Source organism: Ammospiza caudacuta, chromosome 21, assembly GCF_027887145.1.
Source record: "Ammospiza caudacuta isolate bAmmCau1 chromosome 21, bAmmCau1.pri, whole genome shotgun sequence".
NCBI lineage: Eukaryota > Metazoa > Chordata > Aves > Passeriformes > Passerellidae > Ammospiza > Ammospiza caudacuta.
The window spans coordinates 11,557,482-11,842,118 of NC_080613.1; the positions used below are offsets into that span (position 1 = coordinate 11,557,482).

General features: G+C 48.8%; 3 protein-coding genes and 1 pseudogene across 4 annotated transcripts; 2 read left to right on the top strand and 2 right to left on the bottom strand.

Annotated features, from left to right (window-relative positions):
* Positions 1–521: 521 nt before the first annotated feature.
* LOC131567038 (zinc finger protein 883-like) lies at positions 522–133,966 on the bottom strand (annotated as a pseudogene).
* LOC131566920 (uncharacterized) lies at positions 13,179–20,660 on the bottom strand. 2 transcript variants are annotated; one of them, XM_058818380.1, is made up of 2 exons: positions 20,431–20,660; positions 13,179–15,371 (listed from the first exon to the last, which is right to left on the bottom strand). In XM_058818380.1, the coding sequence occupies exons 1-2, from the start codon at positions 20,446–20,448 to the stop codon at positions 14,439–14,441; spliced, it is 951 nt and encodes a 316-aa protein (XP_058674363.1). In that variant the 5' UTR covers positions 20,449–20,660; the 3' UTR covers positions 13,179–14,438. The 2 variants fall into 2 exon arrangements, with proteins under 2 accessions (XP_058674363.1, XP_058674361.1); XM_058818378.1 differs by having other exon boundaries at positions 20,428–20,654.
* Positions 26,286–32,771, top strand: LOC131566921 (serine/threonine-protein kinase PAK 3-like). Its single transcript, XM_058818381.1, has 8 exons — positions 26,286–26,460; positions 26,806–26,974; positions 28,582–28,645; positions 28,936–28,984; positions 29,753–29,865; positions 30,546–30,659; positions 31,509–31,608; positions 32,054–32,771. The coding sequence occupies exons 1-7, from the start codon at positions 26,371–26,373 to the stop codon at positions 31,561–31,563; spliced, it is 654 nt and encodes a 217-aa protein (XP_058674364.1). The 5' UTR covers positions 26,286–26,370; the 3' UTR covers positions 31,564–31,608; positions 32,054–32,771.
* On the top strand, positions 104,638–129,057 carry LOC131566919 (synaptonemal complex protein 1-like). Its single transcript, XM_058818377.1, is given in 30 exon segments — positions 104,638–104,737; positions 106,804–106,887; positions 107,050–107,096; positions 109,986–110,150; positions 110,543–110,610; positions 110,777–110,850; positions 112,213–112,271; positions 112,661–112,730; positions 113,298–113,371; positions 113,805–113,913; positions 114,434–114,528; positions 114,665–114,849; positions 115,288–115,355; positions 118,187–118,267; positions 118,852–118,919; positions 119,276–119,406; positions 119,896–120,013; positions 120,269–120,339; positions 120,978–121,059; positions 121,529–121,589; positions 121,906–121,970; positions 122,631–122,693; positions 123,558–123,674; positions 124,257–124,367; positions 125,045–125,137; positions 126,052–126,126; positions 126,566–126,625; positions 127,841–127,987; positions 128,300–128,386; positions 128,472–129,057. Coding segments are annotated over 30 exon segments (2,772 nt in total). The 3' UTR covers positions 128,616–129,057.
* Positions 133,967–284,637: the final 150,671 nt, after the last annotated feature.

The following is a 284,637-nucleotide window of genomic DNA, read 5'->3' on the forward strand; positions in this document are numbered from 1 at the left end:
TTTTCGTTTCAAGGCAAAAAAACCCCAAAGGATTTATATATCCCTGCTGGCAGAGCATCCATGTGCTTGGTGGGTGGGAAGAACCATTTTTGGAGGGGTTTCCACCCAACTGTGTCCAAAATTGAGGGTTTTGTCCCAATCCCTCCCCATTTGGCTGTGGAAGATATCTGTGGGCAGAGAGAATTAAAATGATGGATTTATGTTGGAGAAGACCTCCAAGACTATCCAGTGTTGTTAAGGCCACCAGAAGAGGCAAAAAATGATTTTTTTCTGGGGTCAGGAGTGGACAAATCAGCTCTACAAAATGGATTTTGGATGTTGGTCTGTGGACGTGTGCAGGTACCCACAGGGAGCCAGGAGGATGTGGAGCCCCCCAGCCAGGTGTCTTCCCAACAGGGATCATCGGCACCACGGATCAATGGGGATCACGGGGGATCATCCAGGGTGGATCTCCCAGAGGGGATGGAGCTGGAGCAGGACAGGAAGCTCTTCCTGCACTCAGGGCGCTCACAGGGCTGCCCTTAGTGGTGGCTCTGTTGATGGTGGGTCGCGGCTGAGCTATGCCAGAATCTCTTCCCACACTCAGGACACTCATAGGGCATCTTCCCGGTGTGGATGCGCCGGTGGCTGGTGAGGTGGGTGTTGCGCTGGAAGCCCTTCCCGCAGTCGGGGCAGCAGAAGGGCCTCTCGTCTGTGTGAGTGCGCAGGTGCAGCAGGAGATGGGAGCTGGTCTTAAATGCCTTCGAGCATTGATCACACTCGCAGGGCCTCTCTTGGGCCTCTCTCTGGTGTGGATGCACCGGTGCCTGATGAGGGTGGAATTGTCATTGAAGTCCTTCCTGCAGTCAGGGCAGCAGAAGAGCCTCTCATCTGAGTGAATCGGCTGGTGCTGGAGGAGATGAGAACTGCTCTGAAACCTCTTCCTGCATTTATCACACTCGTAGGGTCTCTCTCCAGTGTGGATCCGCTGGCGGTAGTTCAGGTTGCGGCGCTTGCTGAAGTTCTTCCCACGCTCTCCACACTTGAAGGGCTTCTCCCCGGTGTGGCTCCTCTGGTGGACAGTCAGGTGGGAGCTCGTCCTGAAGTTCTTCCCACACTTGGGACACTTGTATGGCCGCACCTCTGTGTGGATTCTCCAATGGTGGACCAGGTAGGATCTCTTGCTGAAGCTCTTCCCATATTCCGAGCACTGGTGGGGCTTCTCCCCATCCTGGAGCTGCTCATGGACCCCCAGCTTGTTGCGTTGTGATGCAAGGCAAGGTGACCTGGTTCTGAGGAAACGGCACGGCGACCCAAACTCTCCAGGGTCACTCGGGCCAAAGACACATGCAGACACCAATATGGTGGACGGTCTAAAGGCCTTTATTGTCCCGTCTCGTCGGGTTTTATACTCGGGAAGGTTTTTCTCTACGTCAGGGGGTCTTACCTTACTGTAGTTGGTTAGTAAGGAGTTGAAAGTTACTAATGTTAGGGGGGTCTACATTCTTGGGTGATCCCTTATCACTAGGCGTTAGGGGGAGATGAATCCTGCTGCTTTCCGTGACATCGCGAGATTTTCCGAGCGCCTGCCCCTATCTACCACACCAGCTCTGAGCTCTGGCCACCTCCCCGGCCCAGGGTGGGTCTTTCCTTCTCGGATCCCCGTGATCTGCGTTTGCAGCATCTCCTTGTGAGGGATCTCTGGGGCTTTTCCTCCCCGTTGGATTCCTGTGCTGTGGAGCTGCTCAAAACAGCCTCTTCCATGAGGTTCTGCTGTGGGGATTTGTCCTCCCTGGTCTCCATCCTCAGCTCCAGATCTGGGGGAGGAAGGACAAGGAGAGAATGGGATTTGCCTCCGTGCCACAGGGAAGGGCAAGGAGATCCCCCCAGTGCGTCCCCAGCAGGACAGCTTTGGCAGCAGGGTTGTCCTGCAGCCAGGGGCCGTGCTGGGCTGGGAGATGGAGCACGAGAGAGGGGGAAAGGGGCACTGATTTCCTCCTCACCTGCCTGGGGCTCCCGGGCCATCTTTCTCTTCCTCGTGGCCTCCTCCTCCTCCTACATCGGGCCAAGTTTTGGGAATGGGAAATCCTGCTTTGGGGGTGAAAACAAGGTGTCAGAGCTGGGGATTCCTCCTGCCCAAGCCCATCTCTAGAAGTCACAGGAGCAGGGATTGAGCTGGGAGAGGCCGGGATGGGCAGTGTGGGGCTCTCAGCTGCTCCCATCTGATGGGGGCAGGGGGAATCCAACTTGGGGAAAAGGAGAGGCAAACTGGGAAAATTGGGGGCTGCAAATCCACATATAGGCTTGGTGGGGACCCTGGGTAGGAAATTCCATCCCTTTGGGCTGATGCCCAAAATATAAGCTGGAAATAAATCCCCACAGAGCGGTGTTTTTAGATGTCACGAGCTGTGGTATATTCATACAGTAGGTGTTGCTCAGTGTCACTGTGTCACTACAACATCATCACCTACCTGACAGAATTCATTTACATGGTATGATCTCATGGTTATTAGATAGTTCTTCTGCACTGCACTTGCACTTTTGTAATTTGGGGTCTGTCAGGAGTCTGTGATTGTCCTGGTTTTGCAGGGGGGGCATTTTAGGAAAGGCTTCCAAGGCCTTCTTCGCATCTGAAATTTTCAACTTTGTCTTTGGAGCATGTGCAGTTTTGGTGTTCCTCGGTGTGTCTGGTCCTAACCAGCCTAAATTCTTTGCTTTGTGGCTCATTGGCTTTGCACAATTTCTCATTAGTACTATCCCTATCTATCTCTGAAGCTCTCCACCTGGTGAGTTTTTTTTCTTCCTTTTTGTGTCTATTCAGCATTAAGCAAGTAGTTAATCATAAAAAAGCCAGTGCACTGTACAAAGTTATTTATATCAGGTTATATAGGCACAAAAAAGTATGATTCAGATTATCTAGGTATATTTATATAGATATATAAAAAGTCATGATTTAAGTTCTATTGATATCAGGTTATACAGATCTATCAGGTTATACTGATATCTTATAACTCAAGCTATATCATCACTTTGTAACTTTGATCTAAGTTCTGTCAGCATCAGGGCCCTTCCCAAAGGCCTGGAGGTGTTGGAGCAGGGACTGCAGAGACGGGTGAGGGATCCCAGGAGTGAGATTTTGGGGATGGGATCCGTGGGGATGGGAATGTCCCGGGGCAGGGTCACACGTGAGCCAGGTGTGCAGGGCAGGACCTTGCCCTGACCCCAAGCACTGTCCCAGCGGCAGGATCTGCTTCCCATCGGCCTCTTCCTCCTGCGGCTCCAGGCTCAGCTTGGCACTGAACAAAGGGGCTGGGCCGGGGTCATCCCTGTGCTCCCTCCCCAGATTCCCTCCTGGGGGAGCAGGAGCTGGGGCAGGAGCCCTGTGGGGAGGGACAAGGGGGTGACACCAGGATGGGAGGGTCACACATGGCCCAGGGGGATCCCCCCTCACTCCCAGGGTGCCAGGAAGACAAACCCCTACATGGCTGTCCCCCAGCAGCACCTTGTGGGCAGGGTCTGGTGGCAGCTCTGGGGGGGTCTGGGGGGTCATGACTGCCTAAAACCCCCTCCAACCACCCCACAGATCTCTGCTCACTCCCCAAACTACTCCATGCAACAGAAATGGCCTCAAGATCCATCAAAACTCTTTTCCACCCTTCCAAAGACCCACCCAAATTCTCTCCAAGCTGCACAGCCCTTCCAGAACTCCCAAAACTCCCCCACAGGCCCCTCAAAAGCCCCCTACACCCTCCCAGCACCAGAAATGCCCCCAAGAGCCACCAAAAGCCCCTTCCAGGATCCCCTAAACCCCTTCCCTGCCCCCCATGGCACTGACCAGGGGAGGTCTATGGACAGCAACAGCCACAGCTGGGAGCAGCTCAGGCACTTCATCACCACTTTAGGCACTTCCATCCCTTTGGGCTCTTCCCAGAGGCCTGCAGATGTTGGAGAGGGGACTGCAAGGAGGGATGAGGGATGCCAAGAGTGGGGTCTTGGGCACAGGAGGAGGGGCTGTGTGAGCCACTTGCTGGGGTGTCCATCTGGAGGCCCCCCTGGTGGTCCCGGACCCCAGGCTGCAGAGCTGTCACCACCTCCTACTTGGGGTGGTGGCTCTGGTGGGACCTCTGTTCCTTGGGGCTCTTCCTGCAGCCAGAGAACTTGGAGGGACCCTCCTCTGGCTGGGTCTCCAGGCGTTCCATGAGCTTTGCTCCATGAGCTCCTACTGGAAGTGACTGGGCTCTCCTGGGATCATATGGAGATCATACTGGGAGTGACTGGGAATGACTCCAAGCATGCTGAGGGCAACTGGGATATACTGGGAGTGTCTGTAACCCTATTGGGAGTGGCAAAGACCACACTGGGAACAACAGGGACCATGCTGGGGACAACTGGGAGCAAGTGGGAGTGACTGAGTCTACACTGAGGGCAATTGGGCATGACTGGAACCCTGGTGGAAGAGACTGGGATCATACAGGGAGTGACTGGGACTATACTGGAGGCCACTGGTATCACACTGGGAGCAACAGGGAGCAACTGGAGCCATGCTGAGGGCAACAGGGATCATACTGGGAGTGACTGGGCTCTGGGAAGCACAGGATGGTGAGGAGCAGGAGGACAGCTCCCATCCCAGCCCCACAAATAACCCCTATTGCTGCGGATCCCCCCCAGCCCCTTGCTCCCCCAGCTCAGCCCTGCTCTGGCTGTTCTGGACTTGCAGCAGCTCCGGGTCAGTGGGGGATGTGCTGGGTGCACTCACCAGGCTGGCTCTGGGACTCACAATATTCTGGCTCAAATCTGCCCCTGCTCAAAGGGGGTCCCAAGCAGGTGCATGCAAAGGTGGGTGAGGAGGCTGGAGCACTGCCTGAAGCTCTTCCCACATTCCAAGCACTTGTAGGGCTTCTCCCTGCCATGAAGGTGCTCAGGAACCACTGGCTCCAAGCTGCATCTGGATCTCCGGCTGCTTTCCCAGCACAGGGTGGGTCTTTCCTCCTCACGGCTTCCTGGGCTGGGTTTGCAGCCCCTCTTCATGTGGGATCTCTGGGGCTTTTTGTCCCCATTGAATTCCTGCACTGTCAAGCCTCTCAGAACAGTCTCTTCCACAATGTTCTGCAGTGGGGATTTGTCCTCCCTGGTCTCCATCCTCAGCTCCGGGAGGGAGGGAGGGAGGGAGGGAGGGAGGCATCCTCAGCTCCGGGAGGGAGGGAGGGAGGGAGGGAGGAAGGAAGGAAGGAAGGAAGGAAGGAAGGAAGGAAGGAAGGAAGGAAGGAAGGAAGGAAGGAAGGAAGGAAGGAAGGAAGGAAGGAAGGAAGGAAGGAAGGAAGGAAGGAAGGAAGGAAGGAAGGAAGGAAGGAAGGAAGGAAGGAAGGAAGGAAGGAAGGAAGGAAGGAAGGAAGGAAGGAAGGAAGGAAGGAAGGAAGGAAGGAAGGAAGGAAGGAAGGAAGGAAGGAAGGAAGGAAGGAAGGAAGGAAGGAAGGAAGGAAGGAAGGAAGGAAGGAAGGAAGTTAACAGAAGAGGCTGATACCTTAAACTCATGAGGTGCAATCCTTGCACAAGAAGGCATTACCTACTCGCAAAGAGGGAGATTTACACAAGAGGCAAGAGGAGAATGTGGGGCAACAGAAAAAATGTCATTTCACTCTGAAACTGGGGGTGTGCTTCTGTGGCATCAAAGGATCCCAGGGAGCAAGCAAAACACGTCTGCTTTGTTGTCAGAACCTATTAGCAGTGTCCTGCTGCCATTGCACAATAATTTGCCTTTCTTTAACTGGCAGGGAAGCCAGGACAAAACACCTCATGCACCCTCTTGTACTCCTCTTGAATATTCTATACTATGTGTATGCACAGGGGCAGCTAGTTGATCTGGTGTTCTTGGCAGCTATTCATGGGAATTTCATCATCCAAGGAAGGGGATTTTGGTTGATTTTGCCACTAGGAAACCAGAGTTTTCTTCAAGAAGAAATGTGGAGCTCACTGAGCCACAGATAACAGCATTCTAGAAATCTGCAGAACAGGTTAAAAAAGACTGAATATGTTGGCTAAAGACCCCTGACATATTTCTAGGATAGTCTGAAGTTAATGAGAAATAGACATTTGGGATCCTGCAGTGATGAACATTAGCCAACACTTTGGCTTTGTGTTGTGCACCTAAGGCCAAACAAAACTGTTGGACTGGCTGATCTGAGCTCTTTTGATCTCAGTAAAGAATCCTTCAAGCCACAGGAAAAAGATGGCAATGCTCCTTTTTGCTGGCCAACCTCAGATTACCCAGTACAGCCATTTGCCCAAGCCACCCAGAGCACTGGTCACAGTGCCAAGGCTGACAGAGCTCAAGAAGAGTTTGGACAATGCTCTCAAGCACATGGAGTGACTCTTGGGGTCACTGCACATGGCAGGGAGATGGACTCGATGACCCTGATGGGTCCCTTCCAACTCAACATATTCCATGATTCTATGACCCTTATTCACACTGTGAGGTAACTTCATATTCCCTTTAGTTTCCATTCTTGTGTGGTTTCATCTTTATAGCCAGACACAAAATGGTTTTCCTGTTTTGGAAGGTGAAATGAAGATCATTGCCTTTTGTCCTTGTGACAGTCCTGAGCAAGCTTCCCTGCCACATGTGGCAGCCTCTCAGCCCTGGGGGTGCCTGCGAGCTGGGTGACTCCAATTCTCTCCATCAGGGACAGGAGGAGTTGGGCCGCACGCTCGCGCACCGGGGCGGGGCGGCTGCTGGGGAGGAGAGAGCAAACCCTGGGCACAGGGACAAGGAGCAGCGGCAGCGCCGGCCTTGGCCAGAGCTGCTCCCTGCCCTTGCTGGGGGAAGGAGCCTGGGCTCTCCCTGCACCTTCAGACACCTGCACAAGGCTCTGTCCTCAGCTAAACACAAAGGTAGCATTGCACACTAGGCCTGCCTGCACGGAAGAGGGAGGAATTCAGTCTCCCTGCACTGTCTGATACTCAGTTTCTTTCACAGTATTTACTCGGAGGAAGATTAAAGAAATATATTACATATGAATTAATTACATAGAGATTAAGGACAATTCATTCTGACCCATCAGAGAGCACTCAGTACACAGAGCTGCAGCAGGATTGAGGCTCTTTCCACCCATTTATGACCAAATCTGCAGACCTTTGGAAAACAACAAATGCAGGGAAAACACATTGTGGGCCGTGAAGTTGCAGAATATCCAGCAATGCAGCCTGTTTCTTCTGTGGGGCTTGGCAATGGACGCATCTGAATGTTTTACCCTATTCCAAAGCTGAGGAAAGGCTGCCAGGCAGTTTAGCTAGGTTGTCCTGTTCTAGAGAGTGTCTCTTGGGAACTATCAGGCCCAGCACCAACATTTAAGGCAGCATTTGCTTCAACTGTCCCATGGCAGTCAGCCTGTGAAGGTGCCTGTAAAGTGATTCATCATCTCAAGGCTAACATGATACATCAGTTTGAATAGAAAGTAGAGCTCTAAGGCTAGGACAGTCATACAAGACTCCTTTGGCAGGAGCTGCACCTGCTGTGCAGGCTGTGCCACACCCAGCAGATTGTCCCCCATGTGCTCCACGCCCCAGCAAGGACCCTCCTCATTTCTCAAGTTAATGGCATCATGAGGAGACATGGTTTTCCCAGGGCCTCTGTGGTTAGAGCTGTGAAATACCAAACACTGCTCACAGCTGCAATTGCAATTGTCCCTCTGCCCACAAAAGCACCTTGGCCTTTGCAGGCACTTTCCCTTCCCCATCAGTCACCACATCTAGGAAAATCTGAAAGACTGGGAGAACTCCAGGAAGCAGCAGGAAGCTGAGTCAGAGGAGCTTTAGTTTGGATATCAGGAAAAAGGGTTTTTCACCCAGAGGGTGGCTGGGCACTGGAACAGGCTCCCCAGGGCAGTGGTCACAGCACCAAGCCTGACAGGGTTGAAGGAGCATTTGGACAACAATCTCAGGCACTTGGTGTGACCCTTGGGCTGTTCTGGGCAAGGCCAGGAGCTGAACACGATGGTCCTGATGGGCCCTTTCCAACTCCCCATATTCTACACTTCTGTGATTCTGAGAACTAATGGGCTGCAGGAGGGCAGAAATAGGTGACAAGAGGAACGAAGTGAGGTTGGTTGGAGAATCAAGTCACTGAGTTCACAGAGGATACAGGATACAGGACCCTTCCCTCCAACCATTCCCATTCTCTGTCTCATCCCTTCTCCCTCCCACACACACGAAGGTGAAGAATATCACTAAAAAAAGAAGAACCTACTTGACTCCCGTGTCCATGAGAGCAGTCATTGCTCGTGCAGGAGTCACATTCTCCACCATGATCCCCAGGGCCTGACTGGCTGCTTTCTGAACCAGTTCTGGGGAGCTGGACACCATCTGGAGAAGGATCCGAGCAACCTCATCCACCTCAGAGTCCATGTCCTTCTTCAAGGTCACAAAGAGCTCTCCCAGAGTGACAATGGCAGAGTAGGACACCTTGGAACGGAGGTTGGTCACCTGGGGAAGTCATGAGGGGAAACATAGGAATCACCTTGAAAAGAAAACCAGTTGCCTTCAACAGAAGTCCCAGGAAATGACAACACAACCCACTGTGTCCAGAGGAACATAAAAGTACAAGAAGAACAGGAGAGTACAAGCACAGAAAGGCACTTACTCTGGCACCAATTTCTGGCCTCAGACCTGCTCACTGCAGGCCTAAAATAAAAATTTCATTAAGTGTTCTACTTAACACTTCTAAAATGTCCACACCTTTGATTTTAGGCCCTTTTACTAGAAAATTGAATTAAGAGCTGCTTTCAAATCATAAATGCACAAGTCATAAAGATAAAAGAGTCAGGCGCTCCTGTTCAAAAAAGCAACACCAGCAGTTGAAGCACTCAGCAGGAAACAGAAAACACAGGCTCAGTCTACAGAATAATTTGCAGTGTTGAATTACAGCTTGGGCAGAGACTGAGACTCTGGCAAACAACATAATTAGTGTCTCAGTTTCTGCATTTGCACATTGCATTATAAAGGCATCACACTCGAAGATGAGTGTCAGATACCCGACCTGCCAGTAAATACATCTGCATGTACCCACAGATCCTACAGATAGCTGACAGACACTAGAAATCTCAGGTCTAAAACCAGAAATGAAGGCAGACCCTGAGCACACATGGAGATGAACAAGCACATACCAACTCTACACACCGTGTATGAAGTATATGGGACAAATTCAGAACAATGTTCTCACCTCGCTGGTAACTGCCAAGCAATCCTCACGAAGTCGACAAAGCAGGACCTCTGAATGGGACCCAGCCAGGTGTCTGATGGTGAAGAGTCCCTTCTCCTTCAGCTCCCTGAAAGGCAGAAGATTGATTTTTCTCTCCACCAAGGCAGCACCCTCTGAAATGACCAGGCTGGCAGCTCAGTTGAACAATGGGAGGTGCTTTTCAAGGAGTGCTTAATGAAATCAGGGAACGCATTGCCCCAGGATGCTGTGGCTGTTAAAAGCATTCACAAACCCAACAGGCAAAGAGAGGGGTTTCAGAGTGGCCATTTAAGAAGACAGCCTTTCTGAAATCTCTGGCACATGAGGCCCCTCTGTCACTGCTTCCTAGAAGCTGTGAGACCAGGCCATGCTACTGTTTGTTGTCACCTCCCTGTACCTGTCCCTGAGACACAGTGCCACCGGGCTGTTATTGGGGCATTTTCCTTCTTTGCCAGCCCCAGCAGGCATTCAGCAGGGAGAGTCTGCACTGCCTCTCTGGAGCTGAGTTTCCACTCTATGATCTCGGCCTCTCTGTCACCCCCTCCACTCCCCCTCACACATTCCCCAAAAAAGCAGCAGGATGTCTGCTGGGACCACCTCAGCCAGCAGGAAGGCCAAGTGGGTCCTGGCGTCTCCTGACCCACAGCACAGCTTGCTTTCATCCCAGCATGGAAATATAAAAACTGTATTATCACATCACACAGAGGGCCAGGAGCTTTTTATTTTGGCTGCAAGTGTCCACAGGGCATTGGGGAAGAGGAGAAAAAGAGTGTTTTGCAGCAAGCAACCCGGCTACTCAGGCAGGATGGTAGGAAAAGTGTCTGGAAGCTGCTTTTTAGGACTTTGGTTGTTCTGCTGAAGCTTCTGACAGAGCTGATGGGCACATCCCAGAGCTGTGGAGAGTTCTTGGGAAATTTGTCCTTGGATCTGTCTACAAATGCTCTCCCAGCCATGAACTGCCATCTGTGTCCTGTCCATATGTTACTGCCTTGACTGGTGAGTGTCTGAGGTGCCTCTTGAGGCTGCCATGGACCTCCTTCACCAAGGAATGGATTGTGATACATCCCTTTCTGCTTCTATTTGGGCACTGACAGAGCCCAGACCACTCTGGCTGGAGCTTGGGCTCTGGCCAAGCAAGATTGCTGATGAAAGCAGCTCATGATCCTCAGCTCTTCCCTCCTGCTGGGACAGACAGACATGGCCATGGGGACAGAATGGAGCTGCCCCATCTGCCAGGGCACTAAGAAGGATGTGAATTTTTCTCTGCCCTGTCACCACCAGTTCTGCCTGGGCTGCATCCTGCAGTGGGCAAAGAGAAATCCAGCGTGCCCACTCTGCAGAAGAATGATAGAAGCTGTCAGGTTTTCTGAGTCTGATGAACAGGACTACATACAATTTGCCATCAGCTCCCCCAAACAATTGCTAGAGTCCAGCAGGGAGACAGCCTGGCCACCTTGCTGAAAGCAGCCCCCCAGACCCTGTGATGGCTGTTCCATCTTCCCCACAGGGAACACTGTCCCCAGCTGAGCAGGGGCTGCAGGACCAGAGCCTGTGGATGGCCTCCTGCCCAAGGTGTGGGCCGAATTTTTCAAATAACAATGTCATCTACTGGACCAAAGGTGGCCCTGGCTGCACCAGAAGCTGGAGGGAATATGCCAGCACCAGAGATGGCTGGTTAAGGAATTGATAGAGCAGCATCCTGCACACCCTCTGTGCCTATGGTCAAGTTGCCAAAATCTTGGTGCCAGTACTGCAGCTTCTCCTCTGTAGCAGTCTGAATTGCTGCTAGCATAGTCCAGGGCAAAGAAGCAAAAAGGACCTTTGCAAAATCTCCACAGATGTTTTATTCAGCCGTGCAGGGAGATGTTCAGGTCCCAACACCCACACACAGAGGGTCTCACTTTGTCTTCACAGGGGCCTGGGGGCTGACCCTGATCTCGGGGCAGTACAAAGATAAGGGGGCCAATCAGGGAATAGGGAAGGTGTGGCTCAGGAACACAGGAACAGACACAGGAACAGGGGAAGGAGCCAATGGGGTCTAACAGCTTTTTGAGGGGAGCTTCTTGTGTCTCCCTAGACCAGGGAATGCCCTCCTCAGGGTCTTCACAATTCCCCGTGTTTTATATTATTAGGAAAGCTTCTCTGAAGGATCAACTGAATCAACACAAAATGAAAAAAAACAATCAAAAGCACTCATAAGACAATTGTTCAAAATGCAAACAATTCTGAGTTCCCAATGTGCCAACAGATTTCTTGGAGTGTCTTAGATCTGGCAGGAGGGATGCAGGGTTTTCTTAGCACAGTTTATCAGGAAACTGAGCCATACATACTGAACCTCTGGTCCATGGCTCCTCAGTGCCATGGTGCAGCAAGGAGGCCCAGAGGCTGCTGTGCTCTGGTCCTGTCAGGGATGAAAACAGCGGCTCTGTGGCCAGTGCCAGCTCCAGCAGCTCACAAGAGGAGACTCCTTCCAGAAGCTCTGCTGGCTCCAGTGTGAAAGACCAAGAGAGCCCACTGGAAGCCCCCCTCCATTGCAGCCACCCCCAGCTGCGCCCATCATCACTGCAGAGCAGGAGCTGCCCCAGAGGAGCCGCGGCAGGAGCTCATGGCAGTGGCAGGTCCCTGTGTCCAGGGCAGAGCCACAGAACCTCTGCTCCTGGCTGGGACAGGAGCTGCTCACCCTGGTGTCCCACCAACAGGAGGGATCCTGGGCCCCAAACTCTGCCCATGAGGAGTGGGGCGTGCAGAGCTGTGCCAGACACAGCCCAGCAGCTGTGCCACCAGAGGGTTTTGGTTCCTGCCCAGTGCAGCTGGTCCATCTCTTCCGTGAGTACCTCCCCTCCCCAGGTGCCCATGGACAGCAGGTGCAGGGTTCTGCAAGGGGCATGGAACAGGGTGGGGATGTCTGCTGGCAACAGAGTGCAGCGGAGAGCAAACAGTCCAAGATGTTCCTGGAGTGTGTGACAGAGAACTCCTGACACAGCTGGGGACTGAGCCAGTGAGGGAAGGCACTGCTGGGCCTGCTGTTTGTGAGGAGAGAAGGGCTGCTAGGTGACAGCAGGGTTGGAGGCGGCCTTGGGCTCAGTGATCACAAAATGCTTGTGTTTGATTCCCAGAGAAGGAACGAGAGACGCTGGGGAAGTGTTGCCGTGCAACAAATTGTGAATTTGTTAAGCATTAACAGGCAGTGCTTAGTCGTACCTTCTCTCACACCAATGGTTAATGTGTGCCAGTGGATGTCTAAGTCTTGAGAATAAAGACAGTGGGCCTACTGAGGAGGTAGCTGCAATGCATTCAAGGAGAAGAAGGCTCTTAACCATGGAAGGAGAATTTGAGGAACGGGATGTTCACCACATGACCACCAGAGACCCTCAAGAGACCCCTACTCTAAATGTCAGTAATTTTGGGGAAGTGATTCAAACATGTCAAATACTTTGTGAGAATGTTTAGCCTGTGAGTTTGAGCAAAGTAATGAATAAAAAGTAATGAAAGTAATGTCTTAGTTCCATGGATGCTAACACGTGGGTGTGCATGTTTTAGGGAAGTGATTCCTCACACATCCAGTACTGAAATAAAGTAATGCCTCTTTTCTCACACTGAGCTGGCAGTGTGGATTGGGCCCTGCTCGGTAACTTTCATTTTGGTCATTTCTATTGAAGCATAAAGAATGGTTGAAATGAAATCTTTTCCAGCTGTTTCCCTTTGGTTTACCGGTTTGAGGATTAAAATTCTGTGCTGCAGGTGTCCCGGATGTGTGCAGAGCAGTGCAGTCTCAGAAACCCCTTGGTTTTTCTGACAACTTGTCATGCCTTGTTCCCAGGTGTGCCCAGCTGTGGCAGGAGAAGGAGCCCGCAGCACAGCTGTTGCCTTCAAGGCGTGGCGACCTTGTTCTTAGTCCGGCACAGTGGCCCAAACCACAGGGTCACTCGGTCCATATGCTCCTGACACCAAACGTGGTGGACAGCAAATGGTGTTTATTGAGGGGTCACACGGGTTTTTATAGCTTGGGCAGTCAGTGTCATTTCCTTCTGCTCACGTCCAGCTGGGTGTGGCCAGGTACGGGGCAAAGGTCTGACTGCGGGGGGGGGGGGATGTCCTGACTGACCGTACAGCCTGATTTCTTCCGCACACAGATCCCTGACTGTCCACATTTCCCCCCTCCCTCATGATTAGTAAAAATCGTATAAAATTATAAAATGTAGAGGTTACAAAATTTCATGGGTTAGTAAAATTAGTATAAAACTGTAAGTGTGTTAGTAACTGGCATGCCTTAAAGTAATTGTCGGCGCTCAACAAACATAATGTTACCGTTTCTAAACACTTTTTGTTAAATAGCACCAGTTTGTTTAATATGCAAAGCCCGAAGTTTAGGGTTAGTAAGATTATAGTGAGTGGGCCTATTAGGGTAGAAATCAGGGTGGTGAGCCATGGGGACCGGTTGAACCACGACTCGAACCAGCCCTGTTAAGCTTCTCTGTCCATTTTTCTTAGGTTTAGTCGGTTTCTCAGTTCGGCCATGGAGTCTGATGACTCCGGTGTGGTCCGCATAAAAGCAGCATTCCTCTTTCAAGGCGGCACAAAGGCCTCCTTGCTGCATGAACAAAAGGTCCAGTCCTCTCCTGTTTTGGAGGACAACCTCTGAGAGCGAGGAAAGGGATTTTTCTAGGGAAGAAATGGATTTCTTGATCCTCTGCAAGTCCTCGTCGACAGTCATCTGCAGTTGTGCCAGTCCTTGATGTTGTGTTGCAAGGGCCGAGATGCCTGTGGCAGTGCCGGTAGTTCCTAAACCAAGGAGCATTGCGATGGTGATGCCTGTTATCACTTCTCGTTTGTGGAGCCGGTCGGGTTCCTCAAACAAGCGGTACACCTCTTCTTCCTGGCGATACAGGACTCTGGGGACAATTAAAACTTGGACACAAAAGTCAGTAGAATGATCAAATTTGTCAAGGAGTACACATGGGCTTACCCCGGTTCATTGACTGACCCACATTCCCAATGCAGCTGGGATCACCCACTGGAACTTCCCTTAAGTTTGACGAATTCCTGGCAGACGTCGCCCATCTGCTTTGCCAAGGTTGCATTGCCAAAGCATTTGCCTTGGCCCGTAACCTGACTTAGGGTAATGCCTCTCCGGGGGGTGTCCCATCTGCATTGGCGTGGATTGTCTGACTTTGAGAAGATGAATAGGAGATTTAGGGCAACACCTTTGTAAAAAGGGGGTTGTGCATCATAGCATAACCAGCATGACTCTGTGAGGTTCGGGTTGGACTAGTTTAACGATAAGAAGGTAAGCATTTAACACGCTTAAGAATGGATTGGAGAGGGTTGGTTTGGCTAAGAGATCGGATGGGGAGGTAAGTTTTAGCATCTGTGTTTTGTGGCTAGAACTACCATTAGCTGCGATCCCCTTCGTGGGTCTACTCATTGCTAGAATCGGATTAGGTCCGACTGATTGGGATATTGGAGGTGGGAATCTGATAATTTGTATGTTCGCCCAGATGCGGTGAGAGAGATAAACAAACGCTGTCCACACTTTGCCCGTGGCCCAGCCATCATGGGTTGGCTGCAGGATTGTCATTACATAGCCTGTGCAGGTGTGCTGTTTCCTGCCTTGGGGCATAATCGCATACCCATCCATACCAAATTTCGGTTCGAGACAGCCGTGGGGAGTATACTTGATTTGCAGGAACTTATCAGGCTGTTGTGGTTTCCATCCATTGCCTGTCACAATAGTTTCACACCCCCAATATCCACAATATCCATACCCCGGGTAATTACAGTAACTTTTTCCTGAGTTGGAAGCAGGGCACCAGTAGGTCTGAAATAATGTCGTCTCCTCAAATTTGGGGTGCCCTGTATGCGAGGGAAAAATGTCTTTTAGCCTGAGCTTGAAAGATGGGGTGTCGGCTGTAACAATTTCTTTGATGACCCCCTCACCTGAGAGATGGCATAGAACCCACCTGAATGGCTGGTGAGGGTAATGTTTTGTGTCTGCCGGTCCTCCACCTGCTAACCCTAGAAACAAGATCACACAGAGATACCGTTGCTGCTTTGGTTTTGATGGTGAGGGCTTCTCAGGTGATGTCAGGTTGCTCGGTGGTCTCTCTCTCTTTCCTGGTAGTGGGGCGCATGGGTTGCGGGGGCGTCCGATGATCCAGTCCTGCAAACAAAGTCTAACAATGAGTTTCACTCTGAAGGTCTGGTTTAATAGATTTGAGTGGACACCATTTAATGTCCCCATCCTTTTTAACAGCCGTATACCCCCGCCCCGTGAGCACTAGTCTCTAACCTTGTTCCCACTCCCCTAGTTCATTTTTGATCACAACCCATGGGCCTTTCTCTAATGCTCAAGTGGCCCAGTGTCTCTGGGCAGGACTGTTTGTTTCATTCCCCCTAGGGAATTGATTTAACACTAGCAGCACGGTTGCCAGTATGCGCGCCTGGTCACTCAGGGGAATGGCATTGGTGAAGCCTTCCGTCTTTGCTAGTACTTCCAGTTTAGTTTTCAGAATCTGGTTTGCTCTTTCGACGATGGCTTGTCCGGTGCTGTTGTATGGGATGCCATGTACCAAGGCGATGTTCCATTTTGAGACGAATGCTTGGACCATCTTTGAGGTGAAATTTGACCCATTGTCTGTTTTGATTTGTTTTGGAACTCCAAGCCATGCCATGGCTGTTAGCCAATATTGGATGGTCGCTTTGGAATCGGTCTTGAGATGCTGTGGGCCACGATCATACCGCTGTACGTATCTACGGTAACTGCAAGCCACACTCGGGGTCTCAACAGCTGGCATTGTGTAAAGTCTGTTTGCCATATTTCTGAGGCTTTGAGGCCTCTGGGGTTGATGCCACTTGACCACAGCGGTGACTTCTGGCAGTGGGGGCACGTGGCGATGACGTGCTTTGTGTCCGCGGTAGAAATCCCCCACTTTTTCGCAAGCGCTTTAGCTCCAATGTGAAAGGAATTTGTGCAACTGACGAGCTTCTTTCAGTGTCCATACGCCTTTTGTGGCAGTGTCAGCCTTGTCGTTGCCAATTTGGTAGAATCCTTTGATCAGGTCATGGCTGTTGATGTGGATGACTGATATGGTGCCTTTCCGTGAATAGAGTGCTTCGTCCAGCATTGTTGCCACTGTGGACACTGACACACCTGATCCAGACATGGCTAGGCAGAGCTTGGCCACAAATATGGAGTCAGTCACAATGTTAAGGTGTTCTTCTGGGAACAGTCTGCACGCTAGCACTACGGCTGCTGCTTCAAGCTGTTGGACCAAAAGCATGGAGTTGGTTGTCTTGACACACTGCCACTGTTCTCTTGACTGCCATACTGCCGCTGCGGTGGAGGTCTGCGATGATGCATCCGTGAAGACGGTTGGTCCTGCCTGCGGCTGGTCGATTACCTTTGGTGGGAGGTCAATGTCGATGACCGTGAGCAGCCGAGTCTAAGGGAGTTTTGCCGCGTAGCGAATCTCTCCTCCAAAGCCTGCAAGGACCATGGCTAGATATTCAGATATTTTTGTTGACTGTGCGGAGAGCTGTTTGCGGAACAACAAGTATATCTTGGAAGGTTTGATGCCCAGATGTCTTAGGTTGAGTTTCCTGCCTTTCATCATGAGGCTGCTGAGGCACTCGGCTCTCGGGGAAAAGGCACGTGACGGTTTCCCCAAGACCACCCATAGTATCAGTTGGGCTTTGTCAGGGGGTCCTTGGGCTAAGGCTCCCACTCCCCCCTTTTTTGTGAAGTGGACATACAGATCCACTGGTGCATTTGAATCCCATCTAGTGAGCATGCTCACTGACATCTGGCGTTCAATGAAGTTGAGCGAGCTTATCGCTTCCAGTGTCAGGGTTTTCTGCTCCCATGGGTTCTTTCCTTTCAAGAGGTCATTTAGAGGGTCCATGACCTCGGGAGGAATCAGGATGATGTTGTGGAGCCACAGTAAGGACCCTACCAGCTGCTGCACGTTGTGGAGCGTCTTGATGTCTCGGTGGATTTTCATCTGGGGAGGAGTTATGTAGGAGCTTGTGATTCCCACTCCTAGGAAGGTCACACACGGTCCCTTTTTTATTTTCGCACTCGCTATCTCGAAGCCATTTGTCTTTAAGGTCTTGGAGATGGTTGATACCAGCTGGTCTACTTGTCTCGTGGATGGTGCGGTGATCAGGATGATGGCAGAGCAATCTGGTGCTAGCGCTCAGTCCAATGTGATCTGGCAGATGGTGGGGGAGTTGACCAATTCTTGGGGTAACATTCTCCACTGGAAGCATAGGTTGGGCCGCAGGCTGTTCGGAAAGACGATGGAAAAAGCGAACTGCTCCTTGTTGTCTTCATGCAGGGGAATAGAAAAGAAGCAGTCTTTGATGTCGAGCACTGCACAGGGTAGTCCTTTCGGTATCATCGAGTTCATGGGCAGTAAAGTTTGTATGGGGCCCATAGGCTGGATTCTCTTGTTCACTTCCCGCAGGTCGTGCAGGAGACGAAAGCCTTCCCCAGACCATTTTGGTATTACGAAGATCAGGGTGTTCCATGGGCTCGTGGAGGGTTCTATATGATTCTTGTGTAACTCACGGCCAACTAGCTCAAGGAGACCAGTCATTTGAGGCTTGGACAAGGGCCACTGCTCGATCCACACCGGATCGACTGATTTCCAAGTCAGCTTGATGGGCAATGGCGGGCATGCGACAGTGGCCCTTAGAAAAAATTTGTCACCCTAACGTCCAGTAGGGCTAGGGCATCCCTCCCCAATAAGAGTGGGCAATCCAACATAACATATGTAGTGAGGGTGAGAGTTCTTCCTGGTCCTCTCTCGGTGCAGAGGGTAATTGCTACTGGTTGGGTGCTTTTGTGGGCTCAGGACAGCCCTCCGACTCCGCCCACCATGGGGGCTTCTTCTAGCTTCCATGGTAGAGGCCAGTGTATGTGTGGGATGACGGTGACATCTGATCCTGTGTCCATCCAAAAGGGAAGGCAGATGGCCGAGTTGTCGGAACTGTTGTGGAGATGACACACTGCCCACAAGATCAGTGGGTGCCTGCCCACCTTCGCAGCGAAGGCCACCCATGGGTCTTGTTCCCATGCTTTCATGGCCAAAGCCACCCAGGGGCCTCGCCCCCAGGGAGCTGTTCTTGGTATTCCTGAGGTGCAGATGGGTTTGATTGAGCCATTGGTTGGACGACGAAGTTGGTCATTTCTTGAGGGGGTCGTGGGCATGGAAGCCCTGTGCCCCATTGAGGGTTGCTGTAGCTGGGCCGCTTCATGTTCCAGGTGGGAGGAGGCTGGGTATGGCCCGGCTGCCCCCTCCCCTTCCCGTTTCCCTGAGGCTTGGATCCACATTCCTTAGCTAAATGCCCCTTCCTTCCACATGCCCAGCATGGTCCCCTAAGTTTCCCCTGGTGTGGTGGAGCAGCTGCTGGTGGGTGTCCTGACTGGGGGCAGTTTACTGCCATGTGGCCTGCCTGGCCACACTTAAAGCATGCCATCACACTGGTTATTGCAGTGTGAACTGCTGCTTGGATGGGAGCTAGGTGTTCTTCCTTTGCAACATGTCTGATCATGGCAGCAACACTGGACCCAGGTGGCAGTGATCTTAAAATATCCTTGGTGGCTGAGTTGCATTGCTGGCGTAGGAATTCTGCCAGCACGGGACCCTTCGCCTCTGAGGGTGATGCGGAGGAATCTAATGCTGTCTGAAGGCGGTCCACAAACTGAGTGAAGCTCTCACTCTCACTCTGCTTTATAGTTGACCATGGCAATGGTCTGGCTATTACTTTGGAAGCAACACAGATGGCTTCTCGGGCAGCACAGGTTGTTGTCATAACCTCATGGGCCCGCAGGCCCTCAGCCTGTGCCTGCGGGGTGATCATAGTGGGGTCTGTGCCCATTAGCCTCTGTATGCTGGAGCCGTGCAGTGGATGGTCAGCTCCTGTTACTAAGGCTAGCTGCTTTACACAATTGTCCTCCCATTCCTGTTTAAAAATGATCATCCCCGCCCCATCGAAAATCAGCCCGCAAGTCTGTTTGATATCAAAGGGAAGCGTATCATCGCCTCCAAAAACACTGTCAATGAGTGAGGAAACCATGGCAGAATTAATCCCCCTGTCTGCAATCGCTTTAATAATTGCTTGCATGTCTTTCGGGTTTACCGGGGAGTAGGTTCTTTGGTTTCCGCCTGCCCCCCCCACACGGACTGGGAAAACCAGTGTGGCAGATGGAGCCCACTCCGCACAAGCCATTTTTATTTTCCCCCAGTCTGTAAGCGGGGTTCGATCTTTCTCTGATATCCCCTTAACCCACGCAGGAGCGCTGCAGCTAGTGATCTTGTATGCCGCTGCTCCCTTTTTGTTAAAGTCCGAGTCAGTGTCAGAATCCTCCGAGCACCTTCCGAGCCCGTCCCAGCTCGAGTCAGAGTCGGAGCCGGAAGTCGACTGGCCGGACATTTCCAGGCTGCTCAGCCGTTTTCTTGGGCTCCAATCCCGCCCCTTCTTACGGGGGTGGGGCCGTTCCCTCCCCCTGGGCTCCTCCCGCCTCCTGCTGGGGGAGGTCCTTGCCCTCTAAGGACCTAATTTAAATTGAGCGCTCTGATTGGTCTTAAGCTCCTTCTCGGGGGCTGCCCCTCCTCCCTGCTCACCCAGGCTTGCGCTGTTCAGCGAGCCTTCTGCATTTTCACTCCTCGTGTCACCCTTCCAGCCCTGGTCACGTGCCCCGGCGCCATTTTCAAGCGCATATGGCGGGGGTGCATTTTTATCAACCGCTTTGGGGTCCGATATTATGCCAGCATTCCGCGCCTCCTCTGCTAGCTCCTGCCAAAACATCTGCACGCTTTATCCCCCTCCGATGGTGAGTCGGTTTGCTGAGGGGGTTGCGGCGTTTGCGCCTCCGCATGCCTGACCAGGTCAAAGTCCTCCGCGGTTTGCATCGCTGCCCCTACCCCCAACTGCAGCGTGGCTAATAAACAAGTTCGTGTGGCTTTCCAGGTTTCTTGCTCTTGCTGAGCTTTTTGCAGAGCCTGGATAACTCTGCCCCACAATTTGAGGGCTTTCCCTGAGCCTGAGGACATGGTTTCCTCAGCCAGAGCCTTTGTGCAATTATCCCAAATCTCTGGATGGAGAAATTCTACTGGGCTTTCTATAGCCCCAAGCTTAATCAGTCTCGGTATTGCAAGACATAAATCTTTAAGCTTACACTCAGTACCCCACTGCGCGTGAATCTGACTTACAACCTTCGCGATAGCGTCCATGCTCCTCGTTGGTCCGGGGGCGTCCTCCCTGCTGCACTAGGCCAGCTGTGCAGCCGCCGGTCCCTCGTCCAGGCGATCCCCGAACCCCGGACGGTGATCGTGTCCCGGGTTTTTGGCACCAGATGCCTTCAAAGGTGTGGCGACCTGGTTCTTAGTCCGGCACGGTGGCCCAAACAACAGGGTCACTCAGTCCATATGCTCCTGACACCAACGTGGTGGACAGCAAATGGTGTTTATTGAGGGGTCACACGGGTTTTTATAGCTTGGGCAGTCAGTGTAATTTCTTTCTGCTCACGTCCGGCTGGGTGCGGCAGGTGTGGGGCAAAGGTCTGACTGCGGGGGGGGGGGGGGGGGGGATGTCCTGACTGACCGTACAGCCCGATTTCTTCCGCACGCAGATCCCTGACTCTGCACACACAGTGGGCACCGTGCCCTGCCCAGACGGGGCTCTCTGGCAGGGAGCAGCAGCAGCGCCAGCACCGTTCAGCCCGCTGCTGCCTTGGCTTCCCCTGGCACACAGAAGCCTCTGGAAATCAGCACCGCCAGTGGCGTTCCCAGCTTGGAGCAGCTGCTGCTGGCGGGCAGATGCTGCCAGTTCAACTGCTGCCAAAGGGGAAGAGAGGCAGAGATGTACACCCACCGGAGCCCTGGCCATGTCCAATAAAGGTGCAAATATGTGGGGAGATTTGTTAGGAAGGACTTCAGCTGTGATGCCAACAGTGGCTTCTCCCCTGGTTCTGTGTGTTCTAGACTAGTAATGCAATGGTTGGGTCTGACAATTAAGAAGTAGATGTTATACGGATGTTCAAATGTAGTGATGGTATTGTAATATATCCTCCCATAGTCTTTCCCGTCCCCCTTGTAACAGCCTGGGTAGTCAGGGCATTTGGGGAGGGCTGGCTTGTGACCAGCAGGCAGGGTGTAACAACACCCGACCTCCAGTCAAGATGCAAGAAAGTAATCTCCACCAATGGACAGCAGAGAAAGAGTTGACTGACAAAACTTTGGGAGGGGCTAAGGGTATAAAAGGCAGAGCATCCTTTGTAGATGAGCACATGGTTGCTAGTCACAGAGACTCCCAATGCTGCAATTTTTCCTTATTCTGTCCTTTGTTAAGGTTTACTAAACCTTTAAAATTTTAAAAGTGAGAGTGATTTCTCACATCTGCAATGCTGTGGGCCATTTTCTTGTCTGGTTTCCTTTTCTTGTGTCCCATCTGAGTGCTCAGTTGGGGTACAGGCTGTAGGTGCTTGGGGCACTCTTGGTGTTCCTCTTGGATCCCCTGAACAACAGGGTTTGGCCCATGAAAGGAATTTGTGCTGCTTTGTGACAGAGAAGAACTTCCCAGGCTCTTTTGTCTTTGCTGTAGGGAAGGTTGGTTATTGCTTTGCATAAATTCACAGACTAACATGCTTTGTGATGCTTTGCTTTGTCATACTTTGCTTTGTGATGTCAGGGCATGGTTGCCACCTTGTCATAGTGACATCAGAAGGTTGCCTTGGTGCACGGAAGGCCTGAGTGTCAGAGCAGCCCTAGTGCTTGCTGAGATCAGGAGAACTTTCCTGGTTGGCGCCTTTGTGAGTGGATAGCTGCCCACTGACACGAGCCTTGTGTTTTCTCGTGTTGTGACGAACACCAACAACACTGCTACCACACTTCACCATCTGGCCACGGCAGCTTTTGCTGCTTATGGTGTAACCTGGCTTTTATATGTCTTCCTGCGCTTTCTTGGTGGCTGAATTTCTGATTTTGCAAGAGAGCATTAGGATGCCTCTGCTTTGGTAAAGCTCCTGTCAAGAGGTCCAGCTAAAAAGGGGGTGTCTGTAGCCACAGGGGCAGCATTTGCAGGGGAACCTGCAGGGCCTCCGTTCCCTCCACAGGAGAGTCTGTGGCAGCAGTCTGTCATTTCCTCAGTTTGCTGGGACAAGCAAGACACCTTTGAAAATGTAGACTGGCAGAGCTTCTTGGAAGGCCTTCTAAAAACTCTGCAGTTGTTCCCAGAATTCAGAGAAAGCTTATTTCTTTCTGCAGTTTCTCCTGAAAGGATTTGACTGTCTAACTTGAGCTTTTGACAAGTGCTAAAGTAGTGATTCCCTTTGCAAGGAAATGCAAACTCTAAAGCAGTGAGTGTCTGCCACAACTCAGGGGGATTTTAGGGAAGCTTTTCTGAGCAACTGTTTCAAGCAAGTTAATGAGAATTGGTGTGTGCAACTGATTAAAAAAAAAAAAAAAAGACCCAAAGGAGAGAATTTTAAAAGCTGTTTTATGTCTTTGGTAGAACAGGAGCATTGAGTGTTAAAGAAGAATTTGCATTTTCTTGGTCATGTTTGTATTCATTTACTGGCTAAACAGGCCAAAGTGTAGGCACAAGCAAGAATATTGTCCTGATCCCTTGCTGGCTGTGTGAATGAAATGTGTGTCCTGGAGGGATGTTGTGAAACGGGAAATCATCTCTGTTTGGGTTGACTTGTTCTGTGGGATTCAGAGGCCCAGGACATGTTTTCTGACAGCATCTGATTCATTTTCCCTTCCCACTACAGGTCACCTGAAGTGTGTATTCAGCAGTGCTGGAGATCCTGAGGTGAGTGAGAAAGGACCTTCAGGCAGACTTCCATAGATCCCTGCCTTGGATCCATAGAGCCAATGCTCAGCACGAGGGCTGTTTCCCTGCCAAACATCCCTTCACTGCATCCAAGTGCTTTAGACACTGGAGTAGGTAACACTTTCATATTTTGTTTGTTTATTTGTTTGGTTGTTTGCTAGAAGGAGAAGCCTTGTGTAATTTCTCCTTCTCCAGGGAGCAAGGGAGCTTTTTCTCAATCTTTCCTGCCCTTTTCCAGCACTGGCAGAAACACATCACTTTCAGGGTAACAGCTCACGTGTCTTTTGGCTGCCCAGGGAAGCAGTGTGTGTTGTGTCTGGGAATTGAGCAGGAAATCAATGCCCTTGCATTCCAGCTGGTGCTCAGAGATTAGAGGAGCTGGGTGGGGCTGGGCTGCATTTCTGATTCCAGCCACTTTAGCACCATCAGTGTGGTCGAGTCCAAGAGAAGAACTTGCCCGAGCACAGATGCACAAAGAGAGCCGTTCCCAGTGCAATGCTCTGGGTCTGACAGCATTCCATAAGGACCCACACATGCTCCAGATTCCCCAAGAGTGTGGGTTACTGAAGCAACAGGAGAGCAAGTTCAGGATGGCTGCTGATCAGGGCACTGCTACCGAGTGCTGATGTGTGTAGCGACAGAAAGGATAGTATTGATTCAGGGTGACCCCCATGTGGCAAATAATGTGCTTTGACTCTATGATTTAGAAGGTTAAACAAATGCTTTCTTAGGCTATGTTCTATTACACTAGTACTATATTCAAACTATACTAAAGAGATATGATACTAAAAAGCTACTAAAGAAAAACTCGTGACTGTCTCCAGACAGTCACAACACAGCTTTTATCTAATTAGCTAATCAAGCCAAACAACTATCACTAAAATCCAATTAACAAATCACTTTCAGTAAACAATCACTATAACGCATTCTACATGTACTCTACATGTACTAAACAACAAGGACAGCCAGTAGAGATAATCATTGTTTTCTCTTATTTAAGTTTCTGACTACCTTCCCTTTAAAAAAACCTAGGAGAGACAATTATATATCTCTCTGTTCAAAGAATGTAAATACCACAGTACAGTAAAGAGAGATTGTAAAAGTGAGATCTCTCTATCTATCTATCCATTTGAATCTTCCTGGCTCTGCTCCAAAGCAGTGGAAGATGCAAAGCTCACCTAAAGGCATCCCTTCAGGAGAGGACTAGAGACAAGTTCCATTGACTGATCCTGAGCAGACAGAGATGTTTCCCCTCCAGAGATGGTTGTTTTTTCCCCTCATGTTTTCCTCCTCCAGCCTCTTGTGCCCTGAAGCCTTCTTTTTATCCTTTAAATTTTTGCATGTTCTAAGGGAGTGGAACTATCCCATGCTGTAGCTGGGGTCTGGTGACTTTGCTCATACATGAATTACATGACACATGGTTTCCTTCACTGGCAACCCCAGGGCTGTGTAAGTGCATTCGTTAATGGGGCCTTATGAGAAACTCTGTTACTGCTGGTCAGAATTCTCAGTTGACAAAAGAGGGAGAAGAAACACCTTGGTCCTCCTCCATATGCTGAGATGGCCATAGAGGTTCTCTGACTTCCATCAGAGATCTTTGCATGCATCCTTATCTCCTGAATGACCCGGTTTTCTAACAAGAGTGTAGATGTCAGGGAGGAGGAATGCTGGTGCAGGCCTGAAGAGAACGTGAACTCCAGAAGTGTCTCTCACAAGGAGTGAGCTCACCCAGGAAGCCACCTGCAGTGCCAGGATGGAGCTGTGGGACAGGGCGGGGTGTCAGCCACTACTGAAAGACAAACAGGACATGGCAGAAGCAGAGGGAGGCCCTCACCAGACCCTTGAGAAATGCCACACCTTCCCTGTCAGCTGCCTGAGAGGCTGCTGGAGCTTCAGTCCCAGATGGCCCCAGATTGTAGGGCCAGGGTCACTTTGGAATCTGTGTCTCCCCTCGGGCAGAGAACGACCCAGGAGAGCAGCAGCACAGTGCTTTGGGAACGTGTGAGCCCAGCAGTCTGTGAGTCTTGGCCCACAAAGGGCGTATGGGAAGTTGAAACCCATCTTCCCTTGCTTTCTGTGCAGGTGCTTCTAGAGAAAGAGCAGGAGCACACTGCCTCATCTGAGCTGCCATGCCAGACTCAGGGAGAGCTGTTCCCTGCCCGAGAGCAGGAAGAGCAGCTCAGGCAGCAGGTGGAAGAGCCACAGGAGAATGGCCAGGTAAGCCTGACTGGCCAGGGCACAGAGGGAAGGGCAGGAAGAGGGGCATAAACCAGAGCTCTTGGGTCTGAGGAGGCCAGGAGTCCAGAAGGCACTGAAAGCACAGAGCCTTGGAATCTGCAGAGATCAGCACCAGGACAGGATGGTTACAGTGCAAACAGAGCTGGGTAGGGGAGAAGAAAGAAGGGGCTGAATACATGGGATTTTGAGGCTAAAAGAGGGAAAAGCTGGGCTTGATGGCAGCTCTCAGTCCCTTGCTCTGCTTTTGTGTGCACAGAACATCAAGGCAGAGCCACAAGCAGAGCTGCCTGAAGCTCAGAGTGCCATCATGGCAGCGAAGAGGAGGAATGAAGACATCCAAGAGAAAAAGAATCTCCCTATGCAGAGGGCCAATCAACAAAAACAGGTGAATGAAGGAATGGCAGCCACTCCACTCATGAAAGAGAGTCCTTTTCATTGTTGTTTACAGAAAATTGACAAACAGATACAGGCACAGCTGCAGGAAACTGAGGCTAGGATCAAGGCAAGGAAGAAGAGGCTAGACAAAAAAATTAAAATCATCGAGAAAATTAATCGCCTCCTTCAGGAGCAAAAGGCTCTGGAAAAGCAAGTGAGCAAAATAGCAATATTTCACTGCAGTCACCCAAGGGGTGGTTTCTGCCCTCCTTGCCTTTCCAGTGCAGAGCAGCAGTGGGGTGGGTGATGCCTCTGAGTGCCATCCTGATGAGGCTTCTGTCAGAGCTGCTCTCAAGGACACTTCCTGCTCTGCTGCATCTCAGCTGATGCTCTAGACAGTGGCATTACTCCTTTGGCCATTTAGCCAGCAGTCATCCAAATGAACTCCTGCTGACTTCTTCCAGGTGACCTTGTTTCTTGAGGTGTTTTTGCAGGTGAACATGGTCACTCACATAGACTTGGAATACGAGCTACAAGCTGTCTGTATCTCTTGTGAATAATCTGCTCCTGTCCTTTTCTTTACTTTCTTTCCAGTTGATGACTCCTGGCTGATGGGGACAAGCTGTAGTCTCTGACTGCTTTGTTCTGTTTGACTGGAGGTGGAAGTGTCGCCATCCTACCTGGCAGCCTGCAGAGAGTTCCAGCAAATGACGGGCAACCAAGAGCCCCGAGGCTGGCATGAGGTCCAGGAACTGAACCATCCAGAGATGCTGCAGGATAAGCACGTCCCGAGAAAGGTGCAGAAAAACAGAATTTCATGGCAGGAGGTAGAACATTAGAATGAGGAGCTGCAAATGTATCTGCAGACCTGGGAGGGGGAAAGGAGTCTTTGGGAGGAAGTGGAGCGGTTGTTGCTGCAGACATCCTTTAGAACAAGAAACTGGCTATGAACTCAAGTAAAACCAGCCTTTGGTTTTGACCATTTGGTTTCACAAGTGGACATCCAAAGCAATCCAGTTGAAGAGCTCTGCATGTGGCTGACAGCAGCTTCCTGAGGGCTTGCATTTCAAATGGCAATCTCTCTTGCATTTCAGGGCAATCTCTGCCACACCTTCCTGACATCAACTCATTTCTTGTCTCAGATCTACACTGACTCTGACACTGAAGCTGCTGCAGCAGCAGCAGTGCCGTCCCAAGGAGCCTTTGCTCCCCAGCTGAAGAAGTGGAGCCTGAGCCCTTGGTTCACCTCCCGTGCTGACCCAGCTGCTGCTCAGCAACAGGAGACGGTGGGTGACTCCCTGGAGCAACAGAGTACGTCTGGTATCTTTCTTATATGAGGGACAGTGTGTTGTGTACACGTGTCAGCGTAGATGTACCAAAGGGTTCTGCTCAGTTTAGTGTCACAGAAGTGCTGGCAGTGCTCTGAGTCAGCAAGAGAGAGCTCTGGCTGTTCCTGCTGTCTCTGAGGGCAGCTTAGACTGGCTGGAGTTTGCCTGGGCTTCCCTCTCTGCCGAAGGCAGAAGCAGGGATTGTTCTTGGATCATCAGAAGGTTGTGACTGCTTGAGTCCTGGCCACTGGCAGAAGCCCTGATGAGATCAGTCTCTAGGAGAACACATCCAGCCCTTTGTGATTCTGCAGCACAACCCAATGAATCTGCTTCTTGCCCTTAACAGCTGCCAGTGCTGTGCCCTCAGATAAGATCTGGTAGGGTTGAGAAGAGAGCCCAGTGGATTCTGTGTCTACCATCACCAATTGGGACAAAAAGGGCACTGATCTGTGCCTCTTGGTGGCTGATCTCATCAGCCCATCCTATTGTGTCCTGAATAGGGGCAACAGCTTGTCCGGGGCTCAGGCTCACTCTGGCTTCTTCCCATCAGTGCCTGTCAGTGCTCATGCTTGGGCTTTGCCAGCCTTGTTGTGGTCGCTGCCCTGCCCGAGGGCTGTGGGAATGCAGAGGCTGGAGCCTTCCTTAGCTGGGAGGGTCCCGCTGCTGCCCGGCTGCTGCAGCGCGGAGCTGCCTGAGGCAGCAGCCCCTTCTCTGGGCCAGCTTCTGTGTCGCATGGCATGGACTCACAAGAGGGTCAGCATCTCCTCTGGGCAGTTCTCTGTGTCACAGGGATGCCTGAGGAGCACTGCTGTCCTCTGTGCCTGTGCCCACTGTGCCAAGTTGGGAAGATGGGGACATGTGTGGTGCCGAGAGGGCGAGTGCAATGGGAGCGACTGAGCCGCGCTGTCAGGGTGAAGAGAAACGGCGTGGTTCTTCACGCGGGGCACGGGCAAGGGCGTCTTTGAGCTCAGCCTGCTCCTAAAGGGTGAGGGTCCTGATGCTGAAAGCCCCATGGGGATTGGTTCTAGCATGAGCTGCTCTGGTTTACAAACACAGAGGCATTCTTCTGGTAAGCTGCTGCAAGGTGGAAAAGATGGGAACACTTGGCAATATTCCTCCTGTTCTGAATTTGACATCTGTTCAGAAGAATTGATTCTAGATATCCAGGTGCATTTAATCTTAGCAAGTAGGAAACCTTTTCTAAATCTCACTGTGATTATTCCCAAGAAAACAAAGGCACTGTTAGTTCCAGCTCTCCTTAATGTTTCTAGATGACAAACTTACTTGCCTTGGTAGGTATTCTCTTCTGGTCTCAGTCTCCTCTGAATGTATCTCCCTGTGCTTCCCTGCGTGTCTGCTGTCAAGAGGTCTCTCCCTTCAAAAGATGCTACAAATCAGTCTCTGTGCCAGCCACTTGTGCTGTGGACCTGTTGTTCTTTTCTTTTTGTTCCAGTTGCTGTTCCTGTTGTTATTAGCCAGCTGTCCACCAAGGGAGGGCTCAGAGCCCCAGACAGTGGGGCTGCCTTTTGTATCTCCTAGAAGGTAGGATCTCTGCTTTTAAGTGAACATCTTGCATTTTGTTTCCCTCAGGGAGAATAGTGAAGATGGAAAATCCTATTCTAAAATACATTGAACTGGAAAATATTGGCAGTGGGTGAGTCCAAGTAATGTTAATTGTACAAAACTACGCATCAGGTGTTTTGCTGGTGGAATAGGTATCAAGTGTAGAGTCAGACAAGCTGCAAATGTGTTCAGGCACTGGGCTTAGATTGTCAGTGCTGATCAGAATTTCTAAGTGTGCTCAGAAGGCATTGTCAAAGACATCTCCATGCTTCCAGTGTCCTGCAGGTCTTAGGCATTTACAGCACAGATCACCTGTGTGGGCTGGCTTTCACTGCAAGATGTAAATGGCTTCTCCTTTCTCTGTTTTTCCTTTGTTTCTAGGACTTTTGGAGATGTTTATAGAGCACTCGACACTGCCACAGGAGGAGAGGTAAATGTCAACAGCCCCTGCAGACTCTGCTGCTCTCAAGGGCTTTCCCCTCTGGTGTGAGCGGTGGCTGGAGCTTTGGGCAGAGCTGTGCTGAAAAGGCACAAGAAGCACAGACTGGTGCCAGCCCACAGAACACATTTGGGACTTTGTCCTCCTCAGCTGCCGGAAGGAAGGCACGGAGGGCAGCGGTTCCTTTCAGAGAAGGACGCGCTCATGCGCTCTCCATTGCTAAAACAAAGGTGGTGCCTTTGAGCACCTCACTGCTCTTTGGGGCTACAGCTTCAGAGTCCTGAATTCTCATTTCTGGCTGCCAGCAAATCCATCTGAAAGTTACTGGTAGTTCCTTAGCCACCTGCAGTGCTGCACTTGGGAACTGCACATAGGGAGAGATCTGCAAGGCGTCCCTGAAAGCCCTAAGCCCTGCCCATATCACAACATGTATGCACAGAGTATTAAGGCATGGATTCCTTCTTCTGAGTCCCAAACAAAGCAGCAGAGAGTGTGGTCAGAGGTTTGTGGGTGATAACTGAGACACTGCTATTACCCAGTGTTCAAGGCAAAATGTCAGTGGCCCCATGTGTCCTGTAACTGGCTCCCAAGGGAGCAGAGAAATGGGCTGTTGGAATGTCAGTTCCTAATTACTGCAGTGCCTAATCACAAGGTAGTTTGGCACAGCTCAGCTGTGTCATTGCAAAATCACTCACTCCACATGCCTTGTGGTCTTGTGCCACCGACCTCTCAAGTTACTAATTTTCAATGTCATTTTAGGTGGCCATAAAGAAAATACACCTTCAAGGACTGAGGAAGAAGGAACTAAAAGTCAACGAACTCATGGTCATGAAGGTGAATAGAAATCCCAACCTGGTCAACTGTCTAGACAGGTGAATTGTGCTTTTGTCCCATGAATGTTTGTTCATATAGTGCAAACATGCAAGGTAAAATCCCACTTTGGTCACTGGCAGAAAATAGAGCTGTAATTATTGGCTAATTAATATTGCACTTTTCATCTCCAGTGGATGGGAAGAGATTGCATTTTGTCTGCATGAGTCTTCACTGGCACATGGTATTTGAAAATTGTTCAAAAACCCGGATTAGTTGTGTCTTACTAAATTAATGATCTCTATATTCACAGCCACCACTTTGTTTTGGAGCTTGATTTTTTTAAAGTGTCTTCTTACAGCCAGGTAAACTAACAAGGATTTCCCTTGGATTGTTGCCACTGTTTTCCATTGCTATGCATGCCAGAAAGACTAGGTGCTTTTTTCCAGAAACACTGTGCGTGACAGGTTTTTATCTGGGCTGTTACTAAACTGCACATTTTTCTTGCTGCCTGTGGTGGTTTGACCAGGTGGTTTGACCATCTAAGACATCTCATTTTCGCAGCTGTGCCCTTCTCCTTGAGACTGCACAGATGGCAAACAATGCACAGCCAAGAGGGAATGTTTATTCCTTTATTTTGTCTTCGTCTCAAAGGGATCTGAAAAGAAGAATCAACCCGTCTTTTCCAAACAGCAATCTAGCCATTTACATTCATCTCCCTGCCCTTGTTTCCTTCTTTCAGCTACCTTGTGGGTGAGGAACTCTCCCTGGTTATGGAGTACATGGATGGAAGCACTTTAAGCGATGCCATCAGCAAGACCTGTCGGAAGAAGAGATGGCAGCCATCAGTCAGGAGGTCAGCAATCCCATCTGTGTTTCCAAGGGCTTGGGCAGGATTGTCTGGGAAACAGGAGCTCAGAGCTGGAGTGATTTCCTGGGCAAAGCTTTGTTTCTGTGTTGCTGGTATGCTATGGGCAAGTAAAAGCATCTCAAGTGAAAGGCCTGCCAGTGCCCCTGCACTCCCTGTACTCAGTGCCAGTACTCTTATCTCCTGCTGTTGTATTCTCACTCTGTCTCTTGTATTTGTATTTGCTGTTCTCCACCTTGCCTCTCTAAATGTTTGCCTGGAGTCTGTCTTCACTGCATTCCTTGTCTGTAAAAGCAAAGGTGCTGGTGGCAGGATTTGAAATGATCAGCAAAGAAAAAAGACTGACTTCCCACAGTCCTCAGCTAAAAAGGATAGTAGTGCAGCCAAAATGCTCTTTGCTTCCAGAAAGTAACTGGTGTGATACTTCCAAGTCTGTGCTGAGGGCAGCAAGAAAATCTTTCTCAGGCAGCCTCCCACCCAAAAGTGATCCGCTTCACACCAAAGGGAGGGACTTTTCCTTTCTTGACAAAACCCCACCTTTGTCCTCTGCATGGAAAAAGCACGTCCACTGCAGTAGGAGTCATCCTGGCTGGTTTGCAGGGGACAGCCTACAACAGCAGGTGCTGTTGCTCTTTCAAAAGCTGATGCGCCTTTACTTAGAAAGGTCCTGCTCTGCAAGTGTTGGAGCAGCAAGCTCTTCCTCTCAGTGGCCATTACTGTCCCGCCATTACTCCCCATTCCCCTGGAGAGGGAATGTTTTAGATTCTTTGTTTCCTTTCTTGTGTGATGAAATCACATCACTCATTTTTGCCCTCCTCTCTCTGTTTTCTCTCTCAGTGCCTGCAAGGACTGGATTTTCTTCATTCAAACCATGTTATCCACCAAGATGTAAAGAGCACCAACATCCTTCTCAAAACCAACGTCTCTGTCAAGCTGGGTCAGTATATCCTTGGTCAGGTGCAGCGTTCCAGGGATGTGGGTGTGGGGCTGCTTGGAGTGACAGCCAGCTCCCCAAAAATGGTGCTGGTGGCAGTGCAGGGACCCGTGCTGCGAGCTGAGGGCACAGTTGCAACGTGCACAGAGATATAAGGAACCACAAGTAGTCAAGAGTGGCCTTGCCCTGTGTGTGTCCCTTCCAGACAGAAGGAGCTACAATCTAAAGCTTCAGGGGAATGGAGTCCACTGCTGTGAGCAGCGTTAAGAAACCTGGGATTTTTTGGAAGTGGTGAATTCCATACTCCCTTGGCTAAAGCCCCAAGGAAATCGAGCATGGACAGTTCTCCAGGAAATTCAACAGCACATCCTTAGCCTGAGAGTGGGGAATTATTTTGCTTGGTTTCCTAATTGGAGCTGGCTTTCACAGTTTGTTGTTTTCTCCACAGCTGACTTTGGCCTCTTTGCTCAGCTCAGCCCTGAGCGGGGCAGACGGAGCTCCGTGGCCGGTGCTGCTGGGTGGCTGGCGCCTGAAGTGGTGACAGGTCAACCATATGGCCCCAAAGTGGACATATGGTCTTTGGGAATCGTGGGCATCGAAATGGTGGAATGAGAAGTTCCTTGCTGGAATGCAACTCCTGTCTTGGTGAGGTGCAAATACTCACTGATCCCACTGTCTTTCACACCTGTCCCATGTTCTGTGTGCCATTGGACAAAATCCCATTGCCATCTGCTGGCACCACTTCCACCAAGGTCTCCTTCTAAAAATGCCCCTGCAACACATCAGCATCTGCTGTAGCTTTGGTTGTATCAGAAAGGGAAGTGGCAGTTCAGAAACCTAACCAGTTCAGAAACCTGCCATTTTGGCCTCCAGCCATGCCTGACATTTCTCACTTGTTTTTTGACCAATGTTGGAACTCTGTTTCTGAAGGACAAGAATTTTTCAGTGAAGAGGGTAGACGTGTGATAAACATCCTGAGAAATTGATGTTAAACCTTCCCAGTTTCAATTTTATAGAAAACATAAGAAAAAAAGGAAAAAGAAAAGTAAACAAAAAAGAAAAAGATAAAAAACCCTACTACCAAAGCAATGTCCAAGCAGTTCTGCTTGCTTTGTCATTTTTTAAACACAGCTCTTCTCTTCCATTCTGTAGCATCTTTTCCAAATCCTGTGGGTCTTCGAAACTTTCAGGCTTTCAATCATCTGTACATTGTTCAGTCATGTGTGTGTGTGGCCTGTATAAGTGTAGGATGTGTTTTTCTCCGACTGCAGTTAGAATTGTTTGCCAAACTCTTGGCTGTTTTTGGTACTTTAACAAGTTGATGAGCTTGCAGGCAGGTGCCTGGGCTGGGATCCAGCATGGGCAGTTGACACTGGTGCTGTGTTTCTTTACCAAAGGAGCAGGGCCATCCCTGGCCTGCACAGTTCTAATGACAGGGAGGGCTCCAGCTCCCCACCATGGCCAGTGGCTGAGCTCAGCTGAGAGTCAGGATAAAACCCTCTTTGTCACCTCTGGTGATGTGGGAAAAGGACAGAAAGCCACATAAATTACTTGTACACAAGGGGAGTGCGTTGCCATTTCTGGATTTGGAATTCTCCTTTGGGTTAAAGAGGATAATAGCAAAGTCTCTTTGGTCACCATCTATTTCAGTGACACAAGCACAGAGTTATCATGACAGTGGTGGGCATTTTTATGGACACTTCAAGGCCTCTTGCCATTGTTATTTTTGTCTATTTGAGATGGATTCTTCAAGTTGAGGTTTGAATAGTTCCAAGTCGGTGTCTTATGTTTCTAAATACCATCTTGCGAAAGCAGAATGAGTTCTCTCCATCTGACTTGTCAGCATGTTAGAGCTTGGTTCCACATGAACCACACTGGATCAGCCAATGTCTTGCCAATCTACACTGTAATTCCTTGGCCTGAGGAGTATCAGAAAGACCTGCTGAGCTCCATGGACACTGTCAGCTGCATGGAAGGGAGCATCCTTTGCCTTGCTGAAGAGACTGAAGCTCAGCTTAGGTTAGATGCTCTTGAGCAGGAGAAAGGCTGGAATCGTCAGGTGTTTCCAGAGGCCTGCGTGCCCAGAGGGACTGAGTTCTGGGGAGCAGCTGGATGTTTCTGCACATCATGGAAGGGGATTGCCAGACAGCTCAAGCCTCACCACAGGCAAACACTCCCCAGCTCTTCTCAGGCAACATTTGCTTTGGGTTTCAAGTTGTTCCCGCTTGTCTGTCTGTGAAGATGCCCCTAAAACCACAAGGCAAGCCTCTCAGAACTGGTGTTACATTTCCAGAAATGAAAAAAGAAGCCCAAACACAAGAAAGTTTCTAAGGCACTGGTTTTTAGAGAGGAACTTAACCCCCTGTGCAGTTTCTTCTCACTGGGAAACATGCCTGAAACCTGGGCATGAGGGTGTAAAGGCCACAGAGTCTCTTCCGCTTCTTGTGCAGTGCTGCTGAAGCACTCAGTGACCGTGTTTCTCTCCTAGCCCAAGCCACATTCTGCATGTCACCAAGCCAGAGCCATGTGATGTGGAGAGCCTGCCAAAACCTCCCATTTGTTTCCTGACACTTTCTGGGATGGGCTACCATTCATGCATTGACTTGAGTAGCCAAATGAGTAGAGGGTGACCATAGGGATGGCACCTCTCCTTCTGATTTGACCATGAAAAGTTTTTCTTTTCCATGTAAGGAAAGCAGAAATTTTCAGACTGCTGAGAGACAGCGCTGCAGGTGGCTCCTGTGTGTCCAAGCAGGTGTTTTCATCCCAGTACATTTGTACATGCATCTTAATGTGTCTGTGTTGAAGATGAGATTCCAAATGTTTGTTTCCTTACCCGAGGAATACCCGGTGGATTTCCTTTCCTTCCTTCCAATTCCCATTGTTTTCAAGAACAAAGCAAAAAGTTTGATGAGTTTTGTTTTATGGCAGCTGTGCTTAAGGGACCAAGAAGCACTGCAGAGATACTTTTCATGTACTAACCCTTGGATACAGTAGAGTTAGTATAGCAAAGTCCTTCCAAAAAGCCTCTCAAGCTGGTATGAATCCTCAGGGAAGGAAATGTTCTTGTGCTGATGTAGTTCCCACTAACTAGGTCAGTCAATGAAATCAGCTGCCAAGGCAAGATCTGTGGGATGTTGGAAAGGCCGTGGCTGCATCAGGGTTTGGGTTTTTCTTGGTAACGGAAAGTCATCTCTGGGTCTCTGCCAGGGCAGAAACTGCCACTGCAGAGTGGAGCTAAACCAATGGGATCTGGGAGAACAGTGACAGATGGGAAAGAAGCAGGTGGAGCCTGGTGTCTCCTTTTTCCCCAGCCTCAACTCCTGATAGCCACAGGAGGAAGACAAAAGCTGCAGCAGCCCAACCTGTTTTCATCTTGCCTGCGTGACTTCCTGAGCTGCTGACTGCAGACAGACGAGGAGCAGCGCTGGTCTGCCAAGGAGCTCCTGCAGATAAAATGTGAAGGGGCTGCAGGTGAAACAGGCTCTGAGGGATGGGCTCCTCCTCCACTCAAGTCCAAGGCATCAAATGAGCTCCTTTCCTCCTCACCTCCACTCTTGGTGCTCTTCAAATGAAAATGGTGAGGAATCCTAGACTGGGCTGGGCTGGCAGGGCCCTGTAAATGTCCTGTGGTGCAAGTGTCCTGCAACGAGCAGGGATATCTTCAAAGAGATCAGGTTGCTCAGAGCCCTTTGCCACTGGAGCCGGAATGGTTGCAGGGATGGGGCACCTACAAGCTCTTAGGGCAACCTGTGACACGGTGGCACCATGCTCTGAGTAAACAAGCTCTTCCTTAGACCTACTCTGATTAGATGCCCTTTGTGTTTAAAAATATTTGTCCGTATCCTATTGTAACTGGCCCTGTTAAAAAAGATGTCCCCCACTTTCTTCAAAGCCACTCTGAAGTCTTGGAAAGTGGCAATGAAGTCTCCCAGGGACCTGTTCTTCACAAAACTGAATAACTCCAGCTCCCTCTGCATTTCCTGAGAGGAGAGGTGCTCTGTCGTCTGACTGCTTCTGTAGCCCTCTTTTGTAATTTCGTGAAGTGTTCAGTTTTATCTAATGGCAAAAGAATTGAAGTAGAGCAATGCGGGTTACAGAGACATGAAATGGTGGTGGAGGAACCCAAGGAAGCCAGTCCCAGCTGAGCAGTCAGAGATTTGGCTGTGGGCAGGAGGGGCTGTGGGGGGCTCACTGTGAGCCTCTGAGGGGCCCTGGTTGGTGCCCCCCAGCCCACCCTCAGAGGTTTCTGCCACGCAAACAGGGACAGCTGGGAGGGACTTGTCCCAGCCCCATCTGCTGCCTGGCACGCTCAAGCAGACGGGAACTGTGCCAGGGTTACTGCCAGGTTGTGTGGCAGAGAGGGAACTGCAGGGCCCAGTGCCACTGGGCTGGCCCTGCTGGGAAGGAAGGTGCCATCCAGCACACGAGGGGCAGGGCATGGAAAGGCAGACACTGCTTTCTGTCCCTGTGGGAATCAGCACAGTGCCTGTCTTTCAAAGGCAGGGACCTATGTGAGCCCTTGGAGTTTCCTGAAAGGAAGAAAACCCAGGGACAGAAAGCACCATTTCTAGAGCGCTGGCAGGGCAAAAATCCCAAAAAGATAAAGAAACCTGAATAAGTGGATGAGTGGGATTCTGGGCCAGGTTTGCCTGTGATGACAGGGTCCTGCACATGACTGCTGTGTAGCAGATGGTCCCACTGCTCCTCTTTCTGGGTCTTTCTAGGACCCAGAGCAATCCTGATTGAGCCTGTGAAGTACTGACGTTGGAAAGTAATGGTTCACTGTTCTTTGTCTTTTTGTTTTTTGGTTTTTTTTTTTTTTTTGGTTCATTTGTTTTGTTTTGGTTTTTGGGTTTTGTTTTTTTGTTTTGTTTTTGTATTTGTTTTTTGTATTTGTTTTGTTTTTGTTTTTTTTTTTTTTTTTGTGAACCGCATCCATTTGTAACATCAGCTGAGGCTGCATACACCCTGGCACCTCTCATCATCTCAGTGAAGAGGAGGATGGAGAAGCAAACAGTGCTATAATCATATCAGGACGATTTTCTCCATAGCCATCTTAGAGTAGAATTGTAGAATAGGACTTTAGAGTAGGATTTAGAGTAGGATTATGTGGAGAAAAGACAAACGACTCTGCACAATTCCATGTGAATCAAGGAGAAGCCATTTATTGTGCTTCTAAACATGGTTTATAATTGCTTCCTATCCTATAGGTCTTTATAGTCATGCATTGTTTGGTTGGTTGCTGCACTTTGTCCACACATCTCTTGACAGATAGCTCTATTTTGTCCTGAGGCAAGCACGCATCTTTTTCTTAATCTAATTGGTAGATGCTGTAAGGGTCATTTTATTTGGGTTGCTACCCCTTTCTCTGTCAAAAACTCTTCTGCTTCTTCTTTCTGCTCACAACATCACCTTTTTATCCACAAAGTTGAATGCAGCTTTATTAAAAACCTGACATAGTTCTAGAAGGTTAGTTAGTTTAGTTAGCTCCAGAAAGTTAGGCTGGTTCATTTAGTGCCTGTCCATTTTTCTGTAAATACCACCCTACAGGATTATAGAGTAGGACTGTAAATAAATAAAGTTTCTGAAACTTTAACTTATCTGGAAGAATCCTTTCTTTCTTACCCTGTGAACAAGCTGAGCATTTCCTTCTGAGTTGTCAGCTGTCTCTTAAAGGTGCAAATGGCCTCTTTGATGTTGTGAAAAGTACATATTACAGGACAGACTCTTCACAGATATTAAAAGAATATATATATATATACATATATAAAAAAATATATACATATATACACAAATATATATATATATAATTAATATACTATATATGTTATGTTGTCTTATTTAGCAGTACTGTATTTTTTTAAGTAGTGTGGTACTTTGTGGTGCGATGCCATGGTTTGCCTCAGATACCCCAGGTTCCTCCCTGATAATTCCCTGCCAGGTGTGTCAGTCATCCCTCCTTTCCACACCCTGACCCCTGCTGAGCGCTGTCTGTCAATCCTGGCATTCCAGAAGGGCGGCGAGTGATTGGCAGAATTCAAAAGATGCCCTCCCCTCCTGGAAGGACATTGGGCCAACCAGGTGTCCTCTGTCCCTTGAGACTTCCCCCCCTGTACCTGGTTGGTGGTCCCCCGTGTTCCTTCCCTGTCCCTCTCCCCTGGGTAAAAGGGTGAGCAAACCATGCGTTTGGGAGTTCTCCTGGAGCCCTTGCTGGATTCAGAGGCCTGTGGGCCAGGAATAAAACTCTGTATCGAAACCCTCCATCAGAACCGACTCCTTTCCTTCACCTCGCCTTAAAGCTTCTCCACCAAAGGTAAACCTGAGCTCCTGCATGCCCAGTCTTGCCTCCAAGCGCCCAGCTGCAGCATCCAGCTAGCCAAAAGTGTTTCTGGGGTAAAATTCCACAGTTGCCGCTATTTGGTCAGGCAGCAAAGGCCAGACAAGCTCATGTACGTCCCGTCTGGCTATATTGGTAATTATTTCAGTGGTAAATATAGTTTTGGGTTATACATTATGTAAAATAGAAACTATGCGATGTAAGATACTTTTTTTAATTTGCTCAAGAAAGGGATGGGATAATGAAGAAATTCTTTGCCCAGAGATAACATCAACAGGACACCTAAAGCCCCAAGAGAAGAATTCTTGCATCCTTATTGGAAAATACCAACTTTCTTCCACCTCCTTCCTGACTTTGAGGAGCCAACAAGATTAAGGGGGAGAACTTGACAATAAGCAGAGAACACCCTTTGTTTGAAAGGAATTTATGCATCATGTATAAGATATATGAATATGCAACAGGCTATTGCTTTTAAGGGCTAATCCTTTGTTTGCCTATGTGCTTTTGGGGCATAATTGCCCAGGACGCACCAGGACTGTCTGTATGTCTTTGTTTTTATTATCCTTTTCTGTTCTAACTCTGATTGTCCAAATTCTTATTACTTTAACTTTTATTAATATCTTAATAACGATTTTATTGCTACTTAACTGTTAAAATTTAAAATAAGTCATTGGTGTTTTTTGCAGTGTTCTTTGGAAGTTGGGAAGACTCATCATTCATCATCTCCAGAGCACACTGCCTTTGGCCAGCACACTGGCCCATTTTGGTACATCTGTGACACTTCCAGTTGAGGCAGAAAGGGCAATGGCATTTGAAGGCAAAATCAAAGGAAGAATGAGGCAGCCCAAACATCTTGTGCAGATGCAGGCCTTCAGCTGTGACTGGAGAGCATTGGGGTTCCTGCCACTTGGATTTGTATCCCTAGGTGCAATGTCTTTGGCTGTAAGAGAGCCTTGCTCAAGTGAGAAAGCAGAAAGATCAGAGAGAGTGCTTGGGAAGGTCTCCTGTGGCGCAGAGCTGTCAGCGCCTGTGAGGTGAGAGCGGGCACGGCCTTGCCCGGGCTGGAGCCCCAGCAGAGCTCTGGCAGAGGCCGGAGCAGCCTGAGCCCCGGCAGAGGCAGGCTGGAAGGAGGCCCTTGGAGCTGCAAGAGGCAGCAGCCGGGCCCTGGGTGCCTCTTGCTGGGAGCGGGCGAATCCTCCGCTCTCAGAACCCAGGTGGCAGCTGGCTGCTGCCGAGGGGAAGCGCAGCCGTGCTGGGCACAGCCCGGCCTGGAGGCATTGGCCATCTGGAGTGTGCCCAGGAGCCAGGAAAGGCCAAGGGCAGCCGCGGGCCGCTGGGCTGGCTGAGGATTCCTGCTCTTCTGCCGGCTGCCCTGCAACTCCTGGCAAAGGCCAGCAGTGTGTGCAGCACTCTGGGCACCGGGGCAGGGAGCCGGGCTGCTCGGCAGGCTGGAGCACAGGGCAGCCTCCTTCAGGCCCAGCACTTGTGCCAGGGAAGCGAGGCCAGCATGAGGCAGGGACAGCTTGGCAGGGCCCATCTGCAGGAGCCAGCGCCTCACGCAGCTCTGGGAGGAAGCACCTGCAACCCTGCAGTTCTGCACTGAGCCAGAGCAAAGGTGTGAGATGCAGAGTGTTTGGCAGAAATATTCAGGCCCACCAGGCCAGCCTGCTTTGTGCTCTCTGGCACAAAGCAAGGGCTGTGCAATGCAGCTCTGAGCTGCTGGGAGAGAGGCAGTTGGGGATGTGCCTGAGGTGAGTCAAGGGGTTAGCTGAAAATGTAATTAGGATAATTGAAAAGTGCAGATGGGTTGAGGGGCCAGCTGGGAATAGAATTGGGATAGTAGAAGATTGCATGTTTTAGTTAAGATTTTCAAATGAGGTAAGAAACTAAGTTATACTAACTTAAATAATACAGCTAGCAGAAATCACATCCCTTAGTTAAAGAGTACCAAATATATTAGGAACATAAAGCTAGGAGTGACGGGAATAGAGGAAGCAATTATGAAGAAGCAGAGACCATAGAAATACTTTGCCTTAAGAATAATTGAACAGTTAGAAGAGGCTTGGACCATGAGCAGCAGGTCCAAAGGTCTTGCCAACTGGAACTGCAGCGGTGTGGCGATGTAGGTGTCACTCGCCCAGGCTAGCCGGCCAGCAACTGCTAGCAGCACAGGGGGCACTTGTCCTGATAGCGGGGCTTTGGGATAGTGCCTCAAGCAGACACCCAGCGCTATGGCTGCAGGTGCTGCCAGCTGCGGACGAGACCGAGAATCGCTGCAGTGAACAGGAAGAAAGAGCGCTCTCCATTTGGGGAAAAGTCCATTTTAACAGGATCCAGGGGAGCCAACTAACGAAGACGATTTGAGGGTTGATACATGTGGTTATAAAGGGAGTGGGAGGTAGGGGGTAGAACCAATACCAGAACCAATGGGAATCCAGGGGGAGGGGGGTACATGAGATTGACATACATAGAAGACCAATGGGTACAGGTTTAAGGCGGGGCCCCAGTCCCTGAGCCAATCACTCCATGCCCTGGAGAGAAGCTTCTGGAGAAAAGAGAATGAGCAGGGAGTGACTGGCAGGGCCCTGGGGAGGAGTAGAGGAAAGGATACATTGAGTTGTCAGGGTAACCAGGGAGGAGTAGACATGGATACATTGGGTGCTATGGGGACCAGAGAGATTGACATTTAACTGGGAGAGGAGGGAGAACCTGGGCCGAACCATTACAACATAGGGCGAAACAGAACATTCCAACTTCAAGTAAAGGGAGAACAAATCAAGTAAAAGGGAGAGTAAAACAAACACAACACAACAAACTGGCCATGGGAGAAGAGTTCACCATGAGGAAGACGGCTTTCTTCCTCCCATACAACCACTTCCTCATTTCAAAATCCCACCGACCCAATTAAGGGAATACAATTGCAGAGCTGTAATAGATATTCAGCTGATAAAAATGTGAAGCAGGCAGGTAATAATTATGTGTTATGGGTCTTTAGGAACCTAATGTAAAACCTTTTCTGTAGAAATAGAGAGCAGGAGTCTGCAACTCCTTGCACGTGTCTTTGGAAATTAGTTAACGTGTGTCCAGCGCTGCAATAAATACCCTTCTTTTCTACTATAATTAGTTGAAGAGTCATCTGTCTGTTCTTCAAGGGTTATACTGGAGTAGTGAACTGATTTGGAAGAGAGCAGAAGAGTTTCAGCAGGCAATTTTTGGAAGAGATGGAAGGCTCTTGTGACTGAAGGGAAAGCTATTTGGAATGGAGTAATGATCCCAAAGTCCATACAATTGTATCTTTGTGTCTGAATTTAAATCAGAACAATTATAGATAGCTTCATGCAATTTGTCTAAAAATATATTAAAGTCTTCACTCTTTCTTTGATGAATCTGTGTAAAAGACATGGTGTGTAACTAATCTGGAAGTGCAAGGATAGCATTATATGCTAGTTGCTGGCTCATCTGTAACACTTCATCAATGCTCCCAGCCTGGGCAGTGGCAGTAGCCCAGGGCCCCTTGCCAAGTAACTGTTGTGCTGTTAAACCATACAGAGGATCACCCTGCACTCTAGGTCTTGCTGTTTCTTGAGCACACTTTTCCTCCCAGCTTTTATGACACATCACCTGCTAATGGGGTGGCATTCTAAGTCTTATTAGGGTATGCACATCAGCTGGACTTAATGTGTTAGATGGAAAAATATACTGCAGAAGTGACTGTGCAAGTTGGGATTTTCAACCAAATTGTGAAATTGCCGCTCTCAACTTTTCTAAAATCTTCCAATTGAAAGGTTTTCAAACTCTACTTGCAGCCTTAGTTGCTACAGGAAAAGCTTCTACATAATTTGAGAGAAAAGTCCATTCTACAATAGCTTCTGTAATAACTTTTTTCTACTTTTGTTTCTCTTAAAGCTTGGCCTGCAATTCCTCAGAAAGGATTAGGAGGACCATGCTAATTTGGGAAATTGACACTGTTTGCCCCTAGCATTCAACAGATGCTTGACATCAGACACAAATTCCAACATCCAAAATGTAGTGTGCATCTATTAGGCTCAGACTGCAAGGATAATATAGAATTGTGGATTTTGCCTTCGGTTAAATTGACATCACTTTTTACACCAGGATTAGCTTCATCAAAGGCCCTTACATAATTCAAATGATTGGCCTGTTGGGCAGGAAAACAAATTAACATTACATCTGCAATCCAGAATGAGCTTACCACTGATGTAGGTAGCATACACCACACTGTGTTACAGGATAGGGCTGCTATAGATTTTTTGTTGCTAGCACAAGGAGATGGGTGTGAAGATTTTGAAGGGATGTGTTGCATGAATCTCTCTGACCGCTGAATCTATTCACAAGAAACTGTCATTGCTTAAGGAGAATATGAAAAAGCTGACAGTTGTTTAGAATTCTTTTGATGAGTGGCTAAAATCCTGGGGAATAATGAGCTGGCTCAAGGACTTAGTACGCTTTGGTATTAGGTATTCTTGGCTACATAATTAATAAATAATTATACCTATTATTGGCTTTGTATTCTTTTTTGAATTCTTCTTATAGTGCCTTGCTTACTAGACTGTGTGCAAAAAGTAATTGACCCTGCTTTTAAATCAGTTTGGCTTGTGGAAAGACAAAACTGGGGAACTGTTGAGAGTTTTTTGCAGATCAAGGAGTTTTTTTAGACAATGGCCACATTCAGCCGATGCACAATCCAGCCTGCTTGTAATAATGGACAGTGGTCACATACACAAGCAATGAATAATGGACATATTCAGAAATGGGCTCAGTATATCCTTGAAAGTGATGCAAGAAGAAGAATCATCAAGACTCAGCAAGTTTGTCAGCAAATTTGGCAAAGTCATGGGTGGGTCAGATGACCACAGCAAAATGAGTGAAAAATTAGGTGATCCAATCAGCATTCTAATTTAGACGCGAGAACAGCTAGGATTAACCAATCATGTGTTAGCTAGAGACGCGTGGACAGTAAAGATTTATTATTAGTCTTTAAGGGGACAATAGATTTGGCTTCATTGGATCATGTTGTCATGGTGTGTTGTCCCTGAACCTCTGCGCCTTGCTAAAGCTTTGCTCTTCAGAGCCAGTTTTGAAGGTACAGAACTTAATATCCAGCATAAACCAAACAACAACTGAGGACACAAGCATCATAATGTCACCCTAAGACACACATAAACTTCTGGGTCTCTTGACACTTTTCCTGAGCACAATGGGCCTGGGCTTGGCCAGAGCCCAATCCTCAGCTTGGAGGGTTTCCCCTGAAATATTCTACAAGCCTCTATTCATGTCAGTTGGGAAAATTTCTTTAAATGATACATTTCTTGCAGGTAACTACAAAAGATTATGCAAAAGTCTCCAAAGCAGCTGGTTTGGTGTTAAACAGCTGGCAGAAGCATCTGGGTCATCTATCTTTAGCTAACTAAAACTGATGGTGTCAGTCACATAATGCCCAGGGTTTGTCCTGTAAGCCAGTTCTGGCTGAGGGCTGCCACTCAGGCCTGAGCACATCAGCAGTTGAAGTGACCATGGCTAGGAGTGGCAAAAACACCCACTGGGACTGGCTCAGAGGCCCTGGGACTCCCTGGCATGGATCAGCTCAGGAGACAGGATTTCAGGGAGCCCAAAGGACTTTTGGGAGAGCTGCTGTGGAGACAGAGGGAATGGCAGAGCTGAATCCCTTGCCTGGGCTCCCAGAGGACCCTTCTGCTGTGGGGCTGCTGAGGGGGGAGGAGCAGCAGGTACCCATGGCCACCCCAAACCTGGGCCCTGTTGGCAACATGGCCCCGACCGGGGCTGCGGGACCCCATCTCTGGGATCAGTCAGGAGCTACAGAGATGGGAGTGCTCAACCAGAGCCGCTGAGCCTTCAGCAGCCCCACACGGCCATAGCGTGAGCCCAGTGGGGAGTGGGCACTGACAGGGACTGTGGGGCCTGAACCAAGGCCCAGGCCCACTGAGAGCGGCTGTGCCGGACATGCTGCAGCTCCAGGACAGCTGGAGTCCCAGGCAGCCAAGGGGTGCCACCATCGACGTTCCTTTCTTCCCCCTCAGAAAGGACGCTGGGAAGCTGGGGAAATGTCAATGAAAGGAGCAGGGATGGTGGGAACTGTGGAAGAGCACTGACATGAGAAACCCAAACTCTCCCGAGAAAGGAGGGCAGAAATCCCTGCTGTCCAGCATCCTGCCAGAGAAACCCATTCCCAGAATTACCAACATAAAACCATCCTCCAGTTCTCTGGATTGTGCTGCTCCTGACTCACTGACACCTCCCCACCAGAGTGAAGCCCTGAAGTGGGATTGATGGAGGAAAGCTGAGCCCTGAGCTGTGCCAGGGTCAGTGCCAGGAGCATCCCCATGCGCTGTTTGACAGCGGCTCTGCAGGAACTGGGGATGCAAACAGGACAAACCTGAGCCTCTCTCACCATCAGATACCTCAGAGTTTACACAGCAACACGGCCGTGGCTCTCCCAAACTGGATTTAGGAATGGCACACCTACTGCAGCCATTGGATCCAGATGTGCCCAGATCCCTTTGGGACTCCTGCTTTTGGAGTCTCTGCCTCCTCTCCCTGCCACAAGGAGGATCCTGTCTCCCCTCTCCCTGCCCTGACAAGAAAGTCACACAAATAAAGATGTGGGATTGCCGGGTGCTGCGGGGTTGTAGAAGGAGCCTTCTCCAGGTCTGGCCTGTTTCCAAAACCCACACAGTCTCCTGCAGCAAGGAACCTCCTTGTTCACCCTCTCCAAGGGTGTCAAGCTCAGGAAGGGATTCCTGACACCTTGTCCAGCTGGGAGAGCTCCTTTGTCTCCATATCAGGGGACAAAACCAAACACAAGAACCCTGGGGGGACTGAGATTGTGGCATGGGGACATCTGCATTTATTTTCCAGTGACAAACAAAACTGTGGAATGGTGCCAGAGCTTGTTTTGATCTACATCAACCTTTGATAAACGTCCCTCGTCCTGACAGCGACTCTTCTGCAGCTGCTCTGGGAGATCTCCTGGGCCGAGTGCAGTAAGAGGAGATTGCAGTAGTGCTGAGGTGCTTGAGGGGGCCCATTTCAATGCTCTGCTGGAGTCCAAGGACATTGCGTTTCCCCAAGGAGCAACATTCCTTTCTGGCACTCACTGCCCATGAGGGACATAGTTCAGTTGCTGCCCTTGGGTGAGTTCCAGCCACAGGGAGAGGGAGGAGGAGATGATCACACCCATGGCTGCTGCTGGGTCCAGATATTCGGTGAGATAAAGCTGAGCCAGAGCTTCAGCATCTCTCCCAAAATCACAGAATCACAGTACGGCTTGGCTTGAAAGAGACAGGGCTGGGCTGGGGATCAGCAAAAGCTTCTTCCCCCAGAGGGGACTCGGGCACTGCCCAGGCTCCCCAGGGAATGGGCACAGCCCCGAGGCTGCCAGAGCTCCAGAGGCCTTTGGACAGTGCTCCCAGGGCTGCCCAGGCTGCAATTGTTGGGGGGTCTGTGCAGGGCCAGGGGCTGGACGGGCTGATCCCAATGGGCCCCTGCCAGCTCAGCCCCTTGTGCAATTCTCACCCTTTGGCTCAGCCTTTGTGTCCCCTCGAGGTGCTGGCAGAGCTATTGGGCATGGGGCAGGAGCAGGGCAGCCCCGGCATTCCCCTGTCTATGTGTGACACCCCATTGGTGACAGCCCCAGCGTTGCCCTGTGTGTGACACCCCAGCAGTGACAGCCCCAGTGTTCCTCTGTGTGTGACAACCCAGTGGTGACAGCCTTTGTGTCCCCTGTGTGTGACACGCCATTGGTGACAGCCCCAGCATTCCCCTGTCTATGTATGACACCCCATTGGTGACAGCCCCAGAGTTGCTTTGTGTGTGACACCCCAGCGGTGACAGCCCCAGCATTGCCCTGTGTGTGACACCCCAGCAGTGACAGCCCCAGCGTTCCCTCCCTGCAGTCTCTCCAAGGGAAGCGTCCAGAGCCGCGTCCAGTCCATGGAACTGAGCGGCCACTGCCCACCCCGGCCTGGGCTGATGTGGATTCCTCTGCACACAGCTCGGGGAAGGTCCCCCTAGCCACCTGCACAGTGCCCCAGAAAAGTGTCAGACACAGTCACAGAGATCTGCCCAGAGCTGACAGGGGGAGTTTATTAAAAGAACAAAAAAGAAAAAACAAAGCCTAAAAAAATCCCCAACAAAATAATCTGAAACAAAAAAACCTCACCTCCACCAAAAAGAAAAAAAAAAACCAAACAAAAACACAACCACAAAACAATAAAAAACAGTAAAAAAACCAGATGAACCAAACAACACAAAAATAACCCAAAAAACCCACAAAAAAACCACAAAAAACCCCGAACCAAAACAAACAAAAGAAAAACCAAAATAAGAAAATGAGAACTCCCACCAGCAGAGCTGTTCCATCCTTCAGTTGTCACACCTGTACCCACACAAGGCCACAGGCTGCAAAAAACCAGGATTCATTTGGCACATTTGCAGGAAAAGCAGGTTTAGGACAGGCTTCCAGCAGAACTGTTCTCAGCTTAGCCAAAAAGGCCCCTTTGGCAGCTGCAGGGCCATCATCCACCTGCGCATTCACACTGAGGAGAGCACCTATGAGTGCACCCAGTGTGGGAAGAGGTTTCGGACCAGCTCCCATCTCCTCCAGCACCAGCGGATTCACACCGAGGAGAGGCCCTTTCTCTGCCCTGACTGTGGGAAATGAGACAGAGTAGAGATCCATTCTGAATTAGGTGAAGTGTCTAGGAGAGGTGAAATGTCTGTGAGGCCAAAGCTGAAGGAAAAGTCGCATGCTGGACACAGCAAGGGACAGAGAAAGAAAAACAGAAATGACCACAAGGTCCATTTGCCCCCGACCTAGGAATTCCTTTGATAAAGAAGAACTGGTGCTAAATGTCACGCAGAATGAATATGTATGAACCCTATGTGAAACTGTATGCACATGCATTTGGAAGGGGGATAAAAGGAGACCTGAAGTCTTCAGGGGTACGCATGCCTTTTGGGGCATTACGCGCATTGTAATAAAAGCATACCCGGCTTTACAACTTTTATAATGTTGTGAGGTTTCTTCTTTTCTCCGCAAAACATTCTGGCGAGCCAGCCAGGAGAGATACCTTCCGTCTCCGTCTCTGTCCCCGCAGGGGCAGGGGGAACCGACGGACTCCTAGGCGTGCCCAGGATTTTCCTAAAGGAGGCTCCGCTCATCTCGACTTGCCTCCTGCGAGGACAGACAAGGACCTGCTGGCCTGCAGAGGAAGATATGGTATGTACTGAGGGGCCCCCGGGGAGGAAAGGAGAGCAAGGGAGTAAACCACCCAGAGACGTCTGGGTTCAGCTGATGGAGCAGCTGTATTAGAGATGGGGTTCGTCATTCTGATAGGGCGGAACCGCTAGTGGCTTTGGGGGTGAGCCGGGTGAACCCGTGTATGCATGTATTGGGGTTTGTTGTTCTGATAGGGCAGAGCTGAACCCGCATGTGTTTTCTTTGTTTGTGTGTGTGAGTGGTGTCCAGACACTGTGTTGCTGTATGGTTAATGCATTATGTGGTCAGTGCGCTGTGTTTGTAATTGGGCAAGTGTATAAAGTGTATGGTGTATAAAAGAGAGTAGATCCAAAGTGCTCTATTGTGCGGGGGGGGAGTTCCTACCCTTGACTGGAGAGGCTGAGTAAATGCCAGCCAGGGCAGGCTGTGGGGGCGGGGAGCGCCCGATAGAGAAAATAGAGTAAACAGTGGAAAAGCATGGGCGAGGAAGTTTATTGAGTAAAGGTGGTTAATTGTGGTGTAGGTTGTGCACGCTTTCACTGTGGCCAGATGAACCCGAGGGGTTCCTCTGCCTCAGTGGTTTGGACTCGACCCTTGGGAGTTTGTGAATCCTGTGAATTATTGGATAGATAGAGGAGACGAACGAGTTCATTTAGAGGGGCTCTACCGGACTTCAGCTGGCACTCTAGTAAGTCTGGACTGGGAACAGTTTGCCGTAGAGGATTTAGAGCTCCCTGGAATAAACGGAATAGCTTGCCTTTGAAGGAAATTTTGGGTAGCCTTTGGTGCATCAAGGGCTGTCAATAAAATAAAAGAAGATTTGTATCCGGTGGCAGCCAATCCATACACTTTATTAACTTGCCTAACACCTGAGCTAACCTAGTTTACTGCTTTAGATCTAAAGGATGCCTTCTTTTGCCTCCCCATCCATGAAGCCAGCCAGAAAATCTTTGCATTCGAATGGGAAAGCCCTAAAAGTGGGTGCAAAACCCAGCTCACATGGACCAGACTACCCCAAGGCTGGAAAAATTCCCCTACTTTGTTCGGGGAGCAACTTGCAAAAGATCTGGAGTCCTGGCAAGCTCCACAGGAAGAAGGGAGGCTTTTGCAGTATGTGGATGATCTTCTAGTGGCCACTTAGATGAGGGAAGCATGTGTGGCCTGGACGGTAAGCCTTCTGAATTTCCTAGGACTCCAAGGATACAGAGTATCAAAGAAAAAGGCACAGGTAGTGAAACAGAAAGTTATCTACCTGGCGTATGAGGTGAGTGCTGGGCAATGGACTTCAGGCAGGCTCGCAAGGAGGCCATATGCCAAACCCCGAAACCCCAGACAATAAAAGAACTCTGAACCTTCTTAGGCATGGCAGGATGGTGCCGGCTGTGGGTTTATAATTATGGACTGCTTGTCAGACCCCTTTATGCTCTTATTGCTGATGGAAGCAGAGATCTCCAGTGGACAAAAGAAGCCTCACAGGCCTTTCACCAGCTAAAGAATGCTCTCATGTCAGCTCCAGCTTTGGGACTTCCAGATGTGAGTAAACCATTCTTCCTATTTTCCCATGAGAAACAGGGAATTGCCCTGGGAATACTGGCTCAGGACTTGGGTCCATACCGGAGGGCAGTTGCTTACCTCTCTAAGCAGCTGGATGCAACAGCCAAAGACTGGCCAGGTTGTCTCAGAGCTGTAGCAGCAGTTGTGCTGAATATTCAAGAGGCCCGCAAGTTTACCCTGGGACAAAAAATGACTGTGCTAGTGTCCCACACAGTGTCTGCGGTACTGGAAGTAAAGGGTGGCCACTGTCTTTCACCACAGAGGTTTCTGAAATACCAGGCCATCATGGTAGAGCAAGATGATGTAGAGATTGTGGTGACTAATATTGTCAACCCAGCTTCCTTTCTCAGTGGAAATCAAGGAGAAGCAGTACACCACGATTGCCTGGAGACCATTGAAGCTACCTATTCCAGCCGCCCAGACTTAAAGGACACATCTCTGGACGATGCAGAGACCTGGTTCACTGACGGGAGCAGCTACGTTGCCAATGGGAAGCGACATGCTGGGTATGCAGTGACCACCTACAGAGAGGTAATCAAGTCTGTACCCTTACCAACAGGTACCTCCGCGCAGAAGGCTGAGATAATTGCCCTGACCCATGCCCTGGAAAGGGAAAAAGGGAGGAGAATAAACATCTACACAGACTCGAGGTATGCATTTGGAGTCGTACATGCACATAGGGCCATCTGGAAAGAGAGGGGACTGCTGACCTCACAGGGAAAGAACATCAAACATGCACAAGAGATAATCCAGCTGCTGGAAGCAGTTCAGCTGCCTGAAAAGGTAGCAATTATGAACATTAAGGCACACCAAAAAGTGAGCTCAGAATTGGAAGAAGGAAATGAGCTGGTGGATAGAGAGGCAAAAGAAGCAGCAAAAGGTGAGGTAGCTACTGAAGGAGTCCTTATTCCAGATGGACAAATCTCCCTTGAAGGTAAGTCAGAATATAATAAGAGAGATAGGAAATTATTTGAAGATCAAAAAGGGACGTATAACCAAGAAGGGTGGGCTACCATTGAAAAGAAACTGGTAATCCCTTCCCATTTATTGTGGTCACTAGTAAGGGAAGAAGACCAGAAAATGCACTGGGGAATAAATGCCCTATACACATACCTGATTGAAAGAATTGTTGCTAGGAATTTATATGCCACTATTACTCATGTGACCCGACAGTGTGATCTTTGCCTCCAGACTAACCCCAAAAATACCCCCAGACCGAAACTCGGTCAGACTGGGAGAGGACAACAGTGGCAAATTGAATTTTCAAAACTCCCAAGGAAAGGGGGGTATCGATATTTGCTGGTATTGACAGATACATTTTCAGGGTGTCCAGAAGCATTCCCCACCAGAACTGTCAAAGCTAGAGAAGTGACCAGAGTAATATTACAAGAAACAGTACCATGCTTTGGAGTTCCAGCCACAATATCCTCGGATAGAGGATCACATTTCATTTCCAAAATAGTGCAACAGATTAGTAGCCACCTGGGCATAGACTGGGAACTTCACACCCCATACCTCCCCCAATCAAGTGGTCAGGTGGAGAAAATGAATCATTTGATTAAACAGCAAATCATAAGACTGGGGCAGGAAGCTAATCTACCCTGGCCCCAAGCTCTTCCACAGGCACTATTGTGAATTCGAACTAAACCTCGAGCTAAAGAAAAGTTGAGCCCTTTTGAAATACTCTATGGAAGACCATATGGAATACAAAAGGGAATGTCCACCCACATTGGAGAGGTAACACTAGCCACCTACATGGTGGCCTTAAACAAACAGCTCAGAGAAATTGAGAAACATGTGGCTGGAACTCAGAGCCAGGAGTTAGATGGGCCAGTACATAACATACAACCTGGAGATAATGTATATGTTAAGTCTCTTACAGAAAAGACCTTGGAACCACAGTGGGAGGGACCGTTCCTAGTGCTTCTCACCACCTTCACTGCAATCAAAATCAAGGAGCAGAACGCCTGGATTCATCACTCTTGGGTGAAGAAGGCCCAGAAACCCCTTGAGGAGTGACGCCAGGAGAAAATGAACTGAGACTAAAACTTCCTCGGGCAAAATGAGTATATTGTGGTTGGGAGTAGCTCATACTTTAGTTTGTAGAATTGTTTTGTGTGTAATCATAACTGAATTTTAGAACTTGAGAGTACCTTTATCCAAAGCAATGCTGAATGGCCTTGGTCCCAGGCGTTTAATCAGTATACGGGATCCATAGGAAAACCTTCTGAGATAAAGGATTTAAACCTATCCGCTGTAGTAATTCACGGAGATCAGGTATATGAGGAACAGGAATGGCAGGAACAGAAACTGTGGACGCTTCAAGGGATCAGAGAAGAAGAAATCAAGGTAGGGTGCCGGATGATTGTTATGGTTTGACACTGGCACAATGCCAGTGCCCCCATGAAAATTCCCTCTCCCTGGCATCTGCTGTGAGGTGGTACCCGGAAATAACAAAACAGGCTCCTGCTTAAGGAAAAAGGAAAAAAAAACTTTATTAACTAAACTACAAAAACTAAACTACAAAGGAAAAGGAAAAAAAACCAAGGAAAATGAAATCTCCACAGAACCACTTCCCCCTCCTCCTCCTACCAGATCCCCAGTACATTTACATTTCCCAAAATTATCCACATTCGGTCTGGCACCACCCTTTAGAAAATCAAATCTTCAGCTCATGAAGAGTAGACGGAGTCCTTCCTTGTACCACGGACTTCTTGTCACAATTAGCACCGCCCGGAGTCCTGCTATCTTGTGACATCTCCTTTTCCATGCTCTCACCACCAGGCATGGGATGGGACAGAGGCCTGCTTTCAGGGTGGACCTTTTTAAGGGTGCCTCGTCTCGTTCCAAGCAGAGCACAGTCTCATCTCTGGGACCTTTGTCCCCCCCATCTCTTCTATACCCCCTGGGGCCGAGGGGTCTCAACACCAAACTCTCTTGGCTCCAAGCCTCCGCTTCCCCCTGCAATGCAGCCTCTGTATCACCAGGAAACAGTCCATGGATCTACAACAAAAGAGTCCAGCAAAATTGCCACTCCATCTTCCCCCATTCCTTCAACATCTCTCTTTCTCTTTGCCAGACCTCCTTACTGACCTATTTCTTCCTTCATCTTCCACTCTTATCCCTTTCCTAGGAAAGGTAATGTTCCGTGAAGTTCTCATTATCCACAAGGGTTAAAAGCTCTCCCAAGCGGCTGGGCTGCTTGCTGCCTCCCCCCCTTCTCCTCCCAGCTGTGCTGCCAGCACATGATATCAAGTTTCAAGGTAACAGTTCAAGCACAGGCTGCATTCTCTCTCCGTCTCCAAAAGGGTGGGGGGGGTGGTAGACAGGTCGCTCGGTGTCCCTCCACCCTTCCACCGGGTTCGGCCTACCATAGATGGGCCACGTGGCTTTCTCCTCCCCCAACCCAGCCAGCAACTGGGCCGGGGGAGAGACCCAACTCCTTCCCGCCAGAAATCAAAAGAGAGCTCTGAAAGAAAAGAGCCCTGCTTTTAACTCCTTGGGTTTGTGGTCTCAAGAGGCGGATCCAATGCCCCACTGGTCAAACCAGGTGCTCATCTTAAAATCTGAACACCCATTGGTGACCACAGCAAAAACAACATATCCCAGATGTCCCATTTCCGGTCAAACCACGACAATGATAAATGGGACAGCTTATGAGACACCAAATGAAATTAGTGTTGTAACCTCTCCTGGTGTATATGAACACCAGGAAGTTTGTGATACCCTAAGTGAATCAGACTGTTGGTGTAATTTCACCTTAATACAACCTGTAGAAATAACTTGCCTTTGGGCACAGGATGATATCAGGCTTTCATTTAAATTCAAAGTAGACACTACACTTTATACCACAGCAGGACCTTATACAACCCATACCAAGACTCAAATAGTTCAGACTCAACCCAAACTTGAACCTGAGGTATATGAAATAGGCCCCTACGTAGTAAGGAATGTGGGTAAACAACAACTATTATTCAATCCTGAATGGTCTCTCAAAAGTGTGGAGTTGATGATGCAAATTAACATCTCAAAAATCCAACCAGCCTTCTCCCCCTTCCTAAAAACTTCCTTTGAGGGCTAGACAACATGGTTACAAAAACAGGCATATCTCAGGAGCAGAACAAGAAAGGATCTAACTGGCATATTAGGGACAGGATTAGGAGTTTTAAATGGAATAGATTCAGACATACTGATGAATAAACTGGCCACTGCAGCAGGTAGCCTAACAAAATTGAAGCAACCTTTACAGTCATCTCTATTGGCATTAGGAACTAGCCAGTGGCAGATTTCAAAAGTACTGTCAAAGTGGGAAACGACCAAGGACCAAGACCACAAGTTAATAGTAGAAGCACTTAGTACAGTTCAAGATAATGTGTCTTTAGCTTTCAGTTGTATACAAGCACAGTTATGGGTGCAGGCAACAGCAGCTCTGATCATACGGGAAGGGGGTGAAGGTAATTTTCCAGCTGAAATTCAGAAGATTGTGTGGGATAATGCAATTGATTTTGAAAGGAAGTTTCAATCTTGGTGGACTAGGGTGAATTTCACCTATGATCCTGTTTCTAATGTGGCAACTGCCTTTGTGCTTACCATACGTAATGCCACTGTTTATGTTATCCATCCCATCATTGCCCTAGGATTAAACCATGAAAAAACAATACTCTATCCTTCAAAACATAGAGTGTGGGCATGAAAGATGAATGAAAAGTGGCAGACAGTAAACTTAGAATCCTGCATTACTAGAGAACAGATGGGATTCATTTGTGAAAGCAATACTATTAATGCTCAGGATGTGTGTTTGGACACTGAACAGAGTATTTGACACTTTGAAATTCATCCAGGCACTGACCAGAAAACTGTGCTCGTATATACTGGAAAAGGGTGTGTGTGTCTGAGAACTGCCTGTGCTGCTGTACAAATTGATAGCAATGATGTTATTCTGTCTAGTAGAAATCATTCTAATTTCTGTATTTGTAATTTTGTTAAGATTATCGGGTGTGATTTTTCGTACTTGGCCCCAGTGACATCCCACCAGCTGATTAAAGCCAATTACACGATGTATCACAGACTACCACCTACCCCTATTGGGATAAACCTTACATTAGTGAAACAATTAATTAAGCACCAAGACCTATTGGAGATCTTGAAGGAAATCCAAGAAAGTGGAAAGAAAACCTTAATTACTGTCCAACATGATACAAAGGAGATAACCAGAGTTCTACAAAGAATAAAACAAAATATAGATCATCACTGGTGGGATGTGATCTTTGGGTGGTCACCAACTGCAAATGGAATCTTTAATAAGTTGTGCCACCCCATTGTAGTTTTACTAATATTAGTTGGGATAAGTTTAGGATTATCTATTACAATGTAAATTTGGAACTGTAGAATGCTACAACGGACACCAGGAGAAAGGAATTTCCCTGCCAGGGCAGGGCTGTGGTGCAGCAGGCCCCCCAGAAGGAGTCTGGAGCAGCCCAAGGCTTTGTGTGGGCAGGCAGAGGCAGGCAGGAGGCAGAGCTGTCAGCAAAGGAAGGGGCAGCCAGGGGATGCTGACAGCCTGCAGGGACAGAGGCGCAGGTGTGCTCAGCATCAGAGACACCTTTCCCTTGTTTGTCCCCACCTGTCATCACTGCTTCCAGTGTTCTACTCTACCTGGAACCTGGGGAACTTTTTCAGTCTTGTGCCTCACAGGGATCTACTGAAAGTACAAGAAAATTCAGTGTTTCCATCTTACATTCAGTTCTTGAGGAATTTTTTTGAGCATACTCTGAGGGACTGTGTCTTATGCAAAGAGCTTTAAAGCCCCAGAGGTTCATTAAAGTCCTTGTGCTGTGTCTGTGCTGTTTAGCTGGGCCAGGCTCCTGGCCCAGAAGCAGCTCCTGGAAAGGGCAGCACTGCAGAGAGACAGCTCTGGCCAGGAGCAGTTCCTGTGCACAGCCCAGCAGGGCTGGGACACTGCCAGGGCCCCTCAGGGACACCAGCAGGGCACAGAGAGAGTTCACAGGGGCTCAGCACTGGCAGAGGCTGTGGGATGTCCCCAAGGGGGCTGTGTCACAGCAGCACCTCTGTGGCTGTGTCATAGAGGCACAGAGCAGCTGTGATGTCAGCAAGGGGCTGTGTGACAGCATAGAGTGGGCTGTGTGAGGTCACAGATTGGGCTATGACATCACAGAGTTCATTGTGTGAGGTCACTGAGCAGCTACAACATCATAGAGGGAACTGTGTGACATCACAGGGTCAGTGTGACATCACAGGGGCAGTGTGACATCACAGGGGTGGTGTGACATTTCAGGGGCTGTGTGAGGTCCCTGGGGAGGTCACTCTGCCCCGGCCCCCCTCACAGCTCCACCCAGAGCAGTCCAACCCTGCTCGTGCACAGTGGGGTCCCCTGTCTCCCTGGGTCCCCCCACCCCCGGCCCCGCAGCCTCCCCCAGAGGATGTTCCACGAGATCGACCCCAGAGCCTGACACGGGGACGGGGGCCGGGGCCCTGGGGGTGGCACAGGGGGACAGGGACCCCCCTACAGCGTCCCCGTGTCCCCCAGGGCCAGAGCCTGGGCCAGGGCTCCTTCACCCTGCTGCCAACGAGGCCTTGTGAGCGCTGAAAAAATCCCCAGCAAGGGAGCAGCAAAAACCAGATTGAGTATTAAGGGACAGCAGCACAAAGTTCCTTGGCAAGAGTCACTCTGCTCCTCACTGAACACTTCAGGCACACCAGGGAAACAAAGCAACAACAAAACCAAACAGAATCCAGGCAATCAAACCAGAAATTAACATGAATATGGTAATTAAAATGAATATGGTAATTGTACTGGTTATGACAGGCAATAGATAACAGTTAAGGTATAGATGTGTTCTACTGTTTTGAGATGCTCAGCAAAGAAAAGTATATAATATAATAAAAGTGTATACATATAATAAAATATATAATAAAAATATAAAACATAAAATAAAAATATACAATTATGAAGTTAAAAATAAATAAATAATAATAAAGGAATATTAATAAATGTATAATAATATATAAAAATAATAAATAAATAAATTTATAAAATGAAATATATAAATATAAATCTAAAATAAAGGAAAGATATATTCAAAATAAAATAAAATAAAATAAAATAAAATAAAATAAAATAAAATAAATATATATAATAAAATATATCATAAAAATATATAATAAAATATATTAGAATAAAATAAATAAAATAAATAATATAATATTAAAATAAAAAATGAATATATTAATGAAATATAAAAATATAAAAAATATATAAAATAAAAAATAATGACTAATTTAAAAATGGATAATAAAAGATATAATTATAAAAATAAATAAAACAATAATAATATATCAAAATAAAAATAGAAAAATATACAGATTTTAAAGTAAAATTTTAAAATACATATTAAAAATATATTAAAATAAAATAAATATAATTTTAAATCTATAATAAAAACATAAAAGTATATAATATAAACAAAACCAAGGGGTCTCCAGGCCTGCCTTCAGCTGGAGCTGACAGCTGTGTGCACAGCTCTGTCACCCACAGCCCTGGACTGCTGTGACACCTTGGGTACAATGAACTGCATTTTAGAAACAATAAACTGCATTTTGTGTACAAGAAACTGCATTTTGTGATCAATAAACTGCATTTTGGAGACAATAAACTGGATTTTGGGTACAATAAACTGCATTTTGAAGAGCTGCATGGAGTCCCACATCCCTCATTCAGGCTCTCAGAAGATGTAAATGTGGGCAGATCATGCTCCCCTCTTCCCCCTGTGGTCACAGCCTGGGGACAATGGCCAGGCCAGGAATCGATTTGGAACCTGAGTAGGGAAAAAATCCCTCGGGATGGATGAGAGGAAAATCAGGAATTTTCCAGGTTGCTGCCAGGGAGAGGCAGGGACAGAGCCCAGGGCGGATCAGCTGCACCTCAGCCTCGCCCTGGTCACTTCTCCAGCCCATCCCTGCCCCAGACACCAAAGTGGGAACATTTCCATCTTCCAATGATCCCAAACCAGGAGCAGGTGAGTGGAGAGCCCATGGAGCCAAGGCTGGGATAATCTGGAACGGCCCCTGGGGTGTGCAGGGCAGGGAATGTCCCTAAGCCAACACCATTCCTGAATTGTGCACCAAGGAGGCACAAAGCACCAAAATACAACAGGAAAACCTTCCAGATCACTGCTGGATCCTCAATTCCACACAAAGGAGGAACAAAGCACCCACAGATAACAGGAAAACCTTCTGGAACCTTCCAGGTCACTGCTGGCTGCTCAATTCCCCAACAAAGGAGGCACAAAGCACCCACAGATAAAATTAAACCCTTCCAGGTCACTGCTGGTGCTCCCCAATCCAAGGCAAGCAGTCAGGGCAGGCCCTGCAGGGTTTCCCCCCTGTCCCACCCCAGGTCCCTGCAGTGTTGACAGTGTCCCTGAGCAGGGAACATCTCCTGGAAATGTCCCTGGGTGTCCGTGGGCAATGGAGGCTCTGGCAGCTCTGGGAGCCCTGCCAGAGCGGGTGGATACAATAAACTGCATTTTGAGTACAATAAACTGCATTTTGGGTACAATAAACTGCATTTTGCCAGGGACTCTCCTTGCTCTGAGCCCTCAGGGCCACCTGGGGAAAAGCCCTGCAAAGAACTTGAGTTGGAAATTGTAAAAGTTTAATGGTAATAAAATGGTTATAAAAATAGCAATGCAGTTAGAGTAGTAATAATTTTGATAATTTGGATTAGGACAATATGAGAAAATAAAAACAAAGAGTTATGGACAGTCGGGGTACCTTTTTCTGGGCAAAATTAGCACAAGGAAGGACCCACATTAACAGAGGATTAACCCTTAAAAGCAATAACCTGCTGCATATTCATACCCCTCATACATGATGCGTAAATTCCATTCAAACACACGATTCTGTCTGGTCAGTGTCAGCTTCTTCCTCTGAATTTTAACAGCACATTCAAGGTGGGAAAAAGTTCATTTCTTATGATAAGAAACCAATAAATTCTCTGAAAGATTTAGATGTCCTGTAGCTGCTATCTCAGTGCAAGTCCTTTCTTTAAAAAAAAGTATCTCACATAGCAGAGTTTCTATTTTAACATTATGTTTTACCCTAAAATTAGATTTACCAAACTACTAAAAAGTTAACCCAGCACAACTTTCTGACACAGCACATACAATTTCCATGTGAATATTTGCCCAAAGCCAATGATAAAATCCCATTTTCCCCCCTGCCAGGGCTCAGGACTGGGCTGGAGCCTCGGGCAGGAAGGGGAGCCCTGCTCAGGGCCAGCCCGGGGGCTCTGGGAGCTGTTGGGATGTTGGGGGACACCAGGCAGGGGATGGACTCTGGGCCTGGGGAACAGCAGAGATTTGATACCAGGATGGCAAAAGCAAAGGGAGCTGTGAAAATTAGACCTGGATTGCAAGGAGATTAAATGAGACAGGTTCAGCAGAAAAAGAAAATCTCATTAAACTCTGCTAAATGTATTTATTTGCATATTTAATATTTATTTGCATATATTAATTATATTTTATTTATTTATCTATTTATTTAGCATATTTATTATTTATTTGCATAAATTTGTGTGTGTGATTGTTACCCAATCATTGCAGCACACATTGCTGGTCTCCCTGAAATGGGATATTATTATATATTTATTATATTAGTAGTGTTATTAGTATTTATTATATTTATTAAAATAATATATAGTTATAAATCTATATATTATATAGATGATTCTATGTAAATTTTAATATATATTTTATAGATAAATATATATTAATTATAATAATATCTAATGATTATGTTTATTATATATAATAAATATTATATATTTATTATTTATATTATAGTACATTTTAATAGTAATGATATTGATAATTTAATTATATATTATATTAATAATAGTTAAACGATTATAATAATTTAATAAATAAGAGATATCATTTATAATTATATAATTTAGTAGTATATAATTTTATATTATTAAAATATGTGTACTATATAATTTAATATACATTATAATAATTATTATATTATTTAAAATTTTAAAAAATAATAATACTTTAATATTAATAATATTGATAATTTAAAAATATATAATGATATGTCCCCAATATATTATTATGTATTTATTGTATCCCACAATAAAATTAGATTCTGATCCCCAAATCTCTCTCCATGGCACACAGGAGCAGGATTGGATTGAGGGATCCAGCAGGATTGGATTGGGGGATCCAGCAGAATTGGAGGATTCAGCCAGATTGGGGGGATCCAGCAGAATTGGATTGGGGGATCCAGCAGGGTTGCATTGGAGGATTTAGCAGGATTGGATTGGATCCAGTGGGATTCGGGAGATCCAGCAGGATTGGTTTGGGGGATCCAGTGGGATTGGATTGGGGGGATCCAGCAGGATCCAGTTGGGCTGGGTCGGACAGTGGGGCAGGCAGGGGATCTCCCCTGGGCTTCAGGCCCCAGCATGTCCATGTGTCTGTCTTGGATGGCTCCAGAGGAGCTCAGAGCCCTGGGCACAGGGCCCAGGACAGCTGGGACTGGGATTGTGACCCTTGGATCAAATCCCCACCTTGATGGGAAGAATTACAAGGCAAGAGAGTTTGAGTGGAATGCGAGTGAATTTGTCACAGGGTGAAAATGGAGAATTTTGGGGTTTTTAGAGTGGGGGTTCAGGGGGCAAGATGGTGGGATCTGGGTGTGTCCAGCCTTTGTCCTTCTTCTTCTTCTTGGCCTCCATCGTCTGGGTGATGGCGGCACTTTTGGGTTAGTTTAGGGTAGAAGCTCACTGTCTAATGTAGGTGATGGGTATTGGGAAGGAATTGTAAATATTTTACACGTAGTTTTCAAAAAAATAGAAATCTAAAATACATAAACAAATAGATAAATAAATATATAAATAAAATATAAATATATATAAATGTGTATAAATATATACAAAATAGAATACATAAATAGATAAAAACATTATATCTATAAATATAAATAAATATATATAAATAAAATACAAATATAAGATATATATGTAAAAATATGTAAAAATTGTAACATATAAAATATGTGTAAATAGTAATATATAAATATCTATAAAATATATAAATATATAAAGTATAAATAAAAATATATAAAAATATAACTTCACCCCAAAGGAGGTAGAGTGCCTGGACTGTCTTGCTGAGTGGACCTGGGCAGGCAGAGAAAGAATTTTATAGATAAAAAACAATAAACAACCTCGGGAACGAGAAATGAAGAGCTCTGACTTCTCTGACTGCCAGGATGGGAAAAAAAACTTTGTGCCACATCTGGGGTCACCCTGAGCAGCAAAACCCTGAGACTGGGGAGCTGTTGGAGGATGGATTGCGTTGGACTGCGGGTTGTCCCCACAGGGTGCCCAGGTGCCTTTGGCTCCCTGCCTGCCCCCCTTGGCCCTGGGCCCTTCCAGGGGCAGCTGCCCCGTGCAGGAAACTGGAGGGATGTGGGCGAGGGGGGTGGATCCGTGCCACAGGTGGGGTGGGATGGGCTCTGTGCCAGGGCTGGGCTTGTGGCCAGGGCTGGGGGCTGTGCCAAGCCGGGCTTTCGCCTGGGGCTGGCAGGGAGGGTGCAGGGAGGAGTCCCGGCAGGGATAAAGGTGCTCCTCACCTGCTGCAGCCTCAGGCAGCGCTGCCCAGAGCCAGAGGAAGATGAAGGTGGCTGTGCTCAGCGTGGCCCTGCTCTTCTCCATCCTGCTGTGCCTGCCAGCTCAGAGCCAGGTGAGGGGCGCTGCAGGGGGCCGGGCTGGGCTCAGGGCTGGGGTCTCCCCAAAAATCCCATCCCATCCATCCCATGGATCCCATCCCATGGATCCCATCCCATTCTTCTTTGGGATTCCCGATCTCATCCTTAATCCCACCCCATCTCATTCTATTGATCCCATTGATCCCATTCCATCCCTGCCCATTGATCCCATTGATCCCATCTTATCCTTTTGGGGCTCCCCATTGATCCCATCCCCTGACCAAACTTTGCTGTCCCTGCCCAGGCCAACATGGAGGGCAGCAGAGTGATCTGTGCTGGTGTGAGACTGGGGGCACTGGGGGTACTGGGATGGACTTCGATGGACTGGGATGGACTGAGATGAACTGGGATGGACTGGGGAGCACTGGGATGGACTGGGGGGCACTGGAATGGACTGGGATGGACTAGGGGCATAGGAATGGACTGGGATGGACTGGGAAAACTGGGATGGACTAGGGGAACTGGAATGGACTGGGGGCACTGGGATGGACTGGGATGTTCTGGGGGCACTGGGATTGACTGGGAGATACTGGGATGGACTAGGGGGGCACTGGGGGCACTGGGGGGCACTGGGGAGCAATGGGGGGCACTGGGGGCAATGGGGGACAATGGGGGGCAATGGGGGACACCCCAGTGACGCTGGGGACATCTCCTGCTCTCCCCATAGCAAATTGGTGGCATTGGTGATGGCCAGGTGGGTATCAGTATAGCCCAGTATAGCCCAGGACATCCCAGTACAGCCCCCAAATCCCCAAACCCCCCAAATCCCCAAATCCCCAATCCCCCAGTCCCAAATCCCCAAACTCCCAAATTCCCAAATCCGCAATCTCCAAATCCCAAATCCCCAAATCCCAAATCCCTAATCCCCCAAATCCCCAATTTCCCAAATCCCTCAATCCCCAAATCCCCAATCCCTTATCCACCAAATCCCCAAATCCCTAAATTCCCAAATCCCCAAATCCCAAACCCCCAAACCCCCAAACCCGAAATCCCAATTCCCCAATCCCCAAATCCAAAACCCCAAATCTCCCAATCCCATAATCCCCCAAACCCCAAATCTCCCAAATCCCCAACCCCCAAATCCCAAATCCAAACCCCCAATACCCAAGTCCCCCAATCCCCAAATCCCCCAATCCCCAAAAGCCCCCAATCCCAAAATCCCAAATCCCCAAATCCCAAATCCCTAAACCCCCAAATCCCAAATGCCCAAACCCCCAAATCCCAAATCCCAAATCCCAAATCCCAAATCCCCTTTGCTCTGCCCCTGCATTCCGGGATTGTGGGAGGCATTGGGGGCTGCATCAAGGTGAGATTGGGGGAACTGGGATGGACTGGGATGGACTGGGGGAACTGGAATGGACTGGGATGGGCTGGGGAGGAACTGGGATGGACTGGGGGATACTGGGGGAACTGGGGAATACTGGGATGAACTGGGCAGAACTGGGGGGAGCTGGGAGATACTGGGATGGACTGGGATGGACTGGGGGGAACTGGGGATACTGGGGGGAACTTGGATGGACTGGGGGGAATTGGGGGGAACTGGGATGGACTGGGGGGAACTGGGGGAACTGGGGGAACTGGGGGATACTGAGGGGGAACTGGAGGGCACTGGGGGAACTGGGGTGCACTGGGGGATATTGGGGGTTATTTGGGCCCCCCCGCCCGGCTGGGCTGGTGACCCCTCAGTGACCTCGGTGGCCCCATGGTGACTCCGGTGCTCTCTGCCCCCTTTCTGCAGAAACCCAAAGGCTTCGGAGTGCAGAGGGCTGAGGTGGGTACCCGGAGCTGTGCTAGGGATGGCACTGGGGGCATCCCAGTATGGACCAGTATAGACCAGTGTGCACCCCAGTGCATCCCAGTATAGACCAGTGCTGGGCTCAGAGTGTCCTCTGTGCTGGGGATGGCACTGAGGACATCCCAGTACTCCCCAGTGCCCCCCAGTGCCCCCCAGTTTGGGATGGTCCTGGGGGGCTCTGGGGGGGTTTGAGTGTCTCTGGGGGGCTCTGGAGACACACTGGGGTCACACTCAGCTCCTGTTCCTGTCAGGCCGTCAGGATTTGGTCATCCCTGGAGAGGCGCCCTGGGAGCCTGGGAATGGCCCTGGAACAATCGATAATCGATAATTGATAATCAATGATTGATAATCAATTATCAATTATCAATTATCAATTATCAATTATCAATTATCAATTATCAATTATCAATTATCAATTATCAATTATCAATTATCAATAAACTCTTCAGCAAAGCAACTCTGTGTGTTCATGGGTGTGAAGGTCTGCCCGAAATGAACGGGTGACGAATGATTTTTCGGTGCAAAAATAACCAACACAAGGCACAGGGGTTTTGCAGTAACAAATCAACAAAGTGTAATTTATTGATTATAACCACAGCTAAATATGTGTTTGGTTAAGGGATCCGGGGAAGAGAAGGGTAAGACAAGGAAAAAAAAAAGGGAGGAAAGAAGGTCAGGGAATGGGGTATAGCTACCAAAACGTGATGTCTTCGGGGTCCCGCCGCCGAAACTCGCTGGTACACGTCTTGGGGAGTACTCCAAGGACAGTCGAACCGAACCCCAATATATATACTGTTCTTGGTTGGGGGAAGGGTGGCTGAAATTAGGTTTCCATGGAGGGGAGAAGTCCATTGTTTTCATGGCCAAATGCTCACAGGTACGTTAGGTTTTTCCCCCTCCCTGAGTTGGGAGGGAGTACAGTCCCAGTCTCTGGAAGGAGGTTGCCAGGGGGGTGCCATGGGGGTGCCATGGGGGTACCAATAGGGTGCCAGAGGGGTTCTTGGTTCCTTGATGAGGTGATTTGCATCTCTGTTGGTCCGTCACGGTGGTTGAAAACAGGCAAGAGGGGTCTTCTCATGGAGCGGTGGGGGGAGCCACCCCAGAGCTCAGTCCAGCCAGGTCAGGAGTTTGGAAGAAAGTCCAGTTCAATTGTCCAGAAAAGAGCAGCATGCCCCCTTCGAGTACAGCATGGCGTATTCTATAAACATCACTTGTGAACACACTAGATATGCAGGAGACTTTCTTTCCCAACCGGCTCAGCAGTTTTAACCCTTCGGTAGTCTTTTCTCATGACAATTGTGAGACAAAAAATATGAAGGATTTTCAGATGGACTTCTACAATGGGTGCTTTTCTCATATGGATGAGTGTGTTCTCATGGCCCTGTCCCTCTGTCTGTCCCTCCTTCTGTCCCTGTCTCTGTTTCCTGTCCCTCCGTCTGTCCCTGTGTCTGTGTCTGTCCCCTGTCTGTGTGTGTCCCTCTGTCGATCCCTGTGTCTGTCCGCTGTCCGTCTGTCTGTCCCTGTGTCTGTCTCCTGTCTGTCCCTGTGTCTGTCCCCTCTCCATCTATCTGTCCCTGTCTCTGTCCCTGTGTCGGTCCCATGTCCATGTGTCTGTCCCCTGTCCCTCTGTCCGTCCCTTTGATCTATCCCTCTGTCTGTCCCTGTCCCTGTGTCTTCTCCCTGTCCCTATGTCTGTCCATCTGTCTGTCCCTGTGTCTGTCCCCTGTCCGTCTCTGTCCCTGTGTCTGTCCCTGTGTCTGTCCCCTGTCCGTCTGTCTGTCCCATGTCCCTGTCCCCCCTCACCCAGCACTGGGGGTCTCTGGTTTCTCCCCCACCCTGAGCGAAGCCACTCTGGGCTCCCAGGGCTCCCTCTGCCTTCCTGGGCAGGGCAGGCTGGGACACTGCTCACAGTGGCTTCATCATCATCATCATCATCATCATCATCATCATCATCATCATCATCATCATCATCACATATCCCAGCACCCACACTATGGTGACATCTATCACCAACATCCTCCTCATCCAACAACACTGACACCGTCACCATGACACTGCTCACACCATTATCATCATTATCAGCTGCATCTTCATCACCCACACCTGTGAGAGCCTGAATGAGGGATGTGGGACTCCAGGCTGCTCTCCAAAATGCAGTTTATTGTAGACAAAATGCAGTTTATTATATACAAAATGCAGTTTATTGTACACAAAATGCAATTTATGGTATCCAAAATGCAGTTTGTTGTACACAAAATGTGGTTTATCGTACCCAAAATGCAGTTTATTGTATACAAAATGCAGTTTATTAAATACAAAATGCAGTTTATTGTACACAAAATGCAGTTTATTCCATCCAAGGTGTCACAGCAGTCCAGGGCGTGGGTGACAGAGCTGTGCCTGCAGCTGTCAGCTCCAGCTGCAGACAGGCCTGGAGACCCTTTGGTTTTGCATATAATATATACTTTTATTATATATTTTTAATTTATTTTTTATTTTATTTCAATATATTTTTTTATTTTTTATTTTTAAAATTTTATTTACTTATTTATTATTTTAATTTATTATTATTTATTTTAATATATTTAAAAAATATTTTTAGTTATATATTTCAGATAAGAGTTTTATTATATATTTTCTTATATATTTATTATATATATATACTTTTATTATATTATATATTCTTCTTTGCTGAGCATCTTAATACAGTAGAACCAATCTATACCTTAACTGTTATCTGTAGCCTGTCACAACCACTACAATTACCATATTCATTTTACTGTTCTCCAATCACTAAAAGTTAGTACATCACATTTTAGACTAGAAGTTGTTTTACAGTTTTCTTGCAGTGGAAAATTCTGAGACCTTTTTTCTACTTGCAGCTTTGCTGCCTTGTTTGCCTGTGCTATCTTCCTGCTTGGTAAAAACATCTTGTTTGAGGTGGGTTTATCCTTTGCTCTAAGTCATAAAAACCCCTTCTAACAAATACGCTCTTTGCCTTCTTGGTTATCCAGTAAGACTGGCTCGGTAATTCTTTTCTTCTATATCAAAACTTGCTTTCATTTCTATTCCTTCATCAGATTCTACATTTAAAAACCATTCTGCCATGCATACATATCTGTGAGAGTTCCTTGTAAAACTTTCATCCTGCCCAACATTTATTCACAGTGGGACCAGTGCCCACCGCAAGAGTGTGTCCCCTACAGCAGAACCAGCATTGACCCTCTCATTGTGATCAATACCCACAGCATTGACCCTGTCAGCATGATCAATACCCACAGCATTGACCCTCTCATTGTGATCAATACCCACAGTGGGACCCTGTCAGTGTGATCAATACCCACAGTGGGACCCTGTCAGTGTGATCAATACCCACAGCATTCACCCTCTCATTGTGATCAATACCCACAGTGGGACCCTGCCAGTGTGATCAATACCCACAGCATTCACCCTCTCATTGTGATCAATACCCACAGCATTCACCCTGTCAATGTGATCAATACTGTCTTGGTTTGCAAAGACAGGAGTCTGCTAAGGAAGGCAGGAGCCACCCCTGAAATGGAGAATGTAAATCCTCCCCACCCCTCTCAATTGCTATAAATTTTAAATTAAGGGGCTCTCAGGCAAAAATATGGGAGCAGGAAATAACAGTTCTTTAACAGGGAAAAAAAAAAAAAAAAAAGGATAAAATAAACAGTGCAGTACACTGGAACAACACTGACAGAGTCAGAACCCAACCTGACACCCTGTGGGTCAGGGTGTTGGTGGCAGTCCAATTGGAAATGTGGCTGCAGCCCTCCTGAAGTGTCAGGTGTGGTTCTGTTGGAGCAAGGGGGATCTGTAGAGAAGGATGTATTCTTCCTCCGAAGACCCAATGGGAGAAGAGACAGCTGCTGTCCCTCTGGGGAATCCCATGGAGAAAGCTGTGCTGGTGTCTCAAAAACCTCTGGATTATATCTGGGTAGCAATGCTTGGCTCCTCCCTCTGGGCTCACATCTCACAATGGGATGTTATAGTTCTTATCAGTCATGCAGAGACATTCAATAGTCTGTTATCAGCAGATGTCCTCTCCCGAGGGAAGAGTGATTGTGGTCACTCAAAGAGAGAGATAAGGCAAACTGCCCACTTGACAAAAGATAATCTGCCATACAGATGGTAATAGAAAACGTCTTGCATTGCAATCTTGAACAGACCCACATTGTCACAACTGACCCATGGTTCCATGAGGTTCCCCAGTGTCACCAATGTGTCCTTGGACCCACCTGGTCACAACTGACCGACCCATGGTTGCATGAGGTTTCCCAGTGTCACCATGGTCACTGGGTCAGAGGCTGGATGAGATCAATGTCCTGAGACACCGTGGGATGAGCTGTCAATCAGTCACACAGTGGGGACAGTGCTAACCCAGCCCCGATTGCCTGAGCAATCAGAAATCCCACCTGGGGGGAGGCTCACAAAGGCCTGGGGGCTTAAAAACACCAAGCAAAAGGTCAGCCCCTGGTATGGACTCTGCCTTCTCCTGGGGTTTGTGTCTCACCCACATTGGAACCCTAGGAACTGATAGTCATATGCGTGTCTTTCTATAGAGCTTCTGTCTTTCTGTCTCTCTCTTTTCTCCTTCTAATGCTCTCTATATATAACATTTTTGGGTACCTCAACAGCTTACGTGTTTAAAGGTTTCTAGGTGAAATGAGCAAGGTTAATGAAGTTACTGCTATGATAAATGTTTTCTATGTAATTGGATGTTGCATTGAAACCTCTTCCAAAGTTTCTTGATTTTTAGTACTTTGCCAGTAAAATTTTGTGTCATTTTGACCTCTTGTGCATATCTGGCTGGTGTTTCACCAGTGCACCAAACACGAGTAAAGGAGCCTTTGGTTGCCTCCAGCATTTCAGTGTTCTGGGTTGTTACAACCCACAGGCTCACAGCGGCCTCTGGTTTCCACACTGGCCCCTTGGTTCCATGGGCCCCAACAGTGCCACAATGATCCCCTTGGTTCCACAACTTCCCACAGTGTTGTAGAGAATACATTGTTCAAGGAGTTAATATAAAGTTCCAATGACAGTTCCAGATTGTTTGTTTAATGTTTTATAGTTATGTAAAGTTCCAATGTTACTTTAAATTGCTTGTTAAAGGTTTTATAATTATATAAATCTCCTTACCGTTGGGTATTACCCCCGCTGCTCCCATTCTTATCTAAAATGGTGAAGGATCCGAGACCATAAAGAAGATGATTATGTCACCTAATAAGCAAATATGAAACTCCCATAGGACTTAGCAGAAAAGGATTACATAACAAAAATCCCTAAAACAATGACCAACCATGCAAAGAATCAAAATAACACCTCTAAACAGCGAGAACCTAAGACAGTATCAAAGACCCTTGTCAAAACTTTTCACCTTCGTCAGCCTAACCAGAGCAGGCCAAGAGCAGTATAAAGACCATGAACCTGATGCCAAGAGGCACCTACTCAGAGACTCTTGTGAGGAAAGAAGATCCAGCTCTGCTGGACAATGGAGCTGACCTCCTCCTCCTCCTCCTCGCCATCTCGGGAGGAGCGGTGGTGTGCGCACACCCCATGGGTCCCATACCTAGACTGTTTCCAGTAAAGCTGAAATCACAAAAGAGCTGATCACGTGCCATTCATACCAGTCTTGGGGACTGGTCCGGGACAGGCCACACCCGAAGAGGACTGAGGGCCTCCGGGATATCTGGCCCTATTTGGAGCAGTCGGCAGCAGCCTAGGACCAAACAGTGTGGAGGAGCATCAGTCAGTAAAGCCGGAGGCAGGAGTAGGAGGGAAGCAAAAGAAGTGTGTGTGTGACGGGGCCCGACAGCTCAGAGCCCCGAAGCAGCTGTGGCCCTCCGAGCACTGCGGTTCTGGACTCCTGCGAGGGGACCGGTGTGGTAGATAGGGACAGGCGATCGGAAGATCATGCGATGTGACGGAAAGCAGCAGGACTCCTTTTCCCCTAATCCCTTAAGATAAGACATCACCCTAGGAGTGTAACTAGGAATGTAGCCCCCCTAACGATATTAATGCTAGTAACTTTCCACTCCTGGTAACTTTCCACTCCTTACTAACCATAGATGGTACTGCAGACCCCCTCTGATGTAGAGAGACCTCTTAGACTATAAAACCCCACGAGAAGAGATAATAAAGGCCTTTGACCGTCCACCACATTGATGTCTGCGTACTCTTTGGCCCGAGCGACCCTGAAGAGTTTGGGTCACCGTGCTGTTCCTCGAAATCAGGTCGTTTTGCCTTGTATCAGAAGGCAACAACTGGTGCCAAAACCTGGGAAGAAGCTTGGGGAACGGGAATTCGCCTGGACAGAGGACGGCGGCTGCAGCGGTGGGACCGTCTGCAGTGGGGGGGACGCCCCAGGGACCAGCGTGGACCATGGAGGCAATAGCGAAGGTCGTAACTCAGATGCATCCGCAATGGGGTATTGAGTGTAAGCTTAAAGATTTAAGTCTTGCATTGCCGAGACTGATTAAGCTTGGGGCTATAGAAAGCCCTGTGGATATCTTTCATTCGGGGGTGTGGAATAATTGTACAAAAGCTCTGGCCGAGGAAGCCATGTCCTCAGGCTCAGGGAAAGCCCTCAAATCGTGGGGCAGAGTTATCCAGGCTCTGCAAAAAGCTCGACAAGAGCAAGAAACCTGGAAAGCTGTGCAACCTTGTTTATTTGCCACGCCGCAGTTGGGGGTGGGAGTGGTGACGCAAACCGCGAAGGATCTTGACCCAGGTGAGCGCGCGGAGGCGCAAACGCCGGAACCCCCTCAGCGAGCGGACCTACAATCGGAGGGGGGGAACACGTGTGGGCGTTTTGGCAGGGGCTCACGGAGGAGGCACGGAACGCGGCCTGATTGTCGGGCCCCATAGGGATCGATAAAAACGCCCCCCCCCACCCTATGCATTTGAAAATGGCGCCGAACCGCGTGTTCAGGGTGGAAAGGAAGACGCAGATGGCGGAAATGCAGTCAGCCTGCTTAACAACGCATGCGCGGGCGAGTGGGAAGAAGGGGCGGCCCCCACGGAGGAGCGTAAGACCAATCAGAGCGCTCAATTTAAATTAGGTCCTTATAGGGCAAGGACCTCCCCCAGCAGGAGGCGAGGGGACCCCAGAGAGAGGGAACGGCCCAACCCCCGCAGGAAGGGGCGGGGTCAGAGCCTGAGAAAAAGGCAGAGCAGCCCAGATATGTCCGGCCAGTCGACTTCCAGCTTGGACTCTGACTCGAGCTCTGAGCTCGAGAGGGAATCGGAGGATTCCGACTTGGATTCTAGTTTTAACAGAAAGAGAGCATCAGCTTATAAGGTCACTAGTCACAGCGCTCCCGCGTGGGTGAAGGGGTTATCAGAGAAAGACTGAACCCTACTTAGAGACTGGTAGAAAATAAAAACAGTGTGCGCGGAGTGGGCTCCATCTGCAACTCTGGTGTTCCCGGTATGTGTGGGGGGAGCAGGCGGAAATCAAAGAACCTATTCCCCAGTAAATCCGAAAGACGTACAGGCAATCATTAAAGCGATTGCAGACAAGGGAATTAATTTTGCCATGGTTTCCACACTCATTGACGGCATTTTTGGAGGGGATGATATGCTACCCTTTGATATTAAGCAGATGTGCAGAATGATTTTTGATGGGGCAGGGATGATCGTTTTTAAACAAGAGGGGGAGGACAACTGCATAAAGTAGCTAGCATTGGTAACCGGAGCTGACCATCCACTGCACGGCTCCAGCATACAGAGGCTAATGGGAACAGACCCCACTATGATCACCCCGCAGGTGCAGGCTGAGGGCTTGCGGGCCCATGAGGTTATGACAACAACCCGTGCTGCCCGAGAAGCCATCCGTGTTGCCTCCAAAGTAATAGCCAAACCCTCCCCATGGTCCTCTATAAAACAGAGTGAGAGTGAGAGCTTCACTCAGTTCGTGGACCGTCTTCAGGCAGCATTAGATTCCTCTGCATTACCCTCAGAGGCGAAGGGTCCTGTGCTGGCAGAATGCCTACGCCAGCAATGCAACTCAGCCACCAAGGATATTTTAAGATCACTGCCGCAGGGGTCTAATATATCTGCCATGATCAGACACATTGCAAAGGAGGAACATCTAGCTCCCATCCAAGCAGCAGTCCACACTGCAATAACCAGTGTAATGGCATGCCTTAAGGTGGCCAGGCAGGCCACTTGGCAGTAAACTGCCCCCAGCCAAGACACCTATCAGCAGCTGCTCTACCACGCCAAGGGGGACTTAGGGGACCATGCTGGGCATGTGGAAGGAAGGGGCATTTAGCTAAGGAATGCAGATCCAGGCCTCAGGGAAACGGGAGAGGGAGGGGGCAGCCGGGCTGTATCCAGCCTCCTCCCACCTGGAACATGCAGCGGCCCATCTACAGCAACCCCCAGTGGGGCAGGGGACCCTCAAACCCCATGCCCCCACAGGGAGCAGTCAGTTTCGCATCCCCGCCAACAGCGCAATGGCCGAGTTGTGCAGCACCGCCAGTAATACTTTCGCAACCCCCCACCACCACAAGCTGTGCCAGTGGCACAGGACCAGCAGGGGACACCCCAGAGCAGGACACCTGGGAGGCCCTGGCCATGAAATCAGGGAAGGAACCCCTGATGGTTTGGGGGACATGCCGCCTTTATGGCAGTCAAGATCCGCACGTCATAGGGTTTCAGTTTTGGGCGGACACGGGATCAGACTGCACAATTTTTCCCCAAGCATATTGGCCCGGACATTGGCAATTCAAAGAAGTCCCTCCAGTGAACAGAGTGGGAGGGCAGTCCCGGGCGTGGAAAAGCACCCAGCTGGTGGCTATAACACTTCACACGAAAAAGGGTCCAGAACAGACAGTAGCAATCTACCCCTACATTTGGCAAAATTCTCCACCCCTGATAGGAAGGGACGTCCTTGCTATGTTAGGAGTCAGGATTACAAATTTATCCTGAGGGCCACTGCTGTACACCCTCCGCTGCCAATCAAATTGACTTGGAAATCATCAGACCCCATATGGGTCGAGCAGTGGCCCCTGACAGAGCCTCGAGCGGCAGCCTTGCTGGAACTGGTCAACCGCGAACGGCAAAAGGTTCACATAGAACCCTCCATCAGCCTATGGAACACCCCTGTATTCGTGATCCCCAAAAGGTCTGGAGAAGGTTATCGCCTCATCCACAACCTGAGAGAAGTGAACAACACGATCCGACCCATGGGTCCAGTTCAGACACTGTCACCCACGAACTCAGCCATCCCCACAGGGCAGCCATGCGCAGTACTGGACATCAAAGACTGTTTCTTTTCGATATGCCTGCACCCTGAGGACAGAGAACAATTCACCTTTTTCGTTGTGTTTTGAAACGGTGAGCGGCCCAACCCTTGCTTCCAATGGCGAGTATTGCCACAAGGCCTAGTAGACAGCCCTGTCATATGCCAAATCACCGTGGACAAAATCATACATGAACGACATCCTAGTTGCTGCACCATCGGCAAGCCAAGTAGATCACCTGGTGTCCACAATCACGGAAACCCTTCAGGCCAATGGCTTCGAGATTGCGAGCGCAAAGATCAAGAGAGGACCCTGCGTGACCTTCCTGGGAGTGGGGATCACAAGCTCCTACGTGACCCCCACCAAGGTGAAGGTCCGTCGAGACATCAAGATGCTCCACGACGTGCAACGCCTGGTGGGATTGCTGCAGTGGCTTCACAACATCGTCCTAATTCTTCCTGAGGTCAGGGACCCTTTATATGACCTCCTGAAAGGAAAGCACCCCTGGGAACCCAAGGAGCTGACACCGCGAGCAACGAGCTCCCTCGACTTCATTGAAAGCCAGATGTCCACTGGCACACTTGCCAGGTGGAACCCAGCCATGCCGCTGGACCTATACGTCCACTTTACACCGAAGGGGGGAGTGGGAGCACTGGCCCAAGGACCTTCTGAAAAGTCCCAACCAATCCAATGGGTGGTCCTCGGAAGACCTGCTCATGCATTTTCCCCGGGAATCAAATGCATTGCTAACCTCATCATGAAAGGCAGAAAACTCACCTTGAAACACCTAGGAACAGAGCCGACAAGCACCCACCTTCCTTTCTGTAAGCAACCGACCACGGAGTCAGCCACAATATCGGAGTACCTAGCCCTTGCTCTCACCGGCTTCAGAGGAGAAATCTCCTATTCTGCCAGACCACCCTGGACTCAGCTGCTGACAATTGTTGACATGGACATGCCGCCAAAGGTCAAGGACCGACCGCAGCCAGGACCAACGGTCTTCACAGACGCTTCCTCCATGACTTCAACTGCAACAGCAGTGTGGCAGGCAGGAGAACAATGGCATTGCGTCAAAGCATGTGACCCCACACTGTCAGTGCAACAACTGGAGGCAGCAGCAGTGGTATTGGCGTGCGGACTCTTCCAAGAACAACACCTCAACTTTGTAGCGGACTCTATACTCGTGGCAAGGCTCTGCCTAGCCATGGCAGGACCAGGAGTGTCAAGATCTGCAGCAGCCCTAATGCTGGAAGAAGCACTCTCCTCGCGACAGGGCACTGTGTCAGTCATTCACATCAACAGTCACAACCTAGCCAAAGGTTATTTCCAGATTGGCAACGACAAAGCGGACACCGCAACAAAAGGCAAGGACGTGGCAGGAAGCTTGTCAACTGCACGAGTCGCTCCACATCGGAGCCAAAGCACTGGCGAAGAAATGCGAAATCTCGACAGCAGACGCGAAACATGTGGTAGCCACCTGCTCTCATTGCCAGAAGTCACCCCTATGGACCTGTGGGGTCAACCCGAGAGGTCTCAAGCCTTCAGAGATCTGGCAGTCAGACTTCACCTTGTGTCAACTGCTGAAGCCCCGAGCATGGCTTGCAGTGACAGTGGACACTTATAGCGGAACGATCATAGCCACACAGCACCCCAAAACTAACACCAAGGCCACAGTTCAACACTGGCTGACAGTCATGGCTTGGCTTGGTATCCCCAAGCAGATCAAAACTGACAACGGTTCAAATTTTACCTCCAAACCAGTGCAAGAATTCACCTCAAAATGGGGCATCACATTAGTGCAAGGTATCCTGTATAACAGTACCGGGCAGGCCATAGTTGAGTGAGCAAATCAGACCCTGAAAACCAAGCTAGAAGTGTTGGTGAAAGCAGAGGGCTTTGCCAATTCCATTCCCTCAGGAGATCAGGCGTGTATACTGGCAACCGCTTTGCTAGCACTGAATCAATTCCCTAGGGGAGATGAAACAAACAGTCCCGTCCAAAAGCACTGGGCCACCCAAGCGCTAGAGGAGGGCCCGCGGGTAGTAATTAGAAATGAGCTAGGCGAATGGGAATGGGACTGGAGGCTGATGCTCACAGGGCGAGGGTACGCAGCTGTCAAAAAGGACGGCAAAATCAGGTGGTGTCCACTTAAGTCAATCAAGCCCAACCTTCACAACGAGCAGAATGAGACTGACGAGAGTTGCGCATTTCTGTTTATAGGACATGCTCGTGGGACGTCCTTGTGACACGTACATCCCCGTTCCAGAGGAAAGTGACATACCACCAAGCCACCAGGCAGTGCCCGAGAGACCCGCGCGGGTGAGAGCCAAGCATCAACGGTGTTTCTGTGTGATTTTGCTGCTGGGGCATGTCGCCAGAGGGCAAGCCAGCCCAGACCACTACCCCCATCAGCCATTCAGGTGGGTCATGCGACACCTTAGTAGTGACAAGGTGCTCAAAGAAATCACCACACCGAACACCCCATCCTTCATGCTCCTCATTACCGACCTGTTTCCAGGACAACCAAAGGTAGACCCCTAATCCCCACATGCCACACACATGTACCTATCCTACTGGTGCCCAGCTTCAAACCCAGGAAAAAGCTACTGCAATCACCCAGGGTGGGGATATTGTGGGCACTGGGGCTGCGAAACCATTGTTACAGATGCCAGGCCGTCAGGGCCTGGGTGGGATCCACAAGAGCCCAACAAATTCTTACAGTTCAACTGGGTACCCAGCGGCTGCAAAACACCCGCCTTCCTCCAGGGAAGTTTCTATCGAACCGCCATAAAATCCCTAAAATTCGGAAATGCACTGACTATAACATGATGGTTTTGCAGCCAGATCACCCTAGTTGGGCCATAGGCAGAATGTGGACAGTAGTCCTTAAAGAGTCGAAAGAGACGGTGAATGTGCAAATTATCAGGCTCCAGCTGTCGGCACCCCGAGCGGTCGAACCCAACAAAGTGATTAAAAGCGCGCAGAAAGGGAGAAACACGACCTACCCCAAAGCCTTGCCCACAAAGGTTACCAATATCCCGACCGGCCATGCGGAAGCCTTTCAGATAGGCCGCTCAGCCGGGTCGAACTCAGACCCAATCCTTCATATGCTAGAAGCTACCTTTCTATCCCTGAACGAATCCAACCCTAACCTAAACAAATCCTGCTGGCTTTGTTACGATGTCAAACCCCCCTTTTACGAAGCAGTCGCTTTAAACACTCCCTTCAGTTACTCCACAGACGATGCCCCTCACCAGTGCAGATGGGATACCCCCTGCAAAGGAATCACCCTGAGTCAAGTCACAGGCCAGGGCAGATGCTTTGGCAATGCAACCCTAGCTAGGTGGAAAGGCAACGTCTGCACCAAAGTTGTCAAGCCCGACAGGAAAAACAATACGTGGGTAGTCCCATCCGCATCTGGGATGTGGGTTTGCCAGCGATCTGGAGTGAGTCCTTGTGTGTTCCTTGCCAAATTCAATGACTCTAACGACTTCTGTGTCCAAGTTCTGATTGTTCCTAGGGTCCTGTACCATTCAGACGAAGAAGTGTACCACCTTTTGAGGAACCTAGCTGGCTCCACAAAAGAGACGTAATAACAGGTGTAACTATCGCAATGCTGCTTGGCCTAGGAGCATCCGGAACGGCAACGGGCGTCTCAGCCCTAGCAACCCAACACCAAGGACTGTCCCAGCTGCAAATGACCATCGATGAGGACCTGCAAAGGATCGAGAAATCCATTTCCTTTCTAGAGAAGTCAGTCTCCTCACTCTCAGAAGTGGTCTTGGAGAACAGGCAAGGACTGGACTTCCTGTTCATGCAGCAAGGAGGCCTGTGTGCCGCCTTGAAAGAGGAGTGCTGCTTCTACGCAGACCACACAAGAGTCGTAAGAGACTCCATGGTGGAACTCCGAAACAGACTGGCTCAGAGACAGAAAGACAGAGAAGCCCAACAGGGTTGGTTCGAGTCCTGGTTCAATCGATCACCATGGCTAACCACCCTGATTTCTACCCTAATAGGTCCATTGGCAATGCTACTTTTAGCTGTTACCTTCGGACCATGCCTGCTGAACAAGCTAGTCTCGTTCGTTCAGACCCGCCTAGAACGGGCCAACATCCTGTTCATAGGCCAGCAACAATTGCTGTGAATTCAACCAGGGAACACTGCCAGTCACAAGATTTTCTAAACTTGCCTGGCAAAAACTTACTCAGGTTTACCAAACCCCTTTCCCTTGTCGAATTACAACCTTATACCTCATTTCAGTGCCTATGTGTATGACTACCTCATTCATTTGTGAAAAAGGTGGGGGGAGATGTGGTAGATAGGGACAGGCGATCGGAAGATCACACGATGTGACAGAAAGCAGCAGGACTCCTTTTCCCCTAATCCCTTAAGATAAGAGATCACCCTAGGAATGTAACTAGGAATGTAGCCCCCCTAACGATAGTAATGTTAGTAACTTTCTCCTCCTGGTAACCTTCAGCTCCTTACTAACCATAGATGGTACTGCAGACCCCCTCTGATGTAGAGAGACCCGTTAGACTATAAAACCCCATGAGAAGAGATAATAAAGGCCTTTGACCGTCCACCACATTGGTGTCCGCGTACTCTTTGGCCCGAGCGACCCTGGAGAGTTTGGGTCGCAGTGCTGTTCCTCGAAATCAGGTCGCCTTGCCTTATATCAGAAGGCAACAGACCGGCCACAAACGGAGGGAAGCAAGAGAAGCGTGAGTGAGTGAGTGAGTGAGTGGCCGCCCAGGGGGATAAGGTGGGGCCCCCTCCAGGCGTGCGGAGGAACAGAAATGTGAGTGGCACACAAGGGGTTGGCCTTCCCCCTTAAGGCTTGGTAGGCGCCCTCAGGGCATGCTGAGTGTGGCAGACCCATTGGTGAGTTGGCACACATACCCTGAATGGAGCTCCGGGTGCGTGGAGGATCGGGGCAGTGTGAGTTGCGCACAATCCCTGGAGTGGGGACACACGGGTCCCTACCAGGGTTTGGGGTGCCCCAAGTACAGCAGCAGCACTGAGTAGAGCCAAGAGGGCCCCAGTGCCCAGGGTGGGATGGCAGTGCTGGGGGATCAGTGTGCCGTGGGGCAGGTAGAAACCGTAAACCCACTCGAGGCCCCTGGGGGGATTGGGGTCACAGGGCAGGGCAGGGCTGGGCTCACAGGGCAGGGCAAGGCTGGACCTGCCCCTTCCTCCCCCACACACAAAATATTTAGAGCCAACAATCTCCTCCAGTCTGTCATAACAGGCAATGTTGGAGGTGAAATCCCAATTGTGGCCATGGGCACCTGGCTGAGAAGGACAGTTCTTTTCCATAGGAAGGAAAGCACAGACCCTCAGTGTTTGGAAGACAGGTGAGAGCCTCAGTAGGCCAAGGCCAGCCAGACTTGTCAGTAATAGCAGATTTTGGATATAGGGAATTCTGGAGGTGGAAACCCAATCTTGGCCATGGGCACCTTGACAAGCAGGACAGTTCTTTCCCATGGGAAGGAGAGCATGGAGCCTGCCCCAGTGTTTTGGGGACAGAGGAGAGGTGACCATTGTGAAAGTACTGCCAGCTAGATTTGTCTGGTGATATTCCTATGGGAAGAATCCCTGGATGTAAAGGAAATTTGGAGGTCAAATTCCAATTCTGGCCATGGGTGCCTGGAGCAGAAGGACAGTTCTTTTCCATTGGGAAGGAAATAAGAGAGCCCCAGTCTTTCAGCAGCAGATGAGAAGTGACCCTCAACATTCAAAGGTCACTTGGACCAATCAGCCAGTCCATGGGAGGTAAAACCAGCCGGACCTGTTCTATGTTCCCTTGGTTTTATGAGGCTCCATAGTGTCACAATGGTACCTTGGATCCATGGGGCTCCGCAGTGTCGTAATGAGGACTTGATTCCATGGGTTCCAGCAGTGTCACAATGGCCTCTTGATTACAAGAAGACCTGCAGTGTCACACTGGCCCCTAGGTTCCATGAGGTCCCACAATGTCACAGTGGCCCCTGGGTGTCATAAGGCCCCGCAGTGTCACAATGGTCCCAAGGATTCCATGACCCCTTGCAGTGTCACAATGGTCTCCGTGGTTCCCCAGGCCCCACAATGTCACGGGACTCCTCTGTTCCATGAGGTCTGCAATTGTAACCATGGACCTTTGGACCGTTTGGGTTTGCAGTGTCACAATGGTCTCCTTTGGTTCCACAGTGTCACAATGGACCATTGATGACAGTAGGCAACTCTGTGACACCGTGGAGCTTTGGTTCCATACAGCCCTGCAGTGTCACAAAGACCTCTTTGTTTCACGAGGCCCCACAATATCACAATGATCCTCCCAGGGTTACAGTAGTCTCACTGGTTCCATGAGGCCTCGCAGCGTCACAATGCTTTGCTTATTCCATGGGGCCCCTCAGTGTTACAATGGTCTCCATGTTTCCATGAGTCCCCTGAGTGTCACAATGGTCTCTGTGATTCCATGGTGCACCTCAGTGTCACAATGGCCCCTTGGTTCCATGACACCCCAAAGTGTCATAATGGTCTCCATGGTTCCATTCAGCCCCAAAGTGTCACAATGGTCCCTTGGTCTCACAGGGCCCCACAGTGTCACAATGGTCCCTTGGTTCCATGGCCCTGTGCTGCTGCATTCCCCCCTCCCCTTCTCAGGCCGCCCTGCCAGCTGAGAAATGCTGGTAGGGCCTGGGCCTTGGCCAACAACCCCTGGGCTCAGCTCCTCTGCAGCTCATCACGTACACTGTCTGCTCCACAGGTACTGCTGCTCCCAAACCAGTTCCTGCTTCCTTTGGGAGTAGCCCTGGGAACTGTTTTTGTTCCCTCAGTGGCACAAGATCCCTGTTCTCACCCTGCCAAAGAAAGCTGTTGATGCCAAGTGCAGCCAGGATGAAACATTGCTGGGACTGAAGCCCCTCTCTTGGGGCCCTGCAAAAGGAGCCCTCGGAGCTCTCCCGGGCCAGCGACTCCCTCTGAGTGGGGCCTCTCCCAGCCGGGAACTCTACCGTTTGCTGCACTCAGGGATCCCAAACAATGACAGAGCCTGGGCCGATCCCGCCACTCCTCCAGGCTCAACTCTTTGCCCTTTGCTGGGGAGATGCCAAAGCATCAGCAGTGAGCATTGCCTGCCCTCAGGGGAACTGCTCACGGTGCCTTGCACTGACTCTTTGTGTCTGTGTGCACACAGGAGTGCCTGTGCTGGGGAAATGTGGCAAAATGCTGCTCTCTGAGGGGTTGGAGTGCCTTGGATAGCTGAGTCAGTCAGGCCTGTAGGGGAGGTGAAATCACAAGGTCTAAGTGAAGTTAAAGGCTTCTAAGAGTTGGTCTTTTGCTAATTTGTTACCTTTAATATAAGTTATAAGCTAAGTTCAATATTGTTAAGTGTTATTCCTCTGTTAAACTGCAAAGGCATAGGTTTGAGTTAGGTTTAACTGTCACACTCTGCTCTTTTGCTAAATTGTGAAGTTGAAAGTATCAGTTAAGGTTAAGGTATAAGTGTAGGTCTTGTTACGTTTGAGCTCTGTTAAGATTTTAGGCCGTATTCCTTTGACCCTTGCCTCCAATGTCCTTGTGTCTCACACACCCACACACAGAGGGAGAGTTTTCGGTTAATTTCTGCTTTGATTGCCTGGATTCTGTTTGGTTTTGTTGTTGCTTTGTTTCCCTGGTGTGCCTGAAGTGTTCGGTGAGGAGCAGAGTGACTCTTGCCAAGGAACTTTGTGCCGCTGTCCCTTAATATTCAATCTGGTTTTTGCTGATCCCTTGCTGGGGATTTTTCCAGAGCTCTCAAAGCCTCGTTGGCAGCAGGGTGAAGGAGCCCTGGCCCAGGCTCTGGCCCTGGGGGACACAGGGACGCTGCCGGGGGGTCCCTGTCCCCCTGTGCCACCCCCAGGGCCCCAGCCCCCCGTCCCTGTGTCAGGCTCTGGGGTCAATCTCGTGGAACATCCTCTGGGGGAGGCTGCAGGGCCGGGGGGACCTGGGGGGACAGGGGACCCCGCTGTGCATGAGCAGGGTTGGACTGCTCTGGGTGGAGCTGTGAGGGGGGCCGGGGCAGAGTGACCTCCCCAGGGACCTCACACAGCCCCTGTGATGTCACACAGCACCTGTGATGTCACACTGCCCCCGTGATGTCACACAGCCAACTCTATGTCATCTTGTGATGTCATAAGCAGTTCTGTGACGTCACGGGAGACTGATGGCACAGTCACCCTGTGATGGCACAATCTGTTCTGTGATGTCACAGCCTGCTCTATGATGTTACACAGCCACCAGGTGATGTCACAACCCACTCTCTGATGCCACAGAGCCACCCTCTATGATGGCAGACTCTGCTCTATGGCCTCACACCCTACTCTGGGATATCACAGCCAGCTCTGTGATGTCACAGCCTGCTCTGTAATGTCACAAACCCCTCAAGAACTCAGTTCTACTGAAACACTGAAGTTTCTTGTACTTTGAAGAGATCCCTGTCAGGGACACAACTGAGAAAGTGTCCCCATGTTCCAGGTAGAGCAGAACACTGGAGGCAGTGATGCCAGGTGGGCACAAACAACGCAAAGGTGTCTCTGTGCTGAGCACACCTGGATGTGTTTCAGGAATGCCAAGGGCCAAGGCCTGAGCCCCAGCCCCTGGCCAGGCAGATCCTGTCCCTCCCTCTCTGCTCAGGGGTCTTCCCGGGATGGGCATTGGCATGTGGGGATGTGCAATGCCAGGGGCAGGACCATGGGGCGGCCCCTGCCAGGCTGCTGAGCAGGGACAAGGAGGCAATGAGGCCCCATCCCTGCAAGGGTCACTTGTCCCCTCCTGGCCTCAGGCCCAGCAGCCATGGCCAAAGTGCTGCCCAAGTTGGCTCTGTCAGGGCTGTCTTGCAGCTGCTGCCCATCCCTGTGCCCTGTGCAGCCCAGGCTGTCCCACGGTGTCCCGGCCCTGCGCCTCTGTCCCTGCAGGTTGTTGGCATCCCCTGGCTGCCCCACCTGGCTGGGCCCTTCCTTAGTTGACAGGTCTGCCTCCTGCCTGCCTCTGCCTGCCCACACAAAGCCTTGGGCTTATTATCAAAAGGGTTAATTTATTTTTACTGTGCCTGTGAGCTTCTGGCACAGGAACAAGGCATGCAGGGGCTGCTTTCCCAGCAAGGATTGTTGGAAGAGAAGAAGAAGACATCTGGCTCAAGAATGCAGTGATAGAAAAAGCAAGGACTGAATCTGAGAACCTGAGGTGGGTTTTATGGAAATGGGTAAATTTTAATATAGACATAGTGACTGTATATACGTGATAACACTTGTAGAATCACATGTCCATGTGAGGAGCTATCACCTGCTGGACCTCAGGCCTGAATAAATGATACTCTTTTAAACACCAAATTAGTGTTAAGGAGACTTACTCTGGTATTTTGGACATTTGGTGACAGCAGAGGCTCACAGATCCAAGGATCCAGCTGTGACACTTAGAACCTCATGGAACAAAGGGTCCATTGTGATGCAATGGAACCTCATGGAACTACAAGTCCGTTGTATTAGAACAAGGCCTCGTGGAACCCAGGAGACCATTGCTGACAGTGTGGAAGCTCATGGAGCTATGGGGTCATTGTGAGAGTTTGGGGGTGCATGGAACCAACGGTCCATTGTGACACAGCAGAACCTTCTGAAATCAAGGTGGTCATGTTATGCTATAGAACCTCATGGAACAAAGGATCCAAGGTGTCGCTGTGGAACTCCGTCCATTGTTGACAGTGCAGGAGCTCATGGAACCAAGGGTCCATTGTGGCTCTGTGGGGTTTCACAGAACCAAGGAGACCATTCTGACACTGTGGGGCCTCATGGAACCCCCTGCCACTGTGACACAGCAGGGCCAAATGGAGCCAAGGGGCCATTAAGACACTGAGGAACCTCATGGAACCAAGGTCTATTGTGATGCAGTTGAACCTCATGGAACCAAAGGTCCATTGTTACACTGTGGGGCCCTGTGGAACCAATGGGACCATGGTGACACTGTGGTGTTCCATGGAACAAAGGGACCATGGTGACATCGTGGTGCTCCATGGAACCAAGGCGCTCCATGGAACCAAGGGGCCATTCTGATTCTGCTTTGCCTCATGGAACCAAGGGGCCACTACCATACTGCAGGGCCTTGTGGAACTAAGACAGCCTTGTGACACAGCGGGGCCTTTGGAACCAAGGGTCCATTGGGATAGTGCAGGGCCTCATGGAACCACAGAGACCCTTCTGAGCCTTCGGAACCCATTGGAACCTAGGGTCCATTGGGATATTGCAGGGCCTCATGGAACCAAGGGGACCTTATGAGCCTTCGGAACCCATTGTAACCAAGGGGCCATTGTGACACAGCAAGGCCTCATGGAACCATGGAGACCATAGTGACACATGGGGCCTTGTGCAACCAAAGGACCATTGCGGAACTGCAGGGCCTCATGGAACCAAGGGCACAATAGTGACATTGTGGGGCTCCAAGGGATCAAAGGAGCATTCTTAAAGTGCAGAACCAAGGAGGCCGTTGTGACACTCTGGGGTGTTGAGAATTTAGCTGACTAGAGACTAGAAAAGTACAAGGCTGTGACTAATTCCAAGTCCTGCACGTGCAAGATAGCGTGTCCTTGGGCCTAGCTGGGTATGATAACAAGTGGACAGAGAGATGTGGGAAATAGAGAATGTAAGCCCAAAGGAATGAGGAAGAGTTGATGGTATAGTTTAACCAATAGATCACTTAGCTTACAGAATATTCATAAGCTTATTATTTGCTGTATAAGTGTCTGATGCTCTCTTCAATAAACGGAACTTGCTTATCACTCATATTGAGTGTCTGAGTTTCCCCTCATTGACAAATGGCTCATCCCCGACAAAGGCCTCATTCTGCAACAAATGGCTGCCCGAACAGGGACCTAAAGGAAGTTTGAACTTGAGAGCCATTCTGCAACAAATGACGCCTGAACAGCGACCCTATGGACTCTACAGACCCTACAGACTCTACAGACCCTACGGACTTTACAGAAGATTTGGGCCTGCGAGCCACGGTCGGTGCAGTATTTGGTGTCAGTCCCAACGCAGCCCGGGAGGCACAAAAAGCGGGCCCTGCCTTAGGCGACCCTACAGAGGAGTCCTGGAAAAAGGCGAAAGGGCGGGCTTCGGTGCCCTGGCGACCTCACAGGAGAGTCCAGCTGACTGAATGCCTGGCGACCTCACAGGAGAGTCCAGCTGATTGAATGCTGTCGACGTTTTGCAAAGGGCTGCAGCAGCGCTGACTATCAGGTTAGAAGGTAATGGAAAGGCAAGTGGCTAATCACCTTTTTAGATGCTTTTTAGAGAAACGAGGATTACAGGGTATAGATCTGCTTATTAGAAAAGCGGGGACTATAGACTGTCGACTTGGGAAGAGAATTCCCGAGATTGCTGCATATAGACTTGTAAAGACGTGCGTTGTGGTGCTGGCGCTGCAAGTATATGCACAGTGGGTCAGCGACCCTTCTGTGATGGCAGCAGCAGCCGCGGCTCGGGGCGCCTGTGGGGCTGTGCCACTCTGAACTCGGCATGGGCGCTGCGCCATGGGGAGGAGCCACGGCGGGTGGTCGCCTGAGATGCCGCACTGCAGTGGCGGTAGCGGCGGCAGCCGCGGGGGGAGTGGAGCTGCCGCGGGGGGAGCGACCTGCGCCGCCATGGGTGCAGCGCTGGGTGTGGCGCACGCAGTGATTCAGGCTGCCGGCGAGTCTTGCGAAACCAGAATCCCAGCGCGGGGGAGTCGCCCGCTCTGACACAAGCAGCACAGGACCAGAGCGCTTTTCCAGCGCGAGCACTTCTCTCTCCGCCCCGTGGCCGGCAGGAGTCAGTTTCGACTTAGCAACCTAAACAGACAGTACTTTGACAGACTCCAAGTATAGCTCCGCGGCTCAGCTGGCACCTCCACAGACAGTGTCCCTGGCGCACAAAACTCGGTGCGGCCGGCCGGCACTGGGCGAGGAACAATATGAACAGCCACGGAGAGCGAGCCAGGCGGGCAGTGCTGTGCCCAAGGTGCGGTATGGTGCGCACCAGCGAGGCTGGGTGAACGGAACTCAGCGGCAGGCGGGCAGCCTGTGGCGGGGCCCGCCGTGCCCTGCTGGCAGCCTGAAGCGGTGGCGGCAACGGCGCAAAGAGGGCACAGCATGGTGGGGGGGGCCCCCCTGCCTCAGGGGCCATGACTCGCGCCGCCGAAATGCTGCGCTGCGTCCAGCAGCAGCTCCATTAATCCACCACACCACAGCGACACGAACAGCAGCGGCCCGATCCCAGGGCCTTCCAAGTGTGACTACTTTCTCACCTCCGCCCCGCGGCCAGCAAAAGCTTCAGTTTTAGACCTAATAGCCATAATAAATGTGACTCTTGTCAACAAAAGAAAAGATCCCTACTGCAATTAAGAGACTAGTGATAATAAATAAGCGACACTGAACAGCATTGCTATCAAGACGCTCCTCACCTAAGTTAAAGACTTTTTTTTCTTCCTGGCAGAGACTGTGAAAGAGAATGAGTAGTGAATGCGTGGGCCAAATTTCAGCCGATTTAGCTGAGCATCCATTATACTGTCTTCAAATCACCTGTATTAACATAGACTTTAAACATCAGAAGCCCAGATAACTCAGTCGGTGGAACATCAAACTCTGAGATTGTATTTTGAAAAATTTAAAAATGTTAAAGATGTGTTAAAGCGATTGTATAAGTAAGATGTAATAAGTGTGCTTTTTGTATTCTTTGAGCTTTGCTTGGATGTGGTAGATGTAAAAGCAAGCACTGAATTCAAAAGAATTTTTCCACAAGTATACCTTGAACAAACTCCTTATGTTTAGGTGCATTCAAGTGCAAAAATGCTGTAGCACACACATGAAGGAAGTTGTTTTAGCTTAGTATTTTAGAGTCAGGCCTGTAAGTAAGTTATAGTAAATGGTATATTCTATGTCTATAGTAAGTTGCTAAGTAGTTTAACTTAAATTATCTATTAAGTGCCATTAAATGTTAAATACTGTTAAGGTTAAGTTTTGTTAAGTTTATGTCCTGTTAGGTTTAAGTGCTGTTCAGTTTAATTTCTGTTAAGTTTAAGTGTTATTAAGTTTAAGTGAAGTTAGATTCTGTTACATTTAAATTATATTAGGTTTAAGTGTTATGTAGAATTTAAAGTCAGTTAAGTTCTGTTGAAGTTAAGTTCTGTTAAATTTAAGTGATTTTATGTGTAAGCTCTGCTGAGTTAAAGTTCTGTTGAGTTAAAGTTCTGTTAAGTTTAAGTAAAAATAAGTTTAAGTGATGTTAAGTTCTGTTAAGTTTAAATATTTTAAGTTTAAGTATTTTAAGTCTAAGTGCTATTAAGTTTAAGTGATGTTAGAGATTTATGCATTTATGCTAAGCGTTTATTTTATGACTTTGGTACAAGGTCTTGTCATGAACATCAGAGAAACTCTAGTTAAAAGAGACAATCAGAAGCATTTGTGAGTAAAGCCATTCTTGTTTTAAGTATATCTGCTGTTTGAGAATGGAAAGCAAACTTACCAGATAATCAACGCAGATGAAACTTGCGCACATGTTGCTCCTTTAGCTTATTTTTTTAAATTATATTAGCTTATTTTTGTAAGTTATATTAGCACACCTTTGTTTGAGCCTTGTAGCAGCATAGAATCCTTTCTGTATCTGTCATATAGCATATCCTATAAATAGTGATAGCCTTTTCAGTTTGTCTCCATGGCTTAGATCCCTCATAAGAGAGAAACCTTGCTAGTTGAGAATACTGCTTGTAATGTAATAGTTGTTAGAATTGCCTATTCTTGTGTTGCAGAGTGTGAAGCAGTTAGCCCATAGAACTTTGCTTGTTCCAAAAGAAAACGGGGGAAATGTTGAGAATTTAGCTGACTAGAGACTAGAAAAGTACAAGGCTGTGACTAATTCCAAGTCCTGCACCTGCAAGATAGCGTGTCCTTGGGCCTAGCTGGGTATGATAACAAGTGGACAGAGAGACGCGGGAAATAGAGAATGTAAGCCCAAAGGAATGAGGAAAAGTTGATAGTATAGCTTAACCAATAGATCACTTAGCTTACAGAATATTCATAAGCTTATTATTTGCTGTATAAGTGTCTGATGCTCTCTTCAATAAATGGAACTTGTTTATCACTCATACTGAGTGTCTGAGTTTCCCCTCACCGATAAATGGCTCATCCCCGACAAAGGCCTCATTCTGCAACACTGGGGCATCATGGAGTCGAGGGTCCATTGTGACACAGCACGGCCTTGTGAAACCATGGAGGCCATTTTTACACTTTGAGGCCTCGTGAAACCAAAGGGCCATTGTGGCACTTTGTGTCCCCAAGGAACCAAGGAGTCCATTGGGGCACTACAAGGCCTCATGGAACCAAGGAGTCCATTGTGACACTACAAGGCCTCATGGAACCAAGGAGTCCCTTGGGATACTATGCAGCCCTGTTGGGCCAAAGGGCAATTGTGGCACTGTGTGGCACCCTGGAACCAAGGAGAAAATTGTGACACTACAGGGCTCCATGGAACTCAGGACTGATGGAACAATGTGGGACTCATGGAACCAAAGATTCATTGTGACATTGCAGGGCCTTGTGGAATACTGGAGCCCATTGTGACATTTCAAAGCCTCATTGAACCAAGGGGCTCTGCAGGACCTTGTGGAACCAAGGAGACAGTTTTGACACTGCAAAATACACTATGGAAAACAATACAGAGAGAATTGTCTTGTCCTGTATTCTTTTCTGGTTTATAGACTGATACCAGCAATGTCCAATTGATATTGACCCCCAGAACCTCCTAATGCAGTCTCAATTGATATGAAAATCAAAACCCTTCATGGCTGACAATGAATCCCACTTTATCCCTAACCCCTCCCCATCATTTCCCTCGTCTGAGCTCTGGGACTTCTATAGATCAGGAATGGTGTGGCCAGCAGGAGCAGGGCAGGGATTCTTCCCCTGTGCTCAGCACTGGTTCAGCAGCACCTGGAGTGCTGTGTCCAGTTCTGGGCCTCCAGTTTAGGAAGGCCATGGAGGGGCTGGATTGTGTCCAGAGAAGGGCAACAAGGCTGGTGAGGGGTCTGGAACACAAGTCCTGTGAGGGAACTGGGGTTGTTTATCCTGGTGTCCTGGTTTGAAAAGGAGGTGAGATTTTTGGGATGCTGTGGTCAAGCCAATAGGTGCTCAGATTTGAATACTGGCACATGGTGTGGCCACTGAGGACATGAATATGCCTCTGAGAACACAGGGGGTTCAAAGCAGAGAACTGCCAAGAAAACTTTCTTTTGGTTCCAAAGTGGGTGAAAGAGGTCAGAGCTCCCCTGCCCAGCTGCAGGCTGGGTGCAGGAGAGGAAGCCATGGGGCCAGGTGAAGTAGGCCGGGGCCTTGGGCAGAGAGGGGAGGTGAAGGCCCCTGCAGGATGGAAGGGTGGAGGAGCACTGAGAGGCAGCAGGCAGCCCCCGGCTCCTGAGACAGAGAGAGACAGAGCCTGTGCCTGTGCTTGTGCCACCTTGAAATTTGATATCATGTGCTGGCAGCGCGGCTGAAGGAGAAGGGGGGCGTGCAGCAAGGGTGTGGCGAGAAGGTGCCCAGCAGGGCCAGCGTGGGAGTCCTGGACAGGCAGAGCCTGAGATTTGAACTCTTTTCTTGGATGATGGAAACCTTACAAATGCTGATCCTCCTGGATCTGAATGACAAGAGAGATTGAGATGAAATCGAAGGAAATGGACAAGTGTGATGAAAGTTCATGCAAGTGAAAGATATCAGAAGAGTAGAGAAAAATTCTAGGTGGCAGGAGATGATGGAATGGCATTTGACTGGACTTCTCTTGTATAGCCATGGACAGAACCATTTTTCCCGTGACACAGAGACTGCATTTAGGGGGAGGCAAGGCCAGAAAACCTGCTGGCTTCTGCCTGCACACAGCCATGAAGTTGTCATGTTTCAGAGGGGGAATGTGCTACCTAAAAGCAAACCAGCACATTATCCTGGGGGAAGGAAGAAATTCCCCTCTAGCAGATCAGGTTTGGGTAGGGATGTTGTGGGGATATAGTCAGGCAGGCAGAGCAGCAAGAGAGGAGACCAAACACTGTGGACTTACTGGGAATAAAAGCAAACCTGAAAAGCAAAAGAAGGAAGGAACACAGCCAAGACCATCCCTATAACAAGGAGATAGCAAAGAGAATTTAAATGGGCAGTAAAGCAGCAAGGAAGAATCATAAAACCATGACAGCAATCAGCTTGCCAAAAGTGACAGAAACACAGACAGGCTGTGCTTATGGACTATGGGCTTCAAAGGCATTTTCTGCCTGGAGAAACAGGACCAGCACTGACTGACAGTGTGGTTCCAGTATGAAAAGCCAATCTTGGCTCTCCAGGGCTTCCTGCTGCCTGTGCAGGCAAACTGGGCTGCTGGGCATTCCTGCCTGCAGCCAGCAGGCCACGTTCTGCCCTCTGGGGTTCACAGACACAGCACACATGCATTTTATAGCACACTGATATCGTCAACCCCTGAGCACCAAAATGCTCTCCAAAAGTCTAAACCAGATGATTTGGACTCCCTCTTGTCTCCTCCCACCAGCCCACTCTTGGCACAAGCCTCATTTGAGAAAATGTCTCCCATGACTGAAATTCCAATGGTCTCAAGTTTTCCTCTTTACAGTGGAACACAACTGCTGACATTTTTCAACTTTTTCCCTCTCAGCTCTCTTGGGAAACTGCAAAACAATCTCAATTTCTTCAAGTGAAAGTGGAAACCTCCAGGAGCACATGGCTGTGGATGTGCTGTGGTTCTCCAAAGGGAAAGCAGAGCACCGTGTTGCTTTTGGAAAAGATGAGCAGAGCTGGATGAAGCTGAGCAGGAGCCTCAAGTGGCACCTAAAGGCCTCTCACTGCTTTTGCTCCATCACTCTGATTGCAGGGCTCTTTCAGAACACGGTTCCTGCAGTGCCAATGCCATTTAAGAGAAGTGACTACAACATAAAGTGCAGAAGGCTCAGCCCCTGAGCTTTGGCTGTGACCTGCACAAAGGGAGCCAAACTGGCTGAGAGAGGCAGAGATTCCTACTAGGAGCCAAGATTAACCAAGGAGACACAGGGTGTGGTGTAGACCCAAGGCAAAGCATGAGAGCAGGTAAGAACTGTACAGCCATCAACATTCCTGTCAATCCAGAGCTTGCAAGAGAAGGAAACTCCTTTGGGATAGACACCATTGACGCATGGCCAAAATCAGGGGACAATTCTCAGCACAGAAAGATTTCCACCACCTTGCAGAATAAGGTGCTGAGATATTTTCTTCTGCATGTGCTGCAGCAGATAACTTGCTTTGCTGTACACTGGGGGAATGACAGCACTCTCCTCTTCCAGCACAGTGTTAAAGCTCTGGGTGCCAGCACTTACCTTGTTCTTATTCATGAGAGACAGCACCATTTCAGAGACCTCCCGAGCAACAAAGTTCTGAAATACCAGCTCTGGTGGGGAAACCCCAAACCAGCTCTCTTTTGGGGCAGCTGATGGCAGCTGGAGAGGAGAGAGAGCAGGGAGAGCTTCAGCTGCTGTGAGGAAGGTTCATGCAGGAGAATCTTCCACTGATCCCCAATGAAGTACAGACTCTGGGGGAGCACGTCTGCCCAGCCCACACAGGGCAAACAGTGGCTCACCCAGCTCTGCTCTGAGCTGATCCACAGCTGCTGGGCCACACAGAGCAGGCTCAAGCCAAGCTGCTCTTTGGGCATGGATTTCTCCAGGTTTCCTTCTCCAGAATGCCAGGCAGCACTTTCCTAAAACACAGCCCTGTGCCCATGTGGTCACAGAGCTCTGGGGCACTGACTGAGCACTCATGGAGTAAGTAAAACCCATGAATTTACAGGAGACTCCATGGGAAAGGATTTTGGAATGTCCTTTACTCTGAGACAGGGAAACCGAGGCCCACACAACTGCAAATATCTTTTTTGCTCTAGAACTTAGACATCAGTAAGAAGAGCACAGGCCCAGAGGAGGCGTGAGAGATGAGGTGACATTTGGCTGAAGCCAAAAGTTTATGAAGCAAAAGAATGGAATTTGTTGGTTCTGTGTGTTGTTTGTGGTTTGGATTTGTTCAGGTTGGTTTGTTGAGTGTCACAGTCAGACGGACGGGGTTGAAGACCTGACCAAAAGGAAGGAGGACGAGAGGGGAGGGGACAGAAAAGTTGGTGCTCAGTAGAGAATGGAAGCACCTGAGTACCCATCCAATGGCAAAGGGCACAGGGACTGCCCCAGCCGGGTAGGAAGGGGATACAAAGATTGCCATTTTCTCAGAGGGTGTGTGTGTGTGCTTGGCTCTCCAGGAAGGAGACATGCCCGGCTCAGCTGAATCGTTACTAAGAAACACTTTTCTTTTGCTCTGATGATTCTGTTCCTTTTCATTGTACTTAAAAGTTAGTACATTTCAAACAGAGGGAAAAGCAAAAATAAAAAGACAAATAAGCTGAAAATAAAAAGACAAGCGAGGTGAATGCTGAATGAGGATAAGGTTCAGTTATTTTCTCAGCAACTTGGGTAAAAGTAGAGTTGGTATCTCCTTTTTCCATGAGCTTTAAATGGGTGCTTTCTTGTCATTATTGCTATCTTATTTAATGCCATTGTAGAGGCACATCTGGAATGACACAACAACAGCAAATGCTTCTGGAGCAGAGACATTGCTTGGAGAAAACTCTGCCCTGCTTTGTCTGCCACACTGCTGTCACTGCAGAGACACAACCAGGTCTCCTGTGTGACTTCACAGCAGACACATTCTGCTGAAGGGAGTGGCTGCAGCACACTGTCCCTTGGTTGTGCCCTTCCCTGAGGTGTTCCCAAGGCCCCTTTCCAGGACAATCCTTTACCTGGATTGTGTTCTGTGTCTCTTGCTGCCAATTTCCTGCTCAACAGCCCACCTCAATCACCTACCCCTTTGGACTGTGCTTTCTAGTGAGCCAGTCCAGCCAGAAAAGCAGCTTTTAAACACACCTCTAAGTAGGCACTGATCCAGACAAAGCACATCCATTCTCCTCTGCCCAGGGCCAGTCCCCTGTACATCTGGCAGCCTGCAAAATCCAACACCCCCTCAGGGTCCAACACATTGTTCCAGCCCAAAGCAGTAATGCAATTTGTTCTGTTAAATCTGAAGTAATTCCTGTAGATCCTTGTCCTTCAAAGGCCAACGCTGCTACTCTGGAGGGAATCTTGTGACACCAAGCATTTGATGGTGGCCACACCAAAGCAAGAGTGGCTCCTTCAGCAGGAGAATGGCAAATGGCAATGTTGTGCCTTTGTGTCTCCAACCTTCCCCCTGTTAGCAATGGCAGCTACACTCCAGCACACCCCAGCAGCTTCAGCAGAGGGTATTTGTGTTGCTTAGTGCAGATCACCACTCCCAGCCCACCACTCCCAGCACTTGGCAATGACAGCAGGACCTGGACACTGAGGTATTTTGCTGCAGGCAAGCCTGTCACAAGCACACACCCTCTTCAAACTTCATGTGAAACAGAAAGGAAAAGAGCAGGAAAAGGCTACCTTTGGACGAGTCTCACTCCTGTCTAGAAATGGGCCAATTCTGGGCAGAATACTCCCCCCAGTGCTGGCCTCCTTCTTCCTGCTGAGAAACTTCTCCCTCTGAAACTTAGAGGGAAGCAGCTGAAAGGCAAAAATACACCAGCTAGAGCCTCAGAGATGTGCTTTTTCAGAAAGGCTTTTCTTGAACGAGTGGCGCTGGTGAATAACTTGTGATCACAGCCACTAGGACAGCCCTGGGAGCCCTGGAAGTTTCCTGCTGAAATACTTAGCATCAGTCAAATAATAAGACAGAGTGGAACACACATACTCCAGCCACATGGCTCTGTCCCATTAGCTTCTCTGTGACTGGATGGGACATGGTTGGGGATTTCTGCTCTTTGGGCATTTGTTTCCTCTTACATTTCTTTGGATTGAGGCAGTGACCTTTCCAGAGAATGGGGAGGAGCTCTCAGAACTGCCTGAACTCCATCCCTGCACAGCACTCAGAACTCACAGCAAGGAGGTATCACTGCTGGCTGAGTCCAAGAGATGCAAGAAAACTAAGTTGTACCTAGAGTGAGGTGCACAGGAATATGTCAAGATTTTAGTTCTCTCTGTTAATTGTTTGTCTGTCTGGGCTGACAGAGCCCTCCACAGAAGAAAACAGAGGCATCTTCTTGACAGAGCCTCAGCAGTGGGGCATCTTTAGCCAAGGGAGCTGCAGACAGCAAGGGACCTTTGTGGCCCTGGCTCCAGCGCTACCTGCAGGGCTGCATCTGTGCCCACACAGGAGCTGGGAGAGAGCAGCTGCTTTGGAAGCTCTTCCAGCTGGGACCAGCTGTGGCTCTCAAGGCTTTGGGCAGAGTTTGAGCTTCCCCCCGCCCCCACGCCCAGGTGCCCAAGGGCAGCATGGTCAGAGCAGCACAGGTGAGTGCCCAGCCTGACAGAAGGAATTCCTGTGGCAAAGGGAAAGGGACAGAACACATGCTCAGGCCTTCAGCTGTACATTGGTTTCACTTGGCTCTGCTGGCACAGCCAGGCAAGACACAACTGAAGCATCCCACAGTGTTCCCTATTGCACCAGGACAGCCCCAGCAACAGCAGCATGGCACAAAGGGCTGGGGAGGGGCTCTGCAGCTTCATAGTACTGCTGGACAAAAGGGGCAGGGAGAGCAGGGACACCAGGGCAGTGCCAGCCTTAACACAGCCCCAGTGGGTACTCACAGTAAAAGACTTCAGTCCTTCCCTGGACAAAAGACGAGGTGTTGTGGTCTTTTCTGGGAATCCAGACACCATTTCCAAGGGAGGATGTCACAGATGACTGACAATGCCTCAACAAAACTGGAAGGAGCAACAATGGAACTCTGAAAATCCAGAACCCAATTCATGGTACATTCAAGGCATATTCTGGTGCTAAAAATGTTCTATTATTTGAAAGTAGCTAAGTGCTTGGTGTTTGGTGTAAATAGCTAGTATAGTTAGACCTCTAGTTGGACTTTATTTGAACTATATGGCTACTTTGTGCAATTCACAGATGGATCATACTGAAACCTGGAGTTCAAAAGCTGAACATTAAGAAGAGTTGGAACAGACAAAGTCGTAGCTCAAATATTACTTAAAAATAGCTAGAGTGGGCCTCCTCTTCTTTAGGCTAAAGCACCCCTGCTCTCTCAGCTGTTCCTCACAGTTGAGAGACTAATGAGAGACTGGAATGTTATGGCTAATGGCTTAAATGTCATTATAAAGGACTTTCTGCCCATTGTGACAAAACTGTAAAAAGAAGTTGCGACCACTCAAGCCCACTCTTCCCTGAAAATGCCTCCTGACTGGAACTTGGAACTGTGAGTTAAGCTGCCTAAGGGAACTTGAGACAAGATCAAGGTGACACTACTGTCCCATTAGCTCAAGTCTGGGGAGAAGTAAACAAAGCTGAGGAGTAAAACCTATCTACAACAAAGCCAAACCCAGCAGCTGTCCTGAAAATCAGCCCTGTTTGGGTTCAGGCTGGGGAAGTCATACCCACAGACTCTTCTGCTGAGGCCAGGTTTGCACACAAATCTCCCAGCAAAGACCTCCACAGTGCCTCCAGACCCATTCCTGAAGCCTTGCACCAGATGACTGCAGGGCATGCAAAGTAACACAACAAATCTGAAAATCCAGAACCCAACTCATGGCAGACTCGAACAATATACGAGTGCTAAAGATTTTGTATTATTTGACAGTAGGAAGAGACAGAGTCTAACTTGTCCCACCCCAGGGAGGTACCTGGGCAGTCCCACCTTGCCCAAATCTGCATTAATCCATTGGAGTTTTACATTTTGCCAGACCTCACCACAGAGAAGACCAGAAGAGGATTTAATGGTATGCTGATGGCATCCATGGAATGGTGATATTTTCTACTAAATCTGTCTGTCACTCTCTTTCTCCACCCCTTCCCAACCCCCATCCCCCTCCCACTTTTTCTTTTCTTTCTCTCTCTTTCTTCCTCACATTTACTGTTCTATAAAATCCAGACTACTGACTTTGGCAAATGGTCTCATTTGCACCTCAATACAGAGGCATCTCCCTAATAATTTTAATCACCAGATGATAAAAACCCACTGAAACTTGAACAGAACTTATTCACCTTTAAGCAGTTTAAACAATTACTATAGGAAAAAAATGCATAGACTAATATATTTAGAAGATGTTGCATTTCTTCAGTGAAAAAAAGCACAATCAGTAGAGCATTTACTGTTCATCCTCTCAGGTGTACATGTCACTGAACTACTGCGCCAGAAGACCGGCATGATCACATCCTGTATTTCCCTTTGGCATTCTCTTTCAGAGCACAGATGAAACAAAACTAAAAAGTTCAACTTTAGTCAGTCTTTACCTTCAAATGAAATTCAGGACTCCCTAGCAGAGACTGATGCTCTGCACGCTGAGGAACTTTTCGCAGAGGCCAATGCTCTGCACCTTTAGCAATTCTCTGCGCAGAGCAATGCTCCGCGAACAATTCCCCTGGGGAATGGCCCAGTGCAGCCGCCTGCAGGAGCCCAGGCTGCGCACACCCAGCCAGGGCCGCGCTCTCACACGGCTGAGGCCGCGCCGCTGTCACAGGCGCTGAGGGCCCGGGCGCGGTTACCGGGCAACCGCGGCACCGAGTGCGGGGCCGGGTGGGGCCGGGCCGGGCCGGGCCGCAGGGATTTGCAAAGGAGATTGGCACTGCAGCGACTGACTGCAGTTTGGGGCTTCCCAAGAGTTTTTCTGTAAGTAATGAAAGGTTAAAATGTGGGGATAAAGGCACCGATGTCAGGCGTATACATTGCTCTTTGCCGCACTAGTATTCTACCCTGGCCGGAACAGCAGGAGGGGCTGAGGGAGCTGGGAAGGGGGCTCAGCCTGGAGAAAAGGAGGCTCAGGGGAGACCTTCTGGCTTTGCACAACTCCCTGACAGGAGGGGACAAGAGGCTGCTGCAAGTTCAGGCAGCGCCGGAGCCGCGTGGTTCCCCCTCTCCTCCCCCGCTCCGCCTCTTCCTCCCTCCCTCCTCCTCCCCCACTCCCGCAGCCCCCGCAGCCCGCGGCAGGGGCGGGGATGGAGCGGGGACAAGTCGGAACGCAGAGAGGGCTGGGGGGATGCCAGGAGTGGGAGAGACTGGACTGTACTGGGATCATCCTGGGATCACACTGGCAGTGACGAGGAGCAGCGCGATGGCTCCAGCGCTGGGGCTGCTCCTGGGGGGCCAGGGGGGAGTGGGACCCCCGGCACCGGGACCCTGAACCGCCCCTGCCGGCACCGGGACCCCCCTGCTCCCCTTATCCCTCACAAGGCTCCCCCTGAATCCCCCATTTCTGGACATCAGGGCTCCCTGCTTCCCTTCTCCTGGCCATCCCATGGCTCCCAGCCTCCAGACTTGCTGTGGGCTTGACCCTGAGATGCCCTGGAATGCCTTGGTCCCCCAGTCCTGCCTTTCACAACCCCCAGCCCCAGCTTTGTGCAAAATCAGAGACCCCCTGAACTCCTCATTCTCAAACATCCCGGGTATCCCCACCCTGGTCCCCCCTTTTTGGGAAATCCTGGACTCCCCTTTCCTGGGCTCAAGGACCCCCTGGAACTCCCTTCTACCTCTCCACATCCCTGCCTGTGTCCCCTGTCCCTCAGCTGTGCCCTGCCCCTGTCCCCTGTCCCTTGGTTCTGTGGGGCCCAAGGTGGCAGCAGGAGCCAGGACAGCCCCGGGGGAGAACAACCCTGAGCCCCAGCTGGGCCAGTTCCCCCCAGGTCACTCCCACCATGGGCCCTGTGGCTCCCAGTCACTCCCAGCATGATCCCAGTATGATCCCAGGTGTTTCCATTCACCCCTACTATAGTTTCAGGCACTCCCAGTATGGTTCCAGTCTTTCCCAGTATGATTCCAGTATGAACCCAGTGACTCTCAGTACAGTGCCATTTGCCACCAGTATGGTCCCAGTCACTCCAAGTCACCCAGTATGATTTCCAGTCACTCCCAGTAGGATTCCAGTCACTCCCAGATACTCCCAGTATTATTCCAGTAACTTCCTTTATGGTTCTTTTGTGCTTCCATTCACTCCTGGTTTCTCCCAGTACATCCCAGTTGTCCCTAATGTGTTTCCACTCACTCCCAGTTGCTCCCAGTAGCTTCCAGTATGATTCCATTTGCTCATAGCCACTCCCAGTCACCTCCAGCATGATTCCAGTCACTTCCTGTATATCCCAGTTGCCCCAACATGGTCCCAATTGCCCTCAACCTGCCCCTAGTCACTTCTAGTATGATTCCAGAGGATCCCAATCACCCTCAGTGTGGTGCCAGTTGCTCCCAGTATGATCCCATTTGTCCCAGCATAGTGTGATCCCAGTTGCCTCCAGCACAGACCCAGTCCCTCCCAGTATGATCCCAATCTGATGCCATGATGATCCCAGTTGCTCCCAGCTTGGTCCTAGCTGCTCCCAGCTTGGTCCTAGTTGCTCCCATTTCCTCCCAGTCTGATCCCAGTTGCTCCCAGTGGCCCCTTTGTTATGTTTTGGAATGGGAGGAAATTTAGGGAAGTGATACAAAGTTTTTTGTGGATCTGACAGTCTGTTGAGCTGCTGAAAAGCTAGACATGCTTTTGTGAAACACACATGGTAAAGACCAAAAAATTCAGAAACTTTTCTTTTCTTTGTTGGTCGGCAGGGAGGTGCTGGGTTTGGGTTTTGGCTTCAGCTCTGTGTCTCGGCTGGGCTGGGCTGGGCTGGGCAGTCTTGTTGCAGGCTGGGCTTCTTTTCTATTTTCTGGGTTTCTTGCTGGTTTCTCTCTCCATGGGTTCTGGTTGGGCTGGGCTGGGCTTCAGCAGCTGCCGGGCAAGGAGACAGGGGAGGCTGTGGAGCTTTAGCCAGAGCAGGGCTGGCTGTGGCTGTGAAGATCTCGCTGTCAGGCTGCTTCTTCTTGTTGTGAGTATGGCTGAGACCAGAGACTTCTGTAGCTGCTGTAGAAAACTAAACACTAACTATAAAGCTGATCCGAACACAACTGAGCCACAGCTTTCTGTTACTAGTTATTGGTGGGTTAGGTAGGCTTCAGGCGTGATGTTAACTTTTTCAGTACTTCAATCTTCTTTTGAGTGAGAGAAAAGAACAAAATGCAAGTATATTGAAAACAAGATGAAGATTCAAGTTAATAGTAAGTCCCAGATGGGAGGGGTGAGAAGATGCTTTGTTTTTAGAGCTGAAATACTCTTGTAAGATATAAAGAAAAAACTCTTTTCCCTTATAACACATAAAACTCTAAGGCAATGAAAGTGTTTGAATTGATATTAGGTAAAGGCTTCTATATTAAAGTAAGCAGATGTTGAAATAGCTGTAATCCCATGAGAAGTTATTACAAAGAAAGAGCGTAGTCTTGTGCTTCTAAAAATGAAGATCTCTGCTCCCAGAGATGAAGAGGATTTTAGAGATAGATAATGAGAACTTTTGCCTTTGAACAGCTCATCTTTAAAACAATACCCCATCAATCAACATAGCACATCTCCAAGCTGTGGGAAGGCTTGTAGAAATAAGAAAGATTTTATGATAGCAAGGTTCCCCTGGTGGTTGTTATTCATGACAAAATTGAGAACCATGAGAAAACTGTTTTTTCCTTTTGTAGAAAAGTCTCCATAACTTTAACAAGAGGGACTTCTCTCCCTAAGTGAACTAAAAAATGACTATTTTAGAGGTAGTAAACTGACTAGAAATCTTAAGTTTAGTTTCTTTACATTGTCAGTGAGAAAGAAAAAGTTGTGGGGAGAAGTATTCTAAAAAGTTTGCTTTCATTCCTACTACCTTTTTTTTTTTCTTTTAGTTACTATTAATAAAATTTTTCTTTCTACCCCTTTAAAGTTTTGAGCCTGCTTTCCCTTTCTCCTAATCCTATCTCACAACAAAAAATAAGTGTATTAGTAATTAACCACACCAAACCCACCACATTCTTTAGTCCATCAGCCAAAAAAGCCTCAAAATTAAAGAGATCTTAAATTAGCTAACCAAAACCACGACACCCTGGCACAGAGCCAGTCACTCCCAGTATGATCCCAGTATGAATGCACTGTGATCCCAGTCTTCCCCAGCACAATCCCAGTCAATCCCAGTTGCCCCCAATGTAGACTCAGTGACTCCAGTCACTCTCAGTGTGTTCCCAGTCATCCCCAGTATGGTTACAGTCACTCCCAGTATATCCCAGTTGGTCCCACTGTGATCCCTGTTGCCCCAGTTCTGGCCCTGCTGAGTCCCAGTGTGCTCTGATCCTGCTCCCAGTGGGTCCCAGAGCTGGGTGCAGTGTATCCCAGAGCGTCCCGGTGTATCCTGGTGTATCCCAGAGTGTCCCTGTGTATCCCAGTGTATCCTGGTGTATCCCACTGTATCCCGGTGTGTCCCAGTGTATCCCAGTGTATCACAGTGTATCCTGGTGTATCCCGGTGTCCCAGTCCATCCCAGCCTGTCACAGTCCATCCTGGTCCCTTCCCTTCACTGGGAGTGACTGGGATCCTACTGGCGGAAAGTGGAACCTTACTGGGCCAAGTGGATGTGACTGGGAATGACTGTGAGTGTGCTGAGGGCAACTGGGATATACTGGGAGTGTCTGTAACCATACTGGGGGTGACTGGGAACACACTGAGAGTCCCAGAAGGTCCAAGGACACCGTGGTGACACTACAGAACCTCATGGAACCAAGGGGATCATTGTGGCACCACTGGAGCCTGTGGAAACAAGGGGCCTTGGTGACACAGCGGGGCTTCATGGAACCCAGACACCATTATGGCGCTGTGGGGCCTGTTGGAACCACGGAGACCATTGGGACCCTTCAGGGCCTCGTGTCACCAAGGGGGCATTATGGCACCTCAGGGACACATGGAAGCAAGGGACCATTGGGTCCCATGGAACTGAGGGAACATGGAACAGGCCTGGCTGGCTTGGCCTCCCAGGGCCCACCGGACAGCTCTGGCTGATGTTGGGATGTCAAGGGCTGCCTCTCATCAGCTCCTGGAGCACTGTGGCTCTATGCTTTCCTTGCTGTGAAAACGACTGTCTATCTCTTCTAAGTACCCATGGCCAGAATTGGGATTTCAACTCCAAATTTTTCCCATAGGAATATTGCCAGGACAAGTCTGGCTGGCAGTGGTTTCAGGAGAGTCACCTCCCATCTGTCCCCAAAACACTGGGGAAGGCTCCGTGCTTTCCTCCCTATGAGAAAGAACTGTCCTACTTCTCCAGGCACGCATAGCTGAGATTGGAATTCCACCTCCAGAATTCCCTATATCCAAAGACTGCTCCTAGACAAAATCTGCCATTCCTGACAAGTCTGGCTGGCCTTGGCCCAGTGAGACTCTCACTTGCCTTCCAAACACCGAGGCTCTGTGCTTTCCTTCCTATAGAAAAGAACTGTCCTTCTCAGCCAGATACCCATGGCCACAATTGGGATTTCACTTCCAGCATTGCCTGTTGTGACAGACTGGAGGAGACTGTTGGCTCTAAACATTTTGTGTGTGGGGGAGGAAGGAGCAGGTCCAGCCCTGCCCTGCCCTGTGACCCCAATCCCCCCAGAGCCTCTATCCCAGCCCAGCAGTGTCTGCCAGTCCCTGGCACACCACAGGCAATGCTCCACAGCCACCTCTGCAGCCCCCAGCCCAGCTCCTGAGGGACCAAATGACCCCAAGTCCCACCTGTGCGAAGGGCCCAGGAAGTCCAAGGGGTATTTAAGGCTGACCACAAGGCAAGCACCCATCTTGACCCTACCTCCTCCTGGAATTTCTATCTGAACACTGCTGGAATCTATGAGTTGGTAGCTGTGTGCGTGCTTCTCTGTATCTTTTTTGTCTTTCTCTCTTTCTAATTCACTCTTCTTGTAAATTTTGAGTAACCTAAAATTGAACAGGCTCAGAGTTAGCGAAGTTGAATGGGCCAAGTCAGTGCTTTGAGAATTGTTATTTGTTGATTGAATGTCATAATAAACCTTTTGCCAAAGTTTCTCTGATTTTCTAAAGTTCCCAGTAAAGGCTGTTTTGTTGTTTTGAGCTCCTGAGAATCTTTTGTTGGTATTTCTCCAGAGCATCCAACTCAGAGTACAGAAACAGCTGTAATTCCTTTTAAATGTCTCCTTGAGAGAGTTTTTTGGGGGATGGGAGTCAGGGCTTGTCTGTCCTGCTTGGCACAGCCCAGCAGGGCTTTCCCAGCCACATTCCACACTCCATTTCCCAGCTGGAGCCGCTGGTGTCTCTGAGTTGTGCTGCCCCAGACCCAGGGACGCTCTCCTTGTCTGCCCATTCCCCCACGGTCTCTGGGCAGGGATGGTCTCGGTGGGGGCTGCTGACATCCTCAGCACCTTGAAGGCTGCTGCTGAATTTTCCTGCTCCAGAGGCTTGTTCAGCCTTCAGCTCTCCAGTGCAGGAATTCAGTGTCCCAGGGCTCATTACCATTCAGAACAACTTAACAAGCCAAGCCTCTGGGAATAATTTGATTTAGGTTTTCAAATCTTTTGTGGTTAATCGGGCAGATTTCAGAAATGCATTCAAACGGAATATATTTTATTTAAAAAAACAGTGAGAAAAGATTTCTTAGGTCCCATTTAGGTTTTTTTCCCTGTTGATAAATTGATATGTGCAATCTCCAATTGACACTGAATCCAAGTACCCCCTCATGCAGTTGGAATAGATATGAAAATCAAGACCCTTCATGGCTGACAATCAATCAGACTCTGTCCCTACCCCCACTCCACCATTTCCCCCATCCAAACCCTGGCACTCTGAGCAGCCTTGTGCAAATCTGAGCTCCCTCCAGCCCAGGCTGCACCTGCAGCTTTCAGCTCCTTGGCTCCAACTCCCACCTGCTTTCCTTGAGAAGGAGCTGCCTGAGACACAGAGGGATGTTCATTTATTGTCAGCCAGCAAAGCCAAGGGAAGGCACAGCTCCATCAAATGCAGAAGTCATCCCTCTGCTGGATATTAAATCCACTTTCCACAGCAGACAGCCTCAGAGCAATGGAAAACATCTTCTGTGCCCAGCACAGAGCCCAAGGTCCCCCCAAACCCTCCCTGCCCCGATTCTGCCCAGATTTGCTCTTTGCACACACGAGTCACACGCTGAAGTCAGGAGCTCCCTCCATGCCCAGAGGGAGGAAAAGAGAGAAAGGGGATGAAGAGCTCTCCTGTGCAGAGCCAAGGTCCAAGTGCTCTGGGATGTCCCAGCAGCATCGGACGTGTCCACCATCCCCCAGAGATTTCTGTACAGCAACAGTTTTAGACAAAGACAAAAGAAAAGGTAATTCTCTGAGATATACAAACAATTAAGATGTTGACTAATATGATATTTATTTGAGCTTCAGAAAGATTGGGCAATTCCCTGGAGCTCAAAGCATGAAACCAGTCAGCTGAAGGGCACTTGAATGACCAGAAAGCATTGGGAGGAGTGTTGAGGGTTTTTTGCAGGACAATGGACATATGCAACATATGCACAATGCAGCCTTCATAGAAACTGAATAAGGTCACCATGCCCTTGAAGGACACAAAAGAAGGAGAACACATTCAGGAGCAGACGGTTCAGGATGCAAAGGCAGACAAGAAAAGGGCAGTGACATACATGAAGAAGAAAGACTAACTAAAATTAAATGAAATATCAAAATTTGTGTGTAAAAAGGACTTAACCAATCATGTATTAGCTTGAGGTGTGAACAGTAGAGAACAGTATAAATATAGATTGTTTTTTGTAATAATTTGGCTTCACTTGATCATATTGATCATGGTGTGATGTCCCGTTAATGATCCTCTGCACCTAGGGACCAGAAATGCATGCAAGCCTCCACCCCAAGAGACATTATGAATTAAAAAAACATGGCCATTAACTGCTTTATACCAACACAGAGTAATGGCAACCAAAATGCACTCAGACCAGGGTTTTTTCCACTCTCTTTCAAGCCTCACGCGTTAGACACCAAATTTTGTCCTGGTTTAGGGCAAATTTGGGAGAAAACCTCCAAAGGGGCCCCTTCAGAAAGCAAACCCACATTGCCCCTCCCCACAACCGGGTCAGGAAGGATTCCCTGGAGAGAAGTGGAAAGAACCTGTTTATTTAACAGGCACAGCACCCCCAGCACACAAAATGAACAATACCAGGTGACACCACTCTTTCACCACTCTGCAAAAGATGACAAATTCAGAAAGCCTCTCTTGGGGGTGGTCGCTCTGTTATCAGTCCCTCCAGTGCTAGGGTAGCTGCTGCAGCCACAAGGTGCAAACTCTTAGTGTTTCCCAGGTCCCAGTCCAGAGCAGGTTTGAGTGGTTCCAAAAAAAGGAAAGGAGAAATAGTCCAGGGAAAAATTCGGACTGCTTAGCTAAACTAATTAATGAACAGAAGCAAAAGCAAGAGCAAAGCAGAAGCAAGAGCAAAGCAAAAAGCCAAGCAAAAAGCAAAAGCAGCACCATGTACTGCCCCGTCTCTGTGTCCCGCCAGCCATGGGGGAGTGCCTGATAACAAAACCAAAACAAAACTTCGCTCTTCAGAGCCAGTCTTGAAAGCACAGAACATAATATCCAGCATAAACAGAACAGACAACTGGGGATACAAGCATCCTAACGTCACCCTAGGACAGCAAAGTTATTCCAAACTGCCCCCCAGCAGCTCCCTCCTCACCGATGCCATCTGCTGGGGCTGTGCCAGCTTCAGGAGATGCCTCCAGGGCCTGCATTCCCTGTGTGAAAAACGCATATTGTATGACTGGCTTTTAACAAATATATAAAATGAATATTATATGTGTTGCGTTAGAAAGTTATGTTGTACTAATTTTCTTAAGTAGTGTTTTAAATCTAGTTTTAGGTTATAACATAATGTTAAAATAGAAACTATGCTATGTAAGATACTTTTTTAAAGAGAGGACTCACAGTGAGATAGCAGCCACAGGACACCTAAATCTTTCAGAGAAAGAGAATTTGTTGCTCTCTTAACAGAAGAAACGAACTTCTTCTTGCCTGCTCAGCCATGAAGACGCCGTCAGGATTCAGAGGAAGAAGCTGACACTGACCAGATAGAATCCGGTGTTTGAATAGAATTTATGCATCATGGATGAGGGGTATGAATATGCAACAGGTTATTGTTTTTAAGGGTTAATCCTCTGTTAACCTGTGTCCTTTCTCGGGCTTATTTTGCCCAGAAAAAGGTACTTGGACATCCATAACTCTTTGTTCTTCTTGTCTCATATTGTCCTAAAACTTAATTGTCCAAATTTTTATTATCCTAATTATATTAATCTTTTTATAACAATTTAATTACTATTAAAATTTGAAAATTTTAAAAACAAGTGATTGGCGTTTTTCACACAGTATCTGACACACAACATCCCATATACCAATGTTTCTGGGGGAAGCATTTACAACATGATGGGGGTCACAGGATGTGAAAAACACAAATCATTTTTTTTTTTAAATTTAAAAGTAATAAAATGGTTATAAAAATAGCAATATAATTAGAGTAATAATAATTTGGGTATTTTGGATTAAGACAATATGATACAATAGAAACAGAGTTACGGATGTCCAGGTACCTTTTCTGGGCAAAATAAGCCCAAAAAAAGACACGGGTTAACAGAGGATTAACCCTTAAAAACAATAACCTGTTGCATATTCATACCCCTCATCCATGATGCATAAATTCCATTCAAACACAGGATTCTGTCTGGTCAGAGTCAGCTTCTTCCTCTGAATCCTGACGGCATCTTCATGGCTGAGCAGGCAGGAAGAAGTTCGTTTCTTCTGATAAGAGAGCAATAAATTCTCTTTATCTGAAAGATTTAGATGTCCTGTGGCAGCTATCTCACGGCAAGTCCTTTCTTTAAAAAAGTATCTCACATAGCATGGTTTCTATTTGAACATTATGTTATACCCTAAAACTAGATTTAACCTACTATTTAAGAAAATGAATTGTAAAATACAAAGCTGTGTTTCGTGTCAAGTACAAACAGGCGATGTGTGTAGTTGTGAATGCGAAATGTGTAGACCCCGACAATGAGAGAGCTGTGAATTCTAATAATAACTGAACAGAATAAAGCATAGAAAAAGGCCTTTAAACCTATCTATTGTTTGCAAATTAACCCTAGTTGATTTAAGAGCATCAGAATTAAAGTGATAAAATGTTGCTTTTTGCCTGCATTTAATCCATAAAGAATTCTGCAATAATAACCTTTTGAAGTATAATTTTAGAATATTACTTGTATCCTTGAAACTATAGCTTTAGAATATATATAAAAGAAATATGCTTATCTTATGCCTTATTGAAGCAGAGAAAAACAGCTTGAGAAAAGAAGATGAACATCACATCAAGAGTTTATAGTTTCGACCAAAAAGAAGCTAGACATCACTGTTATGAGATTTATAGTCTCTGCAATTAAAAGGTGAACACACAAGTGAAGAGCTAGACCCCACCACATGAGATTAGTCTTTCTTCTTTCAGAAACTAAACCGTCACCATCTAGAGATACTCCTTTTGAGATACATCCTGAAAAACTAAGATCACAATAGTGTATAGAATCATGATGTAATAATTTAGAATAAAAATTGCTGATGAGTAAAAAAATTAGAAACAGAAACTGCTGAAAAAGCTGATGAGTACCCCTATAAATACCTGTAACCCTCAATTATCGGTGTGCAGTTGGAGGGAAAACTTCCCCCACTGTACCCAGCGCTGTATTGCTCATACTTTACCATATTAAATAATAAATTGATTGCTGCTTGAATATTAGCCTAGTCAAGCTTCTTATTCATAACATTAATACAGCATAACTTTCTGACAAAACACATATAATATTCATTTTAATATTTGCGAAAAGCCAATCATAAAATACGCATTTTTGCCACAGGAGGACTGGGCTCTCCCAGTTATTCCCTGTGCAGGCGTGACCCCCCCCTTCCCCTCAGAGCTCTCCCGCGCTGAGGGGCCGCTGCCGCTTCCCGCCCTTCGCGCCCACCGTCAGCGGCCGCCGGGAGCTGGGGCCGCCCCGCCCGCCCTTTTATCGGAGCCATGGAGAAGGAAAACCGCTTTAAATTGTTTATGCCGCCGCGCCTGAGCGCTGGGCAGGTGTCTGCGGGCAGATCCCAGGTGAGCGCTCGGCCGCGGGGCCGCTGAGGGCGGCCCATACCACACCTTCCCCCCCCCCACACCCCCCCCCACCCCCGGCTGCCCCTTCGGGCTGTGCTGCTCTGGAGGCCGCGGCTGAGGAGGGGACGAGGGGAAAGCGCAGGGGCCCTTCCCCGGGGACACGGGGATAGTGCTGGGCCCATGGAGTGCCCCGGTAGGGCCCCGAGCTGGAGCACACACACACCTGCCCCTTGCTCCCAAAGAGCCGCGAGCTGGAGCACACACACACCTGCCCCTGTATGGGCCGGGTCGGCTCCTGTGCTGGACTCATTTCTGTGTGTATGCCTAGAGTGGCACATGCACAGACATCTTTGGTTTGAGTTTCAAAGACCTTTGTTGTTGTTTTCTATCAAAACGGAAGGGAATCATCTTCTCAAGCATCCGCTCTGTTTTGTAAGTCCGTGTTTGATGTGGGTAATTCAGCCCAGAGAGCGAGCAGGGCTCTGTCGCTGGCCGGGGTCTGTGTACAAATCACCAACGGGACGGGATTGCTGAGGAACTGCCTTGAGCTGTTTTATTTTCCAGCATCAGTCTCATTACATGGTTATGACAGTGGGAAGATGCCAGCAGCTCACATCCCAGGCAGCTGACCAAGAACTTAATGTTACTACTTACTTAAAAGTATTTTGACCAGTCACACAAATCAAAAGCACATTGACAGTAGTTCAGTCCAAGCACTATAAGCACACACGTACCTTTGGTTAAAACAATGCTTGCTTATTTTGAATACAATACCTGCTTTTAAGCCTTAAAGCAAAATGCACATAGCTCCATTATTAACCTTAAAAAATTTCCTAATATCTCGCTAGATAAACTTTTCTGTAACTTGGGGAGTTATTCTAGCCAAACGTTAATACACAGACCATTGTTCTATTTGTCCTTACTTTTCTACTTTTTACATTATTTTTCTGCTTGTCGCAGACATTTCTCCACAGAAATCCTTTCTTTTGGATTTCTGTGTCTTTGGGAGGCCAGAGGCCTCTGAAGACAAGGTAAACAATTATTATCAGCTGCTGGGGAATGCAACAGGGGCACCTATTTTGATTGGTGATTGGTTCATGTTTTATGTTTATAATTAAGGGCCAATCACCAGTGCAAGCCAGGGGACTGAGTCCTTGGCCACAGCTTTGTTGTGGATTCTTTTCTGTCTCTTCCTAGCTAGCCTAGCTGCTCTGCAAAACCTCTCTCCTTATTCTTTCTAGTATAACTATAATGTATTATATCTTATATTAATAAATTCAGCCTTCTGATTCAAGAAACAAGATTCACTGTCTCTCTCACCAGCCAGCGCCCACTCAGGCGTGGCAATATCTGCTGACCTATCTCATGGCTACTGCTTGGCGCTAATCCCAGTTCTGCTGTCTCTGAGGCTGCCTTTTGCAGCTTTCTGAAACCCCTCTGATTTTATGGATTCCCACAGGCCCCACTCAGATACTCGCACTGGCATTGGTGTCTTGGTCTCACTAGATCAGGTGTGCAGTGAAAATGTACTGTCCCCACACTGAGTTATGGGAATTCCACAAGTTATTTTTTCATGTCGAAGCTCCTTATGAAATATGTTGAGATTCAAATGGGATATTCTGACAGCAGATGAGTTAGCTGTTTACAGGATGAACTTCTGTGACTTCAAAACCTTGTAAAAGGGTATTCTCATGCTGACACATAATCAGATATGGTTTAGAAGTGCCCTTGGAAGTAAAGCAAAAAAGAAATATCAACTACTGGTCTTGAAAAAAGTAATTTGTCTCCCTGAGTCCTTAGCCATGCAGCAGTGCCCAGACAGGCAGGAGCTGCTGAGTTCCCTGCATTGAAAGCTCCCCTTTGGCCACAGTCTATAAATCAAACTGCAGGACATCAACAGTTTGATCAACCACTGGGAAGTAAGAAGTGAGTTCCAAAGCCATTACCAATACCTTGGGCTTTGAAAATTGTAGGCAGCTGTTTTATTAATGATAAATTCTATTTTCACATCATCTGTAGGGATTTTTTTCCCTTGGATTTTACAATTCATTTTTTACAAATCTACCCATTAGGAACTAATTTTTTAATTTGTGGAGGGTTTTAATAGATGTTCAGATGATGACTTTAAGCTGCCATTCGATGTGTGGAGCCGTGGCGAAATCACTGATTCAGGTACAACTGGAATGTTTGCCATGCACCTTCTTTAGATTTTTATATATTGTCAAGTTTTAATTTTCATGAGTAGTCTCACAGTTCCATATCTGTAACTGTTAAATACAGTTTCACTGTTACTTGTTTTAGAAATACATTGATCAAAATCTCTTCATGTTTCAGATACAATTTCACAGCAAGTGAAACTTTGCTCTGAAGTAGATGAAGAGGTGAGCTAAGTATCAACTCTGCCCATCTAATTCCTTGGGGTCTTTTGAATTTGTTCCCAAACAGTGCCTAAAGCATTATTCAGTAGATATTTCACGGCTAAAGGGAGTAGTCAAAAGGGAATAATGTTTTCTGTCTCCTGTCTAAAGCTGAATAACTTAGAGGAGATATTTGTGATTTAGTGAACATGCCTGGAAACAAATCTTTAAAAATTAGGGTGATTGCAATATTGTTGTTGTTTTTTTCTTTGTTTGAAGTGCCTGCGAAGTCTATGAGCTTTATTTAGAGTAAGATTTAAACACTTAAGTATCCTTGTGGAACTGGTTCTGAATATTCTGTTGAGGGGCAGAAGGGTTGAAGTCAGAGTATTCTTTGGAAAACTGAAGTAGATTATCCCAATTGCCTTGTCTGGCTTTATTTTATCTGTAAAACAATGAATTCAGTGGTTTCCTCAAGCACTGGATTCTTCTCACAGTGTCTTTACCAGCAGATCTCTGCTTTAGCACAATTCAGTACAGCTCATTTTTTTTGCAATGCCTTCTGTACTTTGCAGCTACAAAACACTGTTTGCTACCACAAAATAAAACACATTTCTTGTGCTCTCTCTGCTGATTTTCATATCCCTGACAACTTTTTAGACTCTTTTAATCCTAAGCTATTAAAGTACCATCAGGACTGTAACAAAAGTGTGATGCAGCCAAAACAAGGATGTTGTTTGGGGCTATTGTAAGTGAACCAAAGGGCCCTTAGGGCTCGTGTGTCGCTCTCCCTGCCTCGACCACTGGCCCAGCACTGCTTGTAGGGCACTTTCAAGGTGTTCTAAGGGCACAAGGGTGCCAAGGGTGGTGGTTTTCCTTCCTGCTCTGTGTGTGAGCAGAGAACTGCTGGGACACTTGGATATTTATAAATCCCTGGGTCCAGATGGGGTCCATGCCAGGGTTATGAGGGAGCTGGCAGATGAGCTTGCCAAGCCTCTCTCCATCATTTATCAGGAGCCGTGGCTCACTGGTGAGGTTCCAGATGATTGAACACTGGCCAGTGTGACACCCATGTACAAAAAAGGTAGGAAGGAAGATCCTGGTAATTCCAGGCCAGTCAGTCTGGCCTCAGTAGCAGGTGAGATAATGGAGCAGTTCACACTGAGTGCTATCACACAGCACTCACAGCCTGGCCAGGCTATCAGACCCAGCCAGCAGGGCTTTACCAAGGGTGGGTCATGTCTGACCAAGCTGGGCTCCTTCTGTGAGCAGGTGACCGCCTGGTGGGTGCAGGAAAGGCTGTGGTTGTTGTGTATCTGGGCTCCAGCAAGGCCTTTGGCACTGTCTCCCACAGCACACTCCTGGAGAAGCTGCAGCCATGGCTGGGACAGGAGCACTCTGTGATGGGCTCAGAACTGGCTGCATGGCCGGGCCAGAGAATGGTGGTGAATGGTGCTGCATCCAGCTGGCAGCCAGGCACCAGGGGTGTCCCTCAGGGCTCTGTGCTGGGACCAGTTCTGTTTAATATTTTTGTAGACTACATGGATGAGGGCATCAAGTCCTTGATCAGTAAATTTGCAGAGGACACTAAGCTGAGAGCTTGTGTTGATCTATTGGAAGGAAGGAGAGCTCTGCAGAGAGACTTAGATCAGTTGGATGGATGGGCAGAGTCCAGCAGCATGAAGTTTAATAAGTCCAAGTGCTGAGTTCCACATTTTGGCCACAAAAATCCCCTACAACGTTCCAACCTGGGGACAGTGTGGCTGGACAGTGCTCAGGCAGAAAGGGCCCTGGGGGTGCTGGTGAATATGAGCCAGCAGTGTGCCCTGGTGGCCAAGAAGGCCAATGGCATCCTGGCCCGGATCAGGAATGGTGTGGCAGCAGGAGCAGTGAGGTCATTCTGCCCCTGTACTGGGCACTACAGAGGCTGCACCTTGAGTGCTGTGTCCAGTTCTGGGCCCTCAGTTTAGGAAGGACGTTGAGATGCTGGAGCACATCCAGAGGAGGGCAACAAGGCTGGTGAGGGGTTTGGAACACAAGGCCTGTGAGGAACATTTGAAGGAGCTGGGTATGTTCAGCCTGGAGAAGAGGAGGCTTAGGGGTGACCTTATTGCTCTCTACAGCTTCCTGCAGGGAGGTTGGAGCCAGGTAGGGTCGGTCTCTTCCACAGGGCAGCACTGACAGAACCAGAGGACACAGTCTCAAGCTACATCAGGGAAGGGATAGGTTGGATATTAGGAAAAAGATTTTCACCAAAAGAATAATAAATCACTGCAATCCTCTTCCCAGGGAGGTGGTAGAATCACCATCTCTGGATGTGTTTAAAAAAAGCCTGGACATGGCACTTGGTGCTGTAGTTGAGGTGTCAGGGCATAGGTTGGACTCGATGATCTGAGAGGTCTCTTCCAACCTCATTATTCTGTGATTCTGTGATTCTGTGTGTGTCCATGGCAATATCACAGGTACTCTTGGGTAAAGTCTCTGAAGCTGCTTTTACTTAACTCAGCAGTGTCTGTCAGAAGGAGAGGACAGAAATGGTGGGAAGAACCTACTAGAAGGAATTTTGGCTTCACTGATAATTCTGGCAAAACTTTTATTGATTTTGGTGGACTGAAGTTATCCATGTCTTTAGGCCCATCTATTTGGTGATGTCTGAAGGGGGTTTGGGATATTTCATTGTATTTGTTTCTCCTGTGTGCTCTGTAATGCCTTTTGATACATACATAGAGGATGCACAAAGATTTAAACTTGGACTTCTGATCATATCTAAGCTTATATCACCATTTGTGGAAAAATATTACTCTTGTGATGTTTCTAGGAGAGAAATATGTTATCTACAACAATATTAATTAGATATTATATATTATAAATTGGATAGTATTTGAGATTAAATTGTGGAACCTGTTTTAATAGAATCCAGAAACAATGAATGAATTGTTCTCAAAACTCTACAAAGAGGCTGAGAAGATCAAGCAGTGGAAACTGACTGTGGAAACTGAACTTAACCAGAAAGAAAGAAAACTCCAAGAGAATAGAAAGATTATTGAAGCACAGAATAAAGCCATTCAAGAACTGCAGGCCAGTATTGTATAGTGTACATTGAATAGATGAAGTTCAGTGCTTCCTGATTCAGTATGACACTATTATTGATACAATTAAATATTAAAGACTGTTGCAGTTTGGTTTGTGCCTTGAGAAAGTGATTATTTTGAGAAGTTGCAGGCACCTGTCCTGTGTGAGTGTGTGTATAAAGAATATACCTGTAAGTGTCTCATTTGCTGGTAAATTATTTTTCATTAATTACTGCATCTTTCATGAAAAAGATGACTCAGCATGTAATACCAGATAAAACAGACTTCTGTCTACTGATGCCCTCAATGACTTTTTCATGAGGGATTTGAGAAATCAAAGTGCATTTCTAATACATTTTTCAATAACAGTCTTTTTGCATTTGTTCCCTATGAAATCAGTTTGAAAATGGAAAACTCCATTTGAAACTGGAAGATGAGATATGTGAAAATAAAGATCTCTTGAAAGAGTAAGTAATAGAACCAAGTATATATTTTTGTGGTGGAAATAATCCCGTTTTCACATGGGCAGTTTTATGTAGCTGTTAAATACTGAAGGTCATTTCCATTGTTACTAGTTAGGTGCACAAAGTACTGTGCACTCTTGTGCAAACATGATATTTTTCCCTCCTTTAGAGCTGCTGCTTCGAGGCATCTGTGTAATCTGCTCAAGGAAACCTACACTCGTTTCACAGAGAAGACCAGCAAATGTAAATGCTTTTTTAGTTTTTATTTATCAGAGTAAATGTGCTTCTAGCTTGCTCTGAATTCACAAACAGAAGCAAGAAGAAGACATTTCTCGTGCTGTTCAGAGAAGTTCTCCAGTTGAGATCGACTGGATGTGGCTCTCAGAATGAGAAGTGAATTTTAAGTGGCTCACAAAATTGGAAGTGAAGCCCCAGGTCTAACAGACTTTTGGTTTGTAATGCTAAATACAGAGGGCTTTTGAAGGCAGTGAAATTGTTTGCTGCAAGGTTGCCAGCCTGGGAGCTCTTTGGGTGCCCAAACAGTGCTCCAGGTTTGCGGCAGTGCCCACAGCCCTGACTGGCACTGGCAGCCACTGCAGGGCAGGGCAGGGCTCCCCAAGGCTGCTCAGCCTATTGAAGCTTTGCAGTCTCAGTCACACACTGGGAATATATTCAGACATAAGAAGTGACACTTCATGCCTGTTTTTAGGCAGTAGAATCTACTCTAAATTCCCAGCACTCTGGAACAAATTTCCATAGCTGACATTTCCTGTTTTCAGCCATCACACATTTGTGGGGAAAAAAGGTCTTAACCCCAAGGTATAATGAGTAACTGGAATTCTTCTCATGAAACTGAACAAGCCAAGACAGTTGGATAACCTAATGAAGTTTAAATTCTTGATGTTTAAAACATGTTCTTGATTGGGAATTTTACTTTATATGCAATTTAGAATTTTACTAACTTGATTGTGGATACTTAAGAAGTGTCTGTTTCTTTTTTGTCTTAATTCTAGAAATAGAATTCCACTAGAATAGTTGGAATACACTTAATTCTAGAAACACAGTGCATAGATGTACTGTTCTTTTTTGATACCTGTTTCTGTTACTGTTCTCTTTTTAATTGTTTTCTATCAATTACAAAAGGGAAAGAAAAGAAGGAAAATATGGACATGGAGTGTTGCAATTTTATGACAGATCTGTGGTTATAGGTATCTGTTGATAGGAAGAAATTCAGTGCTAAACCCTAGATTACAGTTTATAAATACTAACAGTTTTGATACATTATTATTCAACAGCATTAATACTATAATAATTAATATGATCACATAAGCTGATCCAGAATTACACTTTTCACAGAAAAAAATATCTTGGGAAGGAAATTTAAAAGCTGAGCTTGCTCAATGTTTCAATGAAATACACATTTTCCCTAGATTCTAAATTTTTTTAGATTGTAACTTTTGGCACCATGTTTCATAATGACTTATTTAATAAGAATGGAGCTGATAATTCCTTTTTAAATTCATTATGCTGATTAAGTATTATGACTTGGGCAGCTGGCATTCTTGTTCAAAAGAAAAACTTTCTCATATGTTCTTGCTTTGATAGATGAACAGGAAAAGGAAGCAACAATACAATTGTATGAGGAACTTCACAGCAACGTAGAAGTAAGTGACCAAGCTTGATGAAAGGAATGTGAGTTCTGTGAGCTGAGCTGAGTTCCATGTTTATGTTGGGATACTGTTTGTACCCATCATGTGTGGGTATCATGTCATGTGTGATGCAGGAAGTTGGGATTTCAATCCCTTTTCAAGAATTATTTTTGTGTTATATCAAACACGTTCAATGGAGAAAGTGCAGCAGTGTGTGGGATGTAGATCCCTGTGATCTGGGTGATGTGTGCTTAGTGCTGGGTCACTGCCACAACTTCTGGCTTCTTTTTGGGCTCTGTTTCACCTCCCTGCTGGTTCCTCAGAATGGTTGAGGTGGGCAGCAGCCCCTGGAGAAGTTCCAGGGTTTCCAATATTGAACTTCAAATATTAAATTTTGTTTTTAGAGAATGACAGTGGCATTTGAAGAGCTTCGTGTGCAAGCAGAGAACGACAGACTGGAAATGAGTTTCAAATGTGAGAATTCTGCTTATTGAGTTTATGCAGCTGGCTCAGTTTTGTACTTCATAGCTTGTGTTACACATGCAGTGTCAGGGCAGGCAGATGTGAAGTTCTGGAATGGTGAGCAGCTCACACTGAGACACTGGGACCCTTTTTTTATTCATGCTGCCTTTGTTCACTGCCTGGCCCCTTCTGTTGCTGTTCCACTGGGCCAAATCTGAAACTTTATTTTTCAAACAGTCACTCAAAATTGAAGTTTTGTCTGTGAAGTACAGTCTAGAGATCAATATTTATTTCACATAGTTTGTTTATTTAAATGAGAATCCACTAGTGTATAGCTACAGAAACTTTAGCTAAATGCTCTCTCTCTGTATATATAGCCTGCTATGTTCCTGTTTCATTTTCACATGGTCTTTTCTGTTTGTATTTTGATTATAAAATCAAACATTGCCTCAACAATTACTCTTGGAAAACAAATGGTAGAGCTGTAGAATTCCAAGCAATCTTAAAGTGGAAGTTGTATTGAACTTGGAGTATATTTCAGCTAGAATATTAACTATGGATGTTACTGTATCTCCAAAGTAAAAGAAGAAGCAGAAAAAGTGGACAAGTTTGAGAAAGAATGCAGACTGGAAGTCAGCCAAAAGGAAAAGCAGGTTTGCTCATTTTACCATCTAATATGTAGAGCTTTATTTGTGCCTAAAGGGGCAATGCAAGAGCCAAGAAGTGTTTCTGGGTATTAGTAAAAAAGACAAAATAATGTCTGAAGCTGCATTTAAGTCAAATTCTGCTAAGTTTAATGATGTTTCAGTACCTTTAGTCTACTGGAATTGATGGTTTGATTTTGAATTGGAGAACTTTTTTGTTTAGAGTAATGTCACTTGATCAATATTTGGCTAAGATTGTATCTAGCCAAATATTATCTATCTATCTATCTATCTATCTATCTATCTATCTATCTATCTATCTATCTATCTAATCTAACTTCAATGACAGCAAAATGTCTGCTTATCATAGCTGGGGTACAAATGAAAATTATTATCTGTCCCTTTTCCAGACTTCATGATGATATCTCTTGCATTTTTCTAGATTTCAGCTCTTACCATACAGAGAGATGAAAAAGATGATGTCATAAAAGACATCAAGGCTCAGCTGCAGACGTCACAAAATAAGATTGCTGACTTAATGGAAGAAATATGTAAGAGTTCTGCCTGCTGTGTTTAAATGTAATTGTTTACAGAATTTCAATGTAGTTGTTTATGATTGTTTATTTATTATATGTAATTGTTTATTAGAAGCATAGGAAACAGGGCCATGATAGTCTTATTCTGTTGCTGGTTGGCAGCAGAATTTTGGGGCCTTGAAGGCCTTATTTTTGTTTGGAACAGGAGCTGCTCATGTGGGAGCAGGACTGGCAGGGCAGTTTTTAGGGTGAGTCAAGCAGTGAGAGCTTTTGAAAATTGCAAGGGGAAAATATATTGCTTCAGTTTTGCAAATTTAAAGTCAGGCAGATGTCACTGAGGAAACTTACTTTTCAGAACTTACTTTTCAATATTTTAAGCCATCTATATTCAAATTTTATCTATCATTTTATAGTAGATGATGTCAGTACCATTGGTCTTTGTTACATTCTTTAAATGTATGTAATTTTCCATTTTTAGCAGCATTTTTTAGTAAATATTCTATTTTTAACAATATAAACTTTTTTTTTTGTTTAGTACGCAATGAAGAAATGTTAAAGGAATCCCAGGTCAGTAAAGAACATTTGAGGGCAGAGTTGGAAGAGGCTAAAATTTCATTGCAAAAGGCAGAGGTACCCCTTACTTATAGCTTTACAGTAGAAATAGACTAGATGAGCATTTGCATAAATAATTATGGATACATTAGACACGAAACAGCTGTAGCTGTTTGTTGGAAAACATGTTTAGAAATGATATTATGTCTTGAAGGTTACTCAAAAGAACTTGGAAACTGAATTCCAGACTACAGTGAAAACATTAATTCAGGTTACTAGAGAAAAGGAAGAGCAGGAGGAAGAATGTAAAAAAATGAAGGCTTTGCTTGCAGCCCTGACAGAGGAGTTTGAGACTTCTGTTGCCAATTTGAAAAGCTTGCTGCAAGAAGAGCAAAATAGGTAAATTAATGAGTTGAAATTCCAAGAGTGATCTTACGTGTTGCAGTCTGTAACAAAACCAAGAACAATTGGAAATGAAGCTGAAATTTGGAGGTTTTTTTCACACAGTTGTCTAAATGCAGAGAATTTAATGTAATTTTTTTTGTTTGTGATAGTTGATACTGTATAAAAAGTAAATTTTTTCCCCTTCAACTTGCATAATTCTGTCTTTAAAAAATACAGATTTCTGTAGATATATATTTGTTTACTTTTATGTCTACTGTTCTGAGGTTGTAAAACTGTAATTTGATGTGTGTTGCAGGCAGATAAATTATCTGCCTGTTAAAAGTTAGATGTTCTTAAAGTGCTTGTGCTAAGACTTTGTCTTGTTGTCCTGTAAGTTTCAAATGCAGTGCTTTGTACTCTACATTTGGGATTTTTCATTTACCATTTTCCTAGATTAAAGAAATCTGAAGATGATTCAAAGCTGCTTACCTTGGAGCTCCAGAATAAATCTGCTGAACTGGGTAAGGCTTGTAGAAAGGCAGAAAATGAGCTGGGCAGTAATAAAAATGTTTTCTGCTCTTTTCTGGAAATGGACTGTTTTTTATTGTATTGGGGTAGGTTTCCAACCATCCCGTGGTGGCTTCTACCATGGTTAGTGCATAGCGCTTGCCCTGGCGGGTTTGAGGCAGTGTGATGTAATCAATCTGCCAGGCCTCCCCGTATTTGTACTTAGACCACCGCCCCCCATACCAGAGGGGCTTCACCCTCTTGGCCTGCTTAATGGCAGCGCACGTCTCACAGTCACGAATAACCTGAGAGATACTGTCCATGGTTAGATCCACCCCTCGGTCTCGTGCCCACTTATAGGTGGCATCTCTGCCCTGGTGGCCTGAGGCATCATGGGCCATCGTGCTAAGAATAACTCTCCCTTATGCTCCCAGTCGAGATCTATCTTCAACTCCCCTATCTTTGCAGCCTGATGTACTTGCTGGTTGTTTTGCTGCTCTTCATTAGCTCTACTTCTGGGGACATGGGCATCTACATGACGAACCTTCACAGGTAACTTCTCTAACCGAGTAGCAATATCTTTCCACTCTTCCGCAGCCCAAATTGGTTTTCCTCTTCGCTGCCAGTTGGCCTCTTGCCATCTCTTCAGCCATCCCCATAGAGCGTTGGCTGCCATCCAAGAATCGGTATACAAATAGAGCCTTGGCCACTTCTCTCTCTCTGCAATACCTAGGGCCAGTTGAATAGCTTTGATTTCAGCAAATTGACTGGATTCACCCTCTCCTTCAGTAGCCTCTGCAACCCGTCGAGTGGGACTCCATACAGCTGCTTTCCACCTCCGTTTCATCCCTATGACGCGACAAGAACCATCAGTGAATAGAGCGTAACGTGTTTCTTCTACTGGCAACTGATTGTATGGCGGAGCTTCCTCAACCCGGGTCACTGGCTCTTGTTCCTCATCTGCGACACTAAAGCTTTCACCTTCGGGCCAATTTGTAATTATTTCTAGAATCCCAGGGCGATTTAACTTCCCAATTAGGGCGCGCTGCGTAATGAGGGCAATCCACTTACTCCAAGTAGCACTGGTGGCATGGTGGGTAGAGGGAACCTTTCCTCTGAACATCCAGCCCAGCACCAGTAGTCGGGGTGCCAGAAGGAGTTGTGCCTCTGTACCTATCACCTCCAAGGCGGCTTGGACTCCTTCATAGGCGGCCAAGATTTCCTTTTCTGTTGGAGTATAGTTATCTTCAGACCCCCTGTAGCTCCGACTCCAAAATCCCAATGGTCGGCCTCGGGTCTCGCCAGGTACCTTCTGCCAAAGGCTCCAGGACAGACCATGGCTCCCGGCTGCAGAGTAGAGCACGTTCTTCACATCTGGTCCCGTCCTGACTGGGCCAAGGGCTACAGCATGAGCGATCTCCTGCTTGATTTGGACAAAAGCTTGCTGCTGCTCAGGGCCCCAATGGAAGTCGTTCTTCTTGTGGGTAACCAGATAAAGGGGTCTCACAATCTGACTATACTCAGGGATGTGCATCCTCCAGAAACCTATAGCACCTAAGAAAGCTTGTGTTTCCTTCTTATCAGTTGGTGGGGACATAGCAGTGATTTTGTTAATAACATCCGCAGGAATCTGACGCCGTCCATCTTGCCACTTCACCCCCAAGAACTGAATTTCTCGGGCAGGTCCCTTGACTTTGCTCTTCTTAATGGCAAATCCGGCTTCCAAGAGAATATGAATTATCTTCTCTCCTTTCTCGAACACTTCTATTGCCGTGTTCCCCCAAACAATGATATCATCAATATATTGTAAATGTTCTGGAGCCTCACCCTCTTCTAGTGCAGCCTGGATCAGTCCATGACAGATGGTAGGACTGTGTTTCCACCCCTGGGGCAGTCGGTTCCAGGTATACTGCACTCCCCTCCATGTAAAAGCAAATTGAGGCCTGCATTCTGCTGCCAGACACAACACACGATATTGGGATAAAGGCTGTCAACCCACGACACTCTAGTAGTTGAAGAAATGATTTTACAATACCTGTACCTGTCAGGAATGCCTGGATTTATTTTTACTCAGCTGATCCCTTTTCTTTGGGGGTCATTGGTACTGGCAGCAGCCAAAGGGCAGTGCTGTGCACAGCTCCAATAGTCAGACCATTCATGCATGAATTCCTCTGAAGGTAATTTTGGTTTGCAGCTCAGAGCAGCAGCACTGCAGGTGCCAGGAGTGACTTCTGCAGCAGAGATAAAACCCTCCCATGGAGGTTTCTGTGACCCTGCCCATTCTGGAACTGGAATGATGCTGGCAGGAGTTCTCTTTAAATATCATCAATTTGATACCCTGTGGTTTCTAGGGATGTGCTCCTTAGTCCCCAGAGTAAGAGCTCTGCCTTGCTGTTGAGAACTTGTAAAAAATACCAGAATTGTGACTGTGCACACAGAAACCATCTGGAAGTTAGTAACAACTGGTTTCCTTTCTCAGCATATCCATCTGATACCTTCAGGAGTTCAGATTTTTTCTGGAACAATGCAGGTGCATCAATACTTGGAGAATACTCCAGTCTTACAGTCCATGGTTTATTTGAAGCTATAATTGTGGAAAACATAATAGGCTCTAAATTTAATTTCGGATAAATATTTAGCTTCTCTTCAGATATAGATTTGCTAATGTCTGAATCATCTTTTCAAGTCTACATTTAGATTAAGTCATAAATTAGCTTTTAATTTTCTTAACTTAATCCAACAAGTTTTGAGAACTGGGTATTGCAAAAGGGTAAATGTTTTATACTGCCTGCTAATAATGAAAAATTATTCCTGTTCCATTAATTTTACATTCCATGTGCTGTAGAAGAGATGACTAAAGTAAAATGTGATAAAGAAGTGCAACTTGAAGAGCTGTCAGAAACTCTGGTAAATGTTCATTTTATTAATCTCATGGCATTTGCTCTTCATATGAAATTCCTCTTGCTTTGTAAGTAACGTAAATGCCATAAATAAACACCATCTAGTCTACCTTAACATTTCTACTAAACTTTCTCACACACAATTTCAGTGTTTTCTTTGAAGAACTTCTTTATTGCCTCTGTTTTTCTTGTCTCCCATGCTTTTGGTTTTTCTTGTCTCTTGTGCTTTTGGTTTTCCTTCTCAAGGTTTTTGGTTGTTTCTTCTTTGTTCATGCCCATTCAAATGCCACTCCCTCTGGATATAAAGTTTTCCCATTTTTTCTTCCTTACAGGAAGGTAATTAGCTCTGGCCTCTGTGAACCCTGCTGTGCTGTGACACAGGCCCATTTTCTGTCACAGAAGTCAAAGCTATATGAAATACACTCTTAACAGAAGTTTATTTTCATTATGATTTTATATTTACAAGCCTAACAAGAATCCATATCAACTCAAGTTAAGATAGTGTGAAATCAGGTGTGCATTTTACTGTGTCTGCTTGTTGTTATAATCTGTGCATTGAGTGTTCTGAACTGAGTTTCACTCATTTTCTAAAATGGGCAAATTGGAGGACTTTGATTGAAGAAGAATCTTGAGGCTACTGTAGAAAATATGCAGAAAGAGAAAAATGTGGAGAGAGAAATGAAAATGCTCTCCAAATGAGAGAGGTCTGAAGTAGGGCAATAGTAACATGTTTTTAGAAATAGTGAAGTTGCACATCATGAACTTGTATACAAGTTTATACATAAGAAACAGCACCCAGAGCAGGGTCCCACCCTAATTTTGCAGCCCAGGTAATGAAACTAACAGCAGGGGACAGACATGAACAGCACTGGTGTCACAGTTCACTATCTCACACGACTTCCAGATCCCAGCAGAGATTGGAAAGATGCAATCTGGATAATCCATGGCATGGATGTTGTTTGGTTCTTCTGAAAGCCTTGTGCTCTAAGTTCATGGCTGATAACCTCCAGCAGTTGGAGTTTGCACATCTATACTCAAAACTCTTCCTTTTCATTTTGCAGAAAGAATTCCATGGTTTGAAAGCACAGCTGACAAGTACAGCTGAGAAGGAACAACATTATTTAAAGCAGCTTGTGACTCTGAAAACAGATCTTGAACAAGAGGCGTATGACCATTTGAAAATAGAATATTTCATTAGTTTTGGTGTAATATAGAAGTTGCTTTAATCCACAGTGAAATGAACTATGATTGTTTTCTAATGGAAGTTTTGAACCACATATATGACATTATTTATATACTTACATTTCTAAATTCCGCTTTCTCTATTTATATGTATTCTACGGCATATGTAGTTGTTCCATATCTCTCTGATTTATTTAACAAGAAGAGAAAGTTTCTGAATTCATTGTTAATCTTGCTTTAAAATACATCATCTTCACTAACCATTATATTTATATAAAAGTTGACTCTGATTTTCTTTCCTTCTTCTGTCACCTTTTTACCTCTCTCTGACTCTGCTGCAAAGCTTATATTTGTAGATAAAGGCCTGGACTTCTTTCAGCATGGAATAACACTTGATAATGGGTATGTTTAATTTAACAGGAGATTTCAAAATGCATCTTCTTATTCCTCTTGGCCATTTGTTTTAAATTAGGTTAAAGAATGAACAGCTAACAGTGTATCTCAGTAAGCTTTCACTAGAGAAAGAACAAACAGCACAAGAGAAAAATGCTGTGGCTGCAGAACTCAAGAAACTGCAAGAACAACAAGAGGCAAGTTGTAAACTTCCAGCTTTCTTGAAAGGACAATACTCAGTTTGACAAATGACTCAGTTTTGTAAATTAGATGATGAGCTGCAACATGACTTGAGTCTGTAGAGTACCTGAGCTATTTTTTGTATTTGAATTGGAAAGGAAGTGTATTTACACTTGTGAACAAGGCAGGTCTGTGTGCTTTGGATGGCTTTGAATTTTTTAAGAAGTCACTTTGAATTTTATTTCTTTGCTGACACATGGCTCTTTATTTAGGATAGTAAGAAAAAAGAAGACAATACAAAGCAGTTAGTTGAAAATCTAGAAGAGGCAAATAGCCAGCTAAGGCAAGTAAAAGCAAATATTATTAACTGATATTGTTAAAGGAAGTAGACTCAAATAGTTAGTTGTGTTCAAATGCTGCTTTCTGGGATTTTTTGATTAATGTTTTTCTAGATTATATAGCTAAACAGAAACTATTCAGAATTGCTGTTGGCCAAGTAGAAATTTTCTCAGATTAGAAATACCAATTGCTGCAGGTACAATGTTTGCCATCATTTTGTATTCCATAGTAAGAGCTGTCTTGTTTTGCATTAGACATCTCAGGTGGGAAGGAAATTCAAATGGAAGTTGAAGGTTATGGATGAAATGTGACAAGGCAAAACTGGATCAGAGCTCTGTATCCCCAGTTCAATAGGCAGCTCCCATGTTTCACAGCTGCATTGCAATAGTCCAGGTCAGGATGTATTTTTCTGGGGTTCCTGGAACATCTTCTCCTACTTAAAAGAAGCATGGACAGTTCACATATTGACTTACTGGGCCTGTTGCTGCATTTCAAGAACATTTTCATTGAGCAGCTTATGAAGTTCCCATCAACATTAGCAGCTCTTTTTTAGAAAATAAAATATGGGTTTATTAGAAGTACTGAAAACAAGTTAAAGGCAATATGTAAATATTTACTAATGTTTGTTAATTTGGTACTTAGAAATGAACTGGAGTCTTTGAAGGAGAAAATGGCAAAGACAGGTGAAGAGATGAAAAGTACACTGGATGAAAGAGAAGAAAATGTATGTCCTGTGTCATGAAAATATCTCACAGAACCTGCAGGGCAGCATTCAATGTAAAATCTTTGTTGGGATTTTTTCTGCAGAGCTCTGCCTGGGGAATGTGATCTCTGCCAGAGGTTTCTTCTTTCCCAGCTGCTGCCAGCTGTGCCCTTGTGTGTCCACATGTGAGCCCTGGTATTTCAAAAGACAAGCACAGTCACTGGGATGTTCACTCTGTGCTGGAAGTTTGATATTAAAGATTTGTTTGTTTTCAGGCAAACAGAGAACCTGCTTTTCTGTTTTTTATATACCCACTCAGTGATGGATGGGCTCTGGATTAGCTTTTTATATGTATTGTGAGTTTGAGCTTAAATAGATTCAAACATTTTTACTTTCTTTCTATTGGTTCAAAGCAACCTGGGGTTTTTAGCATTAGAATGGATTTCAAAATTTCATTGTAAAAGCCTAATATTTACAATTTTAATTTCAGGTTAAGAGAACTGAAAATGAAATTTCAAGAAAGGAAAAGCCATTGAAGATTGTAGAAAATAATTGGGAAAATTCATTTTTTCATTGATGTAGGGAACTTCATACAAGTGCATTTTTTAAATTGTGAAAATGCTGGGGGTTTTTTTCTTCTTCTTTCTTAATTCCATAACCACTAAGGAACTGGTTCACTGCTGTTAATTAACATCTTGTGGTACTTTATGGCTAAAACTCTGATTATTCTAACGTGTCAGCTGGTGTTTCAGTCCCATTGGAACAAACCAGACTGGTGCAAGGGCAGATTTGAGAACATTTACAGGAATTGCTCACATAGGGAGTCATTTGTTGAACTTACTAATTCACGTCTGAAATATGTCTTTCAGATGAATAATCTGAAGAAACAGGTGGAAAATAAAACCAAATGCATGGAAGAGTTGCAACAGGAGGTGTGTAGAGATTTTAAATGTCACAAATACATAAACACATTATACTTTGGGTTGCCTTTTCAGCAGGTTTGTGTCTGCTGTGATGTCTTTAGATACACCTATGTAATTTAAAAATTCTCCTTTTTTATCCTAACCCTGAGCAAACTAGGGAGTCAGCTTTGGAATCCCTTGATTTGTTAAATGAGCCTTAATTTGAAAAAAGTAATTACAAAAATAATATCTTTAATAAACTTCTACTCTTTTTCATTTAGTGCATAGTGTTATTTATGTACTTGTATGAGTATCTCCGTTATCACTAGTAGAAAAGAATTCTGCACTAGCACAAATTGTATAAACTTCAGTGTAAAAATAAATAACTTGTATTTTTGGTCATGATGTCTTCACACCTTCTGTCAGCAGCATCTTAGTTTTAATTCCCATTCTGCTCCTCATTTGTTATTCCCTCCTGCTGCTCAGGAGGAGCCTTTCCTAAGGTCATGAAGAAACAGTAATTATCACAGAAATTAGCTGAGCATTCATTTGTTTGAAGAATTGTTCTGGAACCTGAGCTGCACAACAGAGAGTTATTTGCCTGATGAAAGCTGGAATTTCTTGATGCAGTTAAACCATGACATTATTCTATGAACTTATTAAGATACAGTGCTTGTTTTATTTCAACAGAATAAGGTGCTGAAAAAGAAAATTACTGCAGAAAGCAAGAAAAGCAACACTTATGAAGGGAAGGTAGGTTTAAATAACATCATGTAGAAGATGAGGTGAGTGTTTTAAGTCCCAGTGTAAGTAATTATAATACTTGTTAAATACATTCTGAGCTGGTTTATGGATCTGGGATACAGACTTTGCAGGCATGAGCTCATAGTTTTTAGAAGATGCTTCCATTTTAATCATTGGGCACTGACTATTGGACATTTAAGAGATGGATTCAAATTGCAATTTTGATGCTTCTAATATGTTCCTTACTTTTTTTTTCTTTTGTTGATAGTGGACTGAACAGGGTTCAGCAACCTCATTGTAACAGAAAAGCATTTAAAAGATATATATATATATATATATATATATATATATATATATAACTCTTTTTAGTCTGTTCTTTAAATGTGTTCTGCAGTGGCAATCCCTCTGATGGGAATATTGTGTCCAGCTTTGGGTACTGCACTTGAAGAAAAGTGGAGTTTTTTGAGGATATTCATATTATAAACTTAAAAGGAAAAACTGTAATCAAAATGCACAGCTGGGAGGAAAATGTACCATAAAACCTGTGAAAATCTGATACAGATTTACAAGAGAGAAGAAACAAACATCTGTGTTTTTTCCTGAGGCATTCAAAGCATTTAGGGTACACTGCTTAGGGCAGTCTTCCCCATTGTGCTGTTGCCATTGTCCCTTTGAGTATTTTCTAACTCACTTCAGGCCAAAGTTCAACTCTTTATTAAAAAAAAAAAAAAACCAACTGAACTTTTAAATAGGAAACACTTGAATCATACCTGAAAAGTAACAGTGTTTGTGCTCAAAAATAAGAGGTAAGAAAAAATCATCAACATAGTAATTACTAAACAAATAACAGCAGCAATTCTGCATTCTCCAAAGGTGAATAAATTGCAGTTAGAGATGGAAAATATGAACAAGCAACATAAGGAAGAAGTTGACATCTATAAAAAAGACATAGAAACAAGAAAAGTAAATGAAAATAAACTTCATGAAGAGGTGAGAGGTGTTAATTTTTACTGCAATTTATTTTTTTAATTTAAAATGTTTTTATGAAGATTTATTGGCCAGAGTCCTTGCTCATATTTCAGTCTTATTAACATAAATGGAACTTGTTGTGAATCCCTGTGAACAAAGCTTTAGTACATTAGGTGCTTAGGTTGAAGTATTTGAATATGTCTTTGAAAATGAGAACTCAATTAAAAATTCTTTCTTTCAAGATATAGTTCAAAGAAATTCCACCCTTGGTATAAAGTCAGCCCAGTTAAATTAGATTATAACTTCTCCCACATTAGTATTTTTCTGCCCACACATTTTTTGATGGCAATGCTAAGAAATGTTAGGGCGGAGTGCTTGAAATGGCCTTTTGGTTTGGAGTGAGCTTGCCTGCCATGGCTGTACCTTTGATCTTGCCCATGTAAACAATCTGCAGAAAAGATGAGGCATTTGAAAGGGATCTTAAAAGCAAATAAAGCCCAAGTGGGACTGCAAACTTTATACCCACAGGGGGAAGAAGAAATTAATTTTTAAAAAAAAATATATTGTTATGTTGATTAATGAAATGCAATTTATTACTGACAGGTAGAAAAAATGAGGTTGTTTTGTGATGAAACTGCAATGATACAGAGAGAAACTGATGCCAGATGTCAGCACAAGATAACTGAGATGATGGCACTGATGGAAAAGCACAAGGTCAGAGATTTTCCTGCTTGCTGTGGTTTGCAATGTGTGATACCATGTCGATACCATGTTAATACCATGTTTATAACTTGTGACACCACATTAATGACCTTTCAAAAGCAGAAACAGTTACCTGAGTCTGGGAAAAGGAAGCTGAACACATGCTGGACTTTGCATCATCTAAAATCAAATTCATTGAAGATTTTGAAAAGATTCCTATGGGCAGATAATTCCAGTCATCTAAACTTCTGGGATTTTTAGATTTTTTTTCAATTCAGGCTTCCTTTGATACCATGTGAATGCAATATTTTTCAGTATCAGTTTGGCCTCTTTCTGAGAGGTTACCTAGTGACTGTCAGCAGTTTTGCCTGACACATTTTAGTTTACCTTTCTATTCCTCATTTTGCAATATCTTTAGCAGATACATTAATAAAGATGGCACAGCTGGCTCTTAGTGCTGAGCACATATTGCTGCACAGAAATAAAGCACTCTCTGCCAGTCCACAAAATAATACTTGAATTGAGCATTTTCTGTTTTACAGTTTGTGCAGAAGCATCAATGAATCTTTTCTTTCTGAATCTTAAGAGCCTGGTTTGAAAAAATGATGTTTTAAGACTGGATAACTCCATAATTGTAACATTTAGTCACATGTTTTGAGTTTGTTGTTGGTTTGGTTTTTTTACCCCAGAATGAATATGATAAATTGGTTGAAGAAAAAGATGCAGAGTTAAAAGTATACAAAATGAAACAGCAAAAGCAAATATCATCAGAAAGAGCACTGGTAAGGAGCACTTTGCAATGATCAATAATTCAGTGAAGGGGCTGATGTCCTTGAGAAGTGGTTTTATACTGGCTAAGTGCCAGGCACACACAAAAAAACATTCACTCATTTTTCTCTGCTGTAGTTGAGCAGTGGAGGGGAAAGAAAAATTCAGGGACTGAGTTGAGATAAAGATTAGGAGAAAAACACTTTGAGGGTAAAGCAGATTCAAACTTAAATAGTATTAAAAAATTATTATTAATAGAATTAAAAGTGAGTAATGAGAATTAAAATAAACCTTTAAAACACTTTTTTTTCCAATCCCTCCCTCTTGCCCACCCATAGCACAGAGAGACAAAAGATGTGATCTTCAGTCAGTGTGTGACTTCTAAAGATCTTTTTTCAGTTTGCTTCAAAAGTTTCTTTTCCTGTTGTGCTCTGGGGTCTTTCCCACCAGAGACAGTTCTCTGGGAACTTTTCCAGTGTGGTTTGAATTTTTACCAGTAGCAATCCCACCCAACCTGCTGCACCAGATCTTATTCTGGGCACTAAAAACTCCAAATGTTTCTAAAAAGAAATTGGAGTAGCAGTGTGTTTGTGTCTGCTCCTCCAGGTATTGGGTCATGTTCTGACTCCCCACTTTGAATAGGAAACTTTTGTTTTAAATATTTAGATTGTGCCCTCTCACCCCTGTTCTCCCAAGGGTTTTAAGGTATTACCTTGAACACTTCTGATCAAGTACCTGTTTCTAACAGTGCTTCAGTCTTTTTTAAACAAGCTAAAGCAAAGCTTCAAGTATAGGGCTGAAAAGCAAATAGAATTATCTTGTGTACCTAATGAGTGTCCCTGTTAATTAGTCCCTGTCTCACTTGGGACTGTTTTCCTTTTTCTGGGCTGTGCATAGTTAACCCTGTCCTTTATTTAATGGTTTGTAGGAAAATGAGCTGTCATGTTTGAAAAAGGAACTGTTTTCCCTTAAGGAACAGCTGAAAGCAGAAATGGAAGAAAAGGTGGAGTTTTTTATTCACTGAGCAGTGGGGGTGAGGGGTGTGGCCTGGGCTTGTGCTGTGGGAAGAGCTGGATTAGAAATGAAACTGAACAGAAAAATAGTGACTTTGGAATGCTGGGGTTGTGCTAAATCTGGTCATCTGTTTCTGTGAACTTTGTAACAGTCTGTGATTATAGATTATATATAAATAAAGAAACAACAAAACAAAACTCTCCTTTATTTTTGGTAATTTTAACTAGCTAAAGCAAAAAAGTTCCCTAAACTGCAGGAGTTTTTTCAGTGACTTTTGAATGCTGGGGTTGTACTACATCTGGTCATATTTTTGTGTGAACTTTGTAGCAGTCTGTGATTATAGACTGTGCTCTGTCATTACACCGAGAACATTTTTAACAACTGAAATCAAATAAATATTTCCTTGCTGTCACATAACTCTTTTGTAGGAGAATCTCGTAAAAGAGCACTCTGGCAGTATGATTCCTGAAAGTGAAAAGAAACACAAGGTAACCTGAACTTTTTAATTGCTTTTAGAATTTGGGAGTGTTTATATGTGTAGAATCAATTGAAATGCCATGACAATTTATTTGCATTCAACAAAAGACATTGGAATGCTTTTGACTTCAAACTTTTTAAATTATAGAAAATACAGACTTATGTTCTTGGTACTCCTAAACTTTGTTTAGATCTATACAGTGAATCTATTCATGTAAAAAATAGAAAGTCTCCAAATTATATTCCTAAAATTAAAAAGATAAAAGTAAAAATAAAAAATGTGTTCTTCAGAACAGGAAGCCCCTTGGGCAGTCCAACATTGAAGTTTTGTAACTCCTAACAGTGAATTTTTCTTGTTGCATTTTTCTGCCTGTATTTCTTACTTCTCTGTAGATGATTTTTTTTTCCCCTGGAATAAGAAGGGATTTTAAAGGGTCACACCATTCCATGAAGATATTAGACAGCAGTTTCTGGAAGGGCTCCCAGTGTGTAATTTTTCTTGCTCAGTTGTTGATTTTTTTATGTCTCTAGAATTGTTTTACTTAGTCTTAAATGTGTCCATTTGTAAAGGCACTTTTCCTCAATGGAAGAGAAAAAAGCTGATATAGCTGTAAAAATGGTCAAAGTATCAAAGTAGTCCTGACTGCAGAACTCACCCTTCTTCCTGTCAGGAGTTCACTTGTGGTTTTCACATTGGAACAATGGAATCCAGCACCATTTTGATGTTATCTGTCAAAAAAAGGGTTGCACTGGACCATTCAATGCTTCTCAGTTTAACTTCTAATGAAAAAACTATTTTAAGTAACACCAATCTTGATATAGCTATCAGTCTTTCTCTGGAAGCCTTTTCCTGCAGTTTTGTTTGTTCCCATTTTCTTTGATGTTTGATAGAGTCCAATGGAGTGGCTACAGTTCAGAATAACCTAAATTTCTGCAGATAAGCATGGAGAACTTAAATACAATGTGCCATGAAACTCAGCTCTTCCATAGCTTCCCCTTCATTCTCCTCATTTGGCAACAAAAATAGTATAAAAAATGATATTTATACCCCACCCCACTTTTTTTGGGTCTTTGCTCCATGTTTGGATGGAAAGATCAGAGTTCCACCATTTCTCTCAGGTGAATTCTTGGACACTCAGACTGTAAACTGGGTCCTGAGTTTGGCTTTAGATTCCATACTTACCCCATAAAATATAATCTAAAAAGAGAAACATTTTCTTTCCCAGACATGTGTTATAAAGACTCCTCCAAGGGATAAAATGCAGAGTGGAAGAAGCACAAACCTGCCTGCAGAGCAGAGCAGCAGGAAAAAGCAGAAAGTGCTTGTGCAGCTGGACACTGAGTCAGACAGCTCTGAGCACACTGACCTCCTGGTAAGAGCCAGAGAACAAATCATGTGCTGAGCAGCTCTTTGTGCTCATTGTTGGGGCTGAGAATGGAAATAAAGAGTTTGGGCTTCCACATTCAAGCCAATATTTATGTGTATATTTTTAATTTATTGGTTCTTTCTGGAATAGTAGTTGTATGTACATAATTAACATTCTTTTTATGGAACTGTTAAGCCTCATAATGACATCTTAACTTTTTTTTTCATAGTTTAATATCCTTAGGGGGAAAGAAAAAGTATTTTTAATATAGTGTGACTAAGTAACTTTCAATTTAACTTTTAACTTTTAATTTAATAGAGCATAGTCTCGGAAGAAGAAATGTTTAAAAATTTGTACAAAGATTATCCACAAGCTTCACAATTACATTCCACAGCACCAAAAAAGGTATGTTAGCCTTTCCTAAGATTAAACCAAACAGTTAATCAGATTGTTAACAGAAACTAAAGGATGGCTTTATTTTCCTTCCTAGAGCCCAGCTCCACGCAGTGTGAAATCTCCAGGCTCTGCTCTGAAACTCAAAACCATGAGGAGAATGTGCGAGGCAGGCTGGACTGCACTCTCCAAAATGGACAGGAAAAGGAAAATTAAAGATGCTGTAAAGCTCTTTGCTTAAAATGCAGAAATATCCAGTGCCCTGGCATTGCTTGCAGGGCTGTTTTTCTCTCAGAGTTAGTGCTTTGTTGCATTTTTCTGTCATACTCAACTATGTTCATTCCTTTACACAAATAAACTTTAGAGATCCATAACTGCAACCCCTGCAGAGCATTTTCCACCTTTCCTCCCTTGTGCTTCAAAATGTTGGGAAAAAAATTGGCCAGTTTTAAATTTGGAAATAAATAGAACTACATAGAAAGTTGTTTCAAAGCTGTTTCTAGCCTTAGAAATTCTAGTTTTAAATAACTTCTGTTCTTTTACATTTACTCTGTCTCTCTTAACACATAAATACTTAGTGGAGAAAATGTAGCTGTTAAATGAATGTTCTTTTACTGAAGTCCTCTTGCTTTTTCCTGCATTTTAATGGCTGTTAGACCGGTCTTTTAGATTGTTTTATTTTCAGTATGTTAAAATGGTTTTGAAACTTCTACAATTTCAGTAGAATTACTTGTATTTAAAAAGATTTCAGCTTCATAAGGAGTAAAATATGCATGTTATAAGATTGTGAAGACAATGTTAAGATGCCATTAAATTGTTTATCTGAAATATAAAGTGTGGGACTATTTGTTGTTGCTTTACATATTTGAACACAGACAGAAATCACCCACCAGGCCTTCCTAGGGACCAGCATAAGTACAAGGATAGTTTAGAACATCTATTTCTGTATTAATCCTTGATTAATCTTGGTTTCACAACAATGACAAACCCTACTTCAGAGCCTAGACATAACAAGAAAACTACAAGTACATCTTAAAATATCATGAAAAATCAAAAATCCCAAATGCAGCTGAAGTGGGAAGCAAAACATATTTGTTTTATTATTTTTGTGTAGTCTTAGGGATAGGCCAGTAGTTTGGGTTCCTTATGTTGAGCTGTTGAGCAGTGATGTAAATGAGATTTGTTATTGTATGTAGCCAACAAATATTGTGCAAAGACCTGGAAGAATATGCTGTGCTTTCCCCATGAGCACCTGAAAGTGAAAAATGAGAAGTTTGTACTGCCCACTTCTAGACTCAAACAGTAACTAATCAATTAGAGCCTTGGTATTTTTTAGGGACATGAATCCATGGTATATCACATAATTCTCCTGATCCTGTGAGTGTGTCCTGTGAGGTGCTGTGTCAATCACCTGAAAAAGTACAAAAATATTGCCAGCAACACTGCAGAAAGCTTGCAGGAAATGCAAACAGCAGGGAAGAGTGTAAAATCACATCTGCCCCTTTCTGTGCCTGTTTTCATTAATGGATGAGGGTGCCCTGCTTGTGGCCATGGCAGCAGTGCACGGCTCGGCTCCATCTCTCCTGTCTCTCTCTCTGGCCTCAGGCCCAGTTCCCTGGAGCACCCATGGGGGAGAATCCTGGGAGTGAAAGAGAAAAAGGGCCCAAACTCCTGGGCTCAGACACAGACAGGTCTATGGGGGAAGGAAAAGCTGTGCAAGGAAGCAAAGCCAGGAATTCATTCCCTGCTTCCCACAGGCAGGTGGGTGTTCGTCTGTGCCCAGGTGAGCAGGGCTCCACCCCAGGCAATGGTGACCTGGGGACACAAATGCCATCACTGCCGGCATCCCCCCCTTTCTGCTCCTTCCCCCTCTTTCCAGACTGATCCTTCTTCCACACGCTCTGGTAATGCCCTGGGCAGGAGTCAGAGTCCCTGTCCCAGCTGTGTCTCTGCTCCTTTCTGCTGCTCCCCCAGCCCCTCGCTGCCAGGGCAGGATGAGGAACAGGAAAGGCCTTGGCTCTGGGTAGGAACAAAAACCTCCTGGAACCTTCCCTCTGTTTCCAAGCCAAACCCAAGCCCTGCCCCAGAGAAGCCCCTGGGAAGGAAGTTCAATCTCCCCAGCCCAAAGCAGTGCCCAGAGCCCATCCCAGCCCCAGGCACTGCCTTCCCCAGAGCGTCTCCTCTAGGGCAGAGATGGCCCAGCGAGCACCAGGCCGGTGGCAATTGCAGCTCAGGGGAAAACAGGCGGGAGGGGATCCATGCTGGGAGTTCCAGTGGTGCTTTATGGGCCAGCACACCCAAGGGCTCCAGGCACCAAGAAAAAAGCAGGGTCCAGGGTTTTATATGGGACAAGGGAGGTGGAGCTTTGGTGTTGCCATGGTATTTTCTGAAAAATCCCTTTGCCAGGAGTTTTCTCCTGAGAAGCTGAGAAGCCTCAGAGGAAAACAAAAACAATAATTATCTGCTGCTGTGGAATGCAACATCAAAGGTGCATCTTTGATTGGTCCGTGTTGGTTGTTTCTAATTAATGGCCAATCACAGTCAGCTGGCTCGGACTCTCTGAGAGTCACGAGCTTTTGTTATCATTCTTTTCTATTCCTTGCTGGCCTTCTGATGAAATCCTCTCTTCTATTCTTTGAGTATAGTTTCAATATATCATTTTCTTTTAATAGATTATAAAATAATAAATCAGCCTTCTGAAACACAGAGTCGAGATTCTCATCTTTTCCCGCATCCTGGGGCCCCTGCAAACACCACCACACTTTCGGTCTGAGGCCAATGGGCAGAGGGAACAAGGGTGGTGCAAAGGCGGGACAAAAGGGCAACAACCAACTGGGATTCAGGGGAGGAGCTGCAGGGAACGGGAACCAATAGGAAAGTGGGAGTGGGGAACATTCTAGAACTGGGGAGGAGAACAAGGATGATGTAACTTGGGTCGCCAACATGTAACGGACATGACGCCAGCAGGACATGCACCAGGGGACAATGTCACCACACCTGTGGGGATGCTGCCACCAGGACGCCTCCAGTGACACCAGCATGGCCCCACATGGCCCCTGTGGGTGAGACTGACCCTTGCCCTGTCCCCAGGGGCGGTTGGGGTCCCCTGAGCGCGGTGGCCCTGGGACACCCTGGTGGCTGTCAGTCACTCCTGGGCCCCTTGTCACCAGCTGAACAAGCTCCCATCCTGCCCTGCTGGGGGGTGACATTCGGTTGGGACACCACAATGGTGGCAGGGAGGACGTGGTGGCAGGAACTGCATCAGGCAGCGCCATGGCTGAGATAAAGGTGCTGGTGGCACTGTGGTGGCGCTGATGCTGTCCCAGTTCATGTCCCCATCCATGTTCATGTCCTCCCATGTCACCATCCATGGCTGTGTCCCCCCATGTCCCTGTCTATGGCCATTTCCAACCCACATCCCCACCCAAGGCTGTGTCCCCACACGTGCCCATCCAAGCCTTAGTTCAATGTCTTGATTTTTACCCCAATTTCAGGGTTTTCAAAGGGATGAACAGAAACCTTTGTGTTTGAAGGCCAAAACAAAAGGATTTCTGTGTCCCTGCCAGAAGAGCATCCACGTGCTTGGGTGGGTGGGAAGAACCTTTTTTGGAGGGGTTTCTACCCCACTGTCTCCAAAATCATGGGTTTTGCCCCAATCCGACCTGATTTGGTTGTGGAAGATGCCTGTGGGGCAGAGAGAATTAAAATGATGGATTTATGTTGGAGAAGACCTCCAAGGCCATCCAGTGTTACTTGATGCCACCAAAAGATGCAAAAAGTGAGACTTTTCTGGGATCAGAAGTCAACAAATCTGCTCAATGTCACTATAAGACACAAAACAACACGAGTGCACATACCACTGTTGTTAAGGTGAAAAAAGGAAAGTTTATTTTCTGACTCCAACATTTATAGTTTTCCAAAAGTGACAGTGGATCAGAGGGTGAAAGTCCCACCTCTCCAATGACTCTGGACAAACCAACAGTCCATCAAATTTCTCCTCCTCCATCAAAGAATGCAAAACAATAAGTTATTTACAGGAAGTGTGTGAGAAAGTTTGCTACAAGAATGTAAACATCAGAAGGCTTAGAAAATCTTAAAAAAATCAGGGTGACAGCTCTCCACAATGGATTTCTGATGCTGGTCTGTGGATGTGTCCAGGTGCTCATGGGGAGCCAGGAGCCAGCTAGGTCTCTTCCTAACACAGATCACTGGCACCAGAGGTCACCAGGGCTCTGCCCACTGGGGTCACTGGGGATCATCCAGTGCTGATCCTCCAATGAGGGATGGAGCTGTGGAGCTGGAGTAGCACACAAAGCTCTTCTTGCCCTGGGAAGCTGGGGGCACTCCCACAGCTTCCCTCAGTGCTGGCTGCGTTGGTGCTGGGTCAAGGCTGACCTCTGGGAGAAGCTCTTCCCATACTGGGGACACTCGTAGGGCCTCTCCCCACTGTGGATGTGCTGGTGGGCAGTCAGGTGGGAGCTCGTCCTGAAGCTCTTCCCACACTCCCCACACCTGTAGGACCGTTCCCCCATGTGGCTCCGCTGGTGGGCAGTCACTTCATAGCTGGTCTTGAAGATCTTCCCACACTGGGGACACTCGTAGGGCATCTCTCCAGTGTGGATGAGCCAGTGTCTGATGAGGGTGGAGTTCTCCCTGAAGCCCTTCCCACATTTAGGGCAGCGGAAGGGCCTCTCCTCTGTGTTGAATGCGCTGGTGCTGGAGGAGATTGGAGGTGGTCTTAAACCTCTTCCTGCATTTATCACACTCGTACGGCCTCTCCCCTTTGTGAATCTTCTGGTGGCAGATCAGGCTGGAGTTGCAGGCAAAGCTCTTCCCACACTCCCCACACTCGTAGGGTCGTTCCTTCGTGTGGCTGCTCTGGTGGATAATCAGGCTGGACCTCAAACTGAAGCTCTTCCCACACCTGGGACACTCGTAGGGCCTCTCCCCGGAGTGGATGAGCTGGTGCCTGAGGAGGCTGTGCTTGTGCCTGAATCCCTTCCCGCAGTGGGGGCAGTGGAAGGGCCTCTCCTCAGTGTGAGTGTGCTGGTGCAGGAGGAGGCTGGAGCTACTCTGAAAGCTCTTGCTGCATTTGTCACACTCATAGGGCTTTTCCCCTGTGTGGCTCCTCTGGTGGAAAATCAGGCTGGATCTGGCTCTGAAGCTCTTCCCACACTCAGGACATCCGTAGGGCCGTTCCCCCAGGTGGACGTGCTGGTGGCAGCTCAGGCTAGAGTTGTGGCTGAAGCTCTTCCCACACTGCCCACACTCATAGGGCCGTTCCCCAGTGTGGATTCTATAATGGTAGGTCAGGTGGCATCTCTTGCTGAAGCTCTTCCCACATTCTGAGCACTTGTGGGGCTTCTCCCCATCCTGAAGCTGCTCAGGGCCCCCCGGCTCCAAGCTCTGGCCGCCACCCTGGAACAGGGTGGGTCTTTCCTCCTCCAATCCCCGTGATCCACGTTTGCAGCCTCTCCTTGTGTGGGATCTCCGGAACTTTTCCTCCCCATTGGATTTCTGTCCTGTGGAGCCGCTCAAAACAGCCTCTGCCAAGAGGTTCTGCCGTGGGGATTTGTCCTCCCTGCTCTCCATCCTCAGCTCCTTCCCTGCAGGAGGAAGGACAAGGAGAGGATGGGATTTGCCTCTGTGCCAGAGGGAAGGGGAAGGAGATCCCCCAGTGCATCCCTGGCTGGACAGCATCAGCAGTGGGGTTGTCCTGCAGCCGGGGGCCATGCTGGGCTGGAAGATGGAGCAGGACAGAGGGGGAAATGGGCACTGACTTCTCCTCACCTGCCTAAGTGCCCTGGGCCATCTTCTTCCTCCTCACAGCCTCCACCTGGCCAAGGTTTGGGAATGGGAAGTCCTGGTTTGGGGAGCAAAACAAGTGCTGAGCGTGTTGGGTTTGATGGTCCCGGTGCCCAAGGGCAGCTGGAGAAGCTAGTGCCCCTTTCAGGCTCGGGGGGCCCGGACCCCGCTCATCCCTACCCTCCCGCACCCCTCCTGGCTGCGGGGGGTCCCTCTGCACTGGGATTGCCCCTCTCCGGGGCTCTTCCTGCTCCTGGGCTCCCGCGTTTTCCCCCCGGCTCTCCCGGGGATCCCCAGAGCCGGGATCACCCCCTCCCTGCCGGTACCGGGCCAGCGCCCCGTGGGACCCCCCGAGATCCCTGCAGGGCCATTTCCCGCTCGGCTTTGGGCTCCTGCACGATCCAAACATCCCCGCCCCACCAAAAAACCCTCTCGGAGACCCCCCCACCATGGGCTTGGGGCGACTCCCCCTCCCCGCTCACCTGTGGGCTCCAGAGGGGCGGAACCGGGGCAGCCGCGGCCCGAGTGGGGGAACCGCGTGGGGTTGGTGCTGCGGCTCCTCCTCCGCTGTTCCTCTTCCTCCTGCTCTGGCCCTCCGTTTCCTCTACTTCCCGCTCCTCTCTTGTCCTTTCCCTTTCCTTTTCCTCCTCCTCTGTCCCTCCTCTCCCTCCTGCTCCTGCTCCACTTCCAGCCCAGCCCGGGCAGTGCCGGCACCCAAAAGCAGCCGCGCTCTGCCCTGGGGGGGGTTCCAAAGCTGCCCCAGCCCGCGCGGCTGGTGTTATGAACAAAAATTCAGTTAATATTTTTTTGTGAGAAAAAGTTACAAAAAGGCAGCCAGATCACTGTCCCTGCCCAAGTTCTGCGTGTTTTGTTATTGTAATCACGGGTCGTTGAGGCTAATCGCTCCTTTTGTATTAGCAGAGCCTTGCCCGAGGCTAAGTTGTACCTTTCCCAGAATAGTGAAGACACCTGAGAAGGTGGGGGGGGTTATGCAAAGTGACTCCAAGACCAGAATTCTTTGTGGGACCCCGACTCCAAATTCACGGAGAAAACCCCAAAAACAACGAGCCAAATAAGAGTTGAGAGACTGGAGTGATGTCTGGATGTGAGGAGCGGAGTGCTAGGCCTGCAGAGATGCTGGAAACCTTCATTGTTCCTCACCCTGTCTTCGAGAGCCCCCGGGCCACATCTGGGAGGAAGCGAGACCCGGATCGAACCAACAACTGGAAGGGACCACCAGACCCTAAAGGCTCCCACGAGGACCTGATCCCCAGCTCTGCCCCTAGTGGACAAAGCTGTGCATATCCTCCTCCTCTGAGCCGCTGTGGGAGAGACGACAGGGACTGCAGCCCTGCCGAGCCGCCCAATCCTGAGCTGATCACTTTTAATAAAGGCATTAAAAAGAAGAAGAAGTTTCCTAGCCCTGTTTATTTCAGCTGGGGACGCGTGTCCGGAATAGCCACGCCGCAAGAGGACTCAGGACTGGCCATCTTGGATCTTCAGAGGACAGCTGGCTATCAGGACCAGAGGGATCGGCTCAGGAGCAACAACGCAGAGGAGCACCGGAGCACCGGACTGGTGAGAAATCCGGTGGCGGGAGTGGGAGACGTGCGCATGTGTGAGTGAGAGGAGGCCGGCAGCCAGACCCTCGACCTCAGAGTGGACCCCTTAGTACTGCGTTTCCGGCTTTTCGCAAGAAACCTGGCCAGGAACAGGGGGAAGCATGTGAAATTAGTGTCAGTGAGTTGTCTCCCAAGGGGGAATAAAGGGCCCCGCCCCCTCCGGGCGTGCGGAGGGAATATTTGTGTATGAGTGGCACGCACCTAAAGTAAGTCCTGACAGAGGGAAGTCAGGCAGATTTGTAAGTCTCGAGAAGGATTCGAGTAAGATTTGTCAGTCCCAAGAAGGATTCGGGTAGCTCACAAGCCCTGCAGGCAAAGTAAGTCCTGACAAAGGAGTCAGGCACAAACCCCAGCGAAGGAGGCTGTGGTTTGCTTTTAAGTCCTGATACGGTGAAGCCTAAAAATTGGCGGGTTAGGCAAACTAAAAATCAGGCAGTTATTTTTCCTGACTGAGGGAGTCAGGCACAACCCGGTTTCTTAAGGCCGAGGCTTCTTGTGTTCAAGTCCCGATAGATGTAAGACCTGACATTGGGAAAGTTGGGCAATGAAGAGGTCGGGCAATTGTTTCAGTATAAAGTCCTGAGCATCAGGCAGAAATTTGAAGTTCAGTGGAGGAGGCTGAAGCTCCTCAAACAAGGTTTTTTTGAAATTCCCAGTCAGTAGAGGCACCCTTGGAACTTTTTTTACTGAAACCTGGAAAATTGGAGGGTGTAATAGTAAAAAGACCGGCAAGAGACTGAGGTATATACATCCCAATAGTCCCTTAGGAGAATTGTTAGTAAAATGGGATTCTATAGAGGCTACGGAGGGATTAGATAAAGTGAAAATGATCCATTATTGTATGGAAGTGTGGCCAGAATTAGAGTTGCAAGGAGGATGGCCTTGGTGTGGGACAAAGGATAAGTGGATGTGCAAACAATTAAATAATTATCTGACAGCTCGAGGCGATACTGATCCTGAGCAATTACTGTATGTATCTTGCTGGTTAAAGAGTGCTGTTGGGGATGAAGGGATGCGAATTTGTAAGATACAGAGGAAGAAAGAGGGAAATTAAGGAGGGGATGATAGGACTAGTAAAAGATGGGACCCCCTGGATTATTTGCCTCCTTCTGCCCCTCCACTTTATAATCCTCTTCTTCAAGCACCTCAAATGGCAGGTCCAGTTCTTCCCCCAGCTGCCATCTCATTACCATCTGCTCAAATTCCTCCTTCTACCTCTTCAGCTTCCGCTATGGTAAACCCAGTATTTCCTCCATTTCCTTCTGCATCACCACAAGCACCTACTCCACCTGCTGCATTCTCCACCCCTTCTCCAGCTCCGTTTAATATACACTCAGGCTCTTCTCCCCCTCCTATTGCTGTCCCTTTACCTCCTCCTAGTTGGGACACAAATGCCTCCTCGCCCAATAAACAGCTATCAGCAAATACACCTGCTTATGGGCAGAAAGTTCAGGGTAACCCGGATATCCCTCAAAGTAGTTTGGCATCTGAAGATGGGCTGTACTGTAGCACCAGATCCAAGACCTCCAAGGCAGAGAGACTCTTTCCCCTCAGAGAGGTTCCTATGGGAGGAGTGGCGGGAGGTGTTGTCTTTGTGAATGTTCCCCTAACTGCTTCTGAGGTGAGAGGATTCAAGAAAGAGTTGGGGCATTTAGTTGAGGACCCAGTGGGCATAGCCAACCAAGTGGATCAATTTCTAGGCCCAAATATCTACAGTTGGGGGGAGATGAATTCCATCCTGAGTATATTATTTTCCCCAGAAGAGGTCCAGATGATTAGGGCAGCTGGCATCAGAATTTGGGAGAAAGATAACAGTCCAGGACCCCAGATGCCAACAGGTGAACAGAAATTCCACTAACGGATCCCAGCTGGAACCCTAACCAGGAGGAGGGGAGGAAGGCCATGAGGGAATATAGGTCTTTGATAATATGGGGGATCAAAGAGTCAGTTCCCAAAGGAACTAACACCCAATTGGCATTTGAGGATACACAGGAGAAAGATGAAGCTCCTGCTGCCTGGCTTAATCGCCTAAGGCGGAACTTCCAGTTGTACTCTAGAATACGCCCAGACACCCCAGAAGGTCAAATGCTGCTAAAAGTCCAATTTGTTATCAAATCTTGGCCTGATATAAGGAGAAAACTGGAAAAGATGGAAGATTGGCAAGAGAAGGACATTAATGAGTTATTAAAAGAGGCATTGAAGGTGTATTTAAGGAGGGAGGAAGAAAAAGCAAAGGCCAAGGCTAAGGTCATGGTTGCTGTAGCTAGAGAAAATGCAGGGTGGGCAGGTCCACCACCAGGAGGAGGCAAGGATAGGTCAGTACTGTCAGGTGCAAGCAGGATGGAGACACCTCAAGTCCCTTTGGGAGAACGACATTGCTATTACTGTGGAAAGGCAGGACACGTCAGGAGGTTTTGTAGAAAGCTCAGTCTCGATGAGGCAATAGCCAGGGAACAAGATAATTTAGGGAAGATCAGCCTCTAGCAACTGGAAGAAGCTTATTCATAGATGGCTCTTCGAGGGTAGTAAATGGAAAAAGAGCTTCAGGTTATGCCATTATAGATGGAGAAACATTACAAATTGCAGAAAAAGGGAAACTATCCCTAAACTGGTCAGCCCAAAGTTGCGAAATATATGCCCTGAAAAGGGGACTGGACTTACTGGAGGGGGACTGGGGAACCATTTATACAGATTCCCACTATGCGTATGGGACAGTTCACACATTTGGGAAAATATGGGAGGAATGTGGGTATTTAAGTTCAAAGGGAAAGAGCTTAGCCCATGAGAACCTAGTCCGATCAGTATTAGAAGCTCTACAGAAACCTACAGAAATAGCAGTGGTCCATATAAAGGGGCACCAAAGAGGAGACAGTTTAGAAGTTAGAGGAAACCGACTGGCTGATCAGATAGCCAAAGAAGCAGCTTTAGAACCAGGGGATCCAGTAAAAATTTTGAAGGCAAAAATGACACCTGAAAAAGGGGAAGAACCTGTATTTAGTGAAGAAGAATTAGAAGCTATAAAAGATTTAAAGTTACATCAGGGAGAGTGGTTAACCTCAGATGGACGGGTGTTTTTGAATAAAGCACTGGCTCAGACAGTGCTAACAGAACTACATAAATTAACTCACTGGGGAGTCCAAGGACTATGTGATCATTTCTTAAGAAATAACCTATGCATTGGTGTATATAGCCTGGCTAAAGCTGTTACAAGAGGGTGTGTCATTTGTCAAAAAGTGAACCAGAAAGTTATGAGAAAAGTAGCATCTGGAGGAAGGGAATTAGCCTTGAGACCCTTCCAAAGCATACAGATAGATTTCACTGAGATGCCCCCAATGCAAGGGTACAGATATTTACTGGTTATAGTTGATCATCTAACACACTGGGTAGAAGCCTTCCCGACCAGGAGGGAAACAGCTCAAGTCGTGGCAAAAGCAATCCTAGAGAATATTATCCCCAGATATGGTATGGTGAACACCATAGATTCAGACCGAGGTCCACATTTTGTGTCCCAAACATTACAAAATATAACTGGGGCTTTAGGAATGAAATGGAGGTTGCATACTCCGTGGCACCCCCAGAGTTCTGGGAGAGTGGAGCGAATGAACAAAACTCTCAAAAATGTGTTAACTAAATTGATTGAAGAAACAAAAATGAATTGGCTGAAGTGCTTGCCCCTAGCGCTATTGCACATCAGAACAAGACCTCGGTCTGACATAAGAATTTCACCTTATGAAATGATGTTTGGGCTGCCATTCTTGTTAACACCTTATAGCACAGGAGACTATCTGGAAGGGGAAGAAGCTACCAGAAAGTATTTAGAAATAATTGGAAGAACTCTGGAAGGACTTAGAAAAAAAGGATACCTTCCTCAAACTTCTCCTCTCGACACCAAAGTTCACAACATTAGCCCAGGAGATTGGGTTTTGATAAAATCATGGAATATGGGAATATTAATGCCTAAATTTGAAGGCCCCTTCCAGGTGCTCCTGATCACTAATTCAGCTGTGCGGACCAAAGAAAAAGGTTGGACTCATATTACAAGAATAAAAGGGCCAGTCTCACCCCCAGGTACGGGACCAGATCCAACATCAGCTTCCCCCTCTGGCATTGGGCCAGAGTCCACACCACTCTCACCCCCCGGCGCTGGACAAGATTCATCTGCTTCACAAGCTAAATCACCTGAGTATACTGTGATAAAAGGACCAAAGGATTTAAAGTTGACTCTCAGAAGGCAGAGTCAAAAAGACTGAACTGTGTGGGAAAAAAATTGGTATCAAGAGCTCTAATATTGCTTAAAATGTTTCAAAACTCTTATGTGTAAACTATGTTGGAAAAAAGTTTAAGACTGTAAATAAGTGATTCTGGTTTAAGTTCCCCAATTTAATTCTAAAGACTCCAGGTTAATCCTCTACAGGACACTCCCCTGGAGGGGAAACCAAAATTGGTAGGGAACAGACCAAGAGAGGTTTAACCAGAGAAGCGGGTAGAAGGGACTCTAAAGAGCTTGGAAGCTTCTTCTCAGTAAAAAAATTCCCCAAGAGGCAAGGCCGGGTGGGCAGGCTGTGCAAGATGACCCATACCGGACTCTTGGGAAGGGTAGTAATGATGGCTGTGATTGCTGGAGCCCAGCTGAGCCGTGCAGTGAACACTACCAACCCGTCTAAGGGAAGGAAGTGAGCTCCTTGTCGAGAGTCCACATCAGTTCTAACCCTGATTGTGTTAACCCCTCCCAATTGGTCGTTTATCAGAAAAATAGCAGAGTGTATTGGAGAGCATACAATACTGCCACTTTTAGGCAGCCACTCCTAGGAGAGTGCCCTATAGGGGAAGCCTGGTTGTGCTTTGAATGTGATGCTGCTGAGACAAGCTCAGCAGATCTAGTAAAAAGCAAAGAAATGGTGAAAATGGCAAGAAAAATTGTTTGTTACAAGTATTTGTATGAGTGTACTGGAAAAGAGATAAACCCCTTTTGGAACACATTTCAGGGGAGATCTAAACCCCTAGGTTTGATCTGGTCTGTCAGCTGCGCCGCTAGAGTGACAAAACCAATTTTCTTATTACCCAAAGAAACTGGATCAAGTTTGGGAGTTCCTATATATAATGATTTGGGAGAAATTAAACAAAACAGGCAAAGTGAAATAGAAATGGAGAAAATCCAAAATTGTAAAAGCTAAGTTCCGATCCCAATATCTATGTTAAACAAAGTCATCCGGCTCCAGGCAGTATTAAAAATAAAGAATTCAATTATTAGGAACATTTCAAACGAAATAAAAAGATTAGCATGTGTAAATAATGAAGAACAAACTCCTACACTTGATCCCAGTGAGTGGGAGGACCTGAAGATTTTCAAAAAGGATGTATGGGAAAAGGTAGTTTTTCTCGCTGTGTGTGTACTTGGAGGATTGCTCTTTTTACTATGCTTATTTGTCTGTTTTAGTAAAATAGTACTGGCCATGCAGACCAACCTGAAGAAACCAAGAAAAGTAACAAGGTTAAGTAACTATGATTACCAAAGTGCACAAGAGATTTATAGTAGATTCAAAACAAAAAATTGTGAGTTGATGCGAGCTTAGAATTTAAGCTTGATCAAAGAAAAAGAGGGGGGATTGTTATGAACAAAAATTCGGTTAATGTTTTTTTTGTGAGAAAAAGTTACAAAAAGGCAGCCAGATCACTGTCCCTGCCCAAGTTCTGCGTTTTGTTATTGTAATCATGGGTCGTTGAGGCCAATCGCTCCTTTTGTATTAGCAGAGCCTTGCCCGAGGCTAAGTTGTACCTTTCCCAGAATAGTGAAGACACCTGAGAAGGTGGGGGGGGTTATGCAAAGTGACTCCAAGACCAGAATTCTTTGTGGGACCCCGACTCCAAATTCACGGAGAAAACCCCAAAAACAACGAGCCAAATAAGAGTTGAGAGACTGGAGTGATGTCTGGATGTGAGGAGCGGAGTGCTAGGCCTGCAGAGATGCTGGAAACCTTCATTGTTCCTCACCCTGTCTTCGAGAGCCCCCGGGCCACATCTGGGAGGAAGCGAGACCCGGATCGAACCAACAACTGGAAGGGATCACCAGGCCCTAAAGGCTCCCACAAGGACCTGATCCCCAGCTCTGCCCCTAGTGGACAAAGCTGCGCATATCCTCCTCCTCTGAGCCGCCGTGGGAGAGACGACAGGGACTGCAGCCCTGCCGAGCCGCCCAATCCTGAGCTGATCACTTTTAATAAAGGCATTAAAAAGGAGAAGAAGTCTCCTGGCCCTGTTTATTTCAGCTGGGAGCGATACTGGGAGCACTGGGAGCGATGGTGATAGCAGCAGGCAAGAACTAGGAGTGCTCTCCCTGCCGGTGCCGCTCTTACTGGGAGCACTGGGAGCGATGGTGAGAGCAGCGGGCAGGAACTGGGAGCGCTCTCCCTGCCGGTGCTGCTCTTACTGGGAGCACTGGGAACGAAGGTAAGAGCTGTGGACAGGAACTGGGAGCGCTCTCCCTGCTGGTGCCGCTCTTACTGGGAGCGATGGTGAGAGCAGCGGGCAAGAACTGGGAGCGCTCTCCCTGCCGGTGCCGCTCTTACAGGGAGCACTGGGAGGGAACTGGAGCGCTCTTCCTGCCGGTGCCGCTCTTACTGGGAGCACTGGGAACGATGGTGAGAGCAGCGGGCAGGAACAGGCAGCGCTCTCCCTGCAGGTGCCCCTCTTACTGGGAGCACTGGGAGGGAACTGGGAGCAAACAGTGCCTGGACGCGGGTACAGCCGGCGGGGGGCGGGGGCAGAGTAAAGGGCGTTGTTATGCTAATCCGGGAGTGATCGCGAGCTGGGATTGGTGGGCGGGAGCAGTGCGGGGTTTGCACGGTCATGTGAGGGCCGGGGGGGGCCTTGTTTTGTGGAGAAAAGAAGAAACCTCACAATTTTGTAAAAGTTGTAAAGCCCAGTATGCATTTATTACGACGCGCGCCGGACACAAGCCTCCCCAAAAAGGCAAGCGTGCCTCTGAAGACCTCTGGTCTTCTTTTATCCCCCTTCCAAATGCATATGCATACAGTTTCACAATAAGTTCATACATATTCATTCCGCATGACATGTAGCACCAGTTCTTCTTTATCAAAGGAATTCCTTGGTCTGGGGCAGATTGACCTTGTGGTCATTTCTGTTTTTCTTTCTCTGTCTCCTTGCTGTCTCTGGAATGCAGCTTTTCCTTCAGCTTTGGCCCCACAGACCCTTCACCTCTTCCAGACACTTCACCTAATTCAGAATGGATCCCCACTCCGTCTCATTCCCCCCTTTCCTCGGGAATGAGTAAATTCTTTTACTTAAGGAAAACCTCCACAACAATAAGTGTCTTTTAACGCTTCACCATGTACGTTTGACAAAGAGGTTAGTACAGCTATTCGTTGTAGCATTCTACAGTTCCAAATTTACATTGTAATAGATAATCCTAAACTTATCCCAACTAATATTAGTAAAACTACAATGGGGTGGCACAACTTATTAAAGATTCCATTCGCAGTTGGTGACCACCCAAAGATCACATCCCACCAAAGATGATCCATATTTTCTTTTATTCTTTGTAGAACTCTGGTTATCTCCTTTGCATCGTGTTGGACAGTTAAGGTTTTCTTTCCACTTTCTTGGATTTCCTTCAGGATTTCCAATAAGTCTTGGTGCTCAATTAATTGTTTCACTAATGTAAGGTTCATCCCAATAGGGGTAGGTGGTAGTCTGTGATACATCGTGTAATTAGTTTTAATCAGCTGGTGGGAAGTCACTGGGGCCAAGTACGAAAAATCACACCTGATAATCTTAACAAAATTACAAATACAGAAGTTAGAATGATTTCTACTAGACAGAATAACATCATTGCTATCAATTTTTACTGCAGCACAGGCAGTCCTCAGACACACACACCCTTTTCCAGTATATATGAGCACAGTTTTCTGGTCAGTGACTGGATGAACTTCAAAGTGTCAAATACTCTGTTCAGTGTCCAAACACACATCCTGAGCATTAATAGTATTGCTTTCACAAATGAATCCCATCTGTTCTCTAGTAATGCAGGATTCTAAGTTTACTGTCTGCCACTTTCCATTCATCTTTCGTGCCCAAACTCTATGTTTTGAAGGATAGAGTATTGTTTTTTCATGGTTTAATCCTAGGGCAATGATGGGATGGATAACATAAACAGTGGCATTACGTATGGTAAGCACAAAGGCAGTTGCCACATTAGAAACAGGATCATAGGTGAAATTCACCATAGTCCACCAGGATTGAAATTTCCTTTCAAAATCAATTGCATTATCCCACACAATCTTCCGAATTTCAGCTGGAAAATTACCTTCACTCCCTTCCCGTATGATCAGAGCTGCTGCTGTCTGCACCCATAACTGTGCTTATATATAACTGAAAGCTAAAGACACATTATCTTGAACTGTACTAAGTGAACTACTATTAGCTTGTGGTGTTGGTCCCCGGCCGTTTCCCACTTTGACAGTACTTTTGAAATCTGCCACTGGCTAGTTCCTAATGCCAATAGAGATGACTGTAAAGGTTGCTTCAATTTTGTTAGGCTACCTGCTGCAGTGGCCAGTCTATTCATCAGTATTTCTAAATCAATTCCATTTAAAACTCCTAATCCTGTCCCTAATATGCCAGTTAGATCCTTTCTTGTTCTGCTCCTGAGGTATGCCTGTTTTTGTAACCATGTTATCCAGCCCTCAAAGGAAGTTTTTAGGAAGGAGGAGCAGGCTGGTTGGATTTTTGAGATGTTAATTTGCATTATCAACTCCACACTTTTGAGAGACTATTCTGGATTGAATAATAGTTGTTGCTGACCCACATTCCTTACTACATAGGGGCCTATTCCATACACCTCAGGTTCAAGTTTTGGTTGAGTCTGAACTATTTGAGTCTTGGTGTGGGCTGTATAGGGTCCTGCTGTGGTAAAAGGTGTAGTGTCTACTTCAAATTTAAATGAAAGCCCGATATCTTCCTGTGCCCAAAGGCAAGTTATTTCTACAGACTGTATTAAGGTGAAATTACACCAGCAGTCTGATTCATTTAGGCTATCACAGATTTCCTGGTGTTCTTGTACACCAGGAGAGGTTGAGACACTAATTTCATTTGGTCTCTCATAAGCCGTCCCAGTTATCATCCGGCACCCTACCTTGATTTCTTCTCCTCTAATCCCTTGAAGTGTCCACAGTTCCATTTCCTGCCATTCCTGTTCCTCATATACCTGATCTCCGTGAATTACCACAGTGGATAGGTTTAAATCCTTTATCTCAGAAGGTTTTGCCATGGATCCCGTATACTGATTAAACGCCTGGGACCAAGGCCATTCAGCATTGCTCTGAATAAAGGTACTCTCAAGTTCTAAAACTTCAGTTATGATTACACACAAAACAATTCTACAAACTAAAATATGAGCTACTCCCAACCACAATATACTTATTTTGCTTGAGAAAGTTTTAGTCTCGGTTCATTGTCTCCTGGTGTCACTCCTCAAGGGGTTTCTGGGCCTTCTTCACCCAAGAGTGATGAATCCAGGCGTTCTGCTCCTTGATTTTGATTGCAGTGAAGGTGGTGAGAAGCACTAGGAACGGTCCCTCCCACTGTGGTTCCAAGGTCTTTTCTGTAAGAGACTTAACATATACATAATCTCCAGGTTGTATGTTATGTACTGGCCCATCTAACTCCTGGCTCTGAGTTCCAGCCACATGTTTCTAAATTTCCTTGAGCTGTTTGTTTAAGGCCACCATGTAGGTGGGTAGTGTTACCTCTCCAATATGGGTGGACACTCCCTTTTGTATTCCATATGGTCTTCCATAGAGTATTTCAAAAGGGCTCAACTTTTCTTTAACTCGAGGTTTCGTTTGAATTCGCAATAGTGCTAGTGGAAGAGCTTGGGGCCAGGGTAGATTAGCTTCCTGCCCCAGTCTTATGATTTGCTGTTTAATCAAATGATTCATTTTCTCCACCTGGCCACTTGTTTGGGGGCGGTATGGGGTGTGAAGTTCCCAGTCTATGCCCAGGTGGCTACTAATCTGTTGCACTGTTTTGGAAATGAAGTGTGATCCTCTATCTGAGGATATTGTGGCTGGAACTCTGAAGCGTGGTATTATTTCTTGTAATATTACTCTGGTCACTTCTCTAGCTTTGACAGTTCTGGTGGGGAATGCTTCTGGACACCCTGAAAATGTATCTGTCAATACCAGCAAATATCGATACCCCCCTTTCCTTGGGAGTTCTGAAAAGTCAATTTGCCACTGTTGTCCAGGCCCATGGCCTCTCCCAATCTGTCTGAGTTTTGGTCTGGGGGTATTTTTGGGGTTACTCTGGAGGCAAAGATCACACTGTCGGGTCACCTGAGTAATAGTGGCATATAAATTCCTAGCAACAATTCTTTCAATCAGGTATGTGTATAGGGTATTTATTCCCCAGTACGTTTTCTGGTGTTCTTCCCTTACTGGTGACCACAATAAATGGGAAGGGATTACCAGTTTCTTTTCAATGGTAGCCCACCCTTCTTGGTTATACGTCCCTTTTTGATCTTCAATTAATTTCCTATCTCTCTTGTTGTATTCTGAATTACCTTCAATGGAGATTTGTCCATCTGGAATAAGGACTCCTTCAGTAGCTACCTCACCTTTTGCTGCTTCTTTTGCCTCTCTATCTGCCAGCTCATTTCCTTCTTTCAATTCTGAGCTCACTTTTTGGTGTGCCTTAATGTGCATAATTGCTACCTTTTCAGGCAGCTGAACTGCTTCCAGCAGCTGGATTATCTCTTGTGCATGTTTGATGTTCTTTCCCTGTGAGGTCAGCAGTCCCCTCTCCTTCCAGATGGCCCCATGTGCATGTACAACTCCGAATGCATACCTCGAGTCTGTGTAGATGTTTATTCTCCTCCCTTTTTCCCTTTTCAAGGCGTGGGTCAGGGCAATTATCTCAGCCTTCTGCGCGGAGGTACCTGTTGGTAAGGGTCCAGACTCGATTACCTCTCTGCAGGTGGTCACTGCATACCCAGCATGTTGCTTCCCATTGGCAACATAGCTGCTCCCGTCAGTGAACCAGGTCTCTGCATCATCCAGAGGGGTATCCTTTAAGTCTGGGCGGCTGGAGTAGGTAGCTTCAATGGTCTCCAGGCAATCATGGTGTACTGCTTCTCCTTGATTTCCACTGAGAAAGGAAGCTGGGTTGACAATATTAGTCACCACGATCTCTACATCATCTTGCTCTACCATGATGGTCTGGTATTTCAGAAATCTCTGTGGTGAAAGCCAGTGGCCACCCTTTACTTCCAGTACTGCAGATACTGTGTGGGACACTAGTACAGTCAATTTTTGTCCCAGGGTAAACTTGTGTGCCTCTTGAATATTCAGCACAACTGCTGCTACAGCTCTGAGGCAACCTGGCCATCCCTTGGCTGTTGCATCCAGCTGCTTAGAGAGGTAAGCAACTGCCCTCCGGTATGGACCCAAGTCCTGAGCCAGTATTCCCAGGGCAATTCCCTGTTTCTCATGGGAAAATAGGAAGAATGGTTTACTCACATCTGGAAGTACCAAAGCTGGAGCTGACATGAGAGCATCCTTCAGCTGGTGAAAGGCCCGTGTTGCTTCTTTCATCCACTGGGGATCTCTGCTTCCATCAGCAATCAGGGCATAGAGGGGTCTGACAAGCAGTCCATAATTATAAACCCACAGCCAGCACCATCCTGCCATGCCTAAGAAAGTTCGGAGCTCTTATATTGTCTGGGGTTTTGGGGTTTGGTATATGGCTTCCTTGCGAGTCTGCCCTGAAGTCCGTTGCCCAGCACTCACATCGTACCCCAGGTAGATTACTTTCTGTTTCACTACCTGTGCCTTTTTCTTTGATACTCTGTATCCTTGGAGTCCTAGGAAATTCAAAAGGCTTACCGTCCAGGCCACACATGCTTCCCTCATCCAAGTGGCCACTAGAAGGTCATCCACATACTGCAAAAGCCTTCCTTCTTCCTGTGGAGCTTGCCAGGACTCCGGATCCTTTGCAAGTTGCTCCCCGAACAAAGTAGGGGAATTTTTCCAGCCTTGGGGTAGTCTGGTCCATGTGAGCTGGGTTTTGCACCCACTTTTAGGGCTTTCCCATTCGAATGCAAAAATTTTTTGGCTGGCTTCATGGATGCGGAAGCAAAAGAAGGCATCCTTTAAATCTAAAACAGTAAACCAGGTTAGCTCAGGTGTTAGGCAAGTTAATAAAGTGTATAGATTGGCTACCACCGGATACAGATCTTCTGTTATTTTATTGACAGCCCTCAAATCCTGTACTATCCGGTATGACCCATCAGATTTCCAAACAGGTAAAATGGGAGTATTGAAATCAGATTGGCATTCTTTCAGTAATCCTAACCGCAGAAAATTTTCAATTATTGGGCTGATTCCTTCCCTATCCTCTTTCTTTAGGGGGTACTGCTTGATTCTCACTGGTTGCGCCCCCTCCTTGAGTTTGATTACTATGGGGGAGGCATTTTTCGCCCTCCCTGGTACATCAGAGGCCCACACCCCAGGAAATACCTGACCTAGTATTTCTTCATCAATTTCTTCCTTAATGCCAATAGCTGTCAGAGTTAAACTTAATACCTCTATGTACTTTTGATCATTCACCTCCAGAGTAATTTCCCCATTTTTGAATGTAATGGTTGCTTGTAATTGTTCCAATAAATCTCTCCCTAAGAGAGCCCTTGGTGAATTAGGCATGTACAAGAATTTATGAATACCCCATTGTTTTCCCAATTTATACCTCAAAGGTTTACAAAAATATGCTTTTTCAGACTGGCCAGTTGCCCCCTGCACTACAACATAATCATTCTCCACAGGTACTAAAGCTTTATTTAAGACTGAATATGTAGCTCCTGTGTCAACCAAAAATTCCACCCTTTTTCCTTCTTCCCCCAGCCTCATTGTTATAACCAGTATATCCGCTGGGGTAGAATCCCCCGGTCCTCCTCAGTTGTTTTGTATGTGTGCAGCCATCTGTTGGTCACTCCTTCTTCGTTCTGGGCATTGACCTTTCCAGTGACCAATTCTTTTGCAGATTGCACACTGGTTCCTGCCCAGCCGAGGTGGTCCTTGTCTCAGCGGTCCCTGGTTGTATTTCCTCTGCCTTTCCTCCTGTACCACTGCCACCAACCTTTTCATTCCTTGTTTATATCCTTCCTCCCGGTTACTAAATACTCTCCAGGCTTCCTCTAACAAGGCTTCAAGATTCCTCCCATCTGGTCCCCAAATTTTCTGAAGTTTACGCCTGATATCTCCAGCAGACTGCCCCAAAAATGAATTAACTAGTTGATTTATCCCTATCTCAGACTCTGGATCTAATGATGTATGACGACGCATAGTATCCCTTAAACGCTCTAGAAATTCAGATGGAGTCTCAGAAGGCCTCTGCTTAAGGGAATATAAGGCAGACCAGTTTATGGTTTTTGGAATAGCTCTTTCTACCCCTGTTGCTATCCACTCTTGATACTCTGCTAATTTCTTTACCTCTGCTGACACTTTAGGATCCCATTCTGGGTCTCGGAGGGGGAAATGTTCTTTTACATCCAGCTGTGTGGCCTTACAGTAATCCTCTGCCAAATTCCCTGCTGTCTTTAAGATCAGCTGTTTCTCTGTTTCAGTGAAAGCATCTAGTAGTAGCTGGATGTTAGCCCAGTCTGGATTGTGTTGTTTGATAACATATCGTAGGTGTTTGGCAGTGAGTATCGGGTCAACACGATAATTCCTCACAATCCTTTCCCATGCTTCTAAATCAAGGGTGGTAAATGGCACTTTAATCATTAATTTGGCCCCTTCTGGTCCCACAGCCTGTCACAGAGGGGCCTGTAGCACTACTTGCCTCCTAGTTCTAGATGCAACTGGACTCCCACGGGTAGGGTGGGTTCTAGTATATGTGCCTTCCCCACCTGAGTCCTCCTCCGTTTTGGGGAAGTTCCCTTCCTCCTCATCCTCAGTTTCAGCCTCAACCTCCCCAGCCTCCCCCACTCAGGGAGGAGCTGGAGGAGCTTTCACCCACTCAAATGTGTCCCGTTCTTGCTCCTCAGAACGATAGACCTTATCTGATCTCATACACTGCTGTCCTATACTGCATGCTGAACAACAGCATTTGATTTGCCCTCTCTTTGCCTTGTTATCTTTTTCAAGGGCCAAGACCAGTGGGTCTGAGGGTGATTTAATCCCACAGTCCTTTTGCCACTCTTGGTGATTTCTTAAAACAAAAAACATATCAGCATACGACACCTCATCCCATTTACCTTCCCGTCTTAAAAACAACATTAACTGCAGTAAAGTATTATAGTCTAGGGTTCCAGTGGGTGGCCACCTTGCTCCGTCCTCTAACCTGTATAAGGCCACCAGCGTGTGCAATACTGGATTAGTGACTTCCTTCCAGTGGGCCAAGATGCACCCTAAGGGGCTGGCCCGTGGAACTTCCTTGCTCTGGTTAGTTCCCATTATTTCCTTCTTGCCCTATCTCGCTTCCACCCAAACCTCTTTTCACAGGACTTCACAGTAGCTTCCCAGTCCTCCTCCCACACACTCCAAGTGGCAGGTATCAGATGCGATTTTCCACACAGAAGCTTTAAGATCTTAGACTCTGAATCAGCTTGATCAGAAACCTCTAATCTACACTTGGGGCACGTGCCCCGCCACTTGCTAGAACAGCAATACCAGCGTTTCCCACAAACTATGCACTGTAATAATACCCACGCAGCATGCCAGCCCCTTGATGCACCAAAGGCTACTCAAAATTTCCCGCAAAGGCAAGCTATTCCATTTATTACAGGGAGCTCTAAATCCTCTACGGCAAGCTGTTCCCAGTCCAGACTTACAAGAGTGCCAGCTGAAGTCTGGTAGAGCCCCTCTAAATGAACTCGTTCGTCTCCCCTGTCTATCCAATAATCCACCGGATTCACAAACTCCCAGGGGTTGAGTCCAAACCACTGAGGCAGAGGAACCCCTCGGGTTTGTCTAGCCACGGTGAAAGCATGCACAACCTACACCACAATTTACCACCTTTATTCAATAAATGTCCTCACCCACGCTTTTCCACCGTTTACTCTGTTTTCTCTGTCGGGCACTCCCTGCCCCCACAGCCTGCCCCGGCCAGTGTTTACTCAGCCTCCTCAGCGGCGGGTAGGATTTCCCCGCCCCCTGCGCAGCCTGCTTTGGCTGGTGTTTACTCAGCCTCTCCAGCGGCGGGTAGGACTTCCCCCCCCCCCGCGCAGTAGAGCCCTATGGATCTACTCTCTTTTCTACACCATACACTTCATACACTTGCACAATTACAAATACAGCGCACTGATCACTCAATGCAACATACAGCGACACAATGTCCAGACACCGCTCACACACACACAAACAAAGAAAACATACGCGGGTTCAGCTCTGCCCTATCAGAACAATGAACCCCAATACACGCATACACGGGTTCACCCAGCTCACCCCAGAGCTACTGGCGGTTCCGCTCTATCAGAACGATGAACCCCGTCTCTAATACAGCTGCTCCATCAGCTGAACCCAGACGTCTCTGGGTGGTTTACTCCCTTGCTCTCCTTCCTCCCCCCCGGGGGCTCCTCAGTACATACTGTATCTTCCTCCGCAGGCCAGCAGGTCCTTGTCTGTCCCAGCAGGAGGCAAGCCGAGACGAGCGGAGCCTCCTCCAGGAAAATCCTGGGGCGCGCCTGGGAGTCCGTCGGTCCACCTCCCGCCACTGCGGGGACAGAGATGGAGACGGAAAGTATCTCCTTCTCCTGGCTGGCTCGCCAAGAATGTTTTGCGGAGAAAAGAAGAAACCTCACAACTTTGTAAAAGTTGTAAAGCCTGGTATGCTTTTATTACGACGCACGCCGGACACAAGCCTCCCCAAAAAGGCAAGCGTGCCTCTGAAGACCTCTGGTCTTCTTTTATCCCCCTTCCAAATGCATATGCATACAGTTTCACAATAAGTTCATACATATTCATTCCGCGTGACATTTAGCACCAGTTCTTCTTTATCAAAGGAATTCCTTGGTCTGGGGCAGATTGACCTTGTGGTCATTTCTGTTTTTCTTTCTCTGTCTCCTTGCTGTCTCTGGAATGCAGCTTTTCCTTCAGCTTTGGCCCCACAGACCCTTCACCTCTTCCAGACACTTCACCTAATTCAGAATGGATCCCCACTCCATCTCAACTCCAAGAATCAGGCTAATGAGGAACACCAAAACAACAAGCAGGTAGATCAGGCAGCAAAGATAGAGATGTCAAAGACAGACTTAGATTGGCAACATGAGGGGGAGTTGTTCCTAGCTTGATGGGCCCATGATGCCTCAGGCCATCAGGGCAGAGATGCCACCTGTAAGTGGGCACAAGAACCAGGGGTGAATTTATCCATGGACAGTATTTTCCAGGTTATCCATGACTGTGAGACGTGTTCTGAGATTGAGCAGGCCCAGCGTGTAAAGCCCCCTGTGGTACGGTGGGCAGTGGTCCAAGTACAAGTATGGGGAGGCCTGGCAGACTAATTCCATCACACAGCCCCAGACACACCAAGGCAAGCACTGTGTGCTGACCATGGGTGGAAACCTCCACTGGATGGTTGGATACCTACCCTGTGCTTCACACTACTGCGTGGAACACCATCCAGGACTTGGAAAAGCAAATCCTGTAGTGACATGGAACCCCTGAGAGAATTGAGTCGGGCAATGGGACCCATTTCAAGAATGGCCTTATCAACACCTGGGCCAGGGAACGTGGTATTGAATGGATATACCATATCCCCTACCATGCACCAGCTGCTGGGAAAGTTGAAGGGCGTAAACAACTACTTCAGACCACCCTGAAGGCAGTTGTTGGGAAATGAACTTAGCAAAAGCCACCTGGATGGTCAAGACCCAAAGGTCCATCAATCAAGCTGATCTTGCTCAGTCTAAATCCCTGCACACAATGGATGGAAATAAAGTTCCTGTGGTACATATGAAATGTATTTTAGGAAAGACTGGATAAATCCCACCTCAAGCAAAGACAAACCCATTTGTGGGATTGATTTTGCTCAAGGACCGTGTTACACTTGGTGGGTAATGCAGAAAGATGGAGAAAGGCGATGTGTACCACAGGGAAACCCAATCTCAAATAAGAAGTGTGTGTAAGGTTTCATTGTGATGCAGATGGAAATAGAATAAGGGGTGGATAATGTCCTGGATTGAAGAATAATGTGTGTATTCCATTTGCCATCTGTCAGAAGTAGGGCAGTTTTCTTTATCTCTCCCACAAACCAGTCCTCCCTCGGGGAAATATCTTCTGTTCATGGGCCATTGGGTGTCACTGCATGACTGATAAAATTATATCATCCCACTGGGAGGAGCTCTGCCCAAGGGGAGGAGCCAAGCATTCCTTCCTGGATATAATCTGACAGTTGGAACACCACAGCACCTTTCCCACTGGATTCTAAGAGGAGCAGCCCTTTTCCACTGGATTCCCAGAGGAAGAGCAGACCACTACTCCACCACTGGATCTTCAGAGGAAAACTCAACCCTTCTACAGAATGACTGCTTCAGCAGAACCACACCTGTCTCTGCATGAGGACTGCAGCCACCCTTTAATGGGACTGCTAACAACACCCTGACACACAGGGAGTCAGGCCATATTCTCACTCTGTCAGTGTTGTTTTGTATTACTGCATTGTTTGTTTTTTTTTTTTTTTTTTCTTTCCCTACTAAAGAACTGTTATTCCTGCTCCCATATCTTTGCTTGAGAGCCCCTTAATTTCAAACCTATAACAGTTCGGAGGCAGGGGTTTCACATTTCCATTTCAGGAGAGGCTCCTGCCTTCCTTAGGAGACACCTGTCTTTTCAAACCAAGACTGCAGCGGTGCGGCGGTGGTGCTAGTGTCAATCACCCAGGCTAGCCGGCCAGCAACCACTAGCAGTATGCAGGGGCACTTGTCCCAATAGCTTGGCTTCGGGAGAGCGCCTCAAGCAGTCACCCAGCGCTATGGTTGTAGGTGCTGCCAGGTGCGGACGAGCCCGAATCGCTGTAATGAACAGGAATAAAGAGCGCTGTCCGTTTTGGGCCAAAGTCCGGCTTTAATGGTGTCCAGGGGAGCCAACAAAACTAAGAGAATATGATGGTTGATACATGTGGTTATAAAGGGAGTGGGTGGTAGGGGTGGAACCCATACAGAGACCAATGGGAATCCAGGGGGGAAGTGGGATACAAGAGATTGACATACACAGGAGACCAATGGGTACAGCTTAAAGGAGGGGCCCCAGTACCTGAGAAAATCACTCCATGTCCTGGAGAGAAGCTTCTGGAGAAAAGGGAGTGAGCAGGGAGTGACTGGCAGGGCCCTGGGGAGGAGTAGGGGAAAGGATACATTAAGTTGTCAGGGTAACCAGGGAGGAGTAGAACTGGATACATTTGGCACCATGGGGACCAGAAAGATTGACATTTAACTGGGAGAGGAGGGAGAACCTGGGCAGAACCGTTAAAACATGGGGGGGAACAGAGCATTCCAGCTTCAAACAAAGGGAGAACAAATCAAGCAAATGGAAAGTAAAACAAACACACCACAACATCTCACCCTCTTTTGTTTAAAAAAGAAAAGAAAATGAAACCTAGAAGGGAGTGTGCTTGTCCCATTCAGGGACTGGGTCAGCATCTTCAAACCAGGGGTATCTTGGAGGGGCTGAGGTCCACGGATCATCATCCGCGGCTGAAGATGCTTCCGATAGATCCGAAGCTTCAGCTTCGCTGGATAAGTTCTCCAAAGATACCACCTGGTTGACACTTGGGGGTGAAGCAATCTTGTTCAACAGTCTTTTCACCAAACCCCAAACAACGGAACAAGCAACTAAAACAATGAAAACGACCAGTAAGACTAACAAAACAGTTTTCAACACTGACTCCATCCAGCCCGAAAGTCCCCATCCTGAAAAGAGGTCCCCCAGCCAGTCTGACATCTCCCTTCTTATATCATGAATCATGTCCTTCATTTTCCTGATGGAACTGTGCATGTCCTCATCCTTTGAAGAAAAATTGAGACAGCAGAGGCCCTCAAACTCCTCACATTGATGATTGTGCAGCAACAGGAGGAAGTCAAGGGCTGTCTGATTTTGCAAAGTCACTTTCCTTGTAATCTCTTTGTCTGATAGGAGGTCCGACAGAGTAGCTGATGTAAAATTGGCTTGCTTTTAGCCACCCAACACTCTAGGTGGGCCAATTCACCTAGAGCCTTAGCTGCGAACACCCAGGGCAAAAACACAGTGATTGCAACTCCTTTTGGTTTCGACCAATGAATAATTTTGGAGTCACACTCTGGGTCAAGATCTTTGATATCTCTTTTGGAGCGGGCCGAATTCAGTGTGACATTCTTAGATTTCCAATCATTAATTTGTGTTTTGTTGGGGGTAAACAGCGACAGCCATCCGAGGGTACAAGGACCTCCGATAAGGTGAGAGGGGATGCCTGCCCATGCTCGGTCTCCGCAAATCAAAAATATGCCACAGGGTAGGGACAAGGGTTTGCCTCCAATGGTGGACGCCGTATGTATTTGTGCGACTATTTCGCACCAGTAACTAGCGATGTATCCTTTCTTGAACTGACGCATCATTAGGAAGCGCTTGTCCCCAGGGACCGGTGTAAACACAAATTGAAAACAAAGGGAGGCATTGGAGGAGCCGAGCAACCCAAATTCAAGGGGTTCGGAATCCAAAGGTTGCTAGTCCTTTGATTCCATTTTCCCAACCCACTCTCGGGTCAAAACCAGGGGAGGCAGCAACTCTTTTGGGCATTATAGGAGCAAAGGAGGTATTAAAAGGAGAGGGTAACTCATTGGGAGGGAGAGGGATCCCTACAGGGCAAGACGACATTGGGTCCTCTGCTGATGCGGTGTTGAGGCAGATGTGGTCTTAACCGAGGCCCTATGCAAAAGTGCACCAGACGTTGGCTTTTGGCTGGGGAATGATCCAGGGATCAGAAGGTGGTATGAAGAACCAGAGAACTGCAGTCAGGAGAAGAGGAGTGGATGGAGCAAGGGCCACGTGGATGGGTGTCACTGAAAGGAAACAGCAAAATTATTAGTTTAGGGTTTTTTGGTTCTGCCCATAGGGAGGCTTCAGAAAAGGTCAGTATCTAAAGAAAAGGGGTCGGGTTTCCACCTCCTTCGCCAACATATCTCCTCAAACTGCATCGCCAGTCTCACTGACTTGGATTTCTTGGGGATGAACGGTCAGACCCACTTAGATGGCACCCATCTCAACCCTTAGGGGGTGGATACACAGGCGTACCCCCTCCCCCAGATAACGAGATCGTGGGGTCCTTCCGTTTTCCAGGTCTCCAGATCCTTTATAAGGACCGGAAGCCTGGCCTTCAGCTGCAGCTGCTCGTGGTGACCAAAATGCCGCACGACTGGGGGATTTAAATTCTCAAAGGAATAGTTCAAAAAGTTAATTGTAAACAGTGCCTTGGACAACTGGACATGAGGGGACTCCACCTTCATGGCCAAACGTTGTTGGTCTAGAACTCTCTTGAGGCTCTGGTGGGCCCTCTCAACCATGACTTGGCCTATCAGGGAATACGGGATGCCAGTTTTATGCTCTGTTCCCCATTGCTGTAGGAAGCTCTTCAGCTCCCTGGATTTGTACGCCGGGCCATTATCTGTTTTGATGACCTTGGGGATGCGCAGGACTGCAAAAGCCTGAAAAATATGTTTCTCCACATCCACAGTCCTTTTCCCTGTGTGGGCAGAAGCAAAGATTGCACTGGAGAAAGTGTCCACCAAAACATGCACATAAGAAAGTCGGCCGAAAGAAGGGATGTGCGTCACGTCCATTTGCCACACCTCACAGCTGGAAAGGCCTCTGGGGTTAGCTCCAGAGCTGATAGATGGGAGCTGGTGGGACTGGCATTGGGAACATTTCGCCATGATCGCCTTGGCCTGTTCACACGAAAGCTGGAACTGCCGAACCAGGACAGGAGTGTTCTGATGGAATTGCTGGTGGCTGATCTTAGCTTGACCGAAGAGATCTGGGAGCGGGGCCATTTGGACAGGAGCAGCTAGGGCATCGGCTCTCCGATTGCCCTCTGCGATGAACCCCGGCAGGTCGGTGTGTGACCTGACATGCATCACAAAAAAGGGGTGCTCTCAGTGGGAGACTAATTTAACCAATTTTGAGAGCAAATTAAAGAGAGGGATGTTGGACACCTCTTGAAGAACTGCCTCTTCAGCTCTGGACACTACACCTGCAACATAAGCAGAATCTGTAACTAAATTGAATGGTTCAGAGAACCTCTCGAAGGCCCTGACAACTGCGTCTAACTCAGCTACATGTGAAGAACCCTCCACTTTGGCAATATCAGCCTCCCACCGCTGAGTTTGAGGATCCTTCCAAGTCATCACTGACTTGTGGGATGCTCCAGACGCGTCTGTAAAAACTGTCAGTGCTTTAAAAGGGGTTCAACTCTGGACTCTTTACAAAGACAAGGAAAACTCTTGATTGAACAATTTGTGGGCTGGCCGATCAACAGCAATTTGGCCGGTGTAGCTATCCAGAGCAAACTGCAACATCTCATTAACCTCCAGCAGTTCGTCAAAGGTTCTCTTTTTTAGTTGGCCCGAATCCAATTTTATGGGGATGTGCATGCAGTCAAAATCACAACCTGCCAACTCCCTGATCCTCGATCTTGCTCTTCTGATCAATTCTGCCACCAGCTCTGATGGCTGTGTCATCCTTTTGGACTGGTGGTGATTGAGGAAAACCCACTCTATGATCAAGAGTGAGTCCCCCAAGCCCTGGTCCTTGCCGTTAATAGAATTGTCCCACTGAAAAATCACCCCGTGGAGGTGTGGCAACTTTCCCAGAATAATAAACCTGAAGGGCAGGCCCCGTTGGTACCTGTGGGCCTACCTGGCCAATATAGATTGTTGGATTTTCTCCAGTGCTGCCCGAGCCTCTGGGGTAAGCGACCTGGGAGAACTAAGCTCCTCTCCCCCTTTCAACAAATTGAAAAGGGGGGCTAGATCATCAGTTGGAATGCCCAGCCAAGGTCTTACCCAATTCAAGGACCCACACAGCTGGTGGACATCTGCCAAGGTCTTAATATTTGTTTTAATTGCCAATTTTTGCGGAACAATGGTCCGCCAAGTGATCTCAAGACCCAGGTACTTCCAGGGTGGCATCTGTTGAATTTTGTCCTGCTGGAGCTCGAACCGTGCAGCAATCAATGCATTGGTTGTCAGGTCAAGCACATGGGTAAGCATGTCGTCTGTCAGAGCACAAATTAATATATCGTCCATATAATGGAAAATGATGACATCTTCCAGGGCTGTACGTATCGGGGACAGCAAGGAAGCGATGTACCATTGGCAGATGATGGGGCTATTTTTCATTCCTTGCGGAAGGGAACGCCAATGGTAGTACTTGCTTGGGGCTTCACGGTTGATGGAAGGAACCGTGAAGGCAAAACGTGGGGTGTCGTCAGGGTGGAGAGGAATTTGGAAAAAGCAATCTTTTATATCGACAATGGTCAAATTCCAATTTTGGGGGAGCCTCGCTGGGGACGGCATCCCTGGTTGGAGAGGACCCATATCTTCAATGATATTATTAATCTTACGAAGATCGTGAAGGAGCTGCCACTTATCTTTGTTGGTTTTTTTGATGGCAAACACTGGGGAGTTCCACTCTGCCATGGTCTCCACCAGGTTGCCTTTAAGTTACTGCTCCTTCATGAGCTCGTTGAGCGCCTTCAATTTTTGTTTGTTGAGTGGCCACTGCGCTACCTGTACTGGTTTGTCAGATTTCCAATTCAGTTTCCAGGTAGGGCGCTACTCAGTGACCGCTGCCCGAAAAACCTGGGGAGCCCCTGGAATGTCAATTCGGGCTCCCCACTGGACAAGGAGGTCCCCCCCCACAGGGGTTTCGTATCGTCTAAGACGAATGGGCCTACCGAAGCCAATTGCCCATCTGGCCCCTTAATTTGCATGATGCTCTTGGATTGACGAGCCAATTGCATGCCTCTGACACCCTGTTCGTGTCTGGCCACGTTCTGCAACTCCCAATGCAACGGCCATTCAATGAGGAATTGGGTGTCAGAGGGCACAAGCAGCCCGCAGGCAGCCACCTTGTTCCTGGCACCCGGCTGCTCTGGAGCTTCCCCAAAGCATCTCCCAGGCCTGTGGCAGAAGCCCTTGAGGCCGGGCCTCAGCAGGAGGGTGGGGGCACCCCTGAGGTGCCCAGGCTGGGCTGGCTGGGCACAGGGATGGCAGGGGGCTGCTGCCTGGGCACAGGCACTGGGTGCTGCCAATAAGGGGCCGGGGGCAGAGGTAGGGCTGGCGGCCATCCCGGGCCCTGGCGGCTGCCCAGGCCATGGTGCCGAGACCGCCGTTCCCCTGACCCAGAGCTCTGGGCCCGCAGAGCTGCTGCCACCATGGGGAGGGTGGCTGCCTCTCCTCCAGCAGGGCTGCGGAGTGGCTGCTTCTCCGGCGGCTCTGGGCCCCACAGAAACAGTACCAGAACGGGCTCAGCAACAGCAGCACCCCGAACGGCGGCACCTGCTCGGCCAGGTGTCCGCACCTGCCGGGATGCCAGACGGGGGGAGCCCAGAGGCACAATGGCCCCTGCTTTGGCAAAAGGCTCAGCAGAGTTGGCCACAATGGCTCTCTCTTGACTTGCCAGCCTCACAGCTATGCTTGCCTGCTTCAGCTGCTGCCTGTGCCCCTGAATGACTTCCATGGCAGAGCTTGAGGCCAGACTTGCCTCCCACAGGCGGCGTCCCAAGGCAGCGGCATTGGTGCCATGGGCAGAGAGACACTCTGATGGGGCACCAGCCCTGCCATGCAGCTGCCCTCCCTCTCCTCTATGCAGGCACCTTAAAGGCACATGCGTCAGCTCTGAAACAAAATCCTGGACTTGCCTGGAACAAAGGAGGCGCTGGGGAAATCCTGGCACTTCCACGGGTCACTTTTCCTCTCCACTTGGGGAATCACAGAATGCAAGAACACTTTGCGTTGCAAAATATCACAAAGATCATGTGGTTTCCACCACCACCCTGCTGTGAGCACAGGTGCTGTGCAGGCACAGCTGTCACTAGAACTGGAAGAACACTTTTCCATGTTTACCTTTTCCTCCCCTGGATTTCAAGTTAACATGAAAAATTCAGCTGGTTACAGCTGAATAGTGTAGCTCACATGATTTGGATTCTCCAGTGGGCCACGGTATGTCCATTCAGCCTTTGTTAGACCATCCAGATGGAGCTCATCCCTGTGCAGCCCAGGCACAGGCAGCAGATTGGTCCATTTCAGCATCCCAAAGTCTTTGGGGCTTCCTGTGCACCCTGAGTCTCCTGAATCCTGTGGAGACTGAAAGCCTGGTCAGAGAAAAAGCCAGATAAACTTTCCCAGAAATGGTTCTAGCAAGTTTTGAGAAGGCAGAGAGAAAGAATGAAAACAACCTTGCAGCTGGTGTTGGAAACAGTTGTTTTCTCATCAGATGGTTTACCAAAGGGTGGTCCCTAATAAATCAATGGGTGACAGGTTAAGAGCCAATCAGGTTCTGGGTGAACAATGTTGGTTATAAGTATCAGGAGATTGTAATAAAGGAAGCATTTATGCCATCTTAAAATGCATGGAGTGTGTCACTTGTTTATCTGTTCCTTACTCAACGGTGACATGAATCCACTCTTGAATTCCGACTTAGTGCTGTGCAGCACATTAGAACACAGGAATCGCCTCTTTGGCTCATTCTTCGGTTTGCTGCTCTTGCCTAAAGTAGTCATAAGGAGTATATGCCAATGTAAAAATTATAGCTGAACACCAAGGAATTTTTCTGTATCATTTAAAACTAAACCCTTGTGTGACTGTTCAGAGACTCCGAAATCCAATGTAAAAATGACAGCTTTGATATTTAAGAATCCCAGAAATGGCAGGGCTGGCAGCCGAAATGTTGACATGTGATTCATCTGGTCAAGGATTTGAATGCTAATGCAGAAATTACAAAACTGTTACAAGTAGTTTTCATTGGCACCCCCACTTAAATGGCAGCAGCACACTTCCAAGGGACAGGGTATGACACTGGGGACAGTGTTTGGCACTTAATGGCTTCAGATCTGGGAGAGAAATGTTTTGCCTGGCTTCACCCAGGAGTTCAGGTTTTCCCATGGCTTTGATTGACTGGTCACTGCAGGTAGCTTTCACTAAATGCAAAAGGATGGAACAGCAGAACTTTGGGAGAAGGTGCCCTAGGGATATGCTGAAAACCTTACAAATGATCAGCAGGCTCTGGAAAACATAAAAAAAAAATGAAAAAGAGATGAAGCCCTGTGACTTTTCAGGCACAACTCTTTGGGTCTGGAGGAAATATTTGCCTCGCATCAGCTATGACACAGACAGACGGGCAGCACCTAGAGCATTGAACATCACAGACTGGGCCAGTGTTTTTCCCAGAAGAACAGACAGAAGATCACATGAAACATGACAGTGCCTCTATACAATCAAATCGTCCAGACAAACTCAGCAGTTGATGATGTGGTGGTGCTACTGCCAAAACTTTGGATGAAAAAATCCTTTAAGGATTGACTAACAGCTTCTGCCTTCTGACAGACAGCAAATGTGCCAGCAGTTGCTCCAACCCTAACCCTAACCGTAACCCTAATCCCTAACCCTAACCCTAACCCTAAAGCTAACCCTAACCCTAAACCCAGGCTGATTTAAATGACCAGGGTTAGGGTTAGGGTTAGGGTTACGCCTAGGTGTAGAGCTTTTTAAACCAGCAAGCTCTGAGCTGCAGGCTCAAGGCAGCTGCGAAAGGCATCCCAAGGGGAGCATAAAAGTGCCAGAAAATGGCTGCCTTCACACAGTTTCATTGGCACCATTGCTAAGCCTTGGATGAATTACCTGCCTCCAGTCTCAGCTAGGGACATGGTTTTTTAAACCAGGAAGCCCTGAGCTCCAGGCACACGGCAGCTGCCAAAGGCATCCCAAGGGGAGTACAAAAGTGCAACAACATGGCAGCTTTCACAGCTTTTTCCTTGGCACCATCCCTATACGTAGGCTGATTTATCTGCCTAGGGTTAGGGTCAGGCTTCAGCCTAGGGCTAGGATTTTTTTAACCAGGAAGCCCTGAGTTCCAGGCTTACTGCAGCTGCCAAAGGCATCCCAAAGGGAGCGTAGAAGTGCCAAAACTTGGCTGCTTTCACAGCTTTTTCCTTAGGAAGAACCCTAATAGCCGGCTGATTTACCTTCCTAGGGTTACTGTTAGGCTTAGGCCTAGGACTTTTAAAACCAGGAAGCCCTGGGCTCCAGGCACACTGCAGCTGCGAAAGGCATCCCAAGGGGAGCGCAAAAGTGACGCAACTTGGCTGCCTCCGCTGCTATTTCCATGAGAGCATCCCGAACCATAGGCTGATTTTCCTTCCTAGGGTTGAGGTTTGAGTTACGCCTAGGGTTAGTGTTCTTTTAACCAGAAAGCCCTGAGTTCCAAGAACACAGCAGCTGCAAAGGACTAGCCAAGAAGAGCGCAAAAGTACCACAACATGCCTGCCTCCACAGCTTTTTCCTTGGGGACATCCCTAATTCCTGGCTGATTTGCATTTCTCGTCTTAGGGTTTGCGTTAGTCCTAGGGCTAGGATTTTTAAAATCAGGAAGCCCTGAGTTCCAGGCACACTGGAGCTGTGAAAGGCATCCAAAAGGGAGTGCAAAAGTGCCACAACATGGCTGCTTTCACGGCTTTTTCCTTGGCAAGAAGCCTAACACCAGGCTGATTTCCCTTCCCAGTGTTAGTGTTAGGCTTAGGCCTAGGGCTAGGATTTTTAAAACTAGGAAGCCCTTAGCTCCAGGCACACTGCAGCTGTTAAAGGCATCCCAAGAGGGCCGCAAAAGTGACACAACTTGGCTGCCTCTGCTGCTATTCTCATGAGTCCATCCTGAACCATAGGCTGATTTTCCTTCCTAGGGTTAGGGTTAGAGTTAGGCCTAGGCTTAGTGTTTTTTAACCCGAAAGCCCTGAGTTCCAAGGACACAGCAGCTGCGAAGGACTACCCAAGAGGAGCGCAAAAGTGCCACAACATGGCTGCCTCCAGCGCTTTTTCCTTTGGACCATCATGGTCCCTAGGCTGATTTACTTGCCTCCAGTTGCAGCTATGGTCACGCCAAGGGATAGGGTTTTTAAATCAGTAAACCCTGAGCTCCAGACCCAGTGCAGCTGCGAAAGGCTTCCCAAGGGCAGCCAAACATTGCCTCAACATCAACATGCTCCCTGCAGTGCTTTTTTCCTTGGGAACATCCCTATACCTAGGCTGATTTATCTGCCTAGGGTTAGGGTTAGGGTTCAGCCTAGGGATAGGATTTTTTAAAACAGGAAGCCCTGAGTTTGGCTTCCATTCCAAAGGCATCCCAAGGGGAAAGCAAATGTGCCACAACTTGGCTGTGTCCAGAGCTTTTTCCTTGGGACCATCCCGAAACGAAGGCTGATTTAGAAGCCTCCAGTTAGGGCTAAAGTTGTGGTTTTTTAAACCAGGAAGCCCTGTGCTGCAAGCACACTGCAGCTGTGAAAGGCATCCCAAGGGGAGCGCAAAAGTGCCACAACATGGCTGTCTCCACAGCTTTTTTCTTGGGATAATTCCTAAACCCATGCTGATTTAAATGACCAGTGTTAGGGTTAGGGTTAGGGTTACGCCTAGGTGTAGAGCTTTTTAAACCAGCAAGCTCTGAGCTCCAGGCACACGGCAGCTGCGAAAGGCATCCCAAGGGGAGCACAAAAGTGCCAGAAAATGGCTGCCTCCACACGTTTTCATTGGCTCCATTGCTAAGCCTAGGCTGAATTACCTGCCTCCAGTCTCAGCTAGGGACATGGTTTTTTAAACCAGGAAGCCCTGAGCTCCAGGCACACGGCAGCTGTGAAAGGCATCCCAAGGGGAGTACAAAAGTGCAACAACATGGCAGCTTTCACAGCTTTTTCCTTGGCACCATCCCTATACGTAGGCTGATTTATCTGCCTAGGGTTAGGGTCAGGCTTCAGCCTAGGGCTAGGATTTTTTTAACCAGGAAGCCCTGAGTTCCAGGCTTACTGCAGCTGCCAAAGGCATCCCAAGGGGAGCGCAGAAGTGCCACAACTTGGCTGCTTTCACAGCTTTTTCCTTAGGAAGAACCCTAATAGCCGGCTGATTTACCTTCCTAGGGTTACTGTTAGGCTTAGGCCTAGGACTTTTAAAACCAGGAAGCCCTGGGCTCCAGGCACACTGCAGCTGCGAAAGGCATCCCAAGGGGAGCGCAAAAGTGACGCAACTTGGCTGCCTCCGCTGCTATTTCCATGAGACGATCCCGAACCATAGGCTGATTTTCCTTCCTAGGGTTGAGGTTTGAGTTACGCCTAGGGTTAGTGTTCTTTTAACCAGAAAGCCCTGAGTTCCAAGAACACATCAGCTGCAAAGGACTAGCCAAGAAGAGCGCAAAAGTACCACAACATGCCTGCCTCCACAGCTTTTTCCTTGGGGACATCCCTAATTCCTGGCTGATTTGCATTTCTCGTCTTAGGGTTTGCGTTAGTCCTAGGGCTAGGATTTTTAAAATCAGGAAGCCCTGAGTTCCAGGCACACTGGAGCTGTGAAAGGCATCCAAAAGGGAGTGCAAAAGTGCCACAACATGGCTGCTTTCACGGCTTTTTCCTTGGCAAGAAGCCTAACACCAGGCTGATTTCCCTTCCCAGTGTTAGTGTTAGGCTTAGGCCTAGGGCTAGGATTTTTAAAACTAGGAAGCCCTTAGCTCCAGGCACACTGCAGCTGTTAAAGGCATCCCAAGAGGGCCGCAAAAGTGACACAACTTGGCTGCCTCTGCTGCTATTCTCATGAGTCCATCCTGAACCATAGGCTGATTTTCCTTCCTAGGGTTAGGGTTAGAGTTAGGCCTAGGCTTAGTGTTTTTTAACCCGAAAGCCCTGAGTTCCAAGGACACAGCAGCTGCGAAGGACTACCCAAGAGGAGCGCAAAAGTGCCACAACATGGCTGCCTCCAGCGCTTTTTCCTTTGGACCATCATGGTCCCTAGGCTGATTTACTTGCCTCCAGTTGCAGCTATGGTCACGCCGAGGGATAGGGTTTTTAAATCAGTAAACCCTGAGCTCCAGACCCAGTGCAGCTGCGAAAGGCTTCCCAAGGGCAGCCAAACATTGCCTCAACATGCTCCCTCCAGCGCTTTTTTCCTTGGGAACATCCCTATACCTAGGCTGATTTATCTGCCTAGGGTTAGGGTTAGGGTTCAGCCTAGGGATAGGATTTTTTAAAACAGGAAGCCCTGAGTTCCAGGGGCCCTGCAGCTGCCAAAGGCATCCCAAGGGGAAAGCAAATGTGCCACAACTTGGCTGTGTCCAGAGCTTTTTCCTTGGGACCATCCCGAAACGAAGGCTGATTTAGAAGCCTCCAGTTAGGGCTAAAGTTGTGGTTTTTTAAACCAGGAAGCCCTGTGCTGCAAGCACACTGCAGCTGTGAAAGGCATCCCAAGGGGAGCGCAAAAGTGCCACAACATGGCTGTCTCCACAGCTTTTTTCTTGGGATAATTCCTAAACCCATGCTGATTTAAATGACCAGTGTTATGGTTAGGGTTAGGGTTACGCCTAGGTGTAGAGCTTTTTAAACCAGCAAGCTCTGAGCTCCAGGCACACGGCAGCTGCGAAAGGCATCCCAAGGGGAGCACAAAAGTGCCAGAAAATGGCTGCCTCCACACGTTTTCATTGGCTCCATTGCTAAGCCTAGGCTGAATTACCTGCCTCCAGTCTCAGCTAGGGACATGGTTTTTTAAACCAGGAAGCCCTGAGCTCCAGGCACACGGCAGCTGCCAAAGGCATCCCAAGGGGAGTACAAAAGTGCAACAACATGGCAGCTTTCACAGCTTTTTCCTTGGCACCATCCCTATACGTAGGCTGATTTATCTGCCTAGGGTTAGGGTCAGGCTTCAGCCTAGGGCTAGGATTTTTTTAACCAGGAAGCCCTGAGTTCCAGGCTTACTGCAGCTGCCAAAGGCATCCCAAGGGGAGGGCAGAAGTGCCACAACTTGGCTGCTTTCACAGCTTTTTCCTTAGGAAGAACCCTAATAGCCGGCTGATTTACCTTCCTAGGGTTACTGTTAGGCTTAGGCCTAGGACTTTTAAAACCAGGAAGCCCTGGGCTCCAGGCACACTGCAGCTGCGAAAGGCATCCCAAGGGGAGCGCAAAAGTGACGCAACTTGGCTGCCTCCGCTGCTATTTCCATGAGACGATCCCGAACCATAGGCTGATTTTCCTTCCTAGGGTTGAGGTTTGAGTTATGCCTAGGGTTAGTGTTCTTTTAACCAGAAAGCCCTGAGTTCCAAGAACACAGCAGCTGCAAAGGACTAGCCAAGAAGAGCGCAAAAGTACCACAACATGCCTGCCTCCACAGCTTTTTCCTTGGGGACATCCCTAATTCCTGGCTGATTTGCATTTCTCGTCTTAGGGTTTGCGTTAGTCCTAGGGCTAGGATTTTTAAAATCAGGAAGCCCTGAGTTCCAGGCACACTGGAGCTGTGAAAGGCATCCAAAAGGGAGTGCAAAAGTGCCACAACATGGCTGCTTTCACGGCTTTTTCCTTGGCAAGAAGCCTAACACCAGGCTGATTTCCCTTCCCAGTGTTAGTGTTAGGCTTAGGCCTAGGGCTAGGATTTTTAAAACTAGGAAGCCCTTAGCTCCAGGCACACTGCAGCTGTTAAAGGCATCCCAAGAGGGCCGCAAAAGTGACACAACTTGGCTGCCTCTGCTGCTATTCTCATGAGTCCATCCCGAACCATAGGCTGATTTTCCTTCCTAGGGTTAGGGTTAGAGTTACGCCTAGGCTTAGTGTTTTTTAACCCGAAAGCCCTGAGTTCCCAGGACACAGCAGCTGCGAAGGACTACCCAAGAGGAGCGCAAAAGTGCCACAACATGGCTGCCTCCAGCGCTTTTTCCTTTGGACCATCATGGTCCCTAGGCTGATTTACTTGCCTCCAGTTGCAGCTATGGTCACGCCAAGGGATAGGGTTTTTAAATCAGTAAACCCTGAGCTCCAGACCCAGTGCAGCTGCGAAAGGCTTCCCAAGGGCAGCCAAACATTGCCTCAACATCAACATGCTCCCTGCAGTGCTTTTTTCCTTGGGAACATCCCTATACCTAGGCTGATTTATCTGCCTAGGGTTAGGGTTAGGGTTCAGCCTAGGGATAGGATTTTTTAAAACAGGAAGCCCTGAGTTTGGCTTCCATTCCAAAGGCATCCCAAGGGGAAAGCAAATGTGCCACAACTTGGCTGTGTCCAGAGCTTTTTCCTTGGGACCATCCCGAAACGAAGGCTGATTTAGAAGCCTCCAGTTAGGGCTAAAGTTGTGGTTTTTTAAACCAGGAAGCCCTGTGCTGCAAGCACACTGCAGCAGTGAAAGGCATCCCAAGGGGAGCGCAAAAGTGCCACAACATGGCTGTCTCCACAGCTTTTTTCTTGGGATAATTCCTAAACCCATGCTGATTTAAATGACCAGTGTTATGGTTAGGGTTAGGGTTACGCCTAGGTGTAGAGCTTTTTAAACCAGCAAGCTCTGAGCTCCAGGCACACGGCAGCTGCGAAAGGCATTCCAAGGGGAGCACAAAAGTGCCAGAAAATGGCTGCCTCCACACGTTTTCATTGGCTCCATTGCTAAGCCTAGGCTGAATTACCTGCCTCCAGTCTCAGCTAGGGACATGGTTTTTTAAACCAGGAAGCCCTGAGCTCCAGGCACACGGCAGCTGTGAAAGGCATCCCAAGGGGAGTACAAAAGTGCAACAACATGGCAGCTTTCACAGCTTATTCCTTGGCACCATCCCTATACGTAGGCTGATTTATCTGCCTAGGGTTAGGGTCAGGCTTCAGCCTAGGGCTAGGATTTTTTTAACCAGGAAGCCCTGAGTTCCAGGCTTACTGCAGCTGCCAAAGGCATCCCAAGGGGAGCGCAGAAGTGCCACAACTTGGCTGCTTTCACAGCTTTTTCCTTAGGAAGAACCCTAATAGCCGGCTGATTTACCTTCCTAGGGTTACTGTTAGGCTTAGGCCTAGGACTTTTAAAACCAGGAAGCCCTGGGCTCCAGGCACACTGCAGCTGCGAAAGGCATCCCAAGGGGAGCGCAAAAGTGACGCAACTTGGCTGCCTCCGCTGCTATTTCCATGAGACGATCCCGAACCATAGGCTGATTTTCCTTCCTAGGGTTGAGGTTTGAGTTACGCCTAGGGTTAGTGTTCTTTTAACCAGAAAGCCCTGAGTTCCAAGAACACATCAGCTGCAAAGGACTAGCCAAGAAGAGCGCAAAAGTACCACAACATGCCTGCCTCCACAGCTTTTTCCTTGGGGACATGCCTAATTCCTGGCTGACTTGCCTTTCTCGTCTTAGGGTTGGCGTTAGGCCTAGGGCTAGGATTTTTAAAATCAGGAAGCCCAGACCTCCAGGCACACTGGAGCTGTGAAAGGCATCCAAAAGGGAGTGCAAAAGTGCCACAACATGGCTGCTTTCACGGCTTTTTCCTTGGCAAGAAGCCTAACACCAGGCTGATTTCCCTTCCCAGTGTTAGTGTTAGGCTTAGGCCTAGGGCTAGGATTTTTAAAACTAGGAAGCCCTTAGCTCCAGGCACACTGCAGCTGTTAAAGGCATCCCAAGAGGGCCGCAAAAGTGACACAACTTGGCTGCCTCTGCTGCTATTCTCATGAGTCCATCCCGAACCATAGGCTGATTTTCCTTCCTAGGGTTAGGGTTAGAGTTAGGCCTAGGCTTAGTGTTTTTTAACCCGAAAGCCCTGAGTTCCAAGGACACAGCAGCTGCGAAGGACTACCCAAGAGGAGCGCAAAAGTGCCACAACATGGCTGCCTCCAGCGCTTTTTCCTTTGGACCATCATGGTCCCTAGGCTGATTTACTTGCCTCCAGTTGCAGCTATGGTCACGCCGAGGGATAGGGTTTTTAAATCAGTAAACCCTGAGCTCCAGACCCAGTGCAGCTGCGAAAGGCTTCCCAAGGGCAGCCAAACATTGCCTCAACATGCTCCCTGCAGTGCTTTTTTCCTTGGGAACATCCCTATACCTAGGCTGATTTATCTGCCTAGGGTTAGGGTTAGGGTTCAGCCTAGGGATAGGATTTTTTAAAACAGGAAGCCCTGAGTTCCAGGGGCCCTGCAGCTGCCAAAGGCATCCCAAGGGGAAAGCAAATGTGCCACAACTTGGCTGTGTCCAGAGCTTTTTCCTTGGGACCATCCCGAAACGAAGGCTGATTTAGAAGCCTCCAGTTAGGGCTAAAGTTGTGGTTTTTTAAACCAGGAAGCCCTGTGCTGCAAGCACACTGCAGCTGTGAAAGGCATCCCAAGGGGAGCGCAAAAGTGCCACAACATGGCTGTCTCCACAGCTTTTTTCTTGGGATAATTCCTAAACCCATGCTGATTTAAATGACCAGTGTTATGGTTAGGGTTAGGGTTACGCCTAGGTGTAGAGCTTTTTAAACCAGCAAGCTCTGAGCTCCAGGCACACGGCAGCTGCGAAAGGCATCCCAAGGGGAGCACAAAAGTGCCAGAAAATGGCTGCCTCCACACGTTTTCATTGGCTCCATTGCTAAGCCTAGGCTGAATTACCTGCCTCCAGTCTCAGCTAGGGACATGGTTTTTTAAACCAGGAAGCCCTGAGCTCCAGGCACACGGCAGCTGTGAAAGGCATCCCAAGGGGAGTACAAAAGTGCAACAACATGGCAGCTTTCACAGCTTATTCCTTGGCACCATCCCTATACGTAGGCTGATTTATCTGCCTAGGGTTAGGGTCAGGCTTCAGCCTAGGGCTAGGATTTTTTTAACCAGGAAGCCCTGAGTTCCAGGCTTACTGCAGCTGCCAAAGGCATCCCAAGGGGAGCGCAGAAGTGCCACAACTTGGCTGCTTTCACAGCTTTTTCCTTAGGAAGAACCCTAATAGCCGGCTGATTTACCTTCCTAGGGTTACTGTTAGGCTTAGGCCTAGGACTTTTAAAACCAGGAAGCCCTGGGCTCCAGGCACACTGCAGCTGCGAAAGGCATCCCAAGGGGAGCGCAAAAGTGACGCAACTTGGCTGCCTCCGCTGCTATTTCCATGAGACGATCCCGAACCATAGGCTGATTTTCCTTCCTAGGGTTGAGGTTTGAGTTACGCCTAGGGTTAGTGTTCTTTTAACCAGAAAGCCCTGAGTTCCAAGAACACATCAGCTGCAAAGGACTAGCCAAGAAGAGCGCAAAAGTACCACAACATGCCTGCCTCCACAGCTTTTTCCTTGGGGACATCCCTAATTCCTGGCTGACTTGCCTTTCTCATCTTAGGGTTGGCGTTAGGCCTAGGGCTAGGATTTTTAAAATCAGGAAGCCCAGACCTCCAGGCACTCTGGAGCTGTGAAAGGCATCCAAAAGGGAGTGCAAAAGTGCCACAACATGGCTGCTTTCACGGCTTTTTCCTTGGCAAGAAGCCTAACACCAGGCTGATTTCCCTTCCCAGTGTTAGTGTTAGGCTTAGGCCTAGGGCTAGGATTTTTAAAACTAGGAAGCCCTTAGCTCCAGGCACACTGCAGCTGTTAAAGGCATCCCAAGAGGGCCGCAAAAGTGACACAACTTGGCTGCCTCTGCTGCTATTCTCATGAGTCCATCCCGAACCATAGGCTGATTTTCCTTCCTAGGGTTAGGGTTAGAGTTACGCCTAGGCTTAGTGTTTTTTAACCCGAAAGCCCTGAGTTCCAAGGACACAGCAGCTGCGAAGGACTACCCAAGAGGAGCGCAAAAGTGCCACAACATGGCTGCCTCCAGCGCTTTTTCCTTTGGACCATCATGGTCCCTAGGCTGATTTACTTGCCTCCAGTTGCAGCTATGGTCACGCCAAGGGATAGGGTTTTTAAATCAGTAAACCCTGAGCTCCAGACCCAGTGCAGCTGCGAAAGGCTTCCCAAGGGCAGCCAAACATTGCCTCAACATGCTCCCTGCAGTGCTTTTTTCCTTGGGAACATCCCTATACCTAGGCTGATTTATCTGCCTAGGGTTAGGGTTAGGGTTCAGCCTAGGGATAGGATTTTTTAAAACAGGAAGCCCTGAGTTCCAGGGGCCCTGCAGCTGCCAAAGGCATCCCAAGGGGAAAGCAAATGTGCCACAACTTGGCTGTGTCCAGAGCTTTTTCCTTGGGACCATCCCGAAACGAAGGCTGATTTAGAAGCCTCCAGTTAGGGCTAAAGTTGTGGTTTTTTAAACCAGGAAGCCCTGTGCTGCAAGCACACTGCAGCAGTGAAAGGCATCCCAAGGGGAGCGCAAAAGTGCCACAACATGGCTGTCTCCACAGCTTTTTCCTTGGCATAATTCCTAAACCCATGCTGATTTAAATGACCAGTGTTATGGTTAGGGTTAGGGTTACACCTAGGTGTAGAGCTTTTTAAACCAGCAAGCTCTGAGCTCCAGGAACACGGCAGCTGCGAAAGGCATCCCAAGGGGAGCACAAAAGTGCCAGAAAATGGCTGCCTCCACACGTTTTCATTGGCTCCATTGCTAAGCCTAGGCTGAATTACCTGCCTCCAGTCTCAGCTAGGGACATGGTTTTTTAAACCAGGAAGCCCTGAGCTCCAGGCACACGGCAGCTGTGAAAGGCATCCCAAGGGGAGTACAAAAGTGCAACAACATGGCAGCTTTCACAGCTTTTTCCTTGGCACCATCCCTATACGTAGGCTGATTTATCTGCCTAGGGTTAGGGTCAGGCTTCAGCCTAGGGCTAGGATTTTTTTAACCAGGAAGCCCTGAGTTCCAGGCTTACTGCAGCTGCCAAAGGCATCCCAAGGGGAGCGCAGAAGTGCCACAACTTGGCTGCTTTCACAGCTTTTTCCTTAGGAAAAACCCTAATAGCCGGCTGATTTACCTTCCTAGGGTTACTGTTAGGCTTAGGCCTAGGAGTATTAAAACCAGAAGGCCCTGTGCTCCAGGCACACTGCAGCTGTTCAAGGCATCCCAAGGGGAGCGCAAAAGTGACACAACTTGGCTGCCTCCGCTGCTATTTCCATGAGACCATCCCGAACCATAGGCTGATTTTCCTTCCTATGGTTGAGGTTTGAGTTACGCCTAGGGTTAGTGTTCTTTTAACCAGAAAGCCCTGAGTTCCAAGACCACATCAGCTGCAAAGGACTACCCAAGAAGAGCGCAAAAGTACCACAACATGCCTGCCTCCACAGCTTTTTCCTTGGGGACATCCCTAATTCCTGGCTGACTTGCCTTTCTCATCTTAGGGTTGGCGTTAGGCCTAGGGCTAGGATTTTTAAAATCAGGAAGCCCTTAGCTCCAGGCACACTGGAGCTGTGAAAGGCATCCCAAGGGGAGTGCAAAAGTGCCACAACATGGCTGCTTTCACGGCTTTTTCCTTGGCAAGAAGCCTAACACCAGGCTGATTTCCCTTCCCAGTGTTAGTGTTAGGCTTAGGCCTAGGGCTAGGATTTTTAAAACTAGGAAGCCCTTAGCTCCAGGCACACTGCAGCTGTTAAAGGCATCCCAAGAGGGCCGCAAAAGTGACACAACTTGGCTGCCTCTGCTGCTATTCTCATGAGTCCATCCCGAACCATAGGCTGATTTTCCTTCCTAGGGTTAGGGTTAGAGTTACGCCTAGGCTTAGTGTTTTTTAACCCGAAAGCCCTGAGTTCCCAGGACACAGCAGCTGCGAAGGACTACCCAAGAGGAGCGCAAAAGTGCCACAACATGGCTGCCTCCAGCGCTTTTTCCTTTGGACCATCATGGACCCTAGGCTGATTTACTTGCCTCCAGTTGCAGCTATGGTCACGCCGAGGGATAGGGTTTTTAAATCAGTAAACCCTGAGCTCCAGACCCAGTGCAGCTGCGAAAGGCTTCCCAAGGGCAGCCAAACATTGCCTCAACATGCTCCCTGCAGTGCTTTTTTCCTTGGGAACATCCCTATACCTAGGCTGATTTATCTGCCTAGGGTTAGGGTTAGGGTTCAGCCTAGGGATAGGATTTTTTAAAACAGGAAGCCCTGAGTTCCAGGGGCCCTGCAGCTGCCAAAGGCATCCCAAGGGGAAAGCAAATGTGCCACAACTTGGCTGTGTCCAGAGCTTTTTCCTTGGGACCATCCCGAAACGAAGGCTGATTTAGAAGCCTCCAGTTAGGGCTAAAGTTGTGGTTTTTTAAACCAGGAAGCCCTGTGCTGCAAGCACACTGCAGCTGTGAAAGGCATCCCAAGGGGAGCGCAAAAGTGCCACAACATGGCTGTCTCCACAGCTTTTTCCTTGGCATAATTCCTAAACCCAGGCTGACTTAAATGACCAGTGTTAGGGTTAGGGTTAGGGTTACGCCTAGGTGTAGAGCTTTTTAAACCAGCAAGCTCTGAGCTCCAGGCACACGGCAGCTGCGAAAGGCATTCCAAGGGGAGCACAAAAGTGCCAGAAAATGGCTGCCTCCACACGTTTTCATTGGCTCCATTGCTAAGCCTAGGCTGAATTACCTGCCTCCAGTCTCAGCTAGGGACATGGTTTTTTAAACCAGGAAGCCCTGAGCTCCAGGCACACGGCAGCTGTGAAAGGCATCCCAAGGGGAGTACAAAAGTGCAACAACATGGCAGCTTTCACAGCTTTTTCCTTGGCACCATCCCTATACCTAGGCTGATTTATCTGCCTAGGGTTAGGGTCAGGCTTCAGCCTAGGGCTAGGATTTTTTTAACCAGGAAGCCCTGAGTTCCAGGCTTACTGCAGCTGCCAAAGGCATCCCAAGGGGAGCGCAGAAGTGCCACAACTTGGCTGCTTTCACAGCTTTTTCCTTAGGAAGAACCCTAATAGCCGGCTGATTTACCTTCCTAGGGTTACTGTTAGGCTTAGGCCTAGGAGTATTAAAACCAGAAGGCCCTGTGCTCCAGGCACACTGCAGCTGTTCAAGGCATCCCAAGGGGAGCGCAAAAGTGACACAACTTGGCTGCCTCCGCTGCTATTTCCATGAGACCATCCCGAACCATAGGCTGATTTTCCTTCCTAGGGTTGAGGTTTGAGTTACGCCTAGGGTTAGTGTTCTTTTAACCAGAAAGCCCTGAGTTCCAAGAACACATCAGCTGCAAAGGACTAGCCAAGAAGAGCGCAAAAGTACCACAACATGCCTGCCTCCACAGCTTTTTCCTTGGGGACATGCCTAATTCCTGGCTGACTTGCCTTTCTCGTCTTAGGGTTGGCGTTAGGCCTAGGGCTAGGATTTTTAAAATCAGGAAGCCCAGACTTCCAGGCACACTGGAGCTGTGAAAGGCATCCAAAAGGGAGTGCAAAAGTGCCACAACATGGCTGCTTTCACGGCTTTTTCCTTGGCAAGAAGCCTAACACCAGGCTGATTTCCCTTCCCAGTGTTAGTGTTAGGCTTAGGCCTAGGGCTAGGATTTTTAAAACTAGGAAGCCCTTAGCTCCAGGCACACTGCAGCTGTTAAAGGCATCCCAAGAGGGCCGCAAAAGTGACACAACTTGGCTGCCTCTGCTGCTATTCTCATGAGTCCATCCCGAACCATAGGCTGATTTTCCTTCCTAGGGTTAGGGTTAGAGTTACGCCTAGGCTTAGTGTTTTTTAACCCAAAAGCCCTGAGTTCCCAGGACACAGCAGCTGCGAAGGACTACCCAAGAGGAGCGCAAAAGTGCCACAACATGGCTGCCTCCAGCGCTTTTTCCTTTGGACCATCATGGTCCCTAGGCTGATTTACTTGCCTCCAGTTGCAGCTATGGTCACGCCAAGGGATAGGGTTTTTAAATCAGTAAACCCTGAGCTCCAGACCCAGTGCAGCTGCGAAAGGCTTCCCAAGGGCAGCCAAACATTGCCTCAACATGCTCCCTGCAGTGCTTTTTTCCTTGGGAACATCCCTATACCTAGGCTGATTTATCTGCCTAGGGTTAGGGTTAGGGTTCAGCCTAGGGATAGGATTTTTTAAAACAGGAAGCCCTGAGTTCCAGGGGCCCTGCAGCTGCCAAAGGCATCCCAAGGGGAAAGCAAATGTGCCACAACTTGGCTGTGTCCAGAGCTTTTTCCTTGGGACCATCCCGAAACAAAGGCTGATTTAGAAGCCTCCAGTTAGGGCTAAAGTTGTGGTTTTTTAAACCAGGAAGCCCTGTGCTGCAAGCACACTGCAGCAGTGAAAGGCATCCCAAGGGGAGCGCAAAAGTGCCACAACATGGCTGTCTCCACAGCTTTTTCCTTGGCATAATTCCTAAACCCAGGCTGATTTAAATGACCAGTGTTAGGGTTAGGGTTAGGGTTACGCCTAGGTGTAGAGCTTTTTAAACCAGCAAGCTCTGAGCTCCAGGCACACGGCAGCTGCGAAAGGCATCCCAAGGGGAGCACAAAAGTGCCAGAAAATGGCTGCCTCCACACGTTTTCATTGGCTCCATTGCTAAGCCTAGGCTGAATTACCTGCCTCCAGTCTCAGCTAGGGACATGGTTTTTTAAACCAGGAAGCCCTGAGCTCCAGGCACACGGCAGCTGTGAAAGGCATCCCAAGGGGAGTACAAAAGTGCAACAACATGGCAGCTTTCACAGCTTTTTCCTTGGCACCATCCCTATACGTAGGCTGATTTATCTGCCTAGGGTTAGGGTCAGGCTTCAGCCTAGGGCTAGGATTTTTTTAACCAGGAAGCCCTGAGTTCCAGGCTTACTGCAGCTGCCAAAGGCATCCCAAGGGGAGGGCAGAAGTGCCACAACTTGGCTGCTTTCACAGCTTTTTCCTTAGGAAGAACCCTAATAGCCGGCTGATTTACCTTCCTAGGGTTACTGTTAGGCTTAGGCCTAGGAGTATTAAAACCAGAAGGCCCTGTGCTCCAGGCACACTGCAGCTGTTCAAGGCATCCCAAGGGGAGCGCAAAAGTGACACAACTTGCCTGCCTCCGCTGCTATTTCCATGAGACCATCCCGAACCATAGGCTGATTTTCCTTCCTATGGTTGAGGTTTGAGTTACGCCTAGGGTTAGTGTTCTTTTAACCAGAAAGCCCTGAGTTCCAAGAACACATCAGCTGCAAAGGACTAGCCAAGAAGAGCGCAAAAGTACCACAACATGCCTGCCTCCACAGCTTTTTCCTTGGGGACATGCCTAATTCCTGGCTGACTTGCCTTTCTCGTCTTAGGGTTGGCGTTAGGCCTAGGGCTAGGATTTTTAAAATCAGGAAGCCCTTAGCTCCAGGCACACTGGAGCTGTGAAAGGCATCCCAAGGGGAGTGCAAAAGTGCCACAACATGGCTGCTTTCACGGCTTTTTCCTTGGCAAGAAGCCTAACACCAGGCTGATTTCCCTTCCCAGTGTTAGTGTTAGGCTTAGGCCTAGGGCTAGGATTTTTAAAACTAGGAAGCCCTTAGCTCCAGGCACACTGCAGCTGTTCAAGGCATCCCAAGAGGGCCGCAAAAATGACACAACTTGGCTGCCTCTGCTGCTATTCTCATGAGTCCATCCCGAACCATAGGCTGATTTTCCTTCCTAGGGTTAGGGTTAGAGTTACGCCTAGGCTTAGTGTTTTTTAACCCGAAAGCCCTGAGTTCCCAGGACACAGCAGCTGCGAAGGACTACCCAAGAGGAGCGCAAAAGTGCCACAACATGGCTGCCTCCAGCGCTTTTTCCTTTGGACCATCATGGTCCCTAGGCTGATTTACTTGCCTCCAGTTGCAGCTATGGTCACGCCGAGGGATAGGGTTTTTAAATCAGTAAACCCTGAGCTCCAGACCCAGTGCAGCTGCGAAAGGCTTCCCAAGGGCAGCCAAACATTGCCTCAACATGCTCCCTGCAGTGCTTTTTTCCTTGGGAACATCCCTATACCTAGGCTGATTTATCTGCCTAGGGTTAGGGTTAGGGTTCAGCCTAGGGATAGGATTTTTTAAAACAGGAAGCCCTGAGTTCCAGGGGCCCTGCAGCTGCCAAAGGCATCCCAAGGGGAAAGCAAATGTGCCACAACTTGGCTGTGTCCAGAGCTTTTTCCTTGGGACCATCCCGAAACGAAGGCTGATTTAGAAGCCTCCAGTTAGGGCTAAAGTTGTGGTTTTTTAAACCAGGAAGCCCTGTGCTGCAAGCACACTGCAGCAGTGAAAGGCATCCCAAGGGGAGCGCAAAAGTGCCACAACATGGCTGTCTCCACAGCTTTTTCCTTGGCATAATTCCTAAACCCAGGCTGATTTAAATGACCAGTGTTAGGGTTAGGGTTAGGGTTACGCCTAGGTGTAGAGCTTTTTAAACCAGCAAGCTCTGAGTTCCAGGCACACGGCAGCTGCGAAAGGCATCCCAAGGGGAGCACAAAAGTGCCAGAAAATGGCTGCCTCCACACGTTTTCATTGGCTCCATTGCTAAGCCTAGGCTGAATTACCTGCCTCCAGTCTCAGCTAGGGACATGGTTTTTAAACCAGGAAGCCCTGAGCTCCAGGCACACGGCAGCTGTGAAAGGCATCCCAAGGGGAGTACAAAAGTGCAACAACATGGCAGCTTTCACAGCTTTTTCCTTGGCACCATCCCTATACGTAGGCTGATTTATCTGCCTAGGGTTAGGGTCAGGCTTCAGCCTAGGGCTAGGATTTTTTTAACCAGGAAGCCCTGAGTTCCAGGCTTACTGCAGCTGCCAAAGGCATCCCAAGGGGAGGGCAGAAGTGCCACAACTTGGCTGCTTTCACAGCTTTTTCCTTAGGAAGAACCCTAATAGCCGGCTGATTTACCTTCCTAGGGTTACTGTTAGGCTTAGGCCTAGGAGTATTAAAACCAGAAGGCCCTGTGCTCCAGGCACACTGCAGCTGTTCAAGGCATCCCAAGGGGAGCGCAAAAGTGACACAACTTGGCTGCCTCCGCTGCTATTTCAATGAGACCATCCCGAACCATAGGCTGATTTTCCTTCCTAGGGTTGAGGTTTGAGTTACGCCTAGGGTTAGTGTTCTTTTAACCAGAAAGCCCTGAGTTCCAAGAACACATCAGCTGCAAAGGACTAGCCAAGAAGAGCGCAAAAGTACCACAACATGCCTGCCTCCACAGCTTTTTCCTTGGGGACATCCCTAATTCCTGGCTGACTTGCCTTTCTCGTCTTAGGGTTGGCGTTAGGCCTAGGGCTAGGATTTTTAAAATCAGGAAGCCCTTAGCTCCAGGCACACTGGAGCTGTGAAAGGCATCCCAAGGGGAGTGCAAAAGTGCCACAACATGGCTGCTTTCACGGCTTTTTCCTTGGCAAGAAGCCTAACACCAGGCTGATTTCCCTTCCCAGTGTTAGTGTTAGGCTTAGGCCTAGGGCTAGGATTTTTAAAACTAGGAAGCCCTTAGCTCCAGGCACACTGCAGCTGTTCAAGGCATCCCAAGAGGGCCGCAAAAGTGACACAACTTGGCTGCCTCTGCTGCTATTCTCATGAGTCCATCCCGAACCATAGGCTGATTTTCCTTCCTAGGGTTAGGGTTAGAGTTACGCCTAGGCTTAGTGTTTTTTAACCCGAAAGCCCTGAGTTCCCAGGACACAGCAGCTGCGAAGGACTACCCAAGAGGAGCGCAAAAGTGCCACAACATGGCTGCCTCCAGCGCTTTTTCCTTTGGACCATCATGGTCCCTAGGCTGATTTACTTGCCTCCAGTTGCAGCTATGGTCACGCCGAGGGATAGGGTTTTTAAATCAGTAAACCCTGAGCTCCAGACCCAGTGCAGCTGCGAAAGGCTTCCCAAGGGCAGCCAAACATTGCCTCAACATGCTCCCTGCAGTGCTTTTTTCCTTGGGAACATCCCTATACCTAGGCTGATTTATCTGCCTAGGGTTAGGGTTAGGGTTCAGCCTAGGGATAGGATTTTTTAAAACAGGAAGCCCTGAGTTCCAGGGGCCCTGCAGCTGCCAAAGGCATCCCAAGGGGAAAGCAAATGTACCACAACTTGGCTGTGTCCAGAGCTTTTTCCTTGGGACCATCCCGAAACGAAGGCTGATTTAGAAGCCTCCAGTTAGGGCTAAAGTTGTGGTTTTTTAAACCAGGAAGCCCTGTGCTGCAAGCACACTGCAGAAGTGAAAGACATCCCAAGGGGAGCGCAAAAGTGCCACAACATGGCTGTCTCCACAGCTTTTTCCTTGGCATAATTCCTAAACCCAGGCTGATTTAAATGACCAGTGTTAGGGTTAGGGTTAGGGTTACGCCTAGGTGTAGAGCTTTTTAAACCAGCAAGCTCTGAGCTCCAGGCACACGGCAGCTGCGAAAGGCATCCCAAGGGGAGCACAAAAGTGCCAGAAAATGGCTGCCTCCACACGTTTTCATTGGCTCCATTGCTAAGCCTAGGCTGAATTACCTGCCTCCAGTCTCAGCTAGGGACATGGTTTTTTAAACCAGGAAGCCCTGAGCTCCAGGCACACGGCAGCTGTGAAAGGCATCCCAAGGGGAGTACAAAAGTGCAACAACATGGCAGCTTTCACAGCTTTTTCCTTGGCACCATCCCTATACGTAGGCTGATTTATCTGCCTAGGGTTAGGGTCAGGCTTCAGCCTAGGGCTAGGATTTTTTTAACCAGGAAGCCCTGAGTTCCAGGCTTACTGCAGCTGCCAAAGGCATCCCAAGGGGAGGGCAGAAGTGCCACAACTTGGCTGCTTTCACAGCTTTTTCCTTAGGAAGAACCCTAATAGCCGGCTGATTTACCTTCCTAGGGTTACTGTTAGGCTTAGGCCTAGGAGTATTAAAACCAGAAGGCCCTGTGCTCCAGGCACACTGCAGCTGTTCAAGGCATCCCAAGGGGAGCGCAAAAGTGACACAACTTGGCTGCCTCCGCTGCTATTTCCATGAGACCATCCCGAACCATAGGCTGATTTTCCTTCCTAGGGTTGAGGTTTGAGTTACGCCTAGGGTTAGTGTTCTTTTAACCAGAAAGCCCTGAGTTCCAAGAACACATCAGCTGCAAAGGACTAGCCAAGAAGAGCGCAAAAGTACCACAACATGCCTGCCTCCACAGCTTTTTCCTTGGGGACATGCCTAATTCCTGGCTGACTTGCCTTTCTCGTCTTAGGGTTGGCGTTAGGCCTAGGGCTAGGATTTTTAAAATCAGGAAGCCCAGACCTCCAGGCACACTGGAGCTGTGAAAGGCATCCCAAGGGGAGTGCAAAAGTGCCACAACATGGCTGCTTTCACGGCTTTTTCCTTGGCAAGAAGCCTAACACCAGGCTGATTTCCCTTCCCAGTGTTAGTGTTAGGCTTAGGCCTAGGGCTAGGATTTTTAAAACTAGGAAGCCCTTAGCTCCAGGCACACTGCAGCTGTTAAAGGCATCCCAAGAGGGCCGCAAAAGTGACACAACTTGGCTGCCTCTGCTGCTATTCTCATGAGTCCATCCCGAACCATAGGCTGATTTTCCTTCCTAGGGTTAGGGTTAGAGTTACGCCTAGGCTTAGTGTTTTTTAACCCGAAAGCCCTGAGTTCCCAGGACACAGCAGCTGCGAAGGACTACCCAAGAGGAGCGCAAAAGTGCCACAACATGGCTGCCTCCAGCGCTTTTTCCTTTGGACCATCATGGTCCCTAGGCTGATTTACTTGCCTCCAGTTGCAGCTATGGTCACGCCGAGGGATAGGGTTTTTAAATCAGTAAACCCTGAGCTCCAGACCCAGTGCAGCTGCGAAAGGCTTCCCAAGGGCAGCCAAACATTGCCTCAACATGCTCCCTGCAGTGCTTTTTTCCTTGGGAACATCCCTATACCTAGGCTGATTTATCTGCCTAGGGTTAGGGTTAGGGTTCAGCCTAGGGATAGGATTTTTTAAAACAGGAAGCCCTGAGTTCCAGGGGCCCTGCAGCTGCCAAAGGCATCCCAAGGGGAAAGCAAATGTGCCACAACTTGGCTGTGTCCAGAGCTTTTTCCTTGGGACCATCCCGAAACGAAGGCTGATTTAGAAGCCTCCAGTTAGGGCTAAAGTTGTGGTTTTTTAAACCAGGAAGCCCTGTGCTGCAAGCACACTGCAGCAGTGAAAGGCATCCCAAGGGGAGCGCAAAAGTGCCACAACATGGCTGTCTCCACAGCTTTTTCCTTGGCATAATTCCTAAACCCAGGCTGATTTAAATGACCAGTGTTAGGGTTAGGGTTAGGGTTACGCCTAGGTGTAGAGCTTTTTAAACCAGCAAGCTCTGAGCTCCAGGCACACGGCAGCTGCGAAAGGCATCCCAAGGGGAGCACAAAAGTGCCAGAAAATGGCTGCCTCCACACGTTTTCATTGGCTCCATTGCTAAGCCTAGGCTGAATTACCTGCCTCCAGTCTCAGCTAGGGACATGGTTTTTTAAACCAGGAAGCCCTGAGCTCCAGGCACATGGCAGCTGTGAAAGGCATCCCAAGGGGAGTACAAAAGTGCAACAACATGGCAGCTTTCACAGCTTATTCCTTGGCACCATCCCTATACGTAGGCTGATTTATCTGCCTAGGGTTAGGGTCAGGCTTCAGCCTAGGGCTAGGATTTTTTTAACCAGGAAGCCCTGAGTTCCAGGCTTACTGCAGCTGCCAAAGGCATCCCAAGGGGAGGGCAGAAGTGCCACAACTTGGCTGCTTTCACAGCTTTTTCCTTAGGAAGAACCCTAATAGCCGGCTGATTTACCTTCCTAGGGTTACTGTTAGGCTTAGGCCTAGGACTTTTAAAACCAGGAAGCCCTGGGCTCCAGGCACACTGCAGCTGCGAAAGGCATCCCAAGGGGAGCGCAAAAGTGACGCAACTTGGCTGCCTCCGCTGCTATTTCCATGAGACAATCCCGAACCATAGGCTGATTTTCCTTCCTAGGGTTGAGGTTTGAGTTACGCCTAGGGTTAGTGTTCTTTTAACCAGAAAGCCCTGAGTTCCAAGAACACAGCAGCTGCAAAGGACTAGCCAAGAAGAGCGCAAAAGTACCACAACATGCCTGCCTCCACAGCTTTTTCTTTGGGGACATCCCTAATTCCTGGCTGACTTGCCTTTCTCGTCTTAGGGTTGGCGTTAGTCCTAGGGCTAGGATTTTTAAAATCAGGAAGCCCAGACTTCCAGGCACACTGGAGCTGTGAAAGGCATCCAAAAGGGAGTGCAAAAGTGCCACAACATGGCTGCTTTCACGGCTTTTTCCTTGGCAAGAAGCCTAACACCAGGCTGATTTCCCTTCCCAGTGTTAGTGTTAGGCTTAGGCCTAGGGCTAGGATTTTTAAAACTAGGAAGCCCTTAGCTCCAGGCACACTGCAGCTGTTAAAGGCATCCCAAGAGGGCCGCAAAAGTGACACAACTTGGCTGCCTCTGCTGCTATTCTCATGAGTCCATCCCGAACCATAGGCTGATTTTCCTTCCTAGGGTTAGGGTTAGAGTTACGCCTAGGCTTAGTGTTTTTTAACCCGAAAGCCCTGAGTTCCCAGGACACAGCAGCTGCGAAGGACTACCCAAGAGGAGCGCAAAAGTGCCACAACATGGCTGCCTCCAGCGCTTTTTCCTTTGGACCATCATGGACCCTTGGCTGATTTACTTGCCTCCAGTTGCAGCTATGGTCACGCCGAGGGATAGGGTTTTTAAATCAGTAAACCCTGAGCTCCAGACCCAGTGCAGCTGCGAAAGGCTTCCCAAGGGCAGCCAAACATTGCCTCAACATGCTCCCTGCAGTGCTTTTTTCCTTGGGAACATCCCTATACCTAGGCTGATTTATCTGCCTAGGGTTAGGGTTAGGGTTCAGCCTAGGGATAGGATTTTTTAAAACAGGAAGCCCTGAGTTCCAGGGGCCCTGCAGCTGCCAAAGGCATCCCAAGGGGAAAGCAAATGTGCCACAACTTGGCTGTGTCCAGAGCTTTTTCCTTGGGACCATCCCGAAACGAAGGCTGATTTAGAAGCCTCCAGTTAGGGCTAAAGTTGTGGTTTTTTAAACCAGGAAGCCCTGTGCTGCAAGCACACTGCAGCAGTGAAAGGCATCCCAAGGGGAGCGCAAAAGTGCCACAACATGGCTGTCTCCACAGCTTTTTCCTTGGCATAATTCCTAAACCCAGGCTGACTTAAATGACCAGTGTTAGGGTTAGGGTTAGGGTTACGCCTAGGTGTAGAGCTTTTTAAACCAGCAAGCTCTGAGCTCCAGGCACACGGCAGCTGCGAAAGGCATTCCAAGGGGAGCACAAAAGTGCCAGAAAATGGCTGCCTCCACACGTTTTCATTGGCTCCATTGCTAAGCCTAGGCTGAATTACCTGCCTCCAGTCTCAGCTAGGGACATGGTTTTTTAAACCAGGAAGCCCTGAGCTCCAGGCACACGGCAGCTGTGAAAGGCATCCCAAGGGGAGTACAAAAGTGCAACAACATGGCAGCTTTCACAGCTTATTCCTTGGCACCATCCCTATACGTAGGCTGATTTATCTGCCTAGGGTTAGGGTCAGGCTTCAGCCTAGGGCTAGGATTTTTTTAACCAGGAAGCCCTGAGTTCCAGGCTTACTGCAGCTGCCAAAGGCATCCCAAGGGGAGGGCAGAAGTGCCACAACTTGGCTGCTTTCACAGCTTTTTCCTTAGGAAGAACCCTAATAGCCGGCTGATTTACCTTCCTAGGGTTTCTGTTAGGCTTAGGCCTAGGATTTTTAAAACCAGGAAGCCCTGGGCTCCAGGCACACTGCAGCTGTTCAAGGCATCCCAAGGGGAGCGCAAAAGTGACACAACTTGGCTGCCTCCGCTGCTATTTCCATGAGACCATCCCGAACCATAGGCTGATTTTCCTTCCTAGGGTTGAGGTTTGAGTTACGCCTAGGGTTAGTGTTCTTTTAACCAGAAAGCCCTGAGTTCCAAGAACACATCAGCTGCAAAGGACTAGCCAAGAAGAGCGCAAAAGTACCACAACATGCCTGCCTCCACAGCTTTTTCCTTGGGGACATGCCTAATTCCTGGCTGACTTGCCTTTCTCGTCTTAGGGTTGGCGTTAGGCCTAGGGCTAGGATTTTTAAAATCAGGAAGCCCAGACCTCCAGGCACACTGGAGCTGTGAAAGGCATCCAAAAGGGAGTGCAAAAGTGCCACAACATGGCTGCTTTCACGGCTTTTTCCTTGGCAAGAAGCCTAACACCAGGCTGATTTCCCTTCCCAGTGTTAGTGTTAGGCTTAGGCCTAGGGCTAGGATTTTTAAAACTAGGAAGCCCTTAGCTCCAGGCACACTGCAGCTGTTAAAGGCATCCCAAGAGGGCCGCAAAAGTGACACAACTTGGCTGCCTCTGCTGCTATTCTCATGAGTCCATCCCGAACCATAGGCTGATTTTCCTTCCTAGGGTTAGGGTTAGAGTTACGCCTAGGCTTAGTGTTTTTTAACCCGAAAGCCCTGAGTTCCCAGGACACAGCAGCTGCGAAGGACTACCCAAGAGGAGCGCAAAAGTGCCACAACATGGCTGCCTCCAGCGCTTTTTCCTTTGGACCATCATGGTCCCTAGGCTGATTTACTTGCCTCCAGTTGCAGCTATGGTCACGCCGAGGGATAGGGTTTTTAAATCAGTAAACCCTGAGCTCCAGACCCAGTGCAGCTGCGAAAGGCTTCCCAAGGGCAGCCAAACATTGCCTCAACATGCTCCCTGCAGTGCTTTTTTCCTTGGGAACATCCCTATACCTAGGCTGATTTATCTGCCTAGGGTTAGGGTTAGGGTTCAGCCTAGGGATAGGATTTTTTAAAACAGGAAGCCCTGAGTTCCAGGGGCCCTGCAGCTGCCAAAGGCATCCCAAGGGGAAAGCAAATGTGCCACAACTTGGCTGTGTCCAGAGCTTTTTCCTTGGGACCATCCCGAAACGAAGGCTGATTTAGAAGCCTCCAGTTAGGGCTAAAGTTGTGGTTTTTTAAACCAGGAAGCCCTGTGCTGCAAGCACACTGCAGCAGTGAAAGGCATCCCAAGGGGAGCGCAAAAGTGCCACAACATGGCTGTCTCCACAGCTTTTTCCTTGGCATAATTCCTAAACCCAGGCTGATTTAAATGACCAGTGTTAGGGTTAGGGTTAGGGTTACGCCTAGGTGTAGAGCTTTTTAAACCAGCAAGCTCTGAGCTCCAGGCACACGGCAGCTGCGAAAGGCATTCCAAGGGGAGCACAAAAGTGCCAGAAAATGGCTGCCTCCACACGTTTTCATTGGCTCCATTGCTAAGCCTAGGCTGAATTACCTGCCTCCAGTCTCAGCTAGGGACATGGTTTTTTAAACCAGGAAGCCCTGAGCTCCAGGCACACGGCAGCTGTGAAAGGCATCCCAAGGGGAGTACAAAAGTGCAACAACATGGCAGCTTTCACAGCTTTTTCCTTGGCACCATCCCTATACGTAGGCTGATTTATCTGCCTAGGGTTAGGGTCAGGCTTCAGCCTAGGGCTAGGATTTTTTTAACCAGGAAGCCCTGAGTTCCAGGCTTACTGCAGCTGCCAAAGGCATCCCAAGGGGAGGGCAGAAGTGCCACAACTTGGCTGCTTTCACAGCTTTTTCCTTAGGAAGAACCCTAATAGCCGGCTGATTTACCTTCCTAGGGTTACTGTTAGGCTTAGACCTAGGACTTTTAAAACCAGGAAGCCCTGGGCTCCAGGCACACTGCAGCTGCGAAAGGCATCCCAAGGGGAGCGCAAAAGTGACGCAACTTGGCTGCCTCCGCTGCTATTTCCATGAGACGATCCCGAACCATAGGCTGATTTTCCTTCCTAGGGTTGAGGTTTGAGTTACGCCTAGGGTTAGTGTTCTTTTAACCAGAAAGCCCTGAGTTCCAAGAACACAGCAGCTGCAAAGGACTAGCCAAGAAGAGCGCAAAAGTACCACAACATGCCTGCCTCCACAGCTTTTTCCTTGGGGACATCCCTAATTCCTGGCTGACTTGCCTTTCTCGTCTTAGGGTTGGCGTTAGGCCTAGGGCTAGGATTTTTAAAATCAGGAAGCCCAGACTTCCAGGCACACTGGAGCTGTGAAAGGCATCCAAAAGGGAGTGCAAAAGTGCCACAACATGGCTGCTTTCACGGCTTTTTCCTTGGCAAGAAGCCTAACACCAGGCTGATTTCCCTTCCCAGTGTTAGTGTTAGGCTTAGGCCTAGGGCTAGGATTTTTAAAACTAGGAAGCCCTTAGCTCCAGGCACACTGCAGCTGTTCAAGGCATCCCAAGAGGGCCGCAAAAGTGACACAACTTGGCTGCCTCTGCTGCTATTCTCATGAGTCCATCCCGAACCATAGGCTGATTTTCCTTCCTAGGGTTAGGGTTAGAGTTACGCCTAGGCTTAGTGTTTTTTAACCCGAAAGCCCTGAGTTCCCAGGACACAGCAGCTGCGAAGGACTACCCAAGAGGAGCGCAAAAGTGCCACAACATGGCTGCCTCCAGCGCTTTTTCCTTTGGACCATCATGGTCCCTAGGCTGATTTACTTGCCTCCAGTTGCAGCTATGGTCACGCCGAGGGATAGGGTTTTTAAATCAGTAAACCCTGAGCTCCAGACCCAGTGCAGCTGCGAAAGGCTTCCCAAGGGCAGCCAAACATTGCCTCAACATGCTCCCTGCAGTGCTTTTTTCCTTGGGAACATCCCTATACCTAGGCTGATTTATCTGCCTAGGGTTAGGGTTAGGGTTCAGCCTAGGGATAGGATTTTTTAAAACAGGAAGCCCTGAGTTCCAGGGGCCCTGCAGCTGCCAAAGGCATCCCAAGGGGAAAGCAAATGTACCACAACTTGGCTGTGTCCAGAGCTTTTTCCTTGGGACCATCCCGAAACGAAGGCTGATTTAGAAGCCTCCAGTTAGGGCTAAAGTTGTGGTTTTTTAAACCAGGAAGCCCTGTGCTGCAAGCACACTGCAGAAGTGAAAGACATCCCAAGGGGAGCGCAAAAGTGCCACAACATGGCTGTCTCCACAGCTTTTTCCTTGGCATAATTCCTAAACCCAGGCTGATTTAAATGACCAGTGTTAGGGTTAGGGTTAGGGTTACGCCTAGGTGTAGAGCTTTTTAAACCAGCAAGCTCTGAGCTCCAGGCACACGGCAGCTGCGAAAGGCATCCCAAGGGGAGCACAAAAGTGCCAGAAAATGGCTGCCTCCACACGTTTTCATTGGCTCCATTGCTAAGCCTAGGCTGAATTACCTGCCTCCAGTCTCAGCTAGGGACATGGTTTTTTAAACCAGGAAGCCCTGAGCTCCAGGCACACGGCAGCTGTGAAAGGCATCCCAAGGGGAGTACAAAAGTGCAACAACATGGCAGCTTTCACAGCTTTTTCCTTGGCACCATCCCTATACGTAGGCTGATTTATCTGCCTAGGGTTAGGGTCAGGCTTCAGCCTAGGGCTAGGATTTTTTTAACCAGGAAGCCCTGAGTTCCAGGCTTACTGCAGCTGCCAAAGGCATCCCAAGGGGAGGGCAGAAGTGCCACAACTTGGCTGCTTTCACAGCTTTTTCCTTAGGAAGAACCCTAATAGCCGGCTGATTTACCTTCCTAGGGTTACTGTTAGGCTTAGGCCTAGGAGTATTAAAACCAGAAGGCCCTGTGCTCCAGGCACACTGCAGCTGTTCAAGGCATCCCAAGGGGAGCGCAAAAGTGACACAACTTGGCTGCCTCCGCTGCTATTTCCATGAGACCATCCCGAACCATAGGCTGATTTTCCTTCCTAGGGTTGAGGTTTGAGTTACGCCTAGGGTTAGTGTTCTTTTAACCAGAAAGCCCTGAGTTCCAAGAACACATCAGCTGCAAAGGACTAGCCAAGAAGAGCGCAAAAGTACCACAACATGCCTGCCTCCACAGCTTTTTCCTTGGGGACATGCCTAATTCCTGGCTGACTTGCCTTTCTCGTCTTAGGGTTGGTGTTAGGCCTAGGGCTAGGATTTTTAAAATCAGGAAGCCCAGACCTCCAGGCACACTGGAGCTGTGAAAGGCATCCCAAGGGGAGTGCAAAAGTGCCACAACATGGCTGCTTTCACGGCTTTTTCCTTGGCAAGAAGCCTAACACCAGGCTGATTTCCCTTCCCAGTGTTAGTGTTAGGCTTAGGCCTAGGGCTAGGATTTTTAAAACTAGGAAGCCCTTAGCTCCAGGCACACTGCAGCTGTTAAAGGCATCCCAAGAGGGCCGCAAAAGTGACACAACTTGGCTGCCTCTGCTGCTATTCTCATGAGTCCATCCCGAACCATAGGCTGATTTTCCTTCCTAGGGTTAGGGTTAGAGTTACGCCTAGGCTTAGTGTTTTTTAACCCGAAAGCCCTGAGTTCCCAGGACACAGCAGCTGCGAAGGACTACCCAAGAGGAGCGCAAAAGTGCCACAACATGGCTGCCTCCAGCGCTTTTTCCTTTGGACCATCATGGTCCCTAGGCTGATTTACTTGCCTCCAGTTGCAGCTATGGTCACGCCGAGGGATAGGGTTTTTAAATCAGTAAACCCTGAGCTCCAGACCCAGTGCAGCTGCGAAAGGCTTCCCAAGGGCAGCCAAACATTGCCTCAACATGCTCCCTGCAGTGCTTTTTTCCTTGGGAACATCCCTATACCTAGGCTGATTTATCTGCCTAGGGTTAGGGTTAGGGTTCAGCCTAGGGATAGGATTTTTTAAAACAGGAAGCCCTGAGTTCCAGGGGCCCTGCAGCTGCCAAAGGCATCCCAAGGGGAAAGCAAATGTGCCACAACTTGGCTGTGTCCAGAGCTTTTTCCTTGGGACCATCCCGAAACGAAGGCTGATTTAGAAGCCTCCAGTTAGGGCTAAAGTTGTGGTTTTTTAAACCAGGAAGCCCTGTGCTGCAAGCACACTGCAGCAGTGAAAGGCATCCCAAGGGGAGCGCAAAAGTGCCACAACATGGCTGTCTCCACAGCTTTTTCCTTGGCATAATTCCTAAACCCAGGCTGATTTAAATGACCAGTGTTAGGGTTAGGGTTAGGGTTACGCCTAGGTGTAGAGCTTTTTAAACCAGCAAGCTCTGAGCTCCAGGCACACGGCAGCTGCGAAAGGCATCCCAAGGGGAGCACAAAAGTGCCAGAAAATGGCTGCCTCCACACGTTTTCATTGGCTCCATTGCTAAGCCTAGGCTGAATTACCTGCCTCCAGTCTCAGCTAGGGACATGGTTTTTTAAACCAGGAAGCCCTGAGCTCCAGGCACATGGCAGCTGTGAAAGGCATCCCAAGGGGAGTACAAAAGTGCAACAACATGGCAGCTTTCACAGCTTATTCCTTGGCACCATCCCTATACGTAGGCTGATTTATCTGCCTAGGGTTAGGGTCAGGCTTCAGCCTAGGGCTAGGATTTTTTTAACCAGGAAGCCCTGAGTTCCAGGCTTACTGCAGCTGCCAAAGGCATCCCAAGGGGAGGGCAGAAGTGCCACAACTTGGCTGCTTTCACAGCTTTTTCCTTAGGAAGAACCCTAATAGCCGGCTGATTTACCTTCCTAGGGTTACTGTTAGGCTTAGGCCTAGGACTTTTAAAACCAGGAAGCCCTGGGCTCCAGGCACACTGCAGCTGCGAAAGGCATCCCAAGGGGAGCGCAAAAGTGACGCAACTTGGCTGCCTCCGCTGCTATTTCCATGAGACAATCCCGAACCATAGGCTGATTTTCCTTCCTAGGGTTGAGGTTTGAGTTACGCCTAGGGTTAGTGTTCTTTTAACCAGAAAGCCCTGAGTTCCAAGAACACAGCAGCTGCAAAGGACTAGCCAAGAAGAGCGCAAAAGTACCACAACATGCCTGCCTCCACAGCTTTTTCTTTGGGGACATCCCTAATTCCTGGCTGACTTGCCTTTCTCGTCTTAGGGTTGGCGTTAGTCCTAGGGCTAGGATTTTTAAAATCAGGAAGCCCAGACTTCCAGGCACACTGGAGCTGTGAAAGGCATCCAAAAGGGAGTGCAAAAGTGCCACAACATGGCTGCTTTCATGGCTTTTTCCTTGGCAAGAAGCCTAACACCAGGCTGATTTCCCTTCCCAGTGTTAGTGTTAGGCTTAGGCCTAGGGCTAGGATTTTTAAAACTAGGAAGCCCTTAGCTCCAGGCACACTGCAGCTGTTAAAGGCATCCCAAGAGGGCCGCAAAAGTGACACAACTTGGCTGCCTCTGCTGCTATTCTCATGAGTCCATCCCGAACCATAGGCTGATTTTCCTTCCTAGGGTTAGGGTTAGAGTTACGCCTAGGCTTAGTGTTTTTTAACCCGAAAGCCCTGAGTTCCCAGGACACAGCAGCTGCGAAGGACTACCCAAGAGGAGCGCAAAAGTGCCACAACATGGCTGCCTCCAGCGCTTTTTCCTTTGGACCATCATGGACCCTTGGCTGATTTACTTGCCTCCAGTTGCAGCTATGGTCACGCCGAGGGATAGGGTTTTTAAATCAGTAAACCCTGAGCTCCAGACCCAGTGCAGCTGCGAAAGGCTTCCCAAGGGCAGCCAAACATTGCCTCAACATGCTCCCTGCAGTGCTTTTTTCCTTGGGAACATCCCTATACCTAGGCTGATTTATCTGCCTAGGGTTAGGGTTAGGGTTCAGCCTAGGGATAGGATTTTTTAAAACAGGAAGCCCTGAGTTCCAGGGGCCCTGCAGCTGCCAAAGGCATCCCAAGGGGAAAGCAAATGTGCCACAACTTGGCTGTGTCCAGAGCTTTTTCCTTGGGACCATCCCGAAACGAAGGCTGATTTAGAAGCCTCCAGTTAGGGCTAAAGTTGTGGTTTTTTAAACCAGGAAGCCCTGTGCTGCAAGCACACTGCAGCAGTGAAAGGCATCCCAAGGGGAGCGCAAAAGTGCCACAACATGGCTGTCTCCACAGCTTTTTCCTTGGCATAATTCCTAAACCCAGGCTGACTTAAATGACCAGTGTTAGGGTTAGGGTTAGGGTTACGCCTAGGTGTAGAGCTTTTTAAACCAGCAAGCTCTGAGCTCCAGGCACACGGCAGCTGCGAAAGGCATTCCAAGGGGAGCACAAAAGTGCCAGAAAATGGCTGCCTCCACACGTTTTCATTGGCTCCATTGCTAAGCCTAGGCTGAATTACCTGCCTCCAGTCTCAGCTAGGGACATGGTTTTTTAAACCAGGAAGCCCTGAGCTCCAGGCACACGGCAGCTGTGAAAGGCATCCCAAGGGGAGTACAAAAGTGCAACAACATGGCAGCTTTCACAGCTTATTCCTTGGCACCATCCCTATACGTAGGCTGATTTATCTGCCTAGGGTTAGGGTCAGGCTTCAGCCTAGGGCTAGGATTTTTTTAACCAGGAAGCCCTGAGTTCCAGGCTTACTGCAGCTGCCAAAGGCATCCCAAGGGGAGGGCAGAAGTGCCACAACTTGGCTGCTTTCACAGCTTTTTCCTTAGGAAGAACCCTAATAGCCGGCTGATTTACCTTCCTAGGGTTTCTGTTAGGCTTAGGCCTAGGATTTTTAAAACCAGGAAGCCCTGGGCTCCAGGCACACTGCAGCTGTTCAAGGCATCCCAAGGGGAGCGCAAAAGTGACACAACTTGGCTGCCTCCGCTGCTATTTCCATGAGACCATCCCGAACCATAGGCTGATTTTCCTTCCTAGGGTTGAGGTTTGAGTTACGCCTAGGGTTAGTGTTCTTTTAACCAGAAAGCCCTGAGTTCCAAGAACACATCAGCTGCAAAGGACTAGCCAAGAAGAGCGCAAAAGTACCACAACATGCCTGCCTCCACAGCTTTTTCCTTGGGGACATGCCTAATTCCTGGCTGACTTGCCTTTCTCGTCTTAGGGTTGGCGTTAGGCCTAGGGCTAGGATTTTTAAAATCAGGAAGCCCAGACCTCCAGGCACACTGGAGCTGTGAAAGGCATCCAAAAGGGAGTGCAAAAGTGCCACAACATGGCTGCTTTCACGGCTTTTTCCTTGGCAAGAAGCCTAACACCAGGCTGATTTCCCTTCCCAGTGTTAGTGTTAGGCTTAGGCCTAGGGCTAGGATTTTTAAAACTAGGAAGCCCTTAGCTCCAGGCACACTGCAGCTGTTAAAGGCATCCCAAGAGGGCCGCAAAAGTGACACAACTTGGCTGCCTCTGCTGCTATTCTCATGAGTCCATCCCGAACCATAGGCTGATTTTCCTTCCTAGGGTTAGGGTTAGAGTTACGCCTAGGCTTAGTGTTTTTTAACCCGAAAGCCCTGAGTTCCCAGGACACAGCAGCTGCGAAGGACTACCCAAGAGGAGCGCAAAAGTGCCACAACATGGCTGCCTCCAGCGCTTTTTCCTTTGGACCATCATGGTCCCTAGGCTGATTTACTTGCCTCCAGTTGCAGCTATGGTCACGCCGAGGGATAGGGTTTTTAAATCAGTAAACCCTGAGCTCCAGACCCAGTGCAGCTGCGAAAGGCTTCCCAAGGGCAGCCAAACATTGCCTCAACATGCTCCCTGCAGTGCTTTTTTCCTTGGGAACATCCCTATACCTAGGCTGATTTATCTGCCTAGGGTTAGGGTTAGGGTTCAGCCTAGGGATAGGATTTTTTAAAACAGGAAGCCCTGAGTTCCAGGGGCCCTGCAGCTGCCAAAGGCATCCCAAGGGGAAAGCAAATGTGCCACAACTTGGCTGTGTCCAGAGCTTTTTCCTTGGGACCATCCCGAAACGAAGGCTGATTTAGAAGCCTCCAGTTAGGGCTAAAGTTGTGGTTTTTTAAACCAGGAAGCCCTGTGCTGCAAGCACACTGCAGCAGTGAAAGGCATCCCAAGGGGAGCGCAAAAGTGCCACAACATGGCTGTCTCCACAGCTTTTTCCTTGGCATAATTCCTAAACCCAGGCTGATTTAAATGACCAGTGTTAGGGTTAGGGTTAGGGTTACGCCTAGGTGTAGAGCTTTTTAAACCAGCAAGCTCTGAGCTCCAGGCACACGGCAGCTGCGAAAGGCATTCCAAGGGGAGCACAAAAGTGCCAGAAAATGGCTGCCTCCACACGTTTTCATTGGCTCCATTGCTAAGCCTAGGCTGAATTACCTGCCTCCAGTCTCAGCTAGGGACATGGTTTTTTAAACCAGGAAGCCCTGAGCTCCAGGCACATGGCAGCTGTGAAAGGCATCCCAAGGGGAGTACAAAAGTGCAACAACATGGCAGCTTTCACAGCTTTTTCCTTGGCACCATCCCTATACGTAGGCTGATTTATCTGCCTAGGGTTAGGGTCAGGCTTCAGCCTAGGGCTAGGATTTTTTTAACCAGGAAGCCCTGAGTTCCAGGCTTACTGCAGCTGCCAAAGGCATCCCAAGGGGAGGGCAGAAGTGCCACAACTTGGCTGCTTTCACAGCTTTTTCCTTAGGAAGAACCCTAATAGCCGGCTGATTTACCTTCCTAGGGTTTCTGTTAGGCTTAGGCCTAGGATTTTTAAAACCAGGAAGCCCTGGGCTCCAGGCACACTGCAGCTGTTCAAGGCATCCCAAGGGGAGCGCAAAAGTGACACAACTTGGCTGCCTCCGCTGCTATTTCCATGAGACCATCCCGAACCATAGGCTGATTTTCCTTCCTAGGGTTGAGGTTTGAGTTACGCCTAGGGTTAGTGTTCTTTTAACCAGAAAGCCCTGAGTTCCAAGAACACATCAGCTGCAAAGGACTAGCCAAGAAGAGCGCAAAAGTACCACAACATGCCTGCCTCCACAGCTTTTTCCTTGGGGACATGCCTAATTCCTGGCTGACTTGCCTTTCTCGTCTTAGGGTTGGCGTTAGGCCTAGGGCTAGGATTTTTAAAATCAGGAAGCCCAGACCTCCAGGCACACTGGAGCTGTGAAAGGCATCCAAAAGGGAGTGCAAAAGTGCCACAACATGGCTGCTTTCACGGCTTTTTCCTTGGCAAGAAGCCTAACACCAGGCTGATTTCCCTTCCCAGTGTTAGTGTTAGGCTTAGGCCTAGGGCTAGGATTTTTAAAACTAGGAAGCCCTTAGCTCCAGGCACACTGCAGCTGTTAAAGGCATCCCAAGAGGGCCGCAAAAGTGACACAACTTGGCTGCCTCTGCTGCTATTCTCATGAGTCCATCCCGAACCATAGGCTGATTTTCCTTCCTAGGGTTAGGGTTAGAGTTACGCCTAGGCTTAGTGTTTTTTAACCCGAAAGCCCTGAGTTCCCAGGACACAGCAGCTGCGAAGGACTACCCAAGAGGAGCGCAAAAGTGCCACAACATGGCTGCCTCCAGCGCTTTTTCCTTTGGACCATCATGGTCCCTAGGCTGATTTACTTGCCTCCAGTTGCAGCTATGGTCACGCCGAGGGATAGGGTTTTTAAATCAGTAAACCCTGAGCTCCAGACCCAGTGCAGCTGCGAAAGGCTTCCCAAGGGCAGCCAAACATTGCCTCAACATGCTCCCTGCAGTGCTTTTTTCCTTGGGAACATCCCTATACCTAGGCTGATTTATCTGCCTAGGGTTAGGGTTAGGGTTCAGCCTAGGGATAGGATTTTTTAAAACAGGAAGCCCTGAGTTCCAGGGGCCCTGCAGCTGCCAAAGGCATCCCAAGGGGAAAGCAAATGTGCCACAACTTGGCTGTGTCCAGAGCTTTTTCCTTGGGACCATCCCGAAACGAAGGCTGATTTAGAAGCCTCCAGTTAGGGCTAAAGTTGTGGTTTTTTAAACCAGGAAGCCCTGTGCTGCAAGCACACTGCAGCAGTGAAAGGCATCCCAAGGGGAGCGCAAAAGTGCCACAACATGGCTGTCTCCACAGCTTTTTCCTTGGCATAATTCCTAAACCCAGGCTGATTTAAATGACCAGTGTTAGGGTTAGGGTTAGGGTTACGCCTAGGTGTAGAGCTTTTTAAACCAGCAAGCTCTGAGCTCCAGGCACACGGCAGCTGCGAAAGGCATTCCAAGGGGAGCACAAAAGTGCCAGAAAATGGCTGCCTCCACACGTTTTCATTGGCTCCATTGCTAAGCCTAGGCTGAATTACCTGCCTCCAGTCTCAGCTAGGGACATGGTTTTTTAAACCAGGAAGCCCTGAGCTCCAGGCACACGGCAGCTGTGAAAGGCATCCCAAGGGGAGTACAAAAGTGCAACAACATGGCAGCTTTCACAGCTTTTTCCTTGGCACCATCCCTATACGTAGGCTGATTTATCTGCCTAGGGTTAGGGTCAGGCTTCAGCCTAGGGCTAGGATTTTTTTAACCAGGAAGCCCTGAGTTCCAGGCTTACTGCAGCTGCCAAAGGCATCCCAAGGGGAGGGCAGAAGTGCCACAACTTGGCTGCTTTCACAGCTTTTTCCTTAGGAAGAACCCTAATAGCCGGCTGATTTACCTTCCTAGGGTTACTGTTAGGCTTAGACCTAGGACTTTTAAAACCAGGAAGCCCTGGGCTCCAGGCACACTGCAGCTGCGAAAGGCATCCCAAGGGGAGCGCAAAAGTGACGCAACTTGGCTGCCTCCGCTGCTATTTCCATGAGACGATCCCGAACCATAGGCTGATTTTCCTTCCTAGGGTTGAGGTTTGAGTTACGCCTAGGGTTAGTGTTCTTTTAACCAGAAAGCCCTGAGTTCCAAGAACACAGCAGCTGCAAAGGACTAGCCAAGAAGAGCGCAAAAGTACCACAACATGCCTGCCTCCACAGCTTTTTCCTTGGGGACATCCCTAATTCCTGGCTGACTTGCCTTTCTCGTCTTAGGGTTGGCGTTAGGCCTAGGGCTAGGATTTTTAAAATCAGGAAGCCCAGACTTCCAGGCACACTGGAGCTGTGAAAGGCATCCAAAAGGGAGTGCAAAAGTGCCACAACATGGCTGCTTTCACGGCTTTTTCCTTGGCAAGAAGCCTAACACCAGGCTGATTTCCCTTCCCAGTGTTAGTGTTAGGCTTAGGCCTAGGGCTAGGATTTTTAAAACTAGGAAGCCCTTAGCTCCAGGCACACTGCAGCTGTTCAAGGCATCCCAAGAGGGCCGCAAAAGTGACACAACTTGGCTGCCTCTGCTGCTATTCTCATGAGTCCATCCCGAACCATAGGCTGATTTTCCTTCCTAGGGTTAGGGTTAGAGTTACGCCTAGGCTTAGTGTTTTTTAACCCGAAAGCCCTGAGTTCCCAGGACACAGCAGCTGCGAAGGACTACCCAAGAGGAGCGCAAAAGTGCCACAACATGGCTGCCTCCAGCGCTTTTTCCTTTGGACCATCATGGACCCTTGGCTGATTTACTTGCCTCCAGTTGCAGCTATGGTCACGCCGAGGGATAGGGTTTTTAAATCAGTAAACCCTGAGCTCCAGACCCAGTGCAGCTGCGAAAGGCTTCCCAAGGGCAGCCAAACATTGCCTCAACATGCTCCCTGCAGTGCTTTTTTCCTTGGGAACATCCCTATACCTAGGCTGATTTATCTGCCTAGGGTTAGGGTTAGGGTTCAGCCTAGGGATAGGATTTTTTAAAACAGGAAGCCCTGAGTTCCAGGGGCCCTGCAGCTGCCAAAGGCATCCCAAGGGGAAAGCAAATGTGCCACAACTTGGCTGTGTCCAGAGCTTTTTCCTTGGGACCATCCCGAAACGAAGGCTGATTTAGAAGCCTCCAGTTAGGGCTAAAGTTGTGGTTTTTTAAACCAGGAAGCCCTGTGCTGCAAGCACACTGCAGCAGTGAAAGGCATCCCAAGGGGAGCGCAAAAGTGCCACAACATGGCTGTCTCCACAGCTTTTTCCTTGGCATAATTCCTAAACCCAGGCTGACTTAAATGACCAGTGTTAGGGTTAGGGTTAGGGTTACGCCTAGGTGTAGAGCTTTTTAAACCAGCAAGCTCTGAGCTCCAGGCACACGGCAGCTGCGAAAGGCATTCCAAGGGGAGCACAAAAGTGCCAGAAAATGGCTGCCTCCACACGTTTTCATTGGCTCCATTGCTAAGCCTAGGCTGAATTACCTGCCTCCAGTCTCAGCTAGGGACATGGTTTTTTAAACCAGGAAGCCCTGAGCTCCAGGCACACGGCAGCTGTGAAAGGCATCCCAAGGGGAGTACAAAAGTGCAACAACATGGCAGCTTTCACAGCTTTTTCCTTGGCACCATCCCTATACGTAGGCTGATTTATCTGCCTAGGGTTAGGGTCAGGCTTCAGCCTAGAGCTAGGATTTTTTTAACCAGGAAGCCCTGAGTTCCAGGCTTACTGCAGCTGCCAAAGGCATCCCAAGGGGAGCGCAGAAGTGCCACAACTTGGCTGCTTTCACAGCTTTTTCCTTAGGAAGAACCCTAATAGCCGGCTGATTTACCTTCCTAGGGTTACTGTTAGGCTTAGGCCTAGGACTTTTAAAACCAGGAAGCCCTGGGCTCCAGGCACACTGCAGCTGCGAAAGGCATCCCAAGGGGAGCGCAAAAGTGACGCAACTTGGCTGCCTCCGCTGCTATTTCCATGAGACGATCCCGAACCATAGGCTGATTTTCCTTCCTAGGGTTGAGGTTTGAGTTACGCCTAGGGTTAGTGTTCTTTTAACCAGAAAGCCCTGAGTTCCAAGAACACAGCAGCTGCGAAGGACTAGCCAAGAAGAGCGCAAAAGTACCACAACATGCCTGCCTCCACAGCTTTTTCCTTGGGGACATCCCTAATTCCTGGCTGACTTGCCTTTCTCGTCTTAGGGTTGGCGTTAGTCCTAGGGCTAGGATTTTTAAAATCAGGAAGCCCAGACTTCCAGGCACACTGGAGCTGTGAAAGGCATCCAAAAGGGAGTGCAAAAGTGCCACAACATGGCTGCTTTCACGGCTTTTTCCTTGGCAAGAAGCCTAACACCAGGCTGATTTCCCTTCCCAGTGTTAGTGTTAGGCTTAGGCCTAGGGCTAGGATTTTTAAAACTAGGAAGCCCTTAGCTCCAGGCACACTGCAGCTGTTCAAGGCATCCCAAGAGGGCCGCAAAAGTGACACAACTTGGCTGCCTCTGCTGCTATTCTCATGAGTCCATCCCGAACCATAGGCTGATTTTCCTTCCTAGGGTTAGGGTTAGAGTTACGCCTAGGCTTAGTGTTTTTTAACCCGAAAGCCCTGAGTTCCAAGGACACAGCAGCTGCGAAGGACTACCCAAGAGGAGCGCAAAAGTGCCACAACATGGCTGCCTCCAGCGCTTTTTCCTTTGGACCATCATGGTCCCTAGGCTGATTTACTTGCCTCCAGTTGCAGCTATGGTCACGCCGAGGGATAGGGTTTTTAAATCAGTAAACCCTGAGCTCCAGACCCAGTGCAGCTGCGAAAGGCTTCCCAAGGGCAGCCAAACATTGCCTCAACATGCTCCCTGCAGTGCTTTTTTCCTTGGGAACATCCCTATACCTAGGCTGATTTATCTGCCTAGGGTTAGGGTTAGGGTTCAGCCTAGGGATAGGATTTTTTAAAACAGGAAGCCCTGAGTTCCAGGGGCCCTGCAGCTGCCAAAGGCATCCCAAGGGGAAAGCAAATGTGCCACAACTTGGCTGTGTCCAGAGCTTTTTCCTTGGGACCATCCCGAAACGAAGGCTGATTTAGAAGCCTCCAGTTAGGGCTAAAGTTGTGGTTTTTTAAACCAGGAAGCCCTGTGCTGCAAGCACACTGCAGCAGTGAAAGGCATCCCAAGGGGAGCGCAAAAGTGCCACAACATGGCTGTCTCCACAGCTTTTTCCTTGGCATAATTCCTAAACCCAGGCTGATTTAAATGACCAGTGTTAGGGTTAGGGTTAGGGTTACGCCTAGGTGTAGAGCTTTTTAAACCAGCAAGCTCTGAGCTCCAGGCACACGGCAGCTGCGAAAGGCATCCCAAGGGGAGCACAAAAGTGCCAGAAAATGGCTGCCTCCACACGTTTTCATTGGCTCCATTGCTAAGCCTAGGCTGAATTACCTGCCTCCAGTCTCAGCTAGGGACATGGTTTTTTAAACCAGGAAGCCCTGAGCTCCAGGCACACGGCAGCTGTGAAAGGCATCCCAAGGGGAGTACAAAAGTGCAACAACATGGCAGCTTTCACAGCTTATTCCTTGGCACCATCCCTATACGTAGGCTGATTTATCTGCCTAGGGTTAGGGTCAGGCTTCAGCCTAGGGCTAGGATTTTTTTAACCAGGAAGCCCTGAGTTCCAGGCTTACTGCAGCTGCCAAAGGCATCCCAAGGGGAGCGCAGAAGTGCCACAACTTGGCTGCTTTCACAGCTTTTTCCTTAGGAAGAACCCTAATAGCCGGCTGATTTACCTTCCTAGGGTTACTGTTAGGCTTAGACCTAGGACTTTTAAAACCAGGAAGCCCTGGGCTCCAGGCACACTGCAGCTGCGAAAGGCATCCCAAGGGGAGCGCAAAAGTGACGCAACTTGGCTGCCTCCGCTGCTATTTCCATGAGACGATCCCGAACCATAGGCTGATTTTCCTTCCTAGGGTTGAGGTTTGAGTTACGCCTAGGGTTAGTGTTCTTTTAACCAGAAAGCCCTGAGTTCCAAGAACACAGCAGCTGCGAAGGACTAGCCAAGAAGAGCGCAAAAGTACCACAACATGCCTGCCTCCACAGCTTTTTCCTTGGGGACATGCCTAATTCCTGGCTGACTTGCCTTTCTCGTCTTAGGGTTGGCGTTAGGCCTAGGGCTAGGATTTTTAAAATCAGGAAGCCCAGACCTCCAGGCACACTGGAGCTGTGAAAGGCATCCCAAGGGGAGTGCAAAAGTGCCACAACATGGCTGCTTTCACGGCTTTTTCCTTGGCAAGAAGCCTAACACCAGGCTGATTTCCCTTCCCAGTGTTAGTGTTAGGCTTAGGCCTAGGGCTAGGATTTTTAAAACTAGGAAGCCCTTAGCTCCAGGCACACTGCAGCTGTTAAAGGCATCCCAAGAGGGCCGCAAAAGTGACACAACTTGGCTGCCTCTGCTGCTATTCTCATGAGTCCATCCCGAACCATAGGCTGATTTTCCTTCCTAGGGTTAGGGTTAGAGTTACGCCTAGGCTTAGTGTTTTTTAACCCAAAAGCCCTGAGTTCCCAGGACACAGCAGCTGCGAAGGACTACCCAAGAGGAGCGCAAAAGTGCCACAACATGGCTGCCTCCAGCGCTTTTTCCTTTGGACCATCATGGTCCCTAGGCTGATTTACTTGCCTCCAGTTGCAGCTATGGTCACGCCAAGGGATAGGGTTTTTAAATCAGTAAACCCTGAGCTCCAGACCCAGTGCAGCTGCGAAAGGCTTCCCAAGGGCAGCCAAACATTGCCTCAACATGCTCCCTGCAGTGCTTTTTTCCTTGGGAACATCCCTATACCTAGGCTGATTTATCTGCCTAGGGTTAGGGTTAGGGTTCAGCCTAGGGATAGGATTTTTTAAAACAGGAAGCCCTGAGTTCCAGGGGCCCTGCAGCTGCCAAAGGCATCCCAAGGGGAAAGCAAATGTGCCACAACTTGGCTGTGTCCAGAGCTTTTTCCTTGGGACCATCCCGAAACAAAGGCTGATTTAGAAGCCTCCAGTTAGGGCTAAAGTTGTGGTTTTTTAAACCAGGAAGCCCTGTGCTGCAAGCACACTGCAGCAGTGAAAGGCATCCCAAGGGGAGCGCAAAAGTGCCACAACATGGCTGTCTCCACAGCTTTTTCCTTGGCATAATTCCTAAACCCAGGCTGATTTAAATGACCAGTGTTAGGGTTAGGGTTAGGGTTACGCCTAGGTGTAGAGCTTTTTAAACCAGCAAGCTCTGAGCTCCAGGCACACGGCAGCTGCGAAAGGCATCCCAAGGGGAGCACAAAAGTGCCAGAAAATGGCTGCCTCCACACGTTTTCATTGGCTCCATTGCTAAGCCTAGGCTGAATTACCTGCCTCCAGTCTCAGCTAGGGACATGGTTTTTTAAACCAGGAAGCCCTGAGCTCCAGGCACACGGCAGCTGTGAAAGGCATCCCAAGGGGAGTACAAAAGTGCAACAACATGGCAGCTTTCACAGCTTTTTCCTTGGCACCATCCCTATACGTAGGCTGATTTATCTGCCTAGGGTTAGGGTCAGGCTTCAGCCTAGGGCTAGGATTTTTTTAACCAGGAAGCCCTGAGTTCCAGGCTTACTGCAGCTGCCAAAGGCATCCCAAGGGGAGGGCAGAAGTGCCACAACTTGGCTGCTTTCACAGCTTTTTCCTTAGGAAGAACCCTAATAGCCGGCTGATTTACCTTCCTAGGGTTACTGTTAGGCTTAGGCCTAGGAGTATTAAAACCAGAAGGCCCTGTGCTCCAGGCACACTGCAGCTGTTCAAGGCATCCCAAGGGGAGCGCAAAAGTGACACAACTTGCCTGCCTCCGCTGCTATTTCCATGAGACCATCCCGAACCATAGGCTGATTTTCCTTCCTATGGTTGAGGTTTGAGTTACGCCTAGGGTTAGTGTTCTTTTAACCAGAAAGCCCTGAGTTCCAAGAACACATCAGCTGCAAAGGACTAGCCAAGAAGAGCGCAAAAGTACCACAACATGCCTGCCTCCACAGCTTTTTCCTTGGGGACATGCCTAATTCCTGGCTGACTTGCCTTTCTCGTCTTAGGGTTGGCGTTAGGCCTAGGGCTAGGATTTTTAAAATCAGGAAGCCCTTAGCTCCAGGCACACTGGAGCTGTGAAAGGCATCCCAAGGGGAGTGCAAAAGTGCCACAACATGGCTGCTTTCACGGCTTTTTCCTTGGCAAGAAGCCTAACACCAGGCTGATTTCCCTTCCCAGTGTTAGTGTTAGGCTTAGGCCTAGGGCTAGGATTTTTAAAACTAGGAAGCCCTTAGCTCCAGGCACACTGCAGCTGTTCAAGGCATCCCAAGAGGGCCGCAAAAATGACACAACTTGGCTGCCTCTGCTGCTATTCTCATGAGTCCATCCCGAACCATAGGCTGATTTTCCTTCCTAGGGTTAGGGTTAGAGTTACGCCTAGGCTTAGTGTTTTTTAACCCGAAAGCCCTGAGTTCCCAGGACACAGCAGCTGCGAAGGACTACCCAAGAGGAGCGCAAAAGTGCCACAACATGGCTGCCTCCAGCGCTTTTTCCTTTGGACCATCATGGTCCCTAGGCTGATTTACTTGCCTCCAGTTGCAGCTATGGTCACGCCGAGGGATAGGGTTTTTAAATCAGTAAACCCTGAGCTCCAGACCCAGTGCAGCTGCGAAAGGCTTCCCAAGGGCAGCCAAACATTGCCTCAACATGCTCCCTGCAGTGCTTTTTTCCTTGGGAACATCCCTATACCTAGGCTGATTTATCTGCCTAGGGTTAGGGTTAGGGTTCAGCCTAGGGATAGGATTTTTTAAAACAGGAAGCCCTGAGTTCCAGGGGCCCTGCAGCTGCCAAAGGCATCCCAAGGGGAAAGCAAATGTACCACAACTTGGCTGTGTCCAGAGCTTTTTCCTTGGGACCATCCCGAAACGAAGGCTGATTTAGAAGCCTCCAGTTAGGGCTAAAGTTGTGGTTTTTTAAACCAGGAAGCCCTGTGCTGCAAGCACACTGCAGAAGTGAAAGACATCCCAAGGGGAGCGCAAAAGTGCCACAACATGGCTGTCTCCACAGCTTTTTCCTTGGCATAATTCCTAAACCCAGGCTGATTTAAATGACCAGTGTTAGGGTTAGGGTTAGGGTTACGCCTAGGTGTAGAGCTTTTTAAACCAGCAAGCTCTGAGTTCCAGGCACACGGCAGCTGCGAAAGGCATCCCAAGGGGAGCACAAAAGTGCCAGAAAATGGCTGCCTCCACACGTTTTCATTGGCTCCATTGCTAAGCCTAGGCTGAATTACCTGCCTCCAGTCTCAGCTAGGGACATGGTTTTTTAAACCAGGAAGCCCTGAGCTCCAGGCACACGGCAGCTGTGAAAGGCATCCCAAGGGGAGTACAAAAGTGCAACAACATGGCAGCTTTCACAGCTTTTTCCTTGGCACCATCCCTATACGTAGGCTGATTTATCTGCCTAGGGTTAGGGTCAGGCTTCAGCCTAGGGCTAGGATTTTTTTAACCAGGAAGCCCTGAGTTCCAGGCTTACTGCAGCTGCCAAAGGCATCCCAAGGGGAGGGCAGAAGTGCCACAACTTGGCTGCTTTCACAGCTTTTTCCTTAGGAAGAACCCTAATAGCCGGCTGATTTACCTTCCTAGGGTTACTGTTAGGCTTAGGCCTAGGAGTATTAAAACCAGAAGGCCCTGTGCTCCAGGCACACTGCAGCTGTTCAAGGCATCCCAAGGGGAGCGCAAAAGTGACACAACTTGGCTGCCTCCGCTGCTATTTCCATGAGACCATCCCGAACCATAGGCTGATTTTCCTTCCTAGGGTTGAGGTTTGAGTTACGCCTAGGGTTAGTGTTCTTTTAACCAGAAAGCCCTGAGTTCCAAGAACACATCAGCTGCAAAGGACTAGCCAAGAAGAGCGCAAAAGTACCACAACATGCCTGCCTCCACAGCTTTTTCCTTGGGGACATGCCTAATTCCTGGCTGACTTGCCTTTCTCGTCTTAGGGTTGGCGTTAGGCCTAGGGCTAGGATTTTTAAAATCAGGAAGCCCTTAGCTCCAGGCACACTGGAGCTGTGAAAGGCATCCCAAGGGGAGTGCAAAAGTGCCACAACATGGCTGCTTTCACGGCTTTTTCCTTGGCAAGAAGCCTAACACCAGGCTGATTTCCCTTCCCAGTGTTAGTGTTAGGCTTAGGCCTAGGGCTAGGATTTTTAAAACTAGGAAGCCCTTAGCTCCAGGCACACTGCAGCTGTTAAAGGCATCCCAAGAGGGCCGCAAAAGTGACACAACTTGGCTGCCTCTGCTGCTATTCTCATGAGTCCATCCCGAACCATAGGCTGATTTTCCTTCCTAGGGTTAGGGTTAGAGTTACGCCTAGGCTTAGTGTTTTTTAACCCGAAAGCCCTGAGTTCCCAGGACACAGCAGCTGCGAAGGACTACCCAAGAGGAGCGCAAAAGTGCCACAACATGGCTGCCTCCAGCGCTTTTTCCTTTGGACCATCATGGACCCTTGGCTGATTTACTTGCCTCCAGTTGCAGCTATGGTCACGCCGAGGGATAGGGTTTTTAAATCAGTAAACCCTGAGCTCCAGACCCAGTGCAGCTGCGAAAGGCTTCCCAAGGGCAGCCAAACATTGCCTCAACATGCTCCCTGCAGTGCTTTTTTCCTTGGGAACATCCCTATACCTAGGCTGATTTATCTGCCTAGGGTTAGGGTTAGGGTTCAGCCTAGGGATAGGATTTTTTAAAACAGGAAGCCCTGAGTTCCAGGGGCCCTGCAGCTGCCAAAGGCATCCCAAGGGGAAAGCAAATGTACCACAACTTGGCTGTGTCCAGAGCTTTTTCCTTGGGACCATCCCGAAACGAAGGCTGATTTAGAAGCCTCCAGTTAGGGCTAAAGTTGTGGTTTTTTAAACCAGGAAGCCCTGTGCTGCAAGCACACTGCAGAAGTGAAAGACATCCCAAGGGGAGCGCAAAAGTGCCACAACATGGCTGTCTCCACAGCTTTTTCCTTGGCATAATTCCTAAACCCAGGCTGATTTAAATGACCAGTGTTAGGGTTAGGGTTAGGGTTACGCCTAGGTGTAGAGCTTTTTAAACCAGCAAGCTCTGAGTTCCAGGCACACGGCAGCTGCGAAAGGCATCCCAAGGGGAGCACAAAAGTGCCAGAAAATGGCTGCCTCCACACGTTTTCATTGGCTCCATTGCTAAGCCTAGGCTGAATTACCTGCCTCCAGTCTCAGCTAGGGACATGGTTTTTTAAACCAGGAAGCCCTGAGCTCCAGGCACACGGCAGCTGTGAAAGGCATCCCAAGGGGAGTACAAAAGTGCAACAACATGGCAGCTTTCACAGCTTTTTCCTTGGCACCATCCCTATACGTAGGCTGATTTATCTGCCTAGGGTTAGGGTCAGGCTTCAGCCTAGGGCTAGGATTTTTTTAACCAGGAAGCCCTGAGTTCCAGGCTTACTGCAGCTGCCAAAGGCATCCCAAGGGGAGGGCAGAAGTGCCACAACTTGGCTGCTTTCACAGCTTTTTCCTTAGGAAGAACCCTAATAGCCGGCTGATTTACCTTCCTAGGGTTACTGTTAGGCTTAGGCCTAGGAGTATTAAAACCAGAAGGCCCTGTGCTCCAGGCACACTGCAGCTGTTCAAGGCATCCCAAGGGGAGCGCAAAAGTGACACAACTTGGCTGCCTCCGCTGCTATTTCAATGAGACCATCCCGAACCATAGGCTGATTTTCCTTCCTAGGGTTGAGGTTTGAGTTACGCCTAGGGTTAGTGTTCTTTTAACCAGAAAGCCCTGAGTTCCAAGAACACATCAGCTGCAAAGGACTAGCCAAGAAGAGCGCAAAAGTACCACAACATGCCTGCCTCCACAGCTTTTTCCTTGGGGACATCCCTAATTCCTGGCTGACTTGCCTTTCTCGTCTTAGGGTTGGCGTTAGGCCTAGGGCTAGGATTTTTAAAATCAGGAAGCCCAGACCTCCAGGCACACTGGAGCTGTGAAAGGCATCCCAAGGGGAGTGCAAAAGTGCCACAACATGGCTGCTTTCACGGCTTTTTCCTTGGCAAGAAGCCTAACACCAGGCTGATTTCCCTTCCCAGTGTTAGTGTTAGGCTTAGGCCTAGGGCTAGGATTTTTAAAACTAGGAAGCCCTTAGCTCCAGGCACACTGCAGCTGTTCAAGGCATCCCAAGAGGGCCGCAAAAGTGACACAACTTGGCTGCCTCTGCTGCTATTCTCATGAGTCCATCCCGAACCATAGGCTGATTTTCCTTCCTAGGGTTAGGGTTAGAGTTACGCCTAGGCTTAGTGTTTTTTAACCCGAAAGCCCTGAGTTCCCAGGACACAGCAGCTGCGAAGGACTACCCAAGAGGAGCGCAAAAGTGCCACAACATGGCTGCCTCCAGCGCTTTTTCCTTTGGACCATCATGGTCCCTAGGCTGATTTACTTGCCTCCAGTTGCAGCTATGGTCACGCCGAGGGATAGGGTTTTTAAATCAGTAAACCCTGAGCTCCAGACCCAGTGCAGCTGCGAAAGGCTTCCCAAGGGCAGCCAAACATTGCCTCAACATGCTCCCTGCAGTGCTTTTTTCCTTGGGAACATCCCTATACCTAGGCTGATTTATCTGCCTAGGGTTAGGGTTAGGGTTCAGCCTAGGGATAGGATTTTTTAAAACAGGAAGCCCTGAGTTCCAGGGGCCCTGCAGCTGCCAAAGGCATCCCAAGGGGAAAGCAAATGTACCACAACTTGGCTGTGTCCAGAGCTTTTTCCTTGGGACCATCCCGAAACGAAGGCTGATTTAGAAGCCTCCAGTTAGGGCTAAAGTTGTGGTTTTTTAAACCAGGAAGCCCTGTGCTGCAAGCACACTGCAGAAGTGAAAGACATCCCAAGGGGAGCGCAAAAGTGCCACAACATGGCTGTCTCCACAGCTTTTTCCTTGGCATAATTCCTAAACCCAGGCTGATTTAAATGACCAGTGTTAGGGTTAGGGTTAGGGTTACGCCTAGGTGTAGAGCTTTTTAAACCAGCAAGCTCTGAGCTCCAGGCACACGGCAGCTGCGAAAGGCATCCCAAGGGGAGCACAAAAGTGCCAGAAAATGGCTGCCTCCACACGTTTTCATTGGCTCCATTGCTAAGCCTAGGCTGAATTACCTGCCTCCAGTCTCAGCTAGGGACATGGTTTTTTAAACCAGGAAGCCCTGAGCTCCAGGCACACGGCAGCTGTGAAAGGCATCCCAAGGGGAGTACAAAAGTGCAACAACATGGCAGCTTTCACAGCTTTTTCCTTGGCACCATCCCTATACGTAGGCTGATTTATCTGCCTAGGGTTAGGGTCAGGCTTCAGCCTAGGGCTAGGATTTTTTTAACCAGGAAGCCCTGAGTTCCAGGCTTACTGCAGCTGCCAAAGGCATCCCAAGGGGAGGGCAGAAGTGCCACAACTTGGCTGCTTTCACAGCTTTTTCCTTAGGAAGAACCCTAATAGCCGGCTGATTTACCTTCCTAGGGTTACTGTTAGGCTTAGGCCTAGGAGTATTAAAACCAGAAGGCCCTGTGCTCCAGGCACACTGCAGCTGTTCAAGGCATCCCAAGGGGAGCGCAAAAGTGACACAACTTGGCTGCCTCCGCTGCTATTTCAATGAGACCATCCCGAACCATAGGCTGATTTTCCTTCCTAGGGTTGAGGTTTGAGTTACGCCTAGGGTTAGTGTTCTTTTAACCAGAAAGCCCTGAGTTCCAAGAACACATCAGCTGCAAAGGACTAGCCAAGAAGAGCGCAAAAGTACCACAACATGCCTGCCTCCACAGCTTTTTCCTTGGGGACATGCCTAATTCCTGGCTGACTTGCCTTTCTCGTCTTAGGGTTGGCGTTAGGCCTAGGGCTAGGATTTTTAAAATCAGGAAGCCCAGACCTCCAGGCACACTGGAGCTGTGAAAGGCATCCCAAGGGGAGTGCAAAAGTGCCACAACATGGCTGCTTTCACGGCTTTTTCCTTGGCAAGAAGCCTAACACCAGGCTGATTTCCCTTCCCAGTGTTAGTGTTAGGCTTAGGCCTAGGGCTAGGATTTTTAAAACTAGGAAGCCCTTAGCTCCAGGCACACTGCAGCTGTTAAAGGCATCCCAAGAGGGCCGCAAAAGTGACACAACTTGGCTGCCTCTGCTGCTATTCTCATGAGTCCATCCCGAACCATAGGCTGATTTTCCTTCCTAGGGTTAGGGTTAGAGTTACGCCTAGGCTTAGTGTTTTTTAACCCGAAAGCCCTGAGTTCCCAGGACACAGCAGCTGCGAAGGACTACCCAAGAGGAGCGCAAAAGTGCCACAACATGGCTGCCTCCAGCGCTTTTTCCTTTGGACCATCATGGTCCCTAGGCTGATTTACTTGCCTCCAGTTGCAGCTATGGTCACGCCGAGGGATAGGGTTTTTAAATCAGTAAACCCTGAGCTCCAGACCCAGTGCAGCTGCGAAAGGCTTCCCAAGGGCAGCCAAACATTGCCTCAACATGCTCCCTGCAGTGCTTTTTTCCTTGGGAACATCCCTATACCTAGGCTGATTTATCTGCCTAGGGTTAGGGTTAGGGTTCAGCCTAGGGATAGGATTTTTTAAAACAGGAAGCCCTGAGTTCCAGGGGCCCTGCAGCTGCCAAAGGCATCCCAAGGGGAAAGCAAATGTGCCACAACTTGGCTGTGTCCAGAGCTTTTTCCTTGGGACCATCCCGAAACGAAGGCTGATTTAGAAGCCTCCAGTTAGGGCTAAAGTTGTGGTTTTTTAAACCAGGAAGCCCTGTGCTGCAAGCACACTGCAGCAGTGAAAGGCATCCCAAGGGGAGCGCAAAAGTGCCACAACATGGCTGTCTCCACAGCTTTTTCCTTGGCATAATTCCTAAACCCAGGCTGATTTAAATGACCAGTGTTAGGGTTAGGGTTAGGGTTACGCCTAGGTGTAGAGCTTTTTAAACCAGCAAGCTCTGAGCTCCAGGCACACGGCAGCTGCGAAAGGCATCCCAAGGGGAGCACAAAAGTGCCAGAAAATGGCTGCCTCCACACGTTTTCATTGGCTCCATTGCTAAGCCTAGGCTGAATTACCTGCCTCCAGTCTCAGCTAGGGACATGGTTTTTTAAACCAGGAAGCCCTGAGCTCCAGGCACATGGCAGCTGTGAAAGGCATCCCAAGGGGAGTACAAAAGTGCAACAACATGGCAGCTTTCACAGCTTATTCCTTGGCACCATCCCTATACGTAGGCTGATTTATCTGCCTAGGGTTAGGGTCAGGCTTCAGCCTAGGGCTAGGATTTTTTTAACCAGGAAGCCCTGAGTTCCAGGCTTACTGCAGCTGCCAAAGGCATCCCAAGGGGAGGGCAGAAGTGCCACAACTTGGCTGCTTTCACAGCTTTTTCCTTAGGAAGAACCCTAATAGCCGGCTGATTTACCTTCCTAGGGTTACTGTTAGGCTTAGTCCTAGGACTTTTAAAACCAGGAAGCCCTGGGCTCCAGGCACACTGCAGCTGCGAAAGGCATCCCAAGGGGAGCGCAAAAGTGACGCAACTTGGCTGCCTCCGCTGCTATTTCCATGAGACAATCCCGAACCATAGGCTGATTTTCCTTCCTAGGGTTGAGGTTTGAGTTACGCCTAGGGTTAGTGTTCTTTTAACCAGAAAGCCCTGAGTTCCAAGAACACAGCAGCTGCAAAGGACTAGCCAAGAAGAGCGCAAAAGTACCACAACATGCCTGCCTCCACATCTTTTTCTTTGGGGACATCCCTAATTCCTGGCTGACTTGCCTTTCTCGTCTTAGGGTTGGCGTTAGTCCTAGGGCTAGGATTTTTAAAATCAGGAAGCCCAGACTTCCAGGCACACTGGAGCTGTGAAAGGCATCCAAAAGGGAGTGCAAAAGTGCCACAACATGGCTGCTTTCACGGCTTTTTCCTTGGCAAGAAGCCTAACACCAGGCTGATTTCCCTTCCCAGTGTTAGTGTTAGGCTTAGGCCTAGGGCTAGGATTTTTAAAACTAGGAAGCCCTTAGCTCCAGGCACACTGCAGCTGTTAAAGGCATCCCAAGAGGGCCGCAAAAGTGACACAACTTGGCTGCCTCTGCTGCTATTCTCATGAGTCCATCCCGAACCATAGGCTGATTTTCCTTCCTAGGGTTAGGGTTAGAGTTACGCCTAGGCTTAGTGTTTTTTAACCCGAAAGCCCTGAGTTCCCAGGACACAGCAGCTGCGAAGGACTACCCAAGAGGAGCGCAAAAGTGCCACAACATGGCTGCCTCCAGCGCTTTTTCCTTTGGACCATCATGGACCCTTGGCTGATTTACTTGCCTCCAGTTGCAGCTATGGTCACGCCGAGGGATAGGGTTTTTAAATCAGTAAACCCTGAGCTCCAGACCCAGTGCAGCTGCGAAAGGCTTCCCAAGGGCAGCCAAACATTGCCTCAACATGCTCCCTGCAGTGCTTTTTTCCTTGGGAACATCCCTATACCTAGGCTGATTTATCTGCCTAGGGTTAGGGTTAGGGTTCAGCCTAGGGATAGGATTTTTTAAAACAGGAAGCCCTGAGTTCCAGGGGCCCTGCAGCTGCCAAAGGCATCCCAAGGGGAAAGCAAATGTGCCACAACTTGGCTGTGTCCAGAGCTTTTTCCTTGGGACCATCCCGAAACGAAGGCTGATTTAGAAGCCTCCAGTTAGGGCTAAAGTTGTGGTTTTTTAAACCAGGAAGCCCTGTGCTGCAAGCACACTGCAGCAGTGAAAGGCATCCCAAGGGGAGCGCAAAAGTGCCACAACATGGCTGTCTCCACAGCTTTTTCCTTGGCATAATTCCTAAACCCAGGCTGACTTAAATGACCAGTGTTAGGGTTAGGGTTAGGGTTACGCCTAGGTGTAGAGCTTTTTAAACCAGCAAGCTCTGAGCTCCAGGCACACGGCAGCTGCGAAAGGCATCCCAAGGGGAGCACAAAAGTGCCAGAAAATGGCTGCCTCCACACGTTTTCATTGGCTCCATTGCTAAGCCTAGGCTGAATTACCTGCCTCCAGTCTCAGCTAGGGACATGGTTTTTTAAACCAGGAAGCCCTGAGCTCCAGGCACACGGCAGCTGTGAAAGGCATCCCAAGGGGAGTACAAAAGTGCAACAACATGGCAGCTTTCACAGCTTATTCCTTGGCACCATCCCTATACGTAGGCTGATTTATCTGCCTAGGGTTAGGGTCAGGCTTCAGCCTAGGGCTAGGATTTTTTTAACCAGGAAGCCCTGAGTTCCAGGCTTACTGCAGCTGCCAAAGGCATCCCAAGGGGAGGGCAGAAGTGCCACAACTTGGCTGCTTTCACAGCTTTTTCCTTAGGAAGAACCCTAATAGCCGGCTGATTTACCTTCCTAGGGTTTCTGTTAGGCTTAGGCCTAGGATTTTTAAAACCAGGAAGCCCTGGGCTCCAGGCACACTGCAGCTGTTCAAGGCATCCCAAGGGGAGCGCAAAAGTGACACAACTTGGCTGCCTCCGCTGCTATTTCCATGAGACCATCCCGAACCATAGGCTGATTTTCCTTCCTAGGGTTGAGGTTTGAGTTACGCCTAGGGTTAGTGTTCTTTTAACCAGAAAGCCCTGAGTTCCAAGAACACATCAGCTGCAAAGGACTAGCCAAGAAGAGCGCAAAAGTACCACAACATGCCTGCCTCCACAGCTTTTTCCTTGGGGACATGCCTAATTCCTGGCTGACTTGCCTTTCTCGTCTTAGGGTTGGCGTTAGGCCTAGGGCTAGGATTTTTAAAATCAGGAAGCCCAGACCTCCAGGCACACTGGAGCTGTGAAAGGCATCCAAAAGGGAGTGCAAAAGTGCCACAACATGGCTGCTTTCACGGCTTTTTCCTTGGCAAGAAGCCTAACACCAGGCTGATTTCCCTTCCCAGTGTTAGTGTTAGGCTTAGGCCTAGGGCTAGGATTTTTAAAACTAGGAAGCCCTTAGCTCCAGGCACACTGCAGCTGTTAAAGGCATCCCAAGAGGGCCGCAAAAGTGACACAACTTGGCTGCCTCTGCTGCTATTCTCATGAGTCCATCCCGAACCATAGGCTGATTTTCCTTCCTAGGGTTAGGGTTAGAGTTACGCCTAGGCTTAGTGTTTTTTAACCCGAAAGCCCTGAGTTCCCAGGACACAGCAGCTGCGAAGGACTACCCAAGAGGAGCGCAAAAGTGCCACAACATGGCTGCCTCCAGCGCTTTTTCCTTTGGACCATCATGGTCCCTAGGCTGATTTACTTGCCTCCAGTTGCAGCTATGGTCACGCCAAGGGATAGGGTTTTTAAATCAGTAAACCCTGAGCTCCAGACCCAGTGCAGCTGCGAAAGGCTTCCCAAGGGCAGCCAAACATTGCCTCAACATGCTCCCTGCAGTGCTTTTTTCCTTGGGAACATCCCTATACCTAGGCTGATTTATCTGCCTAGGGTTAGGGTTAGGGTTCAGCCTAGGGATAGGATTTTTTAAAACAGGAAGCCCTGAGTTCCAGGGGCCCTGCAGCTGCCAAAGGCATCCCAAGGGGAAAGCAAATGTGCCACAACTTGGCTGTGTCCAGAGCTTTTTCCTTGGGACCATCCCGAAACGAAGGCTGATTTAGAAGCCTCCAGTTAGGGCTAAAGTTGTGGTTTTTTAAACCAGGAAGCCCTGTGCTGCAAGCACACTGCAGCAGTGAAAGGCATCCCAAGGGGAGCGCAAAAGTGCCACAACATGGCTGTCTCCACAGCTTTTTCCTTGGCATAATTCCTAAACCCAGGCTGATTTAAATGACCAGTGTTAGGTTTAGGGTTAGGGTTACGCCTAGGTGTAGAGCTTTTTAAACCAGCAAGCTCTGAGCTCCAGGAACACGGCAGCTGCGAAAGGCATCCCAAGGGGAGCACAAAAGTGCCAGAAAATGGCTGCCTCCACACGTTTTCATTGGCTCCATTGCTAAGCCTAGGCTGAATTACCTGCCTCCAGTCTCAGCTAGGGACATGGTTTTTTAAACCAGGAAGCCCTGAGCTCCAGGCACACGGCAGCTGTGAAAGGCATCCCAAGGGGAGTACAAAAGTGCAACAACATGGCAGCTTTCACAGCTTTTTCCTTGGCACCATCCCTATACGTAGGCTGATTTATCTGCCTAGGGTTAGGGTCAGGCTTCAGCCTAGGGCTAGGATTTCTTTAACCAGGAAGCCCTGAGTTCCAGGCATACTGCAGCTGCCAAAGGCATCCCAAGGGGAGGGCAGAAGTGCCACAACTTGGCTGCTTTCACAGCTTTTTCCTTAGGAAGAACCCTAATAGCCGGCTGATTTACCTTCCTAGGGTTACTGTTAGGCTTAGACCTAGGACTTTTAAAACCAGGAAGCCCTGGGCTCCAGGCACACTGCAGCTGCGAAAGGCATCCCAAGGGGAGCGCAAAAGTGACGCAACTTGGCTGCCTCCGCTGCTATTTCCATAGGCTGAACCGAACCATAGGCTGATTTTCCTTCCTAGGGTTAAGGTTTGAGTTACGCCTAGGGTTAGTGTTCTTTTAACCAGAAAGCCCTGAGTTCCAAGAACACATCAGCTGCAAAGGACTAGCCAAGAAGAGCGCAAAAGTACCACAACATGCCTGCCTCCACAGCTTTTTCCTTGGGGACATCCCTAATTCCTGGCTGACTTGCCTTTCTCGTCTTAGGGTTGGCGTTAGTCCTAGGGCTAGGATTTTTAAAATCAGGAAGCCCAGACTTCCAGGCACACTGGAGCTGTGAAAGGCATCCAAAAGGGAGTGCAAAAGTGCCACAACATGGCTGCTTTCACGGCTTTTTCCTTGGCAAGAAGCCTAACACCAGGCTGATTTCCCTTCCCAGTGTTAGTGTTAGGCTTAGGCCTAGGGCTAGGATTTTTAAAACTAGGAAGCCCTTAGCTCCAGGCACACTGCAGCTGTTAAAGGCATCCCAAGAGGGCCGCAAAAGTGACACAACTTGGCTGCCTCTGCTGCTATTCTCATGAGTCCATCCCGAACCATAGGCTGATTTTCCTTCCTAGGGTTAGGGTTAGAGTTACGCCTAGGCTTAGTGTTTTTTAACCCGAAAGCCCTGAGTTCCCAGGACACAGCAGCTGCGAAGGACTACCCAAGAGGAGCGCAAAAGTGCCACAACATGGCTGCCTCCAGCGCTTTTTCCTTTGGACCATCATGGTCCCTAGGCTGATTTACTTGCCTCCAGTTGCAGCTATGGTCACGCCAAGGGATAGGGTTTTTAAATCAGTAAACCCTGAGCTCCAGACCCAGTGCAGCTGCGAAAGGCTTCCCAAGGGCAGCCAAACATTGCCTCAACATGCTCCCTGCAGTGCTTTTTTCCTTGGGAACATCCCTATACCTAGGCTGATTTATCTGCCTAGGGTTAGGGTTAGGGTTCAGCCTAGGGATAGGATTTTTTAAAACAGGAAGCCCTGAGTTCCAGGGGCCCTGCAGCTGCCAAAGGCATCCCAAGGGGAAAGCAAATGTGCCACAACTTGGCTGTGTCCAGAGCTTTTTCCTTGGGACCATCCCGAAACGAAGGCTGATTTAGAAGCCTCCAGTTAGGGCTAAAGTTGTGGTTTTTTAAACCAGGAAGCCCTGTGCTGCAAGCACACTGCAGCAGTGAAAGGCATCCCAAGGGGAGCGCAAAAGTGCCACAACATGGCTGTCTCCACAGCTTTTTCCTTGGCATAATTCCTAAACCCAGGCTGATTTAAATGACCAGTGTTAGGGTTAGGGTTAGGGTTACGCCTAGGTGTAGAGCTTTTTAAACCAGCAAGCTCTGAGCTCCAGGCACACGGCAGCTGCGAAAGGCATTCCAAGGGGAGCACAAAAGTGCCAGAAAATGGCTGCCTCCACACGTTTTCATTGGCTCCATTGCTAAGCCTAGGCTGAATTACCTGCCTCCAGTCTCAGCTAGGGACATGGTTTTTTAAACCAGGAAGCCCTGAGCTCCAGGCACACGGCAGCTGTGAAAGGCATCCCAAGGGGAGTACAAAAGTGCAACAACATGGCAGCTTTCACAGCTTTTTCCTTGGCACCATCCCTATACGTAGGCTGATTTATCTGCCTAGGGTTAGGGTCAGGCTTCAGCCTAGGGCTAGGATTTTTTTAACCAGGAAGCCCTGAGTTCCAGGCTTACTGCAGCTGCCAAAGGCATCCCAAGGGGAGCGCAGAAGTGCCACAACTTGGCTGCTTTCACAGCTTTTTCCTTAGGAAAAACCCTAATAGCCGGCTGATTTACCTTCCTAGGGTTACTGTTAGGCTTAGGCCTAGGAGTATTAAAACCAGAAGGCCCTGTGCTCCAGGCACACTGCAGCTGTTCAAGGCATCCCAAGGGGAGCGCAAAAGTGACACAACTTGGCTGCCTCCGCTGCTATTTCCATGAGACCATCCCGAACCATAGGCTGATTTTCCTTCCTATGGTTGAGGTTTGAGTTACGCCTAGGGTTAGTGTTCTTTTAACCAGAAAGCCCTGAGTTCCAAGAACACATCAGCTGCAAAGGACTACCCAAGAAGAGCGCAAAAGTACCACAACATGCCTGCCTCCACAGCTTTTTCCTTGGGGACATCCCTAATTCCTGGCTGACTTGCCTTTCTCATCTTAGGGTTGGCGTTAGGCCTAGGGCTAGGATTTTTAAAATCAGGAAGCCCTTAGCTCCAGGCACACTGGAGCTGTGAAAGGCATCCCAAGGGGAGTGCAAAAGTGCCACAACATGGCTGCTTTCACGGCTTTTTCCTTGGCAAGAAGCCTAACACCAGGCTGATTTCCCTTCCCAGTGTTAGTGTTAGGCTTAGGCCTAGGGCTAGGATTTTTAAAACTAGGAAGCCCTTAGCTCCAGGCACACTGCAGCTGTTAAAGGCATCCCAAGAGGGCCGCAAAAGTGACACAACTTGGCTGCCTCTGCTGCTATTCTCATGAGTCCATCCCGAACCATAGGCTGATTTTCCTTCCTAGGGTTAGGGTTAGAGTTACGCCTAGGCTTAGTGTTTTTTAACCCGAAAGCCCTGAGTTCCCAGGACACAGCAGCTGCGAAGGACTACCCAAGAGGAGCGCAAAAGTGCCACAACATGGCTGCCTCCAGCGCTTTTTCCTTTGGACCATCATGGACCCTAGGCTGATTTACTTGCCTCCAGTTGCAGCTATGGTCACGCCGAGGGATAGGGTTTTTAAATCAGTAAACCCTGAGCTCCAGACCCAGTGCAGCTGCGAAAGGCTTCCCAAGGGCAGCCAAACATTGCCTCAACATGCTCCCTGCAGTGCTTTTTTCCTTGGGAACATCCCTATACCTAGGCTGATTTATCTGCCTAGGGTTAGGGTTAGGGTTCAGCCTAGGGATAGGATTTTTTAAAACAGGAAGCCCTGAGTTCCAGGGGCCCTGCAGCTGCCAAAGGCATCCCAAGGGGAAAGCAAATGTGCCACAACTTGGCTGTGTCCAGAGCTTTTTCCTTGGGACCATCCCGAAACGAAGGCTGATTTAGAAGCCTCCAGTTAGGGCTAAAGTTGTGGTTTTTTAAACCAGGAAGCCCTGTGCTGCAAGCACACTGCAGCTGTGAAAGGCATCCCAAGGGGAGCGCAAAAGTGCCACAACATGGCTGTCTCCACAGCTTTTTCCTTGGCATAATTCCTAAACCCAGGCTGACTTAAATGACCAGTGTTAGGGTTAGGGTTAGGGTTACGCCTAGGTGTAGAGCTTTTTAAACCAGCAAGCTCTGAGCTCCAGGCACACGGCAGCTGCGAAAGGCATTCCAAGGGGAGCACAAAAGTGCCAGAAAATGGCTGCCTCCACACGTTTTCATTGGCTCCATTGCTAAGCCTAGGCTGAATTACCTGCCTCCAGTCTCAGCTAGGGACATGGTTTTTTAAACCAGGAAGCCCTGAGCTCCAGGCACACGGCAGCTGTGAAAGGCATCCCAAGGGGAGTACAAAAGTGCAACAACATGGCAGCTTTCACAGCTTTTTCCTTGGCACCATCCCTATACGTAGGCTGATTTATCTGCCTAGGGTTAGGGTCAGGCTTCAGCCTAGGGCTAGGATTTTTTTAACCAGGAAGCCCTGAGTTCCAGGCTTACTGCAGCTGCCAAAGGCATCCCAAGGGGAGCGCAGAAGTGCCACAACTTGGCTGCTTTCACAGCTTTTTCCTTAGGAAGAACCCTAATAGCCGGCTGATTTACCTTCCTAGGGTTACTGTTAGGCTTAGGCCTAGGAGTATTAAAACCAGAAGGCCCTGTGCTCCAGGCACACTGCAGCTGTTCAAGGCATCCCAAGGGGAGCGCAAAAGTGACACAACTTGGCTGCCTCCGCTGCTATTTCCATGAGACCATCCCGAACCATAGGCTGATTTTCCTTCCTAGGGTTGAGGTTTGAGTTACGCCTAGGGTTAGTGTTCTTTTAACCAGAAAGCCCTGAGTTCCAAGAACACATCAGCTGCAAAGGACTAGCCAAGAAGAGCGCAAAAGTACCACAACATGCCTGCCTCCACAGCTTTTTCCTTGGGGACATGCCTAATTCCTGGCTGACTTGCCTTTCTCGTCTTAGGGTTGGCGTTAGGCCTAGGGCTAGGATTTTTAAAATCAGGAAGCCCAGACCTCCAGGCACACTGGAGCTGTGAAAGGCATCCCAAGGGGAGTGCAAAAGTGCCACAACATGGCTGCTTTCACGGCTTTTTCCTTGGCAAGAAGCCTAACACCAGGCTGATTTCCCTTCCCAGTGTTAGTGTTAGGCTTAGGCCTAGGGCTAGGATTTTTAAAACTAGGAAGCCCTTAGCTCCAGGCACACTGCAGCTGTTCAAGGCATCCCAAGAGGGCCGCAAAAGTGACACAACTTGGCTGCCTCTGCTGCTATTCTCATGAGTCCATCCCGAACCACAGGCTGATTTTCCTTCCTAGGGTTAGGGTTAGAGTTACGTCTAGGCTTAGTGTTTTTTAACCCGAAAGCCCTGAGTTCCAAGGACACAGCAGCTGCGAAGGACTACCCAAGAGGAGCGCAAAAGTGCCACAACATGGCTGCCTCCAGCGCTTTTTCCTTTGGACCATCATGGACCCTTGGCTGATTTACTTGCCTCCAGTTGCAGCTATGGTCACGCCGAGGGATAGGGTTTTTAAATCAGTAAACCCTGAGCTCCAGACCCAGTGCAGCTGCGAAAGGCTTCCCAAGGGCAGCCAAACATTGCCTCAACATGCTCCCTGCAGTGCTTTTTTCCTTGGGAACATCCCTATACCTAGGCTGATTTATCTGCCTAGGGTTAGGGTTAGGGTTCAGCCTAGGGATAGGATTTTTTAAAACAGGAAGCCCTGAGTTCCAGGGGCCCTGCAGCTGCCAAAGGCATCCCAAGGGGAAAGCAAATGTGCCACAACTTGGCTGTGTCCAGAGCTTTTTCCTTGGGACCATCCCGAAACGAAGGCTGATTTAGAAGCCTCCAGTTAGGGCTAAAGTTGTGGTTTTTTAAACCAGGAAGCCCTGTGCTGCAAGCACACTGCAGCAGTGAAAGGCATCCCAAGGGGAGCGCAAAAGTGCCACAACATGGCTGTCTCCACAGCTTTTTCCTTGGCATAATTCCTAAACCCAGGCTGATTTAAATGACCAGTGTTAGGGTTAGGGTTAGGGTTACGCCTAGGTGTAGAGCTTTTTAAACCAGCAAGCTCTGAGCTCCAGGCACACGGCAGCTGCGAAAGGCATCCCAAGGGGAGCACAAAAGTGCCAGAAAATGGCTGCCTCCACACGTTTTCATTGGCTCCATTGCTAAGCCTAGGCTGAATTACCTGCCTCCAGTCTCAGCTAGGGACATGGTTTTTTAAACCAGGAAGCCCTGAGCTCCAGGCACACGGCAGCTGTGAAAGGCATCCCAAGGGGAGTACAAAAGTGCAACAACATGGCAGCTTTCACAGCTTTTTCCTTGGCACCATCCCTATACGTAGGCTGATTTATCTGCCTAGGGTTAGGGTCAGGCTTCAGCCTAGGGCTAGGATTTTTTTAACCAGGAAGCCCTGAGTTCCAGGCTTACTGCAGCTGCCAAAGGCATCCCAAGGGGAGCGCAGAAGTGCCACAACTTGGCTGCTTTCACAGCTTTTTCCTTAGGAAGAACCCTAATAGCCGGCTGATTTACCTTCCTAGGGTTACTGTTAGGCTTAGGCCTAGGACTTTTAAAACCAGGAAGCCCTGGGCTCCAGGCACACTGCAGCTGCGAAAGGCATCCCAAGGGGAGCACAAAAGTGACGCAACTTGGCTGCCTCCGCTGCTATTTCCATGAGACGATCCCGAACCATAGGCTGATTTTCCTTCCTAGGGTTGAGGTTTGAGTTACGCCTAGGGTTAGTGTTCTTTTAACCAGAAAGCCCTGAGTTCCAAGAACACAGCAGCTGCGAAGGACTAGCCAAGAAGAGCGCAAAAGTACCACAACATGCCTGCCTCCACAGCTTTTTCCTTGGGGACATCCCTAATTCCTGGCTGACTTGCCTTTCTCATCTTAGGGTTGGCGTTAGTCCTAGGGCTAGGATTTTTAAAATCAGGAAGCCCAGACTTCCAGGCACACTGGAGCTGTGAAAGGCATCCAAAAGGGAGTGCAAAAGTGCCACAACATGGCTGCTTTCACGGCTTTTTCCTTGGCAAGAAGCCTAACACCAGGCTGATTTCCCTTCCCAGTGTTAGTGTTAGGCTTAGGCCTAGGGCTAGGATTTTTAAAACTAGGAAGCCCTTAGCTCCAGGCACACTGCAGCTGTTAAAGGCATCCCAAGAGGGCCGCAAAAGTGACACAACTTGGCTGCCTCTGCTGCTATTCTCATGAGTCCATCCCGAACCATAGGCTGATTTTCCTTCCTAGGGTTAGGGTTAGAGTTACGCCTAGGCTTAGTGTTTTTTAACCCGAAAGCCCTGAGTTCCAAGGACACAGCAGCTGCGAAGGACTACCCAAGAGGAGCGCAAAAGTGCCACAACATGGCTGCCTCCAGCGCTTTTTCCTTTGGACCATCATGGTCCCTAGGCTGATTTACTTGCCTCCAGTTGCAGCTATGGTCACGCCGAGGGATAGGGTTTTTAAATCAGTAAACCCTGAGCTCCAGACCCAGTGCAGCTGCGAAAGGCTTCCCAAGGGCAGCCAAACATTGCCTCAACATGCTCCCTGCAGTGCTTTTTTCCTTGGGAACATCCCTATACCTAGGCTGATTTATCTGCCTAGGGTTAGGGTTAGGGTTCAGCCTAGGGATAGGATTTTTTAAAACAGGAAGCCCTGAGTTCCAGGGGCCCTGCAGCTGCCAAAGGCATCCCAAGGGGAAAGCAAATGTGCCACAACTTGGCTGTGTCCAGAGCTTTTTCCTTGGGACCATCCCGAAACGAAGGCTGATTTAGAAGCCTCCAGTTAGGGCTAAAGTTGTGGTTTTTTAAACCAGGAAGCCCTGTGCTGCAAGCACACTGCAGCAGTGAAAGGCATCCCAAGGGGAGCGCAAAAGTGCCACAACATGGCTGTCTCCACAGCTTTTTCCTTGGCATAATTCCTAAACCCAGGCTGATTTAAATGACCAGTGTTAGGGTTAGGGTTAGGGTTACGCCTAGGTGTAGAGCTTTTTAAACCAGCAAGCTCTGAGCTCCAGGCACACGGCAGCTGCGAAAGGCATCCCAAGGGGAGCACAAAAGTGCCAGAAAATGGCTGCCTCCACACGTTTTCATTGGCTCCATTGCTAAGCCTAGGCTGAATTACCTGCCTCCAGTCTCAGCTAGGGACATGGTTTTTTAAACCAGGAAGCCCTGAGCTCCAGGCACACGGCAGCTGTGAAAGGCATCCCAAGGGGAGTACAAAAGTGCAACAACATGGCAGCTTTCACAGCTTATTCCTTGGCACCATCCCTATACGTAGGCTGATTTATCTGCCTAGGGTTAGGGTCAGGCTTCAGCCTAGGGCTAGGATTTTTTTAACCAGGAAGCCCTGAGTTCCAGGCTTACTGCAGCTGCCAAAGGCATCCCAAGGGGAGCGCAGAAGTGCCACAACTTGGCTGCTTTCACAGCTTTTTCCTTAGGAAGAACCCTAATAGCCGGCTGATTTACCTTCCTAGGGTTACTGTTAGGCTTAGACCTAGGACTTTTAAAACCAGGAAGCCCTGGGCTCCAGGCACACTGCAGCTGCGAAAGGCATCCCAAGGGGAGCGCAAAAGTGACGCAACTTGGCTGCCTCCGCTGCTATTTCCATGAGACGATCCCGAACCATAGGCTGATTTTCCTTCCTAGGGTTGAGGTTTGAGTTACGCCTAGGGTTAGTGTTCTTTTAACCAGAAAGCCCTGAGTTCCAAGAACACAGCAGCTGCAAAGGACTAGCCAAGAAGAGCGCAAAAGTACCACAACATGCCTGCCTCCACAGCTTTTTCCTTGGGGACATCCCTAATTCCTGGCTGACTTGCCTTTCTCGTCTTAGGGTTGGCGTTAGTCCTAGGGCTAGGATTTTTAAAATCAGGAAGCCCAGACTTCCAGGCACACTGGAGCTGTGAAAGGCATCCAAAAGGGAGTGCAAAAGTGCCACAACATGGCTGCTTTCACGGCTTTTTCCTTGGCAAGAAGCCTAACACCAGGCTGATTTCCCTTCCCAGTGTTAGTGTTAGGCTTAGGCCTAGGGCTAGGATTTTTAAAACTAGGAAGCCCTTAGCTCCAGGCACACTGCAGCTGTTAAAGGCATCCCAAGAGGGCCGCAAAAGTGACACAACTTGGCTGCCTCTGCTGCTATTCTCATGAGTCCATCCCGAACCATAGGCTGATTTTCCTTCCTAGGGTTAGGGTTAGAGTTACGCCTAGGCTTAGTGTTTTTTAACCCAAAAGCCCTGAGTTCCCAGGACACAGCAGCTGCGAAGGACTACCCAAGAGGAGCGCAAAAGTGCCACAACATGGCTGCCTCCAGCGCTTTTTCCTTTGGACCATCATGGTCCCTAGGCTGATTTACTTGCCTCCAGTTGCAGCTATGGTCACGCCAAGGGATAGGGTTTTTAAATCAGTAAACCCTGAGCTCCAGACCCAGTGCAGCTGCGAAAGGCTTCCCAAGGGCAGCCAAACATTGCCTCAACATGCTCCCTGCAGTGCTTTTTTCCTTGGGAACATCCCTATACCTAGGCTGATTTATCTGCCTAGGGTTAGGGTTAGGGTTCAGCCTAGGGATAGGATTTTTTAAAACAGGAAGCCCTGAGTTCCAGGGGCCCTGCAGCTGCCAAAGGCATCCCAAGGGGAAAGCAAATGTGCCACAACTTGGCTGTGTCCAGAGCTTTTTCCTTGGGACCATCCCGAAACAAAGGCTGATTTAGAAGCCTCCAGTTAGGGCTAAAGTTGTGGTTTTTTAAACCAGGAAGCCCTGTGCTGCAAGCACACTGCAGCAGTGAAAGGCATCCCAAGGGGAGCGCAAAAGTGCCACAACATGGCTGTCTCCACAGCTTTTTCCTTGGCATAATTCCTAAACCCAGGCTGATTTAAATGACCAGTGTTAGGTTTAGGGTTAGGGTTACGCCTAGGTGTAGAGCTTTTTAAACCAGCAAGCTCTGAGCTCCAGGCACACGGCAGCTGCGAAAGGCATCCCAAGGGGAGCACAAAAGTGCCAGAAAATGGCTGCCTCCACACGTTTTCATTGGCTCCATTGCTAAGCCTAGGCTGAATTACCTGCCTCCAGTCTCAGCTAGGGACATGGTTTTTTAAACCAGGAAGCCCTGAGCTCCAGGCACACGGCAGCTGTGAAAGGCATCCCAAGGGGAGTACAAAAGTGCAACAACATGGCAGCTTTCACAGCTTTTTCCTTGGCACCATCCCTATACCTAGGCTGATTTATCTGCCTAGGGTTAGGGTCAGGCTTCAGCCTAGGGCTAGGATTTTTTTAACCAGGAAGCCCTGAGTTCCAGGCTTACTGCAGCTGCCAAAGGCATCCCAAGGGGAGGGCAGAAGTGCCACAACTTGGCTGCTTTCACAGCTTTTTCCTTAGGAAGAACCCTAATAGCCGGCTGATTTACCTTCCTAGGGTTACTGTTAGGCTTAGGCCTAGGAGTATTAAAACCAGAAGGCCCTGTGCTCCAGGCACACTGCAGCTGTTCAAGGCATCCCAAGGGGAGCGCAAAAGTGACACAACTTGCCTGCCTCCGCTGCTATTTCCATGAGACCATCCCGAACCATAGGCTGATTTTCCTTCCTATGGTTGAGGTTTGAGTTACGCCTAGGGTTAGTGTTCTTTTAACCAGAAAGCCCTGAGTTCCAAGAACACATCAGCTGCAAAGGACTAGCCAAGAAGAGCGCAAAAGTACCACAACATGCCTGCCTCACAGCTTTTTCCTTGGGGACATGCCTAATTCCTGGCTGACTTGCCTTTCTCGTCTTAGGGTTGGCGTTAGGCCTAGGGCTAGGATTTTTAAAATCAGGAAGCCCTTAGCTCCAGGCACACTGGAGCTGTGAAAGGCATCCCAAGGGGAGTGCAAAAGTGCCACAACATGGCTGCTTTCACGGCTTTTTCCTTGGCAAGAAGCCTAACACCAGGCTGATTTCCCTTCCCAGTGTTAGTGTTAGGCTTAGGCCTAGGGCTAGGATTTTTAAAACTAGGAAGCCCTTAGCTCCAGGCACACTGCAGCTGTTCAAGGCATCCCAAGAGGGCCGCAAAAATGACACAACTTGGCTGCCTCTGCTGCTATTCTCATGAGTCCATCCCGAACCATAGGCTGATTTTCCTTCCTAGGTTAGGGTTAGAGTTACGCCTAGGCTTAGTGTTTTTTAACCCGAAAGCCCTGAGTTCCAAGGACACAGCAGCTGCGAAGGACTACCCAAGAGGAGCGCAAAAGTGCCACAACATGGCTGCCTCCAGCGCTTTTTCCTTTGGACCATCATGGTCCCTAGGCTGATTTACTTGCCTCCAGTTGCAGCTATGGTCACGCCGAGGGATAGGGTTTTTAAATCAGTAAACCCTGAGCTCCAGACCCAGTGCAGCTGCGAAAGGCTTCCAAGGGCAGCCAAACATTGCCTCAACATGCTCCCTGCAGTGCTTTTTTCCTTGGGAACATCCCTATACCTAGGCTGATTTATCTGCCTAGGGTTAGGGTTAGGGTTCAGCCTAGGGATAGGATTTTTTAAACAGGAAGCCCTGAGTTCCAGGGGCCCTGCAGCTGCCAAAGGCATCCCAAGGGGAAAGCAAATGTGCCACAACTTGGCTGTGTCCAGAGCTTTTTCCTTGGGACCATCCCGAAACGAAGGCTGATTTAGAAGCCTCCAGTTAGGGCTAAAGTTGTGGTTTTTTAAACCAGGAAGCCCTGTGCTGCAAGCACACTGCAGCAGTGAAAGGCATCCCAAGGGGAGCGCAAAAGTGCCACAACATGGCTGTCTCCACAGCTTTTTCCTTGGCATAATTCCTAAACCCAGGCTGATTTAAATGACCAGTGTTAGGGTTAGGGTTAGGGTTACGCCTAGGTGTAGAGCTTTTTAAACCAGCAAGCTCTGAGCTCCAGGCACACGGCAGCTGCGAAAGGCATCCCAAGGGGAGCACAAAAGTGCCAGAAATGGCTGCCTCCACACGTTTTCATTGGCTCCATTGCTAAGCCTAGGCTGAATTACCTGCCTCCAGTCTCAGCTAGGGACATGGTTTTTTAAACCAGGAAGCCCTGAGCTCCAGGCACACGGCAGCTGTGAAAGGCATCCCAAGGGGAGTACAAAAGTGCAACAACATGGCAGCTTTCACAGCTTATCCTTGGCACCATCCCTATACGTAGGCTGATTTATCTGCCTAGGGTTAGGGTCAGGCTTCAGCCTAGGGCTAGATTTTTTTAACCAGGAAGCCCTGAGTTCCAGGCTTACTGCAGCTGCCAAAGGCATCCCAAGGGGAGCGCAGAAGTGCCACAACTTGGCTGCTTTCACAGCTTTTTCCTTAGGAAGAACCCTAATAGCCGGCTGATTTACCTTCCTAGGGTTACTGTTAGGCTTAGACCTAGGACTTTTAAAACCAGGAAGCCCTGGGCTCCAGGCACACTGCAGCTGCGAAAGGCATCCCAAGGGGAGCGCAAAAGTGACGCAACTTGGCTGCCTCCGCTGCTATTTCCATGAGACGATCCCGAACCATAGGCTGATTTTCCTTCCTAGGGTTGAGGTTTGAGTTACGCCTAGGGTTAGTGTTCTTTTAACCAGAAAGCCCTGAGTTCCAAGAACACAGCAGCTGCGAAGGACTAGCCAAGAAGAGCGCAAAAGTACCACAACATGCCTGCCTCCACAGCTTTTTCCTTGGGGACATCCCTAATTCCTGGCTGACTTGCCTTTCTCGTCTTAGGGTTGGCGTTAGTCCTAGGGCTAGGATTTTTAAAATCAGGAAGCCCAGACTTCCAGGCACACTGGAGCTGTGAAAGGCATCCAAAAGGGAGTGCAAAAGTGCCACAACATGGCTGCTTTCACGGCTTTTTCCTTGGCAAGAAGCCTAACACCAGGCTGATTTCCCTTCCCAGTGTTAGTGTTAGGCTTAGGCCTAGGGCTAGGATTTTTAAAACTAGGAAGCCCTTAGCTCCAGGCACACTGCAGCTGTTAAAGGCATCCCAAGAGGGCCGCAAAAGTGACACAACTTGGCTGCCTCTGCTGCTATTTCTGCTGCTATTCTCATGAGTCCATCCCGAACCATAGGCTGATTTTCCTTCCTAGGGTTAGGGTTAGAGTTACGCCTAGGCTTAGTGTTTTTTAACCCAAAAGCCCTGAGTTCCCAGGACACAGCAGCTGCGAAGGACTACCCAAGAGGAGCGCAAAAGTGCCACAACATGGCTGCCTCCAGCGCTTTTTCCTTTGGACCATCATGGTCCCTAGGCTGATTTACTTGCCTCCAGTTGCAGCTATGGTCACGCCAAGGGATAGGGTTTTTAAATCAGTAAACCCTGAGCTCCAGACCCAGTGCAGCTGCGAAAGGCTTCCCAAGGGCAGCCAAACATTGCCTCAACATGCTCCCTGCAGTGCTTTTTTCCTTGGGAACATCCCTATACCTAGGCTGATTTATCTGCCTAGGGTTAGGGTTAGGGTTCAGCCTAGGGATAGGATTTTTTAAAACAGGAAGCCCTGAGTTCCAGGGGCCCTGCAGCTGCCAAAGGCATCCCAAGGGGAAAGCAAATGTGCCACAACTTGGCTGTGTCCAGAGCTTTTTCCTTGGGACCATCCCGAAACAAAGGCTGATTTAGAAGCCTCCAGTTAGGGCTAAAGTTGTGGTTTTTTTAAACCAGGAAGCCCTGTGCTGCAAGCACACTGCAGCAGTGAAAGGCATCCCAAGGGGAGCGCAAAAGTGCCACAACATGGCTGTCTCCACAGCTTTTTCCTTGGCATAATTCCTAAACCCAGGCTGATTTAAATGACCAGTGTTAGGTTTAGGGTTAGGTTTACGCCTAGGTGTAGAGCTTTTTAAACCAGCAAGCTCTGAGCTCCAGGCACACGGCAGCTGCGAAAGGCATCCCAAGGGGAGCACAAAAGTGCCAGAAAATGGCTGCCTCCACACGTTTTCATTGGCTCCATTGCTAAGCCTAGGCTGAATTACCTGCCTCCAGTCTCAGCTAGGGACATGGTTTTTTAAACCAGGAAGCCCTGAGCTCCAGGCACACGGCAGCTGTGAAAGGCATCCCAAGGGGAGTACAAAAGTGCAACAACATGGCAGCTTTCACAGCTTTTTCCTTGGCACCATCCCTATACGTAGGCTGATTTATCTGCCTAGGGTTAGGGTCAGGCTTCAGCCTAGGGCTAGGATTTTTTTAACCAGGAAGCCCTGAGTTCCAGGCTTACTGCAGCTGCCAAAGGCATCCCAAGGGGAGGGCAGAAGTGCCACAACTTGGCTGCTTTCACAGCTTTTTCCTTAGGAAGAACCCTAATAGCCGGCTGATTTACCTTCCTAGGGTTACTGTTAGGCTTAGGCCTAGGAGTATTAAAACCAGAAGGCCCTGTGCTCCAGGCACACTGCAGCTGTTCAAGGCATCCCAAGGGGAGCGCAAAAGTGACACAACTTGCCTGCCTCCGCTGCTATTTCCATGAGACCATCCCGAACCATAGGCTGATTTTCCTTCCTATGGTTGAGGTTTGAGTTACGCCTAGGGTTAGTGTTCTTTTAACCAGAAAGCCCTGAGTTCCAAGAACACATCAGCTGCAAAGGACTAGCCAAGAAGAGCGCAAAAGTACCACAACATGCCTGCCTCCACAGCTTTTTCCTTGGGGACATGCCTAATTCCTGGCTGACTTGCCTTTCTCGTCTTAGGGTTGGCGTTAGGCCTAGGGCTAGGATTTTTAAAATCAGGAAGCCCTTAGCTCCAGGCACACTGGAGCTGTGAAAGGCATCCCAAGGGGAGTGCAAAAGTGCCACAACATGGCTGCTTTCACGGCTTTTTCCTTGGCAAGAAGCCTAACACCAGGCTGATTTCCCTTCCCAGTGTTAGTGTTAGGCTTAGGCCTAGGGCTAGGATTTTTAAAACTAGGAAGCCCTTAGCTCCAGGCACACTGCAGCTGTTCAAGGCATCCCAAGAGGGCCGCAAAAATGACACAACTTGGCTGCCTCTGCTGCTATTCTCATGAGTCCATCCCGAACCATAGGCTGATTTTCCTTCCTAGGGTTAGGGTTAGAGTTACGCCTAGGCTTAGTGTTTTTTAACCCGAAAGCCCTGAGTTCCCAGGACACAGCAGCTGCGAAGGACTACCCAAGAGGAGCGCAAAAGTGCCACAACATGGCTGCCTCCAGCGCTTTTTCCTTTGGACCATCATGGTCCCTAGGCTGATTTACTTGCCTCCAGTTGCAGCTATGGTCACGCCGAGGGATAGGGTTTTTAAATCAGTAAACCCTGAGCTCCAGACCCAGTGCAGCTGCGAAAGGCTTCCCAAGGGCAGCCAAACATTGCCTCAACATGCTCCCTGCAGTGCTTTTTTCCTTGGGAACATCCCTATACCTAGGCTGATTTATCTGCCTAGGGTTAGGGTTAGGGTTCAGCCTAGGGATAGGATTTTTTAAAACAGGAAGCCCTGAGTTCCAGGGGCCCTGCAGCTGCCAAAGGCATCCCAAGGGGAAAGCAAATGTACCACAACTTGGCTGTGTCCAGAGCTTTTTCCTTGGGACCATCCCGAAACGAAGGCTGATTTAGAAGCCTCCAGTTAGGGCTAAAGTTGTGGTTTTTTAAACCAGGAAGCCCTGTGCTGCAAGCACACTGCAGAAGTGAAAGGCATCCCAAGGGGAGCGCAAAAGTGCCACAACATGGCTGTCTCCACAGCTTTTTCCTTGGCATAATTCCTAAACCCAGGCTGATTTAAATGACCAGTGTTAGGGTTAGGGTTAGGGTTACGCCTAGGTGTAGAGCTTTTTAAACCAGCAAGCTCTGAGTTCCAGGCACACGGCAGCTGCGAAAGGCATCCCAAGGGGAGCACAAAAGTGCCAGAAAATGGCTGCCTCCACACGTTTTCATTGGCTCCATTGCTAAGCCTAGGCTGAATTACCTGCCTCCAGTCTCAGCTAGGGACATGGTTTTTAAACCAGGAAGCCCTGAGCTCCAGGCACACGGCAGCTGTGAAAGGCATCCCAAGGGGAGTACAAAAGTGCAACAACATGGCAGCTTTCACAGCTTTTTCCTTGGCACCATCCCTATACGTAGGCTGATTTATCTGCCTAGGGTTAGGGTCAGGCTTCAGCCTAGGGCTAGGATTTTTTTAACCAGGAAGCCCTGAGTTCCAGGCTTACTGCAGCTGCCAAAGGCATCCCAAGGGGAGGGCAGAAGTGCCACAACTTGGCTGCTTTCACAGCTTTTTCCTTAGGAAGAACCCTAATAGCCGGCTGATTTACCTTCCTAGGGTTACTGTTAGGCTTAGGCCTAGGAGTATTAAAACCAGAAGGCCCTGTGCTCCAGGCACACTGCAGCTGTTCAAGGCATCCCAAGGGGAGCGCAAAAGTGACACAACTTGGCTGCCTCCGCTGCTATTTCAATGAGACCATCCCGAACCATAGGCTGATTTTCCTTCCTAGGGTTGAGGTTTGAGTTACGCCTAGGGTTAGTGTTCTTTTAACCAGAAAGCCCTGAGTTCCAAGAACACATCAGCTGCAAAGGACTAGCCAAGAAGAGCGCAAAAGTACCACAACATGCCTGCCTCCACAGCTTTTTCCTTGGGGACATCCCTAATTCCTGGCTGACTTGCCTTTCTCGTCTTAGGGTTGGCGTTAGGCCTAGGGCTAGGATTTTTAAAATCAGGAAGCCCTGAGTTCCAGGCACACTGGAGCTGTGAAAGGCATCCCAAGGGGAGTGCAAAAGTGCCACAACATGGCTGCTTTCACGGCTTTTTCCTTGGCAAGAAGCCTAACACCAGGCTGATTTCCCTTCCCAGTGTTAGTGTTAGGCTTAGGCCTAGGGCTAGGATTTTTAAAACTAGGAAGCCCTTAGCTCCAGGCACACTGCAGCTGTTCAAGGCATCCCAAGAGGGCCGCAAAAGTGACACAACTTGGCTGCCTCTGCTGCTATTCTCATGAGTCCATCCCGAACCATAGGCTGATTTTCCTTCCTAGGGTTAGGGTTAGAGTTACGCCTAGGCTTAGTGTTTTTTAACCCGAAAGCCCTGAGTTCCCAGGACACAGCAGCTGCGAAGGACTACCCAAGAGGAGCGCAAAAGTGCCACAACATGGCTGCCTCCAGCGCTTTTTCCTTTGGACCATCATGGTCCCTAGGCTGATTTACTTGCCTCCAGTTGCAGCTATGGTCACGCCGAGGGATAGGGTTTTTAAATCAGTAAACCCTGAGCTCCAGACCCAGTGCAGCTGCGAAAGGCTTCCCAAGGGCAGCCAAACATTGCCTCAACATGCTCCCTGCAGTGCTTTTTTCCTTGGGAACATCCCTATACCTAGGCTGATTTATCTGCCTAGGGTTAGGGTTAGGGTTCAGCCTAGGGATAGGATTTTTTAAAACAGGAAGCCCTGAGTTCCAGGGGCCCTGCAGCTGCCAAAGGCATCCCAAGGGGAAAGCAAATGTACCACAACTTGGCTGTGTCCAGAGCTTTTTCCTTGGGACCATCCCGAAACGAAGGCTGATTTAGAAGCCTCCAGTTAGGGCTAAAGTTGTGTTTTTTTAAACCAGGAAGCCCTGTGCTGCAAGCACACTGCAGAAGTGAAAGACATCCCAAGGGGAGCGCAAAAGTGCCACAACATGGCTGTCTCCACAGCTTTTTCCTTGGCATAATTCCTAAACCCAGGCTGATTTAAATGACCAGTGTTAGGGTTAGGGTTAGGGTTACGCCTAGGTGTAGAGCTTTTTAAACCAGCAAGCTCTGAGCTCCAGGCACACGGCAGCTGCGAAAGGCATCCCAAGGGGAGCACAAAAGTGCCAGAAAATGGCTGCCTCCACACGTTTTCATTGGCTCCATTGCTAAGCCTAGGCTGAATTACCTGCCTCCAGTCTCAGCTAGGGACATGGTTTTTTAAACCAGGAAGCCCTGAGCTCCAGGCACACGGCAGCTGTGAAAGGCATCCCAAGGGGAGTACAAAAGTGCAACAACATGGCAGCTTTCACAGCTTTTTCCTTGGCACCATCCCTATACCTAGGCTGATTTATCTGCCTAGGGTTAGGGTCAGGCTTCAGCCTAGGGCTAGGATTTTTTTAACCAGGAAGCCCTGAGTTCCAGGCTTACTGCAGCTGCCAAAGGCATCCCAAGGGGAGGGCAGAAGTGCCACAACTTGGCTGCTTTCACAGCTTTTTCCTTAGGAAGAACCCTAATAGCCGGCTGATTTACCTTCCTAGGGTTACTGTTAGGCTTAGGCCTAGGAGTATTAAAACCAGAAGGCCCTGTGCTCCAGGCACACTGCAGCTGTTCAAGGCATCCCAAGGGGAGCGCAAAAGTGACACAACTTGGCTGCCTCCGCTGCTATTTCAATGAGACCATCCCGAACCATAGGCTGATTTTCCTTCCTAGGGTTGAGGTTTGAGTTACGCCTAGGGTTAGTGTTCTTTTAACCAGAAAGCCCTGAGTTCCAAGAACACATCATCTGCAAAGGACTAGCCAAGAAGAGCGCAAAAGTACCACAACATGCCTGCCTCCACAGCTTTTTCCTTGGGGACATGCCTAATTCCTGGCTGACTTGCCTTTCTCGTCTTAGGGTTGGCGTTAGGCCTAGGGCTAGGATTTTTAAAATCAGGAAGCCCAGACCTCCAGGCACACTGGAGCTGTGAAAGGCATCCCAAGGGGAGTGCAAAAGTGCCACAACATGGCTGCTTTCACGGCTTTTTCCTTGGCAAGAAGCCTAACACCAGGCTGATTTCCCTTCCCAGTGTTAGTGTTAGGCTTAGGCCTAGGGCTAGGATTTTTAAAACTAGGAAGCCCTTAGCTCCAGGCACACTGCAGCTGTTAAAGGCATCCCAAGAGGGCCGCAAAAGTGACACAACTTGGCTGCCTCTGCTGCTATTCTCATGAGTCCATCCCGAACCATAGGCTGATTTTCCTTCCTAGGGTTAGGGTTAGAGTTACGCCTAGGCTTAGTGTTTTTTAACCCGAAAGCCCTGAGTTCCCAGGACACAGCAGCTGCGAAGGACTACCCAAGAGGAGCGCAAAAGTGCCACAACATGGCTGCCTCCAGCGCTTTTTCCTTTGGACCATCATGGTCCCTAGGCTGATTTACTTGCCTCCAGTTGCAGCTATGGTCACGCCGAGGGATAGGGTTTTTAAATCAGTAAACCCTGAGCTCCAGACCCAGTGCAGCTGCGAAAGGCTTCCCAAGGGCAGCCAAACATTGCCTCAACATGCTCCCTGCAGTGCTTTTTTCCTTGGGAACATCCCTATACCTAGGCTGATTTATCTGCCTAGGGTTAGGGTTAGGGTTCAGCCTAGGGATAGGATTTTTTAAAACAGGAAGCCCTGAGTTCCAGGGGCCCTGCAGCTGCCAAAGGCATCCCAAGGGGAAAGCAAATGTGCCACAACTTGGCTGTGTCCAGAGCTTTTTCCTTGGGACCATCCCGAAACGAAGGCTGATTTAGAAGCCTCCAGTTAGGGCTAAAGTTGTGGTTTTTTAAACCAGGAAGCCCTGTGCTGCAAGCACACTGCAGCAGTGAAAGGCATCCCAAGGGGAGCGCAAAAGTGCCACAACATGGCTGTCTCCACAGCTTTTTCCTTGGCATAATTCCTAAACCCAGGCTGATTTAAATGACCAGTGTTAGGGTTAGGGTTAGGGTTACGCCTAGGTGTAGAGCTTTTTAAACCAGCAAGCTCTGAGCTCCAGGCACACGGCAGCTGCGAAAGGCATCCCAAGGGGAGCACAAAAGTGCCAGAAAATGGCTGCCTCCACACGTTTTCATTGGCTCCATTGCTAAGCCTAGGCTGAATTACCTGCCTCCAGTCTCAGCTAGGGACATGGTTTTTTAAACCAGGAAGCCCTGAGCTCCAGGCACATGGCAGCTGTGAAAGGCATCCCAAGGGGAGTACAAAAGTGCAACAACATGGCAGCTTTCACAGCTTATTCCTTGGCACCATCCCTATACGTAGGCTGATTTATCTGCCTAGGGTTAGGGTCAGGCTTCAGCCTAGGGCTAGGATTTTTTTAACCAGGAAGCCCTGAGTTCCAGGCTTACTGCAGCTGCCAAAGGCATCCCAAGGGGAGGGCAGAAGTGCCACAACTTGGCTGCTTTCACAGCTTTTCCCTTAGGAAGAACCCTAATAGCCGGCTGATTTACCTTCCTAGGGTTACTGTTAGGCTTAGTCCTAGGACTTTTAAAACCAGGAAGCCCTGGGCTCCAGGCACACTGCAGCTGCGAAAGGCATCCCAAGGGGAGCGCAAAAGTGACGCAACTTGGCTGCCTCCGCTGCTATTTCCATGAGACAATCCCGAACCATAGGCTGATTTTCCTTCCTAGGGTTGAGGTTTGAGTTACGCCTAGGGTTAGTGTTCTTTTAACCAGAAAGCCCTGAGTTCCAAGAACACAGCAGCTGCAAAGGACTAGCCAAGAAGAGCGCAAAAGTACCACAACATGCCTGCCTCCACATCTTTTTCTTTGGGGACATCCCTAATTCCTGGCTGACTTGCCTTTCTCGTCTTAGGGTTGGCGTTAGGCCTAGGGCTAGGATTTTTAAAATCAGGAAGCCCAGACTTCCAGGCACACTGGAGCTGTGAAAGGCATCCAAAAGGGAGTGCAAAAGTGCCACAACATGGCTGCTTTCACGGCTTTTTCCTTGGCAAGAAGCCTAACACCAGGCTGATTTCCCTTCCCAGTGTTAGTGTTAGGCTTAGGCCTAGGGCTAGGATTTTTAAAACTAGGAAGCCCTTAGCTCCAGGCACACTGCAGCTGTTAAAGGCATCCCAAGAGGGCCGCAAAAGTGACACAACTTGGCTGCCTCTGCTGCTATTCTCATGAGTCCATCCCGAACCATAGGCTGATTTTCCTTCCTAGGGTTAGGGTTAGAGTTACGCCTAGGCTTAGTGTTTTTTAACCCGAAAGCCCTGAGTTCCCAGGACACAGCAGCTGCGAAGGACTACCCAAGAGGAGCGCAAAAGTGCCACAACATGGCTGCCTCCAGCGCTTTTTCCTTTGGACCATCATGGACCCTTGGCTGATTTACTTGCCTCCAGTTGCAGCTATGGTCACGCCGAGGGATAGGGTTTTTAAATCAGTAAACCCTGAGCTCCAGACCCAGTGCAGCTGCGAAAGGCTTCCCAAGGGCAGCCAAACATTGCCTCAACATGCTCCCTGCAGTGCTTTTTTCCTTGGGAACATCCCTATACCTAGGCTGATTTATCTGCCTAGGGTTAGGGTTAGGGTTCAGCCTAGGGATAGGATTTTTTAAAACAGGAAGCCCTGAGTTCCAGGGGCCCTGCAGCTGCCAAAGGCATCCCAAGGGGAAAGCAAATGTGCCACAACTTGGCTGTGTCCAGAGCTTTTTCCTTGGGACCATCCCGAAACGAAGGCTGATTTAGAAGCCTCCAGTTAGGGCTAAAGTTGTGGTTTTTTAAACCAGGAAGCCCTGTGCTGCAAGCACACTGCAGCAGTGAAAGGCATCCCAAGGGGAGCGCAAAAGTGCCACAACATGGCTGTCTCCACAGCTTTTTCCTTGGCATAATTCCTAAACCCAGGCTGACTTAAATGACCAGTGTTAGGGTTAGGGTTAGGGTTACGCCTAGGTGTAGAGCTTTTTAAACCAGCAAGCTCTGAGCTCCAGGCACACGGCAGCTGCGAAAGGCATTCCAAGGGGAGCACAAAAGTGCCAGAAAATGGCTGCCTCCACACGTTTTCATTGGCTCCATTGCTAAGCCTAGGCTGAATTACCTGCCTCCAGTCTCAGCTAGGGACATGGTTTTTTAAACCAGGAAGCCCTGAGCTCCAGGCACACGGCAGCTGTGAAAGGCATCCCAAGGGGAGTACAAAAGTGCAACAACATGGCAGCTTTCACAGCTTATTCCTTGGCACCATCCCTATACGTAGGCTGATTTATCTGCCTAGGGTTAGGGTCAGGCTTCAGCCTAGGGCTAGGATTTTTTTAACCAGGAAGCCCTGAGTTCCAGGCTTACTGCAGCTGCCAAAGGCATCCCAAGGGGAGGGCAGAAGTGCCACAACTTGGCTGCTTTCACAGCTTTTTCCTTAGGAAGAACCCTAATAGCCGGCTGATTTACCTTCCTAGGGTTTCTGTTAGGCTTAGGCCTAGGATTTTTAAAACCAGGAAGCCCTGGGCTCCAGGCACACTGCAGCTGTTCAAGGCATCCCAAGGGGAGCGCAAAAGTGACACAACTTGGCTGCCTCCGCTGCTATTTCCATGAGACCATCCCGAACCATAGGCTGATTTTCCTTCCTAGGGTTGAGGTTTGAGTTACGCCTAGGGTTAGTGTTCTTTTAACCAGAAAGCCCTGAGTTCCAAGAACACATCAGCTGCAAAGGACTAGCCAAGAAGAGCGCAAAAGTACCACAACATGCCTGCCTCCACAGCTTTTTCCTTGGGGACATGCCTAATTCCTGGCTGACTTGCCTTTCTCGTCTTAGGGTTGGCGTTAGGCCTAGGGCTAGGATTTTTAAAATCAGGAAGCCCAGACCTCCAGGCACACTGGAGCTGTGAAAGGCATCCAAAAGGGAGTGCAAAAGTGCCACAACATGGCTGCTTTCACGGCTTTTTCCTTGGCAAGAAGCCTAACACCAGGCTGATTTCCCTTCCCAGTGTTAGTGTTAGGCTTAGGCCTAGGGCTAGGATTTTTAAAACTAGGAAGCCCTTAGCTCCAGGCACACTGCAGCTGTTAAAGGCATCCCAAGAGGGCCGCAAAAGTGACACAACTTGGCTGCCTCTGCTGCTATTCTCATGAGTCCATCCCGAACCATAGGCTGATTTTCCTTCCTAGGGTTAGGGTTAGAGTTACGCCTAGGCTTAGTGTTTTTTAACCCGAAAGCCCTGAGTTCCCAGGACACAGCAGCTGCGAAGGACTACCCAAGAGGAGCGCAAAAGTGCCACAACATGGCTGCCTCCAGCGCTTTTTCCTTTGGACCATCATGGTCCCTAGGCTGATTTACTTGCCTCCAGTTGCAGCTATGGTCACGCCGAGGGATAGGGTTTTTAAATCAGTAAACCCTGAGCTCCAGACCCAGTGCAGCTGCGAAAGGCTTCCCAAGGGCAGCCAAACATTGCCTCAACATGCTCCCTGCAGTGCTTTTTTCCTTGGGAACATCCCTATACCTAGGCTGATTTATCTGCCTAGGGTTAGGGTTAGGGTTCAGCCTAGGGATAGGATTTTTTAAAACAGGAAGCCCTGAGTTCCAGGGGCCCTGCAGCTGCCAAAGGCATCCCAAGGGGAAAGCAAATGTGCCACAACTTGGCTGTGTCCAGAGCTTTTTCCTTGGGACCATCCCGAAACGAAGGCTGATTTAGAAGCCTCCAGTTAGGGCTAAAGTTGTGGTTTTTTAAACCAGGAAGCCCTGTGCTGCAAGCACACTGCAGCAGTGAAAGGCATCCCAAGGGGAGCGCAAAAGTGCCACAACATGGCTGTCTCCACAGCTTTTTCCTTGGCATAATTCCTAAACCCAGGCTGATTTAAATGACCAGTGTTAGGGTTAGGGTTAGGGTTACGCCTAGGTGTAGAGCTTTTTAAACCAGCAAGCTCTGAGCTCCAGGCACACGGCAGCTGCGAAAGGCATTCCAAGGGGAGCACAAAAGTGCCAGAAAATGGCTGCCTCCACACGTTTTCATTGGCTCCATTGCTAAGCCTAGGCTGAATTACCTGCCTCCAGTCTCAGCTAGGGACATGGTTTTTTAAACCAGGAAGCCCTGAGCTCCAGGCACACGGCAGCTGTGAAAGGCATCCCAAGGGGAGTACAAAAGTGCAACAACATGGCAGCTTTCACAGCTTTTTCCTTGGCACCATCCCTATACCTAGGCTGATTTATCTGCCTAGGGTTAGGGTCAGGCTTCAGCCTAGGGCTAGGATTTTTTTAACCAGGAAGCCCTGAGTTCCAGGCTTACTGCAGCTGCCAAAGGCATCCCAAGGGGAGGGCAGAAGTGCCACAACTTGGCTGCTTTCACAGCTTTTTCCTTAGGAAGAACCCTAATAGCCGGCTGATTTACCTTCCTAGGGTTACTGTTAGGCTTAGACCTAGGACTTTTAAAACCAGGAAGCCCTGGGCTCCAGGCACACTGCAGCTGCGAAAGGCATCCCAAGGGGAGCGCAAAAGTGACGCAACTTGGCTGCCTCCGCTGCTATTTCCATGAGACGATCCCGAACCATAGGCTGATTTTCCTTCCTAGGGTTGAGGTTTGAGTTACGCCTAGGGTTAGTGTTCTTTTAACCAGAAAGCCCTGAGTTCCAAGAACACAGCAGCTGCAAAGGACTAGCCAAGAAGAGCGCAAAAGTACCACAACATGCCTGCCTCCACAGCTTTTTCCTTGGGGACATCCCTAATTCCTGGCTGACTTGCCTTTCTCGTCTTAGGGTTGGCGTTAGGCCTAGGGCTAGGATTTTTAAAATCAGGAAGCCCAGACTTCCAGGCACACTGGAGCTGTGAAAGGCATCCAAAAGGGAGTGCAAAAGTGCCACAACATGGCTGCTTTCACGGCTTTTTCCTTGGCAAGAAGCCTAACACCAGGCTGATTTCCCTTCCCAGTGTTAGTGTTAGGCTTAGGCCTAGGGCTAGGATTTTTAAAACTAGGAAGCCCTTAGCTCCAGGCACACTGCAGCTGTTAAAGGCATCCCAAGAGAGCCGCAAAAGTGACACAACTTGGCTGCCTCTGCTGCTATTCTCATGAGTCCATCCCGAACCATAGGCTGATTTTCCTTCCTAGGGTTAGGGTTAGAGTTACGCCTAGGCTTAGTGTTTTTTAACCCGAAAGCCCTGAGTTCCCAGGACACAGCAGCTGCGAAGGACTACCCAAGAGGAGCGCAAAAGTGCCACAACATGGCTGCCTCCAGCGCTTTTTCCTTTGGACCATCATGGACCCTTGGCTGATTTACTTGCCTCCAGTTGCAGCTATGGTCACGCCGAGGGATAGGGTTTTTAAATCAGTAAACCCTGAGCTCCAGACCCAGTGCAGCTGCGAAAGGCTTCCCAAGGGCAGCCAAACATTGCCTCAACATGCTCCCTGCAGTGCTTTTTTCCTTGGGAACATCCCTATACCTAGGCTGATTTATCTGCCTAGGGTTAGGGTTAGGGTTCAGCCTAGGGATAGGATTTTTTAAAACAGGAAGCCCTGAGTTCCAGGGGCCCTGCAGCTGCCAAAGGCATCCCAAGGGGAAAGCAAATGTGCCACAACTTGGCTGTGTCCAGAGCTTTTTCCTTGGGACCATCCCGAAACGAAGGCTGATTTAGAAGCCTCCAGTTAGGGCTAAAGTTGTGGTTTTTTAAACCAGGAAGCCCTGTGCTGCAAGCACACTGCAGCAGTGAAAGGCATCCCAAGGGGAGCGCAAAAGTGCCACAACATGGCTGTCTCCACAGCTTTTTCCTTGGCATAATTCCTAAACCCAGGCTGACTTAAATGACCAGTGTTAGGGTTAGGGTTAGGGTTACGCCTAGGTGTAGAGCTTTTTAAACCAGCAAGCTCTGAGCTCCAGGCACACGGCAGCTGCGAAAGGCATCCCAAGGGGAGCACAAAAGTGCCAGAAAATGGCTGCCTCCACACGTTTTCATTGGCTCCATTGCTAAGCCTAGGCTGAATTACCTGCCTCCAGTCTCAGCTAGGGACATGGTTTTTTAAACCAGGAAGCCCTGAGCTCCAGGCACACGGCAGCTGTGAAAGGCATCCCAAGGGGAGTACAAAAGTGCAACAACATGGCAGCTTTCACAGCTTTTTCCTTGGCACCATCCCTATACGTAGGCTGATTTATCTGCCTAGGGTTAGGGTCAGGCTTCAGCCTAGAGCTAGGATTTTTTTAACCAGGAAGCCCTGAGTTCCAGGCTTACTGCAGCTGCCAAAGGCATCCCAAGGGGAGCGCAGAAGTGCCACAACTTGGCTGCTTTCACAGCTTTTTCCTTAGGAAGAACCCTAATAGCCGGCTGATTTACCTTCCTAGGGTTACTGTTAGGCTTAGGCCTAGGACTTTTAAAACCAGGAAGCCCTGGGCTCCAGGCACACTGCAGCTGCGAAAGGCATCCCAAGGGGAGCGCAAAAGTGACGCAACTTGGCTGCCTCCGCTGCTATTTCCATGAGACGATCCCGAACCATAGGCTGATTTTCCTTCCTAGGGTTGAGGTTTGAGTTACGCCTAGGGTTAGTGTTCTTTTAACCAGAAAGCCCTGAGTTCCAAGAACACAGCAGCTGCGAAGGACTAGCCAAGAAGAGCGCAAAAGTACCACAACATGCCTGCCTCCACAGCTTTTTCCTTGGGGACATCCCTAATTCCTGGCTGACTTGCCTTTCTCGTCTTAGGGTTGGCGTTAGTCCTAGGGCTAGGATTTTTAAAATCAGGAAGCCCAGACTTCCAGGCACACTGGAGCTGTGAAAGGCATCCAAAAGGGAGTGCAAAAGTGCCACAACATGGCTGCTTTCACGGCTTTTTCCTTGGCAAGAAGCCTAACACCAGGCTGATTTCCCTTCCCAGTGTTAGTGTTAGGCTTAGGCCTAGGGCTAGGATTTTTAAAACTAGGAAGCCCTTAGCTCCAGGCACACTGCAGCTGTTAAAGGCATCCCAAGAGGGCCGCAAAAGTGACACAACTTGGCTGCCTCTGCTGCTATTCTCATGAGTCCATCCCGAACCATAGGCTGATTTTCCTTCCTAGGGTTAGGGTTAGAGTTACGCCTAGGCTTAGTGTTTTTTAACCCGAAAGCCCTGAGTTCCAAGGACACAGCAGCTGCGAAGGACTACCCAAGAGGAGCGCAAAAGTGCCACAACATGGCTGCCTCCAGCGCTTTTTCCTTTGGACCATCATGGTCCCTAGGCTGATTTACTTGCCTCCAGTTGCAGCTATGGTCACGCCGAGGGATAGGGTTTTTAAATCAGTAAACCCTGAGCTCCAGACCCAGTGCAGCTGCGAAAGGCTTCCCAAGGGCAGCCAAACATTGCCTCAACATGCTCCCTGCAGTGCTTTTTTCCTTGGGAACATCCCTATACCTAGGCTGATTTATCTGCCTAGGGTTAGGGTTAGGGTTCAGCCTAGGGATAGGATTTTTTAAAACAGGAAGCCCTGAGTTCCAGGGGCCCTGCAGCTGCCAAAGGCATCCCAAGGGGAAAGCAAATGTGCCACAACTTGGCTGTGTCCAGAGCTTTTTCCTTGGGACCATCCCGAAACGAAGGCTGATTTAGAAGCCTCCAGTTAGGGCTAAAGTTGTGGTTTTTTAAACCAGGAAGCCCTGTGCTGCAAGCACACTGCAGCAGTGAAAGGCATCCCAAGGGGAGCGCAAAAGTGCCACAACATGGCTGTCTCCACAGCTTTTTCCTTGGCATAATTCCTAAACCCAGGCTGATTTAAATGACCAGTGTTAGGGTTAGGGTTAGGGTTACGCCTAGGTGTAGAGCTTTTTAAACCAGCAAGCTCTGAGCTCCAGGCACACGGCAGCTGCGAAAGGCATCCCAAGGGGAGCACAAAAGTGCCAGAAAATGGCTGCCTCCACACGTTTTCATTGGCTCCATTGCTAAGCCTAGGCTGAATTACCTGCCTCCAGTCTCAGCTAGGGACATGGTTTTTTAAACCAGGAAGCCCTGAGCTCCAGGCACACGGCAGCTGTGAAAGGCATCCCAAGGGGAGTACAAAAGTGCAACAACATGGCAGCTTTCACAGCTTATTCCTTGGCACCATCCCTATACGTAGGCTGATTTATCTGCCTAGGGTTAGGGTCAGGCTTCAGCCTAGGGCTAGGATTTTTTTAACCAGGAAGCCCTGAGTTCCAGGCTTACTGCAGCTGCCAAAGGCATCCCAAGGGGAGCGCAGAAGTGCCACAACTTGGCTGCTTTCACAGCTTTTTCCTTAGGAAGAACCCTAATAGCCGGCTGATTTACCTTCCTAGGGTTACTGTTAGGCTTAGACCTAGGACTTTTAAAACCAGGAAGCCCTGGGCTCCAGGCACACTGCAGCTGCGAAAGGCATCCCAAGGGGAGCGCAAAAGTGACGCAACTTGGCTGCCTCCGCTGCTATTTCCATGAGACGATCCCGAACCATAGGCTGATTTTCCTTCCTAGGGTTGAGGTTTGAGTTACGCCTAGGGTTAGTGTTCTTTTAACCAGAAAGCCCTGAGTTCCAAGAACACAGCAGCTGCGAAGGACTAGCCAAGAAGAGCGCAAAAGTACCACAACATGCCTGCCTCCACAGCTTTTTCCTTGGGGACATCCCTAATTCCTGGCTGACTTGCCTTTCTCGTCTTAGGGTTGGCGTTAGTCCTAGGGCTAGGATTTTTAAAATCAGGAAGCCCAGACTTCCAGGCACACTGGAGCTGTGAAAGGCATCCAAAAGGGAGTGCAAAAGTGCCACAACATGGCTGCTTTCACGGCTTTTTCCTTGGCAAGAAGCCTAACACCAGGCTGATTTCCCTTCCCAGTGTTAGTGTTAGGCTTAGGCCTAGGGCTAGGATTTTTAAAACTAGGAAGCCCTTAGCTCCAGGCACACTGCAGCTGTTCAAGGCATCCCAAGAGGGCCGCAAAAGTGACACAACTTGGCTGCCTCTGCTGCTATTCTCATGAGTCCATCCCGAACCATAGGCTGATTTTCCTTCCTAGGGTTAGGGTTAGAGTTACGCCTAGGCTTAGTGTTTTTTAACCCGAAAGCCCTGAGTTCCAAGGACACAGCAGCTGCGAAGGACTACCCAAGAGGAGCGCAAAAGTGCCACAACATGGCTGCCTCCAGCGCTTTTTCCTTTGGACCATCATGGTCCCTAGGCTGATTTACTTGCCTCCAGTTGCAGCTATGGTCACGCCGAGGGATAGGGTTTTTAAATCAGTAAACCCTGAGCTCCAGACCCAGTGCAGCTGCGAAATGCTTCCCAAGGGCAGCCAAACATTGCCTCAACATGCTCCCTGCAGTGCTTTTTTCCTTGGGAACATCCCTATACCTAGGCTGATTTATCTGCCTAGGGTTAGGGTTAGGGTTCAGCCTAGGGATAGGATTTTTTAAAACAGGAAGCCCTGAGTTCCAGGGGCCCTGCAGCTGCCAAAGGCATCCCAAGGGGAAAGCAAATGTGCCACAACTTGGCTGTGTCCAGAGCTTTTTCCTTGGGACCATCCCGAAACGAAGGCTGATTTAGAAGCCTCCAGTTAGGGCTAAAGTTGTGGTTTTTTAAACCAGGAAGCCCTGTGCTGCAAGCACACTGCAGCAGTGAAAGGCATCCCAAGGGGAGCGCAAAAGTGCCACAACATGGCTGTCTCCACAGCTTTTTCCTTGGCATAATTCCTAAACCCAGGCTGATTTAAATGACCAGTGTTAGGGTTAGGGTTAGGGTTACGCCTAGGTGTAGAGCTTTTTAAACCAGCAAGCTCTGAGCTCCAGGCACACGGCAGCTGCGAAAGGCATCCCAAGGGGAGCACAAAAGTGCCAGAAAATGGCTGCCTCCACACGTTTTCATTGGCTCCATTGCTAAGCCTAGGCTGAATTACCTGCCTCCAGTCTCAGCTAGGGACATGGTTTTTTAAACCAGGAAGCCCTGAGCTCCAGGCACACGGCAGCTGTGAAAGGCATCCCAAGGGGAGTACAAAAGTGCAACAACATGGCAGCTTTCACAGCTTTTTCCTTGGCACCATCCCTATACGTAGGCTGATTTATCTGCCTAGGGTTAGGGTCAGGCTTCAGCCTAGGGCTAGGATTTTTTTAACCAGGAAGCCCTGAGTTCCAGGCTTACTGCAGCTGCCAAAGGCATCCCAAGGGGAGGGCAGAAGTGCCACAACTTGGCTGCTTTCACAGCTTTTTCCTTAGGAAGAACCCTAATAGCCGGCTGATTTACCTTCCTAGGGTTACTGTTAGGCTTAGGCCTAGGAGTATTAAAACCAGAAGGCCCTGTGCTCCAGGCACACTGCAGCTGTTCAAGGCATCCCAAGGGGAGCGCAAAAGTGACACAACTTGGCTGCCTCCGCTGCTATTTCCATGAGACCATCCCGAACCATAGGCTGATTTTCCTTCCTATGGTTGAGGTTTGAGTTACGCCTAGGGTTAGTGTTCTTTTAACCAGAAAGCCCTGAGTTCCAAGAACACATCAGCTGCAAAGGACTAGCCAAGAAGAGCGCAAAAGTACCACAACATGCCTGCCTCCACAGCTTTTTCCTTGGGGACATGCCTAATTCCTGGCTGACTTGCCTTTCTCGTCTTAGGGTTGGCGTTAGGCCTAGGGCTAGGATTTTTAAAATCAGGAAGCCCTTAGCTCCAGGCACACTGGAGCTGTGAAAGGCATCCCAAGGGGAGTGCAAAAGTGCCACAACATGGCTGCTTTCACGGCTTTTTCCTTGGCAAGAAGCCTAACACCAGGCTGATTTCCCTTCCCAGTGTTAGTGTTAGGCTTAGGCCTAGGGCTAGGATTTTTAAAACTAGGAAGCCCTTAGCTCCAGGCACACTGCAGCTGTTCAAGGCATCCCAAGAGGGCCGCAAAAGTGACACAACTTGGCTGCCTCTGCTGCTATTCTCATGAGTCCATCCCGAACCATAGGCTGATTTTCCTTCCTAGGGTTAGGGTTAGAGTTACGCCTAGGCTTAGTGTTTTTTAACCCGAAAGCCCTGAGTTCCCAGGACACAGCAGCTGCGAAGGACTACCCAAGAGGAGCGCAAAAGTGCCACAACATGGCTGCCTCCAGCGCTTTTTCCTTTGGACCATCATGGTCCCTAGGCTGATTTACTTGCCTCCAGTTGCAGCTATGGTCACGCCGAGGGATAGGGTTTTTAAATCAGTAAACCCTGAGCTCCAGACCCAGTGCAGCTGCGAAAGGCTTCCCAAGGGCAGCCAAACATTGCCTCAACATGCTCCCTGCAGTGCTTTTTTCCTTGGGAACATCCCTATACCTAGGCTGATTTATCTGCCTAGGGTTAGGGTTAGGGTTCAGCCTAGGGATAGGATTTTTTAAAACAGGAAGCCCTGAGTTCCAGGGGCCCTGCAGCTGCCAAAGGCATCCCAAGGGGAAAGCAAATGTACCACAACTTGGCTGTGTCCAGAGCTTTTTCCTTGGGACCATCCCGAAACGAAGGCTGATTTAGAAGCCTCCAGTTAGGGCTAAAGTTGTGGTTTTTTAAACCAGGAAGCCCTGTGCTGCAAGCACACTGCAGAAGTGAAAGACATCCCAAGGGGAGCGCAAAAGTGCCACAACATGGCTGTCTCCACAGCTTTTTCCTTGGCATAATTCCTAAACCCAGGCTGATTTAAATGACCAGTGTTAGGGTTAGGGTTAGGGTTACGCCTAGGTGTAGAGCTTTTTAAACCAGCAAGCTCTGAGTTCCAGGCACACGGCAGCTGCGAAAGGCATCCCAAGGGGAGCACAAAAGTGCCAGAAAATGGCTGCCTCCACACGTTTTCATTGGCTCCATTGCTAAGCCTAGGCTGAATTACCTGCCTCCAGTCTCAGCTAGGGACATGGTTTTTTAAACCAGGAAGCCCTGAGCTCCAGGCACACGGCAGCTGTGAAAGGCATCCCAAGGGGAGTACAAAAGTGCAACAACATGGCAGCTTTCACAGCTTTTTCCTTGGCACCATCCCTATACGTAGGCTGATTTATCTGCCTAGGGTTAGGGTCAGGCTTCAGCCTAGGGCTAGGATTTTTTTAACCAGGAAGCCCTGAGTTCCAGGCTTACTGCAGCTGCCAAAGGCATCCCAAGGGGAGGGCAGAAGTGCCACAACTTGGCTGCTTTCACAGCTTTTTCCTTAGGAAGAACCCTAATAGCCGGCTGATTTACCTTCCTAGGGTTACTGTTAGGCTTAGGCCTAGGAGTATTAAAACCAGAAGGCCCTGTGCTCCAGGCACACTGCAGCTGTTCAAGGCATCCCAAGGGGAGCGCAAAAGTGACACAACTTGGCTGCCTCCGCTGCTATTTCCATGAGACCATCCCGAACCATAGGCTGATTTTCCTTCCTATGGTTGAGGTTTGAGTTACGCCTAGGGTTAGTGTTCTTTTAACCAGAAAGCCCTGAGTTCCAAGAACACATCAGCTGCAAAGGACTAGCCAAGAAGAGCGCAAAAGTACCACAACATGCCTGCCTCCACAGCTTTTTCCTTGGGGACATGCCTAATTCCTGGCTGACTTGCCTTTCTCGTCTTAGGGTTGGCGTTAGGCCTAGGGCTAGGATTTTTAAAATCAGGAAGCCCTTAGCTCCAGGCACACTGGAGCTGTGAAAGGCATCCCAAGGGGAGTGCAAAAGTGCCACAACATGGCTGCTTTCACGGCTTTTTCCTTGGCAAGAAGCCTAACACCAGGCTGATTTCCCTTCCCAGTGTTAGTGTTAGGCTTAGGCCTAGGGCTAGGATTTTTAAAACTAGGAAGCCCTTAGCTCCAGGCACACTGCAGCTGTTCAAGGCATCCCAAGAGGGCCGCAAAAATGACACAACTTGGCTGCCTCTGCTGCTATTCTCATGAGTCCATCCCGAACCATAGGCTGATTTTCCTTCCTAGGGTTAGGGTTAGAGTTACGCCTAGGCTTAGTGTTTTTTAACCCGAAAGCCCTGAGTTCCCAGGACACAGCAGCTGCGAAGGACTACCCAAGAGGAGCGCAAAAGTGCCACAACATGGCTGCCTCCAGCGCTTTTTCCTTTGGACCATCATGGTCCCTAGGCTGATTTACTTGCCTCCAGTTGCAGCTATGGTCACGCCGAGGGATAGGGTTTTTAAATCAGTAAACCCTGAGCTCCAGACCCAGTGCAGCTGCGAAAGGCTTCCCAAGGGCAGCCAAACATTGCCTCAACATGCTCCCTGCAGTGCTTTTTTCCTTGGGAACATCCCTATACCTAGGCTGATTTATCTGCCTAGGGTTAGGGTTAGGGTTCAGCCTAGGGATAGGATTTTTTAAAACAGGAAGCCCTGAGTTCCAGGGGCCCTGCAGCTGCCAAAGGCATCCCAAGGGGAAAGCAAATGTACCACAACTTGGCTGTGTCCAGAGCTTTTTCCTTGGGACCATCCCGAAACGAAGGCTGATTTAGAAGCCTCCAGTTAGGGCTAAAGTTGTGGTTTTTTAAACCAGGAAGCCCTGTGCTGCAAGCACACTGCAGAAGTGAAAGACATCCCAAGGGGAGCGCAAAAGTGCCACAACATGGCTGTCTCCACAGCTTTTTCCTTGGCATAATTCCTAAACCCAGGCTGATTTAAATGACCAGTGTTAGGGTTAGGGTTAGGGTTACGCCTAGGTGTAGAGCTTTTTAAACCAGCAAGCTCTGAGTTCCAGGCACACGGCAGCTGCGAAAGGCATCCCAAGGGGAGCACAAAAGTGCCAGAAAATGGCTGCCTCCACACGTTTTCATTGGCTCCATTGCTAAGCCTAGGCTGAATTACCTGCCTCCAGTCTCAGCTAGGGACATGGTTTTTTAAACCAGGAAGCCCTGAGCTCCAGGCACACGGCAGCTGTGAAAGGCATCCCAAGGGGAGTACAAAAGTGCAACAACATGGCAGCTTTCACAGCTTTTTCCTTGGCACCATCCCTATACGTAGGCTGATTTATCTGCCTAGGGTTAGGGTCAGGCTTCAGCCTAGGGCTAGGATTTTTTTAACCAGGAAGCCCTGAGTTCCAGGCTTACTGCAGCTGCCAAAGGCATCCCAAGGGGAGGGCAGAAGTGCCACAACTTGGCTGCTTTCACAGCTTTTTCCTTAGGAAGAACCCTAATAGCCGGCTGATTTACCTTCCTAGGGTTACTGTTAGGCTTAGGCCTAGGAGTATTAAAACCAGAAGGCCCTGTGCTCCAGGCACACTGCAGCTGTTCAAGGCATCCCAAGGGGAGCGCAAAAGTGACACAACTTGGCTGCCTCCGCTGCTATTTCAATGAGACCATCCCGAACCATAGGCTGATTTTCCTTCCTAGGGTTGAGGTTTGAGTTACGCCTAGGGTTAGTGTTCTTTTAACCAGAAAGCCCTGAGTTCCAAGAACACATCAGCTGCAAAGGACTAGCCAAGAAGAGCGCAAAAGTACCACAACATGCCTGCCTCCACAGCTTTTTCCTTGGGGACATGCCTAATTCCTGGCTGACTTGCCTTTCTCGTCTTAGGGTTGGCGTTAGGCCTAGGGCTAGGATTTTTAAAATCAGGAAGCCCTTAGCTCCAGGCACACTGGAGCTGTGAAAGGCATCCCAAGGGGAGTGCAAAAGTGCCACAACATGGCTGCTTTCACGGCTTTTTCCTTGGCAAGAAGCCTAACACCAGGCTGATTTCCCTTCCCAGTGTTAGTGTTAGGCTTAGGCCTAGGGCTAGGATTTTTAAAACTAGGAAGCCCTTAGCTCCAGGCACACTGCAGCTGTTCAAGGCATCCCAAGAGGGCCGCAAAAATGACACAACTTGGCTGCCTCTGCTGCTATTCTCATGAGTCCATCCCGAACCATAGGCTGATTTTCCTTCCTAGGGTTAGGGTTAGAGTTACGCCTAGGCTTAGTGTTTTTTAACCCGAAAGCCCTGAGTTCCCAGGACACAGCAGCTGCGAAGGACTACCCAAGAGGAGCGCAAAAGTGCCACAACATGGCTGCCTCCAGCGCTTTTTCCTTTGGACCATCATGGTCCCTAGGCTGATTTACTTGCCTCCAGTTGCAGCTATGGTCACGCCGAGGGATAGGGTTTTTAAATCAGTAAACCCTGAGCTCCAGACCCAGTGCAGCTGCGAAAGGCTTCCCAAGGGCAGCCAAACATTGCCTCAACATGCTCCCTGCAGTGCTTTTTTCCTTGGGAACATCCCTATACCTAGGCTGATTTATCTGCCTAGGGTTAGGGTTAGGGTTCAGCCTAGGGATAGGATTTTTTAAAACAGGAAGCCCTGAGTTCCAGGGGCCCTGCAGCTGCCAAAGGCATCCCAAGGGGAAAGCAAATGTACCACAACTTGGCTGTGTCCAGAGCTTTTTCCTTGGGACCATCCCGAAACGAAGGCTGATTTAGAAGCCTCCAGTTAGGGCTAAAGTTGTGGTTTTTTAAACCAGGAAGCCCTGTGCTGCAAGCACACTGCAGAAGTGAAAGACATCCCAAGGGGAGCGCAAAAGTGCCACAACATGGCTGTCTCCACAGCTTTTTCCTTGGCATAATTCCTAAACCCAGGCTGATTTAAATGACCAGTGTTAGGGTTAGGGTTAGGGTTACGCCTAGGTGTAGAGCTTTTTAAACCAGCAAGCTCTGAGCTCCAGGCACACGGCAGCTGCGAAAGGCATCCCAAGGGGAGCACAAAAGTGCCAGAAAATGGCTGCCTCCACACGTTTTCATTGGCTCCATTGCTAAGCCTAGGCTGAATTACCTGCCTCCAGTCTCAGCTAGGGACATGGTTTTTTAAACCAGGAAGCCCTGAGCTCCAGGCACACGGCAGCTGTGAAAGGCATCCCAAGGGGAGTACAAAAGTGCAACAACATGGCAGCTTTCACAGCTTTTTCCTTGGCACCATCCCTATACGTAGGCTGATTTATCTGCCTAGGGTTAGGGTCAGGCTTCAGCCTAGGGCTAGGATTTTTTTAACCAGGAAGCCCTGAGTTCCAGGCTTACTGCAGCTGCCAAAGGCATCCCAAGGGGAGGGCAGAAGTGCCACAACTTGGCTGCTTTCACAGCTTTTTCCTTAGGAAGAACCCTAATAGCCGGCTGATTTACCTTCCTAGGGTTACTGTTAGGCTTAGGCCTAGGAGTATTAAAACCAGAAGGCCCTGTGCTCCAGGCACACTGCAGCTGTTCAAGGCATCCCAAGGGGAGCGCAAAAGTGACACAACTTGGCTGCCTCCGCTGCTATTTCCATGAGACCATCCCGAACCATAGGCTGATTTTCCTTCCTAGGGTTGAGGTTTGAGTTACGCCTAGGGTTAGTGTTCTTTTAACCAGAAAGCCCTGAGTTCCAAGAACACATCAGCTGCAAAGGACTAGCCAAGAAGAGCGCAAAAGTACCACAACATGCCTGCCTCCACAGCTTTTTCCTTGGGGACATGCCTAATTCCTGGCTGACTTGCCTTTCTCGTCTTAGGGTTGGCGTTAGGCCTAGGGCTAGGATTTTTAAAATCAGGAAGCCCAGACCTCCAGGCACACTGGAGCTGTGAAAGGCATCCCAAGGGGAGTGCAAAAGTGCCACAACATGGCTGCTTTCACGGCTTTTTCCTTGGCAAGAAGCCTAACACCAGGCTGATTTCCCTTCCCAGTGTTAGTGTTAGGCTTAGGCCTAGGGCTAGGATTTTTAAAACTAGGAAGCCCTTAGCTCCAGGCACACTGCAGCTGTTAAAGGCATCCCAAGAGGGCCGCAAAAGTGACACAACTTGGCTGCCTCTGCTGCTATTCTCATGAGTCCATCCCGAACCATAGGCTGATTTTCCTTCCTAGGGTTAGGGTTAGAGTTACGCCTAGGCTTAGTGTTTTTTAACCCGAAAGCCCTGAGTTCCCAGGACACAGCAGCTGCGAAGGACTACCCAAGAGGAGCGCAAAAGTGCCACAACATGGCTGCCTCCAGCGCTTTTTCCTTTGGACCATCATGGTCCCTAGGCTGATTTACTTGCCTCCAGTTGCAGCTATGGTCACGCCGAGGGATAGGGTTTTTAAATCAGTAAACCCTGAGCTCCAGACCCAGTGCAGCTGCGAAAGGCTTCCCAAGGGCAGCCAAACATTGCCTCAACATGCTCCCTGCAGTGCTTTTTTCCTTGGGAACATCCCTATACCTAGGCTGATTTATCTGCCTAGGGTTAGGGTTAGGGTTCAGCCTAGGGATAGGATTTTTTAAAACAGGAAGCCCTGAGTTCCAGGGGCCCTGCAGCTGCCAAAGGCATCCCAAGGGGAAAGCAAATGTGCCACAACTTGGCTGTGTCCAGAGCTTTTTCCTTGGGACCATCCCGAAACGAAGGCTGATTTAGAAGCCTCCAGTTAGGGCTAAAGTTGTGGTTTTTTAAACCAGGAAGCCCTGTGCTGCAAGCACACTGCAGCAGTGAAAGGCATCCCAAGGGGAGCGCAAAAGTGCCACAACATGGCTGTCTCCACAGCTTTTTCCTTGGCATAATTCCTAAACCCAGGCTGATTTAAATGACCAGTGTTAGGGTTAGGGTTAGGGTTACGCCTAGGTGTAGAGCTTTTTAAACCAGCAAGCTCTGAGCTCCAGGCACACGGCAGCTGCGAAAGGCATCCCAAGGGGAGCACAAAAGTGCCAGAAAATGGCTGCCTCCACACGTTTTCATTGGCTCCATTGCTAAGCCTAGGCTGAATTACCTGCCTCCAGTCTCAGCTAGGGACATGGTTTTTTAAACCAGGAAGCCCTGAGCTCCAGGCACATGGCAGCTGTGAAAGGCATCCCAAGGGGAGTACAAAAGTGCAACAACATGGCAGCTTTCACAGCTTATTCCTTGGCACCATCCCTATACGTAGGCTGATTTATCTGCCTAGGGTTAGGGTCAGGCTTCAGCCTAGGGCTAGGATTTTTTTAACCAGGAAGCCCTGAGTTCCAGGCTTACTGCAGCTGCCAAAGGCATCCCAAGGGGAGGGCAGAAGTGCCACAACTTGGCTGCTTTCACAGCTTTTTCCTTAGGAAGAACCCTAATAGCCGGCTGATTTACCTTCCTAGGGTTACTGTTAGGCTTAGTCCTAGGACTTTTAAAACCAGGAAGCCCTGGGCTCCAGGCACACTGCAGCTGCGAAAGGCATCCCAAGGGGAGCGCAAAAGTGACGCAACTTGGCTGCCTCCGCTGCTATTTCCATGAGACAATCCCGAACCATAGGCTGATTTTCCTTCCTAGGGTTGAGGTTTGAGTTACGCCTAGGGTTAGTGTTCTTTTAACCAGAAAGCCCTGAGTTCCAAGAACACAGCAGCTGCAAAGGACTAGCCAAGAAGAGCGCAAAAGTACCACAACATGCCTGCCTCCACAGCTTTTTCCTTGGGGACATGCCTAATTCCTGGCTGACTTGCCTTTCTCGTCTTAGGGTTGGCGTTAGGCCTAGGGCTAGGATTTTTAAAATCAGGAAGCCCAGACCTCCAGGCACACTGGAGCTGTGAAAGGCATCCAAAAGGGAGTGCAAAAGTGCCACAACATGGCTGCTTTCACGGCTTTTTCCTTGGCAAGAAGCCTAACACCAGGCTGATTTCCCTTCCCAGTGTTAGTGTTAGGCTTAGGCCTAGGGCTAGGATTTTTAAAACTAGGAAGCCCTTAGCTCCAGGCACACTGCAGCTGTTAAAGGCATCCCAAGAGGGCCGCAAAAGTGACACAACTTGGCTGCCTCTGCTGCTATTCTCATGAGTCCATCCCGAACCATAGGCTGATTTTCCTTCCTAGGGTTAGGGTTAGAGTTACGCCTAGGCTTAGTGTTTTTTAACCCGAAAGCCCTGAGTTCCCAGGACACAGCAGCTGCGAAGGACTACCCAAGAGGAGCGCAAAAGTGCCACAACATGGCTGCCTCCAGCGCTTTTTCCTTTGGACCATCATGGTCCCTAGGCTGATTTACTTGCCTCCAGTTGCAGCTATGGTCACGCCGAGGGATAGGGTTTTTAAATCAGTAAACCCTGAGCTCCAGACCCAGTGCAGCTGCGAAAGGCTTCCCAAGGGCAGCCAAACATTGCCTCAACATGCTCCCTGCAGTGCTTTTTTCCTTGGGAACATCCCTATACCTAGGCTGATTTATCTGCCTAGGGTTAGGGTTAGGGTTCAGCCTAGGGATAGGATTTTTTAAAACAGGAAGCCCTGAGTTCCAGGGGCCCTGCAGCTGCCAAAGGCATCCCAAGGGGAAAGCAAATGTGCCACAACTTGGCTGTGTCCAGAGCTTTTTCCTTGGGACCATCCCGAAACGAAGGCTGATTTAGAAGCCTCCAGTTAGGGCTAAAGTTGTGGTTTTTTAAACCAGGAAGCCCTGTGCTGCAAGCACACTGCAGCAGTGAAAGGCATCCCAAGGGGAGCGCAAAAGTGCCACAACATGGCTGTCTCCACAGCTTTTTCCTTGGCATAATTCCTAAACCCAGGCTGATTTAAATGACCAGTGTTAGGGTTAGGGTTAGGGTTACGCCTAGGTGTAGAGCTTTTTAAACCAGCAAGCTCTGAGCTCCAGGCACACGGCAGCTGCGAAAGGCATTCCAAGGGGAGCACAAAAGTGCCAGAAAATGGCTGCCTCCACACGTTTTCATTGGCTCCATTGCTAAGCCTAGGCTGAATTACCTGCCTCCAGTCTCAGCTAGGGACATGGTTTTTTAAACCAGGAAGCCCTGAGCTCCAGGCACACGGCAGCTGTGAAAGGAATCCCAAGGGGAGTACAAAAGTGCAACAACATGGCAGCTTTCACAGCTTTTTCCTTGGCACCATCCCTATACGTAGGCTGATTTATCTGCCTAGGGTTAGGGTCAGGCTTCAGCCTAGGGCTAGGATTTTTTTAACCAGGAAGCCCTGAGTTCCAGGCTTACTGCAGCTGCCAAAGGCATCCCAAGGGGAGCGCAGAAGTGCCACAACTTGGCTGCTTTCACAGCTTTTTCCTTAGGAAGAACCCTAATAGCCGGCTGATTTACCTTCCTAGGGTTACTGTTAGGCTTAGACCTAGGACTTTTAAAACCAGGAAGCCCTGGGCTCCAGGCACACTGCAGCTGCGAAAGGCATCCCAAGGGGAGCGCAAAAGTGACGCAACTTGGCTGCCTCCGCTGCTATTTCCATGAGACGATCCCGAACCATAGGCTGATTTTCCTTCCTAGGGTTGAGGTTTGAGTTACGCCTAGGGTTAGTGTTCTTTTAACCAGAAAGCCCTGAGTTCCAAGAACACAGCAGCTGCAAAGGACTAGCCAAGAAGAGCGCAAAAGTACCACAACATGCCTGCCTCCACAGCTTTTTCCTTGGGGACATGCCTAATTCCTGGCTGACTTGCCTTTCTCGTCTTAGGGTTGGCGTTAGGCCTAGGGCTAGGATTTTTAAAATCAGGAAGCCCAGACTTCCAGGCACACTGGAGCTGTGAAAGGCATCCAAAAGGGAGTGCAAAAGTGCCACAACATGGCTGCTTTCACGGCTTTTTCCTTGGCAAGAAGCCTAACACCAGGCTGATTTCCCTTCCCAGTGTTAGTTTTAGGCTTAGGCCTAGGGCTAGGATTTTTAAAACTAGGAAGCCCTTAGCTCCAGGCACACTGCAGCTGTTCAAGGCATCCCAAGAGGGCCGCAAAAGTGACACAACTTGGCTGCCTCTGCTGCTATTCTCATGAGTCCATCCCGAACCATAGGCTGATTTTCCTTCCTAGGGTTAGGGTTAGAGTTACGCCTAGGCTTAGTGTTTTTTAACCCGAAAGCCCTGAGTTCCCAGGACACAGCAGCTGCGAAGGACTACCCAAGAGGAGCGCAAAAGTGCCACAACATGGCTGCCTCCAGCGCTTTTTCCTTTGGACCATCATGGACCCTTGGCTGATTTACTTGCCTCCAGTTGCAGCTATGGTCACGCCGAGGGATAGGGTTTTTAAATCAGTAAACCCTGAGCTCCAGACCCAGTGCAGCTGCGAAAGGCTTCCCAAGGGCAGCCAAACATTGCCTCAACATGCTCCCTGCAGTGCTTTTTTCCTTGGGAACATCCCTATACCTAGGCTGATTTATCTGCCTAGGGTTAGGGTTAGGGTTCAGCCTAGGGATAGGATTTTTTAAAACAGGAAGCCCTGAGTTCCAGGGGCCCTGCAGCTGCCAAAGGCATCCCAAGGGGAAAGCAAATGTGCCACAACTTGGCTGTGTCCAGAGCTTTTTCCTTGGGACCATCCCGAAACGAAGGCTGATTTAGAAGCCTCCAGTTAGGGCTAAAGTTGTGGTTTTTTAAACCAGGAAGCCCTGTGCTGCAAGCACACTGCAGCAGTGAAAGGCATCCCAAGGGGAGCGCAAAAGTGCCACAACATGGCTGTCTCCACAGCTTTTTCCTTGGCATAATTCCTAAACCCAGGCTGATTTAAATGACCAGTGTTAGGGTTAGGGTTAGGGTTACGCCTAGGTGTAGAGCTTTTTAAACCAGCAAGCTCTGAGCTCCAGGCACACGGCAGCTGCGAAAGGCATCCCAAGGGGAGCACAAAAGTGCCAGAAAATGGCTGCCTCCACACGTTTTCATTGGCTCCATTGCTAAGCCTAGGCTGAATTACCTGCCTCCAGTCTCAGCTAGGGACATGGTTTTTTAAACCAGGAAGCCCTGAGCTCCAGGCACACGGCAGCTGTGAAAGGCATCCCAAGGGGAGTACAAAAGTGCAACAACATGGCAGCTTTCACAGCTTTTTCCTTGGCACCATCCCTATACGTAGGCTGATTTATCTGCCTAGGGTTAGGGTCAGGCTTCAGCCTAGGGCTAGGATTTTTTTAACCAGGAAGCCCTGAGTTCCAGGCTTACTGCAGCTGCCAAAGGCATCCCAAGGGGAGGGCAGAAGTGCCACAACTTGGCTGCTTTCACAGCTTTTTCCTTAGGAAGAACCCTAATAGCCGGCTGATTTACCTTCCTAGGGTTACTGTTAGGCTTAGGCCTAGGAGTATTAAAACCAGAAGGCCCTGTGCTCCAGGCACACTGCAGCTGTTCAAGGCATCCCAAGGGGAGCACAAAAGTGACACAACTTGGCTGCCTCCGCTGCTATTTCCATGAGACCATCCCGAACCATAGGCTGATTTTCCTTCCTAGGGTTGAGGTTTGAGTTACGCCTAGGGTTAGTGTTCTTTTAACCAGAAAGCCCTGAGTTCCAAGAACACAGCAGCTGCGAAGGACTAGCCAAGAAGAGCGCAAAAGTACCACAACATGCCTGCCTCCACAGCTTTTTCCTTGGGGACATGCCTAATTCCTGGCTGACTCACCTTTCTCGTCTTAGGGTTGGCGTTAGGCCTAGGGCTAGGATTTTTAAAATCAGGAAGCCCAGACCTCCAGGCACACTGGAGCTGTGAAAGGCATCCAAAAGGGAGTGCAAATGTGCCACAACATGGCTGCTTTCACGGCTTTTTCCTTGGCAAGAAGCCTAACACCAGGCTGATTTCCCTTCCCAGTGTTAGTGTTAGGCTTAGGCCTAGGGCTAGGATTTTTAAAACTAGGAAGCCCTTAGCTCCAGGCACACTGCAGCTGTTCAAGGCATCCCAAGGGGAGCGCAAAAGTGACACAACTTGGCTGCCTCCGCTGCTATTTCCATGAGACCATCCCGAACCATAGGCTGATTTTCCTTCCTAGGGTTGAGGTTTGAGTTACGCCTAAGGTTAGTGTCCTTTTAACCAGAAAGCCCTGAGTTCCAAGAACACAGCAGCTGCGAAGGACTAGCCAAGAAGAGCGCAAAAGTACCACAACATGCCTGCCTCCACAGCTTTTTCCTTGGGGACATGCCTAATTCCTGGCTGACTTGCCTTTCTCGTCTTAGGGTTGGCGTTATGCCTAGGGCTAGGATTTTTAAAATCAGGAAGCCCAGACCTCCAGGCACACTGGAGCTGTTAAAGGCATCCCAAGGGGAGTGCAAAAGTGCCACAACATGGCTGCTTTCACGGCTTTTTCCTTGGCAAGAAGCCTAACACCAGGCTGATTTCCCTTCCCAGTGTTAGTTTTAGGTTTAGGCCTAGGGCTAGGATTTTTAAAACTAGGAAGCCCTTAGCTCCAGGCACACTGCAGCTGTTCAAGGCATCCCAAGAGGGCCGCAAAAGTGACACAACTTGGCTGCCTCTGCTGCTATTCTCATGAGTCCATCCCGAACCATAGGCTGATTTTCCTTCCTAGGGTTAGGGTTAGAGTTACGCCTAGGCTTAGTGTTTTTTAACCCGAAAGCCCTGAGTTCCAAGGACACAGCAGCTGCGAAGGACTACCCAAGAGGAGCGCAAAAGTGCCACAACATGGCTGCCTCCAGCGCTTTTTCCTTTGGACCATCATGGTCCCTTGGCTGATTTACTTGCCTCCAGTTGCAGCTATGGTCACGCCGAGGGATAGGGTTTTTAAATCAGTAAACCCTGAGCTCCAGACCCAGTGCAGCTGCGAAAGGCTTCCCAAGGGCAGCCAAACATTGCCTCAACATGCTCCCTGCAGTGCTTTTTTCCTTGGGAACATCCCTATACCTAGGCTGATTTATCTGCCTAGGGTTAGGGTTAGGGTTCAGCCTAGGGATAGGATTTTTTAAAACAGGAAGCCCTGAGTTCCAGGGGCCCTGCAGCTGCCAAAGGCATCCCAAGGGGAAAGCAAATGTGCCACAACTTGGCTGTGTCCAGAGCTTTTTCCTTGGGACCATCCCGAAACGAAGGCTGATTTAGAAGCCTCCAGTTAGGGCTAAAGTTGTGGTTTTTTAAACCAGGAAGCCCTGTGCTGCAAGCACACTGCAGCAGTGAAAGGCATCCCAAGGGGAGCGCAAAAGTGCCACAACATGGCTGTCTCCACAGCTTTTTCCTTGGCATAATTCCTAAACCCAGGCTGATTTAAATGACCAGTGTTAGGGTTAGGGTTAGGGTTACGCCTAGGTGTAGAGCTTTTTAAACCAGCAAGCTCTGAGCTCCAGGCACACGGCAGCTGCGAAAGGCATCCCAAGGGGAGCACAAAAGTGCCAGAAAATGGCTGCCTCCACACGTTTTCATTGGCTCCATTGCTAAGCCTAGGCTGAATTACCTGCCTCCAGTCTCAGCTAGGGACATGGTTTTTTAAACCAGGAAGCCCTGAGCTCCAGGCACACGGCAGCTGTGAAAGGCATCCCAAGGGGAGTACAAAAGTGCAACAACATGGCAGCTTTCACAGCTTTTTCCTTGGCACCATCCCTATACCTAGGCTGATTTATCTGCCTAGGGTTAGGGTCAGGCTTCAGCCTAGGGCTAGGATTTTTTTAACCAGGAAGCCCTGAGTTCCAGGCTTACTGCAGCTGCCAAAGGCATCCCAAGGGGAGGGCAGAAGTGCCACAACTTGGCTGCTTTCACAGCTTTTTCCTTAGGAAGAACCCTAATAGCCGGCTGATTTACCTTCCTAGGGTTACTGTTAGGCTTAGGCCTAGGAGTATTAAAACCAGAAGGCCCTGTGCTCCAGGCACACTGCAGCTGTTCAAGGCATCCCAAGGGGAGCGCAAAAGTGACACAACTTGGCTGCCTCCGCTGCTATTTCCATGAGACCATCCCGAACCATAGGCTGATTTTCCTTCCTATGGTTGAGGTTTGAGTTACGCCTAGGGTTAGTGTCCTTTTAACCAGAAAGCCCTGAGTTCCAAGAACACAGCAGCTGCGAAGGACTAGCCAAGAAGAGCGCAAAAGTACCACAACATGCCTGCCTCCACAGCTTTTTCCTTGGGGACATGCCTAATTCCTGGCTGACTTGCCTTTCTCGTCTTAGGGTTGGCGTTAGGCCTAGGGCTAGGATTTTTAAAATCAGGAAGCCCAGACCTCCAGGCACACTGGAGCTGTTAAAGGCATTCCAAGGGGAGTGCAAAAGTGCCACAACATGGCTGCTTTCACGGCTTTTTCCTTGGCAAGAAGCCTAACACCAGGCTGATTTCCCTTCCCAGTGTTAGTGTTAGGCTTAGGCCTAGGGCTAGGATTTTTAAAACTAGGAAGCCCTTAGCTCCAGGCACACTGCAGCTGTTAAAGGCATCCCAAGAGGGCCGCAAAAGTGACACAACTTGGCTGCCTCTGCTGCTATTCTCATGAGACCATCCCTAATCATCGGCTGATTTTCCTTCCTAGGGTTAAGGTTTGAGTTACGACTAGGTTTAGTGTTTTTTTAACCAGAAATCCCAGAGTTCCAAGATCACAGCAGCTGTGAAGAACTACCCAAGAGGAGCGCCAAAGTGCCACAACATGGCTGTCTCCAGCGCTTTTTCCTTGGGACCATCAAGGACCCTAGGCTGATTTACTTGCCCTCAGTTGCAGCTATGGTCACGCCAAGGGATAGGGTTTTTAAATCAGTAAACCCTGAGCTCCAGACCCAGTGCAGCTGCAAAAGGCTTCCCAAGGGCAGCCAAACATTGCCTCAACATGCTCCCTCCAGCGCTTTTTTCCTTGGGAACATCCCTATACCTAGGCTGAATTATCTGCCTAGGGTTAGGGTTAGGGTTCAGCCTAGGGATAGGATTTTTTCAAACAGGAAGCCCTGAGTTCCAGGGGCCCTGCAGCTGCCAAGGCATCGCAAGGGGAAAGCAAATGTGCCACAACTTGGCTGTGTCCAGAGCTTTTTCCTTGGGACCATCCCGAAACGAAGGCTGATTTAGAAGCCTCCAGTTAGGGCTTAAGATGTGGTTTTTTAAACCAGGAAGCCCTGTGCTGCAAGCACACTGCAGCTGTGAAAGGCATCCCAAGGGGAGCACAATAGTGCAACAACATGGCAGCTTTCACAGCTTTTTCCTTGGCACCATCCCTATACCTAGGCTGATTTAGCTGCCTAGGGTTAGGGTCAGGGTTCAGCCTCGGGCTTGGATTTTTTTAACCAGGAAGCCCTGAGTTCCAGGCTTACTGCAGCAGCCAAAGGCATCCCAAGGGGAGCGCAGAAATGCAAAAACATGGCTGCTTTCAAAGCTTTTTCCTTAGGAAGAACCCTAATAGCCGGCTGATTTACCTTCCTAGGGTTACTGTTAGGCTTAGGCCTAGGATTTTTAAAACTAGGAAGCCCTTAGCTCCAGGCACACTTCAGCTGTTAAAGGCATCCGAAGAGGGCTGCAAAAGTGACACAACTTGGCTGCCTCTGCTGCTATTCTCATGAGTCCATCCCGAACCATAGGCTGATTTTCCTTCCTAGGGTTAAGGTTTGAGTTACGCCTAGGGTTAGGGTTTTTTAACCAGAAAACCCTGAGTTCCAAAAACAATGCAGCTGCGAAGGACTACCCAAGAAGAGCGCAAAAGTGCCACAACATGGCTGCCTCCAGCGCTTTTTCCTTGGGACCATCAAGGACCCTAGGCTGATTTACTTGCCTCCAGTTGCAGCTATGGTCATGCCGAGGGATAGGGTTTTTAAATCAGTAAACCCTGAGCTCCAGACCCAGTGCAGCTGCAAAAGGCTTCCCAAGGGCAGCCAAACATTGCCTCAACATGCTCCCTGCAGTGCTTTTTTCCTTGGGAACATCCCTATACCTAGGCTGATTTATCTGCCTAGGGTTAGGGTTAGGGTTCAGCCTAGGGATAGGATTTTTTAAAACAGGAAGCCCTGAGTTCCAGGGGCCCTGCAGCTGCCAAAGGCATCCCAAGGGGAAAGCAAATGTGCCACAACCTGGCTGTGTCCAGAGCTTTTTCCTTGCGACCATTGCGAAACGAAGGCTGATTTAGAAGCCTCCATTTAGGGCTAAAATTGTGATTTTTAAACCAGAAAGCCCTGTGCTCCAAACACACTGCGGCTGTGAAAGGCATGCCAAGGGGAGCGCAAAAGTACCACAACATGGCTGTCTCTACAGCATTTTCCTTGGGAAAATTCCTAAACCCAGGCTGATTTAAAAAACCAGGGTTAAGGTTAGGGTTAGGGTTACGCCTAGGTGTAGAGCTTTTTAAACCAGCAAGCTCTGAGCTCCAGGCACACGGCAGCTGCGAAAGGCATCCCAAGAGGAGCACAAAAGTGCCAGAAAATGGCTGCCTCCACACGTTTTCATTGGCACCATTGCTAAGCCTAGGCTGAATTACCTGCCTCCAGTCTCAGCTAGGGACATGGTTTTTTAAACCAGGAAGCCCTGAGCTCCAGGCACACGGCAGCTGTGAAAGGCATCCCAAGGGGAGCGCAAAAGTGACACAACTTGGCTGCCTCCGCTGCTATTTCTATGAGACCATCCCGAACCATAGGCTGATTTTCCTTCCTAGGGTTGAGGTTTGAGTTACGCCTAGGGTGAGAGTCCTTTTAACCAGAAAGCCCTGAGTTCCAAGAACACAACAGCTGCGAAGGACTACCCAAGAGGAGCGTAAAAGTACCACAACATGCCTGCCTCCACAGCTTTTTCCTTGGGGACATCCCTAATTCCTGGCTGATTTGCCTTTCTCGTCTTAGGGTTGGCGTTAGGCCTAGGGCTAGGATTTTTAAAATCAGGAAGCCCAGACCTCCAGGCACACTGGAGCTGTGAAAGGCATCCAAAAGGGAGTGCAAAAGTGCCACAACATGGCTGCTGTCACGGCTTTTTCCTTGGCAAGAAGCCTAACACCAGGCTGATTTACCTTCCCAGTGTTAGTGTTAGGCTTAGGCCGAGGGCTAGGATTTTTAAAACTAGGAAGCCCTTAGCTCCAGGCACACTGCAGCTGTTCAAGGCATCCCAAGGGGAGCGCAAAAGTGACACATCTTGGCTGCCTCCGCTGCTATTTCCATGAGAGCATCCCGAACCATAGGCTGATTTTCCTTCCTAGGGTTAAGGTTTGAGTTACGCCTAGGGTTAGGGTTTTTTAACCAGAAAACCCTGAGTTCCAAGAACACAGCAGCTGCGAAGGACTACCCAAGAGGAGCGCAAAAGTGCCACAACATGGCTGTCTCCAGCGCTTTTTCCTTGAGACCATCATGGACCCTAGGCTGATTTACTTGCCTCCAGTTGCAGCTATGGTCACGCCAAGGGATAGGGTTTTTAAATCAGTAAACCCTGAGCTCCAGACCCAGTGTAGCTGTGAAAGGCTTCCCAAGGGCAGCCAAACATTGCCTCAACATGCTCCCTCCAGCGCTTTTTTCCTTGGGAACATCCCTATACCTAGGCTGGTTTATCTGCCTAGGGTTAGGGATAGGGTTCAGCCTAGGGGTAGGATTTTTTCAAACAGGAAGCCCTGAGTTCCAGGGGCACTGCAGCTGCCAAAGGCATCCCAAGGGGAAAGCAAAGGTGCCACAACTTGGCTGTGTCCAGAGCTTTTTCCTTGGTACCATCCCGAAACGAAGGCTGATTTAGAAGCCTCCAGTTCGGGCTTAAGATGTGGTTTTCAAAACCAGGAATCCCTGTGCTGCAAGCACACTGCAGCTGTGAAAGGCATCCCAAGGGGAGCGCAAAAGTGACGCAACTTGGCTGCCACCACTGATATTTCCATGAGACCATCCCGAACCATAGGCTGATTTTCCTTTCTAGGGTTAAGGTTTGAGTTACGCCTAGGGTAAGGGTTCTATTAACCAGAAAGCCCTGAGTTCCAAGAACACAGCAGCTGCGAAGGACTACCCAAGAAGAGCGCAAAAGTACCACAACATGCCTGCCTCCACAGCTTTTTCCTTGGGGACATGCCTAATTCCTGGCTGATTTGCCTTTCTCGTCTTAGGGTTGGGGTTCGGCCTAGGGCTAGGATTTTTAAAATCAGGAAGCCCAGACCTCCAGGCACACTGGAGCTGTGAAAGGCATCCAAAAGGGAGTGCAAAAGTGCCACAACATGGCTGCTTTCACGGCTTTTTCCTTGGCAAGAAGCCTAACACCAGGCTGATTTGCCTTCCCAGGGTTACTGTTAGGCTTAGGCCTAGGGCTAGGATTTTTAAAACTAGGAAGCCCTTAGCTCCAGGCACACTGCAGCTGTTCAAGGCATCCCAAGGGGAGTACAAAAGTGCAACAACATGGCAGCTTTCACAGCTTTTTCCTTGGCACCATCCCTATACCTAGGCTGATTTATCTGCCTAGGGTTAGGGTTAGGCTTCAGCCTAGGGCTTGGATTTCTTTAACCAGGAAGCCCTGAGTTCCAGGCTTACTTCATCTGCCAAAGGCATCCCAAAGGGAGTGCAGAAGTGCCACAACATGGCTGCTTTCACGGCTTTTCCCTTAGGAAGAACCCTAATAGCCGGCTGATTTACCTTCCTAGGGTTACTGTTAGGCTTAGGCCTAGGACTTTTAAAACCAGGAAGCCCTGGGCTCCAGGCACACTGCAGCTGCGAAAGGCATCCCAAGGGGAGCACAAAAGTGACGCAACTTGGCTGCCACCACTGATATTTCCATGAGAGCATCCCGAACCATAGGCTGATTTTCCTTCCTAGGCTTAAGGTTTGAGTTACGCCTAGGGTAAGGGTTCTATTAACCAGAAAGCCCTGAGTTCCAAGAACACAGCAGCTGCGAAGGACTACCCAAGAAGAGCGCAAAAGTACCACAACATGCCTGCCTCCACAGCTTTTTCCTTGGGGACATGCCTAATTCCTGGCTGATTTGCCTTTCTCGTCTTAGGGTTGGGGTTCGGCCTAGGGCTAGGATTTTTAAAATCAGGAAGCCCTGAGTTCCAGGCACACTGGAGCTGTGAAAGGCATCCAAAAGGGAGTGCAAAAGTGCCACAACATGGCTGCTTTCACGGCTTTTTCCTTGGCAAGAAGCCTAACACCAGGCTGATTTCCCTTGCCAGGGTTACTGTTAGGCTTAGGCCTAGGGCTAGGATTTTTAAAACTAGGAAGCCCTTAGCTCCAGGCACACTGCAGCTGTTCAAGGCATCCCAAGGGGAGTACAAAAGTGCAACAACATGGCAGCTTTCACAGCTTTTTCCTTGGCACCATCCCTATACCTAGGCTGATTTATCTGCCTAGGGTTAGGGTTCAGCCTAGGGCTTGGATTTCTTTAACCAGGAAGCCCTGAGTTCCAGGCTTACTTCATCTGCCAAAGGCATCCCAAAGGGAGTGCAGAAGTGCCACAACGTGGCTGCTTTCACGGCTTTTCCCTTAGGAAGAACCCTAATACCCGGCTGATTTCCCTTCCTAGGGTTACTGTTAGGCTTAGGCTCTAGGACGTTTAAAACCAGGAAGCCCTGGGCTCCAGGCACACTGCAGCTGCGAAAGGCATCCCAAGGGGAGCGCAAAAGTGACGCAACTTGGCTGCCACCACTGATATTTCCATGAGACCATCCCGAACCATAGGCTGATTTTCCTTCCTAGGGTTAAGGTTTGAGTTACGCCTAGGGTAAGGGTTCTATTAACCAGAAAGCCCTGAGTTCCAAGAACACAGCAGCTGCGAAGGACTACCCAAGAAGAGCGCAAAAGTACCACAACATGCCTGCCTCCACAGCTTTTTCCTTGGGGACATGCCTAATTCCTGGCTGATTTGCCTTTCTCGTCTTAGGGTTGGGGTTCGGCCTAGGGCTAGGATTTTTAAAATCAGGAAGCCCTGAGTTCCAGGCACACTGGAGCTGTGAAAGGCATCCAAAAGGGAGTGCAAAAGTGCCACAACATGGCTGCTTTCACGGCTTTTTCCTTGGCAAGAAGCCTAACACCAGGCTGATTTGCCTTCCCAGGGTTACTGTTAGGCTTAGGCCTAGGGCTAGGATTTTTAAAACTAGGAAGCCCTTAGCTCCAGGCACACTGCAGCTGTTCAAGGCATCCCAAGGGGAGTACAAAAGTGCAACAACATGGCAGCTTTCACAGCTTTTTCCTTGGCACCATCCCTATACCTAGGCTGATTTATCTGCCTAGGGTTAGGGTTAGGGTTCAGCCTAGGGCTTGGATTTCTTTAACCAGGAAGCCCTGAGTTCCAGGCTTACTTCATCTGCCAAAGGCATCCCAAAGGGAGTGCAGAAGTGCCACAACATGGCTGCTTTCACGGCTTTTCCCTTAGGAAGAACCCTAATACCCGGCTGATTTACCTTCCTAGGCTTACTGTTAGGCTTAGGCCTAGGACTTTTAAAACCAGGAAGCCCTGGGCTCCAGGCACACTGCAGCTGCGAAAGGCATCCCAAGGGGAGCGCAAAAGTGACGCAAATTGGCTGCCACCACTGATATTTCCATGAGACCATCCCGAACCATCGGCTGATTTTCCTTCCTAGGGTTGAGGTTTGAGTTACGCCTAGGGTAAGGGTTCTATTAACCAGAAAGCCCTGAGTTCCAAGAACACAGCAGCTGCGAAGGACTAGCCAAGAAGAGCGCAAAAGTACCACAACATGCCTGCCTCCACAGCTTTTTCCTTGGGGACATGCCTAATTCCTGGCTGATTTGCCTTTCTCGTCTTAGGGTTGGGGTTCGGCCTAGGGCTAGGATTTTTAAAATCAGGAAGCCCTGAGTTCCAGGCACACTGGAGCTGTGAAAGGCATCCAAAAGGGAGTGCAAAAGTGCCACAACATGGCTGCTTTCACGGCTTTTTCCTTGGCAAGAAGCCTAACACCAGGCTGATTTGCCATCCCAGGGTTACTGTTAGGCTTAGGCCTAGGGCTAGGATTTTTAAAACTAGGAAGCCCTTAGCTCCAGGCACACTGCAGCTGTTCAAGGCATCCCAAGGGGAGTACAAAAGTGCAACAACATGGCAGCTTTCACAGCTTTTTCCTTGGCACCATCCCTATACCTAGGCTGATTTATCTGCCTAGGGTTAGGGTTAGGCTTCAGCCTAGGGCTTGGATTTCTTTAACCAGGAAGCCCTGAGTTCCAGGCTTACTTCATCTGCCAAAGGCATCCCAAAGGGAGTGCAGAAGTGCCACAACATGGCTGCTTTCACGGCTTTTTCCTTAGGAAGAACCCTAATAGCCGGCTGATTTACCTTCCTAGGGTTACTGTTAGGCTTAGGCCTAGGACTTTTAAAACCAGGAAGCCCTGGGCTCCAGGCACACTGCAGCTGCGAAAGGCATCCCAAGGGGAGCGCAAAAGTGACGCAACTTGGCTGCCACCACTGATATTTCCATGAGAGCATCCCGAACCATCGGCTGATTTTCCTTCCTAGGGTTAAGGTTTGAGTTACGCCTAGGGTAAGGGTTCTATTAACCAGAAAGCCCTGAGTTCCAAGAACACAGCAGCTGCGAAGGACTAGCCAAGAAGAGCGCAAAAGTACCACAACATGCCTGCCTCCACAGCTTTTTCCTTGGGGACATGCCTAATTCCTGGCTGATTTGCCTTTCTCGTCTTAGGGTTGGGGTTCGGCCTAGGGCTAGGATTTTTAAAAGCAGGAAGCCCTGAGTTCCAGGCACACTGGAGCTGTGAAAGGCATCCAAAAGGGAGTGCAAAAGTGCCACAACATGGCTGCTTTCACGGCTTTTTCCTTGGCAAGAAGCCTAACACCAGGCTGATTTGCCTTCCCAGGGTTACTGTTAGGCTTAGGCCTAGGGCTAGGATTTTTAAAACTAGGAAGCCCTTAGCTCCAGGCACACTGCAGCTGTTCAAGGCATCCCAAGGGGAGTACAAAAGTGCAACAACATGGCAGCTTTCACAGCTTTTTCCTTGGCACCATCCCTATACCTAGGCTGATTTATCTGCCTAGGGTTAGGGTTAGGGTTCAGCCTAGGGCTTGGATTTCTTTAACCAGGAAGCCCTGAGTTCCAGGCTTACTTCATCTGCCAAAGGCATCCCAAAGGGAGTGCAGAAGTGCCACAACATGGCTGCTTTCACGGCTTTTCCCTTAGGAAGAACCCTAATACGCGGCTGATTTACCTTCCTAGGGTTACTGTTAGGCTTAGGCCTAGGACTTTTAAAACCAGGAAGCCCTGGGCTCCAGGCACACTGCAGCTGCGAAAGGCATCCCAAGGGGAGCGCAAAAGTGACGCAACTTGGCTGCCACCACTGATATTTCCATGAGAGCATCCCGAACCATAGGCTGATTTTCCTTCCTAGGGTTAAGGTTTGAGTTACGCCTAGGGTAAGGGTTCTATTAACCAGAAAGCCCTGAGTTCCAAGAACACAGCAGCTGCGAAGGACTAGCCAAGAAGAGCGCAAAAGTACCACAACATGCCTGCCTCCACAGCTTTTTCCTTGGGGACATGCCTAATTCCTGGCTGATTTGCCTTTCTCGTCTTAGGGTTGGGGTTCGGCCTAGGGCTAGGATTTTTAAAATCAGGAAGCCCTGAGTTCCAGGCACACTGGAGCTGTGAAAGGCATCCAAAAGGGAGTGCAAAAGTGCCACAACATGGCTGCTTTCACGGCTTTTTCCTTGGCAAGAAGCCTAACACCAGGCTGATTTGCCTTCCCAGGGTTACTGTTAGGCTTAGGCCTAGGGCTAGGATTTTTAAAACTAGGAAGCCCTTAGCTCCAGGCACACTGCAGCTGTTCAAGGCATCCCAAGGGGAGTACAAAAGTGCAACAACATGGCAGCTTTCACAGCTTTTTCCTTGGCACCATCCCTATACCTAGGCTGATTTATCTGCCTAGGGTTAGGGTTAGGGTTCAGCCTAGGGCTTGGATTTCTTTAACCAGGAAGCCCTGAGTTCCAGGCTTACTTCATCTGCCAAAGGCATCCCAAAGGGAGTGCAGAAGTGCCACAACATGGCTGCTTTCACGGCTTTTTCCTTAGGAAGAACCCTAATAGCCGGCTGATTTACCTTCCTAGGGTTACTGTTAGGCTTAGGCCTAGGACTTTTAAAACCAGGAAGCCCTGGGCTCCAGGCACACTGCAGCTGCGAAAGGCATCCCAAGGGGAGCACAAAAGTGATGCAACTTGGCTGCCACCACTGATATTTCCATGAGAGCATCCCGACCCATAGGCTGATTTTCCTTCCTAGGGTTAAGGTTTGAGTTACGCCTAGGGTAAGGGTTCTATTAACCAGAAAGCCCTGAGTTCCAAGAACACAGCAGCTGCGAAGGACTAGCCAAGAAGAGCGCAAAAGTACCACAACATGCCTGCCTCCACAGCTTTTTCCTTGGGGACATGCCTAATTCCTGGCTGATTTGCCTTTCTCGTCTTAGGGTTGGGGTTCGGCCTAGGGCTAGGATTTTTAAAATCAGGAAGCCCTGAGTTCCAGGCACACTGGAGCTGTGAAAGGCATCCAAAAGGGAGTGCAAAAGTGCCACAACATGGCTGCTTTCACGGCTTTTTCCTTGGCAAGAAGCCTAACACCAGGCTGATTTGCCTTCCCAGGGTTACTGTTAGGCTTAGGCCTAGGGCTAGGATTTTTAAAACTAGGAAGCCCTTAGCTCCAGGCACACTGCAGCTGTTCAAGGCATCCCAAGGGGAGTACAAAAGTGCAACAACATGGCAGCTTTCACAGCTTTTTCCTTGGCACCATCCCTATACCTAGGCTGATTTATCTGCCTAGGGTTAGGGTTCAGCCTAGGGTTTGGATTTCTTTAACCAGGAAGCCCTGAGTTCCAGGCTTACTTCATCTGCCAAAGGCATCCCAAAGGGAGTGCAGAAGTGCCACAACATGGCTGCTTTCACGGCTTTTCCCTTAGGAAGAACCCTAATACCCGGCTGATTTCCCTTCCTAGGGTTACTGTTAGGCTTAGGCCTAGGACTTTTAAAACCAGGAAGCCCTGGGCTCCAGGCACACTGCAGCTGCGAAAGGCATCCCAAGGGGAGCGCAAAAGTGACGCAACTTGGCTGCCACCACTGATATTTCCATGAGAGCATCCCGAACCATCGGCTGATTTTCCTTCCTAGGCTTAAGGTTTGAGTTACGCCTAGGGTAAGGGTTCTATTAACCAGAAAGCCCTGAGTTCCAAGAACACAGCAGCTGCGAAGGACTAGCCAAGAAGAGCGCAAAAGTACCACAACATGCCTGCCTCCACAGCTTTTTCCTTGGGGACATGCCTAATTCCTGGCTGATTTGCCTTTCTCGTCTTAGGGTTGGGGTTCGGCCTAGGGCTAGGATTTTTAAAATCAGGAAGCCCTGAGTTCCAGGCACACTGGAGCTGTGAAAGGCATCCAAAAGGGAGTGCAAAAGTGCCACAACATGGCTGCTTTCACGGCTTTTTCCTTGGCAAGAAGCCTAACACCAGGCTGATTTGCCTTCCCAGGGTTACTGTTAGGCTTAGGCCTAGGGCTAGGATTTTTAAAACTAGGAAGCCCGTAGCTCCAGGCACACTGCAGCTGTTCAAGGCATCCCAAGGGGAGTACAAAAGTGCAACAACATGGCATCTTTCACAGCTTTTTCCTTGGCACCATCCCTATACCTAGGCTGATTTATCTGCCTAGGGTTAGGGTTAGGATTCAGCCTAGGGCTTGGATTTCTTTAACCAGGAAGCCCTGAGTTCCAGGCTTACTTCATCTGCCAAAGGCATCCCAAAGGGAGTGCAGAAGTGCCACAACGTGGCTGCTTTCACAGCTTTTCCCTTAGGAAGAACCCTAATACCCGGCTGATTTCCCTTCCTAGGGTTACTGTTAGGCTTAGGCCTAGGACTTTTAAAACCAGGAAGCCCTGGGCTCCAGGCACACTGCAGCTGCGAAAGGCATCCCAAGGGGAGCGCAAAAGTGACGCAACTTGGCTGCCACCACTGATATTTCCATGAGAGCATCCCGAACCATAGGCTGATTTTCCTTCCTAGGGTTAAGGTTTGAGTTATGCCTAGGGTAAGGGTTCTATTAACCAGAAAGCCCTGAGTTCCAAGAACACAGCAGCTGCGAAGGACTAGCCAAGAAGAGCGCAAAAGTACCACAACATGCCTGCCTCCACAGCTTTTTCCTTGGGGACATGCCTAATTCCTGGCTGATTTGCCTTTCTCGTCTTAGGGTTGGGGTTCGGCCTAGGGCTAGGATTTTTAAAATCAGGAAGCCCTGAGTTCCAGGCACACTGGAGCTGTGAAAGGCATCCAAAAGGGAGTGCAAAAGTGCCACAACATGGCTGCTTTCACGGCTTTTTCCTTGGCAAGAAGCCTAACACCAGGCTGATTTGCCATCCCAGGGTTACTGTTAGGCTTAGGCCTAGGGCTAGGATTTTTAAAACTAGGAAGCCCTTAGCTCCAGGCACACTGCAGCTGTTCAAGGCATCCCAAGGGGAGTACAAAAGTGCAACAACATGGCAGCTTTCACAGCTTTTTCCTTGGCACCATCCCTATACCTAGGCTGATTTATCTGCCTAGGGTTAGGGTTCAGCCTAGGGCTTGGATTTCTTTAACCAGGAAGCCCTGAGTTCCAGGCTTACTTCATCTGCCAAAGGCATCCCAAAGGGAGTGCAGAAGTGCCACAACATGGCTGCTTTCACGGCTTTTCCCTTAGGAAGAACCCTAATACCCGGCTGATTTCCCTTCCTAGGGTTACTGTTAGGCTTAGGCCTAGGACTTTTAAAACCAGGAAGCCCTGGGCTCCAGGCACACTGCAGCTGCGAAAGGCATCCCAAGGGGAGCGCAAAAGTGACGCAACTTGGCTGCCACCACTGATATTTCCATGAGAGCATCCCGAACCATAGGCTGATTTTCCTTCCTAGGGTTAAGGTTTGAGTTACGCCTAGGGTAAGGGTTCTATTAACCAGAAAGCCCTGAGTTCCAAGAACACAGCAGCTGCGAAGGACTAGCCAAGAAGAGCGCAAAAGTACCACAACATGCCTGCCTCCACAGCTTTTTCCTTGGGGACATGCCTAATTCCTGGCTGATTTGCCTTTCTCGTCTTAGGGTTGGGGTTCGGCCTAGGGCTAGGATTTATAAAATCAGGAAGCCCTGAGTTCCAGGCACACTGGAGCTGTGAAAGGCGTCCAAAAGGGAGTGCAAAAGTGCCACAACATGGCTGCTTTCACGGCTTTTTCCTTGGCAAGAAGCCTAACACCAGGCTGATTTGCCATCCCAGGGTTACTGTTAGGCTTAGGCCTAGGGCTAGGATTTTTAAAACTAGGAAGCCCTTAGCTCCAGGCACACTGCAGCTGTTCAAGGCATCCCAAGGGGAGTACAAAAGTGCAACAACATGGCATCTTTCACAGCTTTTCCCTTGGCACCATCCCTATACCTAGGCTGATTTATCTGCCTAGGATTAGGGTTAGGGTTCAGCCTAGGGCTTGGATTTCTTTAACCAGGAAGCCCTGAGTTCCAGGCTTACTTCATCTGCCAAAGGCATCCCAAAGGGAGTGCAAAAGTGCCACAACGTGGCTGCTTTCACAGCTTTTCCCTTAGGAAGAACCCTAATACCCGGCTGATTTACCTTCCTAGGGTTACTGTTAGGCTTAGGCCTAGGACTTTTAAAACCAGGAAGCCCTGGGCTCCAGGCACACTGCAGCTGCGAAAGGCATCCCAAGGGGAGCACAAAAGTGACGCAACTTGGCTGCCACCACTGATATTTCCATGAGAGCATCCCGAACCATAGGCTGATTTTCCTTTCTAGGGTTAAGGTTTGAGTTACGCCTAGGGTAAGGGTTCTATTAACCAGAAAGCCCTGAGTTCCAAGAACACAGCAGCTGCGAAGGACTACCCAAGAAGAGCGCAAAAGTACCACAACATGCCTGCCTCCACAGCTTTTTCCTTGGGGACATGCCTAATTCCTGGCTGATTTGCCTTTCTCGTCTTAGGGTTGGGGTTCGGCCTAGGGCTAGGATTTTTAAAATCAGGAAGCCCTGAGTTCCAGGCACACTGGAGCGGTGAAAGGCATCCAAAAGGGAGTGCAAAAGTGCCACAACATGGCTGCTTTCACGGCTTTTTCCTTGGCAAGAAGCCTAACACCAGGCTGATTTGCCATCCCAGGGTTACTGTTAGGCTTAGGCCTAGGGCTAGGATTTTTAAAACTAGGAAGCCCTTAGCTCCAGGCACACTGCAGCTGTTCAAGGCATCCCAAGGGGAGTACAAAAGTGCAACAACATGGCAGCTTTCACAGCTTTTTCCTTGGCACCATCCCTATACCTAGGCTGATTTATCTGCCTAGGGTTAGGGTTCAGCCTAGGGCTTGGATTTCTTTAACCAGGAAGCCCTGAGTTCCAGGCTTACTTCATCTGCCAAAGGCATCCCAAAGGGAGTGCAGAAGTGCCACAACATGGCTGCTTTCACGGCTTTTCCCTTAGGAAGAACCCTAATACCCGGCTGATTTCCCTTCCTAGGGTTACTGTTAGGCTTAGGCCTAGGACTTTTAAAACCAGGAAGCCCTGGGCTCCAGGCACACTGCAGCTGCGAAAGGCATCCCAAGGGGAGCGCAAAAGTGACGCAACTTGGCTGCCACCACTGATATTTCCATGAGAGCATCCCGAACCATCGGCTGATTTTCCTTCCTAGGGTTAAGGTTTGAGTTACGCCTAGGGTAAGGGTTCTATTAACCAGAAAGCCCTGAGTTCCAAGAACACAGCAGCTGCGAAGGACTAGCCAAGAAGAGCGCAAAAGAACCACAACATGCCTGCCTCCACAGCTTTTTCCTTGGGGACATGCCTAATTCCTGGCTGATTTGCCTTTCTCGTCTTAGGGTTGGGGTTCGGCCTAGGGCTAGGATTTATAAAATCAGGAAGCCCTGAGTTCCAGGCACACTGGAGCTGTGAAAGGCGTCCAAAAGGGAGTGCAAAAGTGCCACAACATGGCTGCTTTCACGGCTTTTTCCTTGGCAAGAAGCCTAACACCAGGCTGATTTGCCATCCCAGGGTTACTGTTAGGCTTAGGCCTAGGGCTAGGATTTTTAAAACGAGGAAGCCCTTAGCTCCAGGCACACTGCAGCTGTTCAAGGCATCCCAAGGGGAGTACAAAAGTGCAACAACATGGCAGCTTTCACAGCTTTTTCCTTGGCACCATCCCTATACCTAGGCTGATTTATCTGCCTAGGGTTAGGGTTAGGGTTCAGCCTAGGGCTTGGATTTCTTTAACCAGGAAGCCCTGAGTTCCAGGCTTACTTCATCTGCCAAAGGCATCCCAAAGGGAGTGCAGAAGTGCCACAACGTGGCTGCTTTCACGGCTTTTCCCTTAGGAAGAACCCTAATACCCGGCTGATTTACCTTCCTAGGGTTACTGTTAGGCTTAGGCCTAGGACTTTTAAAACCAGGAAGCCCTGGGCTCCAGGCACACTGCAGCTGCGAAAGGCATCCCAAGGGGAGCGCAAAAGTGACGCAACTTGGCTGCCACCACTGATATTTCCATGAGAGCATCCCGAAACATAGGCTGATTTTCCTTCCTAGGCTTAAGGTTTGAGTTACGCCTAGGGTAAGGGTTCTATTAACCAGAAAGCCCTAAGTTCCAAGAACACAGCAGCTGCGAAGGACTACCCAAGAAGAGCGCAAAAGTACCACAACATGCCTGCCTCCACAGCTTTTTCCTTGGGGACATGCCTAATTCCTGGCTGATTTGCCTTTCTCGTCTTAGGGTTGGGGTTCGGCCTAGGGCTAGGATTTTTAAAATCAGGAAGCCCTGAGTTCCAGGCACACTGGAGCTGTGAAAGGCATCCAAAAGGGAGTGCAAAAGTGCCACAACATGGCTGCTTTCACGGCTTTTTCCTTGGCAAGAAGCCTAACACCAGGCTGATTTCCCTTCCCAGGGTTACTGTTAGGCTTAGGCCTAGGGCTAGGATTTTTAAAACTAGGAAGCCCTTAGCTCCAGGCACACTGCAGCTGTTCAAGGCATCCCAAGGGGAGTACAAAAGTGCAACAACATGGCAGCTTTCACAGCTTTTTCCTTGGCACCATCCCTATACCTAGGCTGATTTATCTGCCTAGGGTTAGGGTTAGGGTTCAGCCTAGGGCTTGGATTTCTTTAACCAGGAAGCCCTGAGTTCCAGGCTTACTTCATCTGCCAAAGGCATCCCAAAGGGAGTGCAGAAGTGCCACAACATGGCTGCTTTCACGGCTTTTCCCTTAGGAAGAACCCTAATACCCGGCTGATTTACCTTCCTAGGGTTACTGTTAGGCTTAGGCCTAGGACTTTTAAAACCAGGAAGCCCTGGGCTCCAGGCACACTGCAGCTGCGAAAGGCATCCCAAGGGGAGCGCAAAAGTGACGCAACTTGGCTGCCACCACTGATATTTCCATGAGAGCATCCCGAACCATAGGCTGATTTTCCTTCCTAGGGTTAAGGTTTGAGTTACGCCTAGGGTAAGGGTTCTATTAACCAGAAAGCCCTGAGTTCCAAGAACACAGCAGCTGCGAAGGACTACCCAAGAAGAGCGCAAAAGTACCACAACATGCCTGCCTCCACAGCTTTTTCCTTGGGGACATGCCTAATTCCTGGCTGATTTGCCTTTCTCGTCTTAGGGTTGGGGTTCAGCCTAGGGCTAGGATTTTTAAAATCAGGAAGCCCTGAGTTCCAGGCACACTGGAGCTGTGAAAGGCATCCAAAAGGGAGTGCAAAAGTGCCACAACATGGCTGCTTTCACGGCTTTTTCCTTGGCAAGAAGCCTAACACCTGGCTGATTTCCCTTCCCAGGGTTAGTGTTAGGCTTAGGCCTAGGGCTAGGATTTTTAATCGAGGAAGCCCTTAGCTCCAGGCACACTGCAGCTGTTCAAGGCATCCCAAGGGGAGTACAAAAGTGCAACAACATGGCAGCTTTCACAGCTTTTTCCTTGGCACCATCCCTATACCTAGGCTGATTTATCTGCCTAGGGTTAGGGTTCAGCCTAGGGCTTGGATTTCTTTAACCAGGAAGCCCTGAGTTCCAGGCTTACTTCATCTGCCAAAGGCATCCCAAAGGGAGTGCAGAAGTGCCACAACATGGCTGCTTTCACGGCTTTTCCCTTAGGAAGAACCCTAATACCCGGCTGATTTACCTTCCTAGGGTTACTGTTAGGCTTAGGCCTAGGACTTTTAAAACCAGGAAGCCCTGGGCTCCAGGCACACTGCAGCTGCGAAAGGCATCCCAAGGGGAGCGCAAAAGTGACGCAACTTGGCTGCCACCACTGATATTTCCATGAGAGCATCCCGAACCATAGGCTGATTTTCCTTCCTAGGGTTAAGGTTTGAGTTACGCCTAGGGTAAGGGTTCTATTAACCAGAAAGCCCTGAGTTCCAAGAACACAGCAGCTGCGAAGGACTACCCAAGAAGAGCGCAAAAGTACCACAACATGCCTGCCTCCACAGCTTTTTCCTTGGGGACATGCCTAATTCCTGGCTGATTTGCCTTTCTCGTCTTAGGGTTGGGGTTCGGCCTAGGGCTAGGATTTTTAAAATCAGGAAGCCCTGAGTTCCAGGCACACTGGAGCTGTGAAAGGCATCCAAAAGGGAGTGCAAAAGTGCCACAACATGGCTGCTTTCACGGCTTTTTCCTTGGCAAGAAGCCTAACACCAGGCTGATTTGCCTTCCCAGGGTTACTGTTAGGCTTAGGCCTAGGGCTAGGATTTTTAAAACGAGGAAGCCCTGGGCTCCAGGCACACTGCAGCTGTTCAAGGCATCCCAAGGGGAGTACAAAAGTGCAACAACATGGCAGCTTTCACAGCTTTTTCCTTGGCACCATCCCTATACGTAGGCTGATTTATCTGCCTAGGGTTAGGGTTAGGGTTCAGCCTAGGGCTTGGATTTCTTTAACCAGGAAGCCCTGAGTTCCAGGCTTACTTCATCTGCCAAAGGCATCCCAAAGGGAGTGCAGAAGTGCCACAACATGGCTGCTTTCACGGCTTTTCCCTTAGGAAGAACCCTAATACCCGGCTGATTTACCTTCCTAGGGTTACTGTTAGGCTTAGGCCTAGGACTTTTAAAACCAGGAAGCCCTGGGCTCCAGGCACACTGCAGCTGCAAAAGGCATCCCAAGGGGAGCACAAAAGTGACGCAACTTGGCTGCCACCACTGATATTTCCATGAGAGCATCCCGAACCATCGGCTGATTTTCCTTCCTAGGCTTAAGGTTTGAGTTACGCCTAGGGTAAGGGTTCTATTAACCAGAAAGCCCTGAGTTCCAAGAACACAGCAGCTGCGAAGGACTACCCAAGAAGAGCGCAAAAGTACCACAACATGCCTGCCTCCACAGCTTTTTCCTTGGGGACATGCCTAATTCCTGGCTGATTTGCCTTTCTCGTCTTAGGGTTGGGGTTCGGCCTAGGGCTAGGATTTTTAAAATCAGGAAGCCCTGAGTTCCAGGCACACTGGAGCTGTGAAAGGCATCCAAAAGGGAGTGCAAAAGTGCCACAACATGGCTGCTTTCACGGCTTTTTCCTTGGCAAGAAGCCTAACACCAGGCTGATTTCCCTTCCCAGGGTTACTGTTAGGCTTAGGCCTAGGGCTAGGATTTTTAAAACTAGGAAGCCCTTAGCTCCAGGCACACTGCAGCTGTTCAAGGCATCCCAAGGGGAGTACAAAAGTGCAACAACATGGCAGCTTTCACAGCTTTTTCCTTGGCACCATCCCTATACCTAGGCTGATTTATCTGCCTAGGGTTAGGGTTAGGGTTCAGCCTAGGGCTTGGATTTCTTTAACCAGGAAGCCCTGAGTTCCAGGCTTACTTCATCTGCCAAAGGCATCCCAAAGGGAGTGCAGAAGTGCCACAACATGGCTGCTTTCACGGCTTTTCCCTTAGGAAGAACCCTAATACCCGGCTGATTTACCTTCCTAGGGTTACTGTTAGGCTTAGGCCTAGGACTTTTAAAACCAGGAAGCCCTGGGCTCCAGGCACACTGCAGCTGCGAAAGGCATCCCAAGGGGAGCGCAAAAGTGACGCAACTTGGCTGCCACCACTGATATTTCCATGAGAGCATCCCGAACCATAGGCTGATTTTCCTTCCTAGGCTTAAGGTTTGAGTTACGCCTAGGGTAAGGGTTCTATTAACCAGAAAGCCCTGAGTTCCAATAACACAGCAGCTGCGAAGGACTAGCCAAGAAGAGCGCAAAAGTACCACAACATGCCTGCCTCCACAGCTTTTTCCTTGGGGACATGCCTAATTCCTGGCTGATTTGCCTTTCTCGTCTTAGGGTTGGGGTTCGGCCTAGGGCTAGGATTTTTAAAATCAGGAAGCCCTGAGTTCCAGGCACACTGGAGCTGTGAAAGGCATCCAAAAGGGAGTGCAAAAGTGCCACAACATGGCTGCTTTCACGGCTTTTTCCTTGGCAAGAAGCCTAACACCAGGCTGATTTGCCTTCCCAGGGTTACTGTTAGGCTTAGGCCTAGGGCTAGGATTTTTAAAACGAGGAAGCCCTTAGCTCCAGGCACACTGCAGCTGTTCAAGGCATCCCAAGGGGAGTACAAAAGTGCAACAACATGGCAGCTTTCACAGCTTTTTCCTTGGCACCATCCCTATACCTAGGCTGATTTATCTGCCTAGGGTTAGGGTTAGGGTTCAGCCTAGGGCTTGGATTTCTTTAACCAGGAAGCCCTGAGTTCCAGGCTTACTTCATCTGCCAAAGGCATCCCAAAGGGAGTGCAGAAGTGCCACAACATGGCTGCTTTCACGGCTTTTTCCTTAGGAAGAACCCTAATACCCGGCTGATTTACCTTCCTAGGGTTACTGTTAGGCTTAGGCCTAGGACTTTTAAAACCAGGAAGCCCTGGGCTCCAGGCACACTGCAGCTGCAAAAGGCATCCCAAGGGGAGCACAAAAGTGACGCAACTTGGCTGCCACCACTGATATTTCCATGAGACCATCCCGAACCATCGGCTGATTTTCCTTCCTAGGCTTAAGGTTTGAGTTACGCCTAGGGTAAGGGTTCTATTAACCAGAAAGCCCTGAGTTCCAAGAACACAGCAGCTGCGAAGGACTACCCAAGAAGAGCGCAAAAGTACCACAACATGCCTGCCTCCACAGCTTTTTCCTTGGGGACATGCCTAATTCCTGGCTGATTTGCCTTTCTCGTCTTAGGGTTGGGGTTCGGCCTAGGGCTAGGATTTTTAAAATCAGGAAGCCCTGAGTTCCAGGCACACTGGAGCTGTGAAAGGCATCCAAAAGGGAGTGCAAAAGTGCCACAACATGGCTGCTTTCACGGCTTTTTCCTTGGCAAGAAGCCTAACACCAGGCTGATTTCCCTTGCCAGGGTTACTGTTAGGCTTAGGCCTAGGGCTAGGATTTTTAAAACTAGGAAGCCCTTAGCTCCAGGCACACTGCAGCTGTTCAAGGCATCCCAAGGGGAGTACAAAAGTGCAACAACATGGCAGCTTTCACAGCTTTTTCCTTGGCACCATCCCTATACCTAGGCTGATTTATCTGCCTAGGGTTAGGCTTCAGCCTAGGGCTTGGATTTCTTTAACCAGGAAGCCCTGAGTTCCAGGCTTACTTCATCTGCCAAAGGCATCCCAAAGGGAGTGCAGAAGTGCCACAATATGGCTGCTTTCACGGCTTTTCCCTTAGGAAGAACCCTAATACCCGGCTGATTTACCTTCCTAGGGTTACTGTTAGGCTTAGGCCTAGGACTTTTAAAACCAGGAAGCCCTGGGCTCCAGGCACACTGCAGCTGCGAAAGGCATCCCAAGGGGAGCGCAAAAGTGACGCAACTTGGCTGCCACCACTGATATTTCCATGAGAGCATCCCGAACCATAGGCTGATTTTCCTTCCTAGGGTTAAGGTTTGAGTTACGCCTAGGGTAAGGGTTCTATTAACCAGAAAGCCCTGAGTTCCAAGAACACAGCAGCTGCGAAGGACTACCCAAGAAGAGCGCAAAAGTACCACAACATGCCTGCCTCCACAGCTTTTTCCTTGGGGACATGCCTAATTCCTGGCTGATTTGCCTTTCTCGTCTTAGGGTTGGGGTTCGGCCTAGGGCTAGGATTTTTAAAATCAGGAAGCCCTGAGTTCCAGGCACACTGGAGCTGTGAAAGGCATCCAAAAGGGAGTGCAAAAGTGCCACAACATGGCTGCTTTCACGGCTTTTTCCTTGGCAAGAAGCCTAACACCAGGCTGATTTGCCTTCCCAGGGTTACTGTTAGGCTTAGGCCTAGGGCTAGGATTTTTAAAACTAGGAAGCCCTTAACTCCAGGCACACTGCAGCTGTTCAAGGCATCCCAAGGGGAGTACAAAAGTGCAACAACATGGCAGCTTTCACAGCTTTTTCCTTGGCACCATCCCTATACCTAGGCTGATTTATCTGCCTAGGGTTAGGGTTAGGGTTCAGCCTAGGGCTTGGATTTCTTTAACCAGGAAGCCCTGAGTTCCAGGCTTACTTCATCTGCCAAAGGCATCCCAAAGGGAGTGCAGAAGTGCCACAACATGGCTGCTTTCACGGCTTTTCCCTTAGGAAGAACCCTAATACCCGGCTGATTTACCTTCCTAGGGTTACTGTTAGGCTTAGGCCTAGGACTTTTAAAACCAGGAAGCCCTGGGCTCCAGGCACACTGCAGCTGCGAAAGGCATCCCAAGGGGAGCACAAAAGTGACGCAACTTGGCTGCCACCACTGATATTTCCATGAGAGCATCCCGAACCATCGGCTGATTTTCCTTCCTAGGGTTAAGGTTTGAGTTACGCCTAGGGTAAGGGTTCTATTAACCAGAAAGCCCTAAGTTCCAAGAACACAGCAGCTGCGAAGGACTACCCAAGAAGAGCGCAAAAGTACCACAACATGCCTGCCTCCACAGCTTTTTCCTTGGGGACATGCCTAATTCCTGGCTGATTTGCCTTTCTCGTCTTAGGGTTGGGGTTCGGCCTAGGGCTAGGATTTTTAAAATCAGGAAGCCCTGAGTTCCAGGCACACTGGAGCTGTGAAAGGCATCCAAAAGGGAGTGCAAAAGTGCCACAACATGGCTGCTTTCACGGCTTTTTCCTTGGCAAGAAGCCTAACACCAGGCTGATTTGCCTTCCCAGGGTTACTGTTAGGCTTAGGCCTAGGGCTAGGATTTTTAAAACTAGGAAGCCCTTAGCTCCAGGCACACTGCAGCTGTTCAAGGCATCCCAAGGGGAGTACAAAAGTGCAACAACATGGCAGCTTTCACAGCTTTTTCCTTGGCACCATCCCTATACCTAGGCTGATTTATCTGCCTAGGGTTAGGGTTAGGGTTCAGCCTAGGGCTTGGATTTCTTTAACCAGGAAGCCCTGAGTTCCAGGCTTACTTCATCTGCCAAAGGCATCCCAAAGGGAGTGCAGAAGTGCCACAACATGGCTGCTTTCACGGCTTTTCCCTTAGGAAGAACCCTAATACCCGGCTGATTTACCTTCCTAGGGTTACTGTTAGGCTTAGGCCTAGGACTTTTAAAACCAGGAAGCCCTGGGCTCCAGGCACACTGCAGCTGCGAAAGGCATCCCAAGGGGAGCGCAAAAGTGACGCAACTTGGCTGCCACCACTGATATTTCCATGAGAGCATCCCGAACCATAGGCTGATTTTCCTTCCTAGGGTTAAGGTTTGAGTTACGCCTAGGGTAAGGGTTCTATTAACCAGAAAGCCCTGAGTTCCAAGAACACAGCAGCTGCGAAGGACTAGCCAAGAAGAGCGCAAAAGTACCACAACATGCCTGCCTCCACAGCTTTTTCCTTGGGGACATGCCTAATTCCTGGCTGATTTGCCTTTCTCGTCTTAGGGTTGGGGTTCGGCCTAGGGCTAGGATTTTTAAAATCAGGAAGCCCTGAGTTCCAGGCACACTGGAGCTGTGAAAGGCATCCAAAAGGGAGTGCAAAAGTGCCACAACATGGCTGCTTTCACGGCTTTTTCCTTGGCAAGAAGCCTAACACCAGGCTGATTTGCCTTCCCAGGGTTACTGTTAGGCTTAGGCCTAGGGCTAGGATTTTTAAAACGAGGAAGCCCTTAGCTCCAGGCACACTGCAGCTGTTCAAGGCATCCCAAGGGGAGTACAAAAGTGCAACAACATGGCAGCTTTCACAGCTTTTTCCTTGGCACCATCCCTATACCTAGGCTGATTTATCTGCCTAGGGTTAGGGTTAGGGTTCAGCCTAGGGCTTGGATTTCTTTAACCAGGAAGCCCTGAGTTCCAGGCTTACTTCATCTGCCAAAGGCATCCCAAAGGGAGTGCAGAAGTGCCACAACATGGCTGCTTTCACGGCTTTTTCCTTAGGAAGAACCCTAATACCCGGCTGATTTACCTTCCTAGGGTTACTGTTAGGCTTAGGCCTAGGACTTTTAAAACCAGGAAGCCCTGGGCTCCAGGCACACTGCAGCTGCAAAAGGCATCCCAAGGGGAGCACAAAAGTGACGCAACTTGGCTGCCACCACTGATATTTCCATGAGAGCATCCCGAACCATAGGCTGATTTTCCTTCCTAGGGTTAAGGTTTGAGTTACGCCTAGGGTAAGGGTTCTATTAACCAGAAAGCCCTGAGTTCCAAGAACACAGCAGCTGCGAAGGACTAGCCAAGAAGAGCGCAAAAGTACCACAACATGCCTGCCTCCACAGCTTTTTCCTTGGGGACATGCCTAATTCCTGGCTGATTTGCCTTTCTCGTCTTAGGGTTGGGGTTCGGCCTAGGGCTAGGATTTTTAAAATCAGGAAGCCCTGAGTTCCAGGCACACTGGAGCTGTGAAAGGCATCCAAAAGGGAGTGCAAAAGTGCCACAACATGGCTGCTTTCACGGCTTTTTCCTTGGCAAGAAGCCTAACACCAGGCTGATTTGCCTTCCCAGGGTTACTGTTAGGCTTAGGCCTAGGGCTAGGATTTTTAAAACTAGGAAGCCCTTAGCTCCAGGCACACTGCAGCTGTTCAAGGCATCCCAAGGGGAGTACAAAAGTGCAACAACATGGCAGCTTTCACAGCTTTTTCCTTGGCACCATCCCTATACCTAGGCTGATTTATCTGCCTAGGGTTAGGGTTCAGCCTAGGGCTTGGATTTCTTTAACCAGGAAGCCCTGAGTTCCAGGCTTACTTCATCTGCCAAAGGCATCCCAAAGGGAGTGCAGAAGTGCCACAACATGGCTGCTTTCACGGCTTTTCCCTTAGGAAGAACCCTAATACCCGGCTGATTTACCTTCCTAGGGTTACTGTTAGGCTTAGGCCTAGGACTTTTAAAACCAGGAAGCCCTGGGCTCCAGGCACACTGCAGCTGCGAAAGGCATCCCAAGGGGAGCGCAAAAGTGACGCAACTTGGCTGCCTCCGCTGCTATTTCCATGAGAGCATCCCGAACCATAGGCTGATTTTCCTTCCTAGGCTTAAGGTTTGAGTTACGCCTAGGGTAAGGGTTCTATTAACCAGAAAGCCCTGAGTTCCAAGAACACAGCAGCTGCGAAGGACTAGCCAAGAAGAGCGCAAAAGTACCACAACATGCCTGCCTCCACAGCTTTTTCCTTGGGGACATGCCTAATTCCTGGCTGATTTGCCTTTCTCGTCTTAGGGTTGGGGTTCGGCCTAGGGCTAGGATTTTTAAAATCAGGAAGCCCTGAGTTCCAGGCACACTGGAGCTGTGAAAGGCATCCAAAAGGGAGTGCAAAAGTGCCACAACATGGCTGCTTTCACGGCTTTTTCCTTGGCAAGAAGCCTAACACCAGGCTGATTTCCCTTGCCAGGGTTACTGTTAGGCTTAGGCCTAGGGCTAGGATTTTTAAAACTAGGAAGCCCTTAGCTCCAGGCACACTGCAGCTGTTCAAGGCATCCCAAGGGGAGTACAAAAGTGCAACAACATGGCAGCTTTCACAGCTTTTTCCTTGGCACCATCCCTATACCTAGGCTGATTTATCTGCCTAGGGTTAGGCTTCAGCCTAGGGCTTGGATTTCTTTAACCAGGAAGCCCTGAGTTCCAGGCTTACTTCATCTGCCAAAGGCATCCCAAAGGGAGTGCAGAAGTGCCACAATATGGCTGCTTTCACGGCTTTTCCCTTAGGAAGAACCCTAATACCCGGCTGATTTACCTTCCTAGGGTTACTGTTAGGCTTAGGCCTAGGACTTTTAAAACCAGGAAGCCCTGGGCTCCAGGCACACTGCAGCTGCGAAAGGCATCCCAAGGGGAGCGCAAAAGTGACGCAACTTGGCTGCCACCACTGATATTTCCATGAGAGCATCCCGAACCATAGGCTGATTTTCCTTCCTAGGGTTAAGGTTTGAGTTACGCCTAGGGTAAGGGTTCTATTAACCAGAAAGCCCTGAGTTCCAAGAACACAGCAGCTGCGAAGGACTACCCAAGAAGAGCGCAAAAGTACCACAACATGCCTGCCTCCACAGCTTTTTCCTTGGGGACATGCCTAATTCCTGGCTGATTTGCCTTTCTCGTCTTAGGGTTGGGGTTCGGCCTAGGGCTAGGATTTTTAAAATCAGGAAGCCCTGAGTTCCAGGCACACTGGAGCTGTGAAAGGCGTCCAAAAGGGAGTGCAAAAGTGCCACAACATGGCTGCTTTCACGGCTTTTTCCTTGGCAAGAAGCCTAACACCAGGCTGATTTGCCTTCCCAGGGTTACTGTTAGGCTTAGGCCTAGGGCTAGGATTTTTAAAACTAGGAAGCCCTTAACTCCAGGCACACTGCAGCTGTTCAAGGCATCCCAAGGGGAGTACAAAAGTGCAACAACATGGCAGCTTTCACAGCTTTTTCCTTGGCACCATCCCTATACCTAGGCTGATTTATCTGCCTAGGGTTAGGGTTAGGGTTCAGCCTAGGGCTTGGATTTCTTTAACCAGGAAGCCCTGAGTTCCAGGCTTACTTCATCTGCCAAAGGCATCCCAAAGGGAGTGCAGAAGTGCCACAACATGGCTGCTTTCACGGCTTTTCCCTTAGGAAGAACCCTAATACCCGGCTGATTTACCTTCCTAGGGTTACTGTTAGGCTTAGGCCTAGGACTTTTAAAACCAGGAAGCCCTGGGCTCCAGGCACACTGCAGCTGCGAAAGGCATCCCAAGGGGAGCGCAAAAGTGACGCAACTTGGCTGCCACCACTGATATTTCCATGAGAGCATCCCGAACCATCGGCTGATTTTCCTTCCTAGGGTTAAGGTTTGAGTTACGCCTAGGGTAAGGGTTCTATTAACCAGAAAGCCCTAAGTTCCAAGAACACAGCAGCTGCGAAGGACTACCCAAGAAGAGCGCAAAAGTACCACAACATGCCTGCCTCCACAGCTTTTTCCTTGGGGACATGCCTAATTCCTGGCTGATTTGCCTTTCTCGTCTTAGGGTTGGGGTTCGGCCTAGGGCTAGGATTTTTAAAATCAGGAAGCCCTGAGTTCCAGGCACACTGGAGCTGTGAAAGGCATCCAAAAGGGAGTGCAAAAGTGCCACAACATGGCTGCTTTCACGGCTTTTTCCTTGGCAAGAAGCCTAACACCAGGCTGATTTGCCTTCCCAGGGTTACTGTTAGGCTTAGGCCTAGGGCTAGGATTTTTAAAACTAGGAAGCCCTTAGCTCCAGGCACACTGCAGCTGTTCAAGGCATCCCAAGGGGAGTACAAAAGTGCAACAACATGGCAGCTTTCACAGCTTTTTCCTTGGCACCATCCCTATACCTAGGCTGATTTATCTGCCTAGGGTTAGGGTTAGGGTTCAGCCTAGGGCTTGGATTTCTTTAACCAGGAAGCCCTGAGTTCCAGGCTTACTTCATCTGCCAAAGGCATCCCAAAGGGAGTGCAGAAGTGCCACAACATGGCTGCTTTCACGGCTTTTCCCTTAGGAAGAACCCTAATACCCGGCTGATTTACCTTCCTAGGGTTACTGTTAGGCTTAGGCCTAGGACTTTTAAAACCAGGAAGCCCTGGGCTCCAGGCACACTGCAGCTGCGAAAGGCATCCCAAGGGGAGCGCAAAAGTGACGCAACTTGGCTGCCACCACTGATATTTCCATGAGAGCATCCCGAACCATAGGCTGATTTTCCTTCCTAGGGTTAAGGTTTGAGTTACGCCTAGGGTAAGGGTTCTATTAACCAGAAAGCCCTGAGTTCCAAGAACACAGCAGCTGCGAAGGACTACCCAAGAAGAGCGCAAAAGTACCACAACATGCCTGCCTCCACAGCTTTTTCCTTGGGGACATGCCTAATTCCTGGCTGATTTGCCTTTCTCGTCTTAGGGTTGGGGTTCAGCCTAGGGCTAGGATTTTTAAAATCAGGAAGCCCTGAGTTCCAGGCACACTGGAGCTGTGAAAGGCATCCAAAAGGGAGTGCAAAAGTGCCACAACATGGCTGCTTTCACGGCTTTTTCCTTGGCAAGAAGCCTAACACCAGGCTGATTTGCCTTCCCAGGGTTACTGTTAGGCTTAGGCCTAGGGCTAGGATTTTTAATCGAGGAAGCCCTTAGCTCCAGGCACACTGCAGCTGTTCAAGGCATCCCAAGGGGAGTACAAAAGTGCAACAACATGGCAGCTTTCACAGCTTTTTCCTTGGCACCATCCCTATACCTAGGCTGATTTATCTGCCTAGGGTTAGGGTTCAGCCTACGGCTTGGATTTCTTTAACCAGGAAGCCCTGAGTTCCAGGCTTACTTCATCTGCCAAAGGCATCCCAAAGGGAGTGCAGAAGTGCCACAACATGGCTGCTTTCACGGCTTTTCCCTTAGGAAGAACCCTAATACCCGGCTGATTTACCTTCCTAGGGTTACTGTTAGGCTTAGGCCTAGGACTTTTAAAACCAGGAAGCCCTGGGCTCCAGGCACACTGCAGCTGCGAAAGGCATCCCAAGGGGAGCGCAAAAGTGACGCAACTTGGCTGCCACCACTGATATTTCCATGAGAGCATCCCGAACCATAGGCTGATTTTCCTTCCTAGGGTTAAGGTTTGAGTTACGCCTAGGGTAAGGGTTCTATTAACCAGAAAGCCCTGAGTTCCAAGAACACAGCAGCTGCGAAGGACTAGCCAAGAAGAGCGCAAAAGTACCACAACATGCCTGCCTCCACAGCTTTTTCCTTGGGGACATGCCTAATTCCTGGCTGATTTGCCTTTCTCGTCTTAGGGTTGGGGTTCGGCCTAGGGCTAGGATTTTTAAAATCAGGAAGCCCTGAGTTCCAGGCACACTGGAGCTGTGAAAGGCATCCAAAAGGGAGTGCAAAAGTGCCACAACATGGCTGCTTTCACGGCTTTTTCCTTGGCAAGAAGCCTAACACCAGGCTGATTTGCCTTCCCAGGGTTACTGTTAGGCTTAGGCCTAGGGCTAGGATTTTTAAAACTAGGAAGCCCTTAGCTCCAGGCACACTGCAGCTGTTCAAGGCATCCCAAGGGGAGTACAAAAGTGCAACAACATGGCAGCTTTCACAGCTTTTTCCTTGGCACCATCCCTATACCTAGGCTGATTTATCTGCCTAGGGTTAGGCTTCAGCCTAGGGCTTGGATTTCTTTAACCAGGAAGCCCTGAGTTCCAGGCTTACTTCATCTGCCAAAGGCATCCCAAAGGGAGTGCAGAAGTGCCACAACATGGCTGCTTTCACGGCTTTTCCCTTAGGAAGAACCCTAATACCCGGCTGATTTACCTTCCTAGGGTTACTGTTAGGCTTAGGCCTAGGACTTTTAAAACCAGGAAGCCCTGGGCTCCAGGCACACTGCAGCTGCGAAAGGCATCCCAAGGGGAGCGCAAAAGTGACGCAACTTGGCTGCCTCCGCTGCTATTTCCATGAGAGCATCCCGAACCATAGGCTGATTTTCCTTCCTAGGCTTAAGGTTTGAGTTACGCCTAGGGTAAGGGTTCTATTAACCAGAAAGCCCTGAGTTCCAAGAACACAGCAGCTGCGAAGGACTACCCAAGAAGAGCGCAAAAGTACCACAACATGCCTGCCTCCACAGCTTTTTCCTTGGGGACATGCCTAATTCCTGGCTGATTTGCCTTTCTCGTCTTAGGGTTGGGGTTCGGCCTAGGGCTAGGATTTTTAAAATCAGGAAGCCCTGAGTTCCAGGCACACTGGAGCTGTGAAAGGCATCCAAAAGGGAGTGCAAAAGTGCCACAACATGGCTGCTTTCACGGCTTTTTCCTTGGCAAGAAGCCTAACACCAGGCTGATTTCCCTTGCCAGGGTTACTGTTAGGCTTAGGCCTAGGGCTAGGATTTTTAAAACTAGGAAGCCCTTAGCTCCAGGCACACTGCAGCTGTTCAAGGCATCCCAAGGGGAGTACAAAAGTGCAACAACATGGCAGCTTTCACAGCTTTTTCCTTGGCACCATCCCTATACCTAGGCTGATTTATCTGCCTAGGGTTAGGCTTCAGCCTAGGGCTTGGATTTCTTTAACCAGGAAGCCCTGAGTTCCAGGCTTACTTCATCTGCCAAAGGCATCCCAAAGGGAGTGCAGAAGTGCCACAATATGGCTGCTTTCACGGCTTTTCCCTTAGGAAGAACCCTAATACCCGGCTGATTTACCTTCCTAGGGTTACTGTTAGGCTTAGGCCTAGGACTTTTAAAACCAGGAAGCCCTGGGCTCCAGGCACACTGCAGCTGCAAAAGGCATCCCAAGGGGAGCGCAAAAGTGACGCAACTTGGCTGCCACCACTGATATTTCCATGAGAGCATCCCGAACCATAGGCTGATTTTCCTTCCTAGGGTTAAGGTTTGAGTTACGCCTAGGGTAAGGGTTCTATTAACCAGAAAGCCCTGAGTTCCAAGAACACAGCAGCTGCGAAGGACTACCCAAGAAGAGCGCAAAAGTACCACAACATGCCTGCCTCCACAGCTTTTTCCTTGGGGACATGCCTAATTCCTGGCTGATTTGCCTTTCTCGTCTTAGGGTTGGGGTTCGGCCTAGGGCTAGGATTTTTAAAATCAGGAAGCCCTGAGTTCCAGGCACACTGGAGCTGTGAAAGGCGTCCAAAAGGGAGTGCAAAAGTGCCACAACATGGCTGCTTTCACGGCTTTTTCCTTGGCAAGAAGCCTAACACCAGGCTGATTTGCCTTCCCAGGGTTACTGTTAGGCTTAGGCCTAGGGCTAGGATTTTTAAAACTAGGAAGCCCTTAACTCCAGGCACACTGCAGCTGTTCAAGGCATCCCAAGGGGAGTACAAAAGTGCAACAACATGGCAGCTTTCACAGCTTTTTCCTTGGCACCATCCCTATACCTAGGCTGATTTATCTGCCTAGGGTTAGGGTTAGGGTTCAGCCTAGGGCTTGGATTTCTTTAACCAGGAAGCCCTGAGTTCCAGGCTTACTTCATCTGCCAAAGGCATCCCAAAGGGAGTGCAGAAGTGCCACAACATGGCTGCTTTCACGGC

Coding starts and splice junctions, on each gene's coding strand:
- LOC131566920 (XM_058818378.1), bottom strand. CDS start 20,448: ATGGACGCTATCGCGAAGGTT. Junction 15,372..20,427: donor TGGACGCTATCGCGAAGGTT/GTAAGTCAGATT, acceptor CTTTGTTTGCAG/GACTGGATCATCGGACGCCC.
- LOC131566921 (XM_058818381.1), top strand. CDS start 26,371: ATGACGGGCAACCAAGAGCCCCGAGGCTGGCATGAGGTCCAGGAACTG. Junction 26,461..26,805: donor ATAAGCACGTCCCGAGAAAG/GTGCAGAAAAAC, acceptor TTCTTGTCTCAG/ATCTACACTGACTCTGACAC. Junction 26,975..28,581: donor TGACTCCCTGGAGCAACAGA/GTACGTCTGGTA, acceptor TGTTTCCCTCAG/GGAGAATAGTGAAGATGGAA.